General features: G+C 35.4%; 34 protein-coding genes, 2 long non-coding RNA genes, 1 other non-coding gene and 3 pseudogenes across 55 annotated transcripts; 13 read left to right on the forward strand and 27 right to left on the reverse strand.

Annotated features, from left to right (window-relative positions):
• The first annotated feature begins 682 nt into the window (after positions 1-682).
• Positions 683-9,234, forward strand: LOC125205515 (protein TOPLESS-like). 2 transcript variants are annotated; one of them, XM_089060234.1, is made up of 26 exons: positions 683-872; positions 1,529-1,669; positions 1,777-1,956; positions 2,045-2,158; positions 2,240-2,398; positions 2,703-2,883; positions 2,969-3,092; positions 3,593-3,699; positions 3,795-3,960; positions 4,063-4,172; positions 4,260-4,329; positions 4,425-4,498; positions 4,573-4,668; positions 4,758-4,853; positions 5,034-5,161; positions 5,255-5,489; positions 5,591-5,749; positions 5,823-5,909; positions 6,099-6,227; positions 6,842-6,952; positions 7,030-7,209; positions 7,295-7,423; positions 7,521-7,616; positions 7,940-8,128; positions 8,215-8,381; positions 8,666-9,234. In XM_089060234.1, exons 2-26 carry the CDS (start codon positions 1,590-1,592, stop codon positions 8,877-8,879), a joined length of 3,381 nt encoding a protein of 1,126 aa, XP_088916360.1. In that variant the 5' UTR covers positions 683-872; positions 1,529-1,589; the 3' UTR covers positions 8,880-9,234. The 2 variants fall into 2 exon arrangements, with proteins under 2 accessions (XP_088916360.1, XP_088916361.1); XM_089060235.1 differs by having other exon boundaries at positions 8,669-9,234.
• Positions 9,235-10,530: 1,296 nt separating this feature from the next.
• Positions 10,531-16,803, reverse strand: LOC125205454 (Leucine-rich repeat family protein). Of its 3 annotated transcripts, none has more exons than XM_048104394.2 (17): positions 16,655-16,803; positions 15,697-15,992; positions 15,475-15,603; positions 15,174-15,381; positions 14,631-14,777; positions 14,370-14,480; positions 13,495-13,569; positions 13,236-13,307; positions 13,006-13,077; positions 12,753-12,824; positions 12,571-12,642; positions 12,315-12,386; positions 12,073-12,144; positions 11,782-11,925; positions 11,483-11,554; positions 11,177-11,323; positions 10,531-10,991 (listed from the first exon to the last, which is right to left on the reverse strand). In XM_048104394.2, the coding sequence occupies exons 2-17, from the start codon at positions 15,892-15,894 to the stop codon at positions 10,807-10,809; spliced, it is 1,848 nt and encodes a 615-aa protein (XP_047960351.1). In that variant the 5' UTR covers positions 15,895-15,992; positions 16,655-16,803; the 3' UTR covers positions 10,531-10,806. The 3 variants fall into 3 exon arrangements, with proteins under 3 accessions (XP_047960351.1, XP_047960352.1, XP_047960353.1); XM_048104395.2 differs by lacking the exon at positions 16,655-16,803 and adding an exon at positions 16,494-16,645; XM_048104396.2 differs by lacking the exon at positions 14,370-14,480.
• Positions 16,804-19,528: 2,725 nt separating this feature from the next.
• LOC125208199 (uncharacterized) lies at positions 19,529-23,311 on the forward strand. Its single transcript, XM_048107783.2, has 10 exons — positions 19,529-19,961; positions 20,754-20,819; positions 21,045-21,225; positions 21,388-21,584; positions 21,796-21,846; positions 21,933-22,024; positions 22,178-22,299; positions 22,608-22,699; positions 22,785-22,889; positions 23,046-23,311. The coding sequence occupies exons 1-10, from the start codon at positions 19,617-19,619 to the stop codon at positions 23,181-23,183; spliced, it is 1,389 nt and encodes a 462-aa protein (XP_047963740.1). The 5' UTR covers positions 19,529-19,616; the 3' UTR covers positions 23,184-23,311.
• A 348-nt stretch (positions 23,312-23,659) lies between these two features.
• Positions 23,660-27,884, forward strand: LOC125204496 (DEAD-box ATP-dependent RNA helicase 35). Of its 3 annotated transcripts, none has more exons than XR_016132627.1 (4): positions 23,660-23,795; positions 24,040-24,959; positions 25,086-26,807; positions 26,902-27,884. XR_016132627.1 is itself a non-coding variant. In XM_048103166.2 (3 exons), exons 1-3 carry the CDS (start codon positions 23,793-23,795, stop codon positions 25,948-25,950), a joined length of 1,788 nt encoding a protein of 595 aa, XP_047959123.1. In that variant the 5' UTR covers positions 23,660-23,792; the 3' UTR covers positions 25,951-27,884. The 3 variants fall into 3 exon arrangements, 1 of the variants encoding a protein (XP_047959123.1); XR_016132628.1 differs by lacking the exon at positions 23,660-23,795 and adding an exon at positions 23,796-23,916; XM_048103166.2 differs by having other exon boundaries at positions 25,086-27,884.
• Positions 26,183-26,972, reverse strand: LOC125204499 (uncharacterized; annotated as a pseudogene).
• Positions 27,421-30,200, reverse strand: LOC125204497 (uncharacterized). Of its 5 annotated transcripts, none has more exons than XM_048103171.2 (7): positions 30,013-30,200; positions 29,817-29,922; positions 29,613-29,737; positions 29,394-29,490; positions 28,145-28,254; positions 27,739-27,828; positions 27,421-27,660 (listed from the first exon to the last, which is right to left on the reverse strand). In XM_048103171.2, exons 2-7 carry the CDS (start codon positions 29,857-29,859, stop codon positions 27,586-27,588), a joined length of 540 nt encoding a protein of 179 aa, XP_047959128.1. In that variant the 5' UTR covers positions 29,860-29,922; positions 30,013-30,200; the 3' UTR covers positions 27,421-27,585. The 5 variants fall into 5 exon arrangements, with proteins under 5 accessions (XP_047959128.1, XP_047959125.1, XP_047959127.1 ...); XM_048103168.2 differs by having other exon boundaries at positions 29,821-29,922; positions 30,013-30,197; XM_048103170.2 differs by having other exon boundaries at positions 27,421-27,636; positions 29,821-29,922; positions 30,013-30,196.
• Positions 30,201-37,388: 7,188 nt separating this feature from the next.
• On the forward strand, positions 37,389-38,091 carry LOC125203170 (VQ motif-containing protein 11-like). Its single transcript, XM_048101473.2, has one exon. The coding sequence runs from the start codon at positions 37,443-37,445 to the stop codon at positions 37,923-37,925; it is 483 nt and encodes a 160-aa protein (XP_047957430.2). The 5' UTR covers positions 37,389-37,442; the 3' UTR covers positions 37,926-38,091.
• Positions 38,092-39,755: 1,664 nt separating this feature from the next.
• Positions 39,756-50,589, reverse strand: LOC125205333 (protein REDUCED CHLOROPLAST COVERAGE 3-like). The gene is made up of 23 exons (XM_089061289.1): positions 50,230-50,589; positions 50,069-50,130; positions 49,880-49,972; positions 49,716-49,788; positions 47,699-48,007; positions 47,525-47,589; positions 47,090-47,221; positions 46,636-46,677; positions 46,024-46,548; positions 45,779-45,930; positions 44,992-45,481; positions 44,797-44,859; positions 44,598-44,699; positions 44,192-44,491; positions 44,036-44,128; positions 43,854-43,955; positions 43,667-43,771; positions 43,315-43,448; positions 42,964-43,147; positions 42,647-42,778; positions 42,157-42,269; positions 41,994-42,072; positions 39,756-41,776 (listed from the first exon to the last, which is right to left on the reverse strand). The coding sequence occupies exons 1-23, from the start codon at positions 50,297-50,299 to the stop codon at positions 40,094-40,096; spliced, it is 5,103 nt and encodes a 1,700-aa protein (XP_088917415.1). The 5' UTR covers positions 50,300-50,589; the 3' UTR covers positions 39,756-40,093.
• Positions 50,590-59,273: 8,684 nt separating this feature from the next.
• Positions 59,274-62,385, reverse strand: LOC125206464 (alpha/beta-Hydrolases superfamily protein). The gene is made up of 11 exons (XM_048105715.2): positions 62,085-62,385; positions 61,390-61,465; positions 61,239-61,324; positions 60,971-61,064; positions 60,814-60,890; positions 60,540-60,667; positions 60,335-60,406; positions 60,117-60,187; positions 59,910-59,985; positions 59,626-59,769; positions 59,274-59,540 (listed from the first exon to the last, which is right to left on the reverse strand). The coding sequence occupies exons 1-11, from the start codon at positions 62,328-62,330 to the stop codon at positions 59,501-59,503; spliced, it is 1,110 nt and encodes a 369-aa protein (XP_047961672.2). The 5' UTR covers positions 62,331-62,385; the 3' UTR covers positions 59,274-59,500.
• A 1,091-nt stretch (positions 62,386-63,476) lies between these two features.
• Positions 63,477-72,622, forward strand: LOC125207084 (protein FAR1-RELATED SEQUENCE 8-like). Of its 5 annotated transcripts, none has more exons than XM_089061099.1 (4): positions 63,477-63,609; positions 64,246-66,459; positions 70,896-71,740; positions 71,838-72,622. In XM_089061099.1, exons 1-3 carry the CDS (start codon positions 63,541-63,543, stop codon positions 70,980-70,982), a joined length of 2,370 nt encoding a protein of 789 aa, XP_088917225.1. In that variant the 5' UTR covers positions 63,477-63,540; the 3' UTR covers positions 70,983-71,740; positions 71,838-72,622. The 5 variants fall into 5 exon arrangements, with proteins under 5 accessions (XP_088917225.1, XP_088917224.1, XP_088917223.1 ...); XM_089061098.1 differs by lacking the exons at positions 70,896-71,740; positions 71,838-72,622 and adding exons at positions 67,039-68,323; positions 68,398-68,553; XM_089061097.1 differs by lacking the exons at positions 70,896-71,740; positions 71,838-72,622 and adding exons at positions 67,039-67,646; positions 67,744-68,553.
• LOC125207085 (anthocyanidin 3-O-glucosyltransferase 2-like) lies at positions 66,658-68,290 on the reverse strand. The gene has a single exon (XM_048106294.2). The coding sequence runs from the start codon at positions 68,288-68,290 to the stop codon at positions 66,869-66,871; it is 1,422 nt and encodes a 473-aa protein (XP_047962251.1). The 3' UTR covers positions 66,658-66,868.
• A 1,475-nt stretch (positions 72,623-74,097) lies between the features above and the next one.
• On the reverse strand, positions 74,098-76,168 carry LOC125205704 (anthocyanidin 3-O-glucosyltransferase 2-like). The gene is made up of 2 exons (XM_048104774.2): positions 76,010-76,168; positions 74,098-75,634 (listed from the first exon to the last, which is right to left on the reverse strand). Exon 2 carries the CDS (start codon positions 75,625-75,627, stop codon positions 74,200-74,202), a length of 1,428 nt encoding a protein of 475 aa, XP_047960731.1. The 5' UTR covers positions 75,628-75,634; positions 76,010-76,168; the 3' UTR covers positions 74,098-74,199.
• A 2,029-nt stretch (positions 76,169-78,197) lies between these two features.
• LOC125205703 (anthocyanidin 3-O-glucosyltransferase 2 pseudogene) lies at positions 78,198-79,910 on the reverse strand (annotated as a pseudogene).
• A 2,455-nt stretch (positions 79,911-82,365) lies between these two features.
• LOC125205707 (anthocyanidin 3-O-glucosyltransferase 2-like) lies at positions 82,366-83,919 on the reverse strand. Its single transcript, XM_048104776.2, has one exon. It carries the CDS (start codon positions 83,876-83,878, stop codon positions 82,457-82,459), a length of 1,422 nt encoding a protein of 473 aa, XP_047960733.1. The 5' UTR covers positions 83,879-83,919; the 3' UTR covers positions 82,366-82,456.
• A 1,356-nt stretch (positions 83,920-85,275) lies between these two features.
• Positions 85,276-87,150, reverse strand: LOC125205705 (anthocyanidin 3-O-glucosyltransferase 2 pseudogene; annotated as a pseudogene). The gene is made up of 2 exons (XR_016132815.1): positions 87,107-87,150; positions 85,276-86,830 (listed from the first exon to the last, which is right to left on the reverse strand). The product of XR_016132815.1 is annotated as an anthocyanidin 3-O-glucosyltransferase 2 pseudogene (transcript).
• A 14,849-nt stretch (positions 87,151-101,999) lies between these two features.
• Positions 102,000-106,928, forward strand: LOC125205314 (PX domain-containing protein EREX-like). Its single transcript, XM_048104170.2, has 10 exons — positions 102,000-102,309; positions 103,453-103,563; positions 104,066-104,164; positions 104,346-104,432; positions 104,618-104,726; positions 104,868-105,124; positions 105,473-105,637; positions 105,713-105,955; positions 106,205-106,417; positions 106,517-106,928. The coding sequence occupies exons 1-10, from the start codon at positions 102,055-102,057 to the stop codon at positions 106,721-106,723; spliced, it is 1,746 nt and encodes a 581-aa protein (XP_047960127.1). The 5' UTR covers positions 102,000-102,054; the 3' UTR covers positions 106,724-106,928.
• A 49-nt stretch (positions 106,929-106,977) lies between these two features.
• LOC125205315 (signal recognition particle subunit SRP54 2) lies at positions 106,978-111,292 on the reverse strand. Its single transcript, XM_048104171.2, has 9 exons — positions 110,954-111,292; positions 110,280-110,379; positions 109,942-110,095; positions 109,142-109,292; positions 108,913-109,061; positions 108,363-108,463; positions 108,120-108,277; positions 107,714-107,828; positions 106,978-107,597 (listed from the first exon to the last, which is right to left on the reverse strand). The coding sequence occupies exons 1-9, from the start codon at positions 111,182-111,184 to the stop codon at positions 107,269-107,271; spliced, it is 1,488 nt and encodes a 495-aa protein (XP_047960128.1). The 5' UTR covers positions 111,185-111,292; the 3' UTR covers positions 106,978-107,268.
• Positions 111,293-112,514: 1,222 nt separating this feature from the next.
• Positions 112,515-115,166, reverse strand: LOC125203994 (uncharacterized). The gene is made up of 5 exons (XM_048102533.2): positions 114,814-115,166; positions 114,226-114,358; positions 113,433-113,653; positions 112,854-113,027; positions 112,515-112,753 (listed from the first exon to the last, which is right to left on the reverse strand). The coding sequence occupies exons 1-5, from the start codon at positions 115,012-115,014 to the stop codon at positions 112,667-112,669; spliced, it is 816 nt and encodes a 271-aa protein (XP_047958490.1). The 5' UTR covers positions 115,015-115,166; the 3' UTR covers positions 112,515-112,666.
• A 1,958-nt stretch (positions 115,167-117,124) lies between these two features.
• Positions 117,125-119,546, reverse strand: LOC125204548 (adenine phosphoribosyltransferase 5). Of its 2 annotated transcripts, none has more exons than XM_048103240.2 (7): positions 119,262-119,546; positions 118,999-119,109; positions 118,650-118,742; positions 118,184-118,333; positions 118,036-118,094; positions 117,583-117,656; positions 117,125-117,413 (listed from the first exon to the last, which is right to left on the reverse strand). In XM_048103240.2, the coding sequence occupies exons 1-6, from the start codon at positions 119,350-119,352 to the stop codon at positions 117,597-117,599; spliced, it is 564 nt and encodes a 187-aa protein (XP_047959197.1). In that variant the 5' UTR covers positions 119,353-119,546; the 3' UTR covers positions 117,125-117,413; positions 117,583-117,596. The 2 variants fall into 2 exon arrangements, with proteins under 2 accessions (XP_047959197.1, XP_047959196.1); XM_048103239.2 differs by having other exon boundaries at positions 117,125-117,420; positions 119,262-119,543.
• A 13,524-nt stretch (positions 119,547-133,070) lies between these two features.
• LOC125207800 (protein KINASE OF THE OUTER CHLOROPLAST MEMBRANE 1-like) lies at positions 133,071-135,999 on the reverse strand. Of its 2 annotated transcripts, none has more exons than XM_048107300.2 (5): positions 135,922-135,999; positions 135,002-135,373; positions 134,821-134,912; positions 134,278-134,751; positions 133,071-134,200 (listed from the first exon to the last, which is right to left on the reverse strand). In XM_048107300.2, exons 2-5 carry the CDS (start codon positions 135,362-135,364, stop codon positions 133,231-133,233), a joined length of 1,899 nt encoding a protein of 632 aa, XP_047963257.2. In that variant the 5' UTR covers positions 135,365-135,373; positions 135,922-135,999; the 3' UTR covers positions 133,071-133,230. The 2 variants fall into 2 exon arrangements, with proteins under 2 accessions (XP_047963257.2, XP_047963256.2); XM_048107299.2 differs by lacking the exon at positions 135,922-135,999 and adding an exon at positions 135,786-135,915.
• Positions 136,000-136,283: 284 nt separating this feature from the next.
• Positions 136,284-137,985, reverse strand: LOC125203167 (uncharacterized). The gene is made up of 5 exons (XM_048101469.2): positions 137,768-137,985; positions 137,595-137,691; positions 137,121-137,220; positions 136,661-136,749; positions 136,284-136,547 (listed from the first exon to the last, which is right to left on the reverse strand). Exons 1-5 carry the CDS (start codon positions 137,964-137,966, stop codon positions 136,442-136,444), a joined length of 591 nt encoding a protein of 196 aa, XP_047957426.2. The 5' UTR covers positions 137,967-137,985; the 3' UTR covers positions 136,284-136,441.
• Positions 137,986-138,090: 105 nt separating this feature from the next.
• Positions 138,091-140,670, reverse strand: LOC125203315 (PTI1-like tyrosine-protein kinase At3g15890). Its single transcript, XM_048101631.2, has 4 exons — positions 140,227-140,670; positions 139,942-140,089; positions 138,977-139,239; positions 138,091-138,901 (listed from the first exon to the last, which is right to left on the reverse strand). Exons 1-4 carry the CDS (start codon positions 140,268-140,270, stop codon positions 138,295-138,297), a joined length of 1,062 nt encoding a protein of 353 aa, XP_047957588.2. The 5' UTR covers positions 140,271-140,670; the 3' UTR covers positions 138,091-138,294.
• A 1,405-nt stretch (positions 140,671-142,075) lies between these two features.
• On the reverse strand, positions 142,076-145,401 carry LOC125203762 (uncharacterized). The gene is made up of 6 exons (XM_048102200.2): positions 145,244-145,401; positions 145,106-145,148; positions 144,936-145,016; positions 144,273-144,459; positions 142,631-142,898; positions 142,076-142,491 (listed from the first exon to the last, which is right to left on the reverse strand). Exons 1-6 carry the CDS (start codon positions 145,298-145,300, stop codon positions 142,285-142,287), a joined length of 843 nt encoding a protein of 280 aa, XP_047958157.1. The 5' UTR covers positions 145,301-145,401; the 3' UTR covers positions 142,076-142,284.
• Positions 145,402-145,862: 461 nt separating this feature from the next.
• On the forward strand, positions 145,863-147,680 carry LOC125204631 (Cystathionine beta-synthase (CBS) protein). The gene is made up of 3 exons (XM_048103338.2): positions 145,863-146,295; positions 146,683-147,034; positions 147,217-147,680. The coding sequence occupies exons 1-3, from the start codon at positions 145,889-145,891 to the stop codon at positions 147,550-147,552; spliced, it is 1,095 nt and encodes a 364-aa protein (XP_047959295.1). The 5' UTR covers positions 145,863-145,888; the 3' UTR covers positions 147,553-147,680.
• Positions 147,681-148,413: 733 nt separating this feature from the next.
• Positions 148,414-150,600, forward strand: LOC125208152 (phosphatidylcholine:diacylglycerol cholinephosphotransferase 1-like). Its single transcript, XM_048107726.2, has 3 exons — positions 148,414-148,970; positions 149,444-149,581; positions 150,140-150,600. Exons 1-3 carry the CDS (start codon positions 148,599-148,601, stop codon positions 150,470-150,472), a joined length of 843 nt encoding a protein of 280 aa, XP_047963683.2. The 5' UTR covers positions 148,414-148,598; the 3' UTR covers positions 150,473-150,600.
• A 1,831-nt stretch (positions 150,601-152,431) lies between these two features.
• PIFI (post-illumination chlorophyll fluorescence increase) lies at positions 152,432-154,218 on the reverse strand. The gene is made up of 7 exons (XM_048104366.2): positions 154,061-154,218; positions 153,605-153,728; positions 153,443-153,527; positions 153,282-153,360; positions 153,094-153,207; positions 152,789-153,012; positions 152,432-152,707 (listed from the first exon to the last, which is right to left on the reverse strand). The coding sequence occupies exons 1-7, from the start codon at positions 154,152-154,154 to the stop codon at positions 152,585-152,587; spliced, it is 843 nt and encodes a 280-aa protein (XP_047960323.1). The 5' UTR covers positions 154,155-154,218; the 3' UTR covers positions 152,432-152,584.
• A 288-nt stretch (positions 154,219-154,506) lies between these two features.
• On the forward strand, positions 154,507-156,297 carry LOC125205438 (palmitoyl-monogalactosyldiacylglycerol delta-7 desaturase, chloroplastic-like). The gene is made up of 5 exons (XM_048104365.2): positions 154,507-155,129; positions 155,210-155,350; positions 155,437-155,577; positions 155,794-155,900; positions 155,990-156,297. The coding sequence occupies exons 1-5, from the start codon at positions 154,581-154,583 to the stop codon at positions 156,186-156,188; spliced, it is 1,137 nt and encodes a 378-aa protein (XP_047960322.2). The 5' UTR covers positions 154,507-154,580; the 3' UTR covers positions 156,189-156,297.
• Positions 156,298-162,269: 5,972 nt separating this feature from the next.
• Positions 162,270-164,826, forward strand: LOC125208135 (palmitoyl-monogalactosyldiacylglycerol delta-7 desaturase, chloroplastic-like). Its single transcript, XM_048107709.2, has 5 exons — positions 162,270-162,744; positions 163,332-163,472; positions 163,554-163,694; positions 164,259-164,365; positions 164,457-164,826. Exons 1-5 carry the CDS (start codon positions 162,340-162,342, stop codon positions 164,653-164,655), a joined length of 993 nt encoding a protein of 330 aa, XP_047963666.2. The 5' UTR covers positions 162,270-162,339; the 3' UTR covers positions 164,656-164,826.
• A 736-nt stretch (positions 164,827-165,562) lies between these two features.
• LOC148923432 (uncharacterized) lies at positions 165,563-166,507 on the reverse strand. Its single transcript, XR_016132411.1, has 3 exons — positions 166,274-166,507; positions 165,949-166,018; positions 165,563-165,838 (listed from the first exon to the last, which is right to left on the reverse strand). It is a non-coding gene; the product is annotated as an uncharacterized LOC148923432 (long non-coding RNA).
• A 5,698-nt stretch (positions 166,508-172,205) lies between these two features.
• Positions 172,206-173,659, forward strand: HP6 (histidine phosphotransfer protein 6). Its single transcript, XM_048108311.2, has 4 exons — positions 172,206-172,517; positions 172,587-172,730; positions 173,023-173,095; positions 173,179-173,659. Exons 1-4 carry the CDS (start codon positions 172,318-172,320, stop codon positions 173,254-173,256), a joined length of 495 nt encoding a protein of 164 aa, XP_047964268.1. The 5' UTR covers positions 172,206-172,317; the 3' UTR covers positions 173,257-173,659.
• Positions 173,660-178,135: 4,476 nt separating this feature from the next.
• Positions 178,136-179,401, reverse strand: LOC125208248 (protein LURP-one-related 5). Its single transcript, XM_048107828.2, has 2 exons — positions 179,045-179,401; positions 178,136-178,684 (listed from the first exon to the last, which is right to left on the reverse strand). Exons 1-2 carry the CDS (start codon positions 179,312-179,314, stop codon positions 178,250-178,252), a joined length of 705 nt encoding a protein of 234 aa, XP_047963785.1. The 5' UTR covers positions 179,315-179,401; the 3' UTR covers positions 178,136-178,249.
• Positions 179,402-181,651: 2,250 nt separating this feature from the next.
• Positions 181,652-190,355, reverse strand: LOC125208127 (uncharacterized). Of its 2 annotated transcripts, none has more exons than XM_089060598.1 (2): positions 189,994-190,355; positions 181,652-182,916 (listed from the first exon to the last, which is right to left on the reverse strand). In XM_089060598.1, exon 2 carries the CDS (start codon positions 182,589-182,591, stop codon positions 181,830-181,832), a length of 762 nt encoding a protein of 253 aa, XP_088916724.1. In that variant the 5' UTR covers positions 182,592-182,916; positions 189,994-190,355; the 3' UTR covers positions 181,652-181,829. The 2 variants fall into 2 exon arrangements, with proteins under 2 accessions (XP_088916724.1, XP_088916723.1); XM_089060597.1 differs by lacking the exon at positions 189,994-190,355 and adding an exon at positions 183,687-184,209.
• A 1,854-nt stretch (positions 190,356-192,209) lies between these two features.
• Positions 192,210-192,281, forward strand: TRNAD-GUC (transfer RNA aspartic acid (anticodon GUC)). The gene has a single exon. It is a non-coding gene; the product is annotated as a tRNA-Asp (tRNA).
• Positions 192,282-192,832: 551 nt separating this feature from the next.
• LOC125207584 (uncharacterized) lies at positions 192,833-194,962 on the reverse strand. The gene is made up of 3 exons (XM_048106985.2): positions 194,346-194,962; positions 193,978-194,150; positions 192,833-193,249 (listed from the first exon to the last, which is right to left on the reverse strand). Exons 1-3 carry the CDS (start codon positions 194,856-194,858, stop codon positions 193,078-193,080), a joined length of 858 nt encoding a protein of 285 aa, XP_047962942.2. The 5' UTR covers positions 194,859-194,962; the 3' UTR covers positions 192,833-193,077.
• Positions 194,963-201,042: 6,080 nt separating this feature from the next.
• On the reverse strand, positions 201,043-204,219 carry LOC125204648 (uncharacterized). The gene is made up of 2 exons (XR_016132466.1): positions 204,083-204,219; positions 201,043-201,491 (listed from the first exon to the last, which is right to left on the reverse strand). It is a non-coding gene; the product is annotated as an uncharacterized LOC125204648 (long non-coding RNA).
• A 1,237-nt stretch (positions 204,220-205,456) lies between these two features.
• Positions 205,457-206,163, reverse strand: LOC125203445 (EPIDERMAL PATTERNING FACTOR-like protein 8). Its single transcript, XM_048101787.2, has 2 exons — positions 205,871-206,163; positions 205,457-205,789 (listed from the first exon to the last, which is right to left on the reverse strand). The coding sequence occupies exons 1-2, from the start codon at positions 205,965-205,967 to the stop codon at positions 205,560-205,562; spliced, it is 327 nt and encodes a 108-aa protein (XP_047957744.2). The 5' UTR covers positions 205,968-206,163; the 3' UTR covers positions 205,457-205,559.
• Positions 206,164-210,072: 3,909 nt separating this feature from the next.
• On the reverse strand, positions 210,073-211,706 carry LOC125203697 (uncharacterized). The gene is made up of 5 exons (XM_048102106.2): positions 211,643-211,706; positions 211,004-211,214; positions 210,604-210,694; positions 210,402-210,510; positions 210,073-210,328 (listed from the first exon to the last, which is right to left on the reverse strand). Exons 2-5 carry the CDS (start codon positions 211,119-211,121, stop codon positions 210,269-210,271), a joined length of 378 nt encoding a protein of 125 aa, XP_047958063.1. The 5' UTR covers positions 211,122-211,214; positions 211,643-211,706; the 3' UTR covers positions 210,073-210,268.
• Positions 211,707-211,943: 237 nt separating this feature from the next.
• LOC125203696 (uncharacterized) lies at positions 211,944-214,022 on the reverse strand. Of its 2 annotated transcripts, XM_089059947.1 has the most exons (3): positions 213,619-214,022; positions 213,351-213,552; positions 211,944-211,980 (listed from the first exon to the last, which is right to left on the reverse strand). In XM_089059947.1, exons 1-3 carry the CDS (start codon positions 213,779-213,781, stop codon positions 211,959-211,961), a joined length of 387 nt encoding a protein of 128 aa, XP_088916073.1. In that variant the 5' UTR covers positions 213,782-214,022; the 3' UTR covers positions 211,944-211,958. The 2 variants fall into 2 exon arrangements, with proteins under 2 accessions (XP_088916073.1, XP_047958062.1); XM_048102105.2 differs by lacking the exon at positions 211,944-211,980 and having other exon boundaries at positions 213,151-213,552; positions 213,619-214,017.
• A 5,959-nt stretch (positions 214,023-219,981) lies between these two features.
• On the reverse strand, positions 219,982-223,871 carry LOC125203624 (phospholipase D alpha 1). Its single transcript, XM_048102011.2, has 4 exons — positions 223,747-223,871; positions 223,507-223,609; positions 220,740-222,639; positions 219,982-220,644 (listed from the first exon to the last, which is right to left on the reverse strand). The coding sequence occupies exons 2-4, from the start codon at positions 223,597-223,599 to the stop codon at positions 220,211-220,213; spliced, it is 2,427 nt and encodes an 808-aa protein (XP_047957968.1). The 5' UTR covers positions 223,600-223,609; positions 223,747-223,871; the 3' UTR covers positions 219,982-220,210.
• Positions 223,872-239,498: 15,627 nt separating this feature from the next.
• On the forward strand, positions 239,499-240,572 carry LOC125208184 (ethylene-responsive transcription factor WIN1-like). The gene is made up of 2 exons (XM_048107765.2): positions 239,499-239,685; positions 239,801-240,572. Exons 1-2 carry the CDS (start codon positions 239,606-239,608, stop codon positions 240,297-240,299), a joined length of 579 nt encoding a protein of 192 aa, XP_047963722.1. The 5' UTR covers positions 239,499-239,605; the 3' UTR covers positions 240,300-240,572.
• The last annotated feature ends 662 nt before the right edge of the window (positions 240,573-241,234 follow it).

Here is a 241,234-nt window from a genome sequence, read left to right on the forward strand (position 1 = left end):
TTACATAATTTTATGTCCCATATAAATTTCCAGTAGCACAATACACTTTCATAATTGACGTTGTTCCATAAGAAAAACAAAAATGAATTTGAATTTGCAGTAAGATTGGTGAAATTTTCTACATTAAAAATAAAATTTATTGTACAATTAAAGATACCATCTCAGCACCAACTGTAAAGCTATAGAATTTCTTCAATTAAAATACAATATTCATCCTTATTAAGACCGATGTGATCCAAAACTTAAATCTATAGCAATTTCATTAAATTATTATTTCAATTCATACTATTTTGTGAAACTTGAAATTTTACACAAAAAATATAATTATGATCCAATTTATGAATTGGTCATGGGTTTATAATTTTATTAAAAAATAGGAGTATAATCAACTTCAGTTAGATGCAAAACATAAATCTAGGTATGATAGTAAAGTAGCTAAAACAGAACGGAGCCGACGAGGAGGTGTCGGCTAAAAACTTCCGAGCCGTTTATCACGGACAAAGAACGTAGCACCTGGTGGGCCCCGTGTTGACTGTACATATATAAGAATTATATATTCCGTGGGGATAAGCAACTGCGCTTATTGGTGTTTACCAAATGATAAGCAACTCAACTTATCACCCTCACTGAGTCGCCTCTTCCTATAAAATGACTTATTTTCTGCAAGATATGTCGTAGTTTATTTTTTCCCCTTTCTCCAACGATAGACTAGAGAGAGAAATTAGAGAGAGAAAGGAGCCCCCCATGTGTCTGTGTGTGTATATGTAGCTGTATACACAACCTCTCACCTCCATATCCATTGTTGAGACAGAAATCAAGCCCCATTTTCTCCTCGAGCTCGCCGCCCCTCTCTCCATCGATCGATCTGAAGAGTAAACCCTTCTCCTCTCTCTGTCTTTCTCTCTCTATCTCTGCATATAAATACACGCACACGCGGCCATCGTTTCTGTATTTATTCTGGAATATCGCTTTGAAGAACTCTAATTTTTTTGATTTTTCTCCCTGCTTTTGATGTTTTACCTCTAAGCTTTTTTTCCTCACTGAGTATTGGCATATAATTTATCTTGACTTTTGTGTTCTGTTTTTTTCTGCTCCCCTCTTTTTTTGCATCTCGGATTCCATTTAAAGCTGCTTTCATTTCTCTGATCTCTTAAATCAGCTGCGAATTTTTAATTTAACAGTCTGAAGTTTTATCAAAACCCTTATTTTGTCGGTGCCCCCTTCTTAAAAGTTCTACATCTCTATTTGATTGAGATCAGTTGAATGATTTAGGTATGTGTTGAATTTTTTTCCCTCCGATTTTCCCCCTTTTTGGTATTTTTCCTTGTATTTAAGCTTCATTTTTGCAGTGGTGTTATTTTTTTAATAATAATTAATGGGTTTTGAAGCTTGTGTGGAACAATAATTAAATGGAGGCATGGTTTGAAAATTAAATATGGCTAGTGGTAGATGACCCTTTCATTTATTATTTTTCTCTCGGTTATGACTACTTTTTTTCAAAATTAATCTTTTATTATGGGTTTTACAGATCTGCTACGATAATTAACTCTGGAATTACCCCCCCTGGATTTGAAGAAGAGTTGGTTGGAATGTCTTCTCTCAGTAGAGAACTGGTGTTCTTGATCTTACAGTTCCTAGATGAAGAAAAGTTCAAGGAAACCGTTCACAAGTGGGTTAATTTATTCGTGTTGCAAGTGCTCTGTGTGTGTGAACTGATTTTTGTCCTTTTCTCATGATTGGGTTATAACTATGTTAATGTGGCCTTTCTAATTATAGGCTTGAGCAAGAATCTGGCTTCTTCTTCAACATGAAGTATTTTGAAGATGAAGTTCACAATGGGAACTGGGATGAGGTTGAAAAATACCTCTCTGGTTTCACTAAAGTAGACGACAATCGCTATTCAATGAAAATCTTTTTTGAGATTAGGAAGCAGAAGTACCTCGAAGCATTGGATAAGTGAGACTATATTTTGCTTGGTGAAAATCTGAATTACTGTGATAAGTTAATTTGCTAATTTCAAATTGGATTTTGTTGTAATATGTAGGCATGATCGGTCCAAGGCTGTCGAGATACTTGTAAAAGATCTTAAAGTATTTGCATCGTTTAACGAAGAGCTTTTTAAAGAGATAACTCAGCTGCTGACGTTAGAGAATTTCAGGTATTCAAGCAATTGCTATTTATTGGTCACCCTGTAGATTAAATATTGATATCTTATCAAGCTGAGCTCATTGTTTCTTAGGGAGAATGAACAGCTATCGAAGTATGGAGATACAAAATCTGCACGAGCCATTATGCTTGTTGAGCTGAAGAAGCTAATAGAGGCAAATCCATTGTTTCGTGATAAGTTACAGTTTCCGAACCTTAAGAACTCAAGACTGCGAACACTAATCAATCAAAGGTATTCTCCAATTTGATGCATAGTATTGGGTTTGGCTGTCCCTGTATTATTGGCATTCAACAGGACTTTTGTGTTTAAATGAGTTCATCAAGATTTCTTTAGTGATGATCTCACCAGGTGTATTGGGTAGTAGTAATATTTATGGTGGCATTGTTATTAGGTATACACTGTTGCTTACGCCTCTAAATTTGGGGTTTAACAGTTTAGTGAAATAAGATAATTTCTTTCTTTCTCAAATTCTATTCTCATGCCTGCTCATTATGGCAACTGCGTGGACAAAAACTAATGGCGTATGTACCTGCAGCTTAAATTGGCAGCATCAACTCTGTAAAAATCCTAGGCCGAATCCAGATATTAAAACACTTTTTGTGGATCATTCATGTGGACAACCAAATGGTGCACGCGCTCCCTCTCCAGCAAGCAATCCACTGCTTGGAGGCGCAGTACCAAAACCGGGTGGCTTTCCTCCATTGGGTGCACACGTGGTTGGTTTATAAAATTTGATATGTAGTTATGGCATTTACCTGGCATCATTTTTTTTACTTACTCACCTGCTATTGGTCTGGCCAGCCCTTCCAGCCTACTCCAGCACCAGTTCCAACACCCCTTGCAGGTTGGATGTCTAATCCACCTACTGCAACCCATCCAGCTGTCTCTGGTGGACCTATAGGTCTTGGTGGCCCACCTATTCCAGGTCTGAATTTCTTGATATGTTAGCATTTTTCAAAATCAAAATAGTGTCATGTAAGTTCTATAACTGAATGGGAGGATACTTACTCCCCTTTATTGGATTGTTCATTTGCTACTCTTATTTTTCCTTAAATTAGTACTATTCTTCAGAAGCAGTTAGACGTTGCTTATGGAAAAGAACCAGACCTATGAGAAATTTTATTTCTTCAACAATGATGAAACACGCTTATGATGCAATTTGCTTGTTTCTGTTAGGTTCCATCCACAAATGCCATATAGTTCATGTTTGCACGGTTTGAATGTTACATACATTTTCACCCAATGCAAATACTTTAGTCTGCATCATCGTTACTTGATGTATATGCACATGCATGTTGGAATTCCTAGTTCTTGAAGCATTAATTCTCTTATTCAAATTGTGTTTAAAACATTACTGTTTCGCTTTGATATCGATCGATTTCAGTTTCTTTATTAAGTGGTTCTGTTTATTGTTCCCTTGTGCAGCTGGACTTAAACATCCTAGGACTCCGCCAACAAATCCTTCTGTTGATTTTCCATCTGCTGATTCTGAACATCCTAGTAAAAGAACCAGACCTATGGGAAACGATGAGGTGGTTGAATATGTAAAACATAACAATCTTGAGATTGAGATCCCTACTTTTGGGTTATTGTGTTCATCATCTGATCTGTGTTTTTCTGTATGCAGGTTAATCTTCCTGTGAATGTTCTCCCTGTGTCATTCCCGGGGCATGCACATAGCCAAACTTTTAATGCAACAGATGACCTGCCCAAGACAGTTGCACGAACTTTGAACCAAGGATCATCTCCTATGAGCATGGATTTTCATCCTATCCAACAGAATCTTCTTCTAGGTTGCTTTTACAACTATATAAATTCTTTATTTCTTCCATATAATCTTCAAGCAAATATTTTGACAATTTGATGTGCTATTGTTTTTCTATCGAACAACTCAGTTGGCACTAATGTGGGAGATATTGGGCTATGGGAGGTTGGTTCGAGAGAGAGGCTAGTTCAAAGAAACTTCAAAGTCTGGGATTTGAGTGCATGTACAATACCTTTGCAGGTACCACAATTTTCCTTAGTGAAGTAGTTAACTAACAATCATCTTAAGTATCAATAGCTGGAACATAAGTTTCTCTACTGAATCCAGGCTGGTCTGGTGAAAGAACCTGGCGTCTCAGTGAATCGCGTGATTTGGAGCCCAGATGGGTCTTTGTTTGGTAAATAATGCTTAAATCTGAAACAGTTAGATGATATTGCAATATCATTGATTGTGTGATTTGATATTTATCTGTCTTCATCTTTCTTCTAACAGGAGTTGCATACTCAAGACATTTGGTACAGATTTACTCATATCATGGGAACGATGATGTGCGCCAGCACTTGGAGGTGACTCAGTCATCACAATTTCACTGATCAATGCTTAGATTATTTTGAATTTGCACTGACTGCTGGTGTTTTAGATTGATGCTCATGTTGGTGGAGTAAATGATCTTGCATTCTCCCACCCTAATAAACAGCTTTCTGTGATAACCTGTGGAGATGACAAGCTTATCAAGGTAGTTTAACATAGCAGCTTTTAGATTTTTCTTCTAAGCTTGTATACTCATCTGGCATGTTCATGTTCTTGTAAATTGATCATTATAAGGTCTGGGATGCCCAAAATGGTGCCAAGCAATACACTTTTGAAGGTCACGAGGCTCCTGTATATTCAGTATGTCCTCACTACAAGGAGAATATTCAGGTGAATAGGCTATTAGAGTAATCATTTGTTAATAATCTGAGGCCTCATGATTAACAATTCTGAATTTTGTTTCTTTTGTAATCTGTTAATGTGATATGGACAAATAAGAGGTTAAAATAATTATATGTATATCTTTCTTTTTCGGCAGTTGATTATAGTATATATGCCATCGTTTTGCAGTTCATCTTTTCTACAGCGCTAGATGGAAAGATTAAGGCGTGGCTATATGACAATTTGGGATCTCGAGTTGACTATGACGCTCCTGGTCGTTGGTGCACAACCATGGCCTACAGTGCTGATGGAACAAGGTAAAATATTCTTGTGCAGTGTGACAATCTTGATTTATGCATTGGCTGCTCATTACCATGTACTCATATTAAGCTGGGAATTTTCTTGTTCAGGCTTTTCTCTTGCGGGACCAGTAAAGATGGAGAGTCACACATTGTTGAATGGAATGAAAGTGAAGGAGCTGTGAAAAGAACATATCAAGGTTTCCGGAAACGATCATTGGGGGTTGTGCAGTTTGATACGACTAAAAATAGATTTTTGGCAGCTGGTGATGACTTTTCTGTCAAATTCTGGGATATGGACAACACTCAACTTTTGACCAATAGTGATGCTGATGGAGGTCTTCCTGTGAGTATCTTATCAACATTAAGGATAGCTTATAAGTAATTTTGTTTTTTAGTTGATAGACTGTGCACTAAGACTTGATTTTTCTTTTGACAAATTAAAAGGCAAGTCCACGCATCCGCTTCAATAAAGATGGGACCCTGTTGGCTGTTTCTGCCAATGAAAATGGAATCAAAATTTTAGCAAATCCAGAAGGTCTTCGAATGCTGCGTAATTATGAAAATCTCGCCTTTGATGCCTCAAGGGCTTCTGAAGCTGCAAAGGTAGTTACATTTAATTTTAGTTTTTTTCTGTATCCATAACAAATGATATTAAAAGTTGTCATGTTGTTAACAGCCCACCGTCAATCCTATGTCTTCTGCGGTGGCTAGCAGTGCTGGACTGACGGATAGGGTGGGCCCAGTTGTTGGCCTCTCCGCTATGGTTGGTATCCTTTTCTAAATAAATGTCTGCTGCAACTTACCCTCTACTGGTTTGCATGATAAATCTTTGTTTTCCTGGAAACCTCAAAATGCACCTACAATTTTATCCCTTTTTGTTTATGTACTAAAATTTGCATTTGTTTAGTCTTGCTATTGCTTACTACCTACGACACTGTGTTTGATTTTGTAGAATGGAGATGTGAAACCTAGAATAACAGAAGAAACAAATGACAAATCAAAGATTTGGAAGCTCAGTGAAATTAATGAACCATCTCAATGCCGAACCCTGAAGCTCCCAGAGAACTTAAGAGTAACAAAGGTATATTCTCTCTTTGTTCAACTTCTTACTTGACGTATACTTCTTGTGTGAGATATCATTTCTATTATCAAAAGTTATCATGAGATATTTATAGTTCTTTTGAATTGTAAAACAATCTTTTTGTATTAAGCAGAATAATATGTTCATATTGTAAAAACTTTGGTATAATTATTGTGTTATAACAGGTTCTAGGCTGTTTAAAAAATTTGGTATAACGCAATAATTTATTTACCACCATAATTCCTTTCCCACAATGTACTTGCAATTCATAAACTTTTGTATTATATCAATATCGATTTATTTTCTTTTCCTTATATCTTGGTATACTTGGTCAACTGGTAGTAATCACTGAGTATGAGTTGTATTGACTATTGATACATGAAGATATAACAGTTTTTCTTGTATTGTCAAGTAGTTTGATAATAGTTTAGCTTTAGCCTTTAGCCCTCAGTTTTATTTCTACCAGAGCCAAACCATTCTTCGAACCATCTCCATTTGTTTTAGAACTTATCCAAGCTATGGGTGTTAAAATCATGTCATTTTGATGTTGATTGTGCACCCAATTCAGCAGTTGGTTACTAACAAGGTTAATTTTTTGCATTTTGCTCAAACAGATATCTAGGTTGATATATACAAATTCTGGTGCTGCTATATTGGCTTTGGCTTCGAACGCAATCCATTTACTCTGGAAGTGGCAGAGGAGTGACCGTAATTCAAGTGGAAAAGTAAGAAAGGACTATAATTTTCTTCACCCTAAAATTACAAGTATTTATCATCTGAGATCGAAACGTTAATGATGTAGGCAACTGCCACTGTTTCACCGCAATTATGGCAACCATCAAGTGGCATTTTGATGACCAATGATGCAGCTGACACAAACCCTGATGAAGCTGTTTCTTGCTTTGCTTTGTCAAAGAATGATTCTTATGTAATGTCGGCATCTGGAGGAAAGATATCTTTGTTCAATATGATGACTTTCAAGGTATTGATGTAATGAAATAATGAATTTCGTACGCTTGTGTTTAATATATGTGTGTATTCATATCTCCAAATCATGACTATTGCAGACAATGACAACCTTCATGCCTCCGCCACCCGCAGCAACATTTTTAGCATTTCATCCTCAGGATAACAACATAATTGCAATTGGGATGGATGATTCTACGATTCAGATATATAATGTCCGAGTAGATGAGGTATTTCAGAAGTCGTTTCATTATAAAAAATGATCATTTTTAGCATTTCATCCCCCGGATAACAGCACATTTGCAATTGATTTGACTTATCTTGCAGGTCAAAAGCAAGCTTAAAGGTCACTCTAAAAGAATTACTGGACTTGCCTTCTCCAATGTTTTGAATGTTCTAGTTTCATCAGGAGCCGATGCTCAGGTAAAAAAAATTTCCTGTTAGTTTGTTGTCCAAGAGTATTGTTGCATAGTATGATAGAATGTTGTCCCAACTGCTGAAACAGCCATTTTCTAACTTCACTCTTTCTCTATAAGCCTTCTTTGTGATGTTTGTTGAAGTTGAAAAATCTCTTTCTCATATTCCTCTTTTCTTCTTTTTGAGGCAAGGTGAATTGAATAATCTTTTGGCAGCTGACTAAATGTTGTATAACGAAGTACACGAAAAAAGTTTAGTACTAATGCTAATTTGCTTACTATATGATGAGTCGTTTCTGATTCGCATTTCTTGTGGCTGTTCCTCTCCAGATATGTGTGTGGAGTTCGGATGGATGGGAAAAGCAGAAATCAAGATTTTTGCAACTACCTCCTGGGAGGCCACCGACAGCACAGTCAGAAACTCGTGTACAGTTTCATCAGGACCAGATTCATTTTCTGGTTGTACACGAGACTCAGCTTGCCATATATGAAGCAACAAAATTAGAATGTGTGAAGCAGGTAGGTAACTGCATAATTTCTCTCGTTGAAAAAAAGAGACTTTCTTAGCGCAGATTTCTAATAATTCACCTTTTCTCCGTTGTCAGTGGGCTCCACGAGAATCAGCTGCCCCGATATCTCATGCGACGTTTTCCTGTGATAGCCAGCTGGTATATGCAAGTTTTCTTGATGGAACAGTGTGCATATTCACTGCTTCACACCTCCGCTTACGATGCCGCATTAATCCTTCCTCGTATCTTCCCTCAAGTGTCAGGCAAGTGTTTCTCATGATAATTATATTTGGCCTTTGGGCCTTTTGGTTTCCTCATGCTTCCCAAGGAGGCATCATGCATCTCAAACTAGTCTCTCTTAACATAATGAGCATCTGAATTTTGATATATAGATTGTGTGGGAAGTTCATACTTGGTCCTCTCTATAATATGTGGTGAACCCAAATCGTAGTGGGATGTACCGTGCATCCGGATGTATCTATGTGCAAAAGTGTCATGAAGATTATATTATTTTTTAGTTACCTAAACCTTATCTTTTATTCTCCAGCAGTTCAAACGTGCACCCTCTTGTGATCGCTGCACATCCACACGAGCCAAATCAGTTTGCGCTGGGTCTATCAGATGGTTCAGTTCATGTATTTGAGCCGCTTGAATCTGAAGGTAAATGGGGTGTGCCACCACCAGCTGAAAACGGGTCTGCCAGCAGTGTACCAACCACTCCTTTAGTCGGGGGATCAGCCCAAGATCAAGCACAAAGGTGATATCCAGAAATTAGACAAGGTTGCGAATCGCGATAGGTAACGTTGCATTCTCCACTCTCACCTTATTATAACCTTGAGTTGCGGTTTGGGTGGAGAATGTTGGTAGTGACAAAGTATTTAACATACCTGTACATTATTATTCTGGCACTCCACAACATATTCTTCGACTTCTTTGTCTTCTTCGTCTTTATCTTTTTCCGACTGTTGTGGCTCAAACATGCCAATTTAATTTGCCGCATTTTGGGTAAAACATATGATGTAAGATGAATTGGTAGCTACATTTTCTAGACTAGTGGTAGTGACATAAATTCATTTTGTTGTTAGCCGTTTCTCTTATTTAAGATAAGTTGGTTTACCCTTTCTTTGTGCTATTTCTACACCTAATGGTGAAATACTTGTCTAATTATGCATATGTAGGTAGATGGGTATGATTTTGATTGCAAGCACATGAACAGAATATATTTCAACTTTAGTGCAGTTTTCACTCAATTGTAAAGTCTACAAAATATATTGTGCACAAGTAAGAATCGAGCATAAAATTTAATGTGTACTAAAACTAAATGTATATGATTTCTCTTGTATAGTTGGTAAATAATGAAGGGAAGAATTGTGCTAAAACACCTATTTTGAAGTAGCAATTACGAAATGTTGTGTTAAAGAAATTACTAGAATTTAAGTACAAATAAGAGAAATTGGAACGTAACTGCCAATTTGTTGATACTCCATAGTACATATGGAATTTGAGGTGTGAATTTAAAATTGAAATATTTAATTCTAAATTAATTCTTTGGTAATTTATTTAATTTCAAATTCTCTCAATTATAATTAAAATAAATATTTGAACGTTCAAATAGTAAAACTGAACACTCTTCAAAAACAAACAACTCACATACATGGTACTGTATACAGAATACATACACACATACAATGCAGGACGTATATTATAAAGTATTATTTAATTAAATAATGATATCGACGTGTGATTATTATTTTGACTCGCCAAATAATAAATTTAAAAGTAGAATATAATTTTACATTATTAGTTAAATACTCCCTCCGTCCCCGATTAAGAGTCACACTTTTCTATTTCGGCCCGTCCCCAATTAAGAGTCACACTTTTCTATTTCGGCCCGTCCCCAATTAAGAGTCACACTTCATTTTTACCATAAATAGTAAGTAGGTCTCACATTCCACTAACTCACTTCACTCACATTTTATTATAAAATAATAAAATCAATATAAAAAGAGTGGATCCCACATTCCACTGACTTTTTCAACCAACCTTCTTTTTACATTTCTTAAAACCCATATCCGATCAAAGTGTGACTCTTAATCAGGTCGAAAGGACTTTCAACCAACCTTCTTTTTACATTTCTTAAAACCCGTACCCGATCAAAGTGTGACTCTTAATGAGGACGTAGGAAGTAATTTTTATTAAATATAATTATTAAATTATAGTATTTTAATTCAATTCCATTAAATTCTAGTTTAAATTTAAACCAATTTCAATTTCATTATATCATATACATCAAAAAATCAATCAGAATTATATGATACACGGAGTATGCACCTCATTCATCAGTCGAGTTGTTATCAGCCACAAATAAAATTCCCTTAAGCAATTCAAGATAAGAGTGCAGACATCATAGCAGAAGATGAAATTTCAAATATGTACATTGGACAGAGAAGTACTGTTGAATAAAGACAAATGTCAACAGAAATACCAACGGAAGTTGTTACTTATATATATACATTTCCATCTATGGAGATGGGCTGCAGAACACATGCCACATTGCCGCTCACATTTTAAGAACTACCAACAAACTTCAAAATTATGTACAATTCATTTTCATGATACGGCTTTATTTCAGCCAAATGCCAGACGACATTCCCCACCCGAATTATGTACGATGCGTGCAGGCTCGCTTTATTCTGGCCTGAAACTCACCAGCTGGGGGAGATCCGTCGACTGAAGCATCTTGATGTCGTTCGCGGTCACCTTGCACGACTCCAGCATAAGCGACTTCAAGTGTTTGAGTGACTTCAGATGACGCAAACCAGCACTCGTCACCCGAGAGTTTGACATGTTCAAGGAAACAAGTTGAGTAAGTCCTGCAGTCAAAAACTGATTTAGACAATATCCAGTTTTTGCCACATCTTACACAAGCTTTGCACTAATAAGTTGTTTATTATTTGAAATCCTAATGAGTTCAAGGCCAAAAGATGATAACGAATAATATATCCAATAACAATTCCTATCCCATGAAATGAACAACAGGGATATCAGTTTCACATACCAGAGATTGATTCCAAACTCTTGTCCGTCAAGAGGCTGTTCTGAGATAGATTCAGCAGTGTCAAGGATGTAAGATCTTTAATGTTCTTTACTCCAGCATCCGTTAATCCACCACCACAGATTTCCAGAGAGCGTAGCTTCTTGAATGCTGGAGGAGAGGGATACAAGAAATAAATGAGGATGATCAAACACTTCAAGCAATGAGCAGAATTGTGAAATGACAAATTGAATTGGAAGGGGGTTAAAAGGAAGACAATACAATACATAAACACAACTGACTTGTGTACAATGGGATAAATTATCATACCTCGGAGATAATTGGTTCCAGAATCAGTAATCCGTGCTCCAAAAAGATCCAGGTGCATCAATCCAGTCAGACCTGTAATAATGACATAGTAAAGCTCATGCACACATCGAAACAAAAAGTAATAGTTACTCCATAGTAAAGCTCATGCACTCATGGGAGTATTACTCAAGAAGAATAAATTAACTAGGCCAAAAAATAATGCTAGTAGTGCTCGAATTGTTTCACAGAAACATGCCATAGTTTCTGCTTACTAAAATCGTATAGATACAGCAAGACACTAACCACCTAAAAAGTCTTACTTGTAAGAGCAGCAAGGCCAGCATCCGTAATTTGACGTGCATCTAGATTGAGGGACTTGAGAGATGATAAGCCAGATAACTTTCTCAAGCCACCATCAGTGACAACAGTAAATGATAGATTTAAATTCTCCAGATTAACCAGTCCTGCAAAAAAGAAAACCAACCAATATCAAATGAAAACTGAAGTTCTAAATGATGATTTGAGGTTAAAGTGCTTAGACTACTTAAAATGTGTTGTAATCATGTTTTGTTGTACTATCTATCTATACTATCAATCCAATCAAGTCTTACCAGAAAGATGGCGTAACGCGCTGCTCCCAACTTCAGTATCCGACAACTCCAAATACTTTAGACGCGTTAAACCTTAGATCAAGCAAAGAAGAGATAAAAAATCAGGAGGAAAACTTGTAACCAAATTGGCATAGACTGATAATATTATTCTGCATCAAATCATGCAATACAAGATGGAAAAATCATACAAGACTGGGTAAGTAGTTATTCAAAAGACACAGAGCCAGAAATAAGTGAATAACCTGAAAGGTAAAGAATCCCTTCATCTTTAATCCTGCAAGAATCAAGGTTTAAGCTCTCCAAATTTATGAGACCTGTTTGAAAAGGAGAAAGTAAAGGAAACTTGGACAATATATTAACAATAATCCTAAAGTATAAACCAACGTCCACTTAAAAGGGCACCTAAATCCTTATAAATGTATAGAAACACTGGAACTGGAATGAAATGGTTCATGATTTGAAGAGTTAACGTATAAGCAATATAAGTAAAAACACTACCTTTAAGGTGCACCAAAATTGCACCTGAGATATCATTGAACCCCAAATTCAACACTTTCAGAGACTGCATCTCTATAAAGATCAGAAAAGACAAAACATTAAGTTTTCTTACAAGAAAAAATCTAGAAAGATCTTGTACATTTTTCCTTATAGATTTACTTCACTATATCTACAAATCTCACTTGAAAAGTTTTCACATCCATTGTCCTTCAAATCACATCTGCTAAGATTCAAATATTGCAATGCACCAAGAACTGCAACAAAGAGAAAGCATATAAATATAGAATGATATATTGGAAAAACTTATAGAAAATATGTCAAACATAACTCTTGGAGCCCAGGGATACAAGAGATAAAATGTTAGATTTTAAACAACAAGCTATAACGTAAGTATCTTATAAAGCCCAACATAGTCAAATTAAGTAGAACATTTGCCTGAAAGTGACTCCAAGCATGCAGCAGTGACAGGGCAAGCTTCCATATTCAAGAGAGAGAGATTCTTCAAGTCTGCATGAAAATTATGAAATATTACTTACGACAGGCATCAGTAGCTTAGTTGAGCAATTTTCTTTTATATCTATGTGCCTTTAATTATTTTTCATGTTAAATTTTCTTGTGCTGAGCACCATAGGACAGAAGTTTTTCATATAAATCAGTGAAACTACCTCGTAGAAAGACTACACCATTATCAGTAACCTTACTGGATGCAATTTGTAATGACTTCAAGCTAGTAAGGCCTGCAATAAAAAGAGAAATGGGTTGAACAATGTAGCATAACACTCCTATTAAGGCAATTTCACAGGTCAATGAAAATCTTAACATCCAAAGATTTGAAATATGGTCTTCACTAGCACCTTAAATACTTAAGAATGCCAACCTGTTTTTGAAAGTCAATGAATCAGAAAGAGGAGGTGAGTTAGCTACCTGAGATAGCCTTCATATCAGCATCAGTGATGCAATTGCAGCAGTTGACATTCAGCATTTCAAGTTTTTCAAGTCCTGCAGACCAAGGGTAAGATAGAGCACACAAATGAAAGACTGCATGCATATAAGGCAATGCAAACAATATCCAAGACATCAACTTGCCAATTTTGGTCAATGCAGTAGTATCACCATATTGATATTTAAGCTACTTCCAATCACCAAGATTTATTCCTAGAGGTTAACTGATGCCACCCAACCCGACCACTCAAACCAGAAAATATAAAACCTATATAGGTGGCTCTGTTTTGTGAATTGCGATTCCGACAGTTTATCTGATAAGATGACAATTTTCTGAAGAACAGGAAAGGAGAACTAATGTTGGACAGATATAAACATTGCAAGAGAACACGACAGAGGACTGCAAAGCCCACCATCTTGACTGTGAAGTGTGAACTAATGAAACTCCCTCCAGGTGTTCCAATAACAAACATTTTTCAAATTTCAGCATCTCTAAGGTTCTGTTGGAAAAGAAAGCTCCATGATAGGGAGTTGAAAATAGCAAATCAAGCAAGGAGGGCAATGTGTAGGTGAGGAATGCAATAGAAAAATATAAAGCTGTGATAGGTTGTATCCCACCAAGCATTCGTCCCAAGACCTAACCTTATTTTCGTCCCAGATTTGGACCTTTTCGCTTGAATGAAATTTGGGTAACCCCTAGAAACGAATTTCCAACTTCAGAATGTGATTCTAACAGATAAGCTCCGATGTAGTATTTCTTTTATTGCAAACTGCATTTGCTTGTAATGACCTTGCGCCCGAAGAAAATAATTTTAACAAGACTTGATTTTTCCAGCAAATATTACAAGAGCCGAGACCTTCTATCTCTTTGGGACGGACCACCACATCGCTCGAGATAAAGTGAGTATGAATACACATCACGGCATCAGGACCATTCCAGAGGATGTCTCTTGTTTCTCTCTCTAAGGCTATGCGAAACATTGACAAGTGGTTGGAAACTTGAAAGAGGGAGAATATGACTTCCCTAATAAATTAGGATATGAAGCAGTTATGAATGCCTCTAATACCATGCATGATCTATAAATTATGTCACCAATAAGAGCTCAAAGAACACAAACCTTTTAAGTGAGCAAGTCCTCCATGGATCCTGGGACATCTCTCCATATCCAACTTTACCATCTTGATTAAGCCAGACAAAGAACTTATTCCTTTGGCGGTAATCGAGCTGTTTCTTTTAAAGCTGAGTGCAGTCAGGTTTGAGAGACCTACAAGGTTGAAAAACAAGCACAAATTAGATAGTAGGTCCTGAGTCTTCTGACTACATCAGAGTTCCCAACAGCACTTTGATATTACTTAAAGTAAACAAAACTTAAATCTCGGAAATGTTGTCATCAAATACACTTATACAACCGAATGCCAGAAAGCAATCAGATACTCTACCTGTGAATTTTATTCCTAAATACAAGTCAAGGAGAAAATAAACCAATATATCCCGTGGAGACATCACGAAACGAGTTCATTGCAACAAAGGAACAACTTCGAGTAGCTGGGACATCTTGCCCCCAAGAAGACAATTTTATCTAACCAAACAATGGCAACGCAACCATCTTTGCAATCATCCGAACAAAAATCAAATGTGGAAGTAGAGGGGGTGGTCTTACCATTGACCTGTTCAAGACCCTTGTCGGATATCTGATCACAGTAGTTGAGATTCAAGGCCTGAAGACTCTTGCAATCTTTGAGATAAGTTAACCCAGAGTCAGTAACGTCTGATGCTGAAAGATCCAAAGAGAGCAACGACGAACCCTGAGAAGATACAACATCCAACCAACTGTCACCAACTCCTGGGTACTCCCCCAAATTAAGATCCTGCAGGAGACAGAACAGCTCTAATGAGATTAATCTACCCCTAGGCACTAACACAGCTTATGGCCCTTATTCAAATATATCATTTAATGATACCTGTAGAGCACAGTCCCGAAAAGCTTCAAGTAAAGTATCAGTCAGGCATTGAGAACAGACCAAATCATCAAAAATCTGCTGAGTTATATCCCTTGGCAGCATGGAGAAAGTGCCATATTTATTTATGTCCTTCAATGAACAAAATTACTTATGAATACGCTTCCCCCATGTTTAGCTTTATGTCTGGTAAAGAGAACCATTAAGAATTCAATCTGAACATACCTCCCTAATTTTGTATATGCACAAATCCATAAGCGTGGGGCATCTTTGTTTCCCCTGGCTAGCATCCATAGGAGCTCTAGAAAATGAACCCCCAAGCCATTTTGAGCTCCCACTTTTAGTATATCTCCCAGATACTCCTCTGTTGATGTTATCGTCGTTAGCCTGTTGATCACGCTTCCTTGAACAAGCTCCCCCCATTTACAGCAGTATATTATCTATGCTATCACGAAAGCAGCAGTGAAACAGTGTAATTTCCCATTTGTTACGAATGTCAGGGGTACAAGAGGAACACGGCCCTGCCAAGAGCAGACAGATGCCATTAAAATTTGAACAAAATTACCATATGATTTCGTGAATCACACCTTCCTAATCTGCTTCAGCAGTTAGATTTTCTCATTGAAGTATGCATATTTTCAAGGACTTAAAACAGAAGCCACGACATAAACACACTGAATCGCGGATAAACAAACAGGAACACAGGAAAACAGAGCATAAGAAGGCAAGTACAATACGCTTGCAACTTCTACGAAAGAAAAGTATAATTCTCGACACAGAAAACACTTTTTTCAATCAATTTTTCCTCAAAAGTGTTGTCACAGAAGCCTCGATTCCTCAGTAGAAAAACATGAGTAATAAAGAGAAAAATATCTACTGTAGCAAGTGAACAATTTTTCTCTGCAATAACATCTAAAGACTGACAGTCTCTAGAAAATGATCTAAGGAGATATGAAAAAACGATGACGCACGCACATGATAGGAGGGATTTTCCTTAAAACACAATCATAAATTTAACTCACTCATACACACGCATGATCAAGCTCTCTATCTCAACAATCATCACGATCACCGTCGTCGCGAAAACACACACATACATATGATGATCATATTAGCCAGAAAAGGCGAGAAAATACACACACAGTGTCATCTCGAAATTGAAAATAAGCAAATTGAAAAACACCTCAATATTTCCATCGAAACCTCAGCAGTCCAAAAATATACAGCTTATTTAGAGAGAGTGGAGAGTAGCAGAGGACGAAGATAGGGAAGAAGGCAGCGTACAAGAAGGGGAGAGGTTGCCCGAGCCAGGATCCGAGCCAACTGATCTCCGCCACGTGGTGGCGTGAGGTGTGAGGATCTCAGCTTCGGGAGAGATAAGAAGTGTGCGGGTCCCACTGCCTCCGATTAGATTGATTAATTTTTTTATTATTAAAATAATGTATGATTCGGCATTGCTTTATCCATTTCATAGAGCACTCCCAATGGAGTTCCCTAAAAACTCCCTTATTTCTCCCTAACTCCTGCCACATCAGCGCCACATCAGCACCAAAATTTATCCCCAGTTTTTAGCCAAGTGCTACATTGGTTTCTCCCTTATTTCTCCCTTATTTCTCCCTAACTCAACATTTCATTTTTACATCATTATTTTTTATATTATTTAATTTTCCCTACAAATGTATTTAATAAATAGACTAATAATGAACAATTCATCGTTGTATTAATCATTGGAAAATATAATACAACGAGAAAAAAAAAACTACAAATAAAAAACGCAAATAAACAAAGATTTAAAAAAAAAAAATCTAAGACGGAGGGGCCGGAGGGGCGTCGGGATCGAGCCCCAGCGTACTCTGCAGGTGTTGGATGCATTTCCAGAGGGCCGCCTTTTCTTCAGGGGTCCCGCCGCCGGTGAAGTACAGCGTGTACATCTGGGTCAGATTGGCGACATTGCTCGAATAAGTGGCTTTTTCTAAGTCGATGACGGATTCCGACGCGACTTCCGACGTTGCGCCCTTCCCCTTCCGCCTCCCCTTCGCCTTCTTCACTCCCTCCGGGCGCTCGTGCGGACCATCCCCACTCAAGTCGATGTGGGCCGCGCTCCCCTCGCTCTCCGAAACGCTAAGTCGCGAGCGCACCGATTTCCCGTGCAGCGCGTCGTGCATTCCCGTCCGGAATTTGGGGAGATCCTTCAGCTTATCGTAGATGTTCCAATACTTGAAGCCCTTCGTCGACAAGTACTGGCTACTATACATCCGGATGGCCTCATCTCGGACCATGTGCTCGTTCTGGCCACTCGTCATGTGAGTCATCAAGTTAGAATAAATACCGTTGAAGTGCCCGCAGTCCCTCATGAGGCGCTCCCAATGCCGACGGATCGCCTCGCTGCCATGGTCCTTCATTGAGGCAGTCTTGTGGCTCCTGTACTTCGCGGCAATCCGCTCCCAGAATATGATCTCAGTCTGGTAGTTGCTGCGCTCCGCGTCCTGTGACGTGTCCGCCCAGCAGTCGGCTATCAGCTCGGACTCTTGCAGAGTGTAAGTAGTCCTTACCCGCTTCGGCCTCTCATCGGAACCCGTATCAGTCGCAGCCGACGACGCCGGCGCCTTCCCCCTCCCGCTCCTAGAAGGCGGCTCGGTGGGCGTTTCTTCCACCTCGAAGTCCTCCGCGCTCAGTGTCGCGGCCTGAGATTCTTGGTCGCCTGGGGTTGATCCGGGGGTGTCGAACTGGGGCCGATACACATCGTCGGCTGGAAAGGGCATTCTGCCGGCAGAGTTGAAGTACGGAGAAAGTCTCCGCGCCGGAGGAGTCTGCAAAGGAGACGGACCCCCGTATGGAAGTTGGCCGGGAGGAGAACCCATCGCCAACAACGACTGCATCCACTGCTCGTTTGCTTCATCCGTGTTGGGAATTTGTGAACTCGACTCTTTCCCCTTACCCTTATCCTTACCCGATCGGGAACTTTTCTTCCAAAAGCTCATAATTTTGATGAAAATTGAAGATTGGGAGAAGAGATTGAAAATGGAGAGAATGAAGATTGTGGGTGATGAATGGAGGAAGTGGAGGAAATATTTATAGGGGTGGAATGTAAAATAGCCGTTGGGTTCAAAAAAAAAAAAAAAAAATTTTAATTATCGCCGATTATCGCCGAGCGTCGCCACAGTGGCCGGCGATCGCTCGGCGATAATCCGGCGTTAGAACGCCACTCGGCGAAGCAACGGCAACATTATCGCCGAATTATCGCCGACTTCGCCACAATGGCCGGCGATAATTCGGCGATAACCGGCGATTTATCGCCGAGAATTCGCCACCTCCATTGGGAATGCTCTCAAGGGAATTTATTAGCTATGGGCCCATTTTAGTGGAAATTTTGGACGCAACCTAATCAAGCTTAATCAAATTCAATCTACTTGCATTATATATAATCCTATCTCTAGCAAACACGAATGATTGCGCCTTTTTTAATTCTATTTTAGTTTTCATTATATACGGCTCACCCAAAGTAAATTAAATCAAGAAAAAAATATTCGATCAATTTATTTCATCATTATAATAAATAAATCACTACTAACTTTACGATATAAGATTGGACACACGAAAATCCAAATGGATTCTTTCTATGATGTTGATGTCTTCAAATTACTAATTATTAAGTGCAAAATAGAATGGACTTACCTAAAACACAGTGCGTTAACCTAAGTATGAACTTTTTATTTAACTTATACTTAGATATATGTCTTCTCAAGCTTTTAGACTTAATCTTCAAGCTTTTATCAAAGTTAGTGTGGAGGACATTCACCTTTTCCCGAATGGGAGATTAAATCTTAGTAATTATGACAAATTAGGCTTTTAAGACTAAAAAAGTCATTGGAGTATTGATAGTGTATCTTTGATCTTCGCATCAATGATTCATGGTGTTAATATGTCTCTTTTGAGGTTTGGATACAAAATTAGCAATTTTGGATTACAAATTAAATCAGGGTGTGATTTGATAATACCAAGAAGAGAGACAAAACAGTCCCATTTTGTCTGGATAAAACTGATATAGACTAACAAATATTGAGAAACAAACGAAATATTCCAAGCACAAATTTTGCGGTGTCACAATTCAAGAACTGTGAATACCATAAACCCTATCTCTCTCAATGGAAACCGTAGCATCAGTTTCCATGGAATTCGCCTCGAATTTTATGGGATTAGCCAAAAGCCGCTCTTATCCAATTTCATCCGTAAAAACCGCGCATTTCTTCAGCAGAAACAGGCAAAATTTCACTGTCCAAAGCCGCAAGTTCTTGGCTTGCACCATTTCTGACAATTCAAGAATCGTGCGCTCATCGAAGCAGCCGAAGAGGCGCTTTTGCCGCAGGCTGACGGCCGCCTCCGCCGCCAGCTCAGCAGCAGAAACTGAAGATTCTGGCGTTGTGACTAAAATCCCTCCTGATAATAGAATCCCAGCTACCATTATTACTGGCTTCTTGGGTTCTGGAAAGGTATTTGCAGTGTTTTGATTTTCACAGTTTTGTGTTGAGCATTTGAGTTTATCTTTCTCTTTTTATGTGAATTGAATGAATTTTGGTGAGGGTTTGTGTTTGTTGCAATTTCGCTAAGTATACTGTGGGTGGATTATGATGGGAACTCACCCGCATTGTCGTGATTATAGACTTTTAATAAGTAGTTAAAGATTTATCCTTTTTGATTTATTTTATTTATCAGTGTTACTAAAGGTAATTGGCTAGTTTTTCTTATTGTGCTATTTTTGTTTAGTGATATTGAATTCTGCTATATTAGAGACTTTTTTAATTCTTGGACTTCTATATTGCCAAAGTTCTGATCTTGCTAAACATCTATTTGATGAGGGTTTGTGTTTGTTGCAATTTTGTTAAAGTATATGAGGTGGGAATGCACAGTGGGGATTAAAGACTTCCAAAAAGTTAAAGATTATCTCTTTGATTGATTTTCTATCACTAGAGGTGAATAGGATAGTTTTTTATTGTACTTCTATATTGCTAAAGTTTTTATCTTGCTAAACGTCTATTTGAACTTTTTATATGAAGTCAGCAGCACCTAGAATGTTTAGTTTTTATGTTGATGGAGTGACTTTGCATCGGCCACTAAAACTAATGATAGGGGAGATGCTAGTTTGTTATTATTTAATTAGTAGTCCATCTTTGTATTCTTGAGAGAAGGCTTGTATATTCCTATATGTACATAAGCTCAGTGAATTATGTTTACCTTGTTTTTAGCTGATGTACCCTTCTTGTTGATTCTCAATTGTTTTGCAGACAACCTTGTTAAACCACATCTTGACTGCTGATCATGGGAAGCGCATTGCAGTTATTGAAAATGAGGTATGAAGTGTAGATAGTATTAGCGATGGAGTGGATATTACTAATACTCAAATGGGCTTCCAGATTAGAGAGCTTCTGATATGATTCAATTGGGACTGCAATGCATTCTTTTCTCTCAAGAGCACTGATACATGAGACTTGAATGTTTAGTTTTTATTTGGAATATGCAGTTTTGGAATTCTAGGTTGATCAATTCTAATTTTGGTTGACTTGCTTGTATACCAGTTCGGTGAAGTTGACATTGATGGCTCCCTAGTTGCTGCCAAAGCTGCTGGAGCAGAGGACATTATGATGCTCAATAACGGATGTCTATGTTGCACCGTGAGAGGGGATCTTGTAAGGATGATTTCGGAACTTGTTAGTACGAAGAAAGGGAAATTTGATCACATTGTTATTGAGACAACAGGTAGGCTGACTGAATAAACGTTATTTAATGATGTTAAATTGTCATGACAAGTTCATTGTCTTTAATCAACATTCAAAGAGGATTGAGCATTCCTATTTTTATCTTCCCACTTTGATTGAATCAAAATTGATACTTGGATCCATATGCTGCATGTCTTTTTAGGATTAGCAAATCCAGCACCAATTATTCAGACGTTTTACGCTGAGGATCAACTATTTAATGATGTTAAACTTGATGGAGTGGTCACACTTGTTGATGCTAAGCATGCTGGTATTCACCTTAATGAAGTGAAGCCAGAAGGTGTTGTCAATGAGGCAATAGAGCAAATTGCATATGCTGATCGCATCATAGTTAACAAGGTACGAGGTTGTTGTGGTTACATGTTCTATTCCTGGAAAACTAAAACGTAAAGTTTGTTAGTGAGCATTAGCCAATTTGTGCCTTCTTTTCAGTTTCTTATTTGCTTAACTCGCGCCTTCCTGGAATGTCTTACTCTAAATCATGTTGCTTCCCTAGCTATGCATCGGATTTGACATTTTTAAGACTGATTACATGATATTTTGATTACAGACCGATCTTGTTGGAGAACCTGCAGTTGCTTCTCTGGTTGAAAGGATAAGGGTGTGTTTTCTCAAACATCCCGTTTGACTGCTTTTCCCCTTCTTTTTTCCCGTATCCTCTCTAACTAGTTCTTTCTTGTAATTCAGGGCATAAACCGTATGGCTCAGCTAAAGGGAACACAATATGGACAAGTTGATTTGGATTATGTTCTTGGGGTTGGAGGTTTCGATTTGGAAAGGTCTAATTCCATTTAGATCTTGATCATAAGAGTTGTGTCTCTTAGGCCTTAGCAGATGATCCTTTGTATAGTTGGTTTTGCATGCTGACATTTTGTTTAGTATTTTTATGAAATTTAATGTGTAGTTTTCTCAAGTTAAGTGAAAACATGCAGAATTGATAGTGCTGTTGACGTGGACCACTCAAAGGAAGAACATGGTGGCCATAGCCATGAGCACAAGCATGATCACGAGCACCATCATCATGATCATGAACATGACCATAGCCATAGCCATGGTAACTCTAAAACTTTTTGTTTCTTTACTGTCTTGAGAATTGCCTTGAAGAATACACACGCGTTTTGTTATACGATTTAGAAGTGTTAACGGAAATTTTATTATCAGATGTCTGTCTTTCTCTGTAGCTCCGGCCTTTTGCTTTTTACTTGAGGCTACTGGAAAAATCAAGTTATCCAATTGATTTACTCTCTATCTGAGGCGAAATGACATTTTTACCTTTATCTGAGCTGCTTAACTAATGTTGAGACTATAAAACAGTCGCGGGCCTTTGAGCTTGCCATACTGACTACTTGAATGCTGTTGCAGAACATCACGATGACCACCACCACGATCATACACACGACCCTGGTGTTTCTTCAGTTAGCATAGTTTGTGAAGGGACCTTGGATCTTGAAAAGGTTGGTTGCTCGACCGTCTTCATCTTTCTAACATTTATTCAATGGGAATCTCTATGCAGTGCTGATTTGGTTTGCCATATTACAGGCTAACATGTGGCTAGGTAACCTATTGTTAGACAGAAGCGAGGACATATATCGAATGAAGGGTCTTCTATCTGTTGATGGCATGGACGAGCGATTTGTTTTTCAGGTACACTATCTAAACACTTTCCTTTTTTCCCGATCCATAATATGCTTCTTCAGTCTTCGAAATTGTATGTTCTCGGGATCCATAATATAGTTTTCTGTCATCAACACTGTGCTTGAAATATATTGTGTTGTTTTGAGTAATCGTGTATTGTTACAGGGTGTCCACGACATATTCCAAGGTTCACCGGATAGACTGTGGGGCGCGGATGAAGCGAGGGTAAACAAGCTCGTATTTATCGGGAAGAACCTCGACAGGGAGGAACTGGAGCAAGGCTTCAAGGCCTGTCTGTTATAGTTGTAACTTGTAAGGATACATACAATACAATGCAAACCATGTTTTTTGAGGTCATCAATTTCAAAATAAAACATATATTGGCCTCAACTATTCAATAGAGTTGTAACGCTTCATGCCTTAACTTTTCATGATCATTTGTATTGCTATTTAAATAGCTTTGTGTTCAATATTTTATAATCTTTCTTCTTCTATTGGAACACAAATTTTGCAGAGGACATTCCAAAAAAAATTGGTTATTTACTTATTTTGACTGTGACGGAGGAAGTAATAATTAGTTTATAGGTTGCAGATGTCTGGTCCAACGCAAATTAACCCTTTAAACAAAACTACTAATATTAAGTTATCACAAGCATCATTTCTGAAAGAGTTTTTTTTTTTAAAAAAAAAAATCATACTAATATTCATAATAGTAACAAACAAAATTTATATGAGCATAAATCCATTTATTTACCATAGTTTAATTAATATACTCATAAAGAAATGAATAATGATATTATTATTTATTTTTTATTTTGGTAACATACACTATTTTAATGATAAAAATGTGCTCAACCTCGAGATTTTAAAGCAAGAACCTCCGACATATCCACGGTCTTCAAATTCTTAAACATGGTATGTACTTGCGATTGATTATTTATACTAGGTCGTTTTTCAATTTGAGTTCTGTATAAAGTTCGATTTCATGATGTAGCTCCAATTCATGTGTGCAAATTAATTTGGATTTGATTGTAAGGTTGGTTTTTATATTTTGGGGTTTTTCGAGAGAGAGATAGGGTTTCTGATCCATATGCTTGTTTTGAAATATTGGAAAGGTGTTGAATTTTATGCAATTTAATGGTTTACTGAACAATTTTAGGGCTCACACGGCGAAGATATGATGGAAGAGGAAGATGATTACGTTGAATATGTTCCTGTGGCGAAGCGGCGTGCGCTTGAGGCACAGAAGATATTGCAGCGCAGAGGGCAGTCTTCCGCACTCGATGAGGAGATTGAGAAACAGAATCTCGTGGAGGCAAAACCAAGTCTGCTGGTGAAAGCTTCTCAACTGAAGAAAGATCAGCCGGAGATCACCCAAACTGAGCAGATAATTCTACAGGAGAAGGAGATGATTGAACACCTTTCGGATAGGAAAACTTTGATGTCCGTTCGGGAGCTGGCCAAGGGCATCACTTACACCGACCCTCTGCCGACTGGGTGGAGGCCGCCCTTGCCAATAAGAAGGATGTCGAACAAGTCTTGTGATGCCATAAGAAGGCAGTGGCACATTATCGTTGATGGGGAAGATATCCCCCCACCAATCAAGAACTTTAAGGACATGAGGTTTCCGCAGCCCATTTTGAAGAGACTAAAAGCTAAAGGGATTGTGCAGCCGACGCCCATCCAAGTGCAGGGGCTGCCGGTTATTTTGTCTGGGAGGGATATGATCGGGATTGCTTTTACAGGGTCTGGAAAGACCTTAGTGTTTGTGTTGCCGCTCATTATGATTGCGTTGCAGGAGGAGATGATGATGCCAATTGCTCCGGGGGAAGGACCTTTTGGCTTGGTTGTTTGTCCTTCTAGGGAGCTGGCTAGGCAAACTTATGAAGTTGTAGAGATGTTTCTTGAATCATTAAAAGAGGCTGGCTATCCTGAGCTGCGGCCTTTGCTTTGCATTGGAGGAGTTGATATGAAGTTGCAACTTGATGTAGTGAAGAGAGGAGTTCACATCGTGGTTGCTACTCCGGGGCGACTGAAGGATATGCTAGCCAAGAAGAAAATGAATCTAAACAACTGCAGGTAATGATTGCACTCTCTGCTTCTTCTCTCATTTGCAGCTTCTGTTTAATAGGATTGGTAGTTGTTGATTGCTGCATTCGATTGTTAATGTTATTTCATAGATTCTGAAATAAGCTTTTTCTAAAGATATCTGACGTTAGATGAGGCAGATCGTTTGGTGGATCTCGGATTTGAAGATGACATTAGAGAAGTTTTTGATCACTTCAAGAGCCAAAGGCAGACTCTTCTGTTTTCTGCCACTATGCCCACAAAGATTCAGAATTTTGCAAGAAGTGCTCTTGTAAAGCCCGTCACAGTGAATGTCGGAAGGGCTGGAGCAGCGAATTTGGATGTGATTCAAGAAGTTGAATATGTCAAGCAGGAGGCAAAGATCGTTTACCTTCTCGAATGTTTGCAGAAGACGTCACCCCCTGTTTTGGTATTTTGTGAGAACAAAGCAGATGTGGATGACATTCATGAATATCTTCTGTTAAAAGGAGTTGAAGCTGTTGCAATACACGGAGGAAAAGACCAAGAAGACAGAGAATATGCCATATCATCCTTCAAGGCTGGCAAGAAGGATGTTTTAGTGGCTACTGACGTGGCTTCAAAAGGTCTCGATTTTCCTGACATCCAACATGTCATCAACTATGATATGCCAGCAGAAATAGAAAATTATGTTCATCGGATTGGAAGGACAGGGCGATGTGGGAAAACAGGAATTGCGACAACCTTTATCAACAAGAACCAAAGTGAGACAACTCTGCTTGATCTGAAACACCTATTGCAAGAGGCAAAGCAGAGGATACCTCCAGTTCTGGCCGAGCTCAATGACCCGATGGAAGATGCGGAGGCGATAGCTAATGCAAGTGGAGTGAAAGGGTGCGCCTACTGTGGTGGGCTTGGTCATCGTATTCGAGATTGCCCCAAGTTGGAACATCAAAAGAGCCAGCAAATTGCCAGTTCGAGAAGAGATTATTTTGGTTCTGGGGGCTACCGTGGGGAAATGTGATTACTAAGTTATGTCTTTCTCTTTACTCCCAAGTTTATTCTGAAAATAGCACGTTCAGTCTGAAAATCGATATATGATACTTTTCCACCTGCCTTATTTCGATTTATAGTTTGTGTCCTAAAACTTACTGCAGTTGGATAAATTTTTGAAAGAAAGGATTCTGGTACTCGTTTCAAGAATTTATTTTGGATTTCAGGGAATGACTCCCTGAAATGTTATTCCCACTGAAAGTCTAGACAATAAGTGTAAAGCAAGCATGCCAAACATAAATAGAATTACTCCTAGACTTCCATCTATCAGCTATCTTTGAAACGAGAAGTAAGCTTAGGTTGAATCTTGTAATAATACTTTAGTTCTTGAGACCTTGTTCACAATGGATGGATTAGCTTCTTGGTATAGGATCTGCAGTAGACCTGCTCGTCTTTCTCTTTCCTGTACATGTGAAATGCACACACTTAGGAGAAGTGAGGAAGTACGATATGCTATATCTTAATAATGAACAAGAGATAGCTAAAGTTCTCTTTTGTTTCAGTTTTTGACTTTTTTCCCCTAACACTGCTAGTTTGGATCAAACTCATCAAAGTACTACTTTTTTCTTTACTATTTACTGTTTGGTTCTTGATACCTTCACTCTCGGAATGCCATGGCTACGCGATTCTCCTCTCTCTGCTCCACGCTGCAATAGGTGACGTTGCACGGTGTAAAGCTGCAGGTGTATATCGCCAATCAGTGTTCTACTTTCTTCCGCGCTCTCAAGCAGAGCACCCTTTAAGATTTCAGCCTCCTCTTCAAGAATCTTCAATCTTCCTTCGAGCCGTTTAATTTCAGCTTCTCCTCTCCAGTTATCGGAGCTAGAGGTGCTCGTCGGCTGTACCAACTGCTTCTTGCATCTTGATGTGCTCGCTTCATTGGAATATTGATCGTTGGGCATATCTGTCTCGTTTGTTGTAGGTTGTGGAGAAATATGCTCCTGAAGACTGTAATCGAACTTGGTTTTCTTTACATTGAAGCAAGTATGTCATTTGTCAACTTGTAAGTTGGTGATCATGACTGCACGAGAGAGAGATTGGAGGTTGGTGGTGCAAGATTTGTCCCATTATGTTTTGCAGGCAGAAAATTCGGCTGGTATTTGTATGAAGGCGGTTATGACGTTTTATAGCAGCATTTGTTTTCCACTTTTAGAAAAATAGTGGGATCTTCTTCTGAATCTCATCACGTGGTGTATTTGTCTATATACATGGGTTTAAATTAAAGGTTCAAACTTCAAAGTGCTCTTCAGTCAAAGGCAGCTGCAAAATATCGAGCAGAGAATGAAGTACTACTAGATTTTACGGGATTTAGGTACGATCTCATTCATTGAAGCGTAAGTTCCATCCCAAAACTTATTAGTAATAAGAGTGATTCATTAGGTATTTAAGTTGATGTTTTTTATTTTCATATTTTCAATATGAGAGAATCTGTATCAGGAGATAAAGCAAGTCGGCAAAGACTAAGATTTATTTAGACACAGGTCTCCTATTTCCTCTGTTGAATTTTCTTCAAAGGTGTAATAATGCTGTTATATTGCATTTGTGCACATATACAAGTTGCTGCATTTTCAATGGAAGATGAAGATGAGTAGCAGCTTTGACTAGGCTACTCCACTGGGATTTCTACTTCCATTTTCAAACCTTGATGATCCAGTATCTGCATTAAAGAATCGAACCAAAGCTAAAGCTCAGATCATAAATGTTGGTTCAGATCTTTGCTAGAGAAAAAACTACGAGGAAAATGTTAAGAGATACGAACCTTGATGAAGTCGTCCAACATAAGAGACGACTCTTTTGTGTAACCTGCTTCTTGCAACAGCTGACTAAGAACCTCCTGCCCCCAGAAGAGCTTCTCAGAAAAAAAAAAAAAAAAAAAAAAAAAAAAAAAAAAAAAAAGAAGAAAAAGTTCGGTTTTGCCATATTTTCAGTTCCTCATCTACATCTTTAACTAAACCACAAAGGCTAGGCTTGAGGCCACACAAAACAATGCCTACTTTGGTCTTTATTAAGCTATCTAACACTACCGGAAAACACAGACCCCTTGACTATAAAAATCTGAATCAAAACTGGTAAGTGATAGTTTAGTCTTATTTAACAAAACATCCATCACAAAAATATTTGACTACTGTGATTCTCCTCTGTAAAATGTTGCACAGTATAATTACCTCTTGTTGCTTGTCTGATATAAACGCGCCACTGAGATCCTGGAGCACTTCTATAATTTCTTTGAAAGTCACCTTCCCATTGCTATCAGAATCATATACTTTGAAGATAACTAGACAAGAACAAGAGAAATACACCTTTTCAATAATCTTCCTTAACAGTCACATGTTTAGCAGTCTTATTTGTAGTACTTCTCTAACTTGATTTATCATCAAGGAATCCCACATCATAGAAGAACAGTTGAAAGCTATCAAATATTAATAACATCAATTAGAAGAACAATTGAAAGCTATCAAATATTAATAACATCAATTAGAAGAACAATTGAAAGCTATCAAATATTAATAACATCAATTAGAGCACTCCCAATGGGTCGGCGTTAAATCCGGCGAAAAATCGCCGATTATCGCCGGATTATCGCCGAGCGTTGGAGTGAATTCGGCGATAATTCGGCGATAAAACTCCCTTATTATCGCCAACTCCCTTATTATCGCCGATTTATCGCCGAATCATCGCCGACCACTGTGGGCGCGATTCGGCGATAAATCGGCGATAAATTTTTTTTTTAATTAATTTTTTTTTTAAATCTTTGTTTTTATTTGTAGTTTTTGTAGTTTTTTTTATTTGTAGTTTTTTTTAAATCTTTGTTTTTTTAAATCTTTATTTTTTTAAATCTTTGTTTTTTATAGTTTTTATTTGTAGTTTTTTTTAAATCTTTGTTTTTTTAAATTATTGGTTTTTTATGTTTTTTATTTGTAGTTTTTTTTTTCTCGTTGTATTATATTTTCCAATGATTAATACAACGATGAATTGTTCATTATAAATCTATTTATTAAACACATTTGTAGGGAAAATTAAACAATATTAAAAATGATGATGTAAAAATGAAATGTTGAGTTAGGGAGAAATAAGGGAGAAATAAGGGAGAAACCATTGGAGTAGTTGGCTAAAAGTTGGCTAAAAATTGGGGATAAATTTTGGTGATGATGTGGCGCTGATGTGGCAGGAGTTAGGGAGAAATAAGGGAGAAATAAGGGAGACCATTGGGAGTGCTCTTAGAAGAACAATTGAAAGCTATCAAATATTAATAACATCAATATTCAGCCATCCAAAAGTCACTGAAATTTGACTCAGAAAGCTCACTAAACTTAAGTCCACCTTACATTCATGGTAGATTGTTACAAAAACCAACTGTACTAGCAATGGATCAATCACTCCCTAAAAACGCTTAGGCAGAGGCGCGATACTTACGCTCGATTTTCTGTTGTACAGTTGCTTTAGCACTGAAAGCAGACAAGAATGCAACAAAGTCCTTGAAATTCAGCCCATCTGTCATTTTAAGCAACCTCTGTAACACCAGAGTAACACCATCACTTATCAGTTAGTAGTATCACACAATACTTCAACACGAAAGCAAGCATCAAAGTCGACAAATAATGGATTGAATCATCATCATATGAGAGAATCTACCTGAGAAAGTGGATTCATAGCAAACTCAGGTACTGACAAGAACTCATCACTTGAAATGAAGCCTTTGGAATTCCTATCTAGTTGGCAAAATCTCTTGTAAAGAGACACTATCTCTTGCTGAGTAACTATGCCACCACATTCCCAAGAAAAAATTAACACCATAAATTCTTGATTTTTTCCCCACAAAATTACCAAAGACAATACCTACATAGATGATTACAGTGTTCTTGAACTTCTTCAATATCATACTGAGTCAACACCGATAACGCACTCCCCATTGCTAAAAACTAGTATAAAATTATAAATCAACCTGCGAAGATGAATCAAGAAAATACTCCATAAAGGAAGCCACCTATCAAAATCGCATCTTTAGAAAAGAGTGAAATATGAATAATGCTACCTGAGAAAGAGAGAGAGATGAGTGAGGGATAAGAATGGCGAGTGTGATTCCGAGAGATTTGGTGGGGATTAAAAAGGGAAAGAGGATTGAGATTGCTTAGTCATCACCGCGGCCAAGAAAAGAAAGATTGTTGGATGTGGCGAGGAATTTGATGTTTATCGATTATCGTTATGAAAGTTGATTGGTTCACACAATTTTCCAATTTGATTTGACTCTTTTTATAATCTCTCAATACTCAAGATATTTTAAAATTAAAATTCATAATTATATTTTTCTTTTCTACCTAAAATTAAATGAGTAAAGTTTGAGGTTTGACGAGCTTCATGGGGAATATTTTGGCATATTACAGCAAATATTTGCATTAATTTGTGAAATTCATGGCAATTAGCAAGATATAAACATCAACTAATCAAAAATAAAATACAGTACTACCAGTTTCTACTCCATCATTTCCATAGAAATAGGCTCTTTAGAATTGACATGAGTGTGAATACATAATTTAGTAAAGTAAGATAGAAGGAGAAAAGCAGTTGAAATTGTGCAGTGGATGATAAGTCTCATAAATGATAAAGTAAAAGAGAAGGAGAAAAATATTTCTATCAATGAATATGGACTATTTTTTTTAGGACGGACGAAAAAAAGAAATATGGTCTATTTCTATGGGACGGCTATAGTATTTTTTTTATATTCATACGAAGATATGGCCCATTTAGATGGGCTTGCATAGTTAACGAATACTCTAATTGGGCTTCTTACAAATGTTTAACTTGGGCTTTAGTTCTTTGAGTTTCTCAGATGAGGAAATTGATTTATACTGATCCTCTTTTGAAAAAAATGTTGAGGAAATTGATCTTGTTAAATAATTTCAATGATTTGGGATTTCTCTCCCTACCTTTTTGTGACAATATTATAGCCATTCACATCACGTAGGTACGAATGAAACATATCATGTTTCGTTTTTATTGGAAATATGGAACAAAACCATCTATTTATGTACAGATTTATTGGTGGACACATTCTTAATCAGGAATGAAGTAATCAAAACTAGTTGATTAATAATTTGAGTCGATTAAATGAGATTTAATTTAATTTTGGACTACTACAAAAGTGACATAATAGTGTCGTCCACACAAAAACACGAATGATTGAGTGCTCTTATAGATGTCATTCCATGATTAAACTTTTGACTATGAAAAAAATGAACATGAAATAGATCTTTATGTTCAGAAAATTAGGACCCCAAAAATGGGTTATGTAACAATTTGTCAAGATAGTATTAACCCATTTTTAAAAAAAAAATCAATTATGTTCTAAGTCGTGACAATATGTAATACTAGACATTCTTGTTAAAAAAAAACTACTACTATGAATTTTATTGCCATTTTCCATGACAACATGAATATTTTCTAGCCACTTTGACTTTTATAAATAGGAAAACAATTTTAAAAATCAAAATGAGCTGTACAATTACTAATTTTTACTCCAAATCAGATTTCAGTCCCTCATTAATAATCGTAGCATGAATTCTTTTATAATAACAAGCTCATAATATGATATTAGCATACTTTTTTAATTAATACAATTCTGAGTTAGTTTGGTGGTAACTTTCCTTCAATAAAACCCTAAATTAAAATATATTAAAATTTGTGTGACTTTCTCACTATTAGTTCCAAGAAAATTTTCAACGAATCACAAAATTACGAGTGTAAAAAATAAGTTGCGGTGGAGGAGGCTCCCCAATAGATAAATATCCCAATTCTTCAAAAAAAAATTCACAGCCTTTTATAAGATTCCGAATATTATGAAATATCCAAATTTTACACCTTGCAAACATCTGCACATGGAAATTGCGAGAAATAAGGAAGAGCGAGAAATGGTATAATTATTGAATATATTATTGAAGAATATTATGTGTGTGTATGAATATATAATATAATCATTTTTTAAAAATGAAAAGCATTATGGACCATTGATAATTGTGTAACTGAAAATATTGGAAAGAAGTACTCCTTCCTCCATCTCATTCTGCAGTTCTTTTGGACATTAAATTTAAGCGTGATGTTTTTGGACAGTAAATTAAGTCGAAAGATATATAATAAAATGTGAAATATCAAAACGGTAAGAATCTTAACTCAATTAAACACGGGAGAGAGGAAACATGTAGTATAACCGAATTGATATTTTTTCTTTGTCATGCTTCTATATACATGCGTTAATATACTGCTATGTTGTGGGGAGTGATCAACTGCTAATTCATCATTTAATTGTTAACTACAATTAATTTAAGGCCATAAGATTTTAGAAAACGTGTGGTCTACAATTTACCATATGTAATTTTTGTTTTTATTAATTAAATTGAAAAAGATAAAAAAAAATTCAAATAGGGTTTTGGATGAAAATGTCAATATAGTGTTCCGAAAATATCAACTCAATGCTTTGAGAATGTCAACACAATGCTTTAAGAATGTTAACCCATTCCTTATATTGACATTCTACATGTGTTATATTGATATATTTTATATAGTACGTTGACATTTCTGCTTGTACGAAAAAATTTAAAAAAAATTATGCACGTATGATATCGTTGGAATCCTTATGAAATTATTTGATATATGTTATATGAATTTAAAGTTTTGGGATTTCTTTTAAAAGTTAGTTATAACTAAACATATAGTTAATTGACATTAATACCCCTATTCATATTTTTTGGAATTAATCCTATGGCCTTATTGACGTTTTTCGTTGATCGTATTGACATTTAGGGATTAATAATCTAAGCCCTTAATTTAAAAATCTAATAGTTATTATTTAGTTGTAGTTAGCAATTAAGTTATGAGCTAGCGATATAACACTCCCCTATACTACTATTATATACTACTATTATGTTAATATTGATTATAACTTGATTTGACTTTTTTTATAATAATCACAAACATACAAAAAATCAATCATCCATAATAATTAACTGAATCTACACGGGAAGAAAACAAACTTCTCTGATAGAAGGTTCATCATATAAATTTTTTCACTACAACTATTACCAGGAATCAATCAAATTATACATAGTCTTTATGGTTTACCATTATAATGAAAAGAAAAATGAGTAGTAATAGATAAAAAGCTACTATTATCATACATAAAGTATACGGAGTAGTATTATTATATAAATATAAGTATCAATATTCAACACAGAAATTATTTAATTTAATAGTATAATAATACAACGTCGTTTCGTTAGCTACAATGTAACGTCGTTTAGATTGACGTCCGATAGTATCTCGTAATTAAGTTATCAAGCTATGTCAGCGTGAGAGTCTCAGTTGACATTCAAATTTAGAAAATTTTCATGCAAATTATCAAATTTACAAAGGTAAAGAGTCCATTATTATAAAACCTATAATAACAAAAAATGAAATTTCTATATGAAGTGAGAGTGATGTGTATGTATATACATATTTTTGGAAAGGGCCCTTATATCTTACAGATATCAGCTCTGAAGTTTGCAATTCATGGAAGGAACAAGTTAAGATATATATGGACTGTATTTTTCACTTCATTGTCAAATCAAACCACATACATCCATCCAAACACATCTTCTTTTTTCTCATAAATAAACTCCATCAAAAGTCTTTTCAAAATAATATTGATGCTTGAATTTTATAATTAACTCTACGTTGAAAGTAAAACTGTTTATCACGGCAATTAGTTGAAAAAAAAAAATTAATCCTAAAGAAAATTTAAAAAAAAAACTAGAAAAAGTATGTGTATGTGTCATAAGAATTTGATTATTTAATTTTATAAATGTTTTTATGTTAGAAATGTTCACTTTTCGGTGTTGCATCATTAGAAATGTTTTTATGTTACCATAGTTTGTAACCACACAATCCATAGTGATCACACACTTGTATAGCGTTAATTTTATAATAAAATGTGATTGAAATAAGAATATAGTTTCATTTAGTCATAAGTTGTCAATATTTTATTGCATAATGACTACTCGGCTACTCCTATATTTTAATACGCAATACAATAACTTTTTTTTAAGATTGAGAATTACAGATAGATAGTCAGTTTAAGTTACTCAAATAAGCAATTCGTATGGTGTTCATCAGATTATGGTAAACATAAATAGATAAATTTTGGTGTCCATCTATATATAGCATTTATTAACAATTTCGACTATCAATCAATTCAATTGCAACAATCGTTTCTATTTATTATGCATCAGACTATAAATTCTAAATGTACTTGATTTTACCCAACAGATCCTTATTTGTTGGCATAATTAATACTGCATGAAAAATTGCTTAATGTATTAGTAAAATAATACTAGTAGCTTAAAATAAATGTAAAATAGAAAAAAGGTTTGTTCAATTATTTCAATGGATAGTATGGAAAAAGGTGAGGCATAAATTATTGCTGAAAAGATCAGAGAAATTTGCAGGAAGAAACAAATGAGTGAAATGAAAGGTCCCGTGAAAGTCAGAAATACAAAAGAAAAAGTGAAAAAAAAAAAACTAAATGCCAAGAATATGTATTTTATTGAAACCCCCTGCCATATTTACCTTTTCCTACTCTACAAATTCATTATCCCACCTAATCGATCTACTAATATTTCAAAAATTAACAACTTATAAAAATATAGCTAATTAATTAATAACGATTTGAACACACTATCACTTTCATCCTTATCTATCTCATCAAATAGTTAATTAATTAAAATATTAAGATATATGCTTAATGCTTCGCTCTAAAAAAATGTGTAGAATAATTACTAGTACCACATTTTATGTTCTCTATAAAAATAGCATTTTCATATTTAGAACATGACATATACTCACTTTAAATTTCAATGTCCTAAACATCATCACTTCTTTACCAAAAAACCAAACACTCTTGCATGCATTCTTGATTCTCCTATTAGCTAAGTACTCCGTACTACTATATTTAATGTACATTTTCTTAGGAAAAAGTAATTAGATGTATTATTAGTAGGGAATGAATTTTTTCTAGTTATTACTACTAAATAAAAGGTGACATAGAACTATAATTTGACATGTAAAAGTCGCCCCCTTAAAGTGTCGAGATAAAATTTATTAGTACTCCGAAGAATATAAACTTAGAAAATACTAGTAAGACTTTGGTAACATTTTTTCAAAAGTCAAAATAATACACTAGCTGTATGCATTAATTTTTTTTAGTCTGTTCATAAAAGTATCTCTAGCAATGTAAATTGAGAAAGTATATTTCTCATTTACCTTCTAAAAAATATAATTATACCTTTTGAAAAGTAATGAACTCCAAGGAAAGAAGATAAATTTAAAAAATAAAATAACTACTCCCTTCGTTCACGAATAAGAGTTCCATTTTTCCATTTTGGTCCGTCCACAAATAAGAATCCCAGTTCATAATCATCATAAATGGTAAAGAGACCCCACATTCCACTAATTCATTTTACTCACGTATCATTTAAAACTAATATATACAAGTGAGACCCCTATTCCACTAACTTTCTTCCACCCACTTTTCTTAACCTTTCTTAAATCCCGCGCCATTTAAAAATGAGACTCTTAATCGTGGACGGAGGATATTAGAAATGGGCCACTCACCCCTTAAAAGGTCTCATAAGGGGGAGGGTTATCCACACTTATATAGAGAAGTTGATCATCACCAAGCCGATGTGGGACAAGATATTAGAATTTTAACACGCCCCCTCACGTGTGGGCCGGAATGACACATCGGACTTCCATCACGTGGGTAGGCAAGAGAAAAGATAAAGAGATAAACCATCATCGACTTGGGCCCTGCTCTGATACCATATTAGAAATGGGCCACTCACCCCTTAAAAGGCCTCATAAGGGGGAGGGTTATCCACACTTATATAGAGAAGCTAGGATCATCACCAAGCCGATGTGGGACAAGATATTAGAATTTTAACAGAGGAAGTAAGTTTTTACCTTTTGTACCAATAAGGCATAAATATATTTTCTCAAAATGAAAGAAGGTATAAATACCTCCTCAAATACTATTTTTATTGAAGCATGAAACTTTATAAAAAAGAGGTAAATATTAATTATTTTTCTTTACATCTCTAATGTGAGACTAATTATCTATTAATAATATTTTAATTATCTTTTTTATCTCTTTTATTTTATTAATTGTGTATTAAAATTTTGTATTATTAATAATTTTTTTATCTTTTTTATTTTATTAATTGTGTATTAAAATTTGTGTTCAATCAAAAGTGTTATACTATTATAGTATTTGGAACGGAAGGAGGATTAGACCACAAAAGTAAATTTTGATTTGTTCGAGGATGTTGATCTCTCCTCAATTATAGGTAAAATGTACAGTAGCAAAATCGTTTGATCAAATCAAAGCCATTAAAATAAAATATGATAAATTTTGACTTATGAAACAGTAATGCTAGTAACTGGAACAAATTCACCTCTATTTATATTTAACACATAAAAAAACAAAAAACAGTATAGTGAAAGTGGGGTCCACTGGTGATAGGAAACCTGTAAGTCTACTCCTCGTTTCCCGTTTCAATGCCCCCGCAAATGACTCATCATTTGTGGCTCCCACCATTTATTATTTCCTCTTTTGGATTTTCACCATTTATTTAATTGAATTTATTTTCCTCTAATTTTTTTCCTTACAACAACAATTATTGGTAGCTTCGATTTTCATTTTCAATGAGTTTGTGTTGTGTACATACATGTGACTAATATGGTAAGATTTATTAGTCAACTTATATACTCCATGTGTATGTAAATATACATTAATAAGATGTAATTCATCTAAAATACAGAAACTCTCCACCAATTCTTATTTAATACGTGATTGAAATTTTCAGGTTGAATTCTTTAGACATTTCGACGTCCACCTAAGCATTAATTTGTGAGCAATTAACAGTTATAGGAATAAACAAAATATATGAAAATTTGTGAAATTTGAAAAAAATAATTGTAATCCATGAGCAAAATCAAAATTAATTATTTGTCATTCCTCTAAAAACAGTTCATTTATGTCTGTCAAAATTAATTCATTTAATTTTTAGAAATATTTTCACTATACATTACACTAATATTACTAACAATAATATGAACCCTTTTTTTACTCATGTTATTTCAACTACTCTCACTTTATTTTTCTTTTATTATTTTGCATTTAAACTGTCATCCCAAATTATTTGTGATACAAATATTAAAATTATACCTTATCTCTTATCAGTACTAGAACCCAAAACCAATATTGGCAAAAAGAGTTTTGACATTTTTCACACCCCTCATCCACAAAAATCTAACTACAAAATATTAAAAGAAGTAAATGAAGTAAAATTTAAAATAAATAAAAAACACAGCATAAAAGGAACTCCATTTTTTTGCCTCTCTTCCCGCTTTCACAAACTCACCGACCTTCATCCGATGGCGTCGTCTTCTTCTTCTTCCAACCCGAACCGAAACCCATACCCGCACCCGTTATTCATGCAAGCCTTCGACCCCAACTCCATACCCAACACCACCTTCGTCCAAGCCGACCCGTCCACGTTCCGCGCCGTCGTCCAGCGCCTCACCGGAAAACCCATCTCCGGCGACATCGGTCCCCGCCGGCCGGCGTTCAAGCTCCACGAGCGGCGCCCCACTGCCCGGAAGCTGGAGATCAAACTCGGCGGCGGCGGCGCATTGCATTCTCCGGCGAGAGGTCACCGGAGCTTCGCCGGAGAAGGGGCGTCGCCGGTGTCGCCGCTGGAGTATCTGGCGGCGCGTGGGAGCCCGAGGTCGCCGGAGGAGAGAGCCATTGCCGGGAAGGGATTTTATTTTCACCCGAGCCCGCTTAGCACTCCGAGAGGATCCGACCCGCCGGAGCTGCTGCCGCTCTTCCCCCTGCATTCGCCAAGAGATAATTAATTTATTTATTTTAATTAGTATTTTTTTATTGGGATTAGTAGTGTTTAATTATTGGTTTAGTATATTATAAATGTGTGTGTGTGTGTTTGTAAAAATGTTTAGATGTTAGAAAGTGGTGTAATATTTGTGGTTAGAGTGTTATGATGAACTGTTAATTAAAGGTGTATCTAGTTATTGATGAGGCTTTTTAGTGTTCCCTCAAAAAATGTTTCTAAAATACCCCCTCCGTCCCCAAAGACTTCGAACCTTTGGTTGTTCACTACAAATGCATAACCAGAAAAGTAAAAGAGGGACAATTTTTTTTTTTTAAAATATTGTTAGCGGAGAATGAGTCTCCGCTTATTAGAGAGAGAAGTTTTCAAGATTGGAAAATTTATACTTTTCAGAGACGGACTAAAAATGAAGTACTCCCTTCGTCCCACAAAAGATGTCGCACTTGTAGGACGGCACGTGATTTTAGGAGGTTTTATTTTGTGCGTTAAATGGAGAGAGAAAATATAATTTTTATATTCATGTGAGAGAGAACTTTTTCCATAAATGGAAATTTGACATCTATTGTGGGACAAACAAAAAAGAAAAGTGTGACATCTTTTGTGGGACGGAGGGAGTAGTTCATATTTTTTAGGGACGAAGGGAGTAGCATTGAATAATATTTTATTGCAGCAAAAAAGGTGATTCTGTCGCCTTGGCGGACCCCACACTCCGGCCCGAGTTCAATCAGGGTACGCAGTAGCCCGTTAAGGGGGAGGCCTTAACCCATCTCCCAAGACCTCACACTTATGCCTGAGAGATGGAAGCAACTACACTACAACATTGAGATTTGAATCCAGGCTCATTGCAATAAGATCTGCCCCTCCATTGCCAACAGCGCTACGCCCCTGCCGGCATTGAATAATATTTTATGAGAAGTTGACATGATGTTCACTTCCTTTATAATATCATTCTAAAAGAATATTGAATATAGTTAAAAGAATAAATGCAAGATCAAAGTTTTAGTACTCCATTAAAGTTTTAGTAGAATAATATCATTCTACTTCTTTCATTTTGCTTGCATGCACAATTGTGTAAGAAACGCAGAGAGGTACTTGATGCGACAGTCATCCCCGTCGCGCGTATGTGACATCTGCGCCCGATTAGCGTCGTGCGTGCTTGCGAGTGAACTTCATTTTACACATTTATATTAGTACTCCATTATTATTTTGTAGGAAAAGGGAAAATCCTGTAGTAGTGATCATATTCGCCCTATAAGTATAGCATCCCCCACTTCCTTTTGGCAACTTCTTCACTTTCTTGTCAATTTTAGTCATATATTTCCTTTTACTAGGGCTCTTGGAAATAACTAATGATGTTGAGATTTCTAGTGATGGATCGCCAATTTACCGAGTATTTTTGTGGCACAATTGTTAGAGCTCTCAAAATCATTCTAGCCTCCAAGAGTCCAAATTTGGTAAAAAAAAACTTAATTGTATAATATATTTCAATTTTAATGAAATTCTTGTTTTAACTATTCGTAAATGAAATTATTTATATTACAAACTATATACAAATGTGCAAATTTTAAGAAGTAAGAAAGAATTTTAAAAAGAAATAAGAACATAAATAATGTTGGATTTTCTGTAAAGTGCTCTACAGAAATTTAATAAATCTGTACTACAAACCGATGAACCCTAGATCTAATTCGAGTGGATGCACCGTGCATCCCGACACAAGTTATTGCCATACAACTAGTACTCCTATTTCTCAGCAGTTGGTAGAAATAATTGGAATGAAAGAAGAGAATACTACTCATTCAATGTAGCCAAGTTTTCTCATTAATTTTTCCCAAAATCAGATATCAATGAGAAACTTTATTTCATAGTACAAGAATGAATTTGTTCAAGTCAGGATAACACTGGTAGCTCTAAAGTTGAACTTGAGAAGACATGAAAAACATAATTTTTACAACAATCAGCCAAAAATTCAAGATGAGAGAGTCTCACTAACCACTTTCTATCTCTCTCTCTGTCTGTCTACCCATCAAACCCACTAGAGTGCTATCTGAAATGATCAAGTACAAATTACCTTTGTGAGGATGTATTTTGAGCATCCTTCCCGCAGAACATGACTGAGAGGAATGAATGCCCAAAACGACTTATTCTTGCCCCTCTCTCTCCAACGTTATTCATTCTTCAACGAACTGAAGCACAGATTGATTGTTGACTGCACAGGTCATTCACCCCATTTCTGTACTGTTGCCGACTCCTCCTCCTCTTCGTGACCAGCACAAAGCCCTCCCCATCACTGATCTTATTTTTATTTACATCTGCCATCTTCTGCCTCTCACTGTTTATCTCAGGCCTCGGCATCTTTTCATCATTGCCATAAAATATCTTTATGATTGCACTGTCATTTGCAATTGCTTCAGCTGAATTAGTCGGATAGTCATGCTTCTTGTCAGTAACTGCAGCCGTAGAAGGAGGATCTGAAGAATTCTGCACAGATTTTACAATGAAACTGAGCAGTATCTGCCTTGCTAGCTCTGCTTTCTCAGCATCAGAACTGGTTCTCCTCGGTCTCTCCCCTCTTACACCAGTTGTAAGTTTCTCATCGAGCTTATCAACCTTAGCACCAGCACCAACAACAGGATTTTCAGAATCAATCATTGGATTTGAATCTTCTGTAGCTGGGTTAATTTGCCATGCTGCTCTTCTAGGAACATATTCCGGAGCATGCGGGTTCATTGTCTTTGGAGAGGCAGCACCATCATCTCTATCAATAACAGGGATTTGGTAACTAAAAACTCCAGGTCTAATCCGGAAACTCTGGCTCCCTCTATAATACATCGCTAATCTAGGACCACAAGGAACTGGAGCAGCAACTGAAGGGAAACCCACTGGTTCGATGAGAGTGCCTTGGCTAGCTATAACATCATAAACGCTAGTGGCAGCAGTTGATTGCAGTGTATGTGGCAAAGTAAAGGCACTTGGACTGAATGGCTTAGCAGCAGCTGAGAGTTTGCTTCCATTTGTCTCTGCAGTTTTCTCCTGATCTTGAATACCTGCAGGGGCATGCGTCAACTCAGATACAGTATCTTGCGTGTCGCCTTCATTGTCTCCGTTTGCCTCTTCACAATCTGGTAAGGAGTCATCTAGAGAACCCCCTTCTCTCTCATCAGGCTGGGTTGTCTCTTTTGGACTATTGCATATCTGGTGGTCAGTTTTTTCCTCACTTAACTCTTCAACTTTCTCCAGTAAAGGCTTTAGAACTGTACCAGGCGCAGCAACTGCTACTTCTTTGTACGACAATGACTTTGAAGCTAATGCTGTAGGGGTGGAAGGAAGTGGAGATGCTTTGGATGCTGAAGATGAAGAACTTTTGGTTCCAGAAATCTTCGGGGGCACTTTACTTGAATTATCAGTATTGTTTAAGCTTACACTGCCAGATTGTTTTATAAGAGATGCCTCAGCGAAAACAGTCTTAAGTGTGACCTTATTATGCCCCTGGGAAACAGCCTCCTTCCTGTAACTGCCGTCCTTATGGTGAGAGTGTGCCGAATTAATCTTTAACTTGGCAAGATCTGGATTCTTTCTGTTGAACTTTCTTGTAGCACCATTTCCAGAACGCCCTCTCGATGTAGCTTCCTGCCACCCTTCTTCTGACTTTCCTTCCTGGACAAGTTGATCAGAGGGTGGAAGATCATATCTGGTTTCAGCAACCTTGACATGTTCTTCGGAGGATGTACTGTCTACCTTGTCCGGTTTACTGCTACTTTCCTCCACTACAGCACTTATTTCGATACTTTCACTGATAATTGGTTCTTCATTCTTTTCCTCTCGCTGCTCTCTAGGGGATTTATCACCGAGTTGAGTAACCTAAAATCATATCATGAAAAGAAGTAAATTAGCATTAGATGCAGAAGTTAATCTCTATTATCTAACTAGGAAAGAACAATAAGAAGAATGCTAAGCATTGATGGCTTGAATCTACAATTTGGAAGTGGAATGCAATGATTCTAAGTCCCTATAAGCAGATCCCTCTCCCCTGTCAACCACAAGATGATTAATAGCAAAAATAAGAATCCATTAATACCTTTGTGCGTCGCTTCCTCTGAGCATCCATGGCCTTTGACTCCTGATCAGGACTTATAAAATCAAGGAGATCTGACACACTGTAGAATAATGTGTAAATGATTTGGTTTATCAGTCTGTTGAAAGAAGGTTCAACCAAGTTTATGAAATTATCGGATCAATACCTCAAATGACCTTTGCTGGCAATAGAGGCATCTTGTTTTGGGGTTCCGTTGCGTGCTGCTTCTTGCTGTTCCAATGCTTTTGACTCAAAATACTCTAGCCATGCAGCAGCATCCTGCAGGGTACACATAAATTTAATACGGTTTTCATAATTTTTTTGATACATTACCACATGATAGACATATCTACATAAGCTGTGCAGTATTTACACCATCATAGTTGTAAGTACACAAAAGTGGATGAAAGATCAAAGAGAGAGAACGTATATGTTAGGACAATAAACATCAACGGAAGAGAGTGTAACTTAGATTACGGAATTATTGTAATGAAGATAATGATGCAAAAGTATTTTAGCCCACTTATTCAACTGACAGTCAGCAGTGAGTAGTTAAAAAAGTTCAAACATGTCTAAAAAAACTCAAATTTACTAAAAGTGTTATCATAGCAGTTTCAATCTACTGCATAAGCAAAAAATAAGAAATGTTTGTGAACCTGAGTACGAAGATCCTCTGCTCCTAGTTTAGCCTGAAGAATTTGTAAAGTAGTTTGCTCATGCTGCACACTGAGAGTATATGCTTCCATCAATGAAAGAGCTATGGCTATGGCATGATAACTAGCAGCAGTCTGCAAGACAGAGCAATTATGTTTTCAGTGTAAGGTCAATCAGTTTCCAGTAACATGGTTGTAATATCACATGCACGTAAATAAGTTGTTCATTTATGCTATACCAGACAAGGATTATTCATGTTACATGTTAATATATGTCAAATGGTGTTCAGTATTGAGATATAGAAAGGGGCAAAATAGACCTGTATGTGGTCCGTTCCTAATAGTCTTTGGTTGCACTTAAGGGCTTCATGTAGATATCTGAGAGCAACATGAACATTTCCCATTCCTTCTTCCATCATAGCTACATTTATGTAAGTAGCTGCTGTATTTGGGTGAGAAAGCCCACATGTGAAATGGAGAAGATACAATGCTCGGTTGACATACCTGTACAAACACAACCAAATCTGTCAGTTTCTAAACGGAATTTGCTGTATAAATAATGAGATTCAGTTTCTAAACTGAATTTGCTATATTTGAAAGACAGCCCACTGTTGTATACTAAGTTAAAGATAGAGACAAGAAAGAGCAATCTTAGGATCATATCAACTCACTTCAGAGCCAATTCAATATGCTGAAGTCGATAATAAAATACGGATAGATCCCCATAGCTCTTCATTGTATCAGGATGGTCAAGCCCCAGCTCTCTTTCATTGATATCCAAAGCCTTCTGCTGATATATAGTTGCCTATACAAGAGAATTTCAATAACAGTGAACTTGAGGGGTTTTAAAAATCATCTAAGTAAACACACAATCAATATGTAACCACACCAAAGAACCTGCATTCATAGGGAGCAAGCATCATATGATTATAAAACAGCAAAAACTCTAATGTCTGCTTAAAGGCACCAAAGACATGTCTATTTAAAATACTATATACACAACTATTTTATTTCTCATGTTACCTGATTAAAGTCTCCAGTGTGATAAAGGACAACAGCAAGAAGACTGTAAGCACCAGCAGTTGCACGATGGTAAGGACCACAGACAGCTATCATCTTTGCCAGAGCCTTCAGTTTTACATAATGCAAATTCAATGTTGAGTCATAATAACATGCATTAAATTGTATTGAAAACCACTACGTTATATACCTTTGTTCCATAATTAACAGCATCTTCCAGCTTCCCTTTATCCAGAGCAATCTTCGACGATTCAAGGAGAGTTCGCCCATCAGCAGAAGAGCACCCCACATGCTGTAAACATGAAGCAAAAGTAACTAAGAAGACAACCTTTGGAAACTACACACACATTTCCTGCATGATTGTGCTACTACCTTGCAAATGGGCACTATGCTGATAATATCAGATTTTGCAAACGGGGTGGAGCTTTCCAAATCATAGTCCTTAGGCACCAGTTCTAACCCAACCTGTAAATGAAAAACTCAATAAAACCGTCCAAGTTATAAATAAAAATAAACAAGAAATAGTACCTTATGACAAATGCCCCTCAGAATTGATAACTTTCTCAAGTGTTGTACTTCATCTTTCAATTTCCAACCAAATCTTTTTTCCAAAATTGCCCGCAACCATTGGAATTTAAGAGTTTGATCACTGCTTTCAGCATTGTAAGATCCCAGTAAGAAATTTAAAGTTGAGGCTATAGCAGCAGACATGTTATCCATGCTCTCGACAGAAGCAATAACAGCTCGAACTACATGCTTATAAGCTCGAGTAACCATTTCATGTATACAAAGAGACTGTATATGTGGAAGCTTATCTGCAAGTTCAACCTGATTCAAGCAAAAGAAAATTAATCTCAACCTAAAAAAAAGTTTGAGAATGTCAATGGAGAGAACAGTCTTTTCACCCAAAAAGAATCAGAATTTGTTTACCCACCACACGACCCAAAGAACGCATCTGCAATCCTCTAAGATGCATGAAATCAGTCAGTGTACGGCCATCGACTGGAGAAAGTTCAAGTGATGCAAAGTCTGCAACCTGAAAAAAAATAGTAGATTAAAAAAGTAGAATGGGCATAAGCCATGGAGACATTCTAATAGTCCACTATAATTTAGGATCTTAGTGAAATAATTACCAGCTTGGGTAAAGCAACATCATCATAATACGCAAATGCCATCTTGACCAGTTCATCCATTGACTGCATAGTGCATACCGAAGTAGTGAATCAATTTAGTGTAATCGCTAAAAGTTAAGATATCAAAACATGATAGGGGTTTTGGTATTAGGTAAATGATTTCAACTGAAGGTACTCTTGTTATTTTTACTCCACCTTTGTATGAAGCCCAGTACCAGTATCTTTCAATCGCAAGAAAGCATCTTCAGAAACATATTTTAGCAACTCACAATCAGACGCACAGAATTTCTCAGTTTCTGTATTGTCTTCCTTGCTTGCACTGCTGCATCCAGCATTCTGTTCATCATTGCCATCACTGGAAGATTTCTTTTCTCTTGCCTTTAGCAGTTTAAATTGCTTCCCGAGTCCCTTAACCACAGGTTCAAGCTTATCACCATCTTTATGGCTTGCAGAATTATTATCTGTTGGTGTTTCTTGCTTTTGAAGATGCTGAACCCAACAAGAACCAAGTTCCCATCTGATACAATTTACTGCTATTGCAGGATTCTTGTCAAGCTTTGTAAGACAATCTTTAATTACTCCCTGGACCAGGCATCTCGAAGTCTCAACATCCATGCAATCAGAATGAAGAACTTGTCCTCGGACTGGTGATTCCACACTAGGCATGTTAAGCATCACTCTTAAACTGTACAAACACCATCAGTCAGTCCATATAGCGTTTGTACTTTTCCTAGAAAATGGCAGCAAATATCTATAAGAAGTTCCAAGTACATAAACTAGCCCTCAATGCATAGTACTCTTGTTACAGGTCTACAAATAACATACTTCTGTTACAGGAGACGCTGAAAAAAACTGCTTGTTTAAAGGAGCTAGCATTATTAGTCCATATTTAGTCATCAATAAACAATACGGAGTATTTTTTTATTTAAAGTAGTCACGCACTTAAGGAAGCATTTAGAAAAGGAAAGACAGTTGTAAGAACCTGTTAATATTAAGAGCGTTGGCCCCTCCATCAGGTTGGTCCTCAATCTCAATATCTTTCAAGTTCCTTCCGCTTTTTATATCACCAACAACCTGTACTGTGGCTGTGTAGCCACAATGCCGAACAACAACCACACCCAAAGAAGAAGTATCCTGAAAGCAGACAAAGTTTTACATACTCACAGCTGCAGATCTGCATATACGGTTTGAAAATGAAGTTATATAATCAGCAAAGAAGTAACTCACATGGACAACAACACTTTCATCAGCAGTTACTCCTTTTAGTGTGTTTCTCTGGGAAACTTCCTTCACAGATTCATTCATTTTGCTGCCAATAATCTTGAGTTCCCTTTTCGAGCTAGAATCTGGCTCATCTCGTTTGACTGTAATAAATAGGTCTCCAATACGTGTCTCTCGCACCACAGAACCTGGAGAAATTTTTGATGCAGTCTTAGCAGCAGAGTCTATGACTTTCTGTATGGAAGAAACTGCTTTGAAAATGGAGACATCCAGGAATAGATTATGGACCAAAAAAGCCTTTCTATCACGAATAGCTCTCTCTTCCTCTGTTTTGCAAGGTAGGCTTGCCAATATTGCAAAATCCGTCGCCCATGGTCTATGATCGTATTCTCCCTTTCTACCCTGACCTCCACCGTTTCCTCCCCAGTGCTCATCCTCCACAGGGAGGGGCACATAGTGAGACGCAGAATCAGCAATTGATGGAGGAGCAAGCCAGGTATTAGCACGGAAACCATATGGAAGGTTACCAAACTGTACAAAGCATCATAGTGATTCATATATCCTTCCAATAACTTCAAGTTTAGATAGTTACTTAAGCTAAAGACTAGAGATGGTCACCTTATTGTGTTCGACAAACGCTTTCATTAAGGATGCATATGCCTGCAAATAAGCATCACATTTTAGGTCTTGTTACGAAACAAGGTTTTGCAACAACGATTCACATTATACTGATCAGAATCAACTGTGACCAATTATAAAATTACTTGACAACCAGTATCTTGATTTTGGATTTTATAATTAGTATAGTGAAACTAAAAATTTAAATATATCGCAGATAATAGTCATCAAGTTTTGCTTGAACAGTTAAACAAATAGAAACACATTTCTCCATGTGCTTCTTTTAGTGCATCTTTCTATCAGATTCCATTTGATAGATTCAGAAAGATTCCAAAAACAAGGAAGGTACAATGTGATTAAGCAAAGAAGAATGTAGACATAGAAAAGAAAAATTATTGAAACAAAAACAACCACCAAGCAAGCACACTTGTATGACAATAAGGGAATCACTCACGTTGGCAAACGCTTGACTTTGTTGTTGCAGTAGATCCACCAGAGAATGGTTCTGCAAGTATTGTTTCCCCAAAGTATAGAAACCTTTTGCAGATGCCATCACTTGTATGATCTTCCCATTGCATATCTTTATCTGCAAGCACGTTGCAAAATCATCAATCTTCGTTGCCCATGAAAATATATAATGGCTACAAGATTACAGTTACTATTTGAAATAAGCAATCGTTCTACGACAACTCGTATAATTCATTTTGTGAATAAAATTAACTTCAACAATTAAATACAGTTTACTTCGTGGAAGAAGTGCCATAAATGATTTTAAGAAAACAGTTTCCTATTGTAAACAATAATGCCACCAATGTTTCATAATGTGGCAAATTTATAATCACCAAAACGCAGACATTTACAGAAATAAACGAGCTTTCGATTAAATGACCTGCATTTCGAAATAATCCCCATCTCGCCTTGTTTCTCCGTCTTTACTTTCCACTCTTTTCAAATCTGAAATGGCAAAACAAAAAAGGTTAAAAAAAAGCAGACGAAGATTACGACTAACAAACGAAAGCCTATAACAGAGCAGAAAAGAAATTAATAAGAAAAATAATCTCACGTAGTATAGGCGGAGAGAGGTGCGAGAGAGAGAAGAACTCGTAAAAATCCGACAGCTTCGGAATTGGGTGAATCGCCACCATTTCGTAATTCCCCGTAACCACCGACTGGGTACCCTCCGGCAGCCGAGATTCTCCATCTTGCGCCGCTGGTACCACCGTGCTTTGCTGCACTTTACTCTTCTTCGGACGAGATTCGGCTCCGCCACCGCCGGCACCGCCCTTAGGCTTGGCGAAGCGCGTAGTGCATGCGACGATATCGAGGAGCCTCCGCACGTGAGACAAGGCACGTGACTCATCACTGTAGTCCTCTGCATTCACAATGGCATATCTGTTAATAATGCGCACTTTTTAGGCAATTATATGCTCGTTTAATTATGACGTGGATATACACTATATGCACATGTTTTTTCCTATTTGAAATGCGATTATTAAATATTCCCACGAATACCAAGACCTTTTCATATAGATACTCAGATTACATACACCATTTAATTATAGAAAGAGAGAGGGCCACGTGCAAGATATATTTAATTCACGTCATAGTTTTTTCTGCGAAAATGATATGTATATATACTTTATTAAATAAATAATTCTCCTACTAACAATAGTTGCAAAATTAATGCTGACAAGGGTACCTGAAAATTAAAAATTAAATAGACATCACAAAAACAAAATTCAACTACTCCCTCCGTTCCCTATTAAAAGTCACACTTTTCCATTTTTGTTCGTTCCCAATTAAGAGTCACACTTCATTTTTACCATAAATAGTAAGTAAGTCTCACATTCCACTAACTCAATTCACTCACATTTTATTATAAAACTAATATAAAAAAATGGGTCTCACATTCCACTAACTTTTCAACCAACTTTTCTTTACATTTCTTAAAACCCTTGTCCGATGAAAGTGTGACTCCTAATTGGGGACGGAGGGAGTAAAATATAGTACTTGCGCCAATATTTAAATGTTGGACTATTGGAGTTTCCTGCATTGTTTGAATATTAGTATAATGTTATTTCGACGTTCATCAATATTAATGTATAATTAAAGTATGTAATCAATGCATCCATTATTTTTCTAACACAGCTTGGTGATTAAACCAAAAATGAAAAAAAAATATCTAAAGCTATCAAAGTTGAGGTGTTAATAATGCGACAATAGATAGCAGGACCACAAGCTAACGAGTAGTATTAGTAGCGACGCTCTACAGTTTAAAACTGTTATAAAATAAAGTTTTGTTATTAGCATTCCCAAAGTATATTTTGCTGCTGGACTTTTTTATGTTAAAAGAAATACAGTAATTTTTTTCATTCAGAATATAAATAAGAAAATGGAAATAAAACTTCGAAAAATGGCATGGAATAGGATTACAGAATTAAAAAAAGAAAATCTTGTTCTCGGTTTTAGCACAAAAATAAAATAAAACTTAATTAAGAGCGTCACGCCAAATAATCTCTGACTATCGTGAATTCCAATATCCAAACCCGTTTTTCATGTGAAATTAATCTGTCAATAATCTTAATTTAGGTGAGTATTAATAAGTAATTAGGTCGCAATCGTATTTGCATAGCTATAGCCTATAGCCTATAGCTGAGTTTCTTTTACTGAATTTAAAACAGACTAGCAAAAAACATTAAATAGTTATGTCGTCTTCTAATCTTGCCACCCTGTGAGGTATATTCCTTTCTACCTTAACATTTTACTTGCACAAAAATAATAAACAAACAAATAAATAGAATAAACTGTTGGAAAATCCGACTAGCTGTAGAAATTTAATTTTTATCGATGAATAAAAAAATACTCCAATACTTTTTTTTTAAAATTACTTATATACGTTTTTAGCTTGATAAATTTCTTGAGTGAAGAAAGCAACAAAATAACAACCAATAAACTAACAGCCAATTGAAAATCGCAAAAATAAAGATTTTTCCAAAAAAAAGGATGAAGAAGAGAAGAAATTGTGTCCCCAGAGATGTGCCTAAAAGTGTTGTACCAGTTGCACAGAAATTGATACCTACCTTCAACCATTCTCAGCAAACATGGCTTCAGTCCAACAACCTCCATCTTATCATTCAATTTACGTCCTTTAACCTGCCACATACAATTCAATGCACCGTCACTTTCTCAATGCTTTTAATCGAAATCACGAGACACTGATTTCGTTGCAGCTGAATCGAATCACCTCATGAGATAGAGAGTACTCTGTCAGGTGGCATGTTTCAACGTTAACTGCCAAAAGCTTCTTCACATCCAGAATTTTATCAGTCGATATCCCCTGCTCCGTTTCGTAAACAGAATTGAATTAGATTGATTTGGTATAATTAATTCCGAGAGTGAAAGGGGGAAAGTGAAGAGCTGTATTGTATTGTACCTTGAGCAGAACTTGAGTTTCATATGGAGTGATGACGGTTATGTCAACAACACTCGGTACAACTGCAGAAGAGCGAGATGTGAGAATTGATGAGAGGGGAAAATGCAATTGATGAATGAATTGAGGCATAGAGGAGATGAATTTGGGGATTAACTTCTCACCTTTCTCTTCCTTCTTCTTCTTCTCATTCTTCGATTTGTTTCCCTTGCCCCTGCCTGACCTTGGGGCCATCCTCTCTGCAAATCCTTCTTCTCTTCGGAACAATTGACTGAATTAAACTCTGTATTATCGTTTTCAAGGGAGAAGAAGCTAAGAAACAATGGTAGCCATGCAAAAAGCGAGATGATATAGAAAAGTGGCGAAGATTTGGGAGATGATAGGGTTTTGATTTCGCCTTTGGATGAGGATTTTGCTAAGTAAATTGTGGCCTCTCCTTCTCGCTTTCTCCTGATTATCTATCCCCCACAAACAAAGGACTCCCTCTTTCTCTCTCTACAAAGTCACTTCTCTTTCTCCTCTTCTCTGTAAAAACCAAACATGTGAAAGGCCCTTTTTAAGGGACAAATCGGAGCGGGACCCGAGCAGAAACGGGTGGGGCAGAGAGGGCGACCGATGGTGTGGCGCCACGTGGCGTTGCGGATGGGCCGGTCTTAATTTCTTCCTCTGTATCTTTCTTCATTTGTTTTTTCTCTTCTCTACTATTGTGTTTTTGTCATTGCTCGAATTGTGGGTGACTTTCAAACTTCAATTTCCACCTCTCATTTGCATTCATGTTACTTGGTTTTTATGAGGTTAAGTTAAAATTTGCCGGTGAATTGACATGTATTGATTCGACTTGAGATGTGAATAACATCGGTTATTTTTGCTTGTACGGTGGATTTTCGTATTAAGTTATCACGTGCGTGTACGTGCTTAGTTTGTCGAACACGGGTTTTATATATGTGATCAAGTGGTTATTTGTTTTCACGTATAAATGTGATGGCTTTATAATTTTCTTGTTAATTATATTCAAAAGAGATTATGACGCATAAATGTATTCATTTTGAGATATTACGGAAATTTTAAAAAAAGTTAATAAATAAATGAATTTTTAGATCACAACAATTTTTGCAAATTTGGAGGCTAAGCATGTTGCTGCGAACAACTTCCTTCGATAGTCGTCTCGTCAATGCACACGCATTTATCTCATCCGAGAAACAGGGAGAGTTCACACCATTGGTTTTCGAATGGGACAATGTTGATCCTCATGAAAGATGCCGATTTGAGATTTTGTAAACGATGTCACTCATTTAAACATTAATGACTTCATCTAAATACTCTAACTTGCCATCTTCGATTTGATTAAGCACAAACCGATTTCATGGGAAAATTGCTACATTCTAGTTTTTGTATTTTTCACTTCTTTCAAAGTTCGTGTGAAAGTTTGATGGTGTGCAATTACCAAACTAATTAATGCTTTTTTTTTACCTCATCAAATAATTATCTATTACTACTATTATAAAAGTGTGTATTCCTCTTAATATTAATACTAGCACTATATTTTAAACACCATTCTTATCTATATTTCAATATGTTGAGATTATTTTGATTTAATAGGAAGTTTTATTACCTTGATGTATGTAAAATATCATTTTACATCTGAAATTAAGTATTATACTTTTAATAAGTAAATATAATTTTATAAGCATAACTTTTACACGCATTATTTAGCGCTCAATTACTTCATGACTCGAAGAACATATAATTTGAATTATGTATTAGCTTTATCTAGTGAATATGGTTAGAAAACGACTAATGTTAGTCGAAGTCAAATCTTCTACAGAAGCTACCTCAATTAACATACATTGTGTAGTCAAATGTAAATTAATATTTTGAGTTTTAGGTTTTAAAGTAGAAACCTGCTAACCATGAAATTTATTTGAATAAAGCAAAGAATTAGTTGAATTTTATGATCCCAAATAAACTAGTATGATACTAGTATTAAAAATTTGCAAATATGGATAAGACCAAATTGATTTTCGGCCTCGAAACCATAATTCATCTCAAATAAAAATAATAATTATATTGCAAATTACAGGTATGAATTGGATATTTTCCTTCTTGTTATAATTTTGACCGAGGTTTTTATTGTAGGTCTCCTACTTTAATTAGTTGGTGAATGGTTCCAAGATTTTATCGTTTTCCTGCTCGGTTGAATTCTTCTCAGTAACTACTATGCATAGTGCCAACTTAGAATCTAACCTTTTCTCACTTTTTCCTCCATTTGTAATAATTGTTTTGGGAAAGAATAAGGAATCTAAATTTGGAGGGGGGGAGGGGGATTGGGTTAAGTCTATATATGTATAGGTTGTCCCATCTCGACGATAAATTTGTCGAATAATCTACAATTATATTAGCTATATGTTTCGCCTAAGCATAAGGCGCGATCTATCGCAAACTTTCTTAAATTGCTAACTCTACTAATTCATCAATGCAGTGTATTAAAATTGTCAACACGGTGATATTGAAATGTCAACCTAAACTTAGTTATATTTTAATATACTATATTGACATTTTATCGTACTAACATTTTTAATACACTACGTTGATTAGTTAGTAATTTAAGAAAAAATGGTATTATAACGCACCTATACTTCACTCACTATCAAATACTATCTCTGTCCTTGAAAAATAGAAACTTTTGAAATAACACGAATTTTAATGTAAAGTTAAGAAAGGAGAATAGGTAAAGTAAGATGGAGAAAAAATAAGTAAAATAAGAGATGGAAAGAACATTCCTCTCATTGCGGCGGTGTTGTTTGTGTGATGTCAATAATTCTCGTTGTATAATTTTCCCCTTTTTATGATACAACGAAAATTTGGTTTTAATTTTTTTAATTAAATAACATTTTTTTTTCTAATAATTATCTTCCGAAAAGTTTTATTCAACTTGAATTGAAATATGTCAACAGTTAATTAAAATAATGTGATTTGTGGTTGTGGAGATATCCACTATTGGACTGTACAAGTTTTTTGTGATTATAGACAAGTTTTTGTAGTTGTATCTTGGCCATGGCTACATTATCGTGGACAATCTTATATGTCAAATTAAAGACTAGACCCCATATCTACATAATCATGAATAGTTAAAAAAACTATAGTAGTACTGAATCTATAAAGTAAAAGCGATCGAGGAATAGTTATTTTAATTAGCTATTTAAATTCATTTTTTTCAAGTTATTGTAATTCTGTTTGCATCACTCATTTGTTCTTGAGATTCAATCAAAAATTTATCTTCAAACAATTCTCATATCTTCATATTTCCCATCTCTTTGCTCGATTCAAGTTCTGTTTAGTGTCCAATTTATTCTAACAACTTGTAATGAATTCATCGATTTTATTTCTTTTTATATAAAAGAAATGCTAAGAACCAAAAATTGGCGAGCGGTAGAGCCAGTTCAAAATACTATAATCAATAGGAAAAAAGTAAACAAAATCAACATGCAAACAAAAACAAAAACTCTATCTTAAGTCATTATACGAGAAAAGAAAAAAAGAAATACAAAATCAAAAACAAAAAAGACAACATACCATTCATCAAATTGATTTAATAACCAAAAAAATAGCAAGAAACCAAAAATTTACGAAAATAGACAATTATTTAACCTCATCCTAACGAGGCGGATGTTGAAAAAATCAATAACAAATTAAAAATAAATTCGTGGGTGATTTTTCAGTGTAATGCACACATGTGTTTACTATTTATATTTTGACAAATTGGGATATTATGTGACAAGACGTTGTGTTCCTAATATCATGTGAACAAGATGCCTATATTTTTACTGTAGTTACTTAGGAAAATTCATTAATAATCAGCAGAGCCACTAGCTATTAATTGGCTGATAAAAATATTCACTGCCAAAATAAACAGTTAATCCTCTCACGAACTAAATTTGTTTCCTAATCAGATAGAATTTCAGAATGTGTATACTTATCTCTAAAATTTGGCTCGATCTACACCGATTTTATTTAAATCGGATATATTAATTATATTGTTCCATATCTAATTACTCATACTACATTTTTGGTAATATTCAATTAGATTAGTGAATAAACTATAGGTTAATTAATTCCTCCAAAATTTGTATTTAAGCTTTAATTTTTTATTTATTTCAAAATATATCATTTTCTTCGAATTCTTTAATTAAAGTATTTCATTTGTTTTGTTTTGCTTTGGGTCTATATTTGTATCTCAAAATCACCGTGAATATAACAATTTCACAAAAACAATTATTACTATTACTTATTTGGACCTCAAAGTTCATATGTAATGTGAATTATCTTAAATATTAGTACTACTATTTTTATTCAATTCAATATAAATTAATTGGTTCTTTTGGAACTAACTTGTTATCATTATTTAAATATTTACATAGGTTTTTCACTTCAACCCAAATGCGCCTGCAAATTCGCACCACAGTCCACAGTTGCCTCTCCACAAATTCTAAAGCAATTAAATAATCACGAAATTGTTTAAATATTATTGAAACTTAGAGCAAAAGAGAAAATGTCAAGATGTTAGATCTTAAAGTAAATTTGGTTTCCTCAAATGAAACTCGATCCAAGTTAGAAACAACAAATATATATATATGGTTGTTTCGAATCCTCCAACGTAGGAAAATATTTGAAAGTATTCTAATCATAAGATTTACCTCTAATTTCCCAATCAGTCAAGTGCTAAGGACATCAACATGGGACAATTTTACTGTTTTATCATATTATTAGACAAAATAACACTATATATAGTAGGGTAGGCAAAAATGAACTTCTTTTTATAGAGTTCTCTATTTAATTAATTAAGTAGCCAATCAATGCACCAACCTTCATGCATTTTGTAATTTTAATAAGCATATTTAAACATTACTCTAAAACATTATTCTTCAGTGAGTTGCAAAATTAACATCTATTTTACCGATTACATGAAAGTCGATGCGTAATATATAGTAGTACTAACTTGGGATTTATGACTAATATGTGATACATAAAAATATTTTTGCAAGTCAAAAAGCTCATTGACAATTGAAGATTTTATGTTGTCATCCACTTGGAATCAGATTATTTGTTAACATGCGAGTCATATTTTTTTATATTCTTTATAGACGGACTAGTATTTTATTTTGATTTTAATTTTTTTTATATAGCTAGTAATAATACATATAGATATAGTAATAAAATATAAAGTAAAACCCTTTTATGTCATTATTAGGTATCTCTTATTTTCATTCCAAAAGAGGGTATTATAGCTTTTTAAAATAAATATTTGTAAATAATTTTATAGTTTCTAAGATTATACAACATTAACTGTTTTTAATTGCTAGTAGTAAACAATGAAAGGGATCGCCACTTGCCCATAACGTGTTTTGTGCTTGTGTACTAGAGCATAGTTTTTAAAAGCCATTACTACTTGGTTCTTAATTTTGGACCATAAAATATTCTTTTTATTTATGAGAATGTGGGGAAGGTTATATATAAAATCTAAAAAATAAACTGGTTTATTTACCCATTTTTCCTATTTATAAAAACAAAATTAAATTATCAAGTCAATTTGCATAGGTTGTGGTTGAGATTAATAAATTTAATGACTTAGCCCTATAAATATAATTTAAAAATGACAGACACTGCTGCCAAAATTAATTAAGTTGTGCAATACTACAATTATTTGAACCTGATAGTAGTTAATTTGTCACGTGACGCACATGAGAAGCCTACAAAAATTACCTAATTATTTGTGAATAAATATTGCTCACTCCGTCCCCGATTAAGAGTCATACTTTGACCGAGCACGAGTTTTAAGAAATGTATAGAAAAGTTGATTAAAAAAATTTAGTGGAATGTGAGACCCATTTTTTATATTGTTTTTATAATAAAATGTGAGTGAATTGAGTTAGTGGAATGTGGGACCTACTTACTACGGCAAAAATGAAGTGTGACTCTTAATTGGGGACGCACCGAAATGGAAAAGTGTGACTCTTAATCGGGGACGGAGGGAGTACTATATTACTCTCTCTATCCCAGTTTAAGAGTCACATTTTGTCATTTAAGTCCGTAGTCACATTTAGAATCTTTCATATTTAAACATAAAATTTTACTCCATTATTCATCAAAATTACACCCAAATGTCATTATCTATATAAAAATAAACAAAAAAAATATCATTATCCAAAAAGTCTAACTATCTCACTTCCCACCAACTCACTTCATTTATTAAATACTCTACCAATTTCTCAAAACTCGCATCATAACTAATTCTAACTCCTAAACTGGGATGGGGGAGTACTGGTTTATAAAAATGTTAGCTAGAGTGAAATTCGTTAAGCAACATTGATCCATGATCAAGTAACTCATTTGTAGTCCTCTAAAGTATAGAGATGGCGTGACAATTTTAATGCCGATTAACTTCTATGTGAAGAATAATTATAAAATATGTCAGATATTTGCCAATTCATTAATAATGGAGTTGCAATTTCAGTCCCTTTAAGATACAATGGCAATTATAAAACTGTAGACGATAAAAAATTCGAATGACAAAGTTCCAAGAATAAAAATTAAGAGCACTTAATTTCACCAATTTAAAATACCATGACCGAAATAAAATATAGAAATAGTTAAAATTCAAATATATACTGCTAGTATAAACACTTTCCACCAGATATTGCCCAATTCATTAATAATGGAGTTGCAGTAATAATAGTAAGAATGCTTCATTTCACCAATTTAAACTACTATGACCGCAATAAATACAGAATTAATAAAATTCAAAAGGGGTGAATCTGTAAATTTTCAAGTATTTACTAAAGTTTTATGTTGAAGAGTATCAAATATCAATTGCGTTATACTCCGTAGTAGTACAGTTATATTTACTTAAAATCAAGTTTCAATGAGTATAAATAATTAGTTGAAATTAGTTATTACAAAATGGGTCTGTATTAACTATTAAACAATGTGAGATATACATTTAAATAGTATTTATTTAAAGCTTGTCTTACATCGGTTTAGGGACATTTAATATGCTTGTATTTAAGTTACTACAAAGTTAATTATATTAGGAATGTGCACAGATGAGACAAATCATATTTTTTAATTTCTCAAGGAAAGAAGATGCAATATTTTATAGAATTACTTATTATACTGTACATGCTATATAGTATATACCATACCTTCAAATTTGGATAAATTTAAACAGTGTGGCTGTGACTTCAATTCGATATAAATAAGCAATCTAACAATTAAATATATTGGTTGTAGATTTGCACACCTATATAACTAGTGCACTACTGCAGTTCCAACATTAAGATTTTTGGCAACTACTAGCTAGCCTAGTTTAGGTTAATATTTTGATTGATTATTATTGACCCACTTATATTATAACCATTTCAAGCATACTACTAAATTAATGAGTAAATTACCAACGGGTCGTAGCGCAGTTGGCATCGTGGAACTATAGTGACTTTGAGGTCACGGGTTCAAACCCCGCCGAACAGAATTAATAGGCAAATTGCTATGAATTTTGATCAAATTCTTGATTAGTCATGCAGCTTTTAAAACCATAGGCAAGCTTTTAAAACCAACAGTAAAAACCAAGAATTTTAATACGTTTCTCAAAATTTCCACAAAGTGAAATTTTATTTAATGTAGCATATGAAAATTCAATGAGGTCAAGATCGACCATGAATTTTATCATTCTCAACACACTTAGCAAATAAACTCAACGCCATTAATTTGAAATATGTGTGCATCAAATTAACATCACGTTATAATAGGAAATTGGAACATTTCGTCACAAGAAAATTGAAAAAAAAAATGTTAAAATCCATAGTCTTAAAGACTATTTTTTGAACTTGTGAAACTAACTAGAATCTAATCAAAATTCATAGTTTTTCTAGCAATTTTTCCTAAATTAATCAACCTCTTGGGCAAGCAAACATGACAAAGAATTCAAGGAGACAGGCTAATTATTTAAATTTTGCATTTGTCAATATCTCATGTAACAATATAGCCGAACATTGGATAGTCCATGTCGAAAATATTCTTTAGTTTTATTTATATTCAATTTTTAAACCAATCGCAGAGTCATCATTATTATTGTTTTTGTTTAATCATGATCGTTTGACTTGGAATCTAAATCACTTTGTTTGCACCGTGCGGTCAAGCAATGAAATATTTAAAATGAAAAATTCCAAAAAGTCTTGGCGTTTTCTTAATTTTAAAATAATATCTTGAAGAATAATAGGAGTAGTACTAAAAGAGATGCTTTACTTATAAGAAGTCAAAGCCATGTTGCTCAGCAATATATTTAAGTAGTCAGAGGGACTTTATTATTATATGAAATTAAAGATTCGGCGAAAATAATTAGGCAAATAAAAATATACTGCTCCTTGGTTTCAGTTTGAGGAGACGAATATCATGGTCATTGTAATTTTTTAAGTTAATATGGAAAGGGATACTATGTTAAAATATTATTACAATTTAATACTCCCTTCATTTCGTCATAGTTGAAGCGAAATTTTTCGGCACGTAGTTTTAGAAATGAATATTGAGTGTGTTATATAAATAGATAAAAGAGTAAGAGAGAGGAAAATGTAGAGAGAATAAAGTTAAAGTGAATAAAGTAGAGAGAATAAAGTAAGAAAGAGAAAAAAGTTATCATATAAGGAAATGACTCAACTACAAAGAAACTTCTCGAAATGGTAAAAATGACTTGACTATAGTGAAACGGGAGGGAGTACTAATATTTTGCTTTTGCTTTGATTACAATTTTCCTTTTTGTGAAGTGGAAAGAAGCAATAAACACAATGTAGCATTGGAATCAAGATTACAGTTGACAGTTAGGAGTCTAGATATTATTCCTTTTTTTCAAAAACAATCAGATACTGCAATCTTTATTATAATTAAATTTCAGGTGGCAGTTTATAACACTACTTGATTAGAGCTATTTGGTTGTATTATGACCGGTCATAAAATATCGGAAAAACATTGAAAAAATTACAAAATTTGGTTAAATTCTGATTCGGCGAGTAATTTTGTAAAATAATTGGAAAACCGGGACGTTTGGATTTCCTTTTTTCAGTTTGCCCAATGCGAAAAAATAAGATCGTATAGTTGATGTCTATAAACCAAACGGTGTTGTTTATGTATGAATAAATGACATCGTTTAACTCATCGGCAGTAACGTCCACGGACAATTTCTCCCGGCTGTCTCAGATAGAATAACATACTTAATTTGTAGTACAAGAATGTATAGATTACTTGTTGCTTCTTTTTCCAGTTTCATACTTACACATATAGTATATCAATTTACAATCAATCATACTGACTGGGCTGCATCTACAGCAGATTTACATGGATGCCAACATATCCCTCCTTACTCAGTTGTAATGAGAGGCATTTTACTCTTCAGAAAAATACTCTCAAGGCGCCGACAACTTTCTCCGGCCTGCAAATATGAAATGTTGTTGAGAGGTAGGAAATGTTCGTGTTTGCAGTCTGCAGAAACTAATAGCTTGTGAGAGATTGTTTACCAGTCCTCCTGCGGCATGTGGCCTGCACCTTCGATCATCTGAAGCTTTACTCTATCTGTATTCCCTTTCTGGAATTCTTCAGCAACTGACTGCGGTAGATACTTGTCTGACAATCCCCAGGCAACCAGTATCGGCTTATCCCAGCTGAAGACACCATATGAAGTATATTTGAGAGAGTTGATCTTCGAAGAATTTACTTTTATGATCTAATATACTGAAGGTTAGTGCAATCAATCAGGAAGTATGAGACGACACACTGTTTAGTCAATTGTGTAGTAACGTACCTTCCAGATGCGAATCCAGCTGATACTCGGCTGTTAATATCTTTGATGTTAGCTCTTTTGGTAGCCTCAAGCAGAGCTGTAACATCAAAAGGAAATGAATCAGTGAAAACACAAGAAGCATATCTTTAGCCTATAATCTGTTTGTCTGTGTCGAACGGCTTGATAAGACAAAAGAAGCTACTATCGGTTTGGAATGATATTACAGACCAAATCCAGGGCCACTGCTAGAGAGGTATGGCAACCGATATACATCTGCCTTTTCCAGCTTCAAGGCATAGCTGCCATGAACATGTTCTTTATTAGTGAAAACACAGTAACATAATGTATATCTAACATCCAGATAAATCAAATCATAAGCAGGCATCTTTGTTGAAAGTAAAGGTTTGAGATCACATAAAATGGAAGAAAACTTTCTTGATACGTACGCGCTACCTGCTTCAATAAAACGCTCAGCCATAATTGCATTCTGGCAAGTAAATTCGCCAAGAAGCGGAATCCTGGAAATCAGCAAAGATGCAGATGGCATCTACTATCAGAAAACCAATAAATAAAACACACCAACATTAGGTAGTAAAGAAGAGGTTTGAGATGGTCGTCTTCATAGGCAAAAGATGCACGTAATCACAACACCTGAGCTGTTGAAATAACCCAGGAAGCGGTGATGAGGTCGTCAATGGTGTGTTCAGGATTGCAAGCTTTGACAATCTACTTTGATTTTTCAAAGCCCACGTCAATCCATACGATCCCACTACAAATCCCTGCAAGACGCAGGAACTCACGTAAAATTTAAGGTATGTTGGTAAAATTTGAAGACACGCTAAGAGTTTTATTGAGGAAACAAGACAAGATTCAACTGAGACACGAAACTTTATTAGGATATAGACAATGATTGTCAAGTCCAAACCTGAACTACTAGGTAAAAGGGTTCGGTAACCCCAAGAGTATCCAGTAATTTGTCAAACACGTCATGGAATTCTTTCTCTGCCAATTAAATTATCAGATTCTTGTTAACAATTCCATACAATCAAAAAATGAAATAAAGGATCGGTAAGTTGCAAAACCTGTGTAGTCAAATCCATATCCAGGCTGTGGCTTGTCGCTAAAACCAAATCCTATCCAGTCAGGTGCAAGGCAGTGGAACCCGGCATCCGACATCTACAGCATAATAGCCATAAAAATCAACAGAGACAAACAGGATTTGTTTAGCATTCAATGGTCACAAAAAGTCATAACCCCACCACTCATTTAGTGGCTGTAGTTGAACAAGCAAACATTGGCAACACTATGTTGCAAAATGTATGAACTTGGCCAGTAGATCACCAGCAGTACCTGAGACATAACAACTCGATAGCTGTATGACTGTGTTGGAGCACCGTGTAGAAACACGATGGTTCCACGCCCTCTTTCACGTGATCCTGCAAAGGAAAGGAACCAAATTATCAAATTTCAACTGAGAAAACATGTTGATGCGGTTTGTTACCTGTTTCTCTTACAAACCATCGAAAACCTCCAGATTTGATGATAGAGCCATAGTCCCTTCCCTTGTCTTCTATTCTCTTTCATAACAAATTAAATGACACGACATGCAAATGTTAGTTCACATCTCCAAATCATCACACAAAACTCTTAAGAGGATGGCGCCACCATTTGAAACATAACATCATCATTTTAAAAAACATAGACAGATTAACGGCTATCTGAAACATGATTTCACTTCATAACTTTAACTAATCCCTTCGTCCCATGCTGATAGGTCCACGGGTATTTTCATCTATGTCTAAAGAATCTATCCTACTACGATAGAACTACTTTTCCCTAAAAAAATCAAAAGAATAAATTTTTCAACAGATTAAGAAAACTCACAGTATTGGACTTAATTCCTCCTATTTTTTTTATACTAGTCAGTGCTTTTATATGGAAAAGTAGAGATGGATCCAAAATATAGCAAGTAATCTGCAATTGTAAGATGAACTAAAAGTCTGAAACAGATACAGTCCTCCCTTAGTTGCAAATAAAAAATCACCAGTAATTCATAATACTACTACATCAAACTGATTAAATTTCAACAATCTTCCTCCAATTAAGGCATGGAACAGCAATTGAATGAAGAGTTTCTTTCAACTATCTTCCTTCAAACTGGGAATTAATAATAGAAGAAATGGTAGTAATAATTACATAGAGCATTTGGCCGACATTCCCGTCCTCCGCAGGGGATTCCGGTAGCTGAATGGCGCTGCGGCTGGAAGGATTGTCGGTGACGAACCCAAACGGATTGAAAGCGGGTTCTTCGTCGTCGTTTTTAGAAGCCTCCACGATTATACGGGCGAATCGTTTCTGATTGGATAATTTACTGGAAGAGAAGGTGGAAATGGTTGGAGAGATGAGTGGAGGAGGAGGAGGAGGGAGGAGAGAGAAAGGCATAGCGGCGGCGGCGGTGGAGAGCAGGAGAGGTGTGGTGCAGCAAGTTAGGAATTTAACGACCACCACTAACTACTTTATTTTTCTGCTTTTATTTTATTTCAATTTCGTTCGGAAAATAAAATTTGTATATTGCCGATATTACCCTCCTTAGACAAGTCATTAAATTGACTCGAGACCATCGACACTGAGTAAACCGAGATTAATTTTAACACAAGGAAATAATGGGAACTTTATATACTACTACTAATACTAGTATTGTTCTCGATTAAGCATTAAAATAAATTTATAAATTAGGAATGTTATTAACTCATAATGGAATTTCTTTAAAAATCACATTACCTAGAGGATGAAGGTTTTTCTATTCGAGACCATCGACACTGAGTAAACCGAGATTAATTTTAACACAAGGAAATAATGGGAACTTTATATACTACTACTAATACTAGTATTGTTCTCGATTAAGCATTAAAATAAATTTATAAATTAGGAATGTTATTAACTCAAAACTTATGGATTGATCTAAATAGCTTGCTAAATTTATTTGGATATGGTCAAATATATTTTGACCGATTAAACTACAATCTGATTAGTCTATAACTTGAGTAGGACTGACTAAGAACCTGGTAGACTTGCCTAGTAGCTTAAATGTTCAATATCATGAGCCATCGTAATATATTAAATCATTGAACGACTCAGATTTATTAAACTTAACGTTATCATATGTCACACTATTAGTATTTATTCATGTTCGAGTTTAAGCATATATCCCAAAATTCTCATAATACTCTTTTACATTTTATAAATATACTAATTTGCGTTATTGTAAATCGTTTAATCACATGCTAATTTTATCATTATTTTCACAAATAATAATAGATATTTTACATTCCAACTCAACAAGACTGACTAATTAACCCACAGTCCGAGTAAGATTAACCCAAAACTAATGGACTAGCTTGTTTGACATCCATACGCCAAACCAAACACATGGAAATGATTCTAAACAAGTTTAGGGTAATTAAGCAGTACTTTTCTAAACTTTCATCAAATTATGGGATTTGAGAAATTGAAAACAAATTCAAAATTTTGTATAAAAATTGGAAAGCATTGGAAATACGAGGGCCTACAAATAAATTAAGCACACGAGCTACGGAAAATATACTAATCTATCAGACTTTGACGCAACCCAACGTCAACCTCTCCTCCACCAATGGCAGACGCCGCCGTATTTTCTCCCGCCGGTGACGGCCTATCGCCTAACTCCGGCATCGAAATCATCGTAAGGCTTTAATAGTCATTATATTTTTGTGCCGTTAATTCACCGCCCGAGGACTGTATCACCTCTCACTTACCCCCAATTCGGTGCCCTAATTTTTTTTCTTATTTGCTTCTCTACGAATTCCAAATATTGTTGCTTGGTTTTTCAGTACTTATAATTTTTTACTATCTTTTAACCTTTTCTTATGCATGCATTTTCTGTATGGTTCATCAATGTGAATTTGACGTATCAATCTCATTTATGTTCGCTGTGAAATTTTTGTTTCTGATTCTTTTATCTGCTGCATATCTCTGTAGAAACAGAAATTTTGAAATAATGTAACAGGTTGAAAACTATCATGTTTGTTTGCTAGATATCATAATGTGGATTGCAATAAGAGTCTGTGATTTTTGTGAAATCTATAGTGTATAAGCGGTGTATTCCGGCCAATACATATATGTGCATGTGTGATAGTGAAAATAATGCTTAGTGAATCCAGAGGTAGCCTAACTTTTTTGTTTTTGGAAGTATCTTTATAAGAAAAACACTATCTTGCTTGTGGTGCGACGACTTGCTCTAAGTAGTCTCACTCGGGTTTGGTTCTAGTGTCAGCTTAGTTTACTTTTTTGCTGCTGCTGCTGTTGTGTACTTGTGAAGGTGGATGAAACTTCTGAAAACAGTGAGGACCTTCTGGATGAAGGAGAGGAATGCTTCAAGATTGAAGCACGCGACCTTGGAAATGAAGACAGAAAAATACTTAAACTCAAGAACACTGATCTTGAGAATGCCATTGAACAAGTGCTTGGAAGTGAAGGAGCTGACCTTGAAAATGATGGCAAGCAGGTGCTCGGCATTCATAATGTGGATGAGAGTGAGCATGTGATCGAAATTGAGAGGAATGACCATGAGGGCAACTATGAGCAAATGCTTGAGATCCAAAGCAATGACAGGGACAGCAGCAGTGACCAAATGCTTGGTATTTCTGCCAATGGTGCTCAAAATGATCATACACTAGGAAAGTCTTATCTCCAACCTGTTGAGGGAATGGAGTTTGAATCATATGATGATGCCTATAACTTCTACAACTACTATGCCAAGGAGCTTGGATTCGGTATAAGGGTCAAATCTTCATGGACAAAACGTAATAGCAAAGAGAAGCGTGGGGCAGTACTCTGTTGCAACTGTGAGGGCTTCAAAACAATGAAAGAAGCGTGTACTCGAAGAAAGGAAACAAGGACAGGATGTCTGGCAATGATAAGGTTGAGGTTGGTGGAGTCAAACAGATGGAGATTGGATGAAGTAAAACTAGAACATAACCATTTATTTGATCATCAAAAGGCTCAAAACTCCCGGTCAAATAAGAAGATAGAAGCAGGGATCAAGAGGAAGTCGAGTTCTGCTGTTGATGTGGAAGTGAAAACAATTAAGCTTTATCGAACTCCAGCTCTCGATGCAGTAAATTATGGAAGCTCAAGTGAAGGAGGTTTCAGCCACCATACAGACCAGTTGAAACGTTTAAAATTTGGAAATGGTGATCTTGAAGTTATGCAAAATTATTTTCGTCAGGCACAGCTTGCTGACCCAAACTTCTTTTATGTTATGGATTTAAACGATGAAGGGTATGTAAGGAATGTTTTCTGGATCGATTCCAGGTCAAGGGCTGCCTATGGCTATTTTAGTGACGTGGTAGTTGTTGACTCAACATGCCTGTCAAAAAAGCACAATATTCCGCTGCTCTCATTCAGTGGACTGAATCACCATGGTCAATCTGTGTTAATGGGTTGTGGGTTGCTCGCTGAAGAAACCTTTGAGACTTATGTTTGGCTGATGAGAGCATGGCTGACATGTATGTTTGGACGTCCTCCACAAACTATAATCACGGACCAATGCAAGGCACTGCAGGGTGCAATCTCTGAAGTTTTCCCAAGGGCTCATCATTGTCTCCATTTACCCCTTGTGATGCAGAGCATTCACGAAAGGTTAGGGGAGGTGGGGGAGTCGCAAGTGTTTCAAACAGTATTAAACCGAACAGTGTACAGCACAACAAAGATAGAAGAATTTGAAACAGGCTGGGAGGAGATGATTCAACATTTTTCCATGAGCGATCATGAATGGCTCAACAGCTTGTACGAAGACCGAGAAAGATGGGCCCCGGTTTACTTTAAAAACTCCATTTTTGCCGGAATATTTACTTATCAGCCCGGTGAATACACAAATCCGTTTTTCCATGGCTATTTAGATGATCAAACGAGCTGGACTGAATTCTTCAAGGTATACGAATCACTTCAACAAAAAATGATCCAGAGGGAGGCTCTTGATGATATTGAGTCGAGAGAGTTTAGACCAGTGTTAAGCACGAGATGCAGTTATGAGACGCAGGTCTGTGAACTGTATACCAAAGAGATATTCTTGAAGTTCCAAGAAGAAGTGGCGCTGATGCATGGTTGTTTCAGTGTTACTCACGTTCATGTGAACGGGCCAATAATAACATATATGGTTAAAGAACGAAATGATGGAGGAGATGCAATGGAGGCTCATAACTTTGAAGTTGTATATGATAAAGTTGGGATGGAGGTTCGCTGCATTTGTTGCTGCTTCAGTTTCAGAGGATATTTATGCAGGCATGCATTGACCGTCCTCAACTACAACAGTACAGAGGAGATCCCCGGCCAGTACATCTTGACGCGGTGGAGGAAGGACGTGAAACGCCTATACATTCCTAATATTGGCTCCAACAATATCGACATCAGCAATCCTGTGCAATGGCACGAGCATCTGTACAGGCGCGCCATGCACGTGGTTGCGGAAGGAATGGCTTCGCCAGAGCATCATATGGTTGCCTGGCAAGCATTTAAGGAATCGCTCAATAAGGTAAGGCTTGCTGCAGAGAAACCTGTGTAGTGTAGAGTAGCAATATAGGGAATGGCAATCATGAAATCTTGCCAAATTGTATATACATTGATTGTCTTTGTTCTTGATGATACACAGAATAGTTTTTATACACAGTGGCTGAATTGTATTGTCTTAACCTCCAATTACTAGTAATTCAACAATAATAAAAAAAACAAGTTCCCCAAATCCAAAATTCATTCAGTTCATATGTATATACTCCTAATACAATGACTAACACAGTGTAGAGAACCAAGACTGGGATTCAGGACATTATCCAATTCAATGAACCTAATACAATTCTAATACAATTCATATGTGTAGCTTCTTGCAAATGCTATTATTGAGAACTCTCAATCTAGTAGGTTCGCTTCACCGGACAGGCTACACATCAATGAGTGTTATCCATGACATTATCGAGTAGACGGCCTAAGAAGTTATAAGATGAGCCTCCTTCCACAAGGGCCACTCTGCTCTTGTCATGCAGCTCTTTCACCTTCAGTCGGATCTTGTTTTCTGGGTCCATCAGCTGCCTAATTGCACTCTCTATCGTTCCTGCAGACACAATCACACCACTATCCTTCCTGTAGTCAATCTTGATCTCAACGGCCATTTCATACTCTTTGACTAGCTGGAATGCATTGGCCTGCTGCTCTGCAAACAGCGGCCATGCTGCTACAGGCACTCCGCACCACACACTTTCCAGAATCGAGTTCCACCCACAGTGCGACACAAATACTCCCACAGCAGGGTGAGACAGCACAGCCATCTGGGGTGCCCACCCGATCACCTTCCCGATTCCATTAGTAGTTCTGAGGAACCCTTCAGGCAATACTTGTTCAGGGTCCTCATATTCCCCTGGAAACTCAATTGTACCTTCAGGAGGTGGCTTTCTCAACGACCACAGAAACCGGACTCCACTCTGCTCCAGCGCAGTAGCAATTTCCTTCACCTGATCGCCCTCAAAACTTCCATTGGTGCCAAAGCAGAGAAACACGACTGATGAATGGGGCTGCTCGTCCAGCCACGCGATGATCTCCTCACGCTTCCTCTTGTTCTCATCAGTTTCTTCACCTCCCCCTTGAATCATCGGCCCTAATGGATAAACAGGTGGAATTCTGGGATCAGCAGAGAGCGAGCTAATTGCGTGGTGCTCGAATTCAAGAAAGGTGTTGACGATGATCCCTCTGCTCTCTCTGTATCTTCTGATAAAATCTAGAAAACCAGTCTCCTTGTCGAATACTCTAGCAGGCCACACTTTTGCAGGTACTGGATTAACATAAGTCGGAATAGAGATCTCCACATCGGAATCCTCGTACTCTTTCAAGTTTTTGCCATGATCATCTCTCAAGCTCTGGAGGTGCAACATAAGCCCAAGAGGAGCTGATCCACTGGGGAAGAAGATGTAAGCCGGGGCGCAGAGCTCATTAGCCACATCAATCATGGGAGTGCAGAACATGTCGAGCACGAAACCAGCAAGTCTCCCTTTCTGGCTCTCCATCATCTCCACCACTGCATCTCTGGCCAGACCCTTCTGGCTCTCCAAGAACAGAAGCGTATGGTTCTTGGCTCCGATCAACCCTGATGTGATGGAATTGTTTTCTTGCAGGTGTAGGAAGTTGATCCGAGGGTGGGGCGAATTGTTAGTGTAGGAACTGATCTTGGTGTCCATGGGAAGTTTCATAAGTAGGATGGTGATGGAGAGGCGGTCGTTTCGATCGGCGAGGAGCTTGGCAGTGTCAACTGCTGACACCAGGTGGCTCATTACAGGGAATGGAATGAACACCAAGGTTGTTTTGGCATCTGCAGACATCTTTTCTTTGCTGGCAATTTCAAGTGTTAAAAGGTTTGAAGTTATTATATGAGTACTCCATAAGATATACTCCACTAGTAGTATTTGAATAGTCATAATTTATGCAGAAAGCATTGCTGTCGATCAGTCAATGGAGTCATGGTACATGTATTATTGCACACTATAGAGATGAGTCAAAGTGTAGCACCCCAGACTTTTCCTCTCAATCTATATCTGAAAGAACGTTACGTCTAATATTGTTTTAAGCCGAAATTTTACCTTTATTTATTTTCTACTATGATTAATGGAATAGGCATAAGTTTTAATAAAAATTGGACCAAGAACTATTTTATTCTTTTACCAGCCCATTTCATATCCAATTATTTTTGAGCAGTTTCCACTTTGCTAAATTTTTCTCAACACCAATCTGTTACAACCATCCTTCAAAATCTCAACTATCTTACATATTTCACGTTCCCACAATCTGGCACCACATTCATTCAATATGAAAGTATCATAAAATAGAGCTAACAAAACGAAGTTGATGATTTGAAGAATCAAGCACAGTTTAATTGGTAATGCGTAGTAGTAGTAGGAGTACAATTTATAAGAGAGTCAATGTAAAAAAATAAAAGAAAAGTTGGTAAACTATACGATAAAACAACAATAATATGATGAGTATTCGGTTGGCTAATAAACCAATAGTAGAAAATAAATGTATCAAAATTCATACACATTATATTGACACAGCAAATTTTCTCAACTCACTACTAATTATAAATCAATTAAGATTAAAAAAACATGAATTTGGATGTGTGGTTGATTGCGCACAACGAGCCATAATCGTATTCACGAAGAGCACGGTAACATGAATTCCTGGTGAGATTACACTTGCTAGAGCAGTATCAGGTTGTAAGGGGATTGAGTTGATGATACAAAATAATAGAGCGCCAAGTTGTTGATTTGAAGAAATAAAATTCGTTACCTTAATAGGAGTGCAACTGTTCCATCTTCAACTTTGTTTCCACCCAAACGAAGAAAAGGAGATAAAAGTAATGGTAAAAATGAGGGTATGGGAAGAAGCGGTTATCAAGGAGTGGGGAAGTTTTCAGTACCGCAGCTCCATAAATATGTAATTACAAAAAGAATTCTTCAGCTTTTATAACTAAAATCACGTTGCCTTTTAGTAAAAAAAACATAATTTTATTTAAATAATACTCCCTCCGCCCGCAAATAAGAGTCCCGTTTTTCCATTTTAATCCGTCCGCGAATAAGAGTCCCGGTTCACTTTTACCATAAATGTTAATAGGGTCCCACATTCCACTAACTCATTCCACTCACATTTCATTTAAAACTAATATATACAAGTGAGACCCATTTTCTACCCATTTTTCTTCATTTCTTAAAATCCGTGCCGCTGTAAAATAAGACTCCTAATTAAGTAGTACTACTATCTATTTTAAAATGATATTTCCTTAAATATCCCAAAAGTCACATTTTATATGTTGTATAGATATAAAATGGGATTCCTAATAGAGTAGTATCTATTTTAAAATGAAAAAATGGAACTCCTAATAGAGTAGTATCTATTTTAAAATGATATTCCCTCCGTTTTATAGTAATGGAGACAAAACTTTTCGTCACGGAGATTAAGAAAAATTGTGTTAGGTGAGTTAAGTAAAGAGAGAATAAAGTGAAAAATGAAAAAAGGTAGAGAGATGAAGATAGAAAAAAGTAAGAGAGAGTAAATTAGGTGTGGAAAAATGTGTTGACTTTTACTAAAAAGGGAAATTACTCTATTACTATGGAACGGAGGGAGTATTTCCTTAAATATCCTAAAACTCACCTTTTATATATTGTATAGATTAGATATGGAATAATAATCTCTCTTCGCTCTACAGAAGGTGTAATTTCTTCGGAATTTTCTGTGTATGTGATCTGCCAACCACATGTTTGGGAAAATTCCGCATCGGTAAGATCCTTTCTCTCCTTAGATATATTTATTTTTCTGCATTGTTTAAATAGTATTAGTTAGTTTCTCCATCTGGATATACCCTCTCTTACAATCTTCTTGTTGCCAGTTACTAGTTATTCAACAATCAAAATAAACAAGTTCGCCTAAATGCATTCAATTCCCGAGTTTAAAAAAAGAGTGAGATTCATGAAATGCTGCTTAATCAAATGCTATTTATGGGAACTCTAATTGGAACCAAGACTCTTGCCAAATTGTATATACATTGATTGTCTTTGTTCTTGATGATACACATTGGCTGAATTGTTATTGTCTTAAACATCTTGAATTAGTCATTGGCATTATTAGCATTACGAAAGTTTGCCATAATAGAAAAACGGAATCGTCAGGGTCATCCTAGGCCCGACTCTAACCTGAGTCCTTCCAGGCTCGACCCTAACTAGGGCTCATCCAGACCCGAACATGGGCTAGTTTCTGTAGATAGATATACCCTATTTTACTCTCTACTTATGTCCAATTACTAGTAATTCAACAATCAAAAGAAACAAGATTGCCAAAACCAAAATGCATTCGATTCATATGCATATAATACAATGAGAACCTCTAACACAAGTGTAGAGAAACAAGACTGAGATTTAGGAAATGCTGTTTCAGTTTCTTGCAAATGCTATGACTGGGAGCTCTCAATCTAGTACATTCACTTCACCAGACAGGCTAGACTTCAATGAGTATTATCCATGACATTTTCTATCAGATGACCTAAGAAGTTATAGGACGAGCCTCCTTCTTCAAGGGCCAGTCTACTCTTGTTGTGCAGCTCTTTCACTTTAAGTCGGATCTTGTTCTCCGGGTCCATTAGCTGCCTAATTGCACTCTCTATCGTTCCTGCACCCACAATAACATTACTTTCCTTCCTGTAATCAATTTTGATCTCAACCGCCATTTCGAACTCTTTGACTAGCAGGAATGCATTGGTCTGCTGCTCTGCATACAGCGGCCATGCTGCCACAGGCACTCCACACCACACACTTTCCAGAGTCGAGTTCCATCCACAGTGCGACACAAATCCTCCCACAGCAGGGTGAGACAGCACAGCCAACTGGGGGGCCCACCCGATCACCTTCCCGATTCCATTAGTATTTCTGAGGAACCCTTCTGGCAGTACTTGTTCAGGGTCCTCATATTCCCCTGGAAACTCAATTGTACCTTCAGGAGGTGGCTTTCTCAATGACCACAGAAACCGGACTCCACTCTGCTCCAGCGCAGTAGCAATTTCCTTCACCTGATCGCCCTCAAAACTTCCGTTGGTGCCAAAGCAGAGGAACACAACTGATGAATGGGGCTGTTTGTCCAGCCATGCAGTGATCTCCTCACGCCTCCTCTTGTTCTCATCAGTTTCTTCACCTCCCCCTTGAATCATCGGCCCTAATGGATAAACTGGTGGAATTCTGGCATCAGCAGAGAGCGAGCTAATTGCGTGGTGCTCGAGTTCAAGAAAGGTGTTGACGATGATCCCTCTGCTCTCTCTGTACCTTCTGACAAAATCTAGAAAACCAGTCTCCTTGTCGAATACTTTAGCAGGCCACACTTTTGCAGGTACTGGATTAACATAAGTCGGAATGCAGATCTCCACATCTGAATCCTCGTACTCTTTCAAGTTTTTGCCATGATCGTCGCTCAAGCTCTGGAGGTGCAACACAAGCCCAAGAAAAGCTGATCCACTGGGGAAGAAGATGTAAGCTGGGGCACCGAGCTCATTAGCCACATCAATCATGGGAGTGCAGAACATGTCGAGCACGAAACCAGCAAGTCTCCCTTTCTGGCTCTCCATCATCTCCGCCACTGCATCTCTGGCCAGACCCTTCTGGCTCTCCACGAACAGAAGCGTCCGGTTCTTGGCTCCGATCAACCCTGATGTGACAGACTTGTTTTCTTGCAGGTGTAGGAAGTTGATCCGTGGGTGGGGAGAATTGTTAGTGTATGAACTGATCTTGGTGTCCACGGGAAGCTTCATAAGTAGGATGGTAATGGAGAGGCGGTCGTCTCGATCGGCGAGGAGCTTCGCAGTGTCTACTGCTGACACCAGGTGGCTCATTATAGGGAATGGAATGAACACCAAGGTTGCTTTGGCATCTGCAGTCATCTTTTCTTGGCTGACAACAAATTTAGTGGAATTTTAAGTGTTTATAGGTTTGAAGTTATTACATGGAGTATTTATATGATGTAGTAATATACTGTATTAAGTTTTTGAATAGTCATAATTCTTAGGAAGTAAGTATTGGATAAACGTCATGGCTTTGCTGTCAATGGAGTCATTGTATATGTATTATTGCTCATTTCAGAGATGGGTCAAAGGGAAGTCGTTGTCTCTATTTATTTAATTATTGCTTTATCTAATTCCAACACCTTCACAGAACATCTTGAGAGCAGCAGCCAGAGTGATGCCAAGCAGTAATCTTCTTTTTTCTACCTTTTTCTGTTACTTTTACACTTTTTTTTTATTTAATAAATTCATTAGATTAGTTTTCTTGTACATATTTTGCTTTGCATCAGTTTTCTGTAATTAAATATACACTCTTTTACTCCACTTACTAGTAGTTCATGAATCCAAAGTTACAACACCAAAATGCAGTTGCTGTGAATAATAGCACTTTCACTAGAACAGAAAATGCTATTTTAGCTTCTGGTAAATGTTAAGTATTCTGACTAGAACTAGTTCATGGGACTCATAGCGAAGAACTTACATTCATTAAGCCATTCACTTCACCAACTATGCTACTACTAAAGGACGAATCTCCGAGAGTAATCATCCATGACATTTTCGAGTAGATGACCTAAGAAGGTATAGGACGAGCCACCTTCCACAAGGGGTGTCCTACTACTGCCGTGCACCTCTTTCACCTAAGTCGGATCTTGTTCTCCGGTTCCTCCTGCCTGATTGCATTCTCTATTTTCCTGCAGGCACAATCACATCAGTATTCTTCCTGTAGTCCATCTTGATCTCAATGGCCATTTCAAACTCTTTCACTAGAAGGAATGCATTGGCCTGCTGTTCTGCATACAAATGGAACCATCCACAGGTCCAAAGCAGAAGAGCACCACTAATGAGTGTGGTTGTTCATTCAGCCACGCGATGATTTCCTAGTACTTCCACATGTCCTTATCAGTTTCTTCACCTCCCCCTTGAATCGTTGGGCCTATGGTGGGAGTTTCTCATCAGCAGAGAGTGAGTTAATTACGTGGGGCTTGAATTCAAGAAATGTATTTATCACAAACCCTCTGCTCTCCTTGTTCCTTCTTACAAATGATTTTGAGTTGGGCCAGCAGGCCACACTTTTGCAGGTACAGGATGGACATGAGTCGGGATAGAGACCTCCGCATCTGAATCCTCGTACTCTCTCATGTCCCGCTGCGATGATCATGCAAGCTCTGGAGATGCCCAAAAGAAGCTGATCCACATTAGCCAGATCAATCATGGGAGTGCAGAACATGTTGAGTCTCTAATTCGTGGACTTAATTTGCTCGAGTTTGAGAATTGGCATCCGTGATCGAATTCAGGTTAGCTGCTTAGTTAATCTTACAGTTAATTTTAAAATACAGATTAAATATTAAATTAAGCTTGGTGATTTCACCTTACTGCAGGGGTTGTTTCTTCGGAAGTTTCTCTGGTATTATGTCACATGCCAACCATATTTGTGAAAATTCCCATCCGCCGCTGCTCTAAGTTTGTAAGCGTCTTTCTCTCCTTCGATTTATTCATTTTTCTGTTTTGTTTTAATATATTAAGTTAGTTTCTGTAGTTAGATATACCCTCTTTCACTCTCTACTAGTAATACAGACAATCAAAAGAAACAAGTTCGCCAAAATGCATTCAATTCATATAATTTAAAACAAGACTGTGATTCAGGAAATACTGTTTTAGCTTCTTGCAAAAGCTGTTCACCAGACAGGCTAAACTTCAATGAGCATTATCCATGATATCTTCGAGTAGACGACCTAAGAAGTTATAGGACGAGCCTCCTTCTACTAGGGCCGCTCTAGTCTTGTCATGCACCTCTTTCACCTTAAGTCGAATCTTGTTCTCCGGGTCCATCAGCTGCCTGATTGCACGCTCTATCGTTCCTGCGGCCACAATCTCACCACCATCCTTCTTCCTGTAGTCAATCTTGATCTCAATGGCCATTTCAAAATCTTTGACTAGCTGGAACGCATTGACCTGCTGCTCTGCAAACAGCGGCCATGCTGCCATAGGCACTCCACACCACACACTTTCCAGAGTCGAGTTCCACCCGCAGTGCGACACAAATCCTCCCACAGCAGGGTGAGACAGCACAGCCATCTGGGGTGCCCAACCGATCACCTTCCCGATTCCAGTAGTAATTCTGAGGAACCCTTCTGGCAATGCTTGTTCAGGGTTCTCATATTCCCCTGGAAACTCAATTGTACCTTCAGGAGGTGGCTTTCTCAACGACCACAGAAACCGGACTCCACTCTTCTCCAGCGCAGTAGCAATTTCCTTTACCTGATCGCCCTCGAAACTACCTCGGGTTCCAAAGCAGAGAAACAAGACTGATGAATGGGGTTGTTTGTCCAGCCACGCAATGATCTCCTCATGCTTCCGCTTGTTCTCCTCATTTTCTTCACCTCCCCCTTGAATCATTGGCCCTACTGGATAAACCGGTGGGACTCTTGCATCAGCAGATAGCGAGCTAATTGCGTGGTGCTCGAATTCAAGAAAGGTGTTTACTATGATCCCTCTGGTCTCTCTGTACCTTCTGGCACATTCTAGAAAACCAGTTTCATTGTCGAATACTTTAATAGGCCACACTTTTGCAGGTACTGAATTAACATAAGTTGGGATAGAGATCTTCTCATCTGAATCCTCATACTCTTTCATGTTTTTGCCATGATCATCTCTCAAGCTCTGGAGATGAAACATAAGCCCAAGAGTAGCTGATCCACTGGGGAAGAAGATGTAAGCCGGGGCGCCGAGCTCATTCGCCACATCAATCATGGGAGTGCAGAACATGTCGAGCACGAACCCAGCAAGTTTCCCTTTCTGGCTTTCCATCATCTCCGCCACAACATCTCTGACCAGACCCTTATGGCTCTCCGCGAACAGAAATGCCCAGTTCTTGTCTCCCATCGACCCTGATGCGACGGACTTGTTTTCTTGCAGTTGTAGGAAGTTAATCTGAGGGTGGGGTGATTTGGTAGTGTAGGAACTGATCTTGGTGTCCACGGTCCGCTTCATAATTAGGATGGTAATGTAGAGACGGTTGTCTCGATCGGCAAGGAGCTTGGCAAAGTCTACTGCTGACACCAGGTGGCTCATTATAGGGAAAGGAATGAACACCAGGGTTTTTTTGGCATCTGCAGACATCATTTCTTTGCTGGAAGAACAAGAGAGAGAACAAATTTGGTGGAATGTCAAGTGAAAATAAAATATATGTGTAGATGTAATAATATAGTCAGAATTCACAGGCAAACGTCATGGCTTTGCTGTCAATAGAGTTTCTTCAGTTAGTATCCACTTAGGACTTTACTCAATCAAGAAAGCCTAAACATTCACAAACTCCCTCAAGACTCCTATTTACAACACTAACATTTAAAGTTGACGAGATCTTTAATTTAGAGATTATTTTTAGAATTCATTACATGCATGACTTATATGATAAGGATTCAAGAACTATCATCAATGATAAAGATTGTGTGCAAGAGTCATGTTAATTGATTAATCACATGGTAAAGATATAGAAATTCGTTACCTGAAAAAGGAACTCTGTGTGAGAGGCGTAGAAATGGGCAGCGCCGGAGGAGAGGAGCCACTGAGTGAGGAGGGCGTTGGAGGAGGGGAGGGACTGAGTGAGGGTGGTTCTCCAACTTTATAAGGGGCTGGTAAATGGTTCTTGCAATAATTACAAGGGGATGTTAGAATCTAATTTGTAGAAATACAGCTATTAATTATATAATGAGGACAAGAGTTTGGTGCCAACCTTTTGTCTGAACCCATAAAGAATCTAAATTTAGGGTGTGTTTGATAAGTGTTTTTTTTTTTCTTTTTTTTTTAATTTTATTTTATAAGAGATGGCATATATATGAAACAATAATTTATTTGAGAAAAAAAGTAATTTATTTATGTATATTATTAAAAAGTATAGACATATATATATAGTATAGGGAACGTGCATAATATTATAGTATTTGTGTATAACGTTTTAAAATTTATTTAAACTATAAAATGTAATTATTGCATACTTTAATTCAAATTTAAAAAATAATAGAGAAATAATTCAAATATAAAAATAAAAATTTGAAAATGAGGCAAAGACTAATAAAGTGTTTTTAATTTGTTAACTAATTATATTTATTATCTTAATATTTAAATAACACATCAAAATGACTAATATAATCTTGTTTTGGTTGTACAAAATTTGGTTGTTTATCATTACTCTATCTGAAATGAGGTGCGTTATATTGCTAACTATTTAAGTTGTTAACTCTGCTAACTCATCAATATAGTATATAAAAAATGTCAACACGGTGACATCAAAATGCCAACACATAATATCAACACATTATATTGAAGCTTAATAAAATTATGTGTTGACATTTTAATATCATAGTGTTGATATTTTTAATACACTGCATTGATGAGTTAGCAAGTTAACAGAAAGTTAGCGATTGCTATCTGAAATTAGTTGCAAGGGTAGACAACTTGAATCGGTTCTCAAGCGATCACCCAACAAAAATTGCATACCATAATATAATTGGTAGCTCATCGATTATGTACAGCAAGTGTCCCATACTCCCGTCCCGACAACCAATTAATGTGTCACCATTTTTTGTTTTAAAATTATTAAAGTAGGCCCTTGAAGCTCATTTAATGGGCTAATTTGTTGGGCCAAAAGAAGATGTAGTACTATAATATATTGAGCTATCTTAAGAAAGCCCATATGCGGTTCAAATGTAGTACTCCCTCCATCCGCTAATAGGAGTCCTACTTCTCTCTTTCTCTCTGGCATGAGTTTTAAGAAAATATTAAGAAAAACGGATGAAAGAAAGTTAGTTAGTCCCACTTGTATATGGTACTCTCTTCATCCCATTGAATATGACTCAATTTTCTTTTTAGTTTGTCCCAATCAAAATGACCAATTACTAAAGATGGAAACACCTTTTATCTCCACTATTTCATCTTTTACTTTACTCTCTCCACTTAACATATAAAATAAAATAAAGTTGCATAAAATCAAGTGTCCCTAAGAAGGAGTCATCTTCCTTAGGATTGAGGGAGTATTAGTTTAAAATGACATGCGAGTGTAATGAGTTAATGAAATGAGAGACCTCTTTACCATTTATAGTAATTATGAATCGGGACTTCTATTAGCAGACGGACTAAAAATAAAAAAATGAAGGGAGTAGTAACCGTAAGACATTTCTTTTATATGAAGAGAATTCACATGACACACTCTGATTTGTGACGCTATTTTGTTTGAGTATGAGAAACTGCGGCACCATGCTCGAATTTAGGTGAGCTTAATTCAGCTTACAGATGTTATAGTAATATGGATGAATTAGGTATTGAATAACAATATCTCTCTCCCTCTCTCAGCTAGGTGATTTCACTTTACTAAAGGTGTAATTCTTCGGAAGTTTCTATGTGTTTATGTGATCTGCCAACCACATGTTTGTGAAAATTCCCAATACGCGGCTGCTCCAAAATTTGTAAGCTCCTGTCTCTCCTTTAGTTTATTTATTTTTCTGTTTCGTTTTAATATAAATAGGCTAGTTTCTGTAGCTAGACATATCCTCTTTTACTCTCTACTTGTTACCACTTGATAGTAATTCAACAATGAAAAGAAACAAGTTTGCCACAATGCATTCAGATTTCAGATCATATGAATATAAAACAAGACTGAGATTCAGGAAATGTTGTTTAGCTTCTAGCACATGCTATTATTGGGAACTCTCAATGTATTTATGTCACTTCACCAAACAGGATAAACTTTAATGACTATTATCCATGCCATTTTCGATTAGACGACCTAAGAAGTTATAGGACGACCCTCCTTCTTCAAGGGCCGCTATACTCTTGTCGTGCAGCTCTTTCACCTTAAGTCGGATCTTGTTCTTCGGGTCCATCAGCTGCCTGATTGCACTCTCTATCGTCCCTGCAGCCACAATCTCACCACCATCCTTCTTCCTGTAGTCAATCTTGATCTCAATGGCCATTTCAAAATCTTTGACGAGCTGGAACGCATTGACCTGCTGCTCTGCAAACAGCGGCCATGCTGCCATAGGCACTCCACACCACACACTTTCCAGAGTCGAGTTCCACCCGCAGTGTGACACAAATCCTCCCACGGCAGGGTGAGACAGCACAGCCATCTGGGGTGCCCACCCGATCACCTTCCCGATTCCATTAGTATTTCTGAGGAACCCTTCGGGCAATGCTTGTTCAGGGTCTTCATATTCCCCTGGAAACTCAACTGTTTCTTTAGTTGGTGGCTTTCTCAACGACCACAGAAACAGGACACCACTATTCTCCAGCGCAGTAGCAATTTCCTTCACCTGATCGCCATGGAAACTTCCACGGGTGCCAAAGCAGAGAAACACGACTGATGAATGGGGTTGTTTGTCCAGCCACGCGATGATCTCCTCGCGCTTCCTCTTGTTCTCACCAGTTTCTTCGCTGCCCCCTTGGATCACCGGCCCTACTGGATAAACTGGTGGGATTCTGGCACAAGCAGAGAGCGAGCTAATTGCGTGGTGCTTGAATTCAAGAAAGGTGTTTACTATGATGCCTCTGGTCTCTCTGTACCTTCTGACACATTCTAGAATACCAGTTTCATTGTCGAATACTTCAACAGGCCACACTTTTGCAGGTACTGGATTAACATAAGTTGGGATGGAGATCTTCTCATCTAAATCCTCATACTCTTTCATGTTTTTGCCATGATCGTGTCTCAAGCTTTGGAGATGCAGCAAAAGCCCAAGAGCAGCCGATCCACTGGAAAAGTAGATGTAAGCCGGGGCACCGAGCTCATTCGCCACATCAATCATGGGAGTGCAGAACATGTCGAGCACGAATCCAGCCAGTCTCCCTTTCTGGCTCTTCATCATCTTCACCACAACATCTCTGACCAGACCGTTATGGCTCTCCACGAACTGTAACACCCAGTTCTTGTCTTCCATCGACCCTGATGAGATGGACTTATATTCTTGCAGTTGTAGGAAGTTAATCTGAGGGTGGGGTGATTTGGTAGTGTAGGAACTGATCTTGGTGTCCACGGTCCGCTTCATAATTAGGATGGTAATGTAGAGACGGTTGTCTCGATCAGCAAGGAGCTTGGCGGTGTCTACTGCTGACACCAGGTGGCTCATTAAAGGGAATGGAATGAACACCAGGGTTGCTTTTGCATCTGCAGACATCCTTTTCATTGCTGGAAGAACTAGAGAGATAACAAATTTGGTGGAATGTCAAGTGAAAATATGTGTATGCAATTATATAGTCAGAATTCACAGGCAAAACGTCATGGCTACGCTGTCAATAGAGTTGCCAAAATTAGTTCATTTAGTATCTTATATCTACCTAGGATTTCACTCAATCAAGAAAGCCTAAACATGCAAAAACGGCCTCAAGACTCCTGTTTCCAACACTAACATTTGAAGTTGACATGATTAGTTTAATGATTATTTTTAGAATTCATCACATGCATGATGTATGACAACTATTCGAGAACTACCATCTATGACAAAGACTCTGTGCAAAAATAATGCAGCAGTGCTGGCTCATGTCAATTGATTAATCACATGGTGGTGAAGAAAAAGAAATTTGTTACCTGAAACTGAAACTGCGTGTTGAGTCGCAGAAATGGGCAGCCCCGGAGCAGAGGGACTGAGTCAGGAGGGCGTCAGAGGAGGGGAGAGACTGAGTGAGGAGGGAAGAAGAGGGGAGGGACTGAGTGAGGGCGGTTCTCCAACTTTATAAGGGGTTGGTGAATGGTTCTTGCAATAATAACAATTAACAAAGGGGTATTAAATCTAAGTTGCAGAAATACAGCTATTAATTAGTATAATGACGACAAGAGTTTGGTGTCATCCTTTTATCTAAACTCATCTCCTCTTTTTCTCTTCATCTGTTATGGAGTAAATTTTAGGGGAGAAAAAAAGAATCTAAATTTAGGGTGAGTTTAGTTAAGTTTATCCTTTTTTTTGTTTGTACTAGAGATGACATATATCTTAATTAGTTGCAAGTAGACCTGCCCAAGGTTTATCGAACCGGCAGTTAAAACCGAAATTGTAACCGTCGGTTACGGTTCCGAACCAAAACCGTGAGAATTTACCCGAACCAAAACAGCCGATTTTTGAACCGTGGTTCGGTTCAGGTTCAAAAATTTTCGAACCGAAACCGTATCGGAATCGCCGGTTCCGCGCGGTTTCGAACCGAAACCGCGAAAAATCGTCGGAAAACCGTGAAATCAAGCCGGAACCGCAAAAAACCGTCGGTTCGGAACCGGCGGTTTTGGAACCGTAACCGTAACCGCGAAACACTCTCGCGGTTCGGTTCCGGTTCAACAATTTCCAAAACCGGAACCGGCGGTTCCGAACCGTAACCGTCGGTTCCTGAACCGTGGGCACCTCTAGTTGCAAGTCTAGCCAACTCGAACATGTTATATCTCTTTATATTTTCTTTTTTTTGGGTAATGATCTCTTTATATTTTCTAAGAGACTTTACATCTCTTTATATTTTCTGGGTGACTTTCTTTATATCCCCTAAGTGATTTTATATTTATTTATATTATTTAAGAAATTTTACATCTCTTTATATAGTATCTATGTGACTTTTTATTTCTTTATATCTCATATGACTTTATATTTGTTAGTATGATTTAAAAATTACTTTAAATTTAAATTTGCATTTGTCAATTTTTAAGTTTTAATTTATACATAAAATTTATTTTAAATTTTAATTTTAGTAATTTTCGCTAGGATATAGATTAAACAAAATATATGAATTTAGCTCTTACTGTGCCCCATCATCCCGGCCCTCGAACTTTTTCTTCACCGTTTCGCAGCGCCCCACGCTCCTAACAACATTGGTTGAAATCCAATTTTTTCACTTCATCGCCTCGAATGCGCCCAACACTTTTAACCACACTAATTGAAATCTAAACTTGCTCTTTCATACCCTATGATTTAACAACAAAAGTGACGTATAATGCGGTTGGCTATGATAAAACAACAACATAAAATAACTCACTCAAAATCCATACACATTACACCAACAAACCAATTTTTTTGCAACCCACCCTAACTATATAATACGAAAAAAATTATCAATGGGGTTGTGTGGTTGGTTAAGGCAGAATGAGATTTGTGGTGTTCAGAGAGAACACGGGGCACCTAGAGCACGCCGATTGGTGGCGACATGTTTGAGAGACTTTTCGGCTACGACAACAATAACTAACTAAATATGTGATGTTTCTGCTGATGGCATGACGATGAGTTGAGCAGAAATATGTTTTGAGAAGATGAAGGAATGGTGTTAGTTTATTAATACTAAATAACCAACATAGTAAGTACTAGTATTAAGTAAAAGTACATAACATTTTTTTAACTGTTATTTGGTGAAATGGTTGCAGTCAGTGGCGGAATCGGGGGCCAGGAGAGGGCGACCACCCCTTTCCCCTCCGTTAGCTTCCGATAAATTTTATTTCACTCCCTCCATTTTAGGATCCTGTATCCGCCATCGCTGGTTGCAGAAGTTTAGCAAACTTTTTAATGTCTCGCCATTTTTTGTTTTAATCTTTTGAAAACCAATAAAGTTGGCCATTGAAGTTCATTTTATACGTTAGTGGGTCAGATTGAACTATCTTAAGAAGGCCCATATAAGCAGTATAGGCCCATTAGTCCATTATCGTATCCCATAGGATACAACTTGTGTATTTGTTAGTAGTAATAAATACTATATGTATTAGAATAGTTTTTGTGGCTAGATATACCATCTTTTACTCTTTCCATGTTAGTACTTACTAGTAATTCAAGAATCAAAAGAAACAAGTTCGCTACAATGCATTCAATTCATATGAAACTATAACAACACTGAGATTCAGGAATGCTGTTTTAGCTTTTGCAAATGCTTTTTAGGGGAAGTTACTTAGAACCAAGAACTCTCAATCTAGTGCATTCACTTCACCAAACAGATCTAAACTTCAATAATTATTATCCATGACATTTTCGAGTAGACGACCTAAGAAGTTATAGGACGAGCCTCCTTCTTCAAGGGCTGCTATACTCTTGTCGTGCAGCTCTTTCACCTTGAGTCGGATTTTGTTCTTCGGGTCCATCAGCTGCCTAATTGCACTCTCTATCGTTCCTGCAGACACAATCACACCACTATCTTTCCTGTAGTCAATCTTGATCTCAACCGCCATCTCGTACTCTTTGACTAGCTGGAACGCATTGGCCTGCTGCTCTCCAGACAGCGGCCATGCTGCCACAGGCACTCCACAAAACACACTTTCCAGAGTCGAGTTCCACCCACAATGCGACACAAATCCTCCCACAGCAGGGTGAGATAGCACAGCCATCTGGGGTGCCCACCCGATCACCTTCCCGATTCCAGTAGTATTTCGGAGGAACCCTTCTGGCAATGCTTGTTCAGGGTTCTCATATTCCCCTGGAAACTCAATTGTACCTTCAGGAGGTGGCTTTCTCAATGACCACATAAACCGGACTCCACTCTTCTCCAGCGCAGTAGCAATTTCCTTTACCTGATCGCCCTCGAAACTTCCACGGGTGCCAAAGCAGAGAAACACGACTGATGAATGGGGTTGTTTGTCCAGCCACGCGATGATCTCCCCGCGCTTCCTCTTGTTCTCACCAGTTTCTTCACCTCCTCCTTGAATAATCGGCCCTACTGGATAAACTGGTGGGATTCTGGCATCAGCAGAGAGCGAGCTAATTGCGTGGTGCTCGAATTCAAGAAAGGTGTTAACGATGATCCCTCTGGTCTCTCTGTACCTTCTGGCATAATCTAGTATACCAGTTTCATTGTCAATTACTTCAACAGGCCACACTTTTGCAGGTACTGGATTAACATAAGTCGGGATTGAGATCTCCACATCTGAATCCTTGTACTCTTCCATGTTTCTGCCATGATCGTCTGTCAAGCTCTGGAGATGAAACAGAAGCCCAAGAGTAGCTGATCCACTGGGGAAGAAGATGTAAGCCGGGACGCAGAGCTCATTAGCCACATCAATCATGGGAGCGCAGCACATGTCGAGCATGAATCCAGCAAGTCTTCCTTTCTGGTTCTCCATCATCTCTGCCACAACATCTCTGGCCAGACTCTTATGGCGCTCCACGAACGAAAGCACCCAATTCTTGGGTCCCATCGACTCTAATGTGATGGACTTGTTTTCTTGCAGGTGTAGGAATTTTATCCGAGGGTGGGGTGATTTGTTAGTGTAGGAACTGATCTTGGGGTCCAGGGAAAGCTTCATAAGTAGGATGGTGATGGAGAGGCTGTCGTCTCTATCGGCAATGAGCTTGGCGGTGTGTATTGCTGGCACCAGGTGGCTCATTAAAGGGAATGGAACGAACACCAGGGTTGCTTTGGCATGTGCAGACATGTTTTCTTTGCTGGAAGAACAAGAGAAATAACAAATTTGGTGGAATGTAAAGTGAAAATATGTGTATGCAATGATAGAGTCATAATTCACAGGCAAACGTCATGGCTTTGCTGTCAATAGAGTTGCCAAAATCAGTTCAGTTAGTATCCACCACCTAATTCCACTTGCAATAGTCCCTTAGATTTTATTGCGTGATAAAGTAGTTCTTATGATGCACATTTTTAAGCACAGAAATCCGTGTTATCAAAATCGCGCTAGGGGCTCGGGGCGCACGAGTCTCAATGGAATCGCCCCGGGGTGGGTGTGGCAAGCGAGATCCAGATCCAGGGGGGAGGGTGGGATGACCTGGGCGAGATAGGCGATATATCTTTTTTAAAATTTATATACTTTTCTCCGATATTCTTTCTCTTAAATTGCTTTGTCTTTTTAGAAGACTTTCCTTGCTATATATTCTCTAAATGACTTTATATCTCTTTGTATTTTCTCACTGACCGTATATCTTTATATTCTCTAACTAACTTTATACTCCATCCGTCCCCTATTAGGAGTCACTCTTTGACTGGACACGGATTTTAAGAAATGTAAAGAAAAGTTGGTTGAAAAAGTTAGTGGAATGTGGGACCCATTTTTTTATATTGGTTTTATAATAAAATGTGAGTGAATTGAGTTAGTGGAATGTGGGACCTACTTACTATTTATGGTAAAAATGAAGTGTGACTCTTAATTGGGGACGAACCGAAATGAAAAAGTGTGATTCTTAATGGGGGACGGAGGGAGTATCTCTTTATAAACTTTAAGTGACTTTACGTTTTAATACTCTTTCTCTTAAATTGTTTTGTCTTTTTAGATGACTTTCCTCGCTTTATATTCTCTAAGTGACTTTATATCTCTTTATATTTTCTTATATCTTTATATTCTCTAATTGACTTTATATCTCTTTACAAACTTTAAGTGACTTTATGTTTTGATACTCTTTCTCTTAAATTGTTGTCTTTTTAGACGACTTTTCCCCCCTTATGTGACTTTTCTCGCTTTATATTCTCTAACGACTTTACATCACTTTACAATCTCTAAGTGACTTTATATCTCTTTACATTTCTTATTTTATTTTAAAATTATAAATTTAAATTTGCAATTTTTATGTTTTAACTAGGGGATAGATAAAAAAATAGAATTTGATTGTCACTTCGCTCCGTAATCCTGGCCCCATGATATTTTCTTCTTAGTAACAGCATTGTTTTCACTTTACTTCATGTGTAAATTTTCTGGAAGTTTATGTGATCTGCCAACCATACCATATTAGTAAGCGCCTTTCTCTCCATCAATTTATTTATTTTTCTTTTTTAGTTGTAATATTATTAAGTTAGTTTATCTAGCTAGATTTTGAACAATCAAAAGAAACAAGTTTGCAAAATGCATTCAGTTCATATTAGATTAAAACAAGACTGTTTTAGCTTCTTGCAAAAGCTATTATTGGGAACTCTCAATCTAGTACATTCACTTCACCAGACAGGCTAAACTTCAATGAGCATTATCCATGATATCTTCGAGCAGACGGCCTAAGACGTTATACGACGAGCCTCCTTCTGCAAGGGCCGCTCTAGTCTTGTCGTGCACCTCTTTCACCTTAAGTCGAATCTTGTTCTCCGGGTCCATCAGCTGCCTAATTGCACTCTCTATCGTTCCTGCAGACACAATCACACCACTATCTTTCCTGTAGTCAATCTTGATCTCAACTGCCATTTCATACTCTTTGACTAGCTGAAATGCATTGGCTTGCTGCTCTGCAAACAGCGGCCATGCTGCTACAGGCACTCCGCACCACACACTTTCCAGAATCGAGTTCCATCCACAGTGCGACACAAATCCTCCCACAGCAGGGTGAGACAGCACAGCCATCTGGGGCGCCCACCCGATCACCTTCCCAATTCCATTAGTATTCCTGAGGAACCCTTCAGGCAATTCTTGTTCAAGGTTCTCATATTCCCCTGGAAACGAAACTGACTCATTAGGAGACGGCTTTCTCATCGACCACAGAAACCGGACTCCACTCTTCTCCAGCGCTGTAGCAATTTCCTTCACCTGATCGCCCTGGAAGCTTCCACGGGTGCCAAAGCAGACAAACACGACTGATGAATGGGGTTGTTTATCCATCCACGTGATGATCTCCTCACGCTTCCGCTTGTTCTCATCAGTTTCTTCACCTCCCCCTTGAATCATCGGCCCTACTGGATAAACCGGTGGGACTCTGGGATCAGCAGAGAGCGAGCTAATTGCGTAGTGCTCGAATTCAAGAAAGGTGTTTACGATGATCCCTCTGGTCTCTCTGTACCTTCTGGCACATTCTAGAAAACCACTTTCCTTTTCGAATACTCTACCAGGCCACACCTTTGCAGGTAGAGGATTAACATAAGTTGGGATAGAGATCTTCACATCTGAATCCTTATACTCTTTCAAGTGTTTGCCATGATCGTCTCTCAAGCTCTGTAGATGCAACAAAAGCCCAAGAACAGCCGATCCACTGGTGAAGTTGATGTAAGCTGGGGCTCCAAGCTCATTCGCCACATCAATCAATGGAGTGAAGAACATGTCGAGCACAATTCCAGCAAGTCTCCCCTTCTGGCTCTCCATCATCTCCACCACAACATCTCTGACCAGACACTTATGGATCTCTGCCAAGGCAAACGCCCAGTTCTTGTCTCCCATCGACCCTGATGCGATGGAATTGTTTTCTTGCAGGGGTAGGAAGTTAATCCGAGGGTGGGGTGATTTGGTAGTGTAGGAACTGATCTTGGTATCTGGGGTCCGTTTCATAATCAGGATGGTAATGGAGAGACTGTCGTCTCGATCGGCCAGGAGCTTGGCAGTGTCTACAGCTGACACCAGGTGGCTTACCATAGGGAATGGAATGAACACCAGGATTTTTTTTGCATCTGCAGACATCTTTTCTTGCTGGAAAAACAAGAGACATAATAAATTCTATGGAATGTCAATTGTCAAGTGAATATAATAACATAGTCAGAAATCTTAGGCAAAAGTCATGACTTCACTGAATCAAGAAAGCTAAACATTGTAACATTTGAAGTTGATATAATCTATAATTTAAAGATTATTATTAGAATTCATTACATGCATGACAAGGATTCAAGAACTACCATCTATGACAAAGATTCTGTGCAAGAACAATGCAGCAGTGCTGGCTCATGTAAAGAGAAAGAAATTTGTTACCTGAAAACAGAACTTTGTGTGGAGTTGAGTAGAAATGGGCAGCGCCGGAGGTGGGGAGGGACTGAGTGAGGGTGGTGGCTCTCCTACTTTATAAAGGGGTTGGTGAATGGTTCTTGCAATAATTACAAAGGTCTGTTAGAATCTAAGTTGAAGAAATACAGCTATTAATTAGTATAATGACGACAAGAGTTTGGTGCCAATCCTTTTATCTCGACCTATCTCCTCTTTTTCTCTTCATCTAGTAAATTTTTTGGGAGGAACAAAGAATCTAAATTTAGGGTGTGTTTGATTTAATTTTTCTTTCTTTGTATAAGAGATGGCATATATATGAAATTAGTTACAAATCTAGCCAATTCGAACCTGTGCAGTTCTCAAGCGATCACTCTTTCATACCATAATCGGTGGCTCCTCAAGTATATATAGCACATGTCCCATCCTGACAACCAACATGTCAGATGATCCGCAACCGAGTTAGCCATACCAATTTTTTCTTGAGTGACTTTTCTTCACTTTATATTCTCTAGTAACTTTACATCTCTTTATATTATCTCTTTATATCTTCAGGTGACTTTTTATCTCTTTAGAGCATCTCCAATAGCGGCTAGCCCACCGGCTAGCCGATTCGCGTCGTTAGCCGAACCATTGGAATCGGCCAGTGGCATTTCGGCTAGCCGATCAGCGAGCTCTAGCCGATTTGCGGGCACTAGCCGACCGCTGACCGATCCCGCTAGCCGCCATTGTAGGCTCAATTTCGGCTAGCCGGTTGCATTTTTTTAATGTATTTTTTTATGCATTTTTTTATTGCATTTTTAATGTAATTTTTTTAATTATGTAATTTTTTTTAGGATGGACCTTTTTTTAATTTATATAAAATTATTGCATTTTTATTGCATTTTTACTGTATTTTTTTAATAAATTAGTGAGGAGTATAGTGGGGCGGTGGCTCGTGTGTGGAAGCCCGGATTTTTTTTTATTATGTAATTTTTTTGATTTTTAGTTAATGTATTTTTTTTATTTAAATAAAATTAATGAATTTTTTCTGTATATGTGTCGTAAATTTAATTCCGTATTTTGTGTTTAATTCCGTAAATGTAGTTGTTTTTGAATTATTTTTATTGCGGCTAGCCTGTGGCTAGCCTTAGGCTAGCTTATTTGATTAAAATGATGATGTGGCAGGTGGAATTTTAGTGCTGATGACGTGGCAGAGAGAGAGAGTGGCTAGCCTGTGGCTGGCCTAAAGCCATTGGAGATGCTCTTAGAGCATCCACAATAGAAATAGGCCAGCCATAGGCTAGTCACTCTCTCTCCCTGCCACGTCAGCAGCACTAAAAATCCACATGTCACATCAGATTTAGGCCAGCCATATGCCAGCTATAGGCCAGCCGCAATAAAAATAATTCAAAAAATACTACATTTGCGGAATTAAAATTACGATTAAATTACAGAATTAAATTTACGACACATATACGGGAAAATTAATTCATTTCATTAAAAAAAAAGTACAATGATTAAAAAAAATACATGATTTTTTTTTTAAAAAAAAGGGCTTCCACACACGAGCCCCGCCACTCTCTACTCCTCGTCGCCGTCAACGCCGCCGCCACCCGGGGTATCTGAGCCCACGTCGGAACCCCCTACCAGTGCTCTCGAGGCATTCAAATTCACCCGCATGTTCTCGAGCATCGAGTGGAGAAACATCTTCTCCGTGGGGTCAGTTGCGGCCTTCCACTCTTGGAAGACCTTATACATCTGTTCCTCCGCTTTTTGATGCGAGAATAAGGTGTACTCACGTGGGGGGTGCCGAGATGACCTCCTGGGGCGATAGGGGGGTCCTCCCCTCGTTGCCCGTTGTGCCCGCTTTTGTCCAACCGGGCGAGGGCGACGAGCAAAAGATGGAGGGGACGGAAACTCCTCAGCATCCGGGGGGAGGTCGTGGGATCCGTCGTTGCTGCCGCTGTAGTCGCCGGAATAGTTCAGCCTCTGCTTCTTCGGCCACCCAGCGTCGCACCCAGCCCGGAACTTCTCGGAGTCCTTCAGCAACACATAGCATTCCCAGAAGTTGAAATCCTTATACTTCCCCGCCAAGGGGAACTGACTCTCCGCTATCCTCCGGGCGTCCTCCTCATTCTGCCCACTAGTGAGCTGATGGAGGGCGTTGGCGTACAACCCCGAAAAATGGCCGACCGCGGCCCTGATGCGCTCTCACCCCTTCCAGCACTCCTCCCCGCTGTAGTCCTTCCCGTGCGGGCAATTCCTCCTGTAGGCAGCTCTAATCTTCGCCTACATGTTGACGACCCGCTGGTTGTTCGCAACCAGCGGATCGTCGCACACCGTCAACCACGTCTTGGCCACCCCGGCGTACTCATCCTCCGTCCACTTCCTCCGGGCGGGGTGTCGTCAACATCGGGCTGCGACGACTCGCCGACCGCCTTGGCCTTCCCCTTCGTCTTCATCTTCTTCGGCGCGGCCCGCCCCGCTGGAACGGGAGTGTCCGGATCCCCGAGATCGATCCTCATGTCATGCAATGATAAAAGGTCATCGCCAGTGAACTGCGTCTCCACTTGGGTCAACGTGTGAGACGAAGCCGTCAAAAAATCCAGAGAGGGATGATAGACCCCCCCCCCCCCCCGCGGTGACCCCTGCATCCCGAGATGCATACCGGGCTGCATCCCTCCCTGCCAGACAGGCATCATCCCCATCATCTGATGCATCATCTGCTGCTGCATACCTCTCCACCCCTGCCCGCCGCCCGGCATCCCCCACGGCATCCCTCCTAGTTCCCCCTCTCCCCCCCCCCCGGCACTCAAGCCATCATCCCCATCAACTGATTCCAAGGGACGTTAAACCCTGGGCCCATCTGGCCCCATCCAGATCCCACGGATACCGTGGGAGTCTGAGATCCACTCGTCGCTGGACTGGACTCGTTGTTGTGATCCATCGCTCGATGATGCTCTTGTACAGAAATTTAGAGAGAGAGAAAACTCGTTAAAACAAGTGGTGCAAATGAAAATGAAATTAAAATCGCGTTTATATAGGTTTTCAAAAATTTAAAAAAAAACGAAAAAGGGTGTTGGCCGATCGGCACGCCATAATGGAGGCCAGCGCATCGGCCAGCGCCAGTCAATCGGCTAGCCCACGCCGATTTTCTCGCCAATTTCGGGCTGGCCGCTTGCAATGGTTCGGCTAGCGACGCGAATCGCCTAGCCGGCATTGTGGATGCTCTTATATCCTTTAAGTGAATTTACATTTCTTTATATTTTTTTATGTGACTTTATACTTTTGTTTCTTTATATTTCTTAGTTTAATTTTAAAATAATTAATTTAAATTTGCAATTTTCCATTTTTTAAGTTTTAATGTATACATCATATTTATTTTAAATTTTAATTTAGTAATTTTAACAAGGGGATAGATAAAGAAAATAATTTGGTTGTTACTGCACCGGTCATCCTGGCCCCCTAAGTTTTTCTGATTGTCTCAAAGTGCCCTATGCTCCTAAGAACATTGGTTGAAATTCAAATTTTCATTTCATCGGCTCGGGCGCCCCATGCTCTTAACAACACTGGTTGAAATCTAAACTACCATATGATAAAACAAAAACAAAAGTAATGGATAAAAAAAATACTCCATCCATCCGTCTTCTAAAAATAAAAATTCTTTCTTTTTCAGTTCTTGAAACTCCATTTTAGAAAATAGACTCTACAATCCATTAATATTAATTTCACCTTACTTTATCTATTTTTTATTCTAATTTCCTCTCTTATTTTACCAATTTTGCATTAAAACCAATGTAATTTTTTAAGTTTCTATTTTTAACAGATAGAATAAAAATAAATCACTAAAAATCCATACACATTTAACATTACACCGACAAAACAAAATTTTTGCAACCACACTAACTATAGAACAATTAAATACCAAAAACATCATCGACGGTGTTGTTTGTTAGGGCACGATAGCCTTTTAATGTCGCACCATTTTTTGTTTTAGTTTTTTGAAAACCAATTTCGTCAATGGGCTAATTTGTTGATATTGAGATATCTTAAGAAAGCCCAGATAAGCAGCTTAGGCCCATTAGTCGATTACCGTAGCCCATACTATATATTACTTGTGTATTTGTGAATAAATAAATATGTTGGTAACAAAGATCATAGTAACAAACTTTATTTTCTGGATTGCTGCTTTTTTAGGAGTGTTTATACTCGATTATGTTCATTGGTATGAATTGGGCCGATATGAATCTGAGTCATCGGGTTTCACTATTTACTCCATATTTTTACTCTTTAATTCGTGTGTTCATGTTTCAAGATATAATTATGGGACCCACTGCTTTCATTTTTTATTGGAAAATAATTTAGGAGTTTGTTGGTCAAACTTTCCAAAATGCCCTCATCAAAATGGTATATTAGGAGTTTACAGGGGTACATATGGTATTTTACCTTCATATCTGGATCCAACTTCCGATGCAGGAATCAAATACCACCTCAATCCAAAGAAATGAATTAGGCACATTCCATACGTCAACAGTGCGGGCCCATATTTGAAAAACGGGCTCTTCAAAATTAAACCTTGAAACATGAACTCCATAATTGACCCAGATTTGTGCCCAATTCTACCTATATCTAGGAATATGAACGAGCCCTCTAGGGACATGTGATTTAAACAATATATATCTAGGCATGTGATTCTTATTCTTATTTGAATTAGAGTTTGTAGTCTTTGCTTGTATATATCTACTTTCTCATTGTAAATTGTATCCTGGTATTGAGTGAAATCATTGGCTTAACATTTCTCATACAATTTATGTCCTTATCTTGTTATATTCGTTATTATTTCAGTGTATTTTACCAACGCTTATTATTTTCATTTTATTTTTATTTACTCGAGGGCTTTCAGCAATTTTGGCTTGTATTTCCGATTTTTCAATGATTTTTTTTCATGAATTTTCTCAATATTGCACGATTTTCGCAATTTCTTTTTGAATTGCCACAATTTTGGGCCAAAATTGGCAGTTTGGAACCACAACCGGACCAGGAGGAACTAGTATGCCAGTTTTTTATTTAATACGTGAGAGACAGTTACAATATTAGGTCGAACCAATGGTTCAGATTAACCATGGAGAAGGTGCACGCTTGGTTGGGAAAGTGGGGAAACGCAGAGAATATGCAATGTGTTTAAAAATGGCTATACATTTCCTGACAATCCCATTCTTTGCTTGCGTTATCATACACTTCCCATATACTATTCCTTCCAATCCTCGTCACCATTCATCATTCATCATATCCTATTTTTCTCATTTCCATTTTTCATTATTATTTAAAACGATGTATATATATACTTTATACACACACGTTATTCCTAACTAAGTATTTAATTCAATTGTACAAGTTAATTTGTTTTCTCTAACTATGCGTAACAACCTACGATGAAGCGCATCTTAGTTGGTAATCCCCTTATTTTCCAATAAAGGGTCGAACGTTCGAATCACTAAAAAGATTAATGTATGATATATGCGAGTCTAAAAAACTAAAATATGTATCACAATCATAACATCCTTTCATATATATGTCATTTTTCTCTCTTTCTTTTTCTATGGGAAACCCTAATACAAATAAACCCGAATGAACTATTCTCTACCGTGGTTAAAATTGAACTCTCCCAAAATGATTGAAACTTTTGAAGAATAAAAAAAAAACAAAAAATGGGAATCAAATTAAGCTGGGTTGAATATAGTCACGCTTAAGCTTAATTGGTTTGTCTATTACCGAGCTGAGCCGCTTTATATACATCTAGGCTCACGAGCTTACTCGAACTTGATCGAGCCTAATCACGTGTTATGAATTTAAATTTAAATTTAAATTTCAAATATTAGTTATATCATTGTAAAGTTGGTTCATTACCGACTCAAAAACTAATCAAGCGCGAGGCAATAAAATTTCTAGATCCATTTTCCCAAGTTCTTTCGTTCTAAAATCGGAGATTTGTTTATAATAAATGAGTCCAACTTTTCAATCGTATTTTCTTTTGTCCCCATTTGTGTTATTAGAATAGTTTTAATTTTTTCTAGGTATTTATGCATTTGAGATTTTTTTAAGGGAACATAAATATTTTTATGATTTTTACCATGTTGTTGCATACTATAGTATGATAAATGTTAAATTCTCTAAATCCTTGTCCCACATCGTCTTGGTGATGATCCTAGCTTTTCTATATAAGTGTGGATAACCCCCCCTTATGAGGCCTTTTAAGGGGTGAGTGGCCCATTTCTAATATGGTATCAGAGCATGGCCCAAGTCGATGATGGATTTATCTCTTTATCTCTTCTCTTGCCTACCCACGTGATGGAAGTCCGATATTTCATTCTGGCCCACGCGTGAGGGGTCGTGTTAAATTCTCCAAATTCTTGTCCCACGTCGGCTTGGTGAGTGGCCCATTTCTAATAATAAATTTAAAAGGATGAAATTATGTGTCACAAGACAAGACAATCAAATTGAACAAAGTCTCGAAATTATGTTGTCCCCACTCTAGTACTAGTAATTGCGTTATCCTTTGTTGGCCTATCATTACAAGTTCATTGGAATCTTCAACATCATGAGTACGAAGTTTACGTGGATATATACTACTTGTGTCCACCAATTTCAGAAATTACGTGGAATCTTCAATCTCTAAAATAAGTTGCACACTAATATTTGAATCTAGATATAACTAAAACTTTTTTGTGATAGTATATAATTGATCTTAAAAATGAAAAAAAAAATGTTTCAATGGTTTATTACTATCAATTAAAAAGGTAGAGGCACGCATTCAAGTCGATCTGACGTAGTAACTTTTATTCAATAATATAGTCATTTTTTTCATAAAAACAATCTTTTTTACCACATCATTTCTCTTTATAATAACAATAACTTTTATTCATAACAACGTACAACTCACTTACGCAATTGTAATTTTGTTTATTATGAATGTCTTTTTATTCATAACAAGTGTTATTTTTATGAAAAATAGTCATGAACTGAGTTTGTGTCAAATTTGGGCCGTGAATGTGTTGGGAGCGGGTTCAGGTCGGTCCCAAGCCAACCCGACCCCGTGCATAGTAGGGCACGATGGCACGTCTAGCGGAGTGTTTGTGTAAAAGGTATTAGTGTATAACTGTATATTCACATAAGAAGCTGTCAATAGTTTAAACCGTAGAAATTATCAAATTTTATGGTGTTTTCCCAATCTTTTTTAGTAAAAGAAATAGATAGCTAATAGTACTACTTTTATCGATCGAAACTAGTTAATCCTCAATGGTATGATTAGTGTCAAAGACATATATCCACCGACCATCGTTGACACTATAATTAAGGTTCTATTGCCTTATTTCACCCATGCAAATCTATTAACATTAGGCATAGAATATTCACAAATCTATCAATATATAAAGGGATAGTTTTTTGGATTGTCATGTCATGTGGCACATTTTTAGGCGGGAAAATCATCTATTGGGACAAAAAAAAAAAAGGGGCAGATTCTACTGGAGAAAATTTGGTCCAATTAAATTTAAAAAAGTTGGCATCTCAAAGAAGATTTAACACTGATATAATATGCATTTTCATGGACTAATTTTCTGATTTATTGATTACAGTATCGCAAGATCTTGGAATCTGGCTATAGCTCCAACCACAGGCGGCAAGGCCGAGGGAAGCGGAGCGGTGGCAACAAGGCGGCGGCTGGCTGAGAGAAAGAGAGGGATCCGGAGGGATAGAAAGATGAGGAGGAAGCGGCTCGCTGGCCGGGTACGCAGCAGTGCAGACAGGTCGGGACGAAGGGGCGGCGGCGTGGCTGTGAGAAATTGAGGGATGGAGAGAGATGCCGGAGATGAGGAGGCAACAGAGCATCAGCGGCGGGATCGTGGCGGCGCCGATTTGGGAAAGAAACAAGCGAGGCGTGTGGCTAAGGCTGAGATTCAAGAGTAAGGAAGAAGACGACCGAGGCAGTGAGGGGGTTTCACTTCAGAAAATGATATGAGACTGTAAAACCTAAATTAGCTTAATGTTGTCTATTCATATTCAATTTAGAGTGGTTTATAGTTGCTGGCCCAAAATTAGATTAATCGTTGGTGGATTTTTTTAACATTAATTTGTTATGTTATCTATGTCTAAATGTATATATGTGTGGTGTTAGCTATCAAACAATTTATATAGTACTATTACTCTAGATATGTCATTAAATAAATACTTAATTTTATATTTGTTGTATTGACGTGATAAATTTAAGAATCATAAATTGATTCTTTTTTGTTTCAAGAATTTTGTTGAGTGACACCCATAAGTAAATATAAACATAAAATACTTAGAAGAAAGACATTAGAATTTGAAATGAACTGAAATAAACTAATTTTATTTTTTTCAAATTATTAAAAAAACAAAGGGAAATATTGTTATGATGTTTTATATTTAATATTCTAGCAATGCAATTTATAAATTTAATTATACTTGATATTTAATAACGATGATGAAAATAATGGAATTTAGGTGTCATTTCTATAAAAGATAAAATATTGCTAAATACATCAATCATGAATCGATTAATTTAAATACTACTCATAAAAAATATTTACTAAGTATATCGTAATTAGGTGAAATATTTTATTTAATCACTGATTATAGTGATAAGATTTTAATATCCATCACAGGTCATGTAAAATTAGATTTTATTTATGTTCGGACAAAATGAGATGTATTTAAATTTCTATAGTTTAAAAATGTATATCTTCATACTCCAAGTATGATGTGTCTCAATTCTCATAAATTATAGTAAATGAAACGAAGCATGCTTAATTTAGACACGACGTATTGTTAATTTATATTGTTTGATAATTTATGTCAGAGATGTAGGTTGGTAAAATAATTATTTTGCATAGGGGTGGGAATACGGATATCGGGTATTGGATTTACCCATATCCAATCCGATATCCGCCGGATTTGGATACCCAATATCCAATTTTATGGGATTGGTATTGAAATTTAAGATAAATCGGGTATTGGATAACCCGAATGGGTATCGGGTATTACCCGAATATCCAATTTATTATTTAAAGCATATTTTAAATTAGGTTTAGCCATTTTGCATAAATATAATCTTATACTTTAAAATAAAAGTGATCCATTTTTTTAGTTTTATACTACAAATTAAATGAAACATTAAAGATATTAGTCAATTTAGATATTTCTATATTTTTATTAATTTATAAAATGTAATTTTTTTATTAATTATTAAAACATTGAGTCGGATATTTGGATACCCGATACGTCGGATATGGATACCCAGGGCGGGTATTGGAGTACCCGAAAATATATCGGGGCGGGTTTTGGATAGACATTTTGATGATTTTCGAGTTTGGATACCCGGTTTTTCGGGTCGGGTATCCACGGATACCCGTATTCCCACCCCTAATTTTGCGTATCTCCAATAATAGAGTTTTAATTTAGGTGTTGGGCTCTATTATTATGTCTTAAGCTAGGTTTTAGTTTGAACTTCTTATTTATTAGATTTTGTATAATATATATTTTTAAAATTAAAATTCATTTTATTGACTAATTAAATTTATATATTTAATTTGAATTGAATTGACTTTGATTTATTCTATTAAATAATATATTACTGTTTAAGACTAACTCATATTTTTTTGTACTCTCAAAATATCGGAATGTGTACATATATTATCATATATTGAAATAATAATGATGATGAAAAAATCGAAACCATATTAATGTCTCCAATTAACTAAACGCTACTATTAAGTTTATAGAATAAATCACGAAATTAGATGAAATTATAAATACTTAAAATTAAATCAGAAACGGAATTAGATTAAATTCTAAATATTTAAAATTAAATCTAACCTATAAAGTTTATGACTTCTTATAATATAAAGAGTAGTATAAATTTTAAGTGATAAAATGTTATTACTTATTTTAAGTGACAATTTACTTTTTATACGAATATATGGCGGGAAATAAGAAATGTATGTTTGGGTTGGATGAATATTGATGATGTAGAGGAGATATAAATTAATTAAATATTACTGTATAAAAATGGATTGTTGGGTGGGTTGGGTTGCGGATAAACATAGTCTAATGGTTTGCGTCATGACACCAGATTGATAATTACACCGCTAGGTGATTATGTTTTAGAGGCTCAAGTATTGGGTGACCATAATGTCGGTCATAAAGTCTTGATTCTTCGAATACCTTTAATTCTGTCTGATTCAAGGTTCCCATTCAGATTCCAACTACGACAGTATGTTGCTATATTTAGAGTCACAAATCGTGAATGTCTGGAGAATTTAGTTGGTTGAGATGATGATGATGACAGTAGAAGTGAATCTACTGTTAATGTTATTTACAAACAAGTTTTTCAAAATTTATGAACTACTGATTTGTTATTGTTTTTCTAAATTTTTTTTTGAACAAATAAATACATGTGATTTGTTGATCGAATGAAATCATGAACTAATTATTCATTCAAATATTTTTTTGAATGTGTATTTAGGAATACATTTTCCTTTATTTGTATATCTTATTCTATTTAATTAACAACGCATGTCCTTTTTTTGTTATTTTTTTTATTTATGTTACTACACCTACAATTGATAATTCAATGCTATTTTGAATATGAAATGTTTTATTACAGTGGGTTGAGAGAATTACAAATGTTTGTTTATTGTTGTTTATAATGTTTTTAATTGTTTATAATCTTATTAATATTATTTTTAATTGATTCATATTCTTAAAATAAATATATTTTTATATTATTTTCTTTATATTCTTTATTTTAATCTATTTTGTTGTAAATATATTTTTATTATTTGAAAAACTCTTGTCCCGTGCATAGCACGGATGGTAACACTAGTATTTAAAATCGAAAGATGACTACCAATTATCTGAATATCTGATAATCTTAGTAAAATTTAGTTGTGCTACAAGTGGTATTATATGTTCGAATATTCATAAAGTAACTAGTACTATAAGAATCCTAGCAGTTAATTAGAAGACACTTTGTAAAAAAGGTAAAAAAAAGGAGAGAGAGAAGAGAAATGAACAATGGGGTATATAACTGTGACATGAGGTATTTGGAAGTACTGCACTATCAAGTTTATTTAGTTATTCGTATAGTTAAACTTTTCAAAAGTAGTTATTATAATGTGTATGTGTCCTAAAAAAATTTATACATTATAATATCAATAAGCTTTTAAATAGTAGTTTAATCTATTGTAAATCTTTTTTCATATCCTTTTTTTGACAGCAAAAATAACTTTTCTTTACTAATTGGCTTTGAATTTAATTATTTGAATAACTACGGAGTTGGGGTTTACCTCCGTCTTCATATATCATCCATTGTTAGCGACGTCGTTGTACCGTCTCTACCTTCCGATGCTTGGACTCCGACCCCACAAGTTCTGTTTTTGATCTACCAATACATACACTTAACATTTATCAGATCATAATATAGCTAGCTGGAACCAATTGAAGCTAGCTCTTTATTTCCTTTTTTTAGGTGAAGTTCACATCACACAATCACAACAAGTAGAAATAATTGGGAGAGGAACAAAGTAAGATGAATATAAATGCAGAAAACTACAAACACAAAAAAGCGAATTAGTAAAAACACAATTTGAACTAAAATTAGAGGTTCCAATCACACAGAGAATAACAGTGGCTTCACCTAGTCATATTCCCAAGTACAAAGATCAAAAGTGTCAACATGTGATAGGGTGTCAAATTTTATCAACTTGTTTTTGTTTTTTCAAAATTTTAAATTTAATTTCTTGAAAAATAAATCAATTTATTTTCTTAGATATAAATATACCCTACCTCCCCACTCACTATTTTGTATGCATTCTACCTAGAACGTGAAGGGTAACCCTACCTTTCTCCCCGCGCTCTGCTAAAGCTGCATTTTTAAAACAGATATTGTTTGCTGAATTATATAGAGTGGTCCTCCCCTTTTATTTATTTTCTCTCTCAATAAATAATATATAATTTTCAGAAATTACAGAATAATAATAATAATAATATAATATTCAGTTAATTAAATATCACATCTTTTTTGTTTTTATAAATACCATTGTTTTCTTGCTCCTCCCTTTCAAGAAACAAGGGTTTTCCTTTTCTTTCTGCAGATTAATTAATTCTTGAAGCTTATTCCTCTCTCTCTTTCTTATGTAGATGATGAGAATGAATCCGTGTCATGCTTTTCCACAGCTTTCTTGAACTTCTTTTATGATGAATATTTCAAGAATTGGTGAAGTTCAAGAAAACTGTGGGAAGACATGTCAAAGTCTGGATTTTGTGCCTTTTTTTATTTTAAAAAAGCTCAATTTATCTTAATTTTCTAAGTTTATGACACAAGTGGAGAATTACACAGACATGGATTCCGACCAACCATCTTCAGACATGGTAATTCTCTTTTTTCACATTTTTACTGTGGTTTTGTACATTTTTCCTGTATTTTTATGGAGCTTATTGCGTTATTAGTTCAGAGAAAATGTACAATTTTCATAGTTATTAATTAGTGAAAAGGAGCTTTTTTTCAACATGATATGTGTTCTGTTTACTTCATCAGTTTTCTGGTGAACCATCTACATTTAATTAAGATTTTTAAGTCTCAATTTTGCATTCTCATTTTTTAGTTCACCATCATTCTCTGAGCTTCTACATTTGATTAATGGCATAATTGAGATTGGTTTAAGCCTCAAATTTGTATATTCTCGTGGTTTTTAAGTCTCAATTTTGGATTCTCGTGATTAAAATGCTTCTTAATTTTGATGTAAGTATGTGAATGTGTTCATCTGGTGTATAATTCTTTAAAGGGTTTTTCATAATAAATCGTAATTCTGTCTATCTGCTAGCTTGCTGCTTTTTGTAAACTAATTTCTTGATTATATATCATAATTCGGTTTATAAATAGTAAACCTACATGTGTACGTACATAATTATTTAATCACTTCAGGTTTTCAAGTACTCTATGAATCTTCATTCCTCATCATAATTCTGAGTTAATTGTCATGCTTCAGATTTACAAAATCATTTAATTATTGTAAATTCTAAGTGATTTTCTGTGAATTTATAACATCAGAACTCTCAGAAACTGCAGTGATGCATATCATCAATGATGATCATCATCTTGTTTAATTATGTCAAAATAAACAGACCTTAATTTTCTGATTTTCCAAAAAATATCACAGCTTAATTGATTTTTCCCCAAGATTTAACCATCTGTTTCTTTGGACTCTTGCGATAAAATCATCAATTTAGGTTATCACTGCAAGGTTTTTTAACATGTTTATTGATTATTGGTCAATTTTTATTAATTGTTTGTTTGCAACAACCCTATCTTGGGTCAATTTTATAACCATATGTATATATACAAGTAGGATAGGTTAACTTTTCCAGAACTAACCATACAAGTATACCCCAACCCTATGTGTCTGTCTCTCACTTAAGTGGGTCCTTTATAGTATACAATAATTTCATTACATATCATATAACAAAGTCCAATTAAGTAATTAAGGACAACAATATGTCTTGTTATACATATATAGCTTCTGCAACATTACTATGCTCCAATCTCGCGTCTCGTCCACTACGTACAATGATGATAATGGAATACGAGATTGAAATACAAAGCGAAAGCACCCGTGCGCGCTAGCCTGGCTAGGTGTGTTTTACCATGAAGAATTACTGAGGGGGGGCCCTGGCCCCTTCCTCTGTCCAAGTGAAACAAGAGTGGGTGAAGAATGTCATTTCAGGAGTTTGGTTTGTATCACAAAAATGGGTATAATTGTTTGGTCTGTCATCAAAATTGATGAATAAAGAGAAGAGAAAGGGGTTTTACATGATATATATGTATGCATGAAATGTACTCTAATATTTCAGAAACCTATACTTTTCCATAGCTAGCTTTCTGCATCCATCTTTGCTCTGTCTCTCTATATTTCTTTTGAAATGATATCATATGGAGTACTACTGAATTATTGTGTTCATGTGCACATGATCATCATCATAAAGGTTACTTTATCTTTATCATCAACCTTTGTCTTAGTTCTTCCCTATAGCTTTGATACTAGCTACTAGTACTCCTATATTTCTCTTTTTCCTACGGGGGTACAAATACATATGAGTAGAGATGTCCATCGGGCCAATCTTTATCGAATTTTTGGGCTGATTGATTATGAATCACTCGCGAGCTGTATATTTTTCGGACTATGTATACATTAAATCTCAATCATAATCCTAAACATTCGGGTTGTTGCGCTGATTTGTGGTGCTATATATGTTTCAACTTCGACTTACATAATAGTAGCAATTCATGAATAACTCTTCAAGAGATAAAGGATTGGACAAACATCTTTTTTCTAAATGATTATCCATGTAAAGAAAAATCACATCAAAATATTTTATATCAAGTGTAGGAAGTAATGAAATAACTAAGTAACTTTCAATTATTATACCAAAACACATTACTAATCTTTTTTCTTAATTACCAAGGGTATCCATCGGTAGACACAATGACTATTCCTCATGCTGATTCATAGGCACCTCTCAATGGGTGAGACAGTTTGAAGTGACTATCACTTATTTGTATCCACATTACTAATCTTTTTAATAATGCTTGAAAATCAAGTAACGAGCTAAATTTGGTTAATTCACTCAATTTTCAAGTCAATTTAATAAAATTTAAAGGGGTAAATGCATTAATAATAAAAGTAGTTAAGTACAACAAAATGTCAGTTTTGCTATTATTTAGAATATTTGGGTTCAATTAAAAGTATCCGAAATCGCAGGGAGCATTTTGCAATTAGTCGAAAGTCTGTTGACAAACATTTCTACTCTTTCGAGCAGTTCTTCTTCATCAATAATCACGCAAAATTACTCCAAACATTTCAGCAAACATCTTAGCAGCCATGAATATGTACGGCCTCGATAACTCGCTCTTCGAATTCGGTTTCAACGACCCCTCTCTCATCGACTCGATTTCGAGCTCCCACACGATGATCACCGATAGAAGATACCTTGAAAGAGAGGAAGAGAGCTTACTCAGACTCTCGAATTCAATTTTGAGAGATATCAAGAGGCCCAGCAGTCCGCCAAAGCGCCGGCACGACGGCACTTCGCCGCTGCCCCTTGGAATGGATTGGAGCCCTCCCCCTCGCAATTGGGTAATAGTTCATCTTATCAATTGCTGCTGAATTGTTAATTGGGATTTAGGAAGATGAAATTTTGTTAGTTTCTGGCGCAATTTCGCACGTTTTCTAGCTAGCGCAGTTCATGTCTCTTTTTACTAGGTTTAGCTAGTTATACTCGAAATCATTGTCATACCAATTTGAGTGGATAGTGGTATCATTGTGCTTTTAAGTTTTACACTGATATGATTCGTTTTTGGAGTAAATTCATACTTTTTGTTCTTTTGATGTGTGATAGTGACTATTCTCCCCACTCACGCACACACACTGACTGACACACATGTATCTATGGTGATTGCAAAGAATATGATGTATGTATCTTTTCGGCAGATGGTGTTCCAGTAATGGTGTTAGCTTTTCTGTATTATGCATTATTGCTTCTCTTTTAATTCAAATCTTCATGTTTCCGTATGTTATCCCCCACCCCACAGCATAAGGTCTATTGCTTTCTGTTATCGCTGTAATGATGATTCGATGGCTTCCTTCTTGGGATATGCATGAATGTGCTGTCCCATGGCTTGCTGTTTCCCGTCATGTAGATTTTCAACCATGAATAGCTCCACTTTGCGCATCCACTTTATATTATGTGCTCCTACTATTCATCTTCTCTTTTGGTTACTAACTCAATTCTTGGCATCAAAATTTCATTTTGAACATAGATGTTGGTGTTTGGAGTGTAGTTTCCTAATGTTTCTAGGTTTATGTTGCTCCCTAGAAATGGAATGTTGCAAGAATTTTAACAGTGTTTCAATAAAATGTCAGATAATGAGGATAAGTCTGGACTAAATGTGATGTGTGACTAACAATGTGCTCTAACTGAATCAATTATCCCATTATTGTTCTACTAGAAGGCCACCTCATTCCGATGACAAAGTTGATTACACTCGTTCTTCATGGACTTCTGAGACACTACTAAACCTGCTTGCTGGATTAACCAAGTCAAGATTTCTGCTGCTTTTTTAAATCAATGAATGATTCATTTACCTGATTCTGCGTCAAATTTGTGCCTATTATGTTCAGTTTTGGTAAATTGTGGTATATCATTTACTGTTTCTGTAATTGCATGAAAATTTGATCATGCTTTCTAGAATTATGGACCTGTTTTTTTTTTCAATGTAGAGTGGAGTGAACACAATCTGGCCTCATGATTTCCACACAGGATGGAGTTATTGTGTCACAATTCCTTCATGGAGCATCTTTGCTGAATCAAGCGGCTCTGAGCCTGTAGTGGTAGAGATATTTATTGGCTTATTTTATTGTTTGCGTGGTTCTTTTTCCAACATACAACTATGTTTTGATGTTTCTTTATATATGGTGTAAGTAATAATAGTGTTTAAGCTTATGCAATTTCCCTTCCTTGCATTATAACATAAAACTCAAGAAAAAAATAATTACTTGGAAAGGTTCTAAGACTAGTTTCTTGAATTCCTGCCTCATTCTCATCTTCATCTATCTTTATTGTCCTCTTTTGTTTACCTTCCTGCACACCATCTTCACTCTCCCACCTCCCACCTCGACCTCCCAACTCCGACATACACAGTAAAGAAAAGGAGATGTTGCTCGATTATGTTTAGTAGGAAAAATTGTGTTTGTTAAGATTTTGAACATTCTGGAAAAAGTAAGATAGATCTAAGATGGATAAAGACAACCACTTTTACTTAACCATGAAGATCATGCATGTATTAGAAGCTGAAAATTTAGTAGTATCTGTTTTAACATTCCTACACAACAGTTTTACAGGGTTCAAGTTGGTTTGCAGTCGCCTGAAGGAACTACCACCACGCGTGAAGTGTTGAGGAGATTTAGTGATTTCTTAAAACTGTCTTCTGATGTGAGTTACATTGATTTCAAGTTCTCTTATGGGACAATAAACTAGAATGTTGTAATTTGGCTATAAAATTCAATCTATCTTCATTATTGGTATACTTTGAGTAATGCTCGGTAATCTTTTTTTTCTGATGCTGTCAATGAGGAACACTGCAAACTGTGACAAATTTTCATTTCTTTTCCAGCTGAAGCAATCCTTCCGCAATAAGAAGTTACCCCCTGCCCCTCCAAAGGGGCTTCTGAGAATGAAAAATAGAACACTATTGGAGGAAGTGCGTAAATTCTACATTCTGCCTCTTGCAACTTATGAATTTATCTGAAAGTAATAAATGCCTCCTGGCCCTTTCTGTTTGCTCATGAACAAATCTGAAATGATGTTGACGGATGTTTTTGTGGTTGATGTTATGATCTAAAATAACATTGGTGGTTACTTAGTTGTTTATCACTTCGATCACAGCGTAGGTGTTTTTTGGATGATTGGATGGCGCGGGTACTCTCAGATATTGATGTCTCAAGAAGTGCTCCTGTAGCATGCTTTCTTGAATTAGAAGCAGCTGCAAGGTCATGTAATGCATCTCCCTGTTGATCACAGAAATTATTTATGTTTTTTTTCTGCTTCAAAGTAATATACATAACTTTTTTTCTTTGTTATTGCATGTGTATCTAGTTTTTATATCGAAGCTCATCTATCTGTACTGACCTTTCAGCATTCCGAGAGTCAAGCCAGAATGACAATTTTGTGGCTTCTGGCACTTCAGCACGGGCATCAAACAAGTCTAGTGGTACTACTAGTGAAACATCTGAATCTCGATCGGATCTGTATGCTAAGGATAACAACTCTGAATCTCATGAGCAAAATCCAGTCCTTGAAAACAATTCTGAGAATCCTGAACAAGCAACTGCAAATGAGGCCTTCTCTGAAAATAATGACGTTACCATCTCCAAAGAGTTTAGTGATGGGAAGGTGATTTGTCTTTCATATATCTCTTTCGAATTTCAGTTTAAAATAAATTTTCAGCTCAAAGATAGATGAGTGGTGCTTCTGCTCACATAACATGTTGCATTAAATTAAATTGAACTCCAAGTAGCATAATATCCTGAAGGAAGTGTATATGAACTTAGGAACAACAGGAAATGCTCGACCTGTTGTATGGTGGATGAAGAATCTTCTGTCGTCCTATTTGCTTATTTTGGTCCTTGTTTGTCACCGTTAGCTTGAAACATCCATTTAAAAACATTGTAATATTATATCTGAATCCCCTATGAAGGTCAAGAAACTGAAGAGAAGCTATTTTATCATCACCTTCTACAGGTCAAAGATCTGGAAACTGAGCTTGAATCTTCAAAGCAAATTGAAAAAGAAACTCTCGAGCAGGCACTATCTATTGAGAGGGAAAGATTTACCCAGCTGCAGTGGGATATGCAGGAATTGGGAAGAGAGTTCATGGAGATGGAGTTCAGATTGAAAGCAGAACAGGTTTGCATTTTTCTACTGTGTGATTTCCTCCAACTTCTATTTTCAGGATAGTTAATAGCACTTTACTAATTTCAGGATGAGAAGGTTCATGCTGATGAGGAAAAAGCGTCAATCATTAACGAGAACGAAGCATTGAGGCTAGAGTTGGATTCTGCTAGAGAGCAGCTAAAAAATTTGCAGAAATATCGTAAAGAAGCAGACCTGCAATCAAAATCAAATGTTAAACTTCTCGTGAAAGAGGTTAAATCACTTCGAAGTTCTCAATCAGAATTGAAGCAGGAGTATGACGCAGTTTCAAAAGAAAGTGTGGAATTAAAGGTACAATTTTACTGTATTTGGTTCTGCACTTTTTAAAAATGGAAACTGACAAAAATTCTTATGTTGCTCTAAAAGAATTACTACTAGATAGTTAGAAAAGATATGTTGCAGTGAGAACAAAAGTTCTTATGCTTACCCCTGAATCACTGTTTGCAATTGCATTCATTGACTGTCGCCGTTTTCTGTAACCTTCTCATTAGTGCTACTGTTGATGCAAAAGAATAGATAATGCTAATACTCTTCTTATAGACAAAACTACAAAAGGAAAGGACAAAAAGGGATTGTATTGACGCTGCCAACAGAAAGTTGCTGCATGAATGTAATATTCTTCGTAGTCAGCTCGAAGAATGCGGTGTTAATTTTTTGGTTGAGCAAGAAAATAAGTTAAAGATGGAGTCACCAGGTGATGCTATGGAGTTACTAGCAACTTCTGAAAACCGTATTGGTCTTCTTCTGGCAGAGGTAGTCTCATGACCAACTGGACTCTTATTTTCTTAAATTGTTTTGGCTATTCATTATAGGATCGTATTGCCTCTATTAACGGTATATGTGACTAACCAGGCGCGACTCCTTGCACAAGAAGTAGCCACTCCAGTCTCAAGTTCAAGTCATGAAAGTGACAAGCTAACGACAACAGATGACGAATTAAGGAAGATGCTAACAGAAGTGCTCATCGACAATGCCATTCTAAGGAAACAGACAACTTCAATTATCCGGTGTGCTTTAAATACTACTGATACATCAACGCAAAACACACAGATGAGCTAAGGAGATGCCCCTGCCAGAAAGCTGTAAGCAGCAAGTTTTTCGAGATATGATGTAACTAAGCGTGTATGTGTGCATAACCTGTGTAGTTAAATGCAAATCATGTGTGCCTTCATGATGCTGCTCTAGAGAAATACTTTAAATAATGTTTTTGTATTGACCAGTTATTCTACTTTTACACTAAAAAAAACCTGTACATGTTTGTTTTTTTCTGGATTCAATAAAATAAGGTTCAGCATAAGATATTAACACATTGCTGGAAAAATAATGCCATAACAATAGTACATGTTAACTAGTCTCACACTCGGCAATGTTACTATGCATTTGGGTATTTCGTATGAAATCAACAATATCTAATATGAACAAAACAAGAAAACAAAAAGGAAGTCGTTAGTAATAGAAAGGATAGTAACTCATACAGAATTACAATTACAAATGTGATTCGTCTATAAGAAATGGCATCTTCGCCGAGCATCAGTCTGTAGTTTGGAGCTTGAGGGCCGAGGGTCTCTTTAGTCAGAACCAAAACAACCTTCCTGCACAAGACTCTACTTATCTCCGCCGCCAAACATACCCATCATATCCTTGGAAGAGCCCATTTGCTTCATCAAGCTTTGTAAGCCGCCCATGCCACCAATCTGTTTCAGCATCTGGGGTGGAAGGACCTTGCTCATGTGCTGTGCGTTCATGTTTCGCGAAAGTGCACTCATGTCTCCTTTCTTTGGGATCTTAAGACCCTTCATCTTGCTCCAGACCTTGGCAAGCCTCTTGTACTCTTCCAACATATCCATTACATCCCTTATAGGACGACCACACCCTCTGGCTATCCGTATGATACGGGATTCATTCATGATTTTCGGGTTGGAGCTATCCAACTCTGTTAATAAATTTGAGGTAAGTTTATGCAATATAACTTGATTCATGTTGAGTTTATTTTATAAATAATGAAATTTTGGACTAGTCAACACCTAAAGCCATCAGATAAATACTTGCCTTCATTAGTCATTGAGTCCATCATTGTCATATATCTTTTAATCTTTGTCTGGCTTTCCTTTTCTTGACCCTTGGGCATCAATTCTTGACTAAATCCTGGAAGCATAGAGAATACCTTCAAACAAGAAACGGTGTATTGGTAAGTATGCAATTACTTCAAAGTTTATTCACAATCAAACACTGTGTATAAAGAAGCATTAAGAACAAAAGCCCAACACAGAACCATGGCGGCTGAGTACTTTTGTAAGACCAAAGATATGTCCAGTTCAAAAGAGAACCTCTACTGGTTTTTCCCACCCAAATTAATCATGCAAGGAGCATTTTTTTTAAGAGCAGCAAAACAAGATGAATAATACCCAGTGATAAATTAATAAATCAATCGAGATTAGGTTGTCAACTACCAGACCTGACCAATGGGGCCCATTTTAAGTATATTCTGAAATTGCTCGTACATGATCCTCAAAGTAAAATTTCCCTCAGAGAGCTTTTGGAGAAGCTCAGGCTGTTGATCCATCGGAACAACTTCTTGAATTTTGTCCATGAAGCCAGACCAATCACCCATACCTGTGAAAATCATTTATATTAAAATATGGCTTGTCTGAATAAGACTAGCAACAAAATAATAGCAACCATAATTAGGACTACTAACCCAAAAGACGGCTGACAAAAGGTTTTACATCAAATATCTCGAACTCATCCATATGTTCACCCGTCCCAATAAATATGACTGGACTTTTTGTTGCTGCAACTCTGTAAATGGAGTGAAGGATCATTATATTTTCCACAAGATAGCAAATCAAGTTAACTGTTGTCTGCATGGAAGATAATTTTTCTGTATTTTATAAATGAACAATAATCAATTGCATGAGAAAACTCTAATGGCCTAAAAGCAATGATATAACATCGCAATCCCATCAAATTTTCACGAGCAACTTACTGTTGGACGCAAATCCAACTAATTAAGTTTACACTTCACAGTTGGAAGAAATTCTACATTTCATCTCCACTCAGAAATAATGGAAATAGCAGCAATTTATGGTTCGGCTAAACAGATATTTATGTGACTTTAGTTTCACCAATGGCCATTATCTGTTCTTTTAACACTAAAAAGCAGCTTTCAGGAAAAAAAAACTTCTATAAAGTTTTGATATCGTATCACTCCAATTTAAAAGTACAATATGTTAATTTTCTACACTTACGCGCTAAGAGCACCACCACCTTTAGCATGGCCATCCATCTTTGTGACAATCACGGCTCCAACAGGAACACTTTGCTTGAATGCTTGGGCCTGGTCAAATGCAGCTTGACCGATACTGCTATCCATAACAAATAAAACAAGATCTGGTTTCTGAAGTATCAAGAAGATGAACTCATCATTATCAATTCGGGATCCAAATAAAAACATAAGAAAATAAAATAAAGGCGTACCGTTGCTTCAGAAACTTGACGCATCTCTTCAAAAAGTGCTGCTTCTTGCTTGTGACGTCCACTGGTATCAACAATTATGAGATCACAATTTTCCTTCTTAAATCTCTCAACTCCTTCTACTGCAATTCTTACAGGATCGGACTCAGTGTAGCTGTGGCAGAACACATTATTTATCAATCAAAACAAGATTAGAATCATTACATATACCTAAGACTCAGACCATCTAATTTAAACAAACAATACCCAAAGTATAGAACAAAAAGTAAGAAAATTGAATATATGTCTTTAACTAAGTCAAGCCCCAGTTTTCTTCAGGAATCTATATTAAGTACTTTAAAAGATACGATAGAAAATGAAATGCGATATTTCTCTTCACGAATATTCAGAATCTTCACAAGAAGAGTTCTATAGTATTCTGAGATGCTAACTCAACTTTCTAAATTTACTAATAAAATAACTTCCGACAGATTTGCTAGAAAGGATTAGATTGTCATGTACTCATGCATTATTCATAGTTCCCTACACTGCCCCTACAACCACCTACAACTCACGCGCTAAAACAGAATAAGGGGCATTAAAAAGAGACCCTCAATTTCTGTGCAGTAGAGAGAGCCATTTTAATTCGTACGATGAAACTACATTTAGACGACCTTGTTTTAATGGAATGAAACAGAGAATCCATATGCTCAGTAATTGAGAAAACAAAATAATGTTTTTGGTTCTTTGTCAAACTAAGGTTGGCAAGGGGTTATTCATTATTCTTACAGGATTTCCAAATCTAAAATGGATATAAAATATACCTTCCATAAAAGGGAATTTTAGCTTTTGTGGCGTTCTGCTTTAACTGATCAAAAGCACCAGCTCTAAATGTATCGGCACAAACAAGTGCTGGTTTATAGCCTTTCTTCTGGTGGTAGTATGCATATTTTGTACAGGTGGTTGTTTTCCCAGATCCTGGAATAAGGTTCAAGCCAGCAAAAATTAATGCATAATTGCATATACATGTTGCCCATGGTAATCGGAAAACATGGATGGAAAAAAATATTTTCAGAACTCCATCCCTAAACACAGCCATATTCAATCTACACAAATGACTATGATGGGCTAAACATGCTCTAATGTCGTATTAGCAGCATACCTTGTAGACCAACAAACATTACAACACTTGGCTTCCCTTTCTTTGGAATGAAAGCAGGCTTCCCTGGATCCAATATCGTGCATAGCTCATTAAAAACAGCCTACAGAAAAGCCAGGGAAAAGAAGAAGAAAAAATGTAAGAACTAAGAATAGCAGAGGCGTTAGAAAAGTTAGACGAAAAATTGCTGCTTACTTCACATACTCCCACAATGGGCCAGTAAATGGGAATAGAACTGCACAAGAGATAAAAGCTAAACAAAGATGCAGACATACACGACTCAACCACACCATCATAAACAAAGATACAGGGATACTTGCATATTCTAGCATGGCTCAGTATGCTTATAAGAAAAAAAAAACCGCTTTAGAAAGCTAACCAGACTAGAAATTATGATTCAGATACAAAAACAATAATCTTCCATGTTTGCTTAGCAGCTTTCTTAGAAAGCATAATGAAAATTTCAAGATGGGTGATAAGGTAGCTGAATTCGGGGGTTCACATAGTCAGATAATTGACTCGAAACACTTTTTTCTCTCCTCTTAGTTCCGCCACATTAACATCTCCGAGTAAAATTTCTTAACCCCCTCAAATATCTCACAATTCAGCGACAAAAATTCGAACTGAATTGAAAAATCAACAGTCAATAGAACCAAAAATTAAAATAAAGCCTTCACCTGTTGGATGATTTTACGTTTATTGTGGCCAGCGGCTAGATCATCGAGATTGACGATCTTCTTGATATTAGTCTGCATATCGCGAACGAGCTTGAACTGGACATCGGATTGGAGAAGCGCACGCGTGATCTCGTTGAGACAATCGTTGAGCACTTTCTCGTCAATGATGGTGGCATTGCTCATCTGCTGAAGAGCACGCGAGATGCTTCCTCCTAACTGCGCGAGCACCATCTTCGCCTATCGCCGGTGATCCAATTAGGTTTAGGGTTTAGCCTGGTTCGCCGGGAGAGAGAGAATTAGGGTGTTGTGGATTAGGGCGATATCTGAGAATGAAATTGGATTGGAATTGGGACTGGTAATTGTTTCTATACCTTTCTCATTAATAGTCACAAATCATAATTAATGAATAATTAATCCTCACTTTTAATAATTTTCTTTTTATAACAAAAGAAATTTGTCGATTTTATTTTAACATTTAGTAAATCGAGCAATTATACGTATATCTACTTTTTCGGTTACCATAGTGGTGGCAAGTCGCGTGCATTGCATTGTTATCGTATTAATCTGAAAATGATTCGATCTAATAAGGCATAATCCAAATTTGACGTGATAAGGAAATTCTCAATCCAAATACGAATCTGATTTGCTATCGTCAAAATCGAACACGGGACAAACGCATTAACGATACGATTTAATATTGATTGACACAACACGATAACAACACAAAACCAATTACATTATTAAACTTGGTGTACACGATGACAACTTAATTTACACTAACGTAATTTACACGATAAAAACTAATTTCACATGGTAAAAACATGATTGATACATCAAAATCTGATCTATACAATAAAAACCTAAATTACAAACTAAAGGATATTATTATTTTAAAAAGAATTAAAACTTAAGATTATCGAGTTCTTAATAGGTCAACCCGATAAGGACACGAACCCAGTAAAATTTGACCTAAAGTTCCAAATCCATTAATTTCTTGCATGTTCGTGTCAGGTTTTCGTGTTGGATCGGAGTATCCATTTATTAAATTATTTTCAAATAACATCTCATATACTCCAATTTATTTTTTAAAAATATATAAATGTAGCAATTTTATCTTCACAAATAATAAATACATCGATTTTATCGTAATTTTCTTGTACCTGCCAATTATATTCCTATATTTTCAACTTGGATCAATTAATCAATCTGATAATTATTTCAAAAAATAAAAATACTTTTTCATACAACAACTTATTTCTGAAAGAAAATAGTAGATCATCTTATAATTTATCATAACATGATTCCACTGTTGAAATTGATAAAAGATTAAAAGATTGAGACAAAATTATTAAGTTGAAAAGATAAAATAGAATTGATACCACTGTTAGAAATGAAAAATTAAAATTGATAAATTTTAGAAGTTAAAATGAATTTGATAAAACTATCAACATCTACCCTGCTCTAACAAACTCCATAATTAAATTTTATAGTATAAATGAAAAAGAGCTAGAGAAAATTATGGAAAAAACTAAGGTAATCGTCGCAACTTGCTAGGCCGAGATGATTAATGGAAATATATGGTATTATATGAATATCAAGGTTTTATACATAATCTTGTATTGAACATTTTGGCTTACAGTTACAATCTATAGATAAGAAAAGGCTTGGCAGCAGTTGGTGCCCGCATACACAATCACTCAGTCCCACAATTTATTAAAATACATCGGGATGGAAACGCCCCCCAAAGGAGTTGCTCAGCTGCGCGTGCTGCAAACGCAATGTCAACGCGTAGTTGTTTGCCTGTACAAGTAGCAAAATAAACACAAGTGTTGCCCATATAAGAATTTCCATCCGATTATTTACCTAAAAGAACCAAATAAACGAAACTCCAAGCACTGACCTCAAGAGTACGCAACTGCTCTTGATGCTGTGCTAACAATTGCTTTACGTGTTGCACCTCTAGGCTCTTCTCGTCATTTTCCTTTTGGCGCTCGTGCTGGATGGCTACGGCACGTTTGAGGATGGCATTATCCCGGAGAAGAAACTCAATATGCTCCTTCAGCGTCAAATTTTCCTACAAGGACACAAGGATTACTGCTAACATTGTGATGGAACTGATTTTTCAGTTTGCATGTACTGGTTGGTTGTCTGGTACCACCAAAAGAGCAATAATATCTTTCCAGATCGATAATCAAATCATAGATTCAATGACATCTTTCCCCACGGGGTGTAACCGTGTCAGGGTATGGAACTGATCATTTTTAGCTGATAATTAATGGATCCCATCTAATTCTACAAAGGCAATGCAAACTTCATCAAGCATAAATGTTTATATGTATGCCAAAAATTCGTAAATCAGGATGAACACACATCAGCTGCAATATGATCAGTTCCATACCCTGACATCAGCTGTAATATGATCACTTCTATAGTATGTATGTAATCACATAGATATGTCAGATTGATTATGGATCCTGACCTTATGAAAGCTTTGAGCTGCCTCGACACTGGCCCTAGAGCTGATAGCTTTCTCTAAATTCTCCAATATGCTGGCTGCCCGGAATCTCGCATCATCTATGCTAGTAGCATTCATCATCTCCCTCACAAATAAATCCACCCATTCTGCACCATCTGCTAGCGGGTTGTTTTGAGTTTGTGACTCCTGCAAAGGAACTGAATCCCCACTGGTTTGTGATGCAACTGCCAGTCAAAATCCATCACTATCATCACATCTTCTATACAAATTCTGAATTCTAAATAGCATTCGTCATACAGTTATAAATTTCCAGAACAATTATTGGAGATGCCAAAATAATTTTAGAGAGCTAAACTCTTATTTTAAGCATGCACAATGCCAAAGATGTCCTGCAATGAAGATTCTCTATGACCACCATTTTAATAGAGATAGAGATCAAGCAATGAAAAATGTAACAACCTTTAACACGCCAGTTTCTGGACTCTGGATCTGGAACATGCTTATTAGTTTTCATACTAGCATTACAATGTGAAGACATAGATTGTACATACTGCATACATTCATTAGATTAAACAACTATTTTTCTAAGATGTACATGAAAGCTTGAAAGAAAGACAGTTTGAGGCAGGCTAATGCTGCTGCCTAGGCCTATGGATGAATTCATATACAAGTAATGTGATGCAAATATCTGTTTTTGAAAACAGAGAAACTAATTCCGGGGCCGGGATCGCCAACTGAAAGCCAATACCAGTCATGCATCATAAACCTAACAAGTGGATTCAATGTAAGCACATACCTTTTTCCATTGTTGCATTTTCTTCAGCACTTGTGCCAATCTTGTCATTCCCATGTCCACGACAAAACTCATTTAGTTTCTTAATTGCCAAATCCAAGTCTTCAACAGACTCTTCCATAGCTTTCTCTAAAAGCTGATAAACAGTTACGAAATTATTAGAAGCCACACACATCATGACAAGTCTAATGAGATGAGAATGCGGTAATAAACCAATAATACCAATACTATCCATTAGGATAAAGAAAAATCACCAATCACATTCTACAAAAAAGCATAGAACCAAAGATTAAAAGGATATCAACAATATTGCAAGTGACATGTATTCAATCAGGATATCAATCAATACCACACACCATAAGAGAATGCTAAAAGATTGGAATTTTCGAATCCAGATTTTTAGCGAAACAATCACAGAAAAACATTTTTCAAGAATAAACATATCCAATAGAATGAACCAAGTAGTATAAATTTATTTTCATAAACCATAAGAATTGAGGATCATTTCCGCCATTAACACCTAAAATTCCAGATCTATGGAAGCCTAGCACCGATTTCATCCTAAACCTGGCATAATAGTGAAACATTCACCTGAACTTCCAGCTCAGGAAACAGAGCCTTGAGCTGATCAACCGAGCTCGTCTGAACCGGCGGCGAGTACGTGAACCGGACCGGCGAGGTCGACGAAGAGCATCGGAACTTCTTGTAAGCTGGCGGCGATGCAGACGCCGGCGATGACGCGGCGGCGTCGTCGTCGAAGAACGACCTCTTGCCACAGACAACCGCTGACATTTTTTGTTGAATTAAAAGAATAAATTACAAATTGGATTATTCGTATCTTCCTGAAATTGAAAATGAACAGGAATTAGGGTTAGGGTTTAGAGGTGCATCGGCGAGATTCCAAGCTTTTGCTTCAGGGTAGAGATGTACTTTTTCTTCTTGACAAATATTCTTAGCGGCGGATGCGGGTATTTATAGTTGCTGAATTTACCGCTAACGCGGATTTTTACGGGGTTTTTTCAAATTCCATTTCTAGTTGTAAATATGAAATGGATTAATCTAACGGTAACGAAATCAAATTTTTATTTGATACTACATATATTCGAAATGAACAAAATATGATAAATTAACACATAAATTTTTTAAATGACTTATTAAAATTAGAAATGACTAAGAGCACAAAAAATACTTCATCTTCTCTTAAAAATAAAAACTTTTGAAACGACACAAGTTTTAATGCAAAATTGATAAAGTAAAGAGAAAGATAGAAAGGAAAATGTGGTAGTGGAAAAAGGAATTTTCTAAAGTTTGCAAGTTTCTGTTTTTAGGGAATGAACCAAAAAAAATAGTTTCTATTTTTAGGTGACAGAGGGAGTACATGCGTAGTCTAATTCAGGTCATTAATAATTTTTGGTTAGAAAAACTTTTCGATTAGTGAATTTACCACAATCAAATCTAATAAAATAAAACCATAAATATATAGGTCTAGTGACAGTTAAAATGACATAGGGTGACATAACAAAATTACTACTAGTAGTTAATTTGAGGCAAAACACATTCTTGGGTCCTTATACTTCAGTCAAAATGTTCATTAGGTCCTTGTACAATTTTTTCGTTTCAATAAGTCCTTATACTTTTCACAATATTTTTATCAAGTTCTCGTACAATTTTTCGTTTTAGTAGGTCCTTATACTTTTATCATTACTTTCATTAGGTCCTTGTACAATCTTTTATTTTATGGACTTTTTTACATTATCTTGGATAATAATCTAAATTTAATTAAACTTAATGAACTTTTTAATATTCCATTATTTAACTTAGCATAGTGTATAAAGATAATATCATCTTGTTATCCAATAATCTCAATAATTGTAGAGAATAATAATAAAAATAACCGTGATGATTGAAGATTAAAATCTAAATTTTTTTTAGAATAACTATCTGAATTTTCAATTGATTATTTATATTTATATTGAAAGATACGTTTCCCTGAATATTTATAATCATAAGATAAGTTAAATAATAAAACTAAAAGGTTCATTAAATTTAATTAAATATAAATTATTATCTAAGATAAAAGTAAAAGATATTTTAAAATAAAAAATTGTATAAGGACCTAATAAAAGTTATAACCAAAGTATAAGGACTTACTAAAACAAAAAAAATATACGAGGATGTGATGAAATTTATGAGAAAGGTATAAGGACCTATTAAAACTAAAAAATTGTACGAGGATCTAATGAACATTTTGATTAAAGTATAAGGACCTAAGAATGTGTTTTACCTTGATGATTAGTTAGTTGGATTTTTAAAATTTAATTTGAATTTTTATTATATAATGAATCGATATTGGGGTAACTAGACATTCGAACACAAATATACATTGTTTTATCCATTTCAGCATTCAATTTTATGAAAAAATTGTTACACGTATAAAATTAATGTATTTTTACACCACATTTAAAATTGGTGGTAGAGACTTGAATTGTATTGTACTCCTAGTTAATGTATTTTCTGGCTATTAGTCCAAAATTAAAATTAAAATTTGTGTATGTGTGACAGGCAGAATGTGCAAATACCATTTTGAGTAATTCGGTTATTATGATACCTACAAAATGAGAAAAGTTCATTCTCTCTAACGTTAGTTGTCGCTTGGAAGACGGTTTCCTCACTTAAAAATTCGTATGAATTCAAGACGGTTTCCTCACTTAAAAATTCGTATGAATTCAAGTACGCTTCCACTTTACGTTTACCAATCGAATTCAAAACAATTTACACCTTTGCATCACATTGTTGTCACACAAGTTCTTCTAACATATGAACATCATATCAAACAAGTTTGCATTTACTTCAATGAAGCAGGATATATCCAAATGGAAATCTGGATGATTTTCAACACACAGAAGAGAAACTACTAATGATTTTATTCACCAAACTCATGGATGTAATGGAACATTTAACATACAATGGTTACACGGAGAATTCAAACACTATGAAAACGAAACTTCCACAGACGAGCTGTTGAGATTCCTGATAGCTAACCTGAGTTGGATGGGGCGAGATCCTGGTCGCAGAAACACTCTTCACAATGCACTGTGGCCTTTATTCCCCTCAATGATAACCCGACTCAGACAGCGCTGCGCCTCTGCTTCGATCAACATTTTCTTTCCATCCCCTCCACCAGCTCTCTTCTATAACCTTAGCAGAAATTTCCAAGGCAATAGTTATGGTCATTAGTCAGCTCCCTTTTGTTTCAAATACGCATCATAATCTGGACTACGTGTTGCTCGTGTGGTTGAAGGAAATGAACGTGACCAGTAACGAGGTTGTAAAAATTTTGGCAAGGATGAGAGGAAGTACCAAGAATCAGATTGCTATAATTCACGAGGTTCCACCAAGACGTATAGTGGCTTGCCATTCAGAAATCGCCTTTCCTATACACGAGGAAACCGTGTTATTCGTTGAGAAAGATTTAGTAACTAGACTTCATAAATCAGCATGTGATTTAGTATGACAATGAACTGCTTTATGTTAAAAAAGAAACATAAGGAATCAAATCTTTCTTATGTAATGGCATTAAGGAAGAAGATCACATCAGGCAGAAATCGGTCGTATCGTATCATGCTAAATACAGCTAAGAAACCTACATTAACAAGTTCATTTACAACACATTATACCTAAGAAGCAGGGAACTTTAATTTCTAAGAGTTGGTGTTAAAATGATGCAAATATTAGTAAAAGGTTCAGTAAAATCTACATGTTTTTTTATAGTAATGATAAATAAAAGATTTCAAGAAGTGGAATGTAAATTACCTTAAGCTCTGGTAATCCAATAACACATGCACACTCTACAACTTCAGCACCGTTGCGTTCTAACCAACCGGAATCGCAATAGCCACAGTGAGTTTAAACCAGTAAATCGTATACAAGTATAAACGTAAAGAGAGCTTTGGGAGATCACCTAGAAGCCTTATGGCTGCAGAAAGAGTCCCTCCCGTGGCCACTAGATCATCGATGACTAATGCTCGCTCGCCTGGTTCAACTGCACCGACGTGCATTTCCAGACGATCTTTTCCATATTCGAGCTCATAAGCTTCAGAAATAACTTCACCTGAATAGATAAACACTCATATTAGTCATAATCCATCTTGAATGATCAAAGTGACTATTCGATTCAATCAATGCAGAACGAAAACATCTTCCTCCCATGTCCTAGTACAAGCATCAAACAGAATAAACTAAATCTTAGTCTTTTTTCAACTAGAAACTTCAAAAGAAAAACCTTCAAGAACCAAGTTATATTCTGCAAGAATAACTAGTCCTATTCAACAATGAACCAATTTATAAGATAAATTTCTGGGATTTCATCTGGGACATCAAAGTTGTGATCTTTAACTAGATTCATGCTGTAAAAACAAGAAATTTACCTGGAAGCTTTCCTGGTTTACGCAGAGGAATGAATTTGGCCCCAATTCCTAATGCTATCGAAGGAGCAAACATAAACCCTCTTGCTTCAACTCCTACAACAAGATTCAGCCATAAATTAAAATGACATGTACAACTTTTGAATCCAATAGTACTACACTTCATGGAGCTCAGAATGAGGGAGAAAAGGAGCTAGCAAGTCCCCCTTTTCACCAAAAGTTTGAAGTTCAATCAACCTTTGAAGAAAAGTGCATCATCTTAAAGAAGATGAAAAAGGTCAACTTTTGAGCTAACAGCGTCACCCCACTATCAAATATTAAAAAGAAATTACAAAAAAAATGGAATTATTACCAGCAACAACAGAGATATCCATGTCTCGGTATCTATCAACAAAGATTTCGACAGTGTGCTTGAAGACCTTGTGATTTGAGACAAGCGTTGTAATGTCTTGAAACATAATCCCTGCCAAAATATTATTATTAAAAAAAAGGGTACTAAAAAACAACACCCCCCAAAGAAAGAGACAAGAAAGCCAACATGTTGCATACATATTGAACAACCAAACAACAAAAAATTTAATTACTACAAATCAAGAAGAAGAAAAAAAAAGGGACCTGGTTTAGGGAAGTGAGGAACAACAGTAATGGCATCAGAAATAGCCTTCAATCTTGGATCACCCTTCAAACCATTCTCAGCTGCAAACATCTTTTCTCTTTTTTTTTATAAAAAAAGGAAAAAAAAATAAAAAATTTGGAGGGATTCTTGTGTATATTCTTGAATTGGGAGAGGGAAAGAGGTGAGAAAATCTAATGTATTAAAGAGTGTATCTTTGGGTTGGTGGGCAAAAGCTCCACTGAGGAAGATCCAATAGCTCAGTGGTGCTATAATTTATACACCAACTTTTTTGTAATAAAAAAAAGATTTAAATGTCTGTAAATTTACAGAAAATGGCTGGTATCCGATGCTCCTTGATGGGTACTTACTTGAATGCATTTTGTCTGGTTTTCTGGTACGTATATGTAATCACTTATGTTTAGACAATAGACAGTGAGGTCTTGTCAAACAGTAAAGGATATTAACACTACATATAATTGAAATCATTCTTTTTAATTTTGTCATTTCTCAATAATGATACGAATATACGAGACATTATCATATCATGAATTGCAATATCTTTACAATTCATATTAATGTTATTAATATAATAATTTTTGTGTTTGTCTCCTGGCTAGGATGGTGATATATGGCTTCCACTAAGTATCTTTAGGGGTGGGTAGGTACGATATACCTTACCGAAATCACCATACCGTATACCTTACCGTAAATACGGTATGCGAAAAAGTCATATCTTCACCTTATCAAAGTTTTCGGTATACCTTATTTTCGGTATGACGAATTTCCATACCGATACCGTAACTCATTTTCGGTATACCGTACCGAAGTTCGGTTTACCTTACTTTTGCGGTATACCTGACTTTCAACATCAATTAAAATAAAAAATTAGAGTATTTAGAATATTATTTATATTTTTTAATTTTAAAAATAAATTAAATATAATTTATTCATAATTATATTTATATTTCATAATAGATTTTACTATAATTTAAAAATATATAAAATATATTTTATATATAATTGTGTTTATATTTTTGTGGTATATACCTTAATTTACGGTATATACCGAATTTCGGCATGCAGCGGTATACTGCGGTATTTGAAAATTCATACTGTTACTTTACCGGAATCTTTCGGTAAGGTATCATACCGTACTGAAAGTCACGGTATACCAAAAATTCGGTATTTTTGGTATTTTTTCGGTACGATAAGGCCGGTATTTCGGTATTTTTCCCCGTCCTAAGTATCATATCCAACCTCGTTTAAAACTTATTTAAACAAAATATTCAAACAAATAGTGACATTTTTATGTAATATAAAAAATAGCGATATATAAGATATATTACTAGTAGTACATATCAACAATTACATAACTGTAACAAGATAAACTCTCGACCAAACATAGTCAACAATGAGCAACATGTAAAAGCTAAGAACTGCATTGAAGTGAAAGAAGAGAAGAAACAACAAAATCGGCTAGCAATTATTTATATGGAGTACTAGTAATAAATTGATAGTAAGTGTACATTCTTTGTTTTTCAAGTCTGCCAACGTGATTAAGGGATGCTTAATATAGTAAACTATAGTAGAGCGACATATTTGTGTTTCTTAATACTTATAAAAATAAAGGCGCAAAAGTGAAATTGAAGAGTTTAGATAGCCAGGTACAAAGAGCATATTTGATCGTACCCTATTTTGAATGATGAAATTGAAGAATTTATGAGTGGTAAAGGTGTGGATGAGAGAAAATTATTTTTGCATTTTACTATATCGGCTTCAAAATAATACTCCTACTACTACTAGATGAGAATTATGGTCCATTTTTTGTGTCACAACTCACACGTAATGTATCACTTTTATTTTTCTGATATAATTTATACTTACTTTTTTATTTAATTTCAATTTTGTATAATTTAATTAATTTATTCTTTTTATGAAGAGTTTATTGTATCAGATTAGTTAAATATAAGATAAGTTTTCAAATTTGATATACAATTTTTTTATATTTCTACTTATTTAGATACATATTGCAGTACTACTAGAGTAGTTTATAATTTCACTAAATTTTTAATTTATAATACTCCCCCCGTCCCCGATTAAGAGTCACACTTTTCCATTTCAGTCCGTCCCCAATTAAGAGTCACACTTCATTTTTACCATAAATAATAAGTAGGTCTCACATTCCACTAACTCAATTCACTCACATTTTATTATAAACCAATATTAAAAAATGGATCCCACACTCCACTAACTTTTTCAATCAACTATTCTTTATATTTCTTAAAACTCGTGCCCGATCAAAGTGTGACTCTTAATCGGAAAAGGAAGGAGTATAAATTAGTTTAAGAAAACTATGACATGGAGTATCAAAGAACTAAAACTAACTGACGGAAGCATCTTGAACCTTAATCATGTCCACATCAGTCTACCTAGATTGAAGTGGTATTTGATTCATTAGTATTCGTAAACAATCAGTACAATCAAAATAAGGTTATATTAATAATTTGATATATTAATTATATATTAAAATAATAAATGTAGTAAGTGGACAAGTTAAAAAAACTTATTAGTCTTTAATCTTATTTTTTATATTTGAATTTTTTTTCTATTATTTTTAAATTTTAAATTAAAGTATGCACTAATTACATTTACGGTTTCAAAAAAGTAAAAAAGTTATACACAAATCATAAATATATGACCACAATATTATGCACTTTCCATGTACTATATATGCATCCATATATTTTGATTAAATGCATAAATAAACCTATTTTTTTAAAATAAACTAATTTTTGGTTGTACAAAATTTGGTCACATAGATTTGTTGTTTTAAAAAAATACTAGTACTAGTAAAAAAGGAAAAAATTGAATCACAATATTTTAACCAATTTTTCAAATTTAAAAACTTAGACTGCCTAGCGACCCAAACTTATAAATTATTCTCTAAACCTTGACTATATATAAAAGCGGGGCTTTTATAAATGAGGATATACGTGTTAATGTTGAAAATTGCTCCAATGAAATTATTCAGTCGTAAGTAAGTATTAAGGTATCGATTCATATATCAAATGTCCATTTTCCTGAAACTCGACAAAGTCTAGTTTTTTATTTCTCAAATTATGGGTTCGAACCAAGTGAAAGTGGAAAAATTTTGTTTAACCAGAATGCTTTTGAAAATAATACTTTATCCGTCATGGAAAAATAGATACGTTTTATCATTTTCATTCGCCCAAAAAAAATAGACTAAGATAAAAAAAGAAAAGTTTTTCACCAATACTAACCCTATACAATATACATCATTCTAAAGGTGGACCCCCAATTCACTAACATTCATTTCACTACTTTTTCCTTCCCACTCTCTTACTTTTCATATCTCTCTCTTAGAGCATCCACAGTAATAGGCGAGCGACCGGCTAGCCGATACCCGGCGCTAGCCGGTCTGCTCGCCGAACTATTGCAATCGGCGAGCGCTCGCCGATCCGCTCGTCGCCATTGTAGTTGGCGATCGATCAGCCAACACAATTTTTTTTATATTAAATTTTCGAAACACTATATAAACGCGATTTTCACGTCATTTTCATTCGCATCGCTTGTTTTAACGAGTTTTCTCTCTCTCTCTCTCTCTCTCAATTTTTGTACAAGAACAACAACGCGAAATGAGTAACGCGGGTGGTAATAGTGATGAGGAGTACGAACGACAAATGGATGAAGCATTGGAGGCCTATACGGCTATACGGAGGGTGAAATAGACCGACTGCTACAAAGGGCTATGCAGCCGACGGTACCTCGACCTCCACCTGTGGTCCACCGCCGAGCAGTGATTCCTCGGGATCACGCAGCTGCACATTAGCGGCTATATGACGACTACTTCGCAGAGCGACCGCGGTTTAACGCCAACATGTTCAGGCGGCGTTTTAGGATGCACAGGGAGTTGTTTATGCGTATCGTTGACGCTTTGGAGCGTCGATATCTGTGTTTCCGCTTCAGGCACGATGCGGCTGGCAGACCCGGCCACACCCCTATTCAAAAGTGCACTGCGGCAATCAGGCAGTTGGCCTACGGAGGGGCGGCAGACATGTGGGACGAGTACCTCCACATAGGTGAGACGAGTGCCCTGAAGTGTCTGAAGACTTTCTGTGAGGGCGTCGTTGAAATATTCGCGGACCAGTATTTTCGAAGCCCTAACCCCAAGATTGTCAGGATCTGTTGGAGATGCACGGGGAGAAGCCCTATTGCTTGTCCAGTTGTTTGTCCTGATGATGTGGCATGAGGAATTTTAGTGCTGGATGATGTGGCAGGAGGAGAAACAGGCTAGCCTATTTACCATTGTGGATGCTCTTAGAGCATCCGCAGCGAAGGGCGTCCCGACGGACGTCGGACCGGCGTGCCGGACGTCAGCGCGGGACGTCCGCCATTAGGCTTGAAGGAGGCGGACGTGGACGTCGCTTGCGGACACCGGAGTTCCGCGGCTTTCCGACGACGTCTGTCATTGCGGTGCCACGACGGACGTCCCGATTTTTAATATATATTTTTTTAAAACTCTATCTATTCGGCTCGTTGCAAACTCTATATATACGGCTCGTTGCAAACTCTATATATACGATTTTTAAAAAAACTCTAACGCATGAATTATCGTCGAAAATGAAGACCTAAAACAAAAACATATCATAGTGTCGGACCGGGGGCACTCCCCGCCCCCGGACCCCCGACAAGGGGGCGTCGCCCCCCTGACTCGCTAGATCCCCGTTCGGCTAGAGATGATTGTTTGAATCGTTTTTTGGTTAGAGATGATTGTTTTTTTATGAACTATGTATTTAAAAAAAAAAATTAAATATGTATGCTTTTTTTAAAAAATAAAATCGTTGCATTTTTCCCGTATTCGTGTCGAAATTTTAATTATGTAAATTACATATTTGTGAATTTGTGAATTTTTATTATTGTGAATGTCCGTCGGGATGTCTACCATTGTGCAGTGGGATGTCCTTATGACGTGACAGTGCAGTGGGAGGTCCTTATGACGTGGCAGGAGGGGTTTTTGGGAAGTCTATCGGGATGTCCACCGGAACATCCACACCACTGCGAATGCTCTTACTTTACCATTTACTTATATATTAAAACTCGTGTCATTTATAATCTTGTCTATTTTTCATGGATGGAAGGAGTATTAGATTAAAAGCTACTAGAATTTAAATAGGAGTATCAATTATATAGATCCTAGATTAAACCCAAATAATTTGGAAGATGAAAGAAAGTGTGATGAGTTGTGAATGTGGCAGCTGGCCTGGCATAGAGAATCAAAGTTGCAGGGCAGGAGATGCATGAGGTGGTCCCTCTTATCGGCTGACGTGTCGAGTCTTATCAGCTGACCTCACCATCGTTGATCCATCCACGTGGGGCCCCTTCTCATTGTGTGGCCAAGCCGTCCGACCTCGGTTCAAAAATTATATAGTAGTGAAATTCGTTAATTGAACCATATTATTTAACAACAAACCTTATTTTCAGTTTTAGCCTTTTTATCTCATGTTTTATTTGCAACATTCTTTAAAGATTGTGTTTAAAGTACACTTTTTTACTCTAATTTGAACGTTAAAAATTACTATCTCTCCCTCTCGCACACAAAATAGTACTACTATGATTTTAGAATATCACAATCAGATTGAATTCTTAGGCATGTTGATGGTATTATTTAAAGATAATTTTAATGAACCATGAAGTTGTATTATTAAAAAGAAATCTAACAAACACACGAATCGTGACCTACTTTTGTTTTAGATTAATTTGACTGACCCACTTTGTTTATATCCCATCAAAGCGTGCTAATATCTAAATAAGATTATGTTCGTGTATTTATTAATTTTTTGAAAATTGCGCACAAATATCTAGTCTAAAACATTTTTGTTCCATATTGATATACTATACATCAATATTGAAAACACTATCACGATTCACGTGTATATTATATGAGTACGTCACAAATTCATAACTGGCATTTAAATATAATCAAATTATGAAATATGTGTCGAAATATTTACAATTGTCTTAGGAATCTTATCGTTGGCATATTTTTTTGTGTTTCTAAAAATACTAGGAGTATAAAAAAATGTAATTTTAATTTGGTGTTTCAATATAGTCGGAGGATTTTCAAATTAAAAAAAAGTATATTGGAATATAAGAAATAAAGTATATAAATTTTGAGAAAACAATAATAGATACTCATAATGAGTAAGATGATAAATTATCCATCGAAATAAGTACAAATTTCATGTTTATTTCATAAATTATAAATTCTATTTTAAATTAAGAAAAGCGCGCAACAGAACTACGATAAAAGTGATTATATATGGGTGGTTGCTCGCCGGTTTTGAGAGGTAGGTAGTTACGAACTTGTAGTGGATGGCTATAACAAGAACACGATTATTTAAGGATTTGAAAACGGAAGAAAGTGTTATACTATTATCGATTTATAGTTTTTTTATAACTGTGAGTGTTTATGGGTCCCAGGCCCCAATATCTCAGCTCCTTCACTGTTGGCACGAGATAAACTCGAAATAGTCTTGATTGAGCTCATCATCCATTCCTATATGTATACAGTGGAATGCAATATTATCCCAATTGATCTCTTCAAACCAAATCTTTTATCTGGTTTGATTGAAATCATGATTCTCCCTCTCTTTACCTAATCAATTAATAGTAAAACAATATCCTATCAAATCTTTGTGCAATATTGAAGACCTTTTGATCCTATCCGATTTAGTCTTATAAAGTTCTAGGACAAACGAAACGACCAATTATGTAATAAGTCAAAAAAAGAGGGGAATATAGAAATTGATTAAAGTTACGGATAACAAATCTGCATGCAGCAACCTTTCCAATACTTTATTAATAATAATTAAGCATATGTTAAACACAGATATTCAGACCTTTAAGTTTATTCTACTTATTACAGAATAGTATCTAATTTTTTATTTTTATTATTTGAAAAGAATGTACAAGGTCACTTAAATACATGTCAGTAAATCTTAGACAATCTCTTTTCCGACTAAAAAATCTTTTGTAGGGGCTTTCTTTAAATCAAATTTAATAGTATATGAATTTATTGCAACCTACAATTTTGCCTCCCACACTTTAAAAATACATATGTGCCCAACATTGATAAACGAATCAATTCGATGCCATGGACTATTGTAATAAAGACGCATAATTTTCAATTTAAATAGTATAGTTCCAAATATTTATTTCTCTAAAATAAGTATTATTGTTCCAATAATAAAGGGCAAGAGTGGATAAGAAGAGGGTCGCATTGACAAATTGATATTGATGTTTGCAAAAAAAAGTTTTATGTATATGATTTTCTTTGTCTACCCTTGGTCGAGGTTGATGAGTCGCAACAATGGACCATATAAAAGAATCACATTTTAGTAAATTATGGTGGCGTTCGGTTGCCATGACTAATAATCATGAGACTATTCATCTAGGATTAAGTTGTGGGATTATTTTAGTTGGAGGGGGGAGACTATGACTAATTATCATAAGACTATCCATCTAGGATTAAGTTGAGAGAGTTAATCTTATGAACCAAACATGATACATATTTAATCATGATATTTAGTCTTGCCAACCGAACACCCCTATACTTTAGGAAATATAGAAACATTTTTATTATTAAAAGTGGGGTGATATTTGATTAATAATATAAGTGTAAATTTTTTAAATATAAAAATGGCATCGGAAAATAACACATAAATAAAATGCTCATAATAATTAACCAAATCGGTGCAATGATGAATGCAAGGGCATAGTATATTGAGTAGCATTAATACTTAAAATTTAAAATCTTAGACCTTTGAATCCTTTTAATTATAAATGTGTTTTCTTGTGTTTCATTTTACGTGGCTTCTATTCAAATCTCTCTACTTTTTGTTGATGTGAAATGTGTGTGTTCTACTATGTTTAAATATTGATATTAAATTGGCTGTTAGATTAGACATGGCCACGGTTCAAAAACAGCCGGTTCCGGTCCGTCGAATGCTTGAACTGTAATCGGCCCGGATACCGGTTATCCGGTTCCGGTTTAACTGCCGGTTACCGCCGGTTCCGGTTCCGGTTACTAACCGCCTGTTTTTCAGCGGTTTCGGCGGTTCCGGGCCGGTTCCGGTTCTTATTTTTTTTTATTTAAATCTTATAGTTATAACTTTTAAATTCTATAGTAAAATCCAAAGAGACTTTGAAAACGGTCGAAAACCGCCGGTTTTCTGACCGAACCGCCGGTTTATGTCAGAAAACCGCCGGTTTCTGACTGAAAACCGGCGGTTTCCGACACCTTTTCAGACCCTACGCTGCAACCCTACGCCTACGCCTGCAACCCTAGCCCTGAACTGTCGGGAACCGGCGGTTTTGTGTCAGAAACCGGCGGTTTTCCGACACAAACCGGCGGTTTTCAGACCGTTTTCAGCCCTATGCCTGCAACCCTAGGAACCTACCGGCGACGGCTACATTTTTCCGGTTAACTGCCGGTTCCGATTTCATATTTTTTGAACCGTAACCGGCCCGTTATAAACCCTAAACCGGATTTCGAACCGGAACACCCGCCGGTCCGGTTGGGTTTGGCCACCTCTATGTTAGATCCTAGCTACTTATTCCTAATTAGAGAAGTAAACCGTAGATGTGGAATGTGTATATATGTTCCACATGTTGATTGTTTCGGATGAATTTGTTTAACCCTTTATTCTTACTTATAGCCGATTGATGAACTGAACAGTATATCTCCTTTATGTGTTTCGTCTTGTTGTAATTGTTTTTGTTATTTTGTTGTTGTTATCAATTAGACTCTTTACTCGCATGACTTGAGTGTATTTTATATTGTATTGAAGAAAATAAAAAAAAGAATGAAGATAGGAGAATAAGAAGAAATTAATGCAGCTTGGCGTGGGTTGGCAATGGGTAGCAAATAGACAAGCAAATATTGAAATTTGGTTAGCTTGAAAATCAAGGGACCCGGGAAGCAGAAGGTACAACCCTATTGAAGCGCACGCGTGGTGTAATTGTCATGCATCATCACCTCATAATTAACTCAACACTAGGCCCCTCCATTTCCCACTTTTTTCTATTCTTTTCCTCCACACCCTTGCTTCTCATACACCCATCATTTCCTATTGAATATGCACACAACATATAAATTAAGATAACCTACCTTTTATATAAACGTCAAATCCAAAAATGTAATTAGTTGTAGCATCGGAGATGGCATATGAGAACATATGTATATCTGAAATCTCTTAAATTGAGAAAATTTATCCATCTTTACAGAAAAGTATTTCACTTTATTAGCACGTAAAATATTAAAGTTATTTAAATCACAAAATTTTGATCTAATTTTGGTTAATCTCACAAAGTTTGAAGATGGTGTGGTGTCTTCATTATATACAAAATGATTGTTTAATTAAATTAAAAAAAAAAGGAAAAAGAGAGATAAAATAAGTGTTCTAATTAAACAATTTGTTTTAAGTATCACAAAAGTGTTGTTTTGTACACTAATAAAATAATTGTGAAAACTTAATTTTTTTTAATTTAATACTACTCCGTATTTTGTTTTTAGAGTGAACTACATAAATAGTACTTGATCTTTCACTTTCGCACGTAAATGGTACCTGATCTTTATTTTATATCGTTTTTGGTACCTATAAATCACATTTTTGGTACCGAATGCAATTTTCTTCCTAAAATACCCTTTAAACAAATATATTTCTCATTTATGTCATAGAGGGTATTTTGGGCATATATAAAATTAGTACCAAAAGTGATATTATAATATCTTCTCTCATTCTCCTCACTCTTTATACTATTATTATTAATCAATATTAATATTATTATTTTGATGTTATAAATTAATAATTAATTCAATTTTAATATCATTCAAATATACTTAAATATAATTATAACTAAAATTATATTTAATTATTATAATAATATTATTGTTATACTAAAACTGATAGTAATTAATAAATAATTATAGTATAATTTATAAACTGATAGTAATTAATAAATAATTATAGTATAATTATATAAATTATGAATCACATAATATTATGTAATAATAATAATTATTATAATAATTACTGTTATTATTATTATTAGTTTACATTAAATTAGTAACTAATCAATATAGTCTTAATAAAAATTTAACATTGTGAATTGTATTCATAATGATATAAAAAGTTGAATATTTTTAGTTAGGTGTTTCAACCTTAAAATGAGTATAAAACAATTTAATTAAAAATATTCAATTGATTTAATTACTTTAAGTAATTAATTTAATTAGGTATTTTTTTTATTTTTATTATGAATGCAATTAGATGTATGTTTAAAATACTAAAAAGAAAGAAGAAAAAGAAGAGAAAAGAAAAAAGAAAGGAAGATAAAATACTAAAAAGAAAGAAGAAAATGAAGAAAAAAGAAAGAAGAAGAAAATAAAGAAGAAAAAGAGAAATAAGAAAGGAGAAAAAAATAATCACATATTTGGGGAGTACTATTTAATTGAAATTTCCAAAAATATCCTCCATGAAAAAAATATCACATGTTTAGTACCTAGGGTTATTTTTGTCACAGAATACCGAAAACGATATAAAATAAAGATCAGGTACCATTTATTACGTGCGAAAATGAAAGATCAGGTATCAGTTCAGTCTTGTTTTTAAACCATGTGAAACTGATACCAAACTTTGCAAATTAAACAGAGTATTAATTTATAATTTTATAGCATTGTCTTTTTCTCACCGAAAAAGGATGGTCTACTATCCATCGTTTTACATCTTAGCATAAGTACTGTGGAAGATTTACTAAAAGATTTGGGGATTTAGGCTTTTGGATAATGATTATTAATATGACAATCTCATCTCTATCCCTTTAGCATGTGGTCCACAATGATTGGTTTGTGACTCTAATCCTAGTATAAAGACTAATCCTATTCATATCCTAGGCTGAGCTTACCATATGTTGAAATAGTCATATACTTATGTAGTCATACGTTTCCAACCAAAGTTGAAGAACTACTTAACACTATGCAATGCGTGTGTAAAAGCCAAATACTACTCACTTTTATAACATTCCATTCACATTTAGTCATTTGAGGAACATTGAAGTGATTCACTTGTATTTTACATGACATTAGAGGGTAGTTTTACTTGGTTTTGATCATATATTGTGTATTTTGAGACATGGTTATAGCTACTTCTCTATTATGTTGGTATTTTTACCATTTTGTGAAGAATGTGTAGAAAAATGTACAAAATATATGGATGTGCAGCTGCTCAATGTTTGAGACAGCTTTTCTGGAGATTTTGAAGTCTGATTCGCACGTAATACATACCATTCTCTCCGTCTTTGAAAGAGCTTCGCGTGGATATCTTAAACGTCTCAATCGGAGTTCGGTAGAAGAAGTTATGGCCGTTTTACTAAGACTGCGCAGAGCAGTGACATAGCTGGCGACCCGCCAGGTTCGCATGCAAACGAACCTGGCGACCCGCAAGCAAAACACGAAAAAAACGCCGTAAGCAGCTGGAGACTCGCCAGCTTCAACGCACACCCAACCTGGCGACCCGCCAGCTTCGTCCGACAGTTTATTTCAGGCCCAAAGTCAACCCTAGGTATATATATGCATAGGAAACGCCTCCAAACACAACTTACACGCCTCCTACCCCAAAAATACTACTTTTTCACCTAGAAAGAAGAGAAGAACGAGCAGAGGACGAGTATTCATCGCAAGATTGAAGACGAGGCCTCCAATCCGCCCAATCCAATTCTAGGAGTTCATCTTTTAGTTTTATTCTTGTTCAAACAATGTTTTTGAATATTTCTTTGACTTTTGTGTTGAACATGAGTAGCTAAATCCTTCGTAGAGTTCTACGGGGGAGATACAATGATTCTTATGTTTAATTGATTTCCTTTTTCTATGCCTTGGCTCATGTGGTTATTTTGATTTCTTCTGTGCTTATATATTTATTTGACTGATCACCTTATAAATGCATGTGGATTTTACTACAAGAACTGAGAAGTGAGTAGTTTAATTTGAAAGAGAAGAAATTGACGTCTTTGCCAACATAATCGAGAGATTTGAGCCTTTGAATGAAGCTAAGTATCTTAGGAGCTATTAGGAGTTGTTGCATTAGTTCTAGGAAGGAGACTTCGGTTCTAGGTAGCAATCTACAAATTATATGCTTTGAGAAAAGATATAGTTTTACCTTAGTGATAGCTTAATAACCCTTGAGACCCTTTGTTGGCATAGTTAGGAAGTTAGTTGAGCATAGGATAGTTGTTATCGATCCCGTAGGATTCTACCTTCTCATCCTTGATCTACATCCGTTTTCTTATTTGCTTTTAGTTCTCTAGTTGTTTTTAATTGTTTTTACCTTGCTTTTAAATAGATTTAGAAAAACCAAAATTCCGATTCATCTAGATAGTAGTTGAGGTTGGTTCGTGGTAATTAGGTTGATACTCACTGTCTCCGTGGATACGATACTCTTTGCTTACTATTTGTTACATTAGCCCTGTACACTTGCGGGTATACTTGTGTTAAAAATAAGTTGAGTCATGAAACCATGAACTAGTATAATAAAGAAGTTTAGGCCATCGAGCCGCAAGTGCGGTAGCCCATCGCAATAGCTTGATCGAGATACGACAGGGGCCTCACGCCATTTTATATATTGTTCGGTTGTTTTTTAATAAAAAATTTGGCCCGTAACATTGCATCTTGGTCTCTCTCCATAGTGTTAAATTTACATCTCACATCCATCACACGTCATTTAATTTATATGTGACTAATTTAATCATAAACAAAGTACTCCATATATGTGTTCGGTTGCCAAGATTAAATCACATGATTAAATATGTATCAGGTTCATAAGATTGAACCCTACAACTTAATCCTAGATGGATAGTCTCGTGATAATTAGTCATAGCCTCCTCCCTCCAACTAAAATAATCCCACAACTTAATCCTAAATAGATAGTCTCATGATTATTAGTCATGGCAATCTAACGCCACCATAGTATTTTAACCAATCACGCGTCACCTTATGATCTATTGACATGTCAATACACTCTATGTTTCTATAGTCAAACAAGAATGTTGTCGCAGAAAACCGAACTATTTGTGATTAAATATGAAACCTAAACGGGTAAATTTGAGGAAAATCTAAACAATAAAATAAAAGGTGAACTAGAAAACAAAAGCACATGCAGTCAAATCTTTAAATAAATTGATAGAATATTAAGTATTTCAAAATCACATGGTATTTGATTTTGATTGAATTAAATCATTATCAACCCATGTGATATAAACTTTTTGTTTCCATAATTATTGTTAATTCATTGATAGTGATTTGACACTTGATGCGAACGATCAATCTTATAGAGATTCCACCTTCTCCAGATATGATTTTGTCATCATTGGATATTGATATTTATTTCATCATTAAATGGAATGACAGTAGTCTTTATCTTATTAGTACTGTGCTAGAAATTGAAGGACGAGTGCATCCACAACCCATGAACACTAAAAGAAAAGAAAGATTTTTAGCCATTAGGCCTTCGTCTATCGTACATGGTGAGACGACCCCCGTCGCCGAGCCATTTTTATCTTGCTGCATTGCCGATGCCCCTCGAGTGCCTTAATCCCGCAACGATTAGGTGAAATGAAACACACGATATAAATAAGAATAAATTACACGGGCCCAAGGTATTGGGCCTAAAAGATGAGCAAAGATATTGGGCTGGGCCGGAAGGAAAGCAAAGGATGCAATTTCACACCTCATAAAAAAAATCAAATACAGCTTGCATATTTTTTGCAAATGAGTCAGTTTTTCTGTGTATATACATAGTGAAACACATACATTTTCACTTAGAATTTACAATATATATATACAAAAGTGTGGCAGAATTCTTAGACATATACCAAACCTATAGACAAAGATAATCAACGAGGACTTGCTATGCTGGTGCCTTCTTTAAAGATGATACTAGCAACTTTTGGAGGGAGCCAAGCTGGGTTGCTATTACTTTGGCCCTCTTGATTGCCGGCGTCGGCTATCTGCTTCCGGTTCCTTCGACATCTATACCGTAGCCCTCCAACGACGTTTCTTCCGACAAAGGTGCCTATTTTCGTGGCTGTGAACACGCCGAATGCGATTGCCAGAGGCCGCACCGCCCAGTGAAAATCTTCGGCCAGTTCGTACTTCTCCGAAAGGCCGGGACACGTGTCCAACGAGACGTGCTCCACTTCCTCGGGGCTAGCCAAGAAACGAGCGTGTTTGTTGTCTCCAAGGACGAGCCTTCCCGGGAATTCAATCTCCAGGCAGCCGTTTGGAAGAACGCGCGAGATTCTTCCACTCGCCCACGAGCCTCCCCGTTTATGAGGCCACTCGAATTGGGGCGTGGCGATGTCGGCCTTCAGCCTCACGAACTGCCCGACCGAGAATGGCTCCACGACTCTGAGCTCGGAGTAATGTCCCCTCCATAGAGTATCCAGCCCCAAGAAGCCGGCGCCAGAAGTTCCATCGCGGTGAATGTAGTGCAAAATCCCGAGAGATGCGTGCTGCTCGTTTGCTTTTATAAGTTGCACCCAATCCCCCGATGCAAAGCCGAATGTGACCCTCTCTATGGTTACGGCGTTCAGCTTAAGCTGATTGTGCATGCTAGGGATTTGAACCAGTGCGAATGCATCCCTTTCGCCATCCTTCTCGAGCCCGACCACAGCTCCTTCCTTCACAACCAAACTAACGGGCTTGCACGTGCTTATATCCTTCCTCGAACGAACTGTGTCACCAATCTGAAGGCGATCTTTCGAAAGGAACCATGTGGTATAGCCACTGCAGTGTGGCTTATTCACATTCAGATTGCTCCCCTGGTTACTCCACGACCCGTCGCTGTTAACAGCCTTTCGCGAGCTGCAAAGTCCAAATTTCTAGTTTGAGAGTATCTAAAAAAAACAGAACAATATGTGAAAACAGTCACTTGAGTGAACCTTTCAAATGCTTGTAGAATGTCTGACATTAGAGGCCGGTTGCGAAAGTCATTCTCGAAACAGCCTTTCAGGACTTCTTCTACTGCAGGAGGGAGGCCACATGGAACGCGGGGCTTTTCTTGGCGTACTACAACTGAATGGTGCATCTCCTCCGGGGATCTCCCGAACCAGGGTGGAGTGCCGGTCAGCATTTCGATAATGCTGCAGGCGAATCCCCACGAATCAGTCTCGTAGGATATTGGACCTCTCACTCCGGGTTGCCATTGTTCGGGTGCCATGTAGTTGGGGCTTCCGAGTCTCACAGCTACTTGAGGATCACGCCAAGGAATCCCGAGAAGCAAGTAAGGGATCCCAAAGTCTCCAAGGACAACATGGTCGCGTTCATCAAGAAGGAAATTGTTCGGCTTAAGGTTCAGAACTAGGAGACCTATTTGGTGCAGTAGTTGAATTTCTTTAGCCAATTCAATACCATACCTGAGGCGATTTATCATAGTTAGTACGAGCTTTCCATCGGAAAGAGAGAATACACACAATGTTAGTTACCTCAGAACATCAGATAATGAAAGCTTTCCTCCGTTCATCTGCGCCATCCTGTCACCTACTGACCCCTCGTACGATTTGAATGCTATGCAGATCTGTCAAAAAGACCACATTAATATCTAAGGTTTTACACGCAAAAACGACAAATAAGTAAACTAATCAACAGTTCACAGAGAAGATGAACCTTCCCGGATATGACACAGATACCATGCAACCAACAGACACCTTGCAAGTTTTGGGACTTTGAATTCCTCCATACTTCTTCGAACCTACGAAGAAACTCATTTTCGTGACCCTCCTTTATCGAATGCAACATCTTAACCACAACCTCATGATACTGATCATAGTCCTTTCCGGACCGATGATGCGTTGCTACCCAAACATCACCAAACAGGCCGTGTCCGATCCTGTATTTGAGTTTCAAAGACGCGGGATCAATATACGAGCTGGGAAACGCAGGTGTAGCGTCAACAGTTTTCAACCGGTCAGGATCGCCATCATAAAGCTCGAAATCAAAATGGACTACCGGTGAGCTTTGTTCAGCCATCCCCCTTCACTGCAACCAAGGGATCATGTATAGTAGCAACTAGCAAATCAATACTAAACTACACAATTTAATCAGGATCACTTCAATTTGAACACACTTTTTTCTAATTTCGATTGAAGCAAACACAAAAAGGGAACAATAAGTTTGGATCATAAATTCCTACCATAATTTTCTGTTTTCCCCTACATAACATCTTACCATATTTCAAGAACTGATTTTTAACAGAATTGAAGGGTTTCAGGCTACAATTGATCAGCAAAAAGTAACAACATGCAATTTCCAGCTACAAAAGGTGAAGGAGAAAATACACAAATTCATTAATTCTCAAACTAATCCATCAATAAACCGTCACATATACACAATTATACTTAAAAGAAAAGCAATTTCACATTGAGCAATTAAAAATTCAGACAAGCCATACCTTATACTGCTGAAGAGATAAAATTGCTACAGAGAAAAGCAGAAAGATCGGATTTTTATTTTAAAATAAATTTTTAAAAAAATACAACACACAGAGGGGAAGAAGAAGAAGAAGTCGCAGTCAGTTTGAGACGTACCCGTGAAGTGAATTAAACAATGGTGGACTATTTTACTCTTTTCGAAGGTTGCTTCCCCTTTTGTCTTTTCTCTTATTTTTTCATTATTAAACTAATATCCCATCTTTTGAATTCATAGATAATTGGCTCTTTTAATTAGTTTGCACATGAAATTTAGAAATCCAAAGCTAAAAATAATTAAAAATCTTTTGAGATTTATTATAGAATTGTTATTTTGTAGTATTGTTATTCATTGAGAAAATGAGGAATTATTTTACTACTATCATTTACACCTATATGTGTTTTGCAGGGAAAATAAATTTAAAATAAATGAAATTTGATACAGTATATCTCAGAATATCAACTTCTTTTTTCTCTCAAAATAAAAAGAACATAAACTTTTATAGATGGTAGATTAAGACAACAATACATCATTCACTACACTACTGCTTGAATTCTTGAACTGATCCTACTCCTACCTAGCTGCAATTTTTCTTTGTTCCCAAAATCAGAATGAAAGTATCATTCTTGAATTTTCAATTCAATCTCTAAACTTAGAACATATGAGCAACCCCTTGAAAGAAGCTTTTAATCTGGGCTTGGCTTGTGGAAGCAAGTACCTAAGCTCTTCACTACCATCATTACATCTGTAAAGGGAGAAAACCCATGTGTTTCTTGAAGTTGATACATAATTAAGCTACAGACACAATAAGGGCTTGAAGTTGTAAGAATATTTTCTTCAACTTAATCACCAACTTACGTTGAACCGTCTTTGGACTTGACTCTCCGATCCTTGGCCTGCTCTGGTGTTGGTGCAAGGTCTACTCTCAAATGCTGGATGAAACGAAGCTGCAAGATCGCACGAAATTGGTGAATCGGAGTTCTCTTTCATACTCTTTCGTTACATAGTAGAATGATATCCTAAGTTGTGAGATACACTAAATTGTAAGAAAAACTATTTGGCTAATGCATTCTGTATATCAAGTTCATATATCTATTCTATCCATTGTTAAAACAGTTGAATGTTTATATAATGGTGAAACCCTTTCCTTGTCACCTTGCATTGCAATACAAATTTCAAAAATGTTTTTCTAAAAAACACATCATTTCTCATCTCATATCTTTAACAAGCAAACATCTAGCTACATAAAAATTTACAAAGGGCTAAACAACAAGATGATTTCTGCAATAACATTACTCTTGGAGACTGGTGATAGTACCTGATCGCCATCTTTGATCCCGTATTTCTTTATGCAGGCAACGTCGTGGATCAGCTTCTGGCCTTCATAACACAAGCAGAAGTGGCTCCATACAAGGGCCCTGTAACCGCCAAAATTCATTAATCTTGCAAAGAGTTCAAAGAAGCATGAATATTGCAACAGTCAACAACAGATTCTGCTGACACCATTGGTCTAAACAGCTGAAATTCTTCGTTTTACCACAATTTCTGAAATCCAAATAATACTACTAAAAATCTTAACTGTGAAGAAGTAAAGAGCCGATAACAGCTTTTGGAAGAAAATCAAAATCCTCAATTTCATCAACACACATTTCAAAAGAAAAAACAACAATAGTAAAGAATTGCAGAGAAAAAAACAACTCAAAATTATCATCCATCACACAACAAAGATTTCAAAAAACCCACAACACACACAAAAATCTCAAAGAAAAAGAAACCAAAGATTGTTGTCTACCATAATCTTGTTCTATCGTCGTCGGGGAACTGATTAAACGCCTCCTCCACCGCAAATTTAAGCTCGGCAACTGTAGCATTTCTCGCCACATTAAGACCTGCAAAACCAAAATTTAATTTTTGAACCCTAGAAAAAAGAGAATCAAGAAAAGGGTCAATTTTTTTCATAATTACTGAATGAAGAGCCGTCCAATTTATGAACACAGAGATTGAGAAAGTGCTGCTCCGGAAGCCTTCGATAAGTGGGAGTCCGGTTGTAAAGAGAAAAAGGGATTAACTTTTTCATGGGTCCATTTCTATTGCTCGTTTTAGGGAAAACCTTCACCATTAAATTCGATCGAGAAGGAGAATGAAGAAAGAGAGGTCTTTTCATTGTTTTCTTGTAAATGGAAATGGTGTGTTTGTTTTTTGAAAAGGTGACCGTTATGTTTATATTGTTGTGTTTTGGCTTGGAGGGAATATTTGTCTCATTTAATATTTAGATATTTCAACAAATATTCGATCATAATTCATTATATTATACACCATTGATTCAATAATCAATCCAAGAAAGCACAACAAACTCAATCATCGTTTCGATTCTTTCAACTTACAAATTTCTGTTTCATACCAAAAATCAACAATCAAATGGGACAAAAAAGAAGACAGGAAAAAAAAACAATAATTTTTACAAGCCATAGATAACTGCTCAATCTCCAACCTTAAACATTTTCGATTTCTTGATTCTGTTCTTTCTCATCTGAGACAGATTCACAGCTGTCATCTGCAGCAGCAGGGTTCTTGAACATTTCATCACTCTCTAACGCAGCAAACTTCTCCTTGTCTCCTTTGAGCAGTTCCACCACCTCAAGCATCGTCGGTCTCTTCTCCGGCTGACTATGTGCACAGATCAGTCCGACCAAGACGACCCTCTTCAGCTCCTCTTCGTTGTACTTACCATCAAGCCTCGCGTCTGCAAGTTCGCTGAACTTCCGTTCGCAAGCCAAGGGCAGAGCCCAGTCTGTGATCGGGCGTTTCATCGTTGAACTGAGCTTCTCTAGTGGCTTCTTGCCACTAGCAAGCTCGAGCAGGAGAATGCCGAAACTGTACACATCACAGCTCTCGGATGCCTTGCCTAACATCGCGTACTCTGGGGCAAGGTAGCCAAGAGTACCCTTGACCCTCGTGGTCACATGCGTCGCGCCATCGGGTATAAACTTTGCAAATCCGAAATCAGCAACTTGAGCTTTGAAGTCGGAATCTAGCAGCACGTTGCTGGCTTTGATGTCTCTGTGGATTATGTGTGGGGTAGCATAATGGTGCAGATAGCTGGAATTGAACAAGAGTTAGCCTGGAAGGAGGAATGTGATAATTGAGTGAGCAAAAGTCATTATGAGTACTTACACGATGCCCTCAGCAGCACCGAGAGCAATGTTCATCCGCCTTGTCCAGTCGAGATGACTTTCAGCAGAGTGTTGGCCGTGAAGATGTGACAGTAAGCTCAGATTGGTCATGTAGTCATAGACAATCAGACGCTCTTGCCCTTCAGCACAATAGCCGCGTAAAGTGAGCAAATTTTTGTGCTGTACACGAGCAAGTATCTCGACTTCAACAGAAAACTCAACCTCTGCCTTGTTACTCCATGATTTTAACCTTTTTACAGCAATCTGTTCGGAGATGAAAGAGATAAATCAAACATCTAGCTCAGCATGACTTTCACGTTTTCAGAAAGGGAACTTTGAAAATGTTGACTATTTGATCACATAATCAACTTGTACACTATTGCACATTCAGTATATTGTCATTGCCTAATCACGTCTACCATGTTGATTTCAATAACATCTCTATTTGGTAGTAATTTAAAGGTTTCCAAAAAAAATACTAATATCAAATGCAGGCAAGAATAGGAGTATCACTGAAGAAACATTAGCCGTAAACATACTTTCCTGAAAAGACTATCTAAGTAAAATTAAACACGAATACATATTCCTAAAAGGCCTCATAAATACACGTGAAATGAAAGTTGAAGAATGACCTCAGTCACTAATGAGCACAACACAGCTACAACCAAAACAAGTAAGCACAAAGGCAAGAATAGCAGATAGGAGAAAAAGGCACCCAAAGGCCGTGATGCACAGGGCACGCGAAAACCATTTTAACGAAAACTAAGAATCCTAATACAGTTGTTTTCATTGATAGTAAATCCCATAAACCGATAAACAGTCTAACTATTGGCAAATCACATATGTCTTGGAACCCTTAGTTAAATTATAGAAACCAAACAGAACCATAAACTAACACTCTCCAACAACAGTGGAATACTATAATGAGAAACTAGACGAAAATGATGAAAGGCAAGGCCGTCTTACTTGAGAACCATCCCATAGCTGACCCCAATAAACACTGCCAAATCCACCTTCTCCAAGCTTGTTATCATAGTTGAAATTGTTTGTAGCCAATTGCAATTCTTTCAGAGAAAAAATCCTCCATGCTGTCTCCTTTTTCCCTTGGTTTTTCCTATATAAATTAAAGAGGAAAATGAAAATGAAAATGCTAAAAATCAGTAAAATGAATCGAATTGAGGGGTAGCTCAAATTCAAGTAAAGAAAGAGCAATAGAAACAAACATTGACCCATATAAACTGAACTACTTACCGATCTGAACCCCTACCACAGCAAAAAAATGAGAAGAAATCCATAAACCTTTACACAACAGAATCCCCCCTTTTCTGCAGATTTTTCACCGGAACTTGTTTAAGCTCAATAGCGCCGCCATGACTGAAAAACCATCACTTGAGCAAAGCTACAAAGTTCAAAATGGAGAATTTATTCGTTTTGAGAGCGATCGTGGTGAGGGAGCAGATGCTTTGCTTGCGACAACGATTGAGCAAAGAAAAAAAATTAGAATTGACAAAAGTAGGGAGGTTTATTATAAATCGAGATAACGAGAAAGATGGAGCTGATTGGGTATGCTCTGTGTAGGAGAGAGAGAGAGAGAGAGAGAGAGAGAGAGAGAGATGTCGTTCTCTTGTTTTTGAAGTTTGCTTGAATGATTATTGGAGCTTTCCTCTTCCAGAATTCGAAAATTCCCACTGCTTCTCTACTTTTTCTTCCAGCTTTTTAAAAAACCAATTATTTACTGTTCTTACAATGGAAAATAAAATGGATGGAGTATTATTCTACAAAAATAAAAATATTATAATGTCTCATTACAGAGAGCAAGTCCATCTACTTTATGGGAGGGTCGGTGGTTATATTATATATTTAAAATATAAAATGAAGTTGGAATAATAAAGTGTGAATTAGCACAATTTCAAGACACAAAATGTAGACATCCTTTGTCCAAATTTAAACATTTCACACAAATTTGAAGAAATTATTATATGATGTAGCGGTTGGTGGTACCTTTCAGACATTATTATTGAATAATATCACCACATAACAGTTTGAGCAATCAATTAATTATTTAAATACTCAAATGACTAAGTTACGTGACGAGCAGCAACACCTAATCCATTGTAATGTGTTTTGAATTTTCTAAATAATCATGTTGAGATTACAATTGAACATATCTATAGCTAACATGTTTACTCCTTAATAAGGAGGTTGGAAATTTGAATATTTTAATAAAATTAATTTTGTGGTGTGTGTGAGAGAGTGTTATTTCTTCATATAGTTGTACACTTGTACTGAAAAAATCATCCAGGAATGATAAAAAAAAATCCAAGTTTCAAAGTAGCTATGGACCTGTGGTCAATCGTCCCATGCTTTATTTAATTATTTTCATTTTATTCTTTTCTTGTTTCTAGTAGGAAACATTTCGATGACCGTCGACCGTTAGTTTTTAACGGAAATGTTAACGGAGGACTAAAATGATCAAATTTTCATATGTTCAGGACCACAAAATCCAAAAGATAATATTTATGACCAAAAGCGTAAAATAACCATATGTTCAGGACCAACTTTGGTCTTTACTCTAAAATAAATCAATAAATTTGGCCATTCGGATACGGAAGTTTTCTAACTGGTTTTCTGGTTTTTCTACCTTTTTCTGTTGCATAGATTTTATATATACTCCTAGTTTTCCATTAAAGCTAAAAACTTGTCCAGAAAAAAGAACTCCTAACACTGAAATTAATTTTTTCGGTAATATCTTAATTAACGGAGTCTTAGTTTATGATTGAATGTAATGAACATGCGAATATTCTGAGAAACAAAGTGAGTTAAATGAAGACAAAAAAGTTTAATTGATGAGATGCAACCAAAAGCATATGGATATGGGACAAATAACACAACAATAATAATTATGATTCCCTCTCAACAAATACCAATCCACACACTTTGTGAGTTGAAGAGAATTAAGAAATAGTAATCCTGGGCATAAATGAAGTAAGAACCCTACACACTTTTGTGCTTTTAATTTATAAATAAATAAAATCTCACACATTTTTCATTTACATCTAATACATATACTACTAGTAAAGCCCAAAAAACAAAACCAACATCTCAATAGGGTAAATTTGATTGAATTCAAGGTATATATTGAGTATTCACATTTTGATCCATTAAAACACGTACAACACCGTAAAAAATGAATGACTATGGTATATTCCATCCAACTTACAATTAGCATATAGTAGTAGTAGATTTTTGAAAAAATGAAGTCCACAACTCTCTCTCTCTCTCTCTTTCTCTCTATGATCACAATTACGGTTATACTGAGATGGTGAACAGATAGAGTTTAAGCACCAAAGCAAGAGCCAGCTGCAACAAGAAGATACCAGCAACAATGAGGAACCATCTCTCACCGGCAGACTTTATGTGGTTTCTCAGGTTGAGGGCAACGAATGAAGCGGACATGAAGCCAGCTACACCAGCGACTACCCATCTCACGATTTCCTGAGGTATAACAGATAAACACTGCAACAAAAACCCAAAAAATAATGTTTATATCTCAACAATAGAGCCACTCAACAAACAGCAGACAAGAAGAGACACTCTCCAAGCTCGAACGGATCAAACCATTAACCATGCGAAGAAAGATGCAACTTTATCTTACCATAGCAGGAATGAAGACAAACAGTGAGTAGCCATACAGACAGAGGAGATGGACGAAGCCGGATGGAGCGGAGAAGTATTTCAGGATTAAATACAAGGCAAGAGGCACTATAGAGACATAGCCGTAAAATAGACCAGCAGACCAGGTCATCAGATTAATATCGTAGTCCCATTCTTTTTTCTGCACTTTGTGTGCTATATAAGTAACAAATGTTCCAATGGAAGCTGCCACAAATATCAAGGTAGTGCAGATCCAGAAAGGCCCGTACCTGTAAACAGAAAGAACAATAAAAGTCAAGATTCGGCATGTGCCTCCGGTTGCTAATCTTGTTACTGCAGTCCAGAAACAGAATCAAACTACGGGGGGAATATGATGTTTCGTAGGCATGCTATACTAAAGGCATTATGAGATAGTGATAAGGAACACATGAGGCATGTTGTAACAGGTTTTTAAAGACAGCGTCCTATGAGAATCAGTATTACACAAACATTAAATACTGAATTCATTGTTCGAGATCGGGATGGTAAAGCTGGACCACAGATATAGAGGTACTGTAGATGTCAAAATTGCATGTAAGATCATATGATTATATGTACTCTGCCAAAGCATATACCAACTACTAAGTTAAAAACATCAATCCCATTCCCATCACAATGTTTATCTACAAAATGACGACACAAGTTGCAATCACAAGTAAAGAACTATTCTGTCACTTCTCTAATTTTCTCCATAAGAATATTGTTGATATGAAATTAAGGATAAAATTTCGATATAATGTGGCATACATCCAAATATACTAATCCTATCAAGTTGATTCGATGGAGCAAATCACGAGCTAAATCAAGCATTACTTAGGAGACTAGGATATAACAGCCAAACAGATAGGAAAATTACAGTGGGGAGACATTCAAATACTATCTCCTTGCGAGTTTCAGTATATCGCCACAAATCTGGAAATTTATTCACTCTTTCCTGATATCATCATAGCTTATAGGAGTTTTGGAATGGTATAATACTATAATGGAAAATACTAGTATTAATTCATGCCCCATACTTTCCTTATTTAAACTGATACACCCTAATGTATTTATTACAACAAAGAACAAACTACTCATTTTATTTTTAACTTTTACCCCACTCAACTCAGCAGTCAGAATTCCATGTGGATAACAGCATGGAAATCCTTAGTCTTTGTGCAAATGGCAGATACCTTTTTTAACCCTAAAAAGATTCTAAAAGACAAAGCAGTTATAGACTTATAGGTAAAATTGCTCATGGTTCTCTAGCTGATCATGGTATATGGCAAATGGTCCTCATCATGGAAATTTACAACATCCAATTGAGTCAAGAATGAATAGGTTCATGAATGCATGATTGAAATGAAACAACCCAAATGACATTGTTCGGTTCTTAGTAGGAGAATCCCTGTAACCTTTTCTCTTGAGGGATACATGCAAAAATAAACAAGTCAATATACAAAGATTATCCATCAGAAATACGTTCTTAATTAATTCCCGACTCCACGAATTTTTTCACCTCTATAGTGGGGAAGATATATAAACCTTGCAGTTTAAGTCCTTGCTTGTGTAAACTAAAACCAATGGACACAGAGTAAGAGAAGCGTGTCATATAGCAAACTCACAAATCTGGGTTATTAGCAGTCTTTTCAGAGAAGCTTCCATTGAAAGGAAACAGCGAATCTTTTATCCTTTCCAAAACATCAGCTGTATCAACATCAAAATAGGGCTTATACGCAGCAATTGTGAACGACCGAAACCAACCGCTTTGCTGAGGTTCGTCAGAACCAGCCGCTGGTTTTCCAAATGAATCTAAATCAAGAAAGACCATACATTGTGAATTACTAATTTGGAATCAAAAGCAACAGAAATAAATTACTCTTACTGATCTAAGGAAGTCAGGCACAGCCAAACAGAGAAAAAACTTGCATTAAGAAGCTACAAAGCCGCAGACTACCTTCATACATCTCCTATGTTATTTCACTGATCTTGTTAATAGCACTAACATATTGATTACATAAACAGAACAACCTAATTCAAAGTATCACAACACAGTTTAATAAGTATGTAGCAGTGAATCTTTAAGTTTAGGATCATAGCACAATTCACAACAGCCAAATCACTCAAAACTGATAACTAACAAATCTGCAGCAGCTCAAATAATCCAATCACGACAAAATTAAATTACGAAACTCAAGAGCAGCTCAAGCATCCCATTCAAAGCATAACGCAAAATAGTCAAACAAACTTCAATCACATACTTAAAACTCAATAAATGAGAAAAATACCATCGGCATCACGAGGAGGTTGTGCGGCACCGGATATTTTCCCCTGAGCTCCGGAAGGCGGAAATGTCTGAAGACTGGAATCTGGACACAATATCGTCATGCAAACTATACATCAGAACCATCGAATTCCCATGGGAAGAAAAAAAAAATAGGTGGAAAATGAAAATTACCAGCAAATTTGACGGCAACATGCGCCGGCGAATCGGCGACTGCCTGCAACAATATCGACACCAACAAATCTATGAATCGGCATATAGAAGAATAACTAGATAGGTAAAATCAGATCTAGCAAGAGAGAAACAATATACCGGAACAGATCCGCCAACATTTTGATTGTCTATGGAAGTGTAATTGCCGGACATCATCTTGACAAATCGAGTCGTTTGTAGCCGAATTACACTCTGTATCTAATGTGTTTGATGTGTTTTCAGCTGAAGATCTGAGATTGGGGCATACACATTGGAAAAATCATTTTAATTACTCCCTATTTTTTATTTAGAGGGCCCCACACTAAGTAAACTTTGTATTGTACAGTAATTTTTTTGTCTGAAAGAAATACTACTAGTAATTTTTTACAATACTTCATCAAATAAATTGAGAATTAGTTTTAATTATTTTACGAAATTCATGTTGTAAATATTGCCTTAGTCCTGGAATTCATATCTTATGTTTCTACGTTTGTTATTTTAAGTTCAAACTTTATAGGAATAGTTATTATTTTTAAGGAATTTTCATCACATTTTTTTTTCGTAGCTGGATAAAAATTCAACAGAACTATTTAAATAAATAAATAGGTTTCCAATATTCAGAATTTATTGGAAGAGACACGTGTCAAGAGTAGAAGTGTGAGGAAATTGAAGAAGTTGACACGTCCTCCGAAATTCAGAATTTGGAGATGAGATATATATTTCCATTTCCACAAGCAGAAGAAGCATATAAATCCATCGATTTGAATGAATCTGGAAAAGCAAAAAATGCAAGGCGAAGGGAGACGCATGCTTGGGGAGACGAAAGTGAGCGATCTGATCACGAACAAGAAAAGGCTGGTGGAGGTGCCCTACACCGCTTCCCTAGCCGACACAATCAACGCCCTCATGGCCAACCGGATCCTGGCCGCCCCGGTAGCCGCCCCGCCGGGTCACTGGATCGGGGCGGGCGGGTCCATGATCATGGAGTCCGATAAGCAGACCGGGGTGGCTAGGAAGCATTATATCGGGATGGTCACCATGCTCGATGTGCTCGCTCACATCGCCGGAAACGGCCCCGAGGATCTCCACCGTCGGATGCAAGTTCCCGTTTCCTCGATTATCGGCCATTGCATCGAGAGCCTCACATTGTGGACGATCAATACTAATACTCAGTAATCTCTCACAATTACAAATTAATACTAGTATGAAATTCATCAATTATTTCCTAGCATGTCCTTTAATTTATGCTTTCTAACAGCTTCAATTTTGGTATCGAATGACATGTAAAACAGATTTATTTTTTTATAATTCCTAGCTAGCATCTTGTTTGCTCTCATACTCCTATATCTTGCTAGAGCATGTCATTATATTCGTTATTTTTATGCTTCGTGTGATGAAATGGAATCCGTATTTTGAAGGGAGGATTGTTCTAATCCTAATACTATGATTAGATCTGTATTTGGTCCATGTCTAGTAGCCGGCCTACACATGAATGGTAATGATTTGAATGAGGTGTAGTGTTTATTGTAATGTATGTTGATTGTTTGAATGAATGGCAGCATAACAGACTGCATGGAAGTGTTCTGTAAAGGGATACATCGAGCTTTAGTTCCTGTTGACAGCCAAATGGAAAACATAGCTGGTGTGGAGCTCATGGAATCTGCATCTAGCTATCATATGCTTACCCAGATGGATCTCCTCAGATTCTTGAAGAACCACGAACACGATCTCCAACCTCTCCTTCAACGCCCCATCGCCCAACTTGGAGCCATCGTTGATGCTGTTGTTGGTGTCTCCAAGAAAACCAAAGTGATGGATGCTATAATTTCCATGAACAAAGCTGCTCTTAACGCTGTACCCATTCTTGAATCTACTGGCGCCGTTAATGTGGATCACACAAAGCTTATAGATGTAACTTCCTTCTTCACATCTTGAAACTTGATTAATTTTTAAGCTTATTTGAGTTTTAACTTTAGTTTGACATCAAAAGAAATCTTGTCAAGAAATAGCTGTGAAATGTGTTCTGTCTTCTTGAACCCTCGGATGACTAACCGTTGAATTGTGACATTAGTTGATTGTGTGAAATGGGTCAGGGTAAAGGCAGGAAGCCTGTGGGAACATTTTCGGCCACGGATCTGCGAGGATGCCCGATATCAGTGCTGCAATCGTGCTTGCATGTGAGCGTGATGGAGTTCATCAACAAACTATCGGAGATCCCACAGCACGAGTCCTCTGGCCTGAGGAACTCCACAGACGAGCTCATAACCTGCCGGCCCGAGTCCAAGCTCGGGGAGGTGGTGGACAAGGTTGTGAGCAACCACGTGCATCGAGCTTGGGTTGTCGATGAATCAGGTATGCTCACTGGAGTCGTCTCCCTCACCGATATCATCAAAGTGATTCGAGTTTGGTTGCTATCGGACCGCACTTGATGAGATTTTGATACACACTGTCTTTTGGGTAATGTTGTTTTTTGTAGAGTTGTCAAGTTTCCACTTTTATGTTTGGTTTGTTAAACGTACATATCCTGCTTATTTTAATTGGCTGTTTTTGTTTTGTATTTCAATACTAACACACACTGTTTTTTCACCATGAAGAAAAATGGTTTCCTTTTACCGCGAGACTCAAATCCTTAATTTATTCTCGATCTATTGGTTAGATTTCACTAATCGATTAAGTAAATTTACGTTTGCTCTCAAAGAAATTTAATATAGAAAATTAAGAGAGTCTAGATAGGAACTAAGGAATAGTACTAATTACAATATGGAATATGGAAAATCACAGACCATGCTACTAAAATCAAAATCTATTGGTAGAGGCTTCCAATATGAAAGAAAATATGGCCGGTGCTGGAAATTTCAGACAATAGAATAGCCACGAGGAAAATTTCACATTTTTCTACTCTCAACATGTTGGGATGATTATTACTATATGAGTTTTGACATTTCGTCCCAACACAAAAACTCTATAAAAAAAGTCAAAGTACATGGTAGAGATCTATTCATTCTCAATTAAAGACTAGATTAGTAGATCTGTCTATAAAATTCTAAAATTAGCAAGAATCTCCTTGTCTTTAACACAAAAAAAAAAAAAAAAAACAAACATTTGAAATTCAAAGTTTATATGGTTAAAGCAAATAAAAGGGTTAAAGAGAGTGAGAAGCGTTCATAATTTTTTTTTTACAACATTTATTACATCACATCCTATCACTTACGTCCTAATCCTATAATACCATTGATCATGAATTTATTCTGATTATTCAATTTTATAAAGTTATTTGAGATTGTAGACGCGTCACAAAAACCTGTTCAATTTTGAAAAGTGACAAGTCCGCAGTGCAACTCTCTCCGCCCCAATCTCTCTCTATCTCTCACACACACTGACAAATCTTCACACACAGCGGCCTCGTGCGCTCCGTCATCTCCTATATATTCATCCACCACCACTTCTTCCCCAGGCTTATCTCCCAAACCTCCAGATGAACGGAATCAGCACCACCACCCGCGTGCGTTCGCCCCCCAGCGCCAAATCCAAACCCGCAACAGACCACTTCTCCCTCTCCGCCCCGGATCCAGACATGCTCAAGAAGAAATCATTCCCCGCCAGGAGCCTCTCCGACGCCCATTTCCTGAAATGGACGGCGGCGGACGCGCTGGGGCTGCTGCGCCACCACCCCTTGCCCTGCGCCTTCGCCGTCTCCCTCCTCTTCTTCATGGCCCTCGAATACACCCTCCGCATGATCCCTCCCATGGCCCCGCCCTTCGATCTCGGCTTCGCCGCCACCGCCACCCTCCACCGCCTCCTCTCCGCCCGCCCCGCCCTTAACACGCTTCTCGCTGCCCTCAACACGGTATCTCCCTTTCTCTATTCAATGCATTTCAATTTCTGGACATGCAAACACATCAAATCAAATCAAACTGCCCCTTTTTTCTTGATGTTGATTTGCATTCTCTCTCTCGTTAATTTTTTATTTTATTATTTTTTCTTAGTTCTTTGATGTTGATATCGTCAAAGGTGTAAATGAGCTGTATCTTTCCTGTTATTACTCTTCTTTCGAATTTGGGGATTAGGGTTTGGAATTTGGGATATCTCACTTTCACAAGACTATACTTTTATACATTTTTCTTCATACTTCCTATTATTCATTTGGCCATTTGGGCAAAGAGGAAAAGAAGAATGCTGCCATTGCCTTAAATTTCAACTGATTCTGGTTTTATCTTTAGTTGGGCAAGCTTTTCAATTTTTCTTACTTTTGTTGATTGTGTAAAAGGGCATGGATTTTGGAAGTTACTAATATTACAATACTTGAATTTGGGGAGCTAGGTTTTTGTTGGGATGCAGACAACATATATTATATGGACATGGGTGATTGAGGGAAGACCAAGAGCCACCATTTCAGCACTCTTCATGTTCACATGTAGAGGAATTCTTGGATACGCCACACAGCTTCCTTTGCCTCAGGTTCTCTTTTAAATATGATTATCATCATTTCCCCGTTCTTTAAATATTATGTTTATACATTATTATAATCTTGGACTTGTATACCGAGGAGCACTGACCTCATGTCACCACAATCACATTAATTTGGTGCAATTAATCATGGTTCAATACAGTATCATTATTAAAGAATTCTTGAAATTTAACTCATTGTTGAGTAGCTGGATATAAATTAAGGGGTTTTGTGCTGTGTCTGCCAAGAATCAAGTGGTGGACATAAAGCCAAGAATATCTATGTGTATATATATTTAATTCCATTAGCTCAACCCCATGTGTGACATGGGCCACATCTTGATTCATTTTAAAGATTCTGTTGTAGTTGTTGTTTGTCTTGAAGAAATGGACATCCCCAGTTAATGCAGATGTAGACCACATAAAATGCTCCAAAAATATTAAAGTTCTAATGAGTTTCAAATTGTATACATAGAAATTATAATCCCCATTTAATAAAGAGAAAACAGAGTAGAACAGAGGATCTGCTACTATGGATGTTGTTAATAAAAATTTGATTTTTCTTGGCAGGGATTCCTGGGTTCAGGCGCAGATTTTCCGGTGGGGAATGTGTCGTTTTTTCTGTTCTATTCGGGGCATGTTGCAGCCTCGGTGATCGCATCACAAGACATGAAACGAATGCAGAGATGGGAACTAGCTTACGCATTCGACATCCTCAACGTGTTGCAAGCGATCAGGCTGCTGACCACGAGAGGTCACTACACGATCGACCTGGCCGTGGGGGTTGGGGCGGGAATGCTGTTCGACTCCCTGGCCGGGAAGTATGAAGACAACAAGATCACCAGAGCAGCTGCATTGTGTAGTGGCAATGGGAATGGTGGTTTGTACAAGTCTCACGAGTAGAGTGAAATTGTGTATTAGATGTTAAAACCAGAGTTGTTTGAAATGCATGATTTGTGATGATGACATGACATGTCTTATGCAAGTCAAGAGTTTTGTTCGTATATAAAAACCATCTGAGTTGAGTCTTACCTAATTGCAGAAATAATTTCTAATTCGGGGCTAAAAAACTGCATAACATTATTATTATTAGTATGGTTAACTTGTTACACATTTACATTAGATTATTTAGATGCCAATATACTTTTTTTCTAAAGCTGAGAAAACATGTAGTCTCAGGCTCTCATTTCATCCACAGCAAAATAAACAATTCATTAAATTTTATCCCTGCTCTTCTTTACTCTCTCATTTAATATAATCCATCGAATTTAAATAAAAAAGACGTATGGAAAAGGATAAGTTAGGTGGCCCAACTACTCAAATGAAATATCTTGAGGCCAAATTTCCCATTGTGTAATCATTTAATTTATGGACGAATTAATCAATTCAATAACTATCAACACCTATTGGGGTAAACAAAAGGGAAAAACTAAATTTATTTAAATTAATTGGCACTAAAGACGTCAATTGTTAATTTTAGACATTCATAAACGCCTTTTATACGATGACCATATTGGTATTTTTGTACAAAAAAAAGTCTCAAAATTGAGTAATTGAATTACAAGTGGAAAAAGTTCAGCGTTTAGGTCCAAACGTGGCCTTAATTTGACAGGGGAGTTATATTTTCTCCTAAACATAAAAATTCCCTTATAAATAAATCGTTAAACAATTAACGAATGAAATTTGTTTTCTTGGGAACCGAAAACACGCAATTGTGTTAAACAAATGTGTAGCCGATTAAAACGTGATCTAATGGGAAAGGTTTTCCTTCAACATTCTGCTTTAGTGGTTACTTAGCATCCTGGCTTTCTGTTTTTTTTCCCTCTTTTTGGTTATTTGATTCTAAGAAATTGACTAATAGCATCTCCAACTTTTTATTCTAGACTCCCACCATTTACACTAAACTCAAAATTAAAAGAATATTTTCTATTATATGCCTTTTGTACTCACAAAAATTGAAAAAAAAAATTGTTTTGATTTAAGTGTATATAGATATTTTTTACTCAAAAATAAAAAAGGGATTGGTTATTGAGTATCATTGAAGCTAATTATGTATCCCATTTTAGGTTTTAGTGTACCGATCTAACTCCTATTCAACTAAAATCCCCTAGTAACATCTTATGACGATCTTAATTTCTCTAAAACCGTCAAATCGGCTTTGGTTTTGTTTTTCATTAACATCATAGATACTGTATGTTATCTTGGTTACTTCGGTTTCTAATTATCTTTGGTGTGGATTGGATTTCACTTCCGTGACTTGTTATAATGCGCTATTGTGTTTTTCGTGATTGTTTGTTGGTTGTTATGATCGATCCTCTTACAACCATTTGTTATTTTTTCTTTTGCTTTTCTTTATTTATACGCAAATAATTTACTGTTAAATCATTAATTCGTTATATACATGTAACTCTTTTTTAACGTAAAAAAAAGGGCTTAAAGTCACTATTTGTTCCAACTCAAATCACAGGTCCATAAGTAAAGATTACCAAAACTTGCGAAATCAATACGTTTCACCAACTTGCTCCACATTGAAGTAGTGGGGTCGGTTCAATTTTTACTCCAAATTTCTCATCTGTATCTTTGTTTCAAACTCAAGAAATCCACTATTTAACAATTTTGAAATCAATTACTCCTACTACATAATTTGCTTTACAAGATAAGTCTTGCCCCATACAATATACCACCACACACACACACACACTTCATTAGGAGGTTATGTTTTTTAATACTACTTACTTACTTAAAATGGATTACTAAAAACATAAATGAAAAAACTAATCAACACAACCACCTTAGGGCTTAGACTATGAACTGTGTTATTAAGGGAGTAGGAAGCTGTTTTTCATAATCTCAATTTAATGGTAGCTATGAATATGTGTATATTTCAAATGAAAGTGACTACTATTACATGGTGGGAATGTGAGATTATACATATATATATACAGACTAAAACATGAATTTGATACTTGTGTCTCAACATTGATCATGAGTGGAAACAAATGGGAACAAAGATGTCTATGAATCCTCAGAATCAGAGTAAGGAGGGCAAGAACCATCATCCACATTAGCCAGTGGATCAAACATAGGTGACCCTGGATCCATACACCCAGGCACCAAATCAAGATTGCACCTATCCCCCTGCATTCAACACACAACTTCTCATCAGAGGGACAGAGACAGAGATACATATATATCGAGAGAGATTCAACGATGACTTACGCCTTCGACTGATAAGTTTCCAACCATGGCACAGCTTGTCACCACCACATTAGTATCTGGAAATATAGCCTCTTCACATGCACCTTCTCTACTCAACTCCTCAGCAAGGCCCTCAGTGAAGAACTCCGTTGGTTTGTTCCTCCACGCCTTGGGCACTTGGAACTGCAGCCTGTAGGGGCCGTCCCACTCCACTCCATTTGTGAACGAGAATATCAAACTCGATGCTGCATAACCAACACAAGCTAGCTCAGACAAGTATCCACCATTTCAAAGCTAAGAAACTGCAGCGAAAGGTGGATGTATACCGTGCTTTGGGATGCATATTTGGATCGTGTAGTAAGGTGGGTCGGCTTTTCCCCTAACTTTCTTCAGCATTGCCCTTGGCTCCCCACCACACATAATAGGCTGGTTGAACCCTCCTGCAAAACCTCTATTCATCAATAAAACTACATCAGAAAAAAACTGCGTTACATTTTTAGATGTTAATAATCACCATTGAAAGCAACTCCATAGGCTTCATTAGGAACAAGATTTGCTGCAGCTGGATTGTAGAAAAGCTTCAGCCTCTCCCCCTATCAAATGCAGTAATAAGAAAGGAATACAAGAAGTTGTAAAAACTTGAAAAAGGACTAGTTTTGAGGGGCGTTTGCGTACTGCAGTAGGAGGCAAGCCGTTCATAGTTTTCCAGTACACGGGAGATCTTCCAAGATCGAATTCAGCCCACGAAGGAAGCACATATCTGGATAACGAGGTGAATACATCAATACAACGAGCAATCATATTACTACTAGTTAACGAATTTTTTCAAGAACTCACTCTTTAATTTCCTCAGCGGGAGGTGCTGCAACCAAAGCTGCAGCAGTGACTTTCCCACTGATCTTGCTCGACTTTCTCTTGATCGGATCACTGATTCGCACAGGAGCACCGAAGAATCTAACAGCTGCAGTTCAGCATAGTAAAACACCATGAGTTCACTCTTAAATCTTAATCCCTCTCTTTCTCACAGAAAAAGATTAAACCTTGATGAAACAGCCATACAAGGAAGAGATAGAGATCACTAAATCAGGTCTCAAACACTATATGTCAACTGATTCAAGAATATATATCAACATCAAGATTACATCCTTATTTCTTGAAGTGAAAGCTACAAATCAACACATCAACGCTTGTGTGAATCAAATCAATCTAGAAATATACCAACTGATTTTAACTTCATCACGAAGTGAAAAAAGAATAAGAATTGCATCAATCAAAAGCAAAAGATTGCATTACCATGTGATCTTGAAGGAACACCACCAGAAGTGGATGCAATTTGCTTAGAAGAATTGAAAAGTGATGCACTTGTAGTAGCAGTTGCTGCAGCCATTCTTGCAAGCTCAAGAAAATTTTGATTCAGATAAACAAAGATAGCATAATCTGGGAATATAAAGGCAGCCACTCATAAACAAAATATCTCATATACAAGAAAATGACAAAAATGGTGCATATTAAATATCTTTAATAAAAAAATGGCCAAAAAAAAAGAAAAAAGAAAAATCTTGACTTCATTGTCATAACAGGATCCCCTCAACTATCCAAAATCTCTAATTCCACTATTGAACCCTATAAAACTCTCACCGCCTTATCAGTTAATCAACTTCTTTGCCACGTTGCATTTTATTTTCTCCGTCCATTTACACTTCGATGACATCAAATTCTTGAAAATAAAAATTCAAACTTTTCAGTTTTCACACAACCCCACAATTTTATATAAACCTCGCATCTCACACATAACAAACCCACGCCAAGAAAAATGGCTCTCTTGGCGCCACCACCGTCCAATCTGAAGCCCTTCCAATTCCCATCTCTTCACAGATTCAACCCCTTGAAAATCACACACAAACATCAGAATTCGATACATTTTGCATCAAACGCAAGATTCCCACAAAATTCCCTCAAAGATAGCATCTTTTTCAGAAGAAAAGATGCGAAGATCACAAGGGTTAGTCCAATTGTGCGTGCAGCGTCGATCCCACTATCTGGAGATGAAAAAGATTCAAACTTTGGCAGAATTCTGTTTTCGGATGTGGTGGTGAAGAGGAAGAGGAATGTGTTTTGGAGCAGAAAGTGGAATTCTTTGGATATTGGGATTGTTAGTGTGGTGGCGGCTATGCATTTGTTATGTGTTTTAGCTCCTTCCACATTCAACTGGGGTGCCTTGGGTGTTGCTGTTGCATTGTATGTGATTACTGGGCTTCTTGGAATCACTCTCTCTTTCCATAGGAATCTTTCACACAGAAGCTTCAAGCTTCCCAAATGGCTTGAGTATTTCTTTGCTTACTGTGGCTCTCTTGCCCTTCAGGTTCCCCCCCACCCCCCTCTCTCTCTCTGAAGAACATAAATTTGATGTTTGATGTTGAATTTGTATAATTTTTGGAACAGGGGAATCCAATTGAGTGGGTGAGCACACACAGATTCCACCATCAGTTCTGTGACTCTGAGAGAGATCCACACAGCCCCATTGAGGGATTTTGGTTTAGTCATATCAGTTGGTTCTTTGATTCTGAAAATATTACTCAAAGGGTGAGAATAGATTAGAATTTAGCACTCTTTTGTTAAATTTGTTTGCCTTGATTTTTGTTTTCATTGGGACATTTTAACTTTTCCAGTGTGGGGAGCCAACCAATGTTGGAGATTTAGAGAAACAGCCCTTCTATAAGTTTCTTCAAAACACTTATATTCTTCATCAAGTAGCACTTGGAGCTCTTCTCTATGCAATGGGTGGACTTCCCTTCATTGTTTGGGGAATAGTAAGTCATAATCTCGGGTCGATTTAATCTCGTTTGTACACTTTTGGAATCGTAAGTGATAATCTCGGGTCAATTTAATCTCGGGTGGGCCATCAATAACATGTGCTAGTGTGTTCAATTTTATTCCACACCACTAGTTGGAATAGTTGGTAATAGCCTCATATATGTGTGAATGTGAAATTGAACCAAATCTCATGACTCATCAAACATGTGCAGGGTGTGAGGACAGTGTGGGTTTACCATATCACTTGGCTAGTGAATTCGGCTTGCCATGTTTGGGGCAAACAAGCATGGAACACCGGTGACCTATCACGGAACAACTGGTGACATGACGACGAATCTTGTTTTATTACATCAGTACATCTCACGAAATGTATATCGAATTTTGATGGAGGAAAATTGTGATTTTTAGGTGGGTGGCAGTGCTTGCATTTGGAGAGGGGTGGCACAACAATCACCATGCATTTGAGTATTCAGCTAGACATGGGCTAGAGTGGTGGCAAATTGATATGACTTGGTATGCAATTAGGGCTCTTGAAGCACTTGGATTGGCCACTGATGTCAAGTTGCCTACACCAGCACAAAAGCAAAAAATGAAGGCATTAAATTAGTCTATATGGATAGATAGTTAGAGAGAGAAGAGTGAGAGCGAGCCTCACTTTTGTACAAGTAATTTACATGGCTATAAATGTGGTAAATGAATTTGGTAGTATTGTCAAACTGAGGAGTAATGTTCAACTACTCATTGTGCGAAATTAAGGCACTCACATCTGGTGTGGGAAAATCAAACAGTAGGAATTGTGTGGTGTGATTTTCTATGCATTTAATAGTCTAAATTTGTTATGAACCATAATAAGTAGGGTGCTGGCCATGACATTTTAGTAAATTTAAATGATATGGGGATTAATGTTTCAAATAAGTTATTTACTGCTCAAATAATTTTACACTATTACTCTTCTATTTAATTCTAGTTGTTTTTTTTATTTCATTTCTCTAATCCAAATTTTACACTTTGATACGTATTTCTTTTATTAGATTCATTAATTTTTTAATTTTCTGTTTTCAATAATTTATTTTTACACTATTTTTAAATTTAAGATTATGTTTTTGTCCTTTTAAAAATGTTTTCCTATTATACCAAGTTGGAATCAATATTAACTAAGTTGTGACACGATCAGATTGTCTATAATATTTTATTATGTTATATTGTAAAAACGATTAATTATACTAAAAATATAGTGTCTTATAATATAATTTCAGATATCAATATACTAATAATTGTTTTTTTTAAAATGTTTTCCTATTATACCAAGTTGGAATCAATATTAACTAAGTTGTGACACGATCAGATTGTCTATAATATTTTATTATGTTATACTGTAAAATGATTAATTATACTAAAAATATAGTGTCTTATAATATAATTTCAGATATCAATATACTAATAATTGTTTTATAGTTGTGTTTATATAATTTCTTTTTTGTTTTTTATAGTAAACACATTATATCAGGTTCTGACGAATTTTATTTTTATAAAAATAATAAAATCTTAAAATAGAAAAATATTTTTTAAAATCACATGAAATTTCCCATTCCCCTTAAGTCTCTTCAATCTCCCTACTCTCTTACAGAAACTAATCTTTCCCACATTATTGCATTAGTAAGTATGTTAATCTATGAGCTTATCATATACTAATATAGTACTGTAGTAGTATTTAAAAGTAATTAATAATATCAAAATGTAACATTATACATAATATTTTATTATATTAATATACTTTTCAATTATAAATTGTGATATAATCTAATAATAATAGCAACTAATATTATTATTGCTAATATAGATTAGAATATGTGCTACTCCATGATACTCCTCCTAAAGCAATAATAATTATAATATGGTATAAATTAATCATCTACATTCAGAATGAGCTACCGATGATGGAATTACTTCTAAAACTATAATTATTAAAATTAATTTTTATAAATGATTATTAAATTATACTCCCTCAGTCTTGCATAAATAGGTTATTTGGGGTTGACATGAATTTTAATGTGTATTTCGTTAAGTAAGAGAGAAGAAGAAAAAATAATTGAAATTTTGAAAATTTGAAATTGAGTAGTGAATGGTGGGACCCATAAATGATAAGTAAAATATAAGAAGGAAAAAAGGTTACCATAAATGAATATGTACTATTTGTATGAAACGGACGAAAAAGAAAATATGACTTATTTCTATGGGAACACTTAACTTTATTTTTATACTCCCCCAGTTTCAGCTAAGTTGAGACAAAACTTGTAGGCACGTAGATTAAGAAATTATGTTGAAAGTAGGAGAGATGAATAAAGTAAGAAAGATAAATAGAGAGTAAAGTAGATAATTAAATAAAGTAATAATGATTGAATGTTTTATTTTTTGTCGAAAAAAAAGAAATGATTCAATTTAGTTGGGACATCCCAAAAAAGAATACGACTCAACTTAGTTGGGACCAAGGGAGTATTATTTAAAGTTTATTATATTCTTAAATTATTTTTAAATAAAAATTATAATCTTTTAGAATTTTTTTAATTGAAATGAAATTGATAAACTATTTAACTACCACACCATTTTTTATTCAAATTAATGTAAAACGCATGATATCAACACGGAAATTTTTTTAAGAAACTTTTTACCGTATTTTGAATTACTACTTTGTTCTTGGGCATACATGGACGAGGGTAATTGTTAATTTGCCTATATGGAAAGTGCACTTTTTTTTTATCATCAAGTTGTTGTAATTGTATAGTTTTCAATAAATTGCAATTGCAACCAGCCCTCTTAATCTTCAATTGGTGGCAAATGAATATTATACTAGAAATAATTCATAAAAAGTTCAGTAATTAAATTTAAACAGAAGAGATTATGCAGAATTTAATTTCCATTTAAACTAAAGTAATTAAGAAATTTAAATAAAAACATTAAATGAAATTAAGTATAAAGTTTAGTACTCCTTATGAAATAAATTGATTTAGGAACTAATTTGATACATGCTCTGTAGTTTAGTGATCATTGATAATATTAACCCATGATTATTAATATAAATAAGTATATTGATCAAAGCTCAATTTTACTTATTTGTAAATATACAAACATTTAGAGTATTTTAAGTAAATATGAAAAATAAAAGTATTACCACGATGCGTTGGTATTATAAATATAAGAAAGAATTAAATTAATTATCATGTAACCTTTATATAAATTCTAGTATCTTCGTATTTATGGAGTATTTCAAAAATAAGGGTATAATTGTACAAATAAAATTGATACTTTTTAGAAGTATTGATTTCAACGACATGGCATTAAATACACTATCTTTTATTATTATTTTTTATTATTTTTATAGTTGGCCATAATGTGGTCATTTAGCCCTACTCAGAGTGTAATTTTAACTAACAACATGGCAATCATGGGAATTTGTTTTTCCCATCAACATTCTATAAGTTTAAATCTTGTCACTCCTATATTGTGATTTATTTTATGTGTTTATAAGCTACTGAAGAACAATGTGAATCTACCCACTTTAGGGTTCTTGTGATGAAATAAATATTAGGGTGTCATAATAATAGAACAACCACACTTCAGCCACAAAAAAACTTGTCCACTTAGTCATCATAGTCATGTCTCAACCACATAAAACTTGTTCAGCCATGTCACAGCTACTCTAAGCCATGCCTCACATTTTTTTCAATTATTGGTATATTTTAATTGGACTAGAACAAAATTAATTGGACAAAAATACATAGAATGGAATGAAATGAAAAAAAATGAATTAGGAATAGATATTTTATTGATGAAAATTAAAAAAATTAAAGAAAATACCGCCGTCTCGCCTGCTGCCCGCCACACGGCTCCGGGGGTACTCGGCTGTCCCCCATGCACCGCGACTCCCCTCCGGCTTGCAATAGACTGCTGCCGCATCTGGTCTATTGTGGACACTCTTAGTGACGTAACCCCTAATTAAGAGATGTTTGATGGCTTACGTTGGAGGCTAATTCTAAATTAGTCAAGAACCAACAATTTAATTGTAGTGTTTGGTAGTTTCAAGTTTTAGCCCACGTTTAAAGAAAAGGCGAAGGTGGGGTCAGGGGTGGGACCATGGGAGAGGGCAATTGGAAACACTATAATTAATTAATTAATTAATCACAATTTATTACGTAGACAAGTTTAGCTTGAGATCGGTAAAATTTTAATTTTGAATTTTTATTTATTAAAATTAATAAAAATATATGATACTAGTATTTGTTATAAGGACAAGATTGACATTTTATAACTTAATTTACGGAATAATATAGTTTACGACACCTTATCAAAATGACATTATTTCTATTTGTATCTTACTTCACAGATTATTATTAATCTAGCTTATCTAACGTATAGATACGGAAGCATCATAACATATTCAAGATGGATTAATTCTATTATGATTTTCTAAACTACACTTTTCTCTTGTACTTATGTTATGACACATATATAAAAACTCATAAACGTTAGAAATATTAAATATGGCATCTGATGGAACTAATTTAAATATGGAAAATGTTTTAGAGACACAATGTCTTCAAGTCATAATGGCATAATGAGGTTAAAATAGTAATTGTGCATTGAATTTTATTTTTGAAGAAATTTATATTTTGTGTATATACTTTATTAACCTTACATTAATTTGCTTAGTTATTTAAGGATATGGAACTAATAATGCGTGTATAATTTTGTTTTGACTATGTGGGACCTACACATTTGTGATGCATGATCTTTTTTAATATTTATTACATTTATTTAAAGTCATATTTTATAATTTTAAATATTGCAATTTTATTAAATTAATATTATGGTTAACAGGCGAATAAAAGACGTATCAAACTAGACTTTATTGACTTCAGATGAGATAATCGAATAATTATTCAAAAATAATTAGCACAATGAAGAATTAAATTTTTTTGTCAAATTTTAATAAGCTGTAATAAATCAAAATATTGATAAACTTATTGATAATTAATTTACAATTAAATTGAAATAATTTTCAATATTGATGAAATTATTCTTTTTGTTACTACTTTTTATTCACAATAATTTCTTTATAAAAAATTAAGAATTTTTATAGATGCAAAAAGTTTACTAGAATTCTTAGTTCAATTCACTATAACGTACGAAAAATTAAATTTGATATATAATATATTGATGCTAATTGAGCAATACGGTTTTGATTCTAAGAATATTATAATTTTAATTTTTTGGTGTTTCATAATTTTGATTTATGTAATTTTTAAAATTTTGAAACATTACCATCAAACCTCGATAAAAAAATAATCACATGTTTCTTCGTTCATCTACTTAGCATTTTAAAGGTATATTTAAAGATATACAGTTAATATTCTATTTTTTTCTTTAAAAAAATATTAGAGTTCTTTTTTTATTCACTATATCAGCAACAAATTAAAATTTGAATATTCGTTCCAAAATTTTGATTATTCGTTCCAAAATTTTGATTTCTTTAGAATCTCAATTTTAGGGACAGACTCTTACAAGTACTAGTCAATTAAAATTAAAATATATATATTATTTATAACAAAAGCTATAGAAATAACACAAAAATATTACTATAACGCAACAACTGCTTAATCATAGTAACTATATTATTTTATCATACAATTCAAATTTGAATAAGAAAAATGTTTTAATTTTTATTTTTTTCATATACTAAAATAATTGATTTCATTGTTGTATATTTTAGAATATTTAAATAAAAGAACAAGCTATGAAATAGTGGTAGTACTACTATATTAAGTTATCAAATTATTTTATAATTAATATAATACTTTAATTGTATAATGTGTTAATTAATACTACTGTAATGATAAATTTATAATCTAAATTAATATTTTGAAATCCATTTATAACTTTAATGCATGATTCAAGTTTATCTCTAATTAATGCACATGCATTTAGATAATGTATTTACTATTTAGTTTGATTTTAATTTTCTTTAATTGTAGATATCCATTTAATATGATATTAGGGTAAATTAGTCACAATATAAAATATAGTTATGGCAAAGTGACATAGGAGTATTATGGCATAGAGACTTTATGTCTCTAAATCACTGCTCTTTAAATATTTGGATGAATTTACACACAGTTCTTGGATTATAATTTAAAGTCTAATTATTAATGTTCAAGTTAGGTCGAAGTCACCTTAACCATAAAAGAAGTTGGGCACCAATTCAAATTGACCTAATTAATTAAAGTAAATCTCAAGGTCCAGAAATTTCAAAATTATTAGTACAAGATAATCTGTAAGGTCTAGTTTATATATTTGGATGTGGATAAAAAAATTAGTAGTATAATCTAGCATAAATTAATTATCAACAATTATGATTTTTAAAAAATAATATCAATTTACCACATATAGATGTATTATGTTAAAAAGAGAGGGAACCTAATTTTTATTTGTTGACTAACAAGAACTTTTCTCATAAGCTACTAATCCTCGACCGTAAGAGAAAATTAGACCCTTCGGACGGTCCAGAGGAGTTGGCAGGCCTAAATCCGCCGATGAGTTAAAATACATTTTATCCTTGAAATTAAATATGTAGTGCAGGGCCTATAATACATTTTATAAATTAACAATGTTTCATGCAAATTCTTGAAACAATGTTCAAAGCCATATATAAGCATAGCTAAACCCAAACCACAGATAGATTTAAGCCACTAAAAATAAGAGAGATGTCTACAGCAAAGGCAAGATCCCTTAAAGATGGCTTAATCTTTCCCCCAAATGATGATGCCAAGATCAAAAGGGTGTGGCCAAAAGATGAAAAAGATTCAACCTTTGGCAGAGTTAAGCTGCCTAATGTGGGGGTGAAGGAGAAGAGGAATGTGTTTTGGGGAAGAAAGTGGAATTCTTTTGATATTTTGGTTGCTTCTGGGCTTGCAGTGTTGCATTTGCTGTGTGTTTTAGCTCCTTCCACTTTTAAATGGGATGCCTTTGGTGTTGCTGTTGCATTGTATTTCATCACTGGGCTTCTTGGAATCACTCTCTCTTTCCACAGAAATCTTTCACACAGAAGCTTCAAGCTTCCCAAATGGCTTGAGTATTTTTTTGCTTACTGTGGCACTCTTGCCCTTCAGGTTCCCCTCTCTCTCTCTCTCATGGATCCAAAGGGGGCTCAAGCCCCCACCAAAAGATTTTTCTAAACAATCTTATAAAATCTTCACATTATATCCATATTTTGAATAAATTGCATGCATGCACTAGCCCCCATCAATAAATCAGGATAGCTTGGCCTACTAGGATTTTTATATTGTGTGTTTCTTCCTAATAGCTGCAAAACTTAGTGTTTTGTTTATTTTTTTTCATGGCTCCATACATGATTTCGATTAGCCGATGTGTTTTCCCGTGTTTCAGAATACATTTAACCAACATTATAACTAGTTAATTATGATAAATTGGATCGGATTTTGCTATTTTCTCTTCTGCAGTATCTCGACTTGAGATGATATTTTTTATTTTAGGGTTCATTAGAGAAAAAGATAAAAAAAAAAAAAAAAAAAAGGATTTGAGGTTATATTTTAATTTTTCAGAGACACAGTAGCAATAAATTTTTTTTTATTTTCAATGGATCTAAAAGGTGAAATCACCATATTTTTATTTTTGATTAGAAATAGAACTAGTCCTCGAAATAGAATTGATGTTTAATTGCAATTTGTTTTCACAGGGACATCCAATTAAGTGGGTGAGCCTTCATAGATACCACCATCAGTTTGTTGACTCAGAAATAGATCCACATAGTCCGATTTGGGGATTTTGGTTTAGTCACATGAGTTGGCTCTTTGACACTGAAAATATTGCTCAAAAAGTAAGATTATTTGTCATCCTCAATATCACATTTGTCTTTCTTGTTTTTTTTTTTTTAAAATTCATATATCTTTGATTTCAGTGTAGAAAGAGAAGCAATGTTAAAGATTTAGAGAAGCAGGCGTTCTATAAGTTCCTTGAAAAGACTTATTTACTTCATCATGTAGCACTTGGAGCTCTACTCTATGCAATGGGTGGATTTCCCTACATTGTTTGGGGAATAGTAAGTTATTGTATTTTCATTACTTTAATAACATGTTCTACAACCCTTAATTAACACCTATCAAATTTTGGATAACCTAATTGTGTGCGCTAACTAAAATATTTAGGATGATGTTAATTGTATGCCAAGCATATTTCTCGTTGACTAAAAATAATTTTAATTACAATTAATTAAGCACATATGAAATTTAGGGGTAGGTTAATTGTGTGCGCCAAATACCGCCAACCAAATATCTCATTGACTAAATTAAATAGACAAATTTTGAACCAGTTCAATTAGAGCCCAAGTTTAGTTGATAGTACCAAATTAGATATGTATACCTTCATTGAAATTCAAATTTTATTGAGAATTTTTAAAACCCACAATTTGGGTTGCTTTCCATTTTATCTAATTTTTTAATAATGCTGGTTGCGTGAAACTAAAACTAAACCAAATCACAATAATATGGAGTAATACATCACCCCAATGTAAAAAAAAAATATTGTGTGAATAAAACGAAAATCTTACCTCAATTATTTGTGATTTCATTCTACTAAAACAATTTAAAATGTCATAAATGTGTAGGGTGTGAGGATTGTGTGGCTTTATCATATCACTTGGCTGGTGAATTCAGCTTGCCATATTTGGGGCAAACAGGCATGGAATACCGGCGACCTTTCACGAAATAATTGGTATTTTTTTACGACAGATCTTTTATTCTATTATGTCAGTACACGTCATGGATGTATATATCGAATTTTAATTGAAACCGTGAATTTTAAGGTGGGTGGCATTGCTTGCATTTGGAGAGGGGTGGCATAACAACCACCATGCCTTTGAGTCTTCAGCTAGACATGGGCTAGAGTGGTGGCAAATTGATACAACTTGGTATGCAATTAGGGTTCTTGAAGCAATTGGATTGGCCACTCATATCAAGTTATGTACACCAGCACAACAGCAGAAGATGGCCTTATTTAGCTAAATCAAGCCTTTAAATTAGTCATATACGGAGAAATAGAGAGAGATATATATAGAGAGAGAGTGCCTCAATTTCTTTAATTTGTCTTGGTAAAAATTAAGGTGTCATAGATTGGTAAAAGGAAAATAGTTTCTTTTATTTGCACTAAATAAATAAAAATTGCTTTTTCCCCGGCAGTAAATGTTTTCTATTGAGAATGAATATCGTTAATCATTCTTCTCTTTGACAAAAAAAACAAACATACTTAAGTAGCAATTATTGGTGAAGATTTAAAATTCAAATGGAAGATAAGTTTGGAACCATAACAACGAAATAATTAATAAACACTTGTATCTTAGACTCTCTAGTAATTGAATAATCAATAGTGGCTAAGTTCACTATTATTAATACTAGTATCACACTCGTGCGATGCACGGATCAATTTAATTTCATCATAATAATATCGTATTCTGAACTAATTACATAAAACCAGATATAATTATATGATCTCATGGTTAAAAAAAAACACAGATGTGTAAAATAATTTAAAATGAACAACCCCAAAACATATAATTAAACAACTTTATAAACCAACAAAGTGCTTTAAGAATCACAGATGTGTAAAACAATTTAAATGACCATTTTATTCCCTATCACAAAACAGTAATCATAGTTCTATATTGTGTTAATCTCTACCACAAAACAACAATCATAATCTTTTATTGTATTAATAAACAACATAAATGCTTCAATATCATACACATCAAAAAGTAGAGATAATCATCAATCTAAAGATTCAATAAAATATAAGTATGCGGCATAAAAAATTTACTATATAATAACAATATATTCGTTCACAAGGTTTGGAAAACTTATTTGCATCAACCTCCTAGATATACAAATTAAAATTTTTATTACATTCACATAATCTCTCTCACGAAATAAAAGATACTCCAACTATATTGCTTATAATAATTGTGCATGAAAATTATTTCCAAAGTCAATCCCAACACTTAAAACTCAAAACCCAAGACTAAAAGAGTTACAAAATAAATAAATAAAACATTAACTAAACATAAACACATTGTCAAATCTTCTTCTTCACTCAGATGTTAATTTCTTCTGCAATATGCTTCTGCTACAACTTACGTATCCATCTCATTTCCTCCTTATTCTCGATCAATTGGAGATTCGATATCAAATTTCACTGTCTCAAAAGGTTTAGATTATTTTAAATTTTAGATTAATAATTAAAATAAAGAAAATATTGGCAGCTCAATATCAATTATCGAAATAAACTACAAATCTCATACTTACATGAAATTATTTAAAATCTATGCTTAAACAATTACTTCCAACACCACAATCCACGTAGTGTATATAATTCCTGCAATTACATAAATAATGAAAATTAATCAAATCTATCCAATCGAAAGGTGAACCCAAAGAATAAAGTTTATCGGAAATTCAGTGATATATAATAGAAAATAGAAAATAAAGAGTGAGTGAATTTATAACTACCACATGCCATATTTTAATCATAAAAAAAAGAATTAGGATCTTAATTTAAATGAAAATAAATATCAAATAAGACGTTATATATATAAAATAACTAATCACAATGTTATTTTTTGCTGATTACCTTCTCACCCAAGCTTCCTTAAACTCGATAATGAACTACAGCCGAGCAATTAGGGCCATCTACACACCCAAAGACCACTATAATGATCTCACCATTTACTTTTTACATACACCCTCTAGCATATCAAAGAAAATGAAATGTACCGGTTGTTTGAAAATTCTTGTCGTACAATTACTACACACAACTATTGCAATGAAGATAACTTTAACGGCCTTTTTCTTTTGCCAAACTTGACGTAAGAATGTTATGGAATACAATATGGTATTTGCATCTATGGACCATATATTTATAGTCATAGATTTAAATAGGATAGATTAATTCTCTTTATGTAATTTAATATTTTATTTAAAAGAACCGTTACAATAATCATTGTGTTAGTATTTATTAAGAATTTTATGTTAAATTGTCAAAATTTTAAATGGATGTTAAAAGGAAATACATTTTGTAGCCCATTTTCCATGGTCAAAGGAATTGAAACGATTCTTTCCATATTTAAATATTTATGCACTCATCAACATAAATATTAGTATAATTTCCACATTAATATGGTTAAACGGATGAGGATTCTACAGCTTACATAGTCAAACTAATACAATAATTATGAGTAATCGGCAGTTACAATATTATCATGACTTAATTCAAGGTATAATGATACACAAATTAAATAGTACAAAATTACAATCAAAATCCAAAATTTATACATATTTAAAAATTTACCCAAAATTCACAAATATTCAAAATATGGCCAAAACTCGCCTTTTATATATGTATAGATTATATTATTTAAGCGTGAATAGGTGCGGCCGTGAGGGATGAATTATTTGTAAAGAATCAAGATATTAGGCAGCGCCGTACGGGTCCTCTTATATTGCTTATAGTATCATAATCCAAAATTAAGATTAAATTTATATTTTTAAATTTTACAATGAGTGGATAAGATTAAAACTTTTGAATTTTAATAAATAATAAATAAAATATCAATAAAAGGGTAAGATCGTCATTTTGTTATCATATCATAATTTTCGTGTTTTTTATATCAACATAGTGTATTACAAATATCAATACAATGACATGAGTATTTCAACATAAGTACACGAAAATATCAACACAGTTTTATTGAGATTTTACGTAGTACATTATATTGAAATTTTTTGATGTATTTGCTGATAAAAAATACTCCCTCCGTCCCAATAAATATGAAACATTTGGTTTCCGGCACAAGATTTTATGCAAGTGTTGTTTTGTGAGTTAATGAAGAGAGAGTAAAGTAAGAGAGAGGGAAAAGTAGAGAGAGTGATGTTTCCATTTAAGGAAACGTTTCATTTTTAGTGGGACAACCCAAAAAGGAAAACGTTGCATTGCTAATGGGACAGATGGACTATATGTTTATCAACATATGCGAAATTGAAATAAAAATGATCAAATTTCATCATCCGAACATCGCCGGAACATATGCAATGACATCTCGTTAGAATCTCTATAAAATTACCGTTAATTTGACATATTTTTTGCCAAAAAATAATTTAAATCAAGAGAGTTATATAAATTTAAATTTTTTGAATAATTTTAATAGAAGAGAATTGGCATTATTATTTTTTAATTTTATTTAATAATTATTTAAATTTAAAATATAATTCACTTATCATTACATAGATCTTTTAATATAGTGATTAAAATTTTATTTTAATTTTAAATTATTAATTAGTTAGCAATGGATCCCGTCTAAAATTATTTAAAAAAATTTACTAAATCTACATCTGTGATTAACAAATTTAAAATTATTTTAAAAATATTACTAAATCGCATGTTATATGGTCCTTAGGGTGTCTCCGGCGGCACCCTTCCCACTCGCCCCTCCCACTCGCCCTTCCCATGCCACGTCAGCACTAGCCCCTCCCATTCCACTGCCACATCACTCGCCCTTCCCACTGCACTAGCCCTTCCCACTCGCCCCTCCCACTAGCCCTTCCCACAATTAAATTAAAATGCACGGAATTAAAATTCGACATAAATACGAACGGGAAATACGAATATTTCAATAAAAAAAAAAAAACATACATCATTCGGGAAAAAAATTACATAGTAGATAGGAAAAAAAAAAAAAAAAAAACTTAAAATGTCGGACGTCCGAGTGGGACGGGCGACCTTCGCCACAATGGCGCCCGTCCCACTCGCCCGTCGACGGGAGGGGCGAGCCCATCGCAGGGGCACTCGGGACGGGCGTGGGCGCCCTTCCCACCCACTATGGCGCCCGCCAGGTCGCCCGTCCCTGACGGGCGAATGGGAAGGGCACCGCTGGAGACACCCTTAGCAGCCGATAGAAGTTGGGCTAAACCTAGGAATTGGGTTCATAGATACTGAGCTTCCAGCAGAAGGCTTTTAATTTGGATCAACTTTCGAGAAAATCGAAATAAAGTTCTCTAATTTTTTAAGAATTGCAACAAGATCCAATGTCTTTTGCAAAATTAAACGAAATAATAATTAAAAATGACTTCCTCACCAAGGCCCAATTGCATGGATCTTATCAATTAATAGGCTTACCAAGTTCAAATCCCATTTAGATTTATTTTGCCCATTGGGCTTCAACACCCGTACGTGTTGGTCCATTTTGATTTAAATTTGCATTTTCTTACTTCTTTTTCCATTTAATTCTAAGAAATGTTGTTGAGTGTATTAAATGATTTAGAAATTAAAATATGATATGATATAAAGTAAATCGAGTGATATTTTCATTTTTATAAACATATTATGTTAATTGGGACATCCTAAAAGTACAAGTGTGACATTTTGTGCGAGCCAAAGGGAGTAATATTATATTTTTCTCAAAAATAAGAATAATTTTAATTTTCTAAATATTAGGATAGTAATGCTAGGTATGGACACACATCGAGCAACGAGTCTATTCCACTTATTTGCTCACGACTTATTATTAGATTTATTATTGATTAGTTAATTAGGAGAAGCGAGTTACAAGGTAAAGTTGAAAGAATATATCCAACATTTGGAATTTCAAAGCTAAAAGAGGGAATTGAGTGTGTTATATATTGTCAAAAAGTTTGTTTTATATGTTTGAATGATTAAGAAATTGAGAGGGAAGCACAAAGAAACCCTTATGATTATGATTATGAATTCTATGTTTGTTAAAATGTAAATTGCGGTAGTTTTGTCATCATTTCATGGTACTTATTGTCTAATGTTCAACATTCTTTTCATAATCATTATTTCATAAATAACAATTGTCATAAACCATAGCTCCTTGGTCCGAAACAATGACGTCATCCAAGCGTGCATCATCCCTTCTTTTAGTTTCGAAAAGTTTATTTTAATCTTTAAATAGAGTATTAAATTTTAATGCATATACTAGTATTTCTTTTCTTGATTTTGAAATTCATTTGTGATAAATTGTTATATGGTGCATAATAATAAAACATAGTATACGATAAATTATTTATAATAATTAATCATGTATTTTTCACTACTATTACATTTGAATCACTATTAGTTTAGAGTACAAATGCCTATGTGGGTTTACAAAGGATAGGATATTTTCTTCTATATGAGAAAGATAGTAGTATACTCTCCATTCCTCTATATAAATTGTTTGAAGAATTATTTTATGACTTATGAGAAGGAGAAAAAAAGGAAAGAGAAACATAAAGTTTATTTTATTGTGTGGGTGGAGCATGCCATTTGAGGTAATCGAGATTTCTTAATTTAATTATACAATGCTTAGTTTTCAATCTATATGTTAAACAAAACTTTTACACATATTGGTAGCTTACAATTTATTATTATAAGATAATGAAAACCGTGAAAAGTGAAATGTAAAACTCATGCGTGCGTTTTGATTAGTAGGAGTACTTTTTTAAATAATGAGTAGCAATATTTTATCCGACGTTGAAGGGCTCCACATGTTATCAAACTCAAATGCAAAAGGGCATTTAATTGTAAAACATTCGTTAATTTGGTTTTTAAGTGTAAAATTGTGTTTTTCTATTTTAGTGTAAAATCTATTTTGCTTATTGTTGTTGAAAAACGTTGTACAAAATTAATAAAATTATTTTGCTTATTTTAGTGGGAAACGGTTCACGGGAGTTTAGGCGTCGATCGGTAACAATACAATTGGCCTACGAGGGAGTGAATATTTCATAAAATTCAGTTTTTTGGACCAAGTCATTGATCTAATTAAGGTATTTCCACATCGCACCATGTCTTACAACGGCGGTAATACAATCTTCCAAAATTGAAGGTGAGAAGCATGGGAACAATAACATGCCAAGGAACAAACAAATGAGAAATCCATCAATGGCCTTTTCCATGCCATCACCACATAATGGGAGTAATTGTAATAGAAGAGAATAAAGTTTAGAAGGAAAGGTTAAAAAGATAAACAAAGTGTGTAAAAGCAGTATGAACAAATGTCGGGTGAGACTTGATAGAGTGAGTGACGCTTTTGACGCCGCACCATACACGCCCCTCTCTCTCTCTCTCTCTCTTAGTAATTTAATTTTATTTGACTAAATTAGTTCTAGACTTACTATCCTAACACATAGATGATCAAATTTTGGATTTTGACCGGCCTCAATTTTATGATCTATTGTGTCCAGATAGTCCAACGAGTGTCCGATTTGGAATTTATAAATAATATCATAATTTGAAATAATGGGTTTGAGTTACTGAATTAATTCAATGTACATAGATTATAAATTTACGAGATAAATATAGTGGGAAGCATGAAGCTGGTGATTATTATGAAGTATTTACAGCTTTTGTAGTAGAAGAAGAAAAAAAGTGGTGAAAAAGGGTATGGGTGTGGTCTGGTAGATGCCCCACATTTACCTCGAATTCCACATTCTTCATGCCAGTAACTTTTCGCACTCACTGCCAAGGCGTGAATTTACTGTACGTAGCAATTCTCAATGAATTAATTAGTAGTAGGAGTAGTATTTATTTTCTCGCAAAACAGACAAATACAACCTCAGAATTTTCTCTATGAAAATACTTCATCTCAAATACCTCCATCTCAAGATATCATTTCTTTTGATAACGAGATTTATTTATGCGTATACTTTCTCTCATTTTGGCTTAAAAGAAGCAGTAACAAAAAAATTGATGCAATAATTTCCATATTTGTTTAGATTGCGGTTGACTGTTTTTGTTATGATAATAAAAATAATAAAACTCTATATTGACTTCATTCGATTAATAATTATCATCATTGTCATTTCATATCAAATTTCTTTTTTTTTTTGGCTAATCATCACCTTAGTAACACATATAGTTACGATAAACTCTCTTTTTCCTAAGCTATTTAAGTCGTATTCAATTTTGAGATGTCCCAAATTATTTCAGTCATTTTTTTTAGCTACAAATAAAATATCTAATTACACTTATCTTATTCTTTTTTTTCTTTTTACTTTACTTTTTCTTATCTCTCTTACTTTATTCTATTCTCTGCTTTATTTAACTTACTAAATACAATTTTCTAAAATGTCGTGCCAAAAAGAAACGTTCTAAGCAATGTGAGACTTAGGGAACATTATAGCTGGATGGAAAACCATATGTTTTGGCGCAGTTTATTATTTTGTAAAATATTTTCACTCCCTAATTAACTCGATTTTATTTTAGGTATCACTGCAAGAAGATTTATATTGAGGATATATTAATAATGCATATTTTTCAAGTTTATTTTTATTGTTTTTTATTTCTTGGTTAATGATATCAACTAATCCATCACAAACAACTAATCTTGATGGCAGAGTGAGAAATTAGTCCTTACATTTTATTAAAGATGATCATTAGTTTAAATAAAATAGAAAAATAATATTGTAAATCTGAATTAAATAGGGTGAATGGGACAAAAGCAAGAGCAGTTATTTGGCAGGCACAGAAAGATCTGTCACAATTCCAGCGCCACCCTTTAAATCCCCTCGCCTCTTGCTTCTCTGGTCATTACTCATAACTCATTGCCAACCAAAGCAGCAACACTTAATTGCTTTATTATCTTTTGGAATAAACAAGACAAAACGGGTCTACCTGTGTGGATGTTGGGACTGAGTGTGGAGCAGCTTGGAGCTGACATGAACCGTTTGCTCGCCATTCTTTTCCACCAGGGAGTCTTGGACGAGCAGTTCTTGCAGCTCCAGCACTTGCAAGATGAATCTTCCCCCAACTTTGTGTCTGAAGTTGTCACCATTTACTTCCACGAGTCCGAGAAGCTCCTCCGCAATCTCAGAGCTTTGCTGTAATAATTCTTTCCATTCATTTCTAATTCCGTTTTACATTTGTCTTATAAATGAATGAATGAATGCAGAGTGGATAAGGAGCTATCCGACTACAACAAGATGGGAATCCATTTGAATCAATTGATGGGAAGCAGCTCCAGCATCGGCGCTCAGCGCATCCGTAACGTCTGCATCGCCTTTCGGGCCGCTTCCGAGCTCAACAACCGCCCCGGGTTCGTCTACTCTCTTTTCCGGGGATAATAGTCATTTAAATCAACAGCTTTTGAATTTCAGTTCATTCTTTTTTTTACCATTTTCTTTCTTAATTTAATGAAAACGCATCGTTCTGAGTATCATTAATTAAAAATACTATTGTTTTGTATAAGCAATAGACCATTAAGAAAAATCTAAACACCTTAATTTAATACAGGAGTATTTCATTTTCAATTGAACAAATTTCATAAAGTATGGAATAAAGTAAAAAAAGTTTAAGTTTAAATTTTCACACCTTTGTGAATTTCACAGATGCTTGAGGGCTTTGGAGCTGTTAGAATATGAATATTGTTACCTCAAAAACAAGCTGCATGAATTCTTTCAGGTAAATGACAAATTTAATACTACTATCATGCAATATATCAAAATTAAAATTCATCAATTAATATATTTTGAAATCTGTCTCAGATTGAGCAGCAGAGAATGCTAGCAGCTGCAGTGAGATATCCTGCACCTCAGCAACACATAAACAATCCTCAAGGCTGAAGTGATCTCAAATGTCAATGGCAGCAAAAAGTGATAGAAAAGTGGTGGAAGATAGTGACAGAATTTCACCTGCATTGAATGCATGCAGCACAGATAAATTCCCTTTTTCTTGAATGGGTATTTAATTTAGGCAGCAGCTGCTCCTGATTCTGATAACAAATCTCACTTCCAAGAAACTAGGTTTTCAGCTTTTTTTTTTGTTTAGGGGTTAAAGTACAAGTAGAGAAAGATTTATCATATCCTATTTAGTGCTTCTTTTGTGGACTGTAATCTATTCAAAACAATTCTACTGTCTCTTCACTTTGATTTGTATGTGTGTGTGTGTGTGTGTGTGTGAAGTTGTGTTGTCATTCAAGTAGTAAATGTTGCTTGCAGATTGTCAATGAACACAATTGTTGTAGGAGTACTATATGTTTGGGGTGAATAGGAAATCCTGTTTATTTTAATTCAGTCAAAAGAGTTTCTTTTTAAAGGAAAAACCTTAGTTTCAAATTGTTTGCCAGTGTGTTAATGTTGCCATTTTTGTGATGGGAACAAAAATATAGGTTTTTTATATATATTTTGAGAAGTTAGTAGTAGTACTCTGTATTTAGGTATCTTATACTCCCTCTGTCTAAAAAAAATAGAGCACAATTACCATTTTTGGACGTCCAAAAAAAATAGAGCATATTTATTTATGGAAAGTTTTCAACCGATAAAAACCATACACATCATTCCACTAACACTACTTCTCACTTAGGAGTCTTTGCTAACTCTGAATAAGGCAATTAATTTTATCGGACCTTATCAAGCGTTTGGTTTTTCAGCATTGTTTACTCAGTAGCCCAAGAATTAGGAGCAGACCCGTGGTAGCGGGCTGTACAGCTTCAGTATACATAACTAAGAGAGAGACTACGATTAATAAAATGAAGGAAGCTCCACACCCTACAAATAAGTTGGATTTCCTTCTGTATCCCTCAATTATTTCTTCACCTTCTTCAACCTTTTTCTTTCCTTCTTCAACCTCACTCTTTATTCACCACCAATTCATCGTCAGCGTTGAAGAGCTTGAACCAGAAAAATTCATTCCAACTCTACGTCAATTTTGAGGTCAGTTCACAGCCTTCATGAGAATTTTGTGTTCGAAATCTGTACAATTTCAAAATTCTGAAAATTTCGAAATTAATATCAGTAAAACTGGATAGTTCATGTTACAAAATTTTGTCTTGCAAAATGGACCACATATTATTCACCCAAGACTTCTTTACCATGGATTGAAAGATCTGGATTGGATTAGATTGTTTAGAGATCTTTTGGATTGGTTTGCTGGGAGACGAAATTTTTTCTTTGGTTTGTTGACGGCGGCGAGAACTAGAATGAGAGGATTCTACCTTAAGGGCTTGAAAGGTTATAAGGGGCATTTGCTTAATTTACGGAGGACAAATTCGTCATTGTTACAATTGCCCAGTTATTAAATCATGCTTACCAAACATGGGTTACTCTAATGCAACATTCGTTTCATAAAAACCAAATACCCTACCTAGAAAATAAAACAATAGTTTAGTCAGATGCTTTTATGGCCTATGTCTTAACTTGTGATTGGGTATTAGAGTTAGCAAACGACTCCTTACTTTTTCTCCTTATCTTTTACAAACCCTTCTCTTTTACTTTATCAATTCTATATTAAAATCTGTATCATACACAAATTGCTCTATTTTTTGTAGACGGAGGGAGTATTCTCTTAACATAAATATATGGTATGAATGGTAGTAGTAAAAATATAACAAAAGTATATAGTACATACTTCACACTGGTACACTATTATTTTATAAAACCATAATATAATGCATCAGTGAAATATAAAGCAATTGCTGTATGTATCCATTGTAAGAAATAATGATGATTATCAAAGTTACTTGCATGATTATTAAGCATACAATGCTATTCTAATACATATTTGAAAATGTTTCAAATACTAATACTCCATATTAATAGAAAATGAATTGTGAAGACAAATGTCGTGGGCCTCCGAAGGTTGAATTATGCAGCCCAGCCATATATATCAATTTTTTAAAGTTGGTGGGCCTCCAAATATTAGTAAACCCAACTTAAGGTGTGGCTTATTCTATTTTGGCCGGCTGGACTTGTCAACCCGGCCCGACCCGACCCATATCTCTTATAAAATTTCAAATTATGTAGTAGTAATATATTTTGAATTAATCATTGTACAAAAATTCAATCATTGGCCCGAATCAGAATTCTGGCTTATCGTGATCTCGGATTCAAAAAATAGAAAAAAAAAGTTATGGTTATAGCCGGTTTCTAGCCCATCTTCATCTCTCACTCATCACAAATTAAATAAAAAAAGTTATATATTAAGTAAAAAGATGCAATTCGACTTATCAATACAGCATAAAAGGGTATGACTTTATGAATATCTCGTAGGTAGGTTGAGCCGGTTGTATACGAATTTCAAATATAGTTGATGGACTATTATCCTATAGTTTGCTACTGGCCAACTTGTTATGGTTCCAAAAAGTCATGAGGTTGTAAATTTTGTTAACAAGTTGCAATTTTCTCCTATTCCTTTTTGCGGAATAATTAAGACGATCGGATGATAAAAAAAATCTATAATTAATAGATGCACTTTTTATTGTATGAATGCAGAAGCATGAGTGCAAACTTCTAATCTTATTAGGGGAGAAAATTTAGTACTTATTCTTATTTCTTGCTCGTTGATTTTAAGAGCTGGTTTCCTTTTTCACGAAAAAAAATCTAGAAATTGAATACAATAAGTATATGGCTTTTATTCACGTCCATAAGCGCACTCATATCTATAGGAAATGTAGCAAAAGCCATAAGAGGAAAGATTGTAAAGCTAACATTTTAAAGCATGAGAGAGAATGGACTATTTTGTTTATGATTTGTTTTTTATAATTACATCATGCCTTATAAGTATGATATATATAGCTAACAAGAGAAGGATCTAGAAATGATGCCACACACAAAGTCCTCTAAGGAATGCTGTTGTAATTTGATCACTCTGTGTGTGTGTGTTGAGCACGCCCATTGCCTAGGACAACTTCCTTCCAGCTAGCATTATGACGCGGCTGATCTTCTGTTACAGCTGTGGTTAGGCCTGTCAAAATGGATATCGGGTATTGGATACCCGATATCCAAACCCGAAAAAGTCGAATAATTGGATACTCGAAACCCGATTTTTCGGGTATCGGATCGGGATCGGGTAGTGGGAATTTTGGATTATCGGGTATCGGGTTATCCGATATCCGATCGGGTATACCCGAATTATCCGATTTATTTTCTAAAATTAATAAATTATATTTTTATTATAACTAAATGTAATTTAACTTCTTAACTATAATTAAATTTAGCATATAAGATATGTAATTTAATTTTTTAATTAAATTTTTAATTTCATTGACTTGTGATATTTATAATTTTGAATTTTTTGATGATATTATTGTTAGATCTTGATTCTTATGAATTATTGAATTGTGATATTTATAAAGGATGAATGTTTGAACTTATGAATTTTGATGGTTATTGACTTATTATGGATAGATAAAAAAATTTAATATGTACTATAACTTATGAATTTTGTATTTTTCAAAGTTTGTAGTTATTTTCTTTTAAATTCGAACTACTACAGGAATTTTGTATTCCTAAAAGTTTGTAGTTATTTTCTCTTTAATTCGAGCTACTATAAGAATTTTGTATTTCTAAAAGTTTGTAGTTATTTTTACTTGGATATTAGTACTTCAACTTTGTATTAAATTTGAATTAAATAATATTAAATGAATTCTAAAAGTTTGTAGTTAATTTTCAAAAAAAAAAAAAATCAAAATCACAATTGGGACTGGATACCCGATTTTTCGGGACTGGATACCCGAGTCGGGTATTTGGGTACCCGAAATCAAATTCGGGTCGGGTATCGGGTATTGAATTTTGGGAATTTCGGGATCGGGTATCCGAAAATTTCGGATCGGGTATCCGCGGGTACCCAATTTGACAGGCCTAGCTGTGGTGATAGTGTTCCCATACATCGCATCTTGATTCAGAGAAGTTGAGCTTGCATCACAATGCATAGCTTGAGTGCTTTCATTACATAGATTAACAATATCTTTATACAAATATTTGCGGACCATATATATTGTGAATTAATTACAACCTCAAGATTTGAATATCTCATTAAATTTAATTATGCACACATTTATTTCTTGACCCACAAAAGGGTTTGGACAACTCTTGCAAGTACTAGTATCGACATATTGTTCATCATCCAACTTTTTTGACTTAACCGTGTTGCCAAAATCTCCTCAATTAATGGATTCTTTGAAATGATCTTCTAGGTAGGATGGTCGGTGGCAACTGGCAACAGTTCTGTGACAATCCCTATCATTAACTTTCAAAAATATCATGAAATTATTTAAAATTAAATAATCATAGTCTAACCAAAAGAAATAGTAGCATCCATCCACCACGGTCTCCAGCCAGAATAATTTATAGTGGAGTGCCAAACAGACGATAATTTATACCACTAGTGAAAATATAAAATGTGAACAACATGATCCAAATGTAACGTTTTTGTAGAACACTTTTACAAATACTACTAATAGATGTGAGTGCTCTAACTGAAAAGGTTATCATCAATTCATCATCGTCCACAATATGGGAACAATATCTTCGAATTGATGTGCATGCCTTATGCACCTTTATCTAGCACTTATATATTTATATAGAACGAAAACGGATCTTGTAATAAAGAAATTATACAGTAAAAGATACTGAAGCAATATTTATGCAATCAAAAGACACCTGGATGGTAGTAAAGTTTTTGTATCAAATCTGGTGAGGGGTTAATTTATTAAGTTTGATAATCTTTTCATAAATTAGTAATTCATAACTCCTCCTAAAATTTTACATATATTTTCTTTTGATTCACATAACATAAAAGTGAAAAGAAAAAACAAAAATCAAACCGCAAATCTACAATCTACAGGATATTCAAATTGGAATCTTCACAGGTGGGGTCCGCACCGACCTTGCTCCCGGTGTGAACTCCGCCGCCGGCCTCGTCTCCATCGGCGCCGTAGATCTGATCGAGCACCAGCACCAGCCCCATGGCGAATGCGCCGTCGAACCCCGCCTTCAACGACAGCACGAAGACGTCCTTCCCGAGCACCACGTTCGTGGTCGCGTCCACCTTGCGCCGGATCTCCGCCACGATCTCCTTATCCGCCGCCAGAATGTTGCAGCTCCGGCACGCGAAGGAGCCTTCGATCTGGTACTCCTCGCCGGGGTTGGTGTACACCTCCACCGTCATGCTCGACCGTCCGATTATCGACGATCTCCGCACGCTGAACAGCGCCTTCTTCCCCTCCGATCCCTCGCCGACGAAGCCCTCCCATCGCTGGTGCAGACTCGGCCTCTGTCTCGATCAAAATTGGGAAAACAGATCAGCGAGTTGATTCAGCTGCTAAATCACACGATCGCGGCGTAATGATTGATTAATTGACACGGAAATCATATCAATTTGGTGAAAAAATCACAAGCTACAACATAACACTTCATACACAGTCGCCGAAATATGAGGAAATCGGCGATCTGAGATGAATACACTTCACTCCACTGCTAAACCACATGATCGTAGCGCGAATGCGCCTAATCGTTCATCAATTAACACGGAAGTCATATGAATTTGGGGAAAATAAATTGACAGCTACAGTACTACACTTCATACGCAATCGCCGAATTATGAGGAAATCGGCGATCTGAGATGAATACATACCTTGCGGCGGACGGTGAGGATGCATCTGCCGGAGGCGTCCATGAGAACGACTTCGCCAGTATCGCCGGCGTCGGGGCCGTACGAGTCGACTCGGAAGACGAGAGCGCCTTTGCAATCGTAAGCAGTGAAGCCGTCGCCGGCGAAAAAGAGAGAGGTTTTCAGCACCGTGAGATGCGTCTCTTCTTCGTACACGTAGCCTTTCTCCACGATCGCGCCGCTCTTCGTCACTGTCTCCGCCGCCATTCGCTTCGCCGCAGTCGGCCACAGCATAACAAAATAGAGAAATTAGCGGTTGCGGCCAAGAAGAAAAGAAGATGATTAATTTTTTTAATAAATTTTATAGGAAAAGGAAATGAGTGCGATGAAAATGAAGTGAGAACTGTGTGATATTTGTAGGGGAAATGGAGGCAGTGGGGCCTACCTCGCCACGTAGTAGTGAGGAAGCATCGTATTACTTTAATAATTTATTCAGATACATAAGATTTGATTTTTTAGTTTATTATCACTTTTTAATAAATTATTCAGATTCAAAAGGATTTGATTATTTAGTTTATTACTACTAGTATCACTTTTTAATAAACACATGAATAGTATGCATGTGTCTTTATTTTTAATTGCTGGACTAATAATTTAAGTGTTGTCCACTTTTTATATTCGAATATTTTTCTCTATGCCAATTACAGTTCATTTAATTTTGTTTTTAAAGTTGCTTTTGTATACTATCTTACTAATATATTTTAGTATGATTTATTAATGAGTTTGGTGATTTAAAACGTTTTAAATTCAATCAAAATACATCAAACAGTACGTAGTCTTGTAAGAACTTTGGCGTTTCATATGCTAACTAATGTGGATTATATACTAAGTAATTACTAACAGAAAAACCTATCATTTATACATTTTTTAAATTATTCACCACTTTTAGGAATTCTAGACGTGTTACGTGAATGGGGAACATTTGACATTTTTAAAAATTGGATAGTACTATGAATAGATTATTTGACCTAATTAATAAGCTTTCTAGATTTTTTTGAAATAGAGAGGAGAAATTTAATGGTGTTGGGAGTTTTCCTGTCTAGGAGTTTTAGACCATTCATCTCCTAAAAACTAATCAATCTACTATTGTTATATTTCGACTGTAGTTTATTATTTTCATTTGCTTTTTATGCATATTGTTTTGACACGTTTAATACTTATGTGGGAAGCTGAATTCAACTAAGTATTAACCAAAAAGGGCTGGGTAAATCTCTTTACAGCTATTGTTAGGTGGAAATAGAGGATTTATTTGGACTTATTATGGTAGCAAGATTATAATGTCAATGACCATGAAAAATTGAAATCCAACCCTACATTGGATAACAAGTCAAATCTCATGAATATGAATATAGAAATCTGAGGCAGGATATTTTTGATGTCATATCAGTAAACATTATTTTCTAAGGTAAAGTTCAGTCATACGTGTTTCATTATTTATGGTACGACAAAATTAGTAAGAAAATAATTACGAGTGATAACAAAAGTTTGAGTCAAAGAATGATCATTATTTAATAATATCAAAATCTTTCGTCTCATGCTTAGATTAATAGATCATCTAAGAAAATTTGCTGTATCCTTGATTCAAATAGAGAATTATAGCAGCTAAAAAGTAGTAGGACGATTGAATTATTGAAATTCTAGCTTGATTATCTTGGTCAAAGATAACTATTTCAAACTTTTAATATTAATTACTTACTTTTAAGGGTTATTAAAATTTTAGATAATCCATCTCTACAAATCCTAAAAAACTATGCCAACGTCACAAACCAACCACATGCAATGCACTAGTACAAGTTTATAAAAACAAGAATTTTGTTTATTAAATTTGATTTGTTTTTCATACATTTCTATTACAAATTTAGTTCAAGGGCGACAATAGTATGTCAATTAGAATCATACCCTTTTTAAAAAATCCAAAGTTAATATTTAATAATATACTATATTCAATTATAAATTTATTAATATGAATAAGTGGTTATATGTGTAAATTTTTATGAGGGGCATTACTAATTTTTGAATAAAATACAAAACTCTTTCTATGGATTCCACATCATAAAGCTACCTATTTTAGAAAAACAATTGAGAAGCCTAAAAAGTCTATAAAAACTTTTCTCCCAAGTGTTTCCGTCAATGTCCGTTTATAGCTTAGCGGATATTACCAGTTAACAACGAGGTTACTATCTTTGGTAATAAGGTTAACCAAACCTACCTACTACATATATTATGTATGTATCCAATCTTACCAGAATGTAAGTAAGTAATATCTTACATTACAGCTAGGCGTCATATAATTCATTAGTCAAGCACAATTCGCATTACATTGATAGACTTAAATTTTGAATTCAACGTACCACATTATTTCCTTCTTTATCTGCGAAAAATGCATAAATGCGTAAATTCTATGGTATGTGTACTATTTTAGGTTTCACTTCTGATTAATGATGCGACCGTGGTTATGATTGACTCTACCGTCAGCCATGGGTCTAGAGAAATACATTGTATTAGGCCTTTAGGGCATCCACAATGGGACGCTCAAAGCGACACCTTAAGCGACGCCCTATGCACCGCCACGTCAGCATTTTATTCTCCTCCTATTCCACCTGCAGTGGGGCGGACTATAGCCCGCCCTAAGCGACGCCCTAAGCATTTTTCTATTATTTGAATATTTAAATACTTCAAATTTTGGAAAACTAACTTCATTTCATTAAAATTCAAACATTACAATACGAAATAAAAAAACTACAATTTCTCAACGGCGGCGGTTGCGGGTCCAAACTTCTTCAATCATGTCGGTCATGAGCTGAGTATGGTCTTGTTGGTTACGCATTGAGGCCTGTCGCTGTAGAACCGCACCGAAGCCAGTTGGTAATCCTCGAGTGACCGGCGAGGTCGCCGTGCTGGAGCTAGATCCGGCTTCATCATCCACCCAATTGGTGACATGGCCACGTTCTTGTTCGACTATCGTGTTATGCATGATGATGCACGAATACATGACGTCGGCGATGACGTCCTTGTACCAGAAACGCGCCGGACCTTTCACGATTTCCCACCGCGATTGGAGCACCCCAAAAGCCCGCTCCACATCATTCCGCGTGGACTCCTGCTTTGCCGCAAACAAGACTCTCCTCTCACCAATTGGGCAGCTGATCGTCTTCAAAAAAACAGGCCACCTAGGGTATATGCCATCGGCCAAGTAGTACCCCATATGATGTGTGCGGCCGTTGGAAGTGAACTGAATGGCCGGACCGCAACCCCTGCACTGAACGGCGAATAGGGTGGACGAGTTGAGGACGTTGATGTCGTTATTCGACCCGGCTACACCAAAGTAGGCATGCCAGATCCAGAGGCGGTGGTCAGCGACGGCTTCTAGGATCATCGTCGGGTGGCTGCCCTTGTAGCCGCTAGTAAATTGGCCTCTCCAGGCCGTTGGGCAGTTCTTCCACTGCCAGTGCATACAGTCGATGCTCCCTAGCATCCCAGGAAAGCCGTGCACCGTCTCGTGCATCCGCATCAGGCTGGCAATGTCCCACCCTAACCAACCCCTTTGTTGTATATTCTATTTATATAAATATAAAAAAATTTAAGCTAACCTACATGTAAAAATTCATAAAGCATCCATATAATATAAACTCAAACATCAAAATTAATATGTAATTTCATATTTCAAAACATGTTGAATTGTATTGAGACTCTCTCTCCACTCTATATATTATACATTGGTCTACATGCAAAATGATGAGGAGGAGAAGGTTGCTATAATACATCAGCCGCCAATCCTGATAACACATGGAGTTTCTAAAACTCATATCAACCAAAACATCAGCGATATCGTTTACCTGAAAAATATTAGTGGTTTATATGAGCCACAACTCAGTGTATATAAATTTCCCCTCTAATTTCACATCACAGAAATATCAAGCATATTCTTTAACTATAATATATATAACTAGAAACAATAAATGTCATAAATAATTCCATATTCACATGCATATGCCTTTATGATCCTTTTTAATATTATGTGACTAATCAAGCCTGGTATCTGCCCGGGATTTCCATTGTATACGACCTGCAGGTCCCTTTTAATTATTTGACCTTTCCACGAAGGCCCCTCTTTGCATTTGACCTTTCCACGAAGGCCCCTCTTTGCATTTTTGACCTTTCCGCGAAGGCCCCTCTTTGATTTGACCTTTCCATGAAGGTCCCTCTTTGCTCTTTGTATTGACCCGTAGGTCTATTATCATTGTATATGACCCGTAGGTCTTTTGCCATTGTATATGACCCGTAGGTCCATTGCCATTGTATATCAGATCTAGAGCAAGACAGTCACATATCCTCTTTAATCCCATGATTCGAATGATTCCAATACCATACATCAAACATATCCATTGCACCAATTTCATATCCATATATTCCATCAATTAACTCCAATACTATCGATAAACATATCATTTGCACAAATCACATATCCACATCATATTACACCATCAATATCAAATAGCACAACCATTTCAGGCTCATATCATATAATTCAAATATTCACTCCAATTTAACACATAAAAATCAATCACATAAAATATGTAAAATTAAAAGTGTGATTTATACACACCTGATTGAGCACTTGATATCTTCTCACGTTCTACTATCCTTACTTCTTTCGTATAGCCGGAGGTGATGGACAAACATTTTTTTCTTATATTTCATCTTTCTTTTCTTTGATTTCTGCCTACTTTTATTTTCTCTAACTTCCTTTTTTTTCTTTTCTTCGTAATTCTCTTTTCCTTTCCTTTTTTTCAACTGTTTACTAACTCAGACCTATATATAAATTTGAATGACGGTTATACCAAATATTAAAATGATTGTTATTGATATAATTGTAAATTAAATTAAATAACTTACTAAAAGGCAACATACATGTCATGTAGCTTTTTTTTTTCATTGCCATTTGTCCCGTGAGATTAGTGGCATGTTTATATGGTGACCACGTGCATGCACCACCTTTATTCTTAAGCTGTATTACCAATTATTTATACAATACTTATCTAAAATAAATAGTACTATATTTTTCCATGCACAAATTTCTTTCAATCATTCCATGCATATATACACATTATTACACGTGCACAAGCATACTTATATATATGTACACAAAACTTTTATATATGTACACAAACCTATTAATTTTCATCTAATTAGTTAAGTCATCATTTTCATACTAATTTACTATTTTTATAATATAAAACATAATATAATAGACAATATAATATAAAACTTTATATAATGGCATTTGGGTTAGGGATGTCACAATTACTCCCCTCTTTAGAAATTTTGTCCACAAAATTTCTTTTTCACTGAGCTCACTTATCCAATAAAAATCACTGACTCAAAACCAAATGCAAATTTAATTTCCTTTTTTCATTTCCAACACTTCAGTACTGACAATATCCATTTATTTGTGAACACTTTACGTTTCTTTCCAAAAATTGCATATGATTTGTTTCAATACTTAATTCTCTATTTAGACTAGATCTTATTGCTTCACAACATGATTTCTGAAGGATTCTATAACTTTCTTCTTTTTTCCTCATATTCTGACATAGTTTTAATGTATAAGCAATACGAGCTACTTTATCTTCAATAAGATTACAGAAGTATAATCCAAACTTACTATTTTGATGTTATCATATGCTTCTTAATATTACAAGTGCAGAATTCCTTTATCATTTACCTTATTCATTATAAGGACTTAATATACATCTCTTTAATTCTATGATACTTTTACCAACTACCCGTTATATTTGGGTTAGTTTTCTTCCACCACAAATATTTGAAATCTATAAGAGCAATAGCTTCTAAGTCTACTATTTTTACCCTTAATCAAACCAAACAACTCTCACTACCTATGTGCCACCGTCTCTATCAGTCCTATCACATATATAAATTTTTAACACGTCCTTAAGATATCCAGAAGTAGCTCTTATCATTAATTGTCTGTACCTCAAATTTTATCTCATTAAGCTGAAATTACCATCATCTGTAGAAATTGAATACAATAGTATTATATTAAACTGAATACTTATAACATTTCTTCTATTATTAGATATCCATGCCGATATATGAAGTCACAATTAGCGCTTTCTATGTTAACTGTTTTCGCATGTAATCAATTAATCAAGATAAGTGATAATATCTCTATCAATCGTATTGCAATTGATGCATATATAAATCTGAATACATCATTGTCCTTAACTTAATTTAAGCATGACTCTTATCGTTGCTATATCTATGTATCTTTATAATATATAATAAGATTATTTCCAGCAACGATGATAGATATTTCAATTGTACACAGTTTTTCTCAACCCCAATTTTCAATTAATACTACTTTTATGCTCTCGTCGATTCATATATAAGTTAACATTTCATTTTCTATATGGTGGACATAATTTCTGAATTCCTTCTATCCCCTTCTCAATCTCTTATTTTTAAGTACTAACATTTTATGCACTTTTAATGTTTGGTCCAAAGGTGATCTTATAATTAATCTTAATATCTTGCAGAACTTAAGTTAAATATCTTACTGGTTCCTCATGAGTTTTTTAAGGAATAATTATTCCATTAAGGTAGTCAGGACCCGAGTCATTTATTTACTCAATATACTTACAATCTTTAAGGGTGATTGGTAATTGGTATCCTTAAAGCATACATTCTCTTTCGAATAACATTATCAATGAATACAAATTCTAAGATAATTTTCCTGTCACGTCTTCTTTTCTTTTATTTTCTTACAGACAGATTCTGGCGCATATATTACAATCTGCTCCTTTATTTCATTATTATTATTATTATTATTATTATTATTATTTTCTTAACAGTTCTATCAGATTATTGTTCATTATTACTTAAGCGAACAAATCACAACTCTGTTATGAATTAAAAACTCTTCTTTATACCTCATTTTTGTTTTTATATATAGCACTAATATATGTACATTGTATGTTTATAGCTCGCTAGGATTTCATAATAATAATTTCAAATATTTACTCGTATGTTTACATGTTTCATTTTGTTCAGACTCTTATAAATTCTAGGACTCATTTATTTCATAATTCTATGTCCATGAATAATGAATTATTATTATTATTATTATTATTTTTATTTTGTCAATCAATAATTACTCAACACTATTATGGATATACTTTTATAACTTTTGTTAATTCCAAGGTAATTGCTTAATTATCTTATTGCCATGTACTATCCTTTATCATACATTATGTATAACCAGAAACAAACTTGACCCTATTTTATTAATTATTGCGAATTATAACTGTGAACCACTTGATTATATGAAACCTTTGGCAATATACTGATCAAATCCTATAATTTATAGTGTTTGGAATATTAATAAACTAGTAATTTTTTGTGTAGAGTATTCTCAATGATCAATTTGTTATATTTTACTGAAATCATTATTCACCCCAAGGTTACATTTTCTATCATTAACGCATGTGTGTTATTAAAATTATTATCACGTGTAACTTTCTATGTCCAAGTAGTTGTTACAATTTTAAGTGCCTATCACTCATTTGGCATCCTATAACTAGCTTCTGAAACTCTAACATGTTATGAATTTTCATGAGTTTTAGTTGTTCACCTGGTAATATAATCAATGTGATACTTATAACCATACTTGTTCGATTTCTTTTAACAAAAAGTTTTCCTCTAGCAAACTCTAATATCTATGTGGTAAGATAAAAGCTATAAATATTCATTTCTTTCTCATTCTCTTTATTTTATATATATATTATTTATATCTCCCTTAGTACTATCAAAATATTTCACAATCTTTCTCTAAATATAAATTCTTCTTATAATAGAGTATGCGTTTATGATGTTTTTAAACTGTACCAACTGTTTAGAAATTCATGTTAGTATCTTTTGCTAAAATATATATCCTTTCTTTTCAAGGTTTTAAGAATTCAATAAACTATTTATAATATCTTTATCTTTAGGAGATCAGAAGCACTTCTAAATTCCCTATAGATCTCTCCCTCTTAGATCTTAGATGAACAAAGTATCAAGATAAATTAGAGCTTCAATACTTAAACATCAATTATTTTCTGTTTAGACCCTATCAAAAATTCTTATCAATAATTTCACTTTTGGTAACTAAGATTCACAAGACATCCTAACTCTTTCAACTTATATCATTTATCACCAATTTCTTATCCTTTATATAACACTCGTATTTCTTAACAACACACAAAAAGTCACATCGTTGTCTTTCAAACATATATTTGTAGAACACTTCATGCTTCAATCTACTTTATTGTTCTGAGTTCTCATCTATTCTTGTTTCAAATTACTCTCACCATTTTGTCCTATCACAATATATCTATCACAAAGAACATGACTATTACTTCAAAATAAAGCTAATTTCATAGTAGTTGGACAATAATAATAATAAAATAATTTCACGAATTGATAACGCACAACATTTATTGGTCTTGTAAAAGTATACCAAGTTTGGTTACAAAGCAAAGTTGAAAATTTAACAAAACCTTTGAACAAATGGTGTACAATTTAAATGACCCAAGAAACAAAATTTATTTGATTTATTGGTTTATTAACGACGCTACAAAGATTTTGATTATGTGGAGTGGCCAGTTCTACACAATCATTTTCTTTGTCACATGGATACTCTGCCCCATACTTTGGTAATCTTTTGCCTTTATAAAAATTACATAATCTTTCACACTCAAATTTTACTTTAGTCCAACAAAATACCTCTAAAGAAATCAAATTGTAAAAAAAAAATTAGTTAAAAAAAGATTGACACAAGGTCCACTTCACTATCTTAGTTCACATGGAGCATTTTTATATTTTGTTATTATAATAATATTATTATTACTATTATTATTTTTATTTTTTTATTTTTTTTCAGACATCTTGGGGTTTATTACATGATTATTCATTCTTGATGATTTAAAGAACTCAACTTATACCTGATGAATTTATATTCATACGTAAAAATCAAATATACTAATATTGTCCACGTAGCTCCACTTTTTTTTTCTTTTTTTTTTCATTCACTTTTACTATTTAACTCTTTTAACTTAAGTTTAAGGTCATTATATTTTGAAGTCCTTCATCTTATATGTTTATAGGTGTTGACTGACTCTCCTATGACACATAAATACATAACTGTCAAACAAATAAAAAAAGATTTCATATACGAAAAGGTCTACATTTATATTTAACGTCTAATATCATTGACACTATATTACATTGTATATCCTATGAGTGGGTTTGATTGATAAGTTTCAACTGGTACAGTTAATAGTTTAACTTTTTCTATTTATAAGGTTAAACTTCCCACTTAATAAAGAAGGAAGTAATATGATATAATTATGACTATTTTTGTTCATGGGAGCGTTCACATGCGACTATGTTAGGCTCAGGGGAGCATTAGTCAATTAGATACTCTAACACGTATCTCATATATATATTCACAAAATCATTTATCAATTATACTTCACAAAATCAATTATCAATTGTAAATCAATTATCAATTGTATACTATCATCGATACATGTACTTTTTATTCTACCAAGCAAGATATTCACTCATAATTTCCATATAATACCACAAATATAGAAAATACTCATATATTTAATCAGTGATGCAGGGCGGCTGACCCTTCTCTCCTCAATGACACGTATATTCATGACAATACAAATGCAAATTAAACTTATAACCAAAATGTATTATATGATATACATGAATACTATGTTCCAGCGGGATTATATCCCCGCTCTGATACCACTTTTACTGTCACACCCCAACCAACCCCTTTGTTGTATATTCTATTTATATAAATATAAAAAATTTTAAGCTAACCTACATGTAAAAATTCATAAAGCATCCATATAATATAAACTCAAACATCAAAATTAATATGTAATTTCATATTTCAAAACATGTTGAATTGTATTGAGACTCTCTCTCCACTCTATATATTATACATTGGTCTACATGCAAAATGATGAGGAGGAGAAGGTTGCTATAATGCATCAGCCGCCAATCCTGATAACACATGGAGTTTCTAAAACTCATATCAACCAAAACATCAACGATATCATTTACCTGAAAAATATTAGTGGTTTATATGAGCCACAACTCAGTGTACATAAATTTCCCCTCTAATTTCACATCACAGAAATATCAAGCATATTCTTTAACTATAATATATATAATTAGAAACAATAAATGTCATAAACAATTCCATATTCACATGCATATGCCTTTATGATCCTTTTTAATATTATGTGACTAATCAAGCCTGGTATCTGCCCGGGATTTCCATTGTATACGACCTGCAGGTCCCTTTTAATTATTTGACCTTTCCACGAAGGCCCCTCTTTGCATTTGACCTTTCCACGAAGGCCCCTCTTTGCATTTTTGACCTTTCCGCGAAGGCCCCTCTTTGATTTGACCTTTCCATGAAGGTCCCTCTTTGCTCTTTGTATTGACCCGTAGGTCTATTATCATTGTATATGACCCGTAGGTCTTTTGCCATTGTATATGACCCGTAGGTCCATTGCCATTGTATATCAGATCTAGAGCAAGACAGTCACATATCCTCTTTAATCCCATGATTCGAATGATTCCAATACCATACATCAAACATATCCATTGCACCAATTTCATATCCATATTTTCCATCAATTAACTCCAATACTATCGATAAACATATCATTTGCACAAATCACATATCCACATCATATTACACCATCAATATCAAATAGCACAACCATTTCAGGCTCACATCATATAATTCAAATATTCACTCCAATTTAACACATAACAATCAATCACATAAAATATGTAAAATTAAAAGTGTGATTTATACACACCTGATTATGGTAGATACTAGATGAGCACTTGATATCTTCTCACGTTCTACTATCCTTACTTCTTTCGTATAGTCGGAGGTGATGGACAAACAATTTTTCTTATATTTCATCTTTCTTTTCTTTGATTTCTGCCTACTTTTATTTTCTCTAACTTCCTTTTTTTTCTCTTCTTCGTAATTCTCTTTTCCTTTCCTTTTTTTCAACTGTTTACTAACTCAGACCTATATATAAATTTGAATGACGGTTATACCAAATATTAAAATGACTGTTATTGATATAATTGTAAATTAAATTAAATAACTTACTAAAAGCCAACATACATGTCATGTAGCTTTTTTTTTTCATTGCCATTTGTCCCGTGAGATTAGTGGCATGTTTATATGGTGACCACGTGCATGCACCACCTTTATTCTTAAGTTGTATTACCAATTATTTATATAATACTTATCTAAAATAAATAGTACTATATTTTTCCATGCACAAATTTCTTTCAATCATTCCATGCATATATACACATTATTACACGTGCACAAGCATACTTATATATATGTACACAAAACTTATATATATGTACACAAACCTATTAATTTTCATCTAATTAGTTAAGTCATCATTTTCATACTAATTTACTATTTTTATAATATAAAACATAATATAATAGACAATATAATATAAAATTTGATATAATGGAATTTGGGTTAGGGATGTCACAGGCAATCGTCAGCAGTCGGGCGTCGCAAATATATGTCGCCAAAAGCCTCCACAACTAACTTACAAAAAGTCTTGAGACATTCGCGGCCAGTTGTATTCCCGACGTGAAGGTACTCGTCGAACATATCCGCTGTTGTGCCATAGGCCAACTGGCGGATCGCAACCGTACACTTCTGCAACGGCGTAAGTCCGGGTCTGTCGATCCCGTCTTTCCGATACTGGAAGTACTCATCACGGCCCTCCAACGTGTGCACAATGCGGAGAAAAAGATCTCGGCTCATTCTAAAACGGCAGTGAAAAACATTCGGGCCCCTCTTTGGATTCTCGGCAAAATAATCTGCGAACAGACGTTCATGCGCTACGTCGTGCTCGCGGGGGACAAACGTCCGACGTCGTATCGGGCGAGGGACCCGCGCCTCCGCCTGCTCCCGCTGCATTTGTGCCAAGCATTCCGCCTTGGCTTCATTAACGGCATCGAACAAGGCTCGAGTCAAGGCCCGTCTGCAGCCATCCGATGTACTCAAATCATTGTCGTCGGGATTCATTTTTGAGTCGATGAGAGAGAATAATTGAAGAGAAATTGAAGAGATGTGAAATTGAAGTGTGTGAAATGGTAGTGAATAGTAGAGTTTAAATAAGAAATTTTTTTTGAAAAAATTCAAAAAAAAATTAGAAACCCGTGCCCATCGTCCGTGACCCATCGTCCGCGTCGTCCACAGTGGCGGACGATGCGACGGACGATGGGTATCCTCCGCGCATCATCCGCGGACGATCTATCGGACGCGGACGATGGTTAACCCATCGTCCGCGATGCTACAGTGGCGGACGATGCATCGTCCGTCGCATCGTTCGCCCCATTGCCGATGCCCTTAGAGCTGCTACCTAGAATATGGTGCGACAACTTTGCCTTAACCATTTGAAATTGTTGTGGATCACTTCCATTCTTCGACCGTCATTCATTGCCAGCATGACTGCCGCACCATCTTTGTCTTTCGATGCAACAAGAAGTTCCTTTCACTTCATCCGACCTTATAATTTTTTTTTTTTGATCCGTCATTGCTACTAATAATTAGATATTTGCATATATATATATATATATTTCATGTATGAACATAAGTGTTACAAAATGTTACGAACCATGGACGTTCCAAAGGCCCAAATATCTTTAATATTTTTAAAATAGAATCATTTAGTCCACTCCAGCACATTGCCAAGTCTATCTAATGGGCCATGACCTCGTCATTCACAATTTCAAAATAATCCAAACTAATTATATTAAAATTCTATCCCTCTTTCATAGCTCGGATAAATTAGTACTTACTAGTATCCTAATTATTTCGATGATGAAAATGAAGTTATAACGGAAAATATGTAGTAATATATACTGAAATCTTAAAGCAAAATACGTTATTATACATATTGTCAGATTACTAAAAAAGTTTTTTTTTTCAAAAATTAAGTATAAGAAATATATATAGCAGTATTACGTAACTGAAGAACATCAAGTCGTTGTAGTATAGTGGTAAGTATTCCCGCCTGTCACGCGGGTGACCCGGGTTCGATCCCCGGCAACGGCGTTTCCTTATTCCTCCATTTTGGATTTTTCTTTTTAAATTTACATTTTTTTTAATGCTTTCATTAATTTCTCCCAAATAATGCAAACCAGTATTACATATCCAATGCAAAATTTTAATTACTTTTCACTTTTCATCATCTAAATTTTGTTTTTAGTTTCAGTTAAATGATTACGGAGTATTATTATACTTCAATACATATTTGTGTAAATTACCAAGTACCCTTTTATATTTTCCATAGTTCAAATTATACACGAAATATTATTCAGAACTTTCATGAATGACATGTATTTACAAAAATATTTCCAACAAACTTATTCAAACCACTAACCAAAATCCCTAGATCTAATTTTGAAATTTTAAAGAAAACTAAATCCACAAACAGGGAAAAGATATGGCATATCATTAAGTGTGGCTGAGAAATTTTTTGCTGCAACAATTCAAGATTTTCCAAGGGGACCCTCATCAGCTACTTGCAAAGAAGAAAAATAAGACTAAAATCCAAAAAACAAGAAAATTCATCATATTCTAAGTCATCAATTATGAAGTCCAAATGAAATTAAAGGGAGCTAAACCACTTATATTAGAAACATGGATACCATAGCATTGTTCATACTTCATACAGAGAGATGTTACAGTCAGAATCTTGCTATTCTTTAATATGTACATTACAACAGAGAAAGAAGACATACCAAGAAGCAAAATTTCATCAAGATTCAAGAATGTTAGACCACAATTTTCTCCTTGGCACTTGATGACTACTATATTTCGATGTTGTGTAGCTATATTAGGTTTCCGACTAAGAAGCTGCTGTGATAGGAGGCCAGTGAGCTCCCTCTTGTAAGAAGTTTGATGGAAGATTGCTTCTTTTTTCGTACATATCGTTTACTTCTTCTTCCTCCTCTTCTTCTTCTTCCTCTTCGTCATCCTCAGCATCCCATAAGAAATGAGCATATGAAGCGAGAACATAGCTGCACCGTGAAACGAAGTTTTAACAAAGGAAAAATTAATGAAATCATTTATGTTTCCCACTTAACCAAAAGCTGCACAAGTTTTAAGTTCATCACATGATTAGTTCACCTGTTTAATTGTTTATAGTGTGACATAACATTGATAGATTTGCCAAACAAATAAGACAGCATGTGGTCAGAACTAAATCCACTCAGTCTAAACATGAACTAAAATCAAACAGACGCATAAATTAGCAATGAAGAGGAGATAGTTAAGTCACTACACATAAATATTGACCAAAACATAATATCCTAGTTGCTCCGTATCACATAATTCTCATGGAGATTCATTCATTGCAAAGTATTCATGGAGATTCATAGAATCAAACCACTGTCTAAACTAACATGCCAAACAAAATGGCCAACTCAATCATAACAAACTTTACCCTCAGAGATAATAAAAGAACCAAAACAGCAAGAATCATATCCTTTTTGCTCTGTATCACATAATTCTCATGGAGATTCGTTCACTGCAAAGTATACATAGCTCAGAAACTAAGTAAGCAAACAAAAAAGGCCAACACAATTATAACAATCTTTTTCTTCAAAGAAAATAAAGAACCAAGAAAGCAAGAATCATATCCTCAGATTCATTCATTGCAAAGTATTCAGAGCTCAGACCATTGTTACTATCTAAGCAAACAACCAACACAATTAAACAAGCAAGAAGGTAAGAATCATATCCTCACCAATCATTGGGGTCAGTTTTGACAGCTTGATCAAAATAGGCCTCGGCTCGAACAGCGTCTCGTTGCGTCTGCCATATTAAATCCGCGTAGAGCGATAGCACATTACCATCACTCGGATTAGCCAAAATCGCCCTTCCACAATACTCCTCTGCCTTTACCAAATCTCCCCTAACCTATACACACACATCAAACAATTCCAAATTCAAATCTCAACCCTCCAAACACAAATTCACACAAAAAGGATAAACAGTATAGTTCTTCAAACCATAAATAAATCACACACACAAAATTGAAGGCATAAGGTATAAAATCATGCCCCAATTTCCACCCAAGACCTAATCCGAGATTAATTAGCAGAAGAAAACTACCTCCTTAAGAAATCGAGCATAATTGGCGAGGAGAAGAGCATTTCCAGGATTAGCTTGAATCATCATCTCATAGTAAACGTCTGTGCTCTCCCGGCCGGGACCCGACCCGTCATCCGATCCCCTACCTCCGCCGCACACTCCCCCGCCACCGCAACCCCCAACGCCTCCGCCAACCACCAGCGTCTGCGGCTTCCTCTGACTCTCCAGATAGCCCACCGTGGACAGGGCGCTGGGACCGACCTCATGCCCCTCCCTCCGCTCCTTGACCCGCGCCAGCTTCGGCATCGGCATCCGCGGCGAGCGCTTCGCCGGATCCTTGAGATCCGACTCGAATCGGGTCGGCGTGACCCGGCCGATCCCTTCCTCGGAGGTCATGGACATGGAGAAGGACCGTGTCCTCGTCAGCTGCGGCAGGGATTCCGGCTCCGGCGAGGATCCGGACCCGGATCCGGCTGCTGAATTGTTGTGAAGCCATGAATTCAAAATTGGGGACGACGCGCTCCTCAGCAGCATTTCTTTTGAGTGTTTTTTGATAGTTGATTGTTCAATTTGAATTGTTTACATACAGTAATTGGTGGTGATAATGGAGGCGGCTGCTCCTCCTTGGTTGATGAAGGAGAGTGGTTGGGATTTTATAAAGGGGCGGAATTGGAATGTAGCGATGATAAGACAAATGATTTTTATGAAGAATTGAATCAATATTTGTCAAATGTTTCACGTGATGATAATGAGGTGGCGTTAGGAAGCACCGCTTATCTCAGATGTGTGGAGGCCCATCGAGATTTTATTAATTAAGAAAAATAATAAAATAGAAAAGTAAATAAATTAGATATGATAAAATAAAGTACAAAATTTAATTTTAAATGTTTACTGTATATTTTAAACTTTCCTCTCTCTGATTTTAGCTACTTCTGAGGGCATCTGCATCGCTGCGGAATGCGGTCTCGATCTCGTCTCGACGAGACGAGACGGCATCGAGATAGCAATGCGGGCTCCGTCTCGTCTCGACGAGACGAGATGTCTCGACGCGTGACGCGTCCCGGCGAGGCCGGCCTCGAGCTCGCGAGACATGCGCCCGGTGCCACGTGGCGCGCGCAGGCGGCTGGCGTGACGCCCACTCGCCGACCCGCGAGTGAGCGTCGGAATTATGACGTCATAATTCATATTTTTAAAAAAAAAAATCAATTTTTCAAAAAAAATTAAAAATTAAAAAACAAAAACGGTAATATGATCGTTCAACGGTCATATTTAAACTTTTTTTTATTCTATATATACTCTTCTCCATTCTCCATTTTACACACACCATTCTCCATTTTACACACAAACACATCTATTCTCTCATCTCTCTTTCTTTCCTCTCCAATCACTTCTATAAAATCATTCCTTTATTTTTTTCTTCTCCCAAATTTAATCCATTATGGATCCATTTGAGCAAATGCGTCGAATAATGGAAGAATCGCTAGAAGAAGATCGACGTAGGGAGGAGGAACCCGCCACGCCTCCTCAAAGGCGACGCCGGACTTACATCCATCGTAACCAGGAGGAAGCCGCCGCAAGGTTGGAACGTGATTACTTCAGTCCGAACCCGGTATGGGGAGATATCTACTTCCGTCGCCGTTTCCGTATGTCACGCGCGCTATTTTTGCATATCGCGAATACATTGGCGGGACAGGAAGAGTACTTCAGAGAAGGGATCGACGCTGTTGGCCGTCCTAGCCACACGACGCTCCAGAAATGTACTGCGGCTATCCGTCAGTTTGCTACTGGACAAACGGCGGATTCGTTCGACGAATACCTTCACGTCGGAGAATCCACTGGGAACTTTGTTTGTTGAACTTCTGCAAAGGCGTCCGGGCAGCCTTCACCGACAAATTTCTGAAGAAGCCAACCACCGCAGATTGTCAGTTTCTGCTCCGACTTCACGAACAAGTGCACGGATTCCCCGGGATGCTCGGGAGTGTCGATTGCATGCATTGGCAATGGAAGAATTGCCCTGTGGGTCATACACGAGCGGCCACAAAGGCACCCACCCCACCGTTATACTCGAGGCCGTCGCCGACTACCAGCTATGGATTTGGCATGTGTATTTCGGGGTCTCCGGCTCGAACAACGACGTCAACGTGCTCAACAACTCCGACCTCTTCGCTGAAGTTCTGAATGGTAAAGCGTCATCCATCAACTTCATCGCTAACAATCGCCAGTATAAAATGGGGTATTATCTTGCCGACGACATCTATTCGAAGTGGCCAACCTTCGTGAAGACGTTCAACAGGCCTGCAGACGAAAAGCAGTCTCTTTTTGCGCAGAAGCAAGAGTCTGCTCGCAAGGATGCGGAGAGAGCGTTCGGGGTTCTCCAAGCTCGATTCAACATTATCAAAGCCCCGGCTCGACAGTGGTTTATGGAGAATATGGTCGACATCATGTATACGTGCATAATCTTGCACAACATGATTGTCGCCGACGAAGGACCCGAGGCAGGAAATTGGTTCGACCCTGAATCCCCGGGAAGCTCAACCGCAAGTAGTCCGCCTCGAACGGGAGTGCATCCGTCTTTGCAAGAGCAGTTGTCTATTCGGGCAAGGACACGTGATTCTACCGCTCACGCCCAACTCCAGGAGGATCTAATGGAGCACATTTGAGCAAAATTTGGCAACCGTTAGATGATCGTCACTAGAGAACTCCTTCTTCTGCTTCTTTGACTCCATTTTTTTTTTTTTTGAGTTTAAGTGTGCAATTTGTAATTTCTAGTTTTTTAATTATGTCTTTTTTATTTTTTTAGATATTTAAATTGTAATTTTATTTTATTTAATGAAGTGTGTTTTTTATTAATTGAATTTGTTGGAATTAAAAATAAAAAATGAAATTGAATGAATAGTTAAGAGATGATTAAGAGATGGAGGGATGCAGGTGATGTCTCTTAGTTAAGAGATGAGCTGAAAAGTATAGTGGGACCCATGAATAGTTAAGAGATGAGACGGTTAAGAGACGGATAAGAAACATGGATGCGGATGACATAATTCTTCAACTTTTACAATTGGTCTTTGTTGCCTTAATAAGGGCTAAAGATGGTTTCAGACAATTTTAACAAAATTAATAAAAATAGAAAAAAAATTAAAAATACTGGTCATAACACACAATAAAAGATAGATTAAGATCGAATCAATCTCATAAGGTTAAAGGAATTATTGCACCATAAATCAATAATTAGTTAATGGAGTACTAATAAATTTAGTCCATTTTTCTTACACTTCGAAACAACATAAATTGCTGTTGAATATCTACTGAGCGAAAAATGATTGATAAGTGATCGTTCTTAATTGAGTACTTATAAGATTAAGATAAAGATCGTATTTGTTGTGGCATCTCATTTTTACAATAACGTGATGATTTAATGTCATATTCTTGTTCATATAATAAAGATCATGTCATGTTCGTTTCATATATATTCATTAATTTTATTGTTAGTTCATATAAGATCATGTAATGTTTATGTCAGTGTCGTATATACATATGTCTATAATTTATAAATTGTGTCAATTTAGCTGTTTTTTTTTTAGTTCGGGTCAAGTAAATGATTAACTTAATTTGATTTATTGGTTCACAAATTGTAAATTTAGTTTAGTTTTTATGCATAATCTGGAGTAAAAGAAGGCTATTAATATCAACCATTTACATTAATTTATGTTTCTTATACTCTTTTCAAGCAGTTATACACCCCTAGTTAGGCCATCCGCATCCCTATCTCTTATTCATCTCTTAACCATCTCATCCCTTAACTATTCATGGGTCCCACTGTACTTTTCAGCCCATTTCTTAACTAAGAGACAACACATGCATCCTTCCATCTCTTAACCATCTCATCTCTTAGCTATTCATTCAATTTCATTTTTTTATTTCCAACAAATTCAATTAATAAAAACACACTTCATTAAATAAAATAAAAATTACAATTTAAAGGCCTAAAAAATAAAAAATATACATAATTAAAATCCTACCATCTCATTCCTTAACTATTCATTCAATTTCATTTTTTTTATTTCCAACAAATTCAATTAATAAAAACACACTTCATTAAATAAAATAAAAATTTAAAGGCCTAAAAAATAAAAAATGTACATAATTAAAATTCTAAAAAAATATTAAAAATACATAATTAAAAATACAATAATTAAAATACTCTAAATTAAATTATAAAAACTACTCCGCCGGCGAATCATCCCCCGAAGTCGGCGGTGCACCCAAGTTAGATCGAGCCTGAATACCAAGTTGAGCTTTCATATGCTCAATTCCGTCCATATGGGCTTCAAATTGGCGAGTACTCATTTTTGAAGTGTCAGTCATCGTGGCGAGCAGGTACATGGACATTAGGGTGTTCGAGCCCATGCCGGAGCTCGAACCCGAGCCCGCCTGGCTTGATTCGCCGCGGCCCCTCTCCCCCTCGCTCTAGCCGCCTTCGCCGCCTTGGTCCCTTGGGGCCGACGTCGTGAATCGGAAGACCCCCCTGCATCATCGGTTGGCGTGCCCTCTTGTGAGGTGTTGCCTTCGCCGCCATCACTAGACGAGTAGTGGCCACGCGCCGTGTGCTTCGTGCGTTTCGAGCCCGACTCGACACCGCCAGCCCACCTTTCAAGGTGGTGGACGTGCGACCAAACTTCGACATACTTGAAATCTTTACCGACGTCGTCTTTGAAGACCCGCAACGCCGCTCTCAGGATGTCGGCTCCACTGGCTCCGCTTTGGTAATTCGCCCCTTCTGCCATGTATATTGCGCAAAAAATTTTGACATCTTTGTCGCATCGGTCCCAATGACTGCGGAGCATCTTCACATTGCAGGCAAAGGTCTTCTTCGGCCTTCGTGCGTTCTTCCGTGACTTTTTTCCAGAAACACAAGTGGGTTTGTTGATTCCCGACGACAGGATCGTACGAGACGCTGATCCAAGCGTCGTACATAGCCAACGTCTCCTTTTGGTTGTATGGATGACGGCTGTCGTCCCCCACAACCTCGTGGTCGCCCTCTTCCTCCTCGGCATTGACGTCGATCCTGGCGGAGCCTCCACCTATCGGCCGGTATTCCAAAGTGCGTTCATCCGGAAAATTCTCTGGAATTTGGGATAATCCCGGCGATTGCCCGTACCTCTGGGGGGAGGGGGACGATAGTATGCATCTACATCAAAATGTGGTATTTGGTATGCTGGCGGAGTCGTCGAGCCTTGGGTGCCTAGCGACGAACCGGGAGTATCCAAAACATTGTACATGCTCGCCCAATCACCAAACGAGTTCAAGTCGAACCCGCCGGAGCGCTGCGAGCCGCCGCCGCTGGAGTTTTCATCGCCGGACATTTTTTCAACAATTGGAGAGAAAAGAATAGATGAGTGTAGTGTTTGTGTGTAAAATGTAGAATGGAAGAGGAATGGAGTATTTATAGAATAATAAAAGAAAAATAAAAATAAAAAATTTGAAAATTCGACCGTTTGGAACGGTCAAATGACCGTCTAAATATTTTTTTTTTTTTAAATTTCGAATTAAAAAAAATATGACGTCAGAATTCGACGCCCACTCGCGAGCCGGCGAGTGGGCGTCACGCCATCCGCCAGCGCGCGCCACGTTGCCCGCGCGCGTGGCGAGACAGCTCGAGGCCGGCCTCTTCTGCGCGCGACGGGATGTCCCATCTCGTTGGGACGAGTTCTGTGTTGCAACGTGGTCTCGCTGCCGTCTCATCTCACCAGAACGAGACCGAGACGGTGGCGAGCCGCGCTGCGGATGCCCTTATATGCTGTTGGGTTTGGAGTTATAGAGTAGTACAGTAGTACAATAAAATTTTGAAATGTACTAGTTGCTTCTAAAAACAAAATACAGTATTAAATTGAAATAGTAATTAGGAAATAGAATGTGTAGTTGTCTAGTTGAAAATGATTGATTAATAAGTCATACTCATACACACTAATTAAATCGACTGAAACAACTTAACATAATAATTGGCACACACTTTTCTTTTAATCAATAAATGAATTTAAATTCATTATTAATTATCTTTGAAATTAAAAATCAACTGAACCACGAAAATTTGCTAAAGATTGTTCAGCGATGCATTCGACGTTAACCTTTTGGGCTTGAAGCAAATGTTTCAATTTCTTCATTCTTCAGTTTATAGATTAATTTTTAAATTTCTTACAACAATTTCATATTCCAAAACTCAAATATATTATTTTTGACGTTTAATGAGTACTAGAAGTAGATATCTTTAAATTTAAGAAAATTCAAAAGTAAATTTACAATATTTTGCAAAAGTTTTTCTGTATTTATACATCTAGGCAGACTTTGTACATAGATCAAACTTTAAGGCTATTTAGTTTATTCATCCTATTCAAGCTCTACTTTTCAAAAAAAATTACACTAACATTAATTAAAAATCAAATACTACATACTAAAAATAGCCTATGAAGCCAATATATTTTTTCCAAAAAAAAATCTCAAAGTCGTACTACAGATTTAAGATTTTTCAAAGTCCATTTCAACTAATATCAAATCAATAATTAAGATTTAAGAAACACCATCCATCAACAAGTTCTTGGATGCCTGCGTATAAATGAAGGCCAAATTGACGTGATTATCATCCACAAATATTCTTAATCTGGATATTTTAGCAACGAGGGGCTCCACATCTCACTTTTTTTCTGGTGAAGAATTATAGTAGTACTAGTAATCTTAATTTAATCTTAGATTATAGAAAAGCATGATAACGACAAGCAGCTAACCACACTCCACTTCTGTAGATATGGTGGTGATACAGTATAAACCAAATTAAATTGAAACAAAAAAAAAAATTTAAAATTTCACGGTCATGCTCAAAAGCCAGGATGAGAAACACCCAAAAGGGGAAATGGGACGTGCCTTTTTCACTTGCTCGGTCCATCAAATAATCGGCTGCCACGACTCAGAAACAGCACAGAGAGGGCCGTCGCATTCTGTCTTTCTTGATCATTCATTAGCCGCATTTGGTCCACCAATGAGATCGAGGCAGAGCTGCACTCGGGTGCCACGATCAATTCACTTGACCTGAACATGTGCCCCCATGGATGGTGATAAGGTATGGACATGTTGCTAGCTGGGACCACAGCCTACCTTTTGATCACGTCGTCAATAATTCTGCAATACAACAAACAGAGAAGATGAGTGAAACATGCCTGTGTTTCAAACTTCACTGAATAGTCTTTTTTATTTCAGACAGTCAAATATGGCCTAATGAAGATAGGGTGAAAAGGTGGGCATGTGAGTGAGCATGGCAGTTGTTGGGTTTGGATATGTTTAGGGAGTAACTTCAATCAGGTGCATCCAAAAAAATCAGAAAAATTGGCTGAAGGATAAACATTTCCTCCATATTGACAATTCAACTTAAAAAAGTAAAAAAGGATTGCATTTACTGAAACTAAAAGAGAGGTCATGCTGTTGATATTGAGGCGAAGATGATAAACCTAATAAGAAATTCTATGCATATGATCAAGAAGGAAAACAGTGGATCTAAAAATTCTAAATTCTGATGCTAAGAATAAGTATGCCAAAAATATGTACAACATATCAGCTTACAAGTAAGCTATTTCCTAAATCGAGACAACTTGTTGGGGCTACCACCGTTTCCCCCATCCCATATAGAAGACCAGAAGAAAAAAGACATCCAAAATAGCACAGCAAAGAAGATCCGTAGAGTATCCTGAAATCTGGTGAAGGTCGTCGTTACACCTGATGAAAATGGATCATGTGATTGTGATGCCATTGACGATTTCAGTACTTGACAGATAATGGAGTAAGTGAACACAAAAGTATACTATATGGAGAGATTAATACATCTATTATTGTCAAACGATTAGCGTGTATGTACATTGAAATTCAATGACTAAGTCCAAGATAGCAGCGGAGTGGGAATTTGAATTAATTTATTAAATCATTAAATAGGAAAATAAATCAAATCTCCAATTTTCGAGCTTCTTCTGTGGTGAATGAAAGATTAACCATATGAAATGATTTTCATCGAAGTTATTTGGTTAGGTATGAGTTGCAATGTTGGGGGACAAACATGTTCATCAGTTGTTATTAGTTAAGGAGAGATGTTTGGCTGATTTCCCTTTTCAATATTCAATGATACTCGATTTTTTCAGAGTGCATAAGATTTTAAGTGGGAATTGAAATTATGTTTGATGGCTGATACGCTAAGTAATATTGTTAAGGAGAAAAGGCAAGGGGAAAAATGTGTTAATCAGTACTTCAGCAGAAATGAGTGAATAGATAACCTCGCTGGAAAATTACTTCCTAGTACAAAGAAGTACCATTTCAGCATTTCATTTGACATTTTCTACACATACCCTCATATCAACCTTATCAGGTGAAGCCGTGGAGGTAAGATAAACATACAACCTTTCATCTTGGCCTAGCCTATGGTACTAAGTTTAAAGACCACCTCATTTGAAAGCCTAAGATGGTAGAAAGGGGCATCATTATAATATTGAAGTTAATAATAGTATTACATAATCATCAAGTCACAAACTAAAACCATGATCAAAAAAACAGGAAAGAAAGTTTCAACATCAGACCTAGTCTAACAATTTTGTTTAATCCATTTTCTTTCAGAACATGATGTAGCTCAACTGCAAACCTAAACATATTGCCCTGAGTTTAAGTTAGGAAAAGTTTAATCACTAGTTGGCGGCCTTAACTAGTTCAGTCGAAATCTATAGCCGTCAGTTCTTACCGATGCCTGATCCTCAACCATATCATTATAAGATTATAAGTTGACAACTAATGCACTCAAACTGATTGATACAATTAGCAAATGAAGAGACCATTTGTTAAGGAGAAGTTTAATCCACTTTTTAATTTGCTTAGAATCCTCACTCCTTAACAATGTTTAGAAACAAATATTCGAAGATTCTAATTTCAATGGATCTCAGACCACCAGTTATCAAGTTTACTGAACTGCACTATCTCAATAGTTAACGAAACCCCTCTTCTCATCTCATATATTTATGACCATCTCAAATCTCATAACATATCCAACTAGTCCCCAATAGTACAACAATGTCCAACTTATAAATGCACGTCTCGTATTCTCATCATATACACACGCAACAAAAAAATGCCTCTTGATATCCAATTACCGTAAACTGGTAGGTTTAAGGATTACTTGGCTTGTGTAAAGTGGCCTTATTAGCTATCATAATTGAGAAAACCTCCATTATTTACTTTGTCTAATAATATAGACTTGCTATTTGTTAGTAATTAATTCATATCTAGGTGAAGCTTCCTCTGTCAGGCATGATATTAAACGCTGAACATAATAGTCAGGAGATAGTCCGTACCAAGCTAAAGAGAGTGGATTCAAACTGGCCATTGACTAACACATGAACACCAATTAAGGCAAACTTCCTAATGGACCAAAATTGTCCTTTTCTTCTACGAAAGAGATTCTTCGCCGCTGATTGAGTGAAGTCACATATTTAATTGACACTAATCCAATTAATACTCTCTCAGTCGTTCAATCATCCAGAAAGTATACAATACAAATGATCAAACATAATCTTTGATACGTCCAGCTCACCAATTTTAACACACATGAGCAGTAAATAACTCATTCTAGATCGATAATCCTAGGTAATTTATCGGTAGAAACTCAATTAATCATATATTAAAATCAAAATTGAAGGCAGCGAGTTCGACAAATTTTCTGAAAAAAATGAAAATTGCACCAGATATTGGAGACAGATGTTCCTCTGAAGTCGGCTCCGGTGCTGGACCGGTGGCGCGGCGGCATCCCAACCACGAATTGCGTTTGGGCGGAAATGAATCACGGCGATCCAATTTAAAGGAGTAAGAATAAGCAGAAACGCAGGAGAGCATACGGTCAGTGGTTGCGGCGGTACAACTGTAAATTGCCGGAGGCGGAATAGCACGGTTGTGGTGGTAATGGTGGCGGTTGACGATCTCCCGGCAGGTAAAGGAAGAAGACGCCATTTTTTGTTGACTTATTTTCTGTTTCGCTCATTAATTCAGTTGGCTTCCGGCCGGGGCTCCGAATATCAAATTCGGGTCTGGATTCGGCCCAAAGAGTTAACCCAACTTATCATGATCTTTCCCTTTTCCCTCTCTGCATAAAATTCGGCCTTTGAATTTAGTTTGTCACATTTAATTTTTAACTCAGATTTATCTTTTCTTATTTTAACTAATTCATTTGAATCGAAATTAATAATTTAAATTATTGAGTAGGAGAGTAATTGATTTCAAGAAAAAAAGTAACCTGAAGTTTGAAGTATATATGTCTTTTTGTGTATTAAAGGGTTGAAGTGAAATGACACCACTATGTTTGGTTCGAATTTATGATGCATGCAATTCTGATCTTGATTTTAGACGTATCATAATGTAAAAATATAAAAGTGATTTGGTAAATGGTGAAATGTCCAATCAAATATGCTGAGCCCCCACCTGACCTCAGATATTAAAGAAGAGATCGAAAACAACAACCCAACAACATGATAAATAAATACAGTACATACATAGTTCCGGCATTCTTCCATTATCACAGTCACATATAAAGAAATAAACTGTAGAAACAATCATGACTTTTTAAAAATAATAGTAGTACTACATAATTATTAAACATTTATAATCTTTTTTTCACTTATATGCTTATATTTTTCCTTGAAACAAAATAAAAAATTTATCGAGCAGCCTTTTTGTAGTAATTTTTTTTCACTCAAATCCATGATAGCATGATGTTGTTATATCTTCCATCCATAAATATTTTCTTTTTCTCTATTTACTTATGATGAATTTGCAATGAAAGCGAACATACCTAAATATAGAATTGATAAAGTCCTTTGCATGCAGTCTGTCTCCTTACTCCAATATTCATCTCATGTATACATCTATACATGTATAGTTGTATACAGTATATATACATCAAATAAAGTATATTCATCTAGTTTTATGATCCATGAACAACTTTAAACAAATGAAATTATAAAAATAAATAGTGAAAAAAACAATTAATTAAACATCTCAGGTTAATGATACATATATAACTCCTAAAAAATACACCAAACCAATATTAACTATTGTCGATATAATAATCTAGTTTATAAGTAATTAATTAAATAAAGCGTCTGATACAAAGTTATAAGTACATGATCATCACATGAAAATGTTTGATTAATTGAATTAATGAAGCTAAGGTTGATAAAGCTTATTCCCACACCTGCATTTCCAAGAAAGAAGATAGTAGCTGTCATCTCCCCCTCTGTGATAAGATGCACCATAACTTGCCCTTTGATGAGGTGGAATTACCAAAGTAGCCTCACAGGGCCGGCAGCTCATGCACCGGTTCACGCAGGCCGGCGGCCTCGACCCCAGCACCATCTTCCTCAGCTCCTCCTCCTCTCTTGATGCCCTAGCCCCACCTGATCATCAAGAACAAGATTAATCAGTTAATCTCATGCTAATCCCTCATGCAGTCATGGAGGGCATTTTGGGAAAATCACCTGAGGAAGGGGGGAGAGAGGAGAGGAAGATGATGGATGTGAGGGCAAGAGTGAGGAAGAAGAGGTGGTGGTGGTGGTGGTTTGTGGATGGAGGCATGGTGAGTTTTGTGTAGGGTGGGGAATGGAATTAATGGGGATGTGATATGTATGTGTTGAAGCATTTGAAGACAAAGGTGAGGACTGTGTGGAGAATGAGGGACATGACAGTTTCACAGTGTTGAGAAATCATGGGCCTCTTGCATTCTATTTCAATTCACAGGAAACAATGTTTAATTTGCCTTTCTTCTTTTGGGAAAATGTTGTTTTTGGTCACTTTTGTGGTGCTCATCAATTACTTCAACACATTTTCGTTTTTTTCTCTAAAATATAATGTCTTTTTATAATTGAAGTGAATATTCCTATACATATGGGGTTTTACTATTCACAGTTTGCTAGTAGCTAGTGCTTTTTTTGTGATTTCTGCATCTTACCTACTGTTGGATAATGGATTTGTATTATTGAGTATAGTATTTTGTATTTGATGATTGGTAAATAATTGAATGGGCAAACTAGAAAAAGACATGTACATTTGGTCGATTTCTGATCAATCTCGTAAACTCAATTCTAAACCCTAGTAGACCCCTACAGTAAATTTATGGAACGTCAGTTTCTAAACCCTAGCCCATGCAAATACAGTTATGGAACGTCAATTTTGGAAGTAATGAAACGTGGAAACAATAAACTATGAGTTTTCGAACAAATTTACCTTCGTCCATGTTTGAATCATAAGCTTCGTCCATTGTTGAAGAACCACTTTCTTCCATTGTTTGGCACGAACGACGGCTTTGTTACAGCCGGAATTTAAAACCGAAATTTTAACGACCAAATAACGAAGAAAGATAAAAGAGAAGAAAGATGGAAGAAGGGAAGAAGGACGACAGAGAAGAAAGAATTCTGGGATACTATGAAAAAACCGCTGCAAGATCTTTTGAGGGAGAAAATCATGGACTTACCATAACCAACGATTTTGTCATTCCCTTAAAAGCCCTTCACCGATTTTTTAATGAATAAAATTAATTCAATCAGGCCCTAATCTCGTCCATTAGATCTTGATAATGAATGGTGGAGATTAAGAAGGAAAAAGCATCAAATATAGGAAAAGTATATGAATACACCTCTCTCTCTCTCTATATATATATTTTTATTTTTGCATTGATTTTGGATTTAGGGTATAATTGTGTATGATATGGTGGCCAAAATACAATTTCATATATTCCACACTAAATTTTTTATTTTTCCGAAAAATTTTCCTAAAGAAATTTGTGCTCTAACAATGAATGACAAGTAAAGAACAAGAATTCCGGAGAAGTTGCATAGTAGGGTTGATGGTCCAAAGGTTGAATTTAATGGATTTTCGATCGTCATTTATAAGTCCACAATGAGATTAATCGACATACCAATACTAGTTGGTAGGCTAGCTACGAGCCGGCCCCTGCCCTATAAATTACTTTATCATGTTACCGTGTTGTGTGTCTGAACATATTTATATGTTGATTCCATGCAAATATATGAATCTAACGCAAATAGTTTATAGGCTAGGCCAACTAAAACAGCTAAGACGTAGGAATATTTCTGTGAGAAAAAATATATAGGTCAACAATATAATTAATATTAACTGAAAAAATAAAATAACTTCACTTTTGACTTTTGAGCATATCTCTATGACCATGATTGTTAAATATTTCAAAACTCAGTCACCAACTTCTTGGAAAATTAACAAACTTTATTGGAAATGCTTATAGGTATGGAGATTGCAGCTTTGCTCAAGAATCATGTTCCCCTCCAAATAAACAATTCTACAGTTCATATACTCCATTCCTACCACATAGTCATATTTTTTCATTAAAGTTCGTCCCACAATAAGAGTCACACTTCTTTTTTACCACAAATGGTAAGTAGGTCTCATATTACACTAACTCATTCCACTCGCATTTTATTATAAAATCAGTATAAAAAAGTGGGTCTCATATTGCACTAACTTTTTCAACTTACTATTTTTTATATTTCTTAAATCCGCACCCACAATAAGACTAAGAGTGACTCCTATCGTGGATGGATGGAATATTTTATAGTAGTAACTCATAAAAAAATTAAACTGAATAAAATAATTTGCATGTAGTGTGGATTGAATTGAGATCAAGAACTATCTTGAAATTGTTTATTTTTAGGTTTAGATTATCTCTTTGTTTTGTTTCTAACTCACTTTTGTGTAGAATGATTGGTAGCTGGAAAATGGTAGCATAGGAATGTTGGTAGTGGTGGATGTAACTGCCTGACTGCAAAACTGTTTACAGTTTACCCAACACTACAGTGGTCTAAAATTATTAGTTGTACTATTGATATTTAATAGGAATATATTAGTTGTAATTATATGGATATGTACTATTAAATTTATTTTTATTAAAATTTTTCCCTGAAGTACAAAGTAGGAAAGTTACTATTCAGACTTGAATTGGGGTGGCGACCCCCCATCTGAGAAGGGCAATCTTTGCAATGCATGGTGATGTGAAATTCAACAGTTAAGCAGTAAATTACAGTAAAAGGTGCATCTAATTTACCACTGGAAAATTAGAAAGAAGCAATATCTGCAATAGTAGGTAGCATGGGAGAATCCAGTGGAAAATCCAGTCGTCTCAGTTTCAGTACATATTTTTTTGGAACACTATACGTACACATTTTATTTTTCTAGGATGAACTAATTTTCTATACTCCATTTGTTCTATAAAAATACGTGAACTTTTTACTTTTGTCCATCCCACAAAAATACAGACATTTCTATTTATGGAAAATTGTCCTCAATTCATTATTCTTCATTATTTATTACAACTTAACACTGTGACCACTATTACAATTTAATAAACACTAATAATAATATGAGTTCCACTATCAATTACCACTGCTTTAACTACTCTTCATCTTCTTTTTTTTACTTTACCAATGTATATTAATCAAATGCTCATATTTTTATGGGATGGATTTGTACTGAATCCTAGATATAATTCGTTGAAGAATGTGGCGAAGAGTCTTTAAAATCAAAATGAATTCATTCCTTTCCAGAGAGTGAAATATGAGTGGGTGCGATGCGACATCGCCTTAGACTTTTAGCGACTGAAGGCATGTGTAGACAGCGCTTTTGACGTCATTTATGAGTTTGCTGACGCACGCAGTTTCCGTTTCAGACCAAACTAACGCTTCTTTACCTCTAAAGTTTTATCCACCATATAGTATCTCTTTCTATTGACTCCCATAAAAAGCTATTCAAAAAGAGAGCTATAGATATGATGATTTAAAAAATAAGTGATGATATTTTAAAATTTAGATGTGATGATACTCAGAATAAGTAAGGACACTACTTTCCAATCAAAGCTATAGATATGATGATTTAAAAAATAAGTGATGATATTTTAAAATTTAGATGTGATGATACTCAGAATAAGTAAGGACACTACTTTCCAATCAAAGATGACTCATTTTTTTTAGTTTTGTTTTATCGATGATTCATTGCTAAAAATAAAATCTCTTTATTCTCTACTTTACTCTTCCATCTAACACAAAAAATGAAATTGCATAAACATAAAATCTCATGCTGTCCAGGGAAAAGGTCATCTTCTTTGGGACTGAGAAAGTTTATCTTTTTAAATATCATGATATTTGTCGAAAGTCAAATACTTCCTCTTCACTATATTATTAAAAATGAAACGTTTTTCATTTTGTCCGATGTAAACAAAATTATCTCTATTTTTTTCTCTTTCTTATTTAAATTTCTTTTGATTAACTCACAAAATAAAACAACATAAGATCCATGCTGAACATCGATTGTTTTATATTTAATGGGATTGAGGGGTATGAAAAGATGATTATATATCAATACAAAATTCGGTTATCAGCTCCAGACTAGATGATATTTACAAGGTTTATAAATTTCGGAAAGAAGATTATCAGATAGAGGATGTAATCTTAAACTATTTCTTATTCTTTAATTAAGGAGATTGTTCAAAATATGCAGTATGATATTTAACTACAATATGTGATGCATCAATCATCCATCTTCATATCCTACATCGATTTTTTCACTTCTTATTTGTATAAATTTTTCAATCATTTACCATATTATATCAAATGAAGACTAACATAATGTGGAATTTTGAATAGCTACACGATAGTTATTTCTGCAGAAAAATGTAACAATAGTAAAAGAGGGAGAAAGCTGTTTGAATAGTACCAACAAAAATGACACAACCACCTTACATTATTCCTACATCTTTAATTTTATCTACACCCAAAAAATATATTATGTCCAATATAATAAAGCCATTTTGAAGATGTTGCTGATATACTAATGCTCATCTCCCTGCTTAATTAGATCATGTCATACATTCCTTCATCATCCCACACATTAACCAGAAAATCCACCATTTCCTGCAAAGTTATTCATCCAAACAGTCAGTCACGGCGCCTAACTTGCTTGCACGTACCAACGGAACAGCCTTACCCCAAGCGGAACAGGTCTGGGAAACGGCTCTGGGCTGTTAATCAGCCTATGCATATCATTGCACGTTGTCACGGAGCAAAGATGGAGATTTGTATCCATGCAGATAGATCTTTTCAACAAAAAAAAACACACCATAGCATCAATATATAGCTAGCTTGTATTGCATTCTCTTAGCATACAATGAGGGCTCGTTAGTCGTTACCTTAATTTGAGCACGTTAAACAATTGTGATCGAGTAGCTACCTTTTTATCGGCTACCCATTTCTCTCTACTCTCATTCCAGAGTCTAAGACCTATAATCAAAAACTAAACAAATGAGAGAGAATCCATTTATCATTGGAACATAAAGATGAATGGAACAAATGATGAAAAAAAAATGTTCATCATTTGAAGATAATACATTTCTTCTACCTTCCTTAGTTACATACACCTATGAAACAAAAACAACAAGGGGGATCGAGCATCATAAAACTCAAAAAAATGTTAAAGTGGCGAAACGAGAAAGGAACTGAACTAGAATCATGACTAAACAAAGCAACATAAATTGTTTGAACAATTACAAGAATTGAAGCATAGCTATAAAAGGCCAATGATGAACTGACCGGGATTTACGTATTCAGTTGATTCTTTTGAACATGCAGCAGCTTGATTGGCGTGCTTTGGGGTGGGCGCATCTCTTGATGACATGCGCAGTCCAAAGCACGTCGGGCTAGACCTCATTTCTCGGGTGCTGACTGATCAAAAGCTACTGATATGGTAGCTTTTTGGTGCCTCTCTTTCAACAGCTCATGAAACAACAACCGTTGATCGTTCCTAATTCACAACACAAACCACAACACATCAATCTTGTAGCTACAAAGGAATGGATAATTGATAAATTACATCTAACATTTATCAAGTAGAAAATCTTAGTTCAGAAAAAAATGCTAAACAGTAGCTGATTCATTACTCCTATAATGAATCACAGTTATATAACTTCTCCATGATGGAGAACAATCAATAATATTTTTGTAGTAATATAAAGATATCTAAGCATTGATTGCAAAACATCAACGAAACACACATTAGCTTAATTGCTTAATTGCTAAATTGCAAACACACTATAATCCAAAAAAGCATTGATTGAGAAACACACATTAACAGAAATTGTCAAATAACTACAAAACATCAACGAAATTTGTCAAATTGCCCAAAAAAGAGAACATAAAATAGGGAAATTTAATAAATAAAAGAATGCATACCAAGAATTTTAAAAATCAGGAAAGCTCTCACTGTAAGCGCCGACGACAGGAAGGATTGCTGATTAGCTTCTGCCATTTACCCAAAAAATAGTATTCCATAAAAATTCATGTACATTATATTGGACAACAAATTGAGATATGACAAATTGGAAATGGTAGATAAATTTACATTGAAATGATTCTTCCTGAGATCGATCGCTTCTCAGCGATTGCGCGGGCTTGTGTTTTCTTACTTTTCTTCTTCTCCGACAAAGGAGCAATTTCATGGCTAACCTATTATGTAAGTAGTTGGATGTCTGGTTGTTGCTATTTTTAGCTAACGGTTTTTATAAAAACAACTGCCACAATAAAATATTAGTAGGATATTTACTGTATATAAGTTATGCTATTTCTTCAGTGTAAAGGGATAAGAATTTTGATTATGCGATATTGGTGTATATTTTTTGGATAGATTTTGGTTTGGTGAGCCAATTCAATCTAATCTTTCAAGTTTGGAATGATTGGTTTACAGAATATATTATTTACACAGATAAATAGTTTCATAACAAAATGAGGAATCATTAAATTCGAAATGTAACATATATAGAATATACCTTCTTTTTGTAATCAGTTTATCAAAATTTTCTTGAATTTTCATTAACTATGCAGTGGGCACAGGACTAAAAATTGCCAATTACTACCTTTCTAATGTTTGTGTTTTGTAGATTTATCAGATATTTTATGAAGTACTACTAAGTACTTTGTACAGTAGTTGTTATTTGGCTACTCATTTTAATTAGAAGTTGTTGCGAGATCATTCTATTGAATAAATAAAGTTAAATAGATTGTATGTTTTTTTTTTCAATATATTAGTTTTTTTTTCTTATTATATACGAGCTACTTGCAAATTGTTAATCTGTTGCTTGTCAGTATTTTTTTTGGCTGATCACCCTCTCTCAACTTTGAATACTATCGTAATACTATAATATAAATAATATATAATCAGTCTAGCAATTTTCAACCGTAACCAATTAGTACTACTACTATAATATAATTCGGACAAATACTATCAAACCGTGCATAAATAAACTTATATTGCAAAAAAATGCTAAAAAACAGAGTATTATACATAAAAAAAAATAAAGACACGAAGAACGCAAGATTTTTTGGCCATAAAATTGTTGAGAAAATGATCAAAATTATAATATGAGAATAAGTTAGATACCGAATCTCATAGGCCACAAAATAATAATTTCAGATATTGAGATATGTCAATCCATTTTATTAATCTTATTTTCACAAATATATACTAACTCCCATCATTTTTGTGTCTCAATTGGTCAGATTCAGATTCCACCATGAATCCATGAGACAACAGCTAAACATTAGTAGATTTCTCATTTCTTTCATATTTCCCTTTCCCATATATCCCAACACAACCAAGATTCTGTGTTTAGTTTGTTTCTACTTCATTAGACAAAAACTGGAGTAACTGCAATTTCATATAAAAAATCCAAAATAAAATAAAATTCATAGAAATTTAGGGGTATTCATTGGGCAACAATCCAGACCAGAAAATTTTATACACACTACTCCACTAATTAGTATTAGCATCAGCTAATCAATATTTACAATGATTTATCATGTAATTAAAAAAAAAAAAAAGAAGAGTGATTGATCTTGAATCAATAATTGATAATAGTAAGTATTGAATAGTCAAAAGGAATACCCCATTCTGTTGATACGACCCTTCAAAATCCCCTGGTAGAGCGCAGCATGATTCGGCGGCAATTCATTTCCACACCCATTCTTCTTCTGTATTTCCATTCTCTTCCTCCCTGCTCTTCTGTACAGTTCCCCATTCCCCTCCGGTTCCTTCACATCCTCCGCAAACTTCACCTTCTTTTTCTTCTTCTTCCTCCTGTTGCCACCTGTCACCACACCAAATGCAATTCAACAAACCGATAAACTATGTTTATGTATTAGTAATTAATTACCTGAAGAGAGGCAAGATTTGAGGAGTTTCTTTTGATGGATTTGGGAGATGGGAGGGAAATACTTGTCGCGGAGGAGATCGAAGAGGACGGCGGTGCCGGCGGAGACGGCCATGGCGGTGGCGGTGGCCAAGACTACTCCTTGAGAAGTCAACGTCGGAGACATGGCAACAAATTCTGATCTTTCAATTGCCAAAGATTAAATTACTTATATAAATATTAGTAGGAGTGTAAGAGAAAAAGTTATGGTGGGGTATTTATTTGTGTGTGAATATATTAATGGGATTTTAAAATTGAATGTGGAGTAGTATGAATGTGTTAATTGTAGTTTGTAGAGATTGAATGGGGAGAAGAAGGAAAGTGGGAAGAAAAGAGGTTTATTGAGTTTGGGAAATGTCCAAGTGAACCACACGCCATGACCAAGTCGAAATGTGGTCAACAATGGGAGTATATCACTATCTTTTAATTGCGATGTTTCAATTTTTCTTAATTTTGTAAGTACATGTACAAAATGTCATATTTAATGATGCTCATAATCACGTTGTTTCATACTAATGTTTAGATATGAACAATTTAAACAATTCATAGGAAATACCAGAATTTGGCTGAAATTAAACATTTTAGAAACCAATATCTTTTAATTTAATAAATCAAAGTAATAGGAGTAATTTTCTTTGTTAAGATATTATTCTTGTACTCACGCTAATATTTTTATATGTCAAGATGTTATTACATGCACACTACACAGTGGTTGTGGATATCTCTAGCTAGAAATAATTTTATAAAAACGCACTAAATTAAATGAATATAAAATATTAATACAAGCTATATTATAAAAAATGAATACAAATTCAAACTATTAGTTACTTTATTATTTTATTTTTATAAAAATTTGTACTAAATAAATTGTAGTGTGACATTTTTGGAATCTTATTTTTTAGTCATATTAACAATTAAAACAAGACATTCCATTTCTAAAGATGACAAATTATACATACTACGTTGGACTAGATACAGTCAATGAATCAATATAAGATCCCATTTTTAATTAAATAGGAAAATTTTGTTACATAAGTTGGACTAGATGCAATCAATATGAAAAAAAATCAATTCATTTCTAAATATGGAAAATCTTTACATACGTTGGACTAGGTGCACTCAATTTGTAAGATATTCACATAATAGTGAAGTATTAATTGATATAGTAAGCGGAGGCCAATTTCGTTACAAATTTTGCAAAATTGGGATTTTATTCAAATAAAGTTTTGGGAGGAAATGAAATGCATGTGCGATTCATTAAAATCATGTGAGTTGTCCCATCTTTGTCATGGTAATCAAGACAATCAACATGTTGGGATAGAGCTTATAGAAAATTAGGAGTATAATGTTTGACTAAAATGAAATCGGGAGAAAATTACCAACAATGTTAAGTTTTGTATATTTGAAAAACAAGAATTGAATCAAAATCAAGGCTAAGTTCATGTCTTTTAAACTAAACCAATTATTTTTATTTTCTTATTACATCATTTACGAAACATTAACTGAAATACAAGAGTGCATACCAGCTTTAATTTATATATATATATATATATATATATATATATATATATATATATATATATATATATATATATATATATAATTTATAAAATTAAAAATAATAATAATTTTTACTTCATCGATCCCTGAAAATTTGTCCTTTATTTCTATTTTCGTCCATCTCACAAAGTTTGTAATTTATAAAACATTAATAGACCTCACATTTCACTAACTCATTCTCATTTATATTTTATTATAAAAAAATAGCACTCCCTCTGTCCCATAGTAGACATCACACTTGAGAGATGATACGAGGTTTTAGGAGATGTTATTTTGCGTGTTAAGTGGTAAGAGAAAATATAATTTATTGACGTGAGAGGGAACTTTTTCTAAAAGAGAAAATGTGACATCTTTGGTGAGACAGACTAAAAAAGAAAGTGTGACATCTACTATGAGATGCAGGGAGTATATAAAAGTAGACTAAGTTCTACTAATTGCTATGCCTACACTCATTCTACAACGCTGACTGCTATGCCTACACTCTCCCTAATCCTTGTGTAGTTACTTATCGCCCCTAAAACAAAAAAAAAATCTTGAAAAGGTTATTATACAAAAGTATGTTAATTAATCATAGAAATCGTTGGCCAAAAAGTTTGGTAATCATGGACTTCATGTGTGAGCTCATATTTATCTTTACTTCCTTCTCATTTTATGCTGTCCTAAATGTGTGTAATGCGTGTGTAAGAGAAAGAGAGATATGCTTTATTTTGGACCTACCTTTTTATGTGTCATGTTGTAAGCCATGGGTGTGAGTTGTGTGAATCTTGGGGGTCTCCAAATACTAAGTTTGAAGTAGTAGTAGAAGATGGTAGCTGTCATCCTCAAATCATTTAATTTGAACACCAATGTTGTCTGAACTGTCAAATGATTCAACTACTGAATTTTGTCAAGAGTTGGAAACGAAATAGTAGTACCACTTGTACACTCCAACCACTTTACCCTATTCTTCAAGATATAGTACATGAATTATTGCACCACAAAACTAAACAATCTTAGAAAATAACTGAGCTAATGAAGCAATAGAACTAGTATTAAATATCAAAGTTTACAAGTTTAAAATAATCAAGTATACACACTTTTTTTTTTATCAAAATGGAGTATCTTATATATACAACAATTGATTATAAATTATAAACTCAAAGCATGATTTTGAATAATACGGAGTAATATATTTCGCTTTCATTCCAAACATTAAGATTTCTCTTTGGTACTATTAATTATTTAATTTCACTTTAAAAAGTAATTACTCTAAAAATATATAAGTTGCAAAACCAGTCGATTGTATTTGAGGCATGAGGCATCCATTTATAAAAATTCAAAACCTGTTAATCCACTGAAATTGTATATAGAAAATATCAATCTACTAACGAAGTTGAATTTCTTTTTTTCTTGACTCATTTCTGTTCGACCTGGAATTTGTTAGTTGTTACGTACGTAAATTAAGGGGCATTCGGTATTCTTAAAGTAGGATAGAATTAATTGCGTTTGACATATAAGAATGAATGGATAATAATATATCTTAATTAGTGCTCGTTTAAACGGTTAAACCTAATCATGTAATTTGGGATATTATTTTGTACACTCCCTTCCTTCTATTCCCATTTTCCCATGTTGGGATGTCAATAAAATGGTCTATTATTGCTCATACTTTACCCACTTTTCTCTCTATCTTCTTTATTTTTCCTACTTGTTCTCTTCTATCTTATTTTATCAATTTTCTCATTAAAACCCGTCCCTTCCACAATTGAGACTATTTTTTGTGGACTGAGGGAGTATATTATAGGATCGTTTCGATTTGCTAGATTGTATCTCAGAACTAAATATGTAGAGTGTTTGATTTTTCAGATTGAATCCCACAATTCAAACATAAATGGATAATCATACTATATAATTAGTCACAACCCCATCCAACTAATATAATCTTACTTCTAATTAATCCTAAATTATATATAATTCTAGGAAAATGAACAACACGATATATGCGGTTAGAGCACTCCTAATGGTCCGGCTAAAAACTCCCTTATTTCTCCCTAGCTCCTGCCACATCAGCGCCACATCAGCACCAAAATTTATCCCCAGTTTTTAGCCAACTTCTCCAATGGTTTCTCCCTTATTTCTCCCTAACTCAACATTTCATTTTTACATCATTACTAATTTAATTGTTTTATTTTTGTATATAATAAAGCTAGCTAATTTATAAGACAAGACAAATAATAGTAATAAAGTTCGTTGTATTAAACACGAGTAAAAAATTACAACGACGAAAATTAAAAAAAAAAATAGTACAGGAACGGAAAAAAAATTCAAAGTAAAAAAATTCAAGGGCGGTGGGCGCGGTTTCTATTTGCCCACAATTCTTCGATCATATCGTGTTGTAGTGCTCGATGGGCCTCCTTTTGGTGTATGTCCATGAACGCCTTGAACCGTTCATGTTCGTTGTACGGTACACCCCGGCGGGCGGACTCGGACTCGGTTGAGACACCGTGACTCGATGATGCAACACTGGTGTCGTTGGTGACGTTGAGGACGCCTTCGTGTTCATCCTCGATGATCATGTTATGCATGATGATGCACGCATACATGATGTCGGCAATATCCCCCTGGTAGTAAAAGCGCGTCGGGCCCTTTACCAGTGCAAATCGTGCTTGGAGCACCCCAAACGCCCTCTCCACATCCTTGCGCGCAGACTCTTGCGCTCGGGCAAAATACTTTCTACTATCTCCGATTGGGCATCTGATCGTTTTCAAAAACACGGGCCATTGCGGATAGATGCCGTCAGCCAGGTAGTACCCCATGTTATGCACATTGCCATTGGCCGTGAATTCGATGGAGGGGCCTAACCCGTTGATCCACTCGTTGAAAAGGGGCGACGAATTGAGAACATTTAGGTCGTTGTTCGACCCGACTATACCAAAATAAGCATGCCAAATCCAAAGCCGTTGGTCGGCAACGGCTTCAAGAATGATGGTGGGATGCGTACCTTTGTAGCCGGTAGTGAACTGGCCTCGCCACGCGGTTGGGCAGTTCTTCCACTGCCAGTGCATACAGTCGATGCTGCCGAGCATCCCCGGAAAGCCGTGGGTCCTCCAGTGCCAATCCAGCAGAAACTGGCAGTCAGCTGCGTCTGGCGAGCGAAGGTAGTCCCCCCAAATATCTCTCGCACGCCCTGACAAAAATTCTTCAGGCACTCGTTGCCAGTCGTCTCGCCGCATTGCAGATACTCATCGAACATGTCGGCGGACCCTCCATATGCCAATTGTCGGATGGCAACAGTGCATTTCTGCAGGGGGGATAGACCGAGCTTCCCTGTGGCGTCTCGCTGGAGCTGGAACTCGGGGTAACGCGCGGACAACGCATTAACAATGCGCAGGAAGAGGGAGTGGCGCATTCTGAATCGGCGACGAAATACATCTGCCGGATAACGTGGTTCCTCAGCAAAATAATCGGCGAACAGCCGATCGTGCCCACCAGCGTGGTCGCGGTGGATGTATCGGCGCCGCCTGCGGATTGGCCGTTGGGGTGGCTGCTGCATTCGAGCAAACTCGCTTTGTATGAAACTGGAGATATAGTTGTTGACTGGGTTGTTGGCGAAACCCGCGACATCCCATCCGGTGGGAGCGGGAGGTACCTCCTCTTCGGAAGAAGAATGAGATATCTCCTCGTCGGACCGAGAATGAGAAGATGATTCAGAATTCATTAAATATAGATGGAGAGAGAGAAAAGGGATGAGGATGAGGAGAGAATGAAGAGAGAAAAGGGATGAGGATGAGGAGAGAATGAAGAGAGAAAAGGGATGAGGATGAGGAGAGAATGAAGAGAAGGTGTGTATTTATAGGGGGGGAAATTAAAAAAAAAAAAAAAACTATTTTTATCGCCGGATTATCGCCCACAGTGGTCGGCGATAATGCGGCGATAATCCGGCGAATTTTCGGGAGTTGGCGTTAATTCGGGAGAATTAACGCCGAATTATCGCCGAATTCTCCCCAACGCCCGGCGATAATCCGGCGATAATCAGCGATTTTTCGCCGGATTTAACGCCGACCCATTGGGAGTGCTCTTAGTTCTACTTCACGAGCATAGTCATCATCCTCTTAAATAAAGGAAAGAAAACAATTAGAATCTATGGAAATAAAATGAGCAAATTTTAGCCTTGCAATTTCGCCATTTTGGGAAACCTTGCCTGCCTAATTACATTAATATTATATTTTCTAGCCTGTTTTTCTTCTTTTTGTTAGGTTTAGGTTAACCAAAATCCCTAACTTTCCACTTGATCCCTAATTTAATAGGATCATTAACTACATAATAAAGTTATTGGGTACATTTTAAGTTTGTTTGGAGTTTTTTTTTAGTGATTCAAATCGTCGACCTATTGATGGAGTTGGCAATGCCTATTACGAAAAGACAAAGTCATTGAAAGCAAGAAATGGAGTTGGAGGAGTCGTACTGTGATGAAAAAGATGTGGTGACAGGTGTATAATCAGACCAAATGACAAGGTTATACATAATGAGAATAAACAATTAACTACACATTGGATTCAACTATTTATTTGAATAGGGTTATGGTGATGGCCATCCATACCTTCACTAATTAATGGCTGTGTGAATTTGAGAGGTACCCTTCAATCAATTCAACCATTTTCATCCTCCCAACTTGCTTTCTGTCTCAATTTGGCCATCAATTTTGGCTTTTTATTTATCATGGATTATATGATATATCCAAACACAAGTGGAATCAAAACATAAGTTAAGAATTTAAGATGTACTACATGTCATCAAAATGAACTCACTTTTCAGATAAACTATGGAATTCCAATACAACTGAAATAAGCAACATTTTAAGCAAACAGTGAGCAATCAAAAAGTCAGCAGTAAAATCTAAATTCAACACCAGCAACATCAACTGAGTATGCACAACAACTCTGCAGATCATAACAGGCAAACATCTTATTACGCGGGAAATTTAACTGAGACGGGATTCAGACAGCACGGGACGTCCTTAGGTGGTGAGGATGGGAGGGAGGTAGTCAGATTTAGTGCCAAGAACGCGAGCTTTGGTGTCCGGGAAGAACTCCGCTCCTGGAAGTTCAGTTATCTCACCTTCACTCGCAATCCCAACAGGGTAACGGAGCAAGTGACCTGGCAGGTCCCGTTCTAGCTCTTCGCTGGAGTAGAGATCCCAGTACTTGTCGGCCATGTCATTCACCTTCGTTGCACATTCCTCACTCTCAGGGTGGAGGAAAGCTTCATCGATCATGCCAAGATGTTCGTACCATAGCGCCATCCTGAAACCGTGGATCTGTCCCCTTGCTGGCTGTCTGTTTGCGAGATGATACGGTTGATAGGCTCCCATGGCTATCTCGGAATCCCTTGCACCATCCATTGATCTTTGGTTGATATTTGCTGATCCAACTATGATATACTCATCATCAACTGCAACACAACAGACCAAAATTCAGATCATATCGTGATTCAAATGGAACACTTGTTATCGGAATAATATACAAACATGAAGAAAGGAAAGTTACCTATCATCATCTTGGCATGAACGTAGATCATAAAACGCCGAGCCTCCTGCGCTTTCAGATAGTCTGAGTCGGGTTCGGGTTGTTCAGATGGTTCATATTCTCCACTCTTCTTCACTTCTCTATTACCAAGGCAGAAGAATGTTAAGTAATTTCTGGGATCCTCTTCTACACCGTTAGCTTTAAGGGCCTGAATGATATCTTTGTACATCATCTCCATCGTCCTCCGCTGCCAGTCTAATATAGCCTGTACTGAAGCACTCTCCGGAATCCCCTCGGGCCACATAGGAACCACAATGTACACGGTGAACCTTTCTCCAGCTTCGATCTTGCTGACAATCTTCAATGACAGTTCCTTCGGGATGAGATGTAGAGCTCCAATGTCTTCGACTTTAATATCATTGCAGTCCCAGCCAAAACAGCCTCCCAAGAAATACTGATTCTCTATGTAAATAAAATTTTTGGCCCGGCGTATAGCATGGATATACGCATCTTGAATGCTTCGGTCAATGACATTATCCTTCCCACTAACAAGACCTGCTTGGGCAGCCTCATCAGGCTGATCGGGGAAACCAAAGGCTGCCCCACCATCAATCGATCTGAATAGCTGCACGTTCCATGTGTCGTGGTCGTCGGGGAACGTGACTGGAGAAGGAGGAATAATGATATCAGAGAGCTCTCTCAAGTCAACCAATACATTCTTACCACCTTGCTTCTTCCACCTCTGCTCAAAATTATACAGAACATCCCAAGCAATAGGCCCTTCCAGTCGGGAATGAATGTCATGCCACGGCTCTCGGGGTCCACCTTTGGTGATTGCAGCTCCAGTATAGTTAGGCTGATGGAAATCATCGTGATGTGCCGTATCCAAAGTTCTGAAAAGTGTATGGAAGGGAGTATCGTATCTCCCGTCACAAAGATCAATGCCTCCGACAAAACTCACAACTCTCTTCTTATCCGGTTCTCCATTTGGCAAATCACTGTCTACCACCACGATCTTTTGATGATGAGTAAACATGGTGGAAATTTGCAAATCCTGAACGAAGCTTCCGCCATCATCAGGATTGCGGGGACACAGCTTGCAGTGCACATCCGTACCCTGGAAGTACTGTTCAGTTTCTTCATCATGGGTAGCCATCAAACCATCTTTCTTCAGTAAACTCACTGAGGTTCTGTCATCCCAGACTAGCATAAGAACCCGAACACCCTCACTTGCTTTCTGCTTAAGGAGCTCGCCAAGAGTAGTATCTCCACCTGGCTTTGGTCTTCGTGAGTCCCTTATCAACGTGATCTCGGTGTAAACAGACCAACCAGTGATGTAAATAAAGTGCTTTGCATTCGTGATTGCATCAAACACGTCCTCCCAACATCTCTGGGGCTCATAGTTCTGCCCTCCAGATAATGGGATCTCTGGAATAAATCCATCCGGCACATGAGCATCCTGGTACAGAGAAACCCGGCATCCTCTTCTTTGGGGAAAGAAGGTATAAGGAACCCCAGGATACTTGGCACTTTTAATTCCACGAGCCCAGTTGCGATCTCTGTTAATGTCAAAAAACTGCAACTTAACATGGATCTTAGATTCTTCATTAATAGGATTCTTGTCTTCATCAAGTATCTCAACCCACTTATCTACTTCATCCCCCTCCAGTAATTCCTCGACCGGCACATAAGCTCTTCCAATCAAAGTGGCACCAATGGGATTATCATCTTTGACTGTGAATATGACATTTGAGGCCATATGTGCACAGTAAATGTGAAAAGACTCATTCCACTGAGGATTGGTGGGGTTCTCTTCAATCGTTTTCGTTCTCCCAACTCTGGACTTTTCCAAATCAATAGATGCATAGATTTTGGGAGTTCCTTCGCCGAACCCAACTTTCTCCTGGAAATTCTCCACAAACTGCACAAATGTTCCACATATGAGAAAACAGAAGACAACTAATATACAGTTAAAAGTAGGGACGCAACTCGGTTCAAGATTTCCATAGCAAGAATTCACAAAGGAAAACTGGAAAGCATATAAGAATATGCACGACAAGATGCTACTTTGTAAACTCTGCATTGATTGCCACAGTTATGCCTAAGTACTTATACATACTACTGTTCAACGTTCCAATACAAATCCCTTCGTCTTACCAATTTATCACTGAAGTTTCCCAAACACCAATTACTACTACAAAGTAACTTTCAAAACGAGCACAGACACCAGTCATTACATGTATAGCATCTCAGAAAAATCTAGAAAGATGGACAGTAAGCGATTGATGTTCCGACTAAAGGTACACACGGTGAAGAAAGTAATCACATCATTAGCAGCAAGTGATAAACTCACGGATGGTGAATACAACACCAACCAACAGAAACACCACTTAAAAGATCACAGACACAGAAATTTCATGTTACAAACAGATCAATTAAGGAACGGTTGGAGCAATTGAATAACTATGAATTGAAATCAAACAAGACAAAACAAAATCCAACAGCTCTCAAACAGAGAGAATAACAACTCAACCTTTACATCAAGCAAAAAAGATAAATCATGGGATATTTTTGCTATACACAAAAAGCCCTCTAATATCTACCGATCAGCACAAATATCACTCCACAAAAAACAAGCACAATCTAGTCGTCTATTTACACTAACAGGAAAGCAAGTCAAAATCGCAACACAACAAGATCTGGCAATTAATCATAGATAAAAAGTAAATAAAAAAGTAGAGATTCAGAACAAAATCAATTTAACGTAGACATCGCATCAGAATCAAACCTTGCTGAAGATATTCCCACCGCCTCCAACTTTCAGCGTGTCCACTTCATAGATCTTGACATGGAGGGTTCCATGAAGTAAGAGCTGCGCCATTGATTCTCACCTGTCACCACATCAGATAAAGATCACATTTTAACAACTCCACAGTTAACCGAATCAAGTTTAATCCAACTTTAATCATCACAAACACATGAAATTTTAATAAACAAATTGAGGATCAGAGAGATCAGAAGAGCTTACAAAGTAAGGAAAACAGAGTGGGAATTTGATGGGATCTTCTCAGTGTCAAGATTGGTAAATGGAAGAGGAGAGAGAGAGTGAGAAAGAAGAGCGAGAAACTCGCATTTATGTAATGAGAGGCGACGCGGTGTGGTGATTAAATAAATGAAAATACTGATATTTGCAGATAAATGCCATTATCCATATCATAAGTTTTTCAAAAATAATTATTAATGTTCGTTTATTAAAATAACTTAGCAATTAAATTAATTACATTTTATTATCGTTATTCATATAAATAATTAATATTAGCCATATCATAAGTTTCCATTTCCCAATTAACTCATTTGACTTAGGAAAAAAGGACAAGATCCCACGACGTTTCCGGCAGTATATTTGACTCTAATGTATTTATTTAATTTGTTTATATTTAGATTATGCAAGATAGAGAGGAATTAAATATTAGGATTAGCTTTGAGCTAATTATAATTAACTTCAACTAATACTTTTCCATCCCAATATCCCATCTTTCCTGTTAAAATGTCTAGAGTGAATTACATTTTTAGGTCCTATACTTACAGCGACGAATATTTGCAATCCCTATACTTGCAAAATATCATTTACAGTCTCTATACTATACCAATTGCTCGTTTTAGGTGCTTTTTCACTTTTTGACCAAATTTTCGTACAAAAATGCCCCCAAAAGACTAAAGAGCATTTTTATACACACACTCTCCAAAAGTAGATACTACTTATTGGATATTTATGTTAGTTTGAGTACTTTAACTATGATTTATATTTTATTCGAATTATTTTTGTTTAGATTGTTATAGGATAAAAAATATGCATAATTTTAATCTTGAATTTTAACTTAATAAAAATCGCTTTACTATAAAGAACATATTCTATTTCCTCAAACTAAAATGAATCAATTAAAATGATAGATTTTATAGGGGGGGTGTTTAACATTTGAAAAAGTCTTTAGAAAATTTTAAAATATCGTGGCTTTTAAGCACAAATAATTTAATATTTTAATATTTCAAAATATATTGCAATAGTTGTAATTAAAAATAATATTATATTGCTATTATTTCATTTTTATTGTCAACTAGGTTACTTCTTCCTGAAGAAGTCGCAAACCATTTTTAATCTCTAACTCTCTCAGATTCAACCTTTCTCATTCATTCAACAATATGACCATTTACTATTCTGGAGCAGAATTTTCGTAAGAGCTAAATATAATTTGTAAAAATTTAGAAAATTTTTGAAGAAGAAAAACTATAAAAAAAAATTGGGTAGGGTAAAAACTAAAAAGCCACACCCTTCATTTTTACTAGTACCGCCCCTGTGGGTTGTGCACAATGACACTATAACCAATCCAAACAAAATTATTCGAATAAAACACAAATCATAGTTAAAGTACCCAAGCTAACATAAATATAAAAATAAGTAGTATTACCTACTTTTGGAGAATGTGTGTATAAAAATGCCTTTTAGGCTTTTGAGGGCGTTTTTGTCAGAAAATGTGGTCAGCATGTGAAAAAGCACCTGAAACGAGCAATTGGTATAGTATGAGAACCACAAATGATATTTTGCAAGTATAGGGACCGCAAATGTTCATCGCTGAAAGTATAGACCCTAAAAATGTAATTCACTCAAATGTCTATATCATAAAAATTCTTGTAGTTTATTAGTCTGGCCATGTCTAATTTATGCCTGATTTTCAATTTGTTTTGGTTCAATCTTAGATGTTTGAAACCAACTTTTCAATAAAATTTGCAATACGTAGAGTTGGTTTAATTTTGGATTAGTAGGATAAAGAATCGAAGAAAAACAAAAACAGCGAGTCCTATCTTTTAATAAATGTAATAGAAGTACATGGTAGTATTATAACAAAAATATACTATTTGTATTTATATTGATTGCTAATTAACCTGCAAATATTCATAGTTGATTGAATGCGCGGACCTCTCACTTTCGAAAATATAATTAAACTTCTACTACGTGTTTATTCAGTGTGTAACGACTTATTGATCCAAGTTGCTACGTGTCTTTTTCTATTACTCCTGGTATTCTGATAATTTAGATAGTGGACTAATCGAATTAGCTAGTGGACTATTCTGATAATTTAGATAGTGGACTATTCTGATAATTTATTCAGCTAGTGAGTGTAGGAAAGTTATTCGAATTAGCAAGCCATATTCTGATGAATCCTTATTCAAATTGCAGATTAATTGTTTGTGGACTAATCGGAGCAAAAATTCAAACGCATAAATAAGATTTTCTAAAAATACAAATAGACGTTTGACTTTACTTAACATAAAAAAAATAAAAAATAGTTGAAGCAAGTCATGTATATTTTTCAATATTAGTATTTATTTTCAACTTTCCTCTAATAAAATCTTTAATTCGGAATTCTCTCTATCATCACGTAATTCTAGAGAGATTATATTCTAAAAACGCTTCAAAAAATTTATAAGGGCATCCGCATCGCGTTTCGATGCGGTCCCTATCTCGTCTCGACGAGACGAGACCGCATCGAGACGACGATGCGGCATGCATCTTGTCCCGAAGAGACAAGCCGTCTCGTCGCGTGTCGCGTCCCGAAGAGGACGGCCTCGACCTGGCGAGACACGCGCCTTGGTGACGTGTCGTGCTCCGGTTCGTGCATGACGCCCACTCGCTGGCCCGCGAGTGGGCGTCGTTTATATCCGTTTAAAATGTTTTTTTTTTGTTTTTTTTTAAATCAGGAAAATTCAAAAATAAAATAAATTAAAATATTATAATTTTTAATTTTTGTATTTTTTTCAATATTGTAATAAAAATCATAAATTAAAAAATTAAAATTAAAAATACTCCATATGATTTCAATTATGTATTTTTCGTATTTTCGGATGTTGTAATTTTTGTTGGTTTTAATGATTTAATGAATTATTAGTATTAATTTAATATTTCAATGAAATATTAATTGAATTTGTTGGAAATAAAAATAAAAAATGAAATTGAATGAATAGTTAAGGGATGAGATGGTTAAGAGATGGAGGGATGCAGGTGTTGTCTCTTAGTTAAGAGATGATGTGAAAAGTACAGTGGGGCCCATGAATAGTGAAGAGATGAGACGGATAAGAGACATGGATGCGGATGGCCTAAATTGTTAATACTACCTCTGTCTAAAAAATGTCTTATTTCAGTATTTTTATCTATCGATCAATAAGAGTTTCATTTACTTTTTAATTTTATTATTCTTAGTAATGTATCTCATATTTCACTAATTTTGTTCATTCAGATTTCTGATAGTAATAGATAAAAGTAGATCCACCTTCCACTTACTTTTTTCTACTTATTTTTCAGTATATATTCTTCGTCTTAACTAAGTTGAGTCCAAATTTTTAGGCACGTAGATTAAAATATTGTGTTGAAAAATAGCAAAAAAGAACTAAGTAGGGAAAATTAAAATAAAGTAAAGTGGATAATAGAATAAAGTAAGATTGATTGAATGTCTTATTTTTTTTTCAAAAAATGAAATGACTCAACCTAATTGAGATATTTCAAAAAGGAATATGACTCAATTTAGTTGGACGGAGAAGTACTACTCCCTCCGTCCCGGCTAAGATGACACATTGCTTAGCCAGCACGAGATTTTATGAGTTATTGGTTAAAGTGTTTAATTGAAGAGAGAATGTGGGTGTAAGTATTAAAGTAGAGAGATAAAGAAAGAGTGATATTTTAATAGGAGTGAGAAAAAGTAGTTGAGTGTATTAATTGAAGAGAGAGCAAAAAAAAAAAGAAATATGTCATCTTAGTTGGGACAAACTAAAAAGGAAAACGTGTTATATTAAACGGGACGGGGGGAGTATATCTTAATAATTTGGTGTTGTAATCATGGATTTTTATAATAAAAATTTAGTAAAATATCACTTGAATCATGGGAAAATCTTTTCAATCAAAAACCGGATTACGTGTAAGGAAGAAAAAGTGAGTTGCCGACAGACTTAATGACGTTGCAATTGGGGGATCCAAGATCCAATCCATTGACTAACCAAGTAGCTGCACGTGTTAAAGTTAGAAAATACAGTAAGTACATTAAATCATTATAACCAAATCATTCTCTTTTAATCTTTAAATATTCATATTTCCATTTAAAAAAAGGAAAAATCATTCCTTTCAATCATATATGGAAAATCCAACAACGAAAGAATTTGCAACGAAAATAAAGATTAAATGAAACACATGTTTTAGAAATTATTTCGATACATTTATTCGAGGGATCTTTTCAACTACGCACTATATTATTTTGTCTTATAATATATAGCTACTATCACATGAAATCTGTGCTCTATAAATTTAAGTTACGGTGGGAATAAAGTTTTTTGGATCGATAACTTTCTTATTCTTTTTTTTTTCTTTCTTATTATTTAATCAATGAATTTTTTCAGTTCTGTAATAAACACTACATTTAATTTTACTATTAATCACTAGACCAACCTTTAACTTTCTCCAGTTAAGGAATCACTCCAGTTTTAGAGCTTAATGCATAGAAAAAATTTGTCTGAATTTGAATTTTGAAACATTATCAAAGGCATAAATTTTTACCGCATTAACCAAGCAAAGTTTGGGCTTGGGCCCAATCAATTGTTAATATCTAAACTGTTAATTGTTACTTTTTCCATATTTAATTATTGGGTATTGTTTCCTCCTTGAATATTTCTTACAAAAAATATACAAATTTCCCCCTTTTTCGATTATATTGGGCCTGCATACAACTAAACTTTCTGAATTTATTTTCTCATGAAGAATATAAATATTATTTTCCAAAATTTTGATATCCACTATAAAATATCATGAAGAGTGGTTTACTAAAATAATGTAAGACTTTTTTTAATAGTTGTAGCAACGCATGTTTTATTTTAAAATATTAAGAATTAGGGGTCGCAAGAGTTATTTATGATAAATCATAAATTTATTCATAGATGAAAGAATAAATTGCAAAACAGCGATCAATTTTTGCATGATTGTATGGTGATTTTCATTGAGAATTATATGCCTTTACGAGTTTTCGATGACAATGTTGTTAGTCACTTTGAAGAAATGATGACTCCTTCGAATAATATATCAAATATAATGTACTTTTCTTTTTTCACTATGAAATATAACTCGCACTTAAATTGAAAATGTTGAAAACGTTATTGGCTTAGCAAGACATTTGAGGCTAATCGGGGTCGAAGTTAAGGTCAAAAGATATCATATGCTAACTTTTATTAACTCTGAATTTATAATCTTTAGAAATGAAAAAGTTAAGAATGTAAAAGATACGAAATTACATGTTCACTCCTTTTTATAATCTTTTGTAATAATTCAATCAATTTGTGTCAACATAGAAAATTTGGCGAATGCTTCCTGTTAATGGACAAAGTCAGGTCTCTAGCTAGCCTGCCAACTCATTATTCGAATACAATTTTAGCTAATAATCAATCACTTTATTTTACTCACAATTTGTTTATATTCGAAAATATACCTTAAGCGAATATTAAATTTAGTGGACCTAATCTTCAAACCGACTAAAAATAAAAATTATATTATGCAGAGTACAAAAATTTATGAAGCAACAATCAAATCAATTCTCTCATTTTTAGTCGTTCTCATTTAGATTTACTTATACATTCACCGAAATCACTTCTTAAATCTTAATGATAAATATTTAGCCAAAATTTTAATAAATCCAAATTTGATTTTATCACATTTTTTTCGCATATACTTGTATATATGAATCTCTATCAAATATAGAAATATTTTTCTACACCCAAATTTCATTTCATTTCAATTCATATTAAAATTAAATCGATTTTATCACCAATCTATTAATAGAGATGTGGATGTTAGTTGACGATAAATGATATTGAACGAGTTGGTAGTATTTGACATTTGCAACGCTTTGTGGTACCAACTCTATTAAAATTAATTAATTGCAACTTTTGCGTAAGTACGTTATGTCACGATGATTAATGTATTTACATAAAAATTAGAAGTACGTAGTCACATATCTTTTAATAACAATAATGGATTGCGGCAAGTCACAAATCATAATCTAATGAATATTAGTATCAATATAGCTATCGCAATATCCACGTGAAAATGATATAATAACTAACCTACCCGTTTTATGTGTTTTCTGATTTTTGTTCGTTGATTTTTATAAATATATATATATATATATATATATAATATAATTAGGAGTTATGAATTTTAAAAAACGATTGAATAAAATTAATTGAATACCAAATGAATCTCTAATGGCCCTAATATTTGTTTCCACACTTATGATTCATAACATAATGGACATTTCAACTTATATCGATAACTTTTAATGTTTGAAAATGTGATATACTACTCCTTGTGACCCTTAAAGTGGAAGACAAATAGAAAAATAAAACCACAGAAAAAAAATATTCTAAAACCAGAAAATTTGATTCATGTATTGAATAAAAAAAATTAAGAAAATAAGGACTATTCGACAAAAAATCACAATTTTGTACAACTGCAGAGATGTGGTCATGTACTCATGTGGAAATGAATACGATGATGATTCTTTATATATTCTTTTTTTGGTCACATGTAATTTATTATGTGATTAAGTGAGAGTAAATGAGCGATTGGGACTTTGATAGATGAAAGGGCACATTAGTTATGATGTGGTCTCAAATCAATAATAACGTCGTACAAACTAGTTGTTAGATTTCCACAATAATAAAAATTAGTCTCACTTTTACCAAAAAAGTAGTAGTAAAATAAAAAAAAGGTTAAGGTTGTTCAACAAAAATGGTGAATTATTAAACATCTAAAGGATTTCTCATCATATTACATGACTCTGCGTGCCATGCCCTGATGTCGTTAATTATGGATTGTGGTTAATTATTTATAACCAAAATTCAATAAATCATAATAATGGATTTATATATACACCAATATTATTCATCCAATTTTTTTTCACCAAAACAACCAAAATTACACCCACAGACGACGGATTAGAGATGGCACCGACATCAAATTAGAGTAGTAATAATTGCTTTGATAACGAAATGTTAATAGATATCACTAACATGTGTTGATTTATATCAACGTGCATTAATTTAATCACAGACATATTTATAATGTTGTATTATATGGTATTCTAATGTTTATTGATAGAAACTTTTGTATAAATATTGTCTCCTACTAGAAATTTAAAGCGAAGAAAGAAATAATTTATTTAGTCACATTTTTTTTCCTTAATTGTCGATCACGCTTAGCTTGTTTCTTTTAAGGTCTATTTTTGGAACTTTTCTCAACCAATTTGATCCCATAATCCATTTTTATTTTTTGGATCACACTCTTTTAATAAATTATTCATCTAAAAAAAAATCTAATTAAAGTATGTATTTTTGAGATGGTACAAACTACAAAGCGTTTAAACTAAAAAGATAATACAGAAATAACTCAGATTTTTGTGTTACCTGTCGGCCTATCAAATCTTTCTATTTTGATTAATATATAAGCTACTTTTTAGAAGCATTATTTGTTCCATATTTAAAATATGAAATTTCTATAATGTTCTTGAGTTGCAATATAATAATTCTAAAAAGTATATACAGCTATATGAATGAAATTGCTTTATGAATTATGAATGTCATAAATATGTGTTGGGTGTCAGGTAACACACTTTAGGTTCAATTAGTTTTTGGTTTGTGAAGAACTTTTTATTGAGAAAGCTACAGCCAATAAAAAACAGTGACTAAAATAATCAAACATATACACAACACTATCAAATACTATTGATTTAATTGAAAACCTTATTGTTTATAAATTCAGTAACAGTGTAGTTATTTAACAGTATAGTTAGGTCGATGACAAATCCACGCAGCAAATACTGCGTGTCTATATTTTGTGTGTGACTGAATAGTGGTAAATTAAATTGAATTTTGGAAATATAATGACAGCAAATCTTGGATCTTATTTTTATTAGTATTAATTATAGCTAGAGCCTATAAAAAGGTTGATCTAAGGACTAAGAATGTTTTCAGTTGCGGTTTTCAATTTTCCATATGCACACTATTATACACATGTGGTTGATTCTCATTAATGTTGTAAATATTGTACTCCATGTATTATTAATTTAAATTAATTTAATCTAATTAGATTAAGTAGTGTTTCTATTAAAAAAATCAGGAATATTTTAGGGCATTCACGACCCGCTTATTGTTTTATCACCTCACTTATACTCCTACTATTATTTACTCATGACTTAGCATCTGCAGCCAAAATTTGACGCACTATTCATAATTTATTTATTTTTTTATCAATTATTACACTTATATGCAGTTGCAAACGCAGAAAATATTGTTGCCAAAAACTCCATTAATATATTATAATCAATAAATAAATAAATATAATATAATATAATATAAAAATTAATACTATATTATAAAAAAATCAAAAATACAATTTTAAAAATACATAAATATTAAAAAAACTAGTCCAATGCATAAATCGAAATATTATTATGCAGTAACGATGAAATATGGTAAACAATATTTTAATCAAATTCGAACTAAACTGAAAGTCCAACAAACGAAACTCCAACCTTAACATCTTAAACTCAAATCAAATGGAGTAATATGTAAATAGTCAGTAAATTTTTCTAAAGAAAATTCCCAAATTATTTTATTATAAATAGACTTATGATTGGAGTTTTTTTTTTAATAAATCCAAAATATCAATTACTCCTTCCGTCCCATAATAGATGGCACACTTGGGTTGGCATGAGATTTTTTGAGAGAGGTTGTTTTGTGTGTTGACGGGAGAGAGAAAATAGTATATTTATATTAATGTGAGAGAAAACTTCTTGCAAAAAAGGGAATATGACATCTTTTGTGGAATAAACTGAAAAGAGAAAATGTGACATCTATTATGAGACGGATGGAGTATTATAAGTTATATCCTATCATTGAAGTCGCTAGAACATAAATAAGTACTCCCTCAATTCCATAGTAGTAGAGGCATTTCTTTTCGGCACGAAGATTAAGAAAAAGTTGTGTTAGGTAAGTTAAGTAAATGAAGAATAAAGTAGGAAATGAAAAAGGTAGAGAGATGTAGAGAGAATAAAGTAAGAGAGAGTAAAGTAGGTGAGAAAAAATGTGTTGACTTTTACCAAAAAGGGAAATGACTCTACTACAATGGAACGTACCAAAATAGCAAAATGACTCTACTACTATGGAACGGAAGGAGTAGTACTTAGTACTGTTACTAGATAAAAAAAATTCTATACGTTGACTACATGGCTCATCTGCTCGGAATATGCTCGGAATCTTTTGCTAAGTAAACAGTGTTGTTTTTGTAGTGAGTATTAGAAAAAAAAAATCTGATATCTATTAATTTAAAATTTTGGTACATTATAAATATAATATTTCAGAAAGATTATTAAAAATATCAATCCATTATTTATTAAAGGCTTAATTTTCAATTTTGGATTTTTTTTACACTCATCAAAATTTAAAATCTAACATGCACGTTACATTTTTAAAATTGATTGCACGTTTAATTTGAAGGAATATGTGAACACGGAAGATTTTATAATGTCCTCATCTCTGCACATTTTATGTTATAACTATAATACTATTATATGTATTAAAAAGTGTAGACTTGTACTGACTTATTTAGCACGAGGACCGCCATTTTAGTACTTATATGCAATTTCACCTCGTCAACGCTTTAATTCCAAATTCTTTTCAGCTTCTTTTACAATTCCAATTTGGATGATTTACTCTCCTGTAATATTAATTTGGTGAAGGTTGAAGTGTGTGTTTCCAAAAGTTTCAAAAAAAAATTGAAGTAGTGAAACACATAAAAAAAAAGTTTTTGAGAGGGGCTTAGGTCCTTCCCCTATCCTTATTATGTCCGCCACTATTTATATGTTCGTATATTCTGATTAAATTCATATGGAAATAATCGATAAATAACTACAATGGTATGTAAATTTTCACTTGCACTATTCATATGTTCATAGTATATTCTAATTTAATTCATATGAGAATAATCGATAAATAACAATCTTAGTATGCTATGTAAATCAATACAAATCAATTTTGTCAAACTTCCGGTCTTGATATTTGATTTATTTTCTCATTGATTCTCGTCTTGATTTTTTATTGATTCCTTGATTTCTTCTTGTTCCATCATTCGAACAAGGCCATGAGAAACGACGCACGATCATGTGCCATCATCTTCAGATTGCCACCTCCAACACATCCCTTGTGCATTCCGCCACTTTGGGATGTGCCCACTATCCGCATGCTGATGCCCTAAACAAATCCAGAATTTCTAATTGTCTACTTTTTCTTCTCATATATTACTATCATGTACTTATAGTAAGAACAACAATGCATAGAGCTCCATTCATGTAGAGTTAATACCTATATTGAATTAGTTGGTGAGAGTTTTTTGGTTACCACGTGAAGCTTCGCATGTGGTTTGGCAATCAAACCTAATTCTTTGTTTGGAATATTATGTTTTTATTTTTTACTCCACATTGTAACTCCCAATTTATTTTAGGAAATTAATTATGCGCGAATTTCAACACGATTCATTTTTCATACAATTTTGGCAATGCCAACCAATCTTAAATTCGTAAAATCAGACTCTACTATAATCGAAGGAATATTATTGTAAGGTCAAAATTCTAGCACTTTACTAGTACTATAAATTATGTAGTGTTCATGTGGGTACCTCATGCACCATCTATATATATCCATTTGCCTAGTTCGAATTCAATACAAACATATCCCTACTTCATAGTATAACATACAAAGCGACTTCAGATCATATATGTATTGGTACACACAAATTATAGTAGTACTTGTTAAAATTGATATTCGTAGTATGACATGTCAGGAAAATCATGAAGTTTGGTCATATTCAGGCCTGTCGCGCAACTTTAAAAACCAGCCAGCAAAATCATGAAGGTTAACAACACTGTTTAAAACTCTTCATGAAAAATGACATCGTTTGACTCATTGATGATGACATTGACTTATGATTTCGTGAATGCCACGTCAGATATAGTTTCACAAAAAAAAATTCATGAGATGATTGCGAACAAATCCAAACTTCATGATTTTTTTTGAATAATTTTAAAAATTATGAAATAGACCGAATCTTGTAATTTTTTTGGTAATTTTTTAAAAATAATGGAATAGACCGGATTAAGGATGGGATTACTCAATAGTCAATACCATAGAAAGACAATTTTGTACATGTTCCATACGTTATTAAGTCTTCATAGATTTTATTATTATTAAGTTTTTGTAATTAGTACTGCTAGTATTTGCATTTTTTTGATCTTTGACAAGACAAGACTTTATAGTAGGAGTATTAATATAACAATGACTGTCACACATTGTGACAACGATGGTTCACTGATGCATGGATTTGGTTCGTCAATTTTTTATGGCCTCATATTATAGGACTGAAATTTCCATGCGGCATTCTGCACTGGCTATTAATTTTAATTATTAATTAATTATAAGTTACTTAGTGTATCTTAGTAAATTTTTATTAGGGGTTTATCGATTTCAATCAAATTATAATTAGGGCGGTTGCATCTTGCATATGGATGCAGTTGCACCATATAGTGTACCATTCATTATAAATGTAATTAATTTCAAGAGTCTTGCGTAGAAAAACTTAATAGGTTAACTGGTGAAGGGGTATTTTTGGATTTTACAATTTATAAACAATTTAATATTTTTTTTGTGACTTTACCTTTTTTTGAGTCGGGTTTTCCACCATTAGAAATTAGAATTGATATGAATTTTAAGTTCTCACTTCCCTTGATATCTGCTAATTCCCAACTTTGAAGTCATTCTATCTCACTTTATTTCTATATTTGTATCTGCCTCACAGTTTATTGCTTGTTGTTGGCATATATAACCGTCTCTTGCCCGATGCTACAGATTCTTTTGACGTCCACACCATATATCTCTAGCCCCGCTCTTTCATCCTTGAATTTATTACTCATATTAATTTGTTGTATGCATAGAACAAGATATGTACTATAAACGAAAAGGGTAATCTATCTCTCTTACCTCACTATTATGTCGGTTTGGATCTTTCGCTTATGTCATTTATCGATAAGAGATGAGGAGTCTACTATAGGTCGCTGGCTTCACTGTTAATCCAACACAATTACTAATTATAATTAACTCTATGAGTGAGTTAGGTTAGGTGTCCTAAAAATAGATTAATACCAGCATAGAGATTATAGATCGACCTATTGTATTATTTTTATTTTTGAACAAACAAATTTAGAAAATAGACATATCCTTTTTCAAAAGCTTAATTCCCCTACCCTTTTCCAATCTACATATAAGTGAAGTGAAGTATGAATTTTGTGAATGATACGTACAAGGCAAAACCAAATCATCTGAATTGATGCAAGAGAGAATATAGAAGTATTGTAGAGATGAATAAATCCAAGCAATGTACTAGTATTCAATGCCATAAAGTTTGCATACCTTTAATTTTGCTTTTTGTTTTATTTTATTTGTAGAAATACAGATACATATCATATCATAAATAAATTGAAAAGACAATGCACACTTAAATGAGAATCGAATGAAAAAAATCTCTAACCAATAAGAGACACTTCATTCTGTATTTTGCTATAATAAATCGAGAGAGTTACTATATACTACTAGTAGTATTAATTTTAATCGACCCTACACAACTATGCCCACGTGAACTAGCTGCTGATATAACGTTTTGCAGCCACAATCTCCCTTTCACTTGCATAACCAATAGAGCCGCCGGCTGCCAATGCGAGCTATCGCGTTGACGACTCTATTGCAGCGACGAAAAAAAGGCTACAATTTCTTGGCAATGCGAATCATGCTATAATTCAGATGATAGGATATTTTTTAGTAGTTTTTGTTATTTAAATTATGTTTTTGATAATTTTAATTGTAGTTTTAGTTCTAAGAAGACAACCGAGAAATTAAATGGGGATGTTTTTGAATGTGATGAGTTAAACGATGTTGTCTACTTATAAAAACAAAGTGACATTTCTCTATGGTTTTACATGCATATTTTTAAAATAGAATTGCAAAAATAAAAGGTAGTAATATTAAAATAGATGCTATAGTTTAAATATCGGATAAATTGCATTTCCTTGAACTAAAACTTGGACCTTAAGTGCTGAATTATTTGTCCTACATAATGAATATGGTAGGGTGAGGCCGTTTAGTTTTGGTAACGGTCTGTAACTAAACTTGAGATGTTTGAATAATCAAGCATCAAAAAAGATACTACGTGCCAATATATTGTCTAGTGAAAGACAAAAGTTGTGGGGTACAAATTCTTATTACTATTTATTAGTAAGTTTTAGATTATAATTCAATAATTAAGTTTTAGATTATAATTCAATGAATTTAGTTTATATTTATAAGCCATAAGTTAAAATTAACGTAGTCTAACTAAAAAGGAAAAAAGTTTAGTAACTTTTGGTACTATTCTTGCGACAGTGAAATATCTTGTTATGCTTACTCAAAGAGCCAACAACATGCTTCATATTTTGGTTACGCAAGTTTGTAAAATGTTGCAGATCTCTCGATTTTATGTTATTTCATGGTCAAGTTGAATTGAATGATCTTTTAAGGATTAGAACTGAATTGGGATTTGGAGAAGAAAAGGCTAATTGTGCATCTTCATTCGTGGATTAGAAGTTAATGCCCCAAATTTCTTCCCATCTGTTGTTTGGATTGGGCATGTGCCCCCCTGTTGTTTTGGAATTAGTTCTTTTATTTCTGTTGCTTGGTGAAATAGTATTATTGTTTATGCTTAATTTGAGTTTGTTCTCTAATTTCTATCCCTGTTCTAAGTTCTGTCCTTTGTGCCAACTAAAAGGATAACCAGAGAACTTATTTAAAATGAAAATTGATTAAAAAAACCCCTCGAAATATGAAAATTGATTAAAAGAAAAGTACTAACAATTATGGGTTGTAATACATTATTCAATTGTTGACGAAGACATGAAAGTCATGACATTAGCTAGGTGGAAAGTGTTGGTTTATAGGTTACATAAAAATGATGATTGTATTAGCACATAGTAATAGTAATAGTAATAGTAGTACTATGTGGTAAATTCAAACATAGTAATGAGTTTTGTTACAACCAATTTAGCAGTAGACACTTAGCAGTTAGCATCTACACTACTAATCAAAGTTACCTCAATTATGGAAGCAATAATTAATACAACGAGTAAAACACTTCATTATTAATATAGATAGGCATTTAATTCTCTGTGACCACTTCTCTTTCTTTTTTATTAAATTTGCTAGTACTTATAGTGCAAACAACCTCACATGACTTTTTTTTCTAATCTTATGGTCCCATTATTTAATCAAAAATTTTACTTTTATACATTAATTTAGTCATTAAATTATTTATTGGTGGATGGTTTTGGACCTTTTTGTTTAAATGGTAATTTTATGATCATAAAAGTTGTGACCTGCAAGTTTTAGCAATTTCTTTTGTTTACCATCTCTATTTTCAATTCCAATTTCCAATGGACACAGACCGATCATATATGATGCTTTATTATTGATATTAATAATAGTATTATTTTCAAATTGTCTAAGCCATTCCCAATATAGATATTCTTAATAGTCTATTGAATATAATAGTCGATGTATTTAGTCCAGCACTTCTCATTACCAATTGTTGCTTGTTCCTTCTGAAAAAGAAAGTCCTAATTCCTTTTCCAATTCATAGGTCCTATCTATTAAATTTTTAAATAATTTATTATATTTATAATACTTAATGATTAAATTAAATTTCCGATCCAATTTCAAACATGAAATTCATTAAAAACTAATATGCTAATGCAATTTTAAATACGTACTAATTATTTTAAAATTTAAATTAATTTAATATGAAATGCGTATGCAAAATTAAATTTAATTTAACTCAAACATAATGTACTAATAAAAATTTGAATATAACATTAGAAAAGCACAATATTAACACAAAAGAAAGCAAAAAAAGAAAACACTGAAAAGCCAAAAAAAGGTAAATAAAATGTGTGTTGAATTTGTGTTAACAAGTTAAGTTGGTGAGTTGGATTATATAAATGAGATCAATTTCATTCGACTTGGAAATTTCATTCATATACACACCATTCTTTATCAATATAAATTGAAAAAATTCTCTGTCAAATTCATTTCATTCCCTGCTTATTCTTTTGCATACCAGTCATCACATAAATATATAAATAAAAAAGAATCCACAAAGAAAAACTGAAACTAAACCACAGTCCTAGTCACTACCTATCCAAACACAAAAAACTTCTCAAACAACTAGGTAATTTAAAACATACCAAAAATAGAAGCTCAATCAAGGCTAAGTACAATTCATGGCTGGCACACTTAGTACAAATCTTTTACTGCTTGTGAACAGTTTAATGTTTATTTTGACTATTCACATGGATTAATTCCACACCAAAATGGGTGCTCTCTATCTATGTTGTCCTTACCCTATTATTATCATCATACGAGGTAAATAATTCAATTTAATCAAGCAAAAAATTCAATAACACAGAGAGTGTGAGATAGTGTCCAGCCCTATAATCAGCCTTGGAAATGGCCCACAATTTGGACCACTCCACCACAACTATGAACAAGGCCCTCTTTCCTTAATGTAACAATTTCATCCATCCCTATAAATATACCATACTCCAATTGTCTTTGCTGTATTTCCAATTATAATTATTGTATTATCATTTAAATAAATTCACCTCTCTTTACACCCTTATATAAATCCTCCCCAAGAATCAAGATTCTGACACACAAAAATCATGGTACAAACTAAGAAATTCCGAGGTGTTAGACAACGCCACTGGGGATCTTGGGTGTCAGAGATTCGCCACCCTCTCCTGTAAATTTTTCTTCACACACTCTACCACGTGTAAATTTCCTTATGAATTAAAAAAAAAAACCTAGTTTTTTTTTTTTTTTAAATTCTAACGATTTGATTGATTGGTTTTGATCAGGAAGAGGAGGGTGTGGCTGGGGACTTTCGAGACGGCGGAGGAGGCGGCCCGGGCCTACGACGAGGCCGCCATACTGATGAGCGGCCGGAACGCGAAGACCAACTTCCCTGTTCCAGCCGCTGATCAGGACAATGGCGGGGGCAGCAGCCAGATGCCCCCGCCACAGTCTAATATTCCGGACGCCTCGCGCTCGGCTTCCCTGTCTTCGATCCTGAGCGCAAAGCTCCGGAAATGCTGCAAGTCGCCGTCGTCGTCGCTGACGTGCCTGAGGCTCGACACCGAGAATTCGCACATCGGGGTTTGGCAGAAGCGGGCCGGGTCTCGGGCCGACGCTAGCTGGGTCATGACGGTGGAGCTGGGGAAAAAGAAGGCGGCCGCCGGAGACGCTCAGGAGCCACCGCCGCCGCTGGCGCCGCCGCCTGCGGTGGCGGGGAATGGGATCGATGAGGAGGAGAGGATGGCTTTGCAGATGATCGAGGAGCTTCTCAATCGGAATTAATTAATTAATTGGCGTATGCATGCGTATTTTAATTAATTATTAGTGATTTTCTGATTTGATTATGATCGAATTGAATTGATGTTTCATTTGATGTATATGGAAAATCGATAAGGATGATAGGAGTCATGGGAAAAAAGGGGGTTCCAAGGCTTTGTTATGTCCAATTTGAGTATAGTGTTTTCATCTGAATTGTGAAGGTGGATATAAATGCTATACTTTGTACGAATTGAAATATTTCATATTTTTATATAAATGTTGTGTAGGTTGATTTAATTCCAGTGGGTTTTAATTAGTTATGAAACGTCTTTTCTGAATGAAATTGTGTTTCTTATTTGTACACATACGTGATTTAACTTTAATTTGTTGTGGGTGTTGGGCCTTGGATAATTAATCGTATTTATTGACACATATTTATTGACTTGTGAAGTGTGATGAACTTGGATATGATATATTCGGAATCGTACATTAATCATGTTATCACTAAGTCGATGAATTATAATGAACTCGTATAAGAATCATGTAGTTATACATTTGTTATTAAGGCGATGTGTTATAATGAACTCAGATTTGAAACATTTAGAGTTATACATTATCCACATTATCACTAATTAGGCGATGCATTAGGGAGGAACTCCGAAATTTAGAATTACATTCACTATGTTATCACTAAGCCAGTAAGCCAACATAACATAACATAGTTACATAACGAGATCTTAATATTTGTTTGTTGCTTCGACACGATCTTAATTCCTAATGGCTGCTTCATAATAGTTCACGTGTACATTATGAATTTATGATTTAACATGAACAATATGCGCATATACATACAAGTAGAAGTATTTTCAGAATTGTTTGATAAACTAAGTACAAAAAAATTCATAACAGGAGTATTAAACAAACCTAAAATAATATAAGAATATTACTACTATAATTTA

The sequence above is a fragment of the Salvia hispanica genome, chromosome 6 (assembly GCF_029641045.1).
Source record: "Salvia hispanica isolate PSC_SH4W2 chromosome 6, Shi_PSC_v1, whole genome shotgun sequence".
NCBI classification, from domain to species: Eukaryota; Viridiplantae; Streptophyta; class Magnoliopsida; order Lamiales; family Lamiaceae; genus Salvia; species Salvia hispanica.

Excerpts from the sequence above, each read along its gene's own strand:
- LOC125205515 (XM_089060234.1), top strand. The coding sequence starts at position 1,590 with ATGTCTTCTCTCAGTAGAGAACTGGTGTTCTTGATCTTACAGTTCCTA. Across the intron at positions 1,670-1,776 it reads TTCAAGGAAACCGTTCACAA|GCTTGAGCAAGAATCTGGCT; the intron begins GTGGGTTAATTT and ends TTCTAATTATAG. Across the intron at positions 4,854-5,033 it reads ACTACAAGGAGAATATTCAG|TTCATCTTTTCTACAGCGCT; the intron begins GTGAATAGGCTA and ends ATCGTTTTGCAG.
- LOC125205454 (XM_048104394.2), bottom strand. The coding sequence starts at position 15,894 with ATGGGGGGAGCTTGTTCAAGGAAGCGTGATCAACAGGCTAACGACGAT. Across the intron at positions 11,926-12,072 it reads CGCGTTACGCCATCTTTCTG|GACTGGTTAATCTGGAGAAT; the intron begins GTAAGACTTGAT and ends TCTTTTTTGCAG. Across the intron at positions 11,555-11,781 it reads TGGCCTTGCTGCTCTTACAA|GTCTGACTGGATTGATGCAC; the intron begins GTAAGACTTTTT and ends TCATTATTACAG.
- LOC125208199 (XM_048107783.2), top strand. The coding sequence starts at position 19,617 with ATGGAAACCGTAGCATCAGTTTCCATGGAATTCGCCTCGAATTTTATG. Across the intron at positions 22,025-22,177 it reads GGAGGTTTCGATTTGGAAAG|AATTGATAGTGCTGTTGACG; the intron begins GTCTAATTCCAT and ends GAAAACATGCAG. Across the intron at positions 22,300-22,607 it reads TGACCATAGCCATAGCCATG|AACATCACGATGACCACCAC; the intron begins GTAACTCTAAAA and ends ATGCTGTTGCAG.
- LOC125204496 (XM_048103166.2), top strand. Across the intron at positions 24,960-25,085 it reads ATGAATCTAAACAACTGCAG|ATATCTGACGTTAGATGAGG; the intron begins GTAATGATTGCA and ends CTTTTTCTAAAG.
- LOC125204497 (XM_048103168.2), bottom strand. The coding sequence starts at position 29,890 with ATGGGGAGTGCGTTATCGGTGTTGACTCAGTATGATATTGAAGAAGTT. Across the intron at positions 27,829-28,144 it reads TATCAGACAAGCAACAAGAG|CTCTTCTGGGGGCAGGAGGT; the intron begins GTAATTATACTG and ends TTTTCTGAGAAG. Across the intron at positions 27,661-27,738 it reads TGTTGGACGACTTCATCAAG|CTTTGGTTCGATTCTTTAAT; the intron begins GTTCGTATCTCT and ends TCTGAGCTTTAG.
- LOC125203170 (XM_048101473.2), top strand. The coding sequence starts at position 37,443 with ATGGCGTCGTCTTCTTCTTCTTCCAACCCGAACCGAAACCCATACCCG.
- LOC125205333 (XM_089061289.1), bottom strand. The coding sequence starts at position 50,299 with ATGGCCCCAAGGTCAGGCAGGGGCAAGGGAAACAAATCGAAGAATGAG. Across the intron at positions 47,222-47,524 it reads GGGATTATTTCGAAATGCAG|ATAAAGATATGCAATGGGAA; the intron begins GTCATTTAATCG and ends ACGTGCTTGCAG. Across the intron at positions 44,492-44,597 it reads TGCGTTCTTTGGGTCGTGTG|GTTGAACTTGCAGATAAGCT; the intron begins GTGGGTAAACAA and ends TGCTTGAATCAG.
- LOC125206464 (XM_048105715.2), bottom strand. The coding sequence starts at position 62,330 with ATGCCTTTCTCTCTCCTCCCTCCTCCTCCTCCTCCACTCATCTCTCCA. Across the intron at positions 60,407-60,539 it reads GGGTTATTTCAACAGCTCAG|GATTCCGCTTCTTGGCGAAT; the intron begins GTGTTGTGATTA and ends GCTGATTTCCAG. Across the intron at positions 59,770-59,909 it reads GCTGGATTCGCATCTGGAAG|CTGGGATAAGCCGATACTGG; the intron begins GTACGTTACTAC and ends TGGTGTCTTCAG.
- LOC125207084 (XM_089061099.1), top strand. The coding sequence starts at position 63,541 with ATGGCAGACGCCGCCGTATTTTCTCCCGCCGGTGACGGCCTATCGCCT. Across the intron at positions 63,610-64,245 it reads ACTCCGGCATCGAAATCATC|GTGGATGAAACTTCTGAAAA; the intron begins GTAAGGCTTTAA and ends GTACTTGTGAAG. Across the intron at positions 66,460-70,895 it reads TTAAGGAATCGCTCAATAAG|TTTCTTGCAAATGCTATGAC; the intron begins GTAAGGCTTGCT and ends ATGCTGTTTCAG.
- LOC125207085 (XM_048106294.2), bottom strand. The coding sequence starts at position 68,290 with ATGTCTGCAGATGCCAAAACAACCTTGGTGTTCATTCCATTCCCTGTA.
- LOC125205704 (XM_048104774.2), bottom strand. The coding sequence starts at position 75,627 with ATGATGTCTGCAGATGCCAAAAAAACCCTGGTGTTCATTCCTTTCCCT.
- LOC125205707 (XM_048104776.2), bottom strand. The coding sequence starts at position 83,878 with ATGTCTGCACATGCCAAAGCAACCCTGGTGTTCGTTCCATTCCCTTTA.
- LOC125205314 (XM_048104170.2), top strand. The coding sequence starts at position 102,055 with ATGAATATGTACGGCCTCGATAACTCGCTCTTCGAATTCGGTTTCAAC. Across the intron at positions 105,956-106,204 it reads AAGAAAGTGTGGAATTAAAG|ACAAAACTACAAAAGGAAAG; the intron begins GTACAATTTTAC and ends CTCTTCTTATAG. Across the intron at positions 106,418-106,516 it reads TTGGTCTTCTTCTGGCAGAG|GCGCGACTCCTTGCACAAGA; the intron begins GTAGTCTCATGA and ends GTGACTAACCAG.
- LOC125205315 (XM_048104171.2), bottom strand. The coding sequence starts at position 111,184 with ATGGTGCTCGCGCAGTTAGGAGGAAGCATCTCGCGTGCTCTTCAGCAG. Across the intron at positions 110,380-110,953 it reads AACGTAAAATCATCCAACAG|GCTGTTTTTAATGAGCTATG; the intron begins GTGAAGGCTTTA and ends GCTTTTCTGTAG. Across the intron at positions 109,062-109,141 it reads GTCAAGTTTCTGAAGCAACG|AAACCAGATCTTGTTTTATT; the intron begins GTACGCCTTTAT and ends TTGATACTTCAG.
- LOC125203994 (XM_048102533.2), bottom strand. The coding sequence starts at position 115,014 with ATGTCAGCGGTTGTCTGTGGCAAGAGGTCGTTCTTCGACGACGACGCC. Across the intron at positions 114,359-114,813 it reads TTCCTGAGCTGGAAGTTCAG|CTTTTAGAGAAAGCTATGGA; the intron begins GTGAATGTTTCA and ends ACTGTTTATCAG. Across the intron at positions 113,654-114,225 it reads AAATGCAACAATGGAAAAAG|TTGCATCACAAACCAGTGGG; the intron begins GTATGTGCTTAC and ends TTTGACTGGCAG.
- LOC125204548 (XM_048103240.2), bottom strand. The coding sequence starts at position 119,352 with ATGTTTGCAGCTGAGAATGGTTTGAAGGGTGATCCAAGATTGAAGGCT. Across the intron at positions 118,743-118,998 it reads GGATATCTCTGTTGTTGCTG|GAGTTGAAGCAAGAGGGTTT; the intron begins GTAATAATTCCA and ends ATCTTGTTGTAG. Across the intron at positions 118,334-118,649 it reads TAAACCAGGAAAGCTTCCAG|GTGAAGTTATTTCTGAAGCT; the intron begins GTAAATTTCTTG and ends TTATCTATTCAG.
- LOC125207800 (XM_048107300.2), bottom strand. The coding sequence starts at position 135,364 with ATGGCTGAACAAAGCTCACCGGTAGTCCATTTTGATTTCGAGCTTTAT. Across the intron at positions 134,752-134,820 it reads TCATTATCTGATGTTCTGAG|GTATGGTATTGAATTGGCTA; the intron begins GTAACTAACATT and ends AAATCGCCTCAG. Across the intron at positions 134,201-134,277 it reads ATTCTACAAGCATTTGAAAG|CTCGCGAAAGGCTGTTAACA; the intron begins GTTCACTCAAGT and ends TGGACTTTGCAG.
- LOC125203167 (XM_048101469.2), bottom strand. The coding sequence starts at position 137,966 with ATGAAAAGACCTCTCTTTCTTCATTCTCCTTCTCGATCGAATTTAATG. Across the intron at positions 137,221-137,594 it reads GACGATAGAACAAGATTATG|GGCCCTTGTATGGAGCCACT; the intron begins GTAGACAACAAT and ends TGGCGGTTACAG. Across the intron at positions 136,750-137,120 it reads GGATCAAAGATGGCGATCAG|CTTCGTTTCATCCAGCATTT; the intron begins GTACTATCACCA and ends GCGATCTTGCAG.
- LOC125203315 (XM_048101631.2), bottom strand. The coding sequence starts at position 140,270 with ATGGATTTCTTCTCATTTTTTTGCTGTGGTAGGGGTTCAGATCG. Across the intron at positions 139,240-139,941 it reads AGCTATGGGATGGTTCTCAA|ATTGCTGTAAAAAGGTTAAA; the intron begins GTAAGACGGCCT and ends ATCTCCGAACAG. Across the intron at positions 138,902-138,976 it reads GGTGCTGCTGAGGGCATCGT|CTATCTGCACCATTATGCTA; the intron begins GTAAGTACTCAT and ends GTTCAATTCCAG.
- LOC125203762 (XM_048102200.2), bottom strand. The coding sequence starts at position 145,300 with ATGATGTCCGGCAATTACACTTCCATAGACAATCAAAATGTTGGCGGA. Across the intron at positions 145,017-145,105 it reads TGTTGCCGTCAAATTTGCTG|ATTCCAGTCTTCAGACATTT; the intron begins GTAATTTTCATT and ends TATTGTGTCCAG. Across the intron at positions 144,460-144,935 it reads ACCTCCTCGTGATGCCGATG|ATTCATTTGGAAAACCAGCG; the intron begins GTATTTTTCTCA and ends TTCTTGATTTAG.
- LOC125204631 (XM_048103338.2), top strand. The coding sequence starts at position 145,889 with ATGAATCTGGAAAAGCAAAAAATGCAAGGCGAAGGGAGACGCATGCTT. Across the intron at positions 146,296-146,682 it reads ACGATCAATACTAATACTCA|CATAACAGACTGCATGGAAG; the intron begins GTAATCTCTCAC and ends AATGAATGGCAG. Across the intron at positions 147,035-147,216 it reads ATCACACAAAGCTTATAGAT|GGTAAAGGCAGGAAGCCTGT; the intron begins GTAACTTCCTTC and ends GAAATGGGTCAG.
- LOC125208152 (XM_048107726.2), top strand. The coding sequence starts at position 148,599 with ATGAACGGAATCAGCACCACCACCCGCGTGCGTTCGCCCCCCAGCGCC. Across the intron at positions 148,971-149,443 it reads TTCTCGCTGCCCTCAACACG|GTTTTTGTTGGGATGCAGAC; the intron begins GTATCTCCCTTT and ends TTGGGGAGCTAG. Across the intron at positions 149,582-150,139 it reads CACAGCTTCCTTTGCCTCAG|GGATTCCTGGGTTCAGGCGC; the intron begins GTTCTCTTTTAA and ends TTTTCTTGGCAG.
- PIFI (XM_048104366.2), bottom strand. The coding sequence starts at position 154,154 with ATGGCTGCAGCAACTGCTACTACAAGTGCATCACTTTTCAATTCTTCT. Across the intron at positions 153,528-153,604 it reads CCCGCTGAGGAAATTAAAGA|ATATGTGCTTCCTTCGTGGG; the intron begins GTGAGTTCTTGA and ends CTCGTTATCCAG. Across the intron at positions 153,013-153,093 it reads AATATGCATCCCAAAGCACG|CATCGAGTTTGATATTCTCG; the intron begins GTATACATCCAC and ends TTGGTTATGCAG.
- LOC125205438 (XM_048104365.2), top strand. The coding sequence starts at position 154,581 with ATGGCTCTCTTGGCGCCACCACCGTCCAATCTGAAGCCCTTCCAATTC. Across the intron at positions 155,578-155,793 it reads CCTTCATTGTTTGGGGAATA|GGTGTGAGGACAGTGTGGGT; the intron begins GTAAGTCATAAT and ends AAACATGTGCAG. Across the intron at positions 155,901-155,989 it reads GACCTATCACGGAACAACTG|GTGGGTGGCAGTGCTTGCAT; the intron begins GTGACATGACGA and ends TGTGATTTTTAG.
- LOC125208135 (XM_048107709.2), top strand. The coding sequence starts at position 162,340 with ATGTCTACAGCAAAGGCAAGATCCCTTAAAGATGGCTTAATCTTTCCC. Across the intron at positions 162,745-163,331 it reads GTGGCACTCTTGCCCTTCAG|GGACATCCAATTAAGTGGGT; the intron begins GTTCCCCTCTCT and ends TTGTTTTCACAG. Across the intron at positions 163,695-164,258 it reads CCTACATTGTTTGGGGAATA|GGTGTGAGGATTGTGTGGCT; the intron begins GTAAGTTATTGT and ends ATAAATGTGTAG.
- HP6 (XM_048108311.2), top strand. The coding sequence starts at position 172,318 with ATGTTGGGACTGAGTGTGGAGCAGCTTGGAGCTGACATGAACCGTTTG. Across the intron at positions 172,731-173,022 it reads GAGCTCAACAACCGCCCCGG|ATGCTTGAGGGCTTTGGAGC; the intron begins GTTCGTCTACTC and ends TGAATTTCACAG. Across the intron at positions 173,096-173,178 it reads AGCTGCATGAATTCTTTCAG|ATTGAGCAGCAGAGAATGCT; the intron begins GTAAATGACAAA and ends AATCTGTCTCAG.
- LOC125208248 (XM_048107828.2), bottom strand. The coding sequence starts at position 179,314 with ATGCTGTGGCCGACTGCGGCGAAGCGAATGGCGGCGGAGACAGTGACG. Across the intron at positions 178,685-179,044 it reads TCCTCACCGTCCGCCGCAAG|AGGCCGAGTCTGCACCAGCG; the intron begins GTATGTATTCAT and ends TGATCGAGACAG.
- LOC125208127 (XM_089060598.1), bottom strand. The coding sequence starts at position 182,591 with ATGCGGATGCACGAGACGGTGCACGGCTTTCCTGGGATGCTAGGGAGC.
- LOC125207584 (XM_048106985.2), bottom strand. The coding sequence starts at position 194,858 with ATGCTGCTGAGGAGCGCGTCGTCCCCAATTTTGAATTCATGGCTTCAC. Across the intron at positions 194,151-194,345 it reads ATGCTCGATTTCTTAAGGAG|GTTAGGGGAGATTTGGTAAA; the intron begins GTAGTTTTCTTC and ends GTGTGTGTATAG. Across the intron at positions 193,250-193,977 it reads AAAACTGACCCCAATGATTG|CTATGTTCTCGCTTCATATG; the intron begins GTGAGGATATGA and ends TTCACGGTGCAG.
- LOC125203445 (XM_048101787.2), bottom strand. The coding sequence starts at position 205,967 with ATGCCTCCATCCACAAACCACCACCACCACCACCTCTTCTTCCTCACT. Across the intron at positions 205,790-205,870 it reads CTCTCTCCCCCCTTCCTCAG|GTGGGGCTAGGGCATCAAGA; the intron begins GTGATTTTCCCA and ends CTTGATGATCAG.
- LOC125203697 (XM_048102106.2), bottom strand. The coding sequence starts at position 211,121 with ATGAGGTCTAGCCCGACGTGCTTTGGACTGCGCATGTCATCAAGAGAT. Across the intron at positions 210,695-211,003 it reads AACTGAATACGTAAATCCCG|GTCTTAGACTCTGGAATGAG; the intron begins GTCAGTTCATCA and ends TTTTGATTATAG. Across the intron at positions 210,511-210,603 it reads TTTAACGTGCTCAAATTAAG|ATCTATCTGCATGGATACAA; the intron begins GTAACGACTAAC and ends TTTGTTGAAAAG.
- LOC125203696 (XM_089059947.1), bottom strand. The coding sequence starts at position 213,781 with ATGTCTCCGACGTTGACTTCTCAAGGAGTAGTCTTGGCCACCGCCACC. Across the intron at positions 213,553-213,618 it reads CAAATCTTGCCTCTCTTCAG|GTGGCAACAGGAGGAAGAAG; the intron begins GTAATTAATTAC and ends GTGTGGTGACAG. Across the intron at positions 211,981-213,350 it reads GGTCGTATCAACAGAATGGG|TTGTTTTTATAAAAACCGTT; the intron begins GTATTCCTTTTG and ends TTATTGTGGCAG.
- LOC125203624 (XM_048102011.2), bottom strand. The coding sequence starts at position 223,599 with ATGGCGCAGCTCTTACTTCATGGAACCCTCCATGTCAAGATCTATGAA. Across the intron at positions 222,640-223,506 it reads GTGGGAATATCTTCAGCAAG|TTTGTGGAGAATTTCCAGGA; the intron begins GTTTGATTCTGA and ends ACATTTGTGCAG. Across the intron at positions 220,645-220,739 it reads TCATGCCAAGATGATGATAG|TTGATGATGAGTATATCATA; the intron begins GTAACTTTCCTT and ends GTTGTGTTGCAG.
- LOC125208184 (XM_048107765.2), top strand. The coding sequence starts at position 239,606 with ATGGTACAAACTAAGAAATTCCGAGGTGTTAGACAACGCCACTGGGGA. Across the intron at positions 239,686-239,800 it reads GAGATTCGCCACCCTCTCCT|GAAGAGGAGGGTGTGGCTGG; the intron begins GTAAATTTTTCT and ends GGTTTTGATCAG.